At 46.8% G+C, this 249,699-nt stretch overlaps 1 protein-coding gene across 1 annotated transcript; it reads left to right on the top strand.

The window, feature by feature from the left end:
• Positions 1 to 64,007: 64,007 nt before the first annotated feature.
• Positions 64,008 to 221,030, top strand: MMP17 (matrix metallopeptidase 17). The gene is made up of 10 exons (XM_083418305.1): positions 64,008 to 65,042; positions 175,910 to 176,042; positions 184,852 to 184,978; positions 198,195 to 198,478; positions 201,477 to 201,653; positions 202,582 to 202,681; positions 208,842 to 208,924; positions 214,016 to 214,168; positions 217,457 to 217,714; positions 220,291 to 221,030. The coding sequence occupies exons 1-10, from the start codon at positions 64,911 to 64,913 to the stop codon at positions 220,614 to 220,616; spliced, it is 1,773 nt and encodes a 590-aa protein (XP_083274431.1). The 5' UTR covers positions 64,008 to 64,910; the 3' UTR covers positions 220,617 to 221,030.
• Positions 221,031 to 249,699: the final 28,669 nt, after the last annotated feature.

Here is a 249,699-nt window from a genome sequence, read left to right as displayed (position 1 = left end):
TGAAATGCAACTTTACAAAGCGATCATAAATAGAACATACAGGGAGAGGAATAAGAAAGTAAGCTAAACTTTTATGAAGCCTCTCCACATAGTAACCTAGGAAATTGTGGAGGTTTGGTGGGTTTTGCATCTGCGTTGACAAAGGAAAAGTGTTTGTGCCACATCAAATGAAAACAAGTCTATTTTTGACTCACCTCTAAGTGCTTTCCTTTGCTGTGTTAGGTGTTCTGCAATGCAATGGCCCAAATTCTTCCAAACCACTCCTCCCAAGAGGGGAATATGTTAGATTTCCAGTGAGACATATTTTAATTTGCCCTTAAGTGAGCTTTCCGAAATAGGTTGACTTTTGGGCAAAATATATTTAATTGTACAGATTTCTCCTTTTTCTCCAAAATAGGAACTGGTGATATTTAGCATTAAAGCAAAAGGCCAGGTGGTCGAAAATCAGAACTAAAGATTGCCAATTACACTGTATTTGGAGAGTCAGATTACTTATTTGCATGCCCAATAAGTTTTCAGAAAGGGTTAAGGCATTTAGAAAGGGTGGTGAGGGTTCCAGTTCCATTTTGACACGTAAGAGTTGAAGCCGAGTTGTCAATCACATGTGTCAACTTTTAATTGGAAAGTCTCATAATACAATTTAAGATTTAGGGCACCAATACCTTATTTCATTCTTGCTCAATACAGGGTTAGACCGCTCACCTTGCTTCTTTTACCTCCTGAAATAAAAATTTAATTGAGTGTTGCCATCAAGCCAATTGAGAATTATGGATAGGTATGGGCAGGGTCTGAATGAAAGAGATGAATTTAGGGAGAATATATATCTTCACTTCTGCGTTGGCCTAACCCACTTAAATTTAAACACTTCCAAGACTGAAGCTCTTTGTGGTCTTTTTGTGACGATTCCCAAAGTTCCTTCAACCAAGTTGATGTACCGTATTTTTTGCTCTATAAGACTCACTTTTTCCCTCCTAAAAAGTAAGGGGAAATGTGTGTGCGTCTTATGGAGTGAATGCAGGCTGCGCAGCTATCTCAGAAGCCAGAACAGGAAGAAGGATTGCTGCTTTCACTGTGCAGCAATCCCTCTTGCTGTTCTGGCTTCTGAGATTCAGAATATTTTTTTTCTTGTTTTCCTCCTCCAAAAACTAGGTGTGTCTTGTGGTCTGGTGCGTCTTATAGAGCGAAAAATACAGTAACTCCACCAAGATAAATTGACCACACAGCAATTTAAAACAAGAGTTAGACCTTAACCAGTTGTGTTCTGAAGTGATGGAAATTATAGGCATATGACCTATTTGTTGTAATTGATTTTTAACCCAGCAGCCTTAGCCAATGTATTAGGATCCTGCTATAGAGGCAAGAGAGGATCACAGAGCATTAATAGGAGATTGTCTGTGAACATATTTAATTTGTGTTCAGTTCCCTGAATTTAGATATCTTCCATTTCAGTGGAGAATCTCAGAATCGTAATGAAAACCTTTACTGCCCCTGCAAATAGGAGCGATACTGGACAGCCTTGTTTGTTCCATCATTTGTGAAATGAGCAGAGTTAACCCCATTAATGGTAATGCAAGCCAAGGATTCCAAATAAATTATTCAATTAAATGTAAAAATCTATTCCCAAACAACATGTTTGATAGGAGTCGCTTGATATAGCTCCATTCAATACAATCAAAGGCCTTGAAGGCATCTAGTGAAATTAAAAGTTGCAGAAGAATTAAATTTGCATGCATGATGAATTATATTGAGAGCCCTTCTCATAGCAAAAGAAATTATCCTCTGAGGAATAAAACCAGTTGGTCCAAAGCTTAATAATTGCTAATAAACACATTGAGTTGTTGGGCCATTGCAGATTATAGTAATTTTGCCTTAACATTCAATAATGCTGTAAGTCTATATGATTTCACCACAGTGGGGTCGGCATTAGGCTCAGGGATTAATACAATTCTAGAGGTTTGGGGGGGGGGCAGTGCCCCCTGGCAGGATGTCCTTAAATAGTGCAGTCGGTTGAGGAGCTAAAGCTTCAATATCTCGAGTCTTGAGCCCTTGCAAACATAATCTTTTCCAAGTCAGTTTCAACCGAGACAAGGAATTGACATCTTGAACTTAATCTGACGCATCAGGCTTCATCCACAGACAGGAGAACGTTTCGATCTACTCGCTGTGAAGTTTCTCTCTGCCCTAAAAGTGCTCATCATATAGTTTCCCACTGGGCTCCCCTCTGTTTTACTGGCAATAATTGGGAACTAAACAGTGATGCCTTATTCAGAGGGGCTTTTGAGCAAAATGACTCTGTAAAGAAGAAGAAGAGGAGGAGGAAAGCTATCAACACCTGAGGAATAGGCCTGTGTTTTGTTTTGGCTTTGTTTTTCTTCCAGCCAGGAAGACAGAAGGTGCAATAAACCATTTAGGAACTCCACGCTGGCAATAGAGTGCCTTCCTGGATGTCTTGTGACACAAGGAATTACAAATCTTGGAGATCTCCATCCACCATGGTTGCCTTAAGCATCTACTTACTACTAGTTTCTTAAACTAGAGAGCCAGTGTGGTGTAGTGGTTAAGAGTGGTGGACTCGTAATCTGGTGAACCGGGTTCGCTTCCCCGCTCCTCCACATGCAGCTGCTGGGTGACCTTGGGCCAGTCACGCTTCTCTGAAGTCTCTCAGCCCCACTCACCTCACAGAGTGAGTGTTGTGGGGGAGGAAGGGAAAGGAGAATGTTAGCCGCTTTGAGACTCCGTCGGGTAGTGATAACGCGGGATATCAAGTCCAAACTCTTCTTAAACTTGGTTGTGACTCATAGTTTTTGACACCCTCACAGTACATTTTATAGCAAAACAAGATGGAGTAATAGCTCCAGCATAATGGAACATTTACCTTCATTTTCACACTGTGTTCCTGATGTCTTTGCGCAGGCTTTCTTGTGTATTCAACGTACTCCCCAGGTGTGGGTGGCTGTTTTTCTCCCCCGCCCCCCAAAAAGCCCCCCTACTAAATGCATTCCTTTAAGCGTTCTCCAAGGGATATTTAATGGCATTTCTGTAGATATGCTCCCATTTAGAGGGGGGACTGCTGCTTACAAATGTATTCTTCCTACTCTCCCTAAACACAAGGCATTTTACTATAATGCACTTGACCATCCTCATAAATGCTTCTTAGCTTGAGGGATAAAACAAGATGTTTACTTGCTTGTAACATTTGGGAGCTGATTACCTTCTTGGATACGCAGGCTCCATTTAAAAAAATAATAAAATGCAGGTAAAAGTGTTATTAAGGGATGCATTCTGTTGTATAAAGAAATTACGCCCTCCTCTTGTGAGTACTCACGGAACACTGGGACATGGGAGAAAATGTTCCATCAATTGGTTAGAAATTATTTTTAACATGGAATTTCTACTTGTCTGAATGTTGAATGTGTGCTCAATTTTTATTGTCACGTTACCTGATGCTAGAGAAGACGTGTCCTCCAGAGAAGCGGACACGGAGCAATGGATCCAAACTACAAGAAAGAAGATTCCACCTAAACATTAGGAAGAACTTCCTGACAGTAAGAGCTGTTCAACAGTGGAATTTGCTGCCAAGGAGTGTGGTGGAGTCTCCTTCTTTGGAGGTCTTTAAGCAGAGGCTTGACAACCATATGTCAGGAGTGCTCTGATGGTGTTTCCTGCTTGGCAGGGGGTTGGACTCGATGGCCCTTGTGGTCTCTTCCAACTCTATGATTCTATGATTCTATGTGAGTGACCGCTGGCCCTCCAGATGTTGCTGAACTGCCCCTACTTCAGCCCCAACAAACATGGCCAATAGCCAGGGATGATGGGTGTTGTTCTTCAGTGGCATCTTGAGGACCAAATGTTTCCCATCCCTTTGCTATACAGATGAGTGAATCTGAAAACCACAGGGAGCTCTATCTAGGGTTAAACATTCAGAATGTTTAGCCCACGGCAGGTTCCTTTAGTAGGCGGACTCATTTAGGAACCTTGTCCGTTCCATTCCAAACTAAATAGTTTTGCATATGTGTGCATTTTGCACACCGCAAATTACTGTGCATCTCATTCAGGGACTGCTGTTGCTCCCGAGATTTTGTATTTTACAGTGGTACCTCGGGTTACGTACTTAATTTGTTCCGGAGGTCTGTTCTTAACCTGAAACTGTTCTTAACCTGAAGCACCACTTTAGCTAATGGGACCTCCTGCTGCTGCCGCCGCGCCGCCGGAGCACAATTTCTGTTCTCATCCTGAAGCAAAGTTCTTAACCTGAAGCACTATTTCTGGGTTAGTGGAGTCTGTAACCTGAAGCGTATGTAACCCGAGGTACCACTGTAGTTCATATCTTTGGGGTGGTGAGGGCTAGAAATTTGCTTCCTTGTTCCTAAATTATGAGCCAAGTTTTTCAACGAACAGTGTGCTTCTGTGGAAGAGTTCTGTGCAGAAGAGTTCTTCACCCCTGCCATCCTACGCCTTCAGCTCTTTATTCCCGTTTCGCACACGGGCCCCACAAGTTTCAAAGTGCATTCTGGAAAACTTTCACTTCGGATTCTGACCTGTTGCTGCTCTGTTTAGCCTTGGCTCTCTGCAGCTTTCCTCCTCCTATTAGCAGCTGTCTGCAATAGCTGACATACGGTGCTGTGGGGAGAATCAACTCTTCCCCACTTCAATTAACCGAAAGTGAAAAGGGCGCGTCAGTTTCTCCCCTCCTTCCCCGCCTCCCCCAGGCTGAAAGTGTGAACTGACACTTTCTTTCCTTCTCCATTTACTTCTCTCAGTGTTGCAGGTTTTCTGCTTTCTCGGTATCACAGGTCGTCACAAAACTGGTAATCAAAGCCAAAATAATAGAGCAGAAGCTGCAGGGGGAGCGAAAACCATCAGCAGCCCTGCCCTGCTTGTTTCTGCCTTTATCACTTGGATAGAGCTGCATCCTGGCTTAAACAGCAGGTGTTGGGCTTTTGACCTCCAGAATGCTTCTCTCTCCCCTGGGACTTTTGCTCTCGAGTCATCATAACCACTTAACTACTTTGCTCAAGAGAACTGGGGGGGGGGGGGGATTCAGAGATCATCCACATACAGCTTTTGACTGCTTAGGTCAAAAGCGGGAGACTTGCATCCCTTCAGAATTTGCAGAACTACAACTCCCATCATCCGTGATCTTTGGCCTTGCTGTCTGTGAGCTGATGTGATTTGTAGCTCAGTGTCACAGGGGTTGGCAAACTGTTTCATCAGGGGGCCGGTCCACTGTCCTTCAGACCTTGTGGGGGGCCAGAATATATTTTTTGGGGGAAAAGAACAAATTCCTATGCCCCACAAATAACCCAGAGATGCATTTTGAATAAAAGGACACATTCTACTCATGTAAAAACACGCTGATTCCCAGACCATCCGCAGGCCGGATTTAGAAGGCAATTGGGCCAGATCCAGGCCCCGGGCCTTAGTTTGTCTACCCATGCTCAATGACATGGGACGCGGGTGGCGCTGTGGGTAAAAGCCTCAGCGCCTAGGGCTTGCCAATTGAAAGGTCGGTGGTTCAAATCCCCGTGGCGGGGTGCGCTCCCGTTGCTCGGTCCCAGCGCCTGCCAACCTAGCAGTTCGAAAGCACCTCCGGGTGCAAGTAGATAAATAGGGACCGCTTACTAGCGGAAAGGTAAACGGCGTTTCCGTGTGCTGCGCTGGCTCGCCAGAGCAGCTTGTCACGCTGGCCACGTGACCCGGAAGTGTCTCCGGACAGTGCTGGCCCCCGCCTCTTGAGTGAGATGGGCACACAACCCTAGAGTCTGTCAAGACTGGCCCGTACGGGCAGGGGTACCTTTACCTTTACCTTTATGTTCAATGACATCAGGAGTACAAGAGGTTCAGCTGGCCTAGGTACAAATCCATGTGGACTCAGATATTCAAGCTTGCTATTCATCCTTGGTCAAAGGTAGAAAATTAAGGTCTCAGTGGGCAAGATTCAATCTAATGGCTGGAGGAGTAATTCAAATTTTGATTGTGTTTCAATGAGAAATTAAATCACAGGTCTCAAACCAAAATGTCCTCCAAATTATGTGACACCACACAATGTGTGCAAAGATGCACATGTTAGGGGACAATTTGCATGAAAATGCATATATTAGTGGAAATGGCATAATGCAATCTGGGGGGTGGGCACTTGCAAAAATGTGCATATTAGCATAGAAAAATATGTATGCTGGGAGAAATTTGTACTAAAATGTGGCTCAATTTTCATGAAGATTCTTTTATTAAAAATAAATGCAAAATGCTGCAGACGTGTGGAAAACTGGATTTAAGATGGGAAAAGGGAAAGAAAATGGAATTGACAGATCCATCCCTAGTTGCAGGACAGGTAGATTTCAGCTGAACACCAGGAAAAAACTTCTTGGTTGAAAGAGCAGCATGGCAAATGGAAGCAACTTCCTACAAGGGGGGTGGGCTCTTCCTTGCTGGAGGGCTTCAACAGGAGATTGGGGGTGCTCTAAGTCTAGTGAGGACGAGATGGTTGGACAGTGTTCTTGAAGCTACCAGCATGAGTTTGATCAAACTGCGGGAGGCACTGGAGGACAGAAGTGCCTGGCGTGCTCTGGTCCAGGGGGTCACGAAGAGTCGGACACGACTAAATGACTAAACAACAACAACAACAAGTCTAGCGACCCTGAAGGTCTTCAAGGATCTATTGTGCTTTTTATCTAATCCGGTTAGAATCACTCATTTTTAAAGGAATAGCTGGAATCATGTATATTCGATCTGCATAAATGGTAAATGCGGGGAAATGGGTGTGGAAAAGTTATTCAATACTCAACGGTAGCTGCCAGAATATTGTTAGCGCAGAACTGGAAAACTCCCAACATACCAACGGTTAAAGAATGGCAAATTAAATTGTTTGAATACATAGAACTAGCTAAGATGACACAAAAAATCAGGCATCAAAAAAGTAAAAAAATTATTAATGATTGGAACAAATTCATAACATATACAGAAGCAAACTTAGGTAACATCAAAATCACAGTAGGTGAGATATAAAATCTGTGAAGTAGAGATAAAGAATGAAAATAGAGACCGCGGAAAGGTAGGACGGACATACAACCTAAACCGAGATGAAGGGAAGTAACTTAATGTACTTTTCTCTTTATTTTCTTTTTTCTTGGTATTAATCGGTTACTTGTGTATTTTGCTTTTTTTTCTTTGGACTTTATATAATGTACGATTTGTTTGGAAAAAACTCAATAAATAAAGTATATATATATATATATATATAAAAGTTATTCCAGAAATGACTTTATCTGCACCCATGAATACTGTATTCATCCACTCAGAAACTGCCATCCATCAAATCAATGCCATTAATCAATCCCGACTGATCAGAACGTCCCGCTCCCTGTCAGGGAGTTCTCTGGCAGCTGTTAGTGATGTCTTTTCATTTCTGCTGGCATTGATCATAATTTCCTATCAATCGCCATGCTTAAAATCCATCACAGAATATAACACATTTTGCTCACTGCCAATTATCCTATCGCTCTGAGTTTCTCTCTGCCGCTGTGTTATCTATCCCTTGGGGACTGCATGCTATTCTCCCACTCAGTTCATAAGTCCACACAAATAAATCGTTTAGTATATCCAGTATACTGGCTGATTTTGGAAGAGGGTCACAGGGAGAATGGCAATGGGCTGGACAGCTTCTGCTTTGAGATTCTTAACATTCCTGTTCAACCCCATCTGGCCCCTTGCAAACTGCTACAGCTGTTCCTGCCTGGCCCTTGGGTGTATCCCCACTTTATTTTTTTCCTGAAATAATTCGTATTTGATTTTACAAGTATAAAGTTATAACAATACAAAATACTATCGATATTTAGAGATTTCTCCAAATCTCTAGACTTCCCACCATTCCCTCTATTATAAACCTTTTCAACCAAATATTATTTCATCATCCAAATGTTATTACTCTCCATTTTGTCCACAATGTCTTCTACATTACAGTTCTGCTAATGTTTTCATCTGCTTACAGTGGTCTCTCAAGTAAGTTATGAATTTTCCCCATTCTTTATTGAAGTTTTTGTCTTCTTGGTTCCTGAGTTTTCCGGTCAGCTTTGCCATTTTGTTTGTTGTTGTTTTTTTAAATGATATTTATTAAAAGTTTTATAATTACAGAAGGAAAAGAAAAAAGAAAAAACACAGTATATATATAAAAGAGAGGAAAAAAATAAAGAATTTTTTTTAAAAAAAATAAAAAAAGCAAAAAATAAGGCAACACCTCCACCGCACTAGAGAAAAAACAAAAACATTTAAAAACACTTCCATTTTTCACAACTCTATCCTTCAATAACTTATTTCCTCGACCTCCTCCCACCTCCCTTTTTTGTATTCCAGTTAATAATTAAGTCAGCAAATTCTTTCCATCTTTCACTTCCATCTTTGCCATTTTTCCATCTTTGCCATTTTGGCATAATCCATCAGCTTGCTTTGCCATTCTTCTCCGGTAGGAACTTTGTCTTCTTTCCATCTCTGGGCTAGTAGCATCCGTGTGCGTGTTGTTGTGTACATCGAGTCTTTTCTGTTCCTTTGGAATTTCAGTACTTACAATTCCTAATAAAAAGGCTTCTGGGTTGTTGTTTTTAAAGGATATATTGAACATTTTCCCCCAGTTCATTATATATCATTTCCCAGAATGCTTTTGTTACCTTACACATCCACCACATATGGTAAAAGGTACTGGGTGTATCCCTACTTTAAACCCTTGAATTTTCTTCCTCTTCTTCTTCTTGGCTGGAAGAGCCAGGCTCTGTGACTGGTAGGGCTTTGCAGGACTGGGGCCTTCCTAAGTTTGTTCTGAAGAGGCAAGGCACGGCCGCACAGGTGAGGTCGATTGGTAACTCACTGCACCTGGTGGCAAGAGCCGGGGAGGGATATAAGGTCAGCATTTCCCTTTGGCTCTTTGCCACAGCAACACGCTTCCTGCCTTGCTGCATTTGGCTTCTTGACTCCTTGCTTCCTGGTCCTCAGACCCTTGACTCTGGTTTCCTGACCCTCAGACCCTTGACTTCTTGACTCACGACTCTCTGACCCTCGGACCCTTGGCTTCCTGACTCCTGGCTTCTGGACTCCCATTCCTGCTCCCACGCTGCCCTCTTGCCCCTGGTCCCGACGTCCTCAGCCGGGACTTCAACCGTCCGTAAACTGGACCGTGACAGTGTCCTTGAAGAATGCTAATGCTTCTTGTTTGCCTGGATGGTGGATATAAAAATGTGTAAAAACAACCACAAATCTGACATCAGTAATGGCAGTATCCAAAAACAAGGGGAGGAACAATTCAATCTCCCAGGACACTTGGTACCTGATCTTTAGGTGGACATCAGAGCACAAGGAACCTTCAAGGGAGACTGCAACAGGGAATTTGTGAATTAAAATTCACCAGGAAGTTCAGTACTATCACATATCTATTTATTTCATAAAATTTATACACAGCTTGACAGGGGGTAGGAACCCCTCAAAGCAGTTTACTAAATCTGGATGTGTCTCGGTTGTTTTTAATCACACTATAGGTAGTATTTGACTTACCAATGACAGGGGGTTGGAAGTTATACCCAGAGCAGACCCGCTGAAATTAATGGCCCCTCCTCGCTTCCCTAACTCCACATCCACAATTCTGCCCAAAGTTGTCACTGACTTTAATCATCATGACTGAAGGCTGCAAGAGGGACAAGCTCTAAAAATGTTCTTCAAGCAGATGTTTCTCTCTTGCTTCTTCTTTTCCATTTGAAAACGTTAACTTCTATTGCCTCGGGGGGCCTGAAGAGATTGACACACTGGATGGTGGGTTTTTTCATCAAAGGAGAAAATTGAGTCTGTATTTGCAGAAAGTACAGACTCAATTAAAAAAACACACAAAACTTCTGAGCTAGCTGTTGTCCTCATCATAGCCTTGGTTCAGTGTCGCCTATCATCATTGCAAAAAAATAAATTCAGCTGTCTGTGGAAATCAGATAGAAAGTATAGTCAGAATAGATTATGTTGTGTGCTTCCTTCCTGCAAGCTATAGTGACTCTATACGCAAACCTACACATGCATATGAAATTGCAGCCAGAGTTGTGATGAACAGAGAGTATTGAAAATGTTTTATCTTTGTAATATGCAACAGCAGCAGAAGTTGTCACTTGTCCAGCTACCCCAGTATTGTCTACTCTGACTAGCAGCAGATCTCCAGGGTCTTTGTTGTTGTTGTTGTTTAGTCGTTTAGTCATGTCCGACTCTTCATGACCCCATGGACCAGAGCACACCAGGCACTCCTGTCTTCCACTGCCTCCCGCAGTTTGGTCAAACTCATGCTGGTAGCTTTGAGAACACTGTCCAACCATCTCGTCCTCTGTCGTCCTCTTCTTCTTGTGCCCTCCATCTTTCCCAACATCAGGGACTTTTCCAAGGAGTCTTCTCTTCTCATGAGGTGGCCAAAGTATTGGAGCCTCAGCTTCACGATCTGTCCTTCCAATGAGCACTCAGGGCTGATTTCCTTAAGAATGGATAAGGTTTGATCTTCTTGCAGTCCATGGGACTCTCAAGAGTCTCCTCCAGCACCATAATTCAAAAGCATCAATTCTTCGGCCATCAGCCTTTTTTATGGTCCAGCTCTCACTTCCATACATCACTACTGGGAAAACCATAGCTTTAACTATACGGACCTTTGTCAGCAAGGTGATGTCTCTGCTTTTTAAGATGCTGTCTAAGTTTGTCACTGCTTTTCTCCCAAGAAGCAGGCAAACACAACATTAAAATGCAGCCTCATTTCAGTAGAAACTCAAATCAAAAACTTTTTGGGGATGAAAACCTCAAATCTTCACCAAGGCCAACTATCCAGACTGGACCTACGTGGGCCAGAAAAAAGTCCCCAAATAGGAGTTCCATCACAGACGGAGAAAGGAAAAAGGAAAGAGGGGAGGGGATCAAGTTGATTCCAAGCCAAAGGCCAGGTGGAATGTCTTACAGGCCCTGCGGAAAGAAATCAGATCCTGCAGGGCCCTGGTCCATCAAGCTCAGTCTGCACTCAGCCAGCCCACACCTGCCTACCTCCTTATGTGCAACCAGTCTCATGGGTGACATTAGCTGTTGGCTTCTTCCTTCATCTCAGCGTTGTCCCGTGTAGAACCCAACAGGGAAGTGGAAGATGGGAGAATGGTATTAGTTGGCTCTGCCTGTCATTTGCTCCTGCTCCACCTCCTGTTTGCCCCCTCCACTGCCTTCCACCCTGCCCCTTCCAATGGGCACTGAGTCAAGGAGGATATGGGTTGCACTCCAACATCTGCACTGGGCTAGCGGGTCCATCGTTTTGTTGCCGTATAAGGCAGTTTCATACATTTATGTGGAGTTGGGCTGGGAATAAGTGCATTATTCCATTTTCTCAAAGGGATTTTCATGCCTGTTGCACTTCTAGTATCAAAGAACTAACAAATCTATTTTAAGGGGAGAGAGAGAGGTTTTCCGCTTCAAGGAGGGGCATCATTTGAATAGAAGTGCCATCAAATTAAGCAAATACCCGGAGCAGAATATGAATTTAATGCTGTAGTGATGTAAGCCTGTATTCCAAACCAGTCCCATTCTCCCCAAAGCTATTGCAAACCGAGATGAATATTAACCTCTCCCCATCCACCTACTGGTTGCTGCTGCTGCTGCTGCTGCTGTATCAGTGGGGTGGAAGGAAGGTAATTTCCCAGGCTACCTTAAATCCATAAGAAATCAGTGGCTCAGGGAAAACTACATATCCCAGGGTCCCCAGGGGCTGGGATGATTCCAGATACTGCAGATGGGGGGGGGGAGAGTGCAACACCTCCTGCAGGTAAAGCAACTTGAGAGATTTACAGGGGTAATTATAAGTTAATTTAGAACTTTTGTGGGGCGGGTGGCTTTAAAAAACAAACACATTATCTAAGGTAGCTCATAATTGCTAGTTCCTTTCTGAGTCAAGCCAGGCAGTGCTCACCCATCAGTAGTTTTTGGAAATAAGAGTGCTTTTCCTTCTTTTCTTTGTATAAAAAAAAGAATTGTTGGCATCACTTGATTGTTTTGGCAGGCGTCAGCCATAAGAGCTCATAAACTGTCATCTGTCAAATACTAAACAACATCACATGCCAACGTTCAAATACAGTAATGTCCTAAATACTATTGCAGGACAGCTGCAAAAGACTGCCAAATATCAACTGCCAATAGAAACGAACATTGCAATAAAAACGCCATTGTTCCCTCTGTTGGCAGTGTTCACGTCTGAGAGCCAATCCACCCACCCTTAAGTTAGTTACAGAGGTAAGCACTTTCTGTCTGTGGCTGTTTTGGCAACCAGAGATACGGACCAATGCGAGGTTGCTTTAATGTATGATAGGACCCCAGTGCATTTCTCGTGCCTGGGAAGTCTCACCAGACATGAAATGATCATTGGAGATTAGACTGACAACTACATGCTGCCATAGGTGAATGACTTTATTTTTAGGCTCAACAGAGCATGCTGGCTTTGGCCAGTAAAATTTCTAAGTTGCATAATAATAATAATAATAATAATAATAATAATAATAATAATAATAATTCATTTATACCCCACCCATCTGGCTGGGTTTCCCCAGCCACTCTGGGAGGCTCCCCACAGAATATTATTATAATAATAACTGATAAAACATCAAACATTAAAAAACTTCCCTAAACAGGGCTGCCTTCAGTTGTCTTCTAAAAGTCCAATGGTTGCTTATTTCCTTGACATCTGATGGGAGAGCGTTCCACAGGGCGGGCGCCACTACTGAGAAGGCTCTCTGCCTGGTTCCCTGTAGCCTCAGTTCTCGCAATGAGGGAACTGCCAGAAGGCCCTGGGCAATGGACCTCAGTGTCCAGATAGAATGATGGGGGTGGAGATGCTCCTTCAGGTATACTGGACCGAGGCCATTTAGGGGTTTAAAGGTCAGCACCAACACTTTGAATTGTGCCCGGAAATGTACTGGGAGTCAATGAAGATCTTTCAGGACTGGTGTTACATGGTCTCGGCAGCCACTCCCAGTCACTAGTCTAGCTGCCACATTCTGGATTAGTTGTAGTTTCCGGGTCACCTTCAAAGGTAGCCCCACGTAGAGCGCATTGCAGTAGTCCAAGTGGGAGATAACCAGAGCATGCACCACTCTGGTGAGACAATAGGGTACCAGATGGAGCTACACTTCTACTACACCAGAGGAACCAGCTCCCAAGGGCTGAGCCCTTTTAGGCCCCCTCAATATTTAGGGGGTAGGAGCCAGGGGCCCTGCCCAATGTTCCAAAAACGCAGAGGCAAAGCATGGAGCTCAGCACAGCATGGCTGCAGCATCTGGATTCTTCTTTCTTCCTGCTGCTGTGGAGAGGAAGGAGGGTCAAGACAGCCTGCGGCCAATGGCAACACCAAGAGGAGGGAGAAGAGGAGCTGTTGGCCATTGAAGCCATGCGGCCGCTATGTTTGACACACGATGTTGACACACACACCCCATCGCCCTTGCAAGCTGGTGCCTCTGAATTGAACACCCACTTAGCCTCCACCCTAAACTGTATTCACTCTTACGTTGTTTTTGTTTGTTTTGGTACTTCATTGTGCTGGAAAGCGGTTTATAAATTCTCTGAAATGTAATAAAACAATCTGCTTCCTTCTGAATTCTCCAGAATGGCGCACCGTAAAAGTTATCTTTCCTGAAATAAGCGGCAGATTGCAAAGCTGAGCAATGAATAATGCATCAAATGAACTGCTTCGTTTTGTTCTATTCACTGCTGATTGCCTGAAACAGCAAGGGAAGATGCCTTTGAACAGACTCTCTGCCTAAATGTTGTCAATAGGTGTTATCCAATCTCACTTCCCAGACAGTTATGAAAACATCAGACAGTGCTTCTCACAAGTTTGCTCTGGTTCCCTTTGAGGATTCAGTAAATCACTAAAATAATATATATGTTGTTTCTGTGATTAACAGTGCATTATATATATATATATATATATATATATGTGGTATAATGTTTCAGTTTCCTCCTTCAGAACATCTGATGGAAGAAGCTGAAACGATTTGCTACACAAACAATACTCTGTTCATCGCAGTATTTTTTGTGTACACACACAAGCTGTTTCAACGTGTCAAAACTCTGTGTAGAATCAAATGGGAGGGAAATGATTTAGATAACTGTATAATTTAGATATCTGTAACATAAGCACTGCTTCACCTTTCTGCTTATTTAAAATATTGTTTGGTTGTTTGCTGTAACTGCCATTAATGGCAAATAACAGCGACAGTGAAACGCAGATGAAAGTGGGCAGATTGACTGGAAAGGTGGGAAAAAACATCACTCAGCTTCTTTACAATGTCAGAGAATGCAACCATGGCGGACACCTTTTCTGAGGGTAAATGAGGGTTGGAAGAAATTGCTTCCTTACAGACAGTTGTAAATTTCCACATGAAAGGAGCTTGCAAAAATCTGGATCTGTCTTTCATGTCACAAAGGACGCTGTGTACAAAGGGTCTCAAAAAACACCTAGCCACCCAAAGTTCTTTTTAAAACCAAAGAAGAAGGCTATATCTTTGAAGTGCTTGAAAATTTCACCATGGACTCTGGAGACTGTATATGTTACATCATAAGCTAAATGAAGCTGGCCAGTGCCTGCAAGGTCTCTCCCCTCAAGCCATTGGCTGAGCATTTTGTGATGTCACAGGCAGAAGGTTTCCCTTTCACACTTGCAGCAGGAAATGGAACAGCCTGAGAAAATCTGATCCCATCATCATCATCATTTTACGTAATTACAAACACAGCAAAGTAGTCATAAAAATAAATAAAGCACCTTAAAAACTACATAACCAAACAGAACAATTTCCACATTAAAAAAAAAAAAAATCTTCTCTCCCCCCCCCCTTTTTTTCTTTTATTGATTGATTGATTGTATGGCACATATACATAAGTCAAAATGCACAAACTTAAACTAAAAAAGGAAATACAAAAACGTATGTAGTGAGAGCAAAAAAGAAAAGAATAAAAGCAGAAACTCCAGAAAGGAAGAAAGAAGTAAGAGATATAAATATACAGTGGTACCTCGGGTTAAGAACTTAATTCGTTCTGGAGGTCCATTCATAACCTGAGACTGTTCTTAACCTGAGGTACCACTTTAGCTAATGGGGCCTCCCGCTGCCACCGTGTGATTTCTGTTCTCATCCTGAGGTTAAGTTCTTAACCCGAGGTACTATTTCTGGGTTAGCGGAGTCTGTAACCTGAACCATCTGTAACCCAAGGTACCACTGTATTTATTATATTGGCAAGTCATACTGTTTTCAATTGAGTTTACTCCCAGCCAGTGGCGTAGCATGGGGGATGCAGGGGGGGCCGGCTGCACTGGGCGCAACATCTGGGGGGGGGGGCGCGCTCGCACTCGCAGCTCTCTGCCCCTACCTGGCTCACTCACTCTCTCTCACAGCAGTGCTTGCTGTGCGAATCCGATCCAAGCCGCCGGGGAGCCGCCCACTGTGGAGGGGAGGGTGCCAGGCGTGCGGTGCGGTGCGGAGAGAGAGCGAGAGACTATCTGGGGGAGGGACAGTGCAGCGGGGGGGGGGGGCGCAAATTACTTGCCTTGCCCCGGGTGCTGACAACCCACGCTACGCCACTGCTCCCAGCTGAGAATTGCCAGCTTCCTGTGACACCAATATCGGACGTTGAAGCCTTTGTCAGATATAGACGTCAACCTAATACAGATTCTGACAATGGTGCATCTTCAGCCTTGGGCTCCAAATGTTTGCAGAGTGGACAGAAGAGGAGAAAGTGGAAAATAAGTGAAACATTCACATTATCCAGAGGATTCTTCACGCGCTCCAAGTTGTGCTTATTATGTGTGTGTTTTCCTTTTCGCTAATACTAATGCTACCATCTTCCTCAGGGCACAGGCTGATTATCCTTAATTTGTGGCAATTTAATTTTATAAAGAACGTTCTCAACATTACTCACGTTGTCAGCATAAACATTCCAGCAAACAAAAACCAACTCTTTGTCTGCGCGAGGGAAAAGCCATTAGTGCCGCTGTCATGGTCATTTCAACCAGCTATTTCCTAACAATTCCCACCCACCCACCCGCTGAGGCCCCCAAACCAGTCCTTGGCACACATCTTATGTTTTAAACAGTGAAAGGGAGTGGGGGGAGAGTTCGGTTTTGAATGGAATCGGTTTCCAAATTCCCTTCTTTTTTTTCTTTTTTTTAATCTTGATATTTTATTAAGGATTTTCTTGTTTTACAGAAGTAAGTGTAATGCCTCGTTGTTGTTTTTCCACGTAACATTTTTACAAATCCATTTCATTTGTTGAGGCATTAGGGGGAGAAGAAAAGAAAAAAGAAAGGGGGGGTGGAGAGAAGGAAGATGGATGGGGGTGGGGTCGGGTGGCGGTGTTTCTATTATGTTTAATGTATGTTTGGTGTCAGCGTTGCTTGTGTTGTTCACTTGTGTCCCTTTGGTGGTGAGAGAGGTTGGGGTTGGCCTAGGGTGTGATTGTTTGCTTGTGATTGGCTGCGGTGATCTTTGTTTTCGTGTGTGAGTGAGGTGGGTGGGTGTTTTGGATCATATTGATTTGTATGCTGTTGGTGGATTATTGTCATTGTCCTGTTGGGCTGTGTATGTGATAAAGGGGAGCCATACCGGGGTGAAGGCATCTTCTTCTGTTTGTCCCGGTGTCAGTTTCAGTTTATTAGTTAATTTTTCTAGTAGGGCTGTTTCCCATACTATTTGGTACCATTGGTCCATACTTACTCCTGACAGGTCTCTCCAGTGTCTGGCTATGATGCTTCTGGCTGCTGAGAGTGAATTACACATGTAGATGGGTTTCCCAAGAGATAGTGGGGGGCTTGATGGACTTAAATGGTATTTATCTTTCCACAAACATTATCTGCCCTATAGAAAACAATGGCCAAGTATCATAATTCCAGTGTCATCTCCAGATATCCAGTGCCATCTCCCAGTTGGATCACTTCCCTGAGCAAGCCACCTCCGCAGTGGCGTAGAATCCAGGGGGGAGGAGGGAAGAGAGGCAGGGGGTCTGTGGCCCCAGGTGCAAAGTTATGAGGAGACACTGCCAGGTGTCCCCACAAAGGCACCGGCTTCAGCAGAGATCCCCACCCTGGTGAAGGCGATAGAGCAGCCTGTTGGGGGGCTGCTGCCACCGCCCATTTGTGTCCTGGTGGGCCCTGCCCCCCAACTTCCTGTCCCTGCCTGCCTGTCTGCCACCGGGGGTCTCTGGGCCCCAGAGCCCAGCGAGGTGTCACCCCGATATCCTTGGCAGAGGCCGGCAACCATAGAGGTTCCATGCAGGCCAGGAAGAGGGCTTCATTCAGCCACCTCACACTGCCAAGGGTGCAGTTCCTGAGGCCGGGCTGCCCTTCAGTCTCTGGGCAGTGGCGTAGCGTGGGGGGTGCAGGGGGGGCCGGCCACACCGGGCGCAACATCTGGGGGTTAGGGTTAGGGGGCGCAAATCCACGGGTTAGGGGGTGCAAATTACTTGCCTTGCCCCGGGTGCTGACAACCCATGCTACGCCACTGTCTCTGGGTCAGGCTGTGCTGAAGCTGGCCCCCTCACTGAATGGCTGCCCAGCCAGTGCTCACTCACTCCTCGCTCAGCATGCCATGCTCCCTGGACAGCGGTGGGAGCAGCCCAGGCTTGTGGTGTGTGGGTGCGGACAGAGGCAAGCAAGAAGTGGACCTAGTCCAGCCCAGCCCTCCTCTTTGCAGGCATGCAGGGGGTGGGGGCTTGCGCACCAAGGGACACATTGACTGGCCAGGCTCCTCCCTGCATTGGCCACCCCATTTTTCTCCCTCTCTGCCACCTCCTTTCTCTCTCTTTCTCTCTGCCACCGTATGCAGTTTCTACTGCCTTATCCAGAAACTTGGGGGGCGGGGAAGGGGAGATTTGCTTACCATCCAAAAAAGAACTTTAATTTGGAAGGAACAAAGCAAGCAAGCAAACCTTATTCCCCTAAAAAAACCCTTTGCATTTTCCACCACTTTGGGGGGTCTTTGGCTTTTGCCATCTCTTGTTCGTTCTTTGGAGAAGATCAAGAGGAATGTTGCTGTTCAGCTTGAATGGGAGGGTCTGAAACAAGTGAGCAGCAAAAGCTCTCTCTCTCTCTCTTAATGGGTCTTTGACAATTGATCCGTTAGAGGGAGAGAGAGAGAGAGATGTTCAATAACACAATGGGGGCGTTCATGGCACTGCTGAGACAAGGGATGAGGAGCCTCGGCTTCTAATTCCCATCCACATGCAATATTAATAACCACTTAGTTGACCCTTAAATTTGTCTAAATGTGCCCTGTCATAATTGAAGCTGCTGCCCACACACATTTCCATTAAGACTTTGAGAGAGGGCAGACTTCCCTCTAAGAGCCACCCACTCTTGCACTGCTTGGAGGCAAATCTGAAGGCTACTCAAGAAAGCTCATTTGCAAAGGCAAGGGAACATCTCCAGCAGTTCACCCTCCCTGCACTGAAAGGCACGAACAAGACCCTGGAATCCGGTCAAGTGCAGCTACTTCTGAAACTTTACTTTGCGGAGATGGCCAGTTCCTTGAGAGGATGCTGCAGAGTGGCTGGCAGCTGGTTTCCCGATATGGACCGGCCCTATCTTTAGGGGAAAGGTTACACCTTGATGGTAGAGCATCTCCCATATATGCAGAAGCTCCCAGGTTCAGTCCTCAACAGCTCCCAGTAGGACTGGGAGAGACTCCTGCCTGAAACATAGCTTTCATCCAAGCATTCGTGGGGAGTGGAGCAAATGTTACATTGGAGTCTGCCTTATACAGTGGTGCCTTGGTTCTCAAACTTAATCCGTTCTGGAAGTCCGTTCCAAAACCAAAGCGTTCCAAAACCGAGGCACGCTTTCCCATAGAAAGTAATGCAAAATGGATGAATCCATTCCAGACTTTTAAAAACAACCCCTAAAACAGCAAATGAACATGAATTTTACTATCTAATAAGACCATTGATCCATAAAATGAAAGCAATAAACAATGTAGTGCAGCCACACAAACAATCAATCAGTAGCTGAACTGGGTTCCACACAGTCACAAAAACAAAACAAAAAGAGCCGCAAAAACAAAAATGCAAAATAAATAGCAATAACAGCATAACACTCAAATCAGAAGCGTAACACTCAAAATGGAGCATATTCGGCTTCCAAAAAATGTTTGCAAACTTTAATACTTACTTCCAGGTTTGCAGTGTTTGAATTCCAAGTTGTTTGAGTACCAAGGCATTTGAGAACCAAAGTACCACTTCACTTGGTCAGACCAAACCTAGCTCAGTATTTGTCTACTAAGCCAAACTGAAGGGGTGTTCTAGGACCTGCTGTCATGACTGGAATGCAGAATCAGACGAGGAAAGCACAGAGTCCAAGAACCAATTTTCAAAAACAATTTGTTAATATGTCAAGAACTCTCTGTCATAGTATGCATTCATAGATGGTCTGCAGGGAAATAGTTACCAAAGATGGTTGCTTGGTATAACAAGATGGCCGTTCTAGCAGCACAAAGTGATGGGTGGAGCAGGACAATGGTGGAATACTCCTTGGGGCAGTACAGAGTTTTTCCACCCAAAAATGTCTCTGTTGCCAAAGGTCTTGTTGTTCTACTGACTCTTACTGTTTAGTCCTTGAGCCTCTTTCTCTGTTTACTCTCCCCCAAGAGATGCAAGGAGCCCTCGTTTCTGTTCCAAGCTTAGTTTTCCATATTCATTGCAGGTTGTACTGTTTGAGTTCTGCTGCAGTTCATCTTCCACCAAAAACAATGTTATCCATCTCGCTGACCGCTGTGGTGAAATTATTTATCTTGCATAATTCATACATTTATTAACTTAATCATTACGTCAACCTGCCCCATTTATTTCAATGTGCAAGCCTTTCATTTCAAAGGAAACTCGGTGCATGTGAGAGAAAAATTGGAGCATGTGTAACAATGCATAACATGTTTAAAGCACATGACTTCCTGCAACTTTTTGGGAGGTGTAGTTTACCCGTCACAGAGCTACATTTCCCAGTGCCCTTAACAAACTAGAGCCCCCAAAAATATTTGGGGGAAGCCATGAGCTTTACAGGTATAGAGCAGCTGCAGACAATATATACAGCTGGAGTCACCATAGCTTTCCAGATCTGTTTTGTTTGCTTGTGTGTTACATGAAAGTCCACCTCAATGAGTGAGAACACTGCTGGAGCCCCTTTTATCCTTTGATTTGTATATGTGTCCACTGGGCCTAAATTGCGGTTTTTCATCATCTCGAAGGAGTACAGTTCTGAACAGGGAAACTGGAACGTCCGGAAGGACTCTGAGCTGAGTGCCAGAAGTGGAGAACTGCTGAGGCGAGTGGCTTGGGCAAAGGGGAGATGAGCACTTTTTCAAAATGTGCAGTGGGTCGTCCTTTAGAAAGAGCATGTTTGCCCTCCAGGATCCACATTTATTCCCAGCCCAAGAGTGGAGTAAGTGCTTCAAAACGAAGCCGGTGAATTAGGCTGGATAATTTCAAATTGCCTCGGAGTCGGACGTTTCGGAGGCAATTTTTGTGCTTCCTGAGTGACATTTGGCCTTGAAAAGACTCAAGATGAGAATTCCTGTCAGATGAGAACTGTCCGTAGTACCAGAGTGCCTGGGGATGGCAGCAAATGCATCACTGCGGATTGTCAGGCAGGTTAACTTGAAACAGTCAGAGTACTTCTTTCGCCTCCGAAAATGGGCCGGTTTTCTACTTTCCCTAAGTGGGCTAGGATAGCTAATGCACCTGTTAGTGGAACAGAGTAAAATAAAAATGGAACCATTTGAGGACGTTGATATGTGCAGTTTGTTGAAAATTCCTAGCATTACTTGGCAGTCATTTTAAAATCACAGTGATTCCCCCCCCCCTTGCGGGAAATAGCAAGGGAGTGGCTCTGGTGTCTTTTCGTTTCATTTTTCCTACAAAAGAAGTCTGCACGGTTACTTTTCAGAGCTCTGTCTCTCTCGGATTTGCTGTCTTGATTGTTCCAAAACGATACAGCGAGACTCTAATTACCTGACTCCTGAAAATCCAGGTTCGCAATGTGGGTGTCAATCCATCTGACCTGATAGCTTCTGAGCCAAGTTGGTGAAATGGAAGAACCACACTGATATAGGGAAATATTTAATGTTTGATGTTTTACTGCATTTTCATATTTTGCTGGAAGCTGCCCAAAGTGGTTGGGGCAACCCAGTCAGATGGGCTACATGTTGTTGTTGTTGTTGTTGTTAGCATTAAAAAATAGAGAGAACTAGTGGACTCTCTGAATGCAAATTCTGTAGAGAGGACAGGGAAGGGACATACTGGCGGCAGCTGCACTCTGTACATGAACAAGTGCACTGTATCAAACCAGGCGACTTCTTATATTCCTATTTGTTTAGACCAGGGGTCAGCAAACTTTTTCAGCAGGGGGCCAGTCCACTGTCCCTCAGACCTTGTGTGGGGCAGGGCTATATTTTTTTGGGGGGGGAATGAACGAATTCCTATGCCCCACAAATAACCCAGAGATGCATTTTAAATAAAAGGACACATTCTACTCATGTAAAAACATGCTGATTCCCGGACCATACACAGGCTGTATTTAGAAGGCGATTGGGCCTACCTATGATTTAGACCGTGTCCCTTAGTATTGTCTGCATTGACTGTCAAGGCTTTAGGGAATCCAATCCCTCCTCCAGTGACAGTCAAGTGCAGATAACCAAAAAGAGTTCTTACCACGTAATTTATTCAGTATTCACAGAGAGAGAGAGAAAGGAACGCAGTCTCTATTGAATACAGTGGATGCTAGGGTTGCGAATGTAATTCGTGCGGGAGGCACGTTCACAACCTGCAGGTGTTCATAATCCACAGCACCGCGTCTGCGCATGCACTGGTCACGATTCGGTGCTTCTGTGCATGCGCAAAGAGCGATTTAGCACTTCTGCGCATGCGCGAGCACCGAAACCCAGAAGTAACCTGTTTTGGTACTTCCAGGTTTGGCGCAGTGTGCAACCTGAAAACACACAACCTGAAGCGTCTGTAACCCGAGGTATGACTGTAATGGCGTTGCTCTGAGTAAAGCCCAGCCACCTCCATCTTCCTTCTTGTAGGTCACTCCTCCACCAGCTAATCTGAGCTTTCTGCCTCTGAGTTTTCTGTTCTACAGCTCTCAATGCCCACCTAGTTCTGGGAGGGGGGGCTCAGGAATTCTCTCCAAAGACACTGAGTCTGCCAGCTGTCTCTCCCCCGATGTTTTTTCTTCCTGCTATTCCTCTTCCAATGTTTCCCAGCTTTTCCCCTCTGAACTATGACCTTCTGCAAGCCACTGTTCTAAATCTATACCATTCTCCTGTTCTTGGGAAGGTTCAGGAGAAGGGGGTGACCCCCACCATTACTCCTTAGTCCAGCCCCTGACACTGACTAGCAGGGGGGTCTCCAGGGTTTCAGACAGGGGCATCTCCCATCCCTCTCCAGAGATGCTGGAGAATGAACCTTCTGCATGCAAAGCAGATGTTCTACCACTGAGCCATCACTCATAACCCACATGACCAGTGTTGTGTTTAATGTTCATTTGTTTCCTTATTATCCTTGTTATCGACAGGGGAAGAAACAGCACCAGTGTCCATGCTACAAATGGTGTGAGGGATTGCGGCGCTTGAAAATCCATCATCTCTGGTGAAAAGGGAAAAGGTGTGTAAGCACACCATGCATTAATGTTGTCAATTGGGCCACAAAGGAGAGAGAGAAAGTATTCAAAAGTTGAACAAATGCATAAGCAACACTGTATGAGAGTATGGAAGCTACTCCACCCCCAGCCAGACCACTGGCCCTTCTAGGAGGGATGGGCAGCAGCTCTTAAAATCATAGACTTGTAGAGTTGTTCTTCTTCTTTGAATTTCAATACAATATTTTATTGGGGTTTTTTTCCATATTACATCACAGTATAAATAAACCAAAGCCATCACCACATCCCCCCCCCCCGCCATATATCCATCAATCAAACCTAATATTCTTTTGTCCCACCCCCCGCTTCCCTCCGCCCCCACTCGATTTCTTCTACATTCTGGGATTACATTTATCTTTGCATTTTACAATCTTCTCAAATCTTCCCTATATTCTTATTATCTTTCCTTACTAATTTACCTTCCTTCAGATACTTTACATTTTAATCTAGGCATATTAGCAAAAAAAATATTGAGCAATATTTTACCATATATTCATCATAACATCCCCACTCCTTTTTTAATTTTTTGATTCGATTATAGATTTGTAGAGTTGGAAGGGACCCAAGGGTTATCTAGTCCAACCCCCTGCAATGCAGGAAACTCAGCTAAAGCATCCATGACAGATGGCCACCCAACCTCTGCTTAAAAACCTCCAAGGAAGGAGTGTCCACAATCATCTGAGGGGGACCATTCCACATAGCTGTCAACCGTCCCTTATTTGGCGGGAAGCTCCATTATCCCAGCACCGTGTCCCACTGCTGTCCCTTATTGATGATGTCCCTTAAATTTCCTGGGTTTCATGCTTGCCTGGCTTGGGAGGAAAGCAGCGGCTCGGGGTCCTCCGTCGCGAGAGAGAGAGTGTGCACGAGCTGCCGCGTCTCCGTCTCTCCCTTTCCCCCCTCAGGGGCACATCGTGAGGAGATAGGCGGCGGCGGGTGGGCAGGCATCCCCTCTCTTGCAAGACTTCCACCTGGCTGCCAGGGGAAACCGGAGGCAGCAGCGGCAGCGGCTGAGGAGGTGGCCTGAGGGAGGAGGAAGAGATGGGGAGGGATGCAGAATGCGCTTCAGCGGCCGCTGCGGTGCCGCAACCACCTCATGCCGGGCTTGCGGGCAGCGTGGGCGAGAGTCTCTCTCCCTCCCTCTCTCTCTCTCTCAGGCAGGGAAGGGCCGATGGAACTCCTCGCGCCAGGACAACGGCAGCCCCTACGTGCTGCTTAGCATACCCTCCAACCAGTGCAGCATCTTAATGTAGTGATTTCCCCATCTGCATCCCTTTCATAAATCTATTTTTATAAATCATTTGCCCATCCATAGTTCAAATTTTTACTACAAGTTTTCTGTCAATCCTACCAATGTATGTAACTCTTTACAATTATAAACTTTCCCCATTCTTTATTAAAGAGGTCCTCTTCCTTGTTTCTAATTCTGCCTGTAAGCTTTGCCATCTGGACGTCATTCATCAGTTTTGTCTGCCACTCTTCTTTGGTCGGAGTTGTAGACCCTTAAGAACATCTAGTCCAACCCCCTGCAAAACACAGTCAGTTGCAGCAAAAGCAGCATGGCTCCATGAGTGGCAGATTTCTGTATAAGCTAAGCCAAAATCCTTTATTTTGGCTGCTGATCCCTTATTTCCGAGGCTGCTGGTCCCTTATTTTCAAATCTGTAAGTTGACAGCTATGCCATTCCACTTTTCATACCCCAACAATGAAGTGAATTGGTTTGATTTAGGCAGCATCGGAGGAAGCCTCTCAGGCACTTGGGTAGGCGTGCCCAGGGGTGGGGCAAACCACACATAGGGACGGGACGGACCGCCCATAGGGACACGGCATGCATGGCTTCCCATAGGGATGGCCATGATGGCCTGTCCCATCCGCTGTCTGTCTGCTGCCCTCCCCCCAGCTGTAGGGCGGCTGAGGCCCTGTCCCAATAGGCACCACACATCCCGTCCCGCCCCTATGGGTGTGACGGCGATCCACCCAGGGGGGATTTTGTCACCCCCCTCAGGGATGACACCCCGGGTGGGATGCCCCCACCGCACGCCTCTTTCTCCACCACTGGATTTAGGGAATACACTCATTTGTAATTCGAATTGCACCATTAACAAGGCGTGTTGGGGAGGAGGATCAATCTTTCAAGCAGCTCTGTTACCTCAGTTTCTCCATGAAGATAAATGCATAGACATTCTCTGCCCCCAGCTCCCGCCCCCTCCCCAAAGAAACAAAGCCAGTGTGACTATGGAAATTCTCAGAGCTCTAGGCGGGGGTGGAGGGTTGGGGCGGAGAAGTGGACAGACATAGCTTTTAATCACAGTGAATTGTTTTCTGAGGCCACTCCAATCACAGCCATTTGCAGGAGGGATGTTGAAGAAAATAAACAGAGTTGTTTTCCCCCTCAAGAATCATCATACTATGAGGTTTGGCTGTGAGACCAGGGCCTAAGCAGTGGACTACTGGGGTGGCCTGCTTCCTTCCCAATCATCCCCCCCCCCGAGTAAACCATTAAAAATAATCACTCCCTCACCTCCCACCTCTGTTCTTCACTTTTTAGGAAGTGGTGAAGGGGGGGAAACCCCTGACTTTTGCTGTTTTTAAAAACTACCGTAAGCTAAAATCATCTTATCACAATAATCACTGGACCTATTGGTTTGCACTTTGGCAGGTTTTGTACTCAGGACCACCTCCCACACACCGCCAGTTTCCAGATGGATTGTTCCCCCCCCCCAAAAAAAAACCAGTAGAGGGAACATTGAATTGTATCCGTTGCTAATCTTACTCAGAGTAGACCTATTGCAATTAATGAACCTAAGTTAGTCGTGTCCATTAATTCCAATGGGTCTACTGTGACTAGCATTGGATAAAACCCATTATTTCTACCCTGCCTGCCTCACCCCACCCCACAAAAAGGCAAAGTTTGTCCTTGCAGGGAGAATTGCTCTCTAAAATTTGGCAGCCTTCATACTGTCCAAAAGGATGACCGTGCCTGCAATTTGCATCCAAATAAAAACATCTGAGAGTTAAAAGGTTCCCTCCGTGAAAACCCCTGGACTGAGGTCTGACAGGCTTAATCCATTCTGGAGGGGCTCCTTTGTCTCTGATATTCATCCACTTATGTAAGAAGGGGAGGAGCTGTAGCTGTTTTTAGGTTGCCCATTACAGGCACTGGGGACAAAACTGAGCTGCACATTTAACTGATCAGATTCAGGCCTGAATCATGAATGGCTTCCAAATGCTAGAGGTATGAGGGAAATTGTCAAGATGCATCTTGTGATGGTCGCTGCACAGCTCTGCCATCTAGCTCTGTACTGTTTACCCAAGGCTTCCTCAAGGCTTTCGCAATATGTTTTAAATGGCCACAGCCACCAGCCCCAGCCTGCTAATGGTCAGGAATGATGGCAGTTGTGGTCCATCACAGCTGGGGGCCACTTGGTTGGAGGAGAGCTGAGATACATACTGATGAGAATAATCTCTCCAGGGTTTCAGGCAGGGGACTTTCCCTGCGTCAGAACAACTTGGCCACAGTAAGGAAATTTTGCCCATGGTATGAAGAAGAAGAGTTTGGATTTGATATCCCGCTTTATCACTACCCTAAGGAGTCTCGAAGTGGCTAACAATCTCCTTTCCCTTCCTCTCCCACAACAAACACTCTGTGAGGTGAGTGAGGCTGAGAGAAGTGTGACTAGCCCAAGGTCACTCGGCAGCTGCATGTGAAGGAGCGGGGAATCGAACCCGGTTCACCAGATTACGAGTCCACTGCTCTTAACCACTACACCACAGTGACTGTTTTCCACCTTCCCATTTTGACTCTCTGGCACCCTATCTGCATAACCTAGCAATTCCAAAATATAGACGTGCTTTTACCCTCGCAAGATTGAATGTATTGCCCTCGGCGGTGCTTGAGGGACAATTCCAACAGATTCCAAACGAAAAACGCTTATGTCCCTGTGGAGATGGCAGTACCGAATCGGCGGCACACGCCCTTCTGGCTTGCACTCTTTATAAAGACTTGAAGAATGAGATTATCACCCCTCTTTTATTGTCCATTCCCGGTCACCCAGCCACTGCCACAGTGTCCTTTCTCTTGGCAGATCAAGATGAGCAGATGACAGCAAAGGTTGCAAGGTTTTTAGCTGGGGCAATCAGAATAAGGTCCACTATTTGACTGTTGATTCAGGACCCTAATGTGTGTTTCATATACTGTATTTTTTGCTCTATAAGACTCACTTTTTCCCTCCTAAAAAGTAAGGGGAAATGTGTGTGCGTCTTATGGAGCAAATGCAGGCTGTGCAGCTATTCCAAAATCCAGAACAGCAAGAGGGATTGCTGTTTTCACTGCGCAGCAATCCCTCTTGCTGTTCTGGCTTCTGAGATTCAGAATTTTTTTTTTTCTTGTTTTCCTCATCCAAAAACTAGGTGCGTCTTGTGGTCTGGTGCGTCTTATAGAGCGAAAAATACGGTGATTGACTTTTGTTTCTGTTCTTTGTATATCACATTGTTCTTTTATTGCTATGGCCAATGGCTGACCCAAATAAAGATCAATTCATTCATTAATGGAGGACAGATGCTGGGGACTCAACCCGAGACCTTCCGCATCCAAAGCAGGTTCTCTGCCACTGAGCTATGGCCAGCACTACACTGTAGGTTGCTACGTTAAAGATATTTTATGCTCATGCTGGCAGAGCATTGCTTCACAAAGGAAAACACAAGTAGATTAAAAAAGATTGTTGCGCAGCGGGTTGCACAACAAGGGTCAGCTATTGTGTAACAAGCCTCAGTCGGCACAATTGTTGCACTGGGCTCTTGCGTTAGTGGGCAGAGAATGTTGGATAGATAGAACCCTGTTTCTGGCACCTGGTTTGTCCTTCTGTCCCCCGGCGAGTGTGGTTCTCTTCTGAAACGGAAACCAAAAGTTCCATTGTGTTTCCTGGATTCATCTGGGGTTTTTCCTGCTTTGGCATCCGATTGTAACCATCTGTTGCCAGACGCTTCTTGAATGTACCCAGTACATCCTATGGGATGGCCTCATCCCTCTCCCTTTCTCTCTTTTTTAAATTTTATGGCTGGCTTTTACTGCAAAGGGGGTGGAAAGGCAATGATCCATACGGAGAACAAACAGGAGGCAACAGATTTCTACGCACTTCGCTGCATGGAAATTACGGTGGCGTGGCAGGGATAATCATCTGTTAAGGGGCACAGAGGAGATGCTAGAAAGATTAAGCCGCAGAGGTGAAACCCACTCTATTATTTTCAGTCGCTATGGATTAAAGCATCAGCAGTGCACCACAACCCACAAGTGTGACTTGACAACAAAATGTTGCAATGTGGAACGCTCCTGTTCAGGGTTCTAGCCAGCCAGCCAAGTTCTCTTGCAGGACACTCCATTCCTTTCATGCTCCATCCCACCTGGCTTTCAATTATTTCACCCAACAGTCAGTCAGCATTCAGGAACCACTGAAGATGTTCATTGGGCTATTTTTTTTCATGGGGGGGGGGGTCTCCACTTAGGTTTTTCTGCTAATGGTCTTTGGTACTTCTGTAACCTTGGGATTCCCCAAGCCTAGGGACAGGATAAAATGTGGATTAGTTTGCATGTAAAGGCAAACTAGCCAAATTTGCACTTTACAAAGCAATGCCTGAACCTGAAATGGTGCCATCCTTCGAAGTTCACGCTTTTTTGAATTTTGAAGTGCAGTTCTCTGGCCAAGGAAATGCATTTGTCAGGTGAAATTTTGCTTCTAAATGCATATATTAGTGAAAGCAGCATACAAAAATGCATTTGCATTTTTTGCAAAAAGATGTACATTAGGCTAAATTGCAAAATAAAATTAGAAGCTTTTTTGGGGAGAAATTAGAACTTAAATGCTGATTAATTTTCATGAGGACTTAAAAGAAAAAAGCAAACTGTTGTGGACATGTGGAGAACTGAACTCAACACTGGAAAAAAAGAAGACCTAAGAGAAACTGAAATTGACAGATTCACCCATCCCTGATACGCCCCTCTTGTACAGTATGTCATTTATGCCTTCCTAGTCATCCATAAGTGGAGAAGGAATTTGCTACTAGCATATGAGAGTCTGCCTTTCCAGTTTGCTAATAATCACTAAGCCTCATTTATAATAATCATTGCTGCTACTGGTGCTCCCCTAATAATGAATTCAGCTGGTGAGTGCCAACAGGACTGCAGCCAAATTAGGACCACAGAGAAACAACACAGTGGTATCAGGACTATCCTTTACTGCAGAATACAGGCTGCTATCAAATGCTGCATGCACAGGCCAATATTACTCATCTTTGCATTTGTATCTCACCTTTCCTCCAGCAAGCGTAAGGCAGCATGCATTGCTTTCCCCCTCTTTGAATCCTCACAACAACCCTGTGAGGTAGGTTAGGCCCAGAGAGTGTGAGTGACCCAAAGTCAACCCAACAAGCTTTATGGCTGAGTGGGGATTTGAATGCAAATCTATAAATCCCAAACTGGAACGTTAAGGAGAGCCTGCTGGATTAGGCCAATGGTAGGGCTGTGCCTGTGGTGGGACGTGGGTGGTGCTGTGGGTTAAACCACAGAGCCTAGGACTTGCCGATCAGAAGGTCGGCGGTTCAAATCCCCACGACGGGGTGAGCTCCCGTTGCTCGGTCCCTGCTCCTGCCCACCTAGCAGTTCGGAAGCACGTCAAAGTGCAAGTAGATAAATAGGTACCGCTCCAGTGGGAAGGTAAATGGTGTTTCAGTGCACTGCTCTGGTTCACCAGAAGCGGCTTAGTCATGCTGACCACATGACCCAGAAGCTGTACGCCAGCTTCCCTCAGCCAATAAAGCGAGATGAACGCCGCAACCCCAGAGTCGGTCACGACTGGACCTAATGGTCAGAGGTCCCTTTACCTTTATTAGGGCTGTGCATGACCTCACCCCCATCCCAATCTGATCTAGAGCATGATTTGAGCGGCCCTAATCTGACCTGGGAGAATCAGGGCTAATCCAGCCCCGATCTGGGCCCTGAACCAAATCAGTGGTCTTGGGCAGTGCTTAATTGGGGTAAAAAAACCCTAAATACACATGTGGTCAGGGGAGAGGGAGGAGAAGGAGATCCACATGGGCTGCCTGCCTGCATCTTCTCCCTGCCTCGCCACCCAGATATCACCCCTTTTGGGAGCTGCATGTCGCTCTGAGTGAACCTTATCCAACCTGGGGTGATCAAGAGCTGCCTCATCTCACCCCACCCAAATCCTAGATTGACCCACATGTCATTCAGCCTGATCCGGTTTGGGATCTAGGATTGGACCAGAGCCAGCACACAACCCTAGCCAATGGCTCATTCAGTCCAGCATTCTGTTCTCATAGCGGCCAACCTATGGGAAGCCTGGAAGCAGGACATGGCCCCAACAATGCCCTCCCTGCTTGTGACTACCTCCAACAGAGGAGGGAGAGCACATTAAGCATGGCAGCACCCTTGATCTTAATAATAATAATAATAATAATAATAGTAATAATAATAATTGTATTTATACCCCACCCTCAGGGCAGCTAACACCAATAAAATCATAATCTAAAAACATAATGGGGGGAGGGGACCAATTCAAAATACAGGTTAAAATACAATTTAAAATGCAGCCTCATTTTAAATGTAGGCGATAAATCAAGACCATAAGGGGAGGGAAACATAAGGGTCAGACTGAGTCCAAACCAAAGGCCAGGCGGAACAGCTCTGTCTTGCGGGCCCAGCAGAAAGATGGCAAGTCCCGCAGGGCCCTAGTCTCTTGTGACAGAGCGTTCCACCAAGTGGGGGCCAGTACTGAGAAGGCCCTGGCCCTAGTTGAGACCAATCTAACCACCTTGTGACTTGGGACCTCCAAAGTGTTGTCATTTGTGGACCTTAAGGTCCTCCACGGGGCATACCAGGAGAGGCGGTCCCATAGGTACATGGGTCCTAGGCAGGGCACTTTAAAGAAATGCACTTGCCATGCCAGAGTCATAATGCTGGCCCATCTCATTCAGTATCAAGTAAAATGACTGGCCAAGGGTTATCCAGAGATTTGGACAGGAATCTTTCCCTGCCTTGCCTGGAGATGCTGGGGATTCCTTCGTTTAAACAACATACCACTTAACTACAATAGTCTCTAAGCCATTTACAAAATGCAGTACAAAAACTGAAAATCAGTTAAAACTATAAAATCTAACATCAAAGAAGATTCTTCCTGAAACTAAAAGGTAATAGCAGGGGTCAGTAAACTTTTTCAGCAGGGGGCCAGTCTACTGTCCCTCAGACCTTGTGGGGGGGCTGGACTATATTGGGGGGGGTGAACGAATCCCTATGCCCCACAAATAACCCAGAGATGTGTTTGAAATAAAAGCACACGTTCTACTCATGTAAAAACAAGCTGATTCCTGGACCGTCCACAGGCCGGATAGAGAAGGTGATTGGGCCGGATCCAGCCCCCAGGCCTTAGTTTGCCTAACCATGGGTAATAATAATAATAATAATAATAATAATAATAATAATAATAATTTATTTATACTCCACCCATCTGGCTGGGTTTCCCCAGCCACTCTGGGCGGCTCCCAACAGAACATTAAAAACACAGTAAAAGATCAAACAATAAAAACTTCCCTAAACAAGGGCTGCTTCCAGATGTCTTCTAAAAGACAGGTGATTTTTTATTTCCTTGGCATCTTATGGGAGGGGGCCTGTCTGACCTCAACTGGAAGGGTGTTCCATAGAATTGACCTCACAATACTAAACACACGGTTCCTGGTGGGGCAGGAGCCAGGAAGGACCCGCTGATGTCCCTTGAAAACCTCAGAGATCAGGCAGGGACCTAAGGGTTCAGGCATATCCTGAGATATCCTAAACCCAGCTAGTTAAAAGCCTTGTAGATGAACACAAGGAACTTTAACCTAGCATATGGGCAGCCACTGCAGAGTTTTGAGCATTGGAGTTATGTTCTGGCAATAGTCTGTCCCCATCAACAGTCTAGCCACAGAGTTTTGCACCCGCTGGAGCTTCCGAGCCAGGAATTGAACCATGAACCTCCTGCATACAAAGCAGGCGGCTGTACCACTGCAATACGATCTTTCCTTTTAACTGCTGCAGGTATTAGTAGTCCCCAATCACATATAATAGTTGCAGTGGCAGGAGCTTTCTTTAAAAAGCCAATTTCAGTGCATATACACACACTGTATCCAAGAGGTATTCTCTAAGCCTTTGTTCTAATGGGCAGAAAGTGTGATTCCCAGATGTAAGATTTTGGACTTGTTACTATTATATGATTTTCGGGGGGGGGGGGGATCACCTGTCTTCGCAATGTTAATTCCAACCACTAAATCTCTCTTAATCCTCTTAATTAAAGTTATAGCCTGAGTGAATGGGGCTTGTCCATTGCAGCTATAATCTTCATTGATGTGATTAGGGAAGTCTAAGAGAGCGAGAGAGAACACTTCTCTGACATTCCAGCCAAAACATCGATTTTCATTTATTTCAGTGGCAATAAGGGCTCATCTTCTTCATCACACTCATGTTTCTAATGCTAGGTTCCTATATTGGCACGCTGATCATTTCTCCAAGGCAGGAAACTATGGCACTCCAGATGTCGCAGGAATCGAGCCCCCATCATCCCTGACCATTGGTCATGCTGGTTGAGGTTGATGGGAACTGGATTCCAACAGCATCCAGAGAGCAACAGGTTTCCTGTTCATAGAATTGTAGGTGATCCAAAGGTCTTCTAGGCCACCCCCCTGCAATTCAGGACTCACAGATAAGCATTCCTGACATATGGCCATCCAACCTCTCTTTAAAAATTTCCAATGAAGGACTGTCCACCACCTTCTGAGGTAGCCCGTGCCACTGTTGAACAGCTCTCAGTTTCAGAAAGTTCTTCCTACTGCTTATTCAGAATATCTTTTCTGGTAATTTGAATCCGTTGGTTTGATTCCTACCCTCCAGAGCAGGAGGAAACAAGCTTGCTCCATCCCCCATGTAGATATTTGGAGATGGCCATCGACTCTTGAGAGTCCCATGGACTGCAAAAAGATCAAACCTATCCATTCTCAAGGAAATCAGCCCTGAGTGCTCACTGGAAGGACAGATCCTGAAGCTGAGGCTCCAATACTTTGGCCACCTCATGAGAAGACTAAATGACTAAACAACAGCAGCAATATCATAACACCTCTCAGTCTTCTCCTATCCAGGCTGAGCATACCCAACTCCTTCAACACTGTGTGAAGAAGCCTTTTCTTTTTGCCTGTCCGGAATCTTCCAGCATTCAGCTTTATCGATTAACCCGCCAGGTTCTAGTCTTATGAGAGAGGGGGACAAAAGTTTTCCTTATCCACTTTTCCACTTTCTTGGAGTGTGAGATGATCAAAAAGACACCCACCTCCTTTCAGTTCGGCCTAGACGTGAAATACAGAAAAGATGGAGGGGGAGGCTTGTGACACCCGTTTCCTACACACACAAACCTTTATCTCTCACTTGCTCCCCGCTTTGCTCCTGTCACGTTAGTATCTATTCTGCTCCAGACCTCTTCCCTTTTAAGATTTGGCATGCTTGAATTAGCAGTGACCATGATCACTGAGAAGGAAGGAAAACAGAAGTGCTTGAGCATTTGCTCAATGGGGGAAAATTCTGACAGGGACAACGGCAAAGGGCATTTAAAAATAAAGCAAGTGACTGCCTATGCCATCAAGACACAGAAAGACAAAAGTGCTTGGCTGTACATTACACTTTATAAAAGCCATGGCCCTGATCTAGCTCATGGGCCTAATTGGGCCTGATGGAAGGGCATGTGTCTGTCTGCATCAACTGATCCTCAAAGAACGTCCATTTGGGAAAGTATTTGACTGAAGCCCTTCTGGCTGCTGCACACGCTGGTTTTTTCCCTTTCCCTTTCTTCTTTTTGAAGGTGTTGACCTACGGTGATTTAAAGATCCGTCTGAAAATGTAACCTCATAACATGACCAGCCTTACGCATCATGGAATAATTAGATTCAGGAGGGCTGGCAATACTGACAGCAAAGATTAGAGACCAAAATGACGGAAAATTCATTGAGGACTGGAAACTTTAATGGACTATTTAAAGAACTACTGTAGCGAGATGAAAAGGCAAGCAGGACTTGAAATATGAGGAACAGCAGGAATTATTAAGACAAATAGGTTAAATCAAATTTATTGACTAGTATAGAGGAAATATGTAGCATTCATGGAAACCATGGAAGAGGAGGACAGGAAGTCAATTGATAAAGTAACTTAGGGATTATGTTAACATTTGTAAAGGTGTTTTTTTCCCCTTTGTGAAAAACTAATAAACAAGATTCAGGAGATCTCAGTTGAATGCTTCCCCATGTGTATAATTCACGGCATAGAGAGATGCAATGAGTCTCTGTCTGCACACACTTTCTGCTGCAGATATATGGCCAGGGTGCTCATGGTTCCCAAGATTTGCCTCGTACTTGTGCATTTTGTAAAATTCTACTGTTTCTGAGTCAACCTGTGCTCTCTCTGCTTTGTGTTCTAAGCTTCTCTGTATAAAATGAAGCTCTATGAGCTTCACTATCACTGGGAATCTAAAAACAGCTAAAACTCTCCCCCCCATTGGCCAAAGTGAATAAAATTTGCAGGCACTGGAGGCTCTCTAGAGTGGATTTATTTGGCCAAATTGCAAACAAATAGGGTCTGGGAACATTTTCCTTCATGTTTCTTTTGGAGAGGGAAGAGCAGGCTTGCTTATACATTTTTTAAAACTTTGCAGCTTCATGTAGCCCTTTCTTTCAGTTGACCGTGTCCTCCAATGGTCCTTAAAATGTGACGGTGTCTAGGATGCTACCTCTGGAATTCTGTGGACCTGTGGGCTGTTGTTAAAGCAAAGCAACCTAAGTTTTTATAAAATGCTTCAACGAATCTTTTAACCTTAAAAAAAATATCCTCCACCACTTTATGGTAAAATCCAGAGTTCTGCAATGCTCTGCGGGTGACATTTTGGATAGCCTCATTTACTGCAATGCCCATGGAGCTAGAGAAACAGAGAAGAACATATAAAGCTGTGTATATAACACAGAAAAGTACAAGAACAGAGTGGCACTAGACTAGACTCAGGGTTTATTGACATTGTGCTTTGACTCAAGGGGCTGCAAATCCGCAATATCATCCCAATTTTTTGCAGTATTCAGCTCTCACCCAGAGCTGGTGTGTATTCCTAGTATATGGAGGGGTTGCAATTTTAAATTAAGGATATGTGAAGGAAAACTGGCGTTTCTGTGGCTAACTATGTCAATGAAGCCTCAAGAAGTGTAACTGCTACTCCTATCCCTCTATCCTATCTATTCTAAGTGTTCCCTCATCTATTTTTGTTTAAATGTATATCATTGAATTTCAACTCACATTAGCCCCTCAATGTTCAGTGATGTTGCCAGGAGTTGTAGAAGTCCAGCAACATCTGGAGGACCTCAGCTTCCCTATCCCTGGTCTAAATCTACCACTTCATTCCTTCATTTAAACCTGCTACTTATGTGGCTTTAAGCTATTGTCATCCTCTTTAGCATTTTTCAATGACAATTTCATGCCTAACATGAGATTCAAAATTGTGTCTCCTCAATGGATCAAGCACCCAGTTTGAGCAAGTTTGGCTCCTGACCCCTAAAATGAAGCAGGGCATGTTTGGAAATGCAATGCAAACCAGCTGTCCCATCAAAATGGCCTACCCTCTCTGCTCTCCTTGTAAGTTACATCCTTCCCGTATCTGCTGGACGTAGCTGATTGCATTAAGAGCAAGATTCAAATGAGGTTCAAAGCCATAATCGCATTACGACTGTAACATCTCTCCTTGCCTCTAAATTGCATTGGCATGGATGGCTGCATTGGGGGAGAAGAATGTTAAGTTTGCTTGAGAAGGAACGTAGATTTCTCAGCAACCAACTTAATTCCATTAGGCTGGTATCATTCAATTTTTATTCTAGTGTGTACATGTGATATTTCAATGTCCTTCTGGAGCGTAGCCCCTTAAATGAATCTAAAATCATGCAAATCATCTGGCTTGGTGTGGAGGGGAGCCTGTCTTCAGACCCCTCTTTCTCATCTCGGGTCTTCAGAGGCCTGTTATAAGCCCTACAAAGTATTGTTGGGGTTGAGTAGGGATTGGCAGGCTCTAACACAGTAGAAAAAGTAAAAGCTATGGTTTTCCCAGTAGTGATGTATGGAAGTGAAAGCTGGACCATAAAGAAGGCTGATCGCAGAAGAACTGATGCTTTTGAATTATGGTGCTGGAGGAGACTCTTGAGAGTCCCGTGGACTGCAAGAAGATCAAACCTATCCATTCTTAAGGAAATCAGCCCTGAGTGCTCACTGGAAGGACAGATCCTGAAGCTGAGGCTCCAATATTTTCGCCACCTCATGAGAAGAGAAGACTCCCTAGAAAAGACCCTGATGTTGGGAAAGATGGACGCCACAAGGAGAAGGGGATGACAGAGGACGAGATGGTTGGACGGTGTTCTTGAAGTTACGAACATGAGTTTGACCAAACTGCGGGAGGCAGTGGAAGACAGAAGTGCCTGGCGTGCTCTGGTCCATGGGGTCATGAAGAGTCGGACATGACTAAACGACTAAACAGCAACAACAACAACACAGTAGAAGGAAGAAACAGGTGAGGGAGAGTGATTATGGAAACCTGGGTTAGAGGAGGGGATCTCCTCTTTCTTCCCTGACTTCAGCCACTTTGGAAGGGAAAACAGAGGTGCTGTCTCTCACTCCAACCTTCTATACCAGGCACCCCCAAACTCAGCCCTCCAGCTGCTTGGGGACTACAATTCCCATCATCCCTGACCACTGGTCCTGTTAGCTAGGGATGATGTTAGCTAGGGATTATTCTCTCTCTCTCTCTTGGAGAAGAAGGCGGAGGACGCCATGATTCCTTTGCCTTGTATATATTGCTTAATAAATACTTAGAATGCACACTCCAAGCTCCACCTCGTTTCTGCTGTACTCTGCTGAGTTGAGTGATTGGCAAGCACATAGACTTCTGTTATGTGTTGCTGGAAGTGTGCCAGAACTGGAGATTTATGGACGTCCTGAGCTGCACTTTATCAGGAAGACACCAGAGAGGTTTGTCTCACCTTGGGAGCTGCGTGGACCCCCTGGTGTTATTCCAACAGGGACTTGTAGTCCCCAGACAGCTGGAGGGCTGAGTTTGGGGATACCTGTTCTACACTGAGTAGAGAGACTCATTGGAGGCTGGCAAGACCTTTGAGCAGCCGAGTGGGGATACAAAACAGAAGGTGGCGGCAACTAAACTTTCCTTCCTTTGCCCAGTAAGGGCATTATGTTGAACAAATGGAACTTGGTTAATATTGTCAAGGCCTAATTGTCTGGAGCTCTGTCTCTGTTTTAATTTCCAGATGTGGGTTTTTTCACTGGTGGCACCCCTATTATGGAATGCACCCCCTGCTAAAATGCAAGCAGTCCCATCTGCATTGGCATTCCACCGGCTTTGGAAGATGCACCTGTTTACAAAGGAATCCCCTTGATCTCGGGACACCTGTCTCCTGTTTTAATTTGCATGTTGCTTTGATGAGATTGTTCTATTGAATGCTTCAACTATGGACATTTCTATTTTACTGTTTGCATCATTGATTTTTATGCTTGGAAACCCCTTAGAAGCCCATATTAACATTAAGTGATACATAAATGACATAATAATAATGAATTGAAATCGACGGCGCTGCACAATATGCTACTGTTTTAATTTCGGAAATTTGGGACCTGTCCTAGTTCAGTTCAAAGCTCTTAGGGAAGCCCAGCTTAAAGGAGGGGCGACTAATTGGCTTTGGCTTATGAACCACATTCACCTTTAGCCAGCTTTCCAGGAGCTGCATGCTATTACAGGATGTGACTACCCCACACTCTTGCATACACACAAAGCCAGGCACACCTGGACACACACGCACGCACATACACATACCGCTCCCCCTCCTCAGCTTATCCATGCAGATCAAGAGGACTTGTCACTAAAATCAGTGGAGTGCTACCTGCCATGGAAAATTTGATGAGGGGAAGCAGATCAATCCTTTGCACTGAGAGTTTGCCACCCCTGATTTAAAGCAATGTTGCTTACTGGAAGAGCAACAGCCATCAGAACAGAGTTGACACAAACTATGCCAGTGATGGCCAAACATGGCCCTCCAGCTGTCTTGGGACTACAATTCCCATCATCCCCGACCACTGGTCCTGTTAGCTAGGGATGATTGGAGTTGTAGTCCCAAAACACCTGGAGAGCCAAGTGTGGCCATCACTGAACTATGCAGAATCATAATTCAGTACCCTGGACAGCTTCAATGTGGCTAATGCTTCAATGGCACCCTAGTCTGGGCGAGGTATTAGCTCCACCCTCTCTGAGGAGCTCCTCTCTGTTTCCTAAAGGGGCATTGCACAATTCTTCAGCCGCTGGCTCCTATATCACAGAAGTGGTTAGGGCTGCATGGGTATGCCCTCTGAGTTGGGGGAGTCACATAGAGACAAAGTCTCTAGCCCGGAATGTCTGGGGGTGGGGTGCTGATGCCTTCTGTGTCTCTGAGTCTTCCTCTACAACAGATAGTCCATTGCAGCCAGAGAACCTAGCATTTCTATGATTCTAGGTGAAAGTTGGGCTTCCCCAATTTTGGTTCCCCAGATGGGAGCCTAAAGCTGAGCAATGCTGCCCTATTCAAAGCACTGATCCTGTAAGCTCCTTTCTTAGCTAGTTATGCTATGACTCAGAATCCCATTTAATGGTCCCCACATCCCCTCTCATCCAGAAAACCAACTCGGTGGAGAGGCTTGCATTTTGAAGAAGCTCTGTTCGTTTTATGGTGATCATTAAACTAGAAATATTTCTCCCTGGGGAGCCAGCTAGTTGGCGGGAGCTGATGGACTTTCAGTGCTTCCCAGTCAGGTCTTTGCTTTGCGCGGGCATACACACACACGCACACACACACACACACACACACACACTGCCCCTCTGCCCCAACTGCTGCCTTTCTTCTTCTGCCCCTCTGTGGCAGATGTTGATGACCCTTTTATTTAGCCTTATTTAATCAGGCAGGCCACCCACCTCCACAGACCTCCTGCGCACTTTTTAACAGCGTTAATTTCAGAGGTGCTCACGAGGCAAAAGGTCCTATGGCTCGTAAAGCCCAACGAGGCGAGGGGAGGGTTCAGTCGCTAAGGTTGTAAAACAAAACGAGCTGCTGCCTCCTCCTCCCTTTCGCAGCAGCATGGGGCAGAAGGCATGTACGTCTATGTCATGCGAAGCCATGATATCGGAAGATGTCCAAAGGGTGGGCTGGCAGCAGGTCAAGGCAGGACTTAGTGGCCTTCCTGCTCCTTCAGAAACCTTGCCACAAGCAGGGAACAGAGTATACCAGTGCCTATGGAGGAAGCTTCCATGTATTAGACTAGACTGTGAACCAAGATCACAGTGCTGCCTCCTCCAATGGCGCAGCATGATTAAAAACAACAAAGAATGAAGTGCAGGAGGCAACATGCATGTTTTCCAGACATGGTCCAAACATTGTCAAGGTCACGGGTGGAAATAAGGGTTCAGAGCAGCTGTATGCCAGGGATTTCACTCTGGTCCTTAGGACTGCTGCTAGCCCTGGGTCACCCTCAGGCGCACCAACTCCTAGGAGTGGGCTGCTCGGGTTTTGCCAGAAGTGGCTTAGTCATGCTGGCCACATGACCTGCTTTGTCTGCAGACAAACATCAGCTCCCTCAACCAGTAAAGAGAGATGAGCACAGCAACCCCAGGTTCGTTCGCAACTAGACTTAACAGTCAGGGGTCCCTTTACCTCTAGACATTAGTAGGGCTAATCCATGGGACTTACTGCTGGACAAATAACTTGCTGTGCTTTCTAACACCCTTTTCCATTGGTTTTTCAGTCCTGCGGCTTTCTGACGTTCCCCCACTTCCTTTCCGATAATAAAAACTAAAGGTAAAGGTACCCCTGCCCGTACGGGCCAGTCTTGACAGACTCTAGGGTTGTGCGCCCATCTCACTCAAGAGGCCAGGGGCCAGTGCTGTCCGGAGACACTTCTGGGTCACGTGGCCAGCGTGACATTGCTGCTCTGGCGAGCCAGAGCCACACAGTGAAACGCCGTTTACCTTCCCGCTAGTAAGCGGTCCCTATTTATCTACTTGCACCCGGGGGTGCTTTCGAACTGCTAGGTTGGCAGGCGCTGGGACCGAACAACGGGAGCGCACCCCGCCGCGGGGATTCGAACCGCCGACCTTTCGATCGACAAGCCCTAGGCGCTGAGGCTTTTACCCACAGCGCCACCCGCGTCCCCAATTTCCGATAATATTGCTTGTTAAAATTTGAGCTTTGCAGCCAGTATGCCTCTGTTTCAAAGTTGCATTTAGCTTTACAATTGGTAGCCTCCCTAACACCCACTTCCTCTAATTTTTGATTACGGCTACCACAGTATCATTTCCCTATCAAGCGTCGAGATTGCTGCATTTTAAATGTGCCTCTCGAACATAATCACACTTCTAAGAATACTCCCGCATAATATTTTCCCGTCTGTAATTGAAATGTGAAATGTTCTCACTCTCAAATTGGCTGCAGCTAGTCACTTAGTGTATAGAGCATTCAGCCATCTTAATGCCATCTACAGCTTTCTTGTTTATCCATAAGCTGTTTCCTCTCCCCCCATCTAATCTATGGCAAATACACACTCACTCCAGTCAGTATATGCTGTAGCTTGCATTTAGCTGCCTGGCACTTGGAATCATAGAATCAAGGGTTGTCTAGTCCAACCCCCTGCAATGCAGAAATCTCAGCTAAAGCATCCACGACTTCTCTCATCATAGACAGTATCAGCTCTGAGCTTTCGTTGACCCCCCCCCCCATGGCTTTGGGGCATCATTACTGCTATTTAAGAGACTAGCGCAGAATAGAAAAAAAATTGCACTTTCATTTATTAACAGCTACACTTGTTGTTGTTTAGTCGTTTAGCTGTGTCTGACTCTTTGTGACCCCATGGACCAGAGCATGCCAGGCACTCCTTTCTACCACTGCCTCCCGCAGTTTGGTCAAACTCATGTTCGTAACTTCAAGAACACTGTCCAACCATCTCGTCCTCTGTCATCCCCTTCTCCTGATCTTTCCCAACATCAGGGTCTTTTCCAGGGAGTCTTCTCTTCTCATGAGGTGGCCAAAGTATTGGAGCCTCAGCTTCACGATCTGTCCTTCCAGTGAGCAGTCAGGGCTGATTTCCTTCAGAATGGAGAGGTTTGATCTTCTTGCAGTCCATGGGACTCTCAAGAGTCTCCTCCAGCACCATAATTCAAAAGCATCAATTCTTCGGCGATCAGCCTTCTTTATGGTCCAGCTCTCACTTCCATACATCACTACAGCTACGCTGAGAACCACTAAAATGCCAAGAATTTTCTCCTGTGCAAGGAGTGAAGGGTGGGGAATCATGCAACCACTACAGTGGTACCTCGGGTTACAAACGCTTCGGGTTACAAACACTTTGGGTTACAGACTCTGCTAACCTGGAAGTAGTACCTCGGGTTGTGAACTTTGCCCCAGGATGAGAACGGAAATCGTGTGGCAGCAGCAGGAGGCCCCATTAGCTAAAGTGGTACCTCAGGTTAAGAATGGTTTCGGATTAAGAATGGACCTCTGGAATGAATTAAGTTCGTAACCCGAGGTACCACTATACATTCATTCATTCATTTTATTTGTATGCCGCTTTTACACAAACATACACACACACCCCATGCTCAAATCAGCTTACAATAAAGAAAACAGGAATGCATTTCAAGAAAAACAATTTCATGATCACATTATTATTTATTATTATTTATTGAATTTACATATTGCCCTATACTCGGAGCAAAACAGTAGCAAATATACAGTGGTATCTCGGGTTACAGACGCTTCAGGTTACAGACGCTTCAGGTTACAGACTCCGCTAACCCAGAAATATTACCTCAGGTTAACAACTTTGCTTCAAGATGACAACAGAAATTGTGCAGGGGTGAAACAGCACCAGCAGCAGGAGGCCCCATTACCTAAGTGGTGCTTCAGGTTAAGAATAGTTTCAGGTTAAGAACGGACCTCCAGAATGAATTAAGTTTTTAACCCGAGGTACCACTGTAATAACATATAAAACCCCACATTTCAGGGGTCGTGGAATATGCGCAGCTTGCGGACCTAACACATAGAATAAGAGAACAAGAAGAACGTACGTTTAGAGAAGATTGGAAAATGTTTATTGAATATATGGGGGGAAATTGTGTACATTTGAAAACGTGGGCAGCGTCAAGATAAATTCAACAGTGCAAATGGGTTTTGATGGATGTAATAATGGAATACTGTACTGAATGGTTTAGTTTATATAAGATATGAAGGGGTTTATGTTATGCAAAATGAACCATAGAAAGAGAAGAAGGGAAGTCAATGATATTTTAAGGTTGCTTAAATGAATATTCTAAAATGTAAAACAGAAAAGTTATTAAAAATTATAGGGGAGGACCCACATTTCAATCCTATAAATATAGCAAGATTACAGGAACAACTTGCAACACCTAATAGCAAAAATAACAAGGGCGTTTCACAGCTTTGTGTTGCCACCCGCACATGATGTTGCTCACAGCCCTTCTCTTGCAGTAGCTTCTTGCAGAGATTCCAAGGGCAGGGGGTGGCGTAGCTGAAAATGCTTTTCTCACGATGTTCCACTTTGCAGTGTCTCTCCGGCCATGTGCCATAGAGCGATTGATGACCAAGGAAGAAGGTGGGCTTTCAAACTCCCTGCCACTTTTGTGTGTGCAGGTGTAAGTTGTAAAAAAGACAAAAAGTTGTCAGCTCTTCATTGTCCTCAAGCAGAAACCCAATTCTGGGTTTGTGTGCAGCTCCCCTCCTTGGTGAGCTGCGGAACTGCAGTTGGCAGCTTCTCAATGAAGTATCTTCAGACCTATTATTATTATTATTATTATTATTAATAATAATATACTGCCCTATACCCGGAGGTCTCAGGTCGGTTCACAGAATAAAATAAAAATATAAAACCACAAAAATACATAATCAAAATACAGTGATACCTCAGGTTAAGTACTTAATTCATTCCGGAGGTCTGTACTTAACCTGAAACTGTTCTTAACCTGAAGCACCACTTTAGCTAATGGGGCTTCCTGCTGCTGCGCCGCTGAAACACGATTTCTGTTCTCATCCTGAAGCAAAGTGCTTAACCTGAAGCACTATTTCTGGGTTAGCGGAGTCTGTAACCTGAAGCATATGTAACCTGAAGCGTATGTAACCTGAGGTACCACTGTAAAAGCAACAACCCAATAACCCACGCTGTCAGAGCTGGCTCCTGGTCCCAGCTCACAGAGGACCAACGCTAGCCGGTGGTAATGTACAAAAGTCTTTATTGAAGTACAGTTTCCATTTCCAAGCCGCAGCGCCCCAGCTCTACATCTAGGGTTTAGACCGGCGAAGCTCCATCTGAATCTCCGCCCCCTGTACACCAGTTTAAGACTCTAGCCTTACTCCACCTCTTCCGTCTCTCCTTTCTCCTCTGGGTCCTGCTACCCCCCGGGGTTCCTTCCTTCCTGGACTCTTCCGACGCAGACGTTGACCCCCCTGACTCCTCCCTCTCTTTTCGGCGGGCTTTAGGACCTGGCTCCCTATCCGGGCTGCCAACAGTGCCGCCCTCCTGTACATTTGAACTTGGCGCGCGCGCGCAGCCTTCAACCTTCCTCTTGACCGTTTCCTCGCTCCCCGACGGAGGCGTGGTCAATCCTCCCTCATGTTCTCCCGCTGGCAGCGCGCCTCCTGATCCCGATGCCTGGGACTCCTCCCCCCTACTGCACTCTGGTGTGGACGCTGGTCCGGATTTCCAACTGCTGCTCTCTGAGTCCCCTCTGGCCCCTTCTTCCTGGGGTGTCCCCCTGGGCACCCCCCTTGCCCTGACCATGGGAGCCCCTTTCTGTGAATCATCCGATTCACTGGAAAGACTCAGAGACCTCGGACCGCTGTCATCGCTGACATTTCCTTCGGACTCCTCCCCCTCGCTCTCCATTTCCTCCCTTCCCTGTGCCTCTGCTCCTGAACCCCTGACACACGCGCACACAAAAAAACCCCAACATTTTAAAAGGGCATAGGATGTCAATCAAATCAACCCTGGGCTGACTCTGCCCACCCAGACCGGCCACTGGAGCCTCCTGGACAGGACCAGACAGAGAAGCTTGGTGCCACATTTGGTGGCCCAGGCAGGGGCGGAGGAAGGGGGTGCGGTGGGGGCGGTCTGACCCAGGTGTTTTCACTGAGGGGGGTGACATTCGGCACACCGCCCGTCCGCGATTCCCAAACCTACCCCAAGCCTTCGGGGTACGGGGAGAGCTGCTCCGCTTTGCCGGTGGCATTCCCTCCCCCCTTCGTTTTGACAGCTGGGGGAGGCTTGGGAGTCACGGGCGGGGTGCCGAATATACGCCATTGGCGGCTCGCTCCATTTCTGTGGGTGGCTTGTTCTGTCCGTGGCTTCAGGGTGCGTGCACCACTCCATGCACCCGGGCGGCTATCCCAGGCCTGGGAGGGCACCCTCCACACCCCGCTCCCCTCAAGAGATCGCCTGCCTTGGGTAGTGAGGACCAGTGGCGTAGCGTGGGGGGTGCAGGGGGGCCGGCCGCACCGGGCGCAACATCTGGGGGGGGCGCTCGCACTCGCAGTGCTAAAATCAGTGCTAAAATCCACTGGTTAGGGGGCGCAAATTACTTGCCTTGCCCCGGGTGCTGACAACCCATGCTACGCCACTGGTGAGAACATATGCTCTGCTGCTGGGCCCAGGTCTGAGGTTCCCCACTCCTGCTCTAGACTGATGAATAAAACCTGAAGTAGCAGTTATATAGAGCCAGCCAGGTGCTCTTTTTTTAAAAAAAAACAAATACTTTATTTAGAATTCAACACTAACCAAAAAAAACCCCACAGTAGTTGCTACATTAATGCATTACAATTATCCAATTTTAACAATATATAAATAGTAATACAAATAATTACACAACCTCATTTTTAACTTATTATTACACTTTTATCTCTTTATCTCTTTCTTAACATATCAAAAAAAAGACCAAGAAAGGAGACACACACAAAAAAAAGAGATAAAAAGAGGAAGAAGAAAGGATAGGGAGTGAGGGGAAGGGGGAAAAGAAAAAAGGAAAGAAAAGAAAAGAAAAGAAGCACATTTGACTTCCGATTAGACTCTTTGTGTTATTATTTCTACAATTTCTTCTCAAGTTGTTGTATTTCTTTCTTTGTTTTCGTCAGATATCAAAAAACATTATATTTGTGGTTATACAAAGATGCTCTTCTTGGCTGTTACATGGATGGTGTTTCATCACAACAAACATGAGGTTAATACCTCCTTTGGCTTGAAAACTGCCCCAGTAAAACAGGAAGTACAGCTGCGTAGAATCCTCCATGTGAGTCCCCAGGCATCTTCCAGTTCTGCCAATTCTCACCAGATCCCTGGAGTTTCAAAAGCCCCACAAGCCGCACCTCTGATAAACAATTGTTTCTTCAACATGCTGGCAGCTTCTGAAAGAGAACCAGGAATGAGGAATCAATAACATAAAATTGAAACAAATATACCACCCTCTTTTTGCACCTTCCTGCACTTGTTACAATTCAAATGCAAAATTCCACGTAACATTTTGTGCGCATTCAACCTATATCCTTTGCAGCTTTGTGGGGTTAATTAGTCCTGTGGGCCAGAGATTCTGCACCAGAACGAATGGCTGAAATTCCTGGTCCGGTACCCAAATTCTGTGCTGATAACCTCAGGCTCCAGGCAGTTGGATTCAAAGGGGGTAGTTTTCAGCTCAAGTGAGCCAGGAGCAAATGACTGCTGGTATCCATCCATCTAGAGCAGGCATAGGCAAACTTGGCCCTCCAGATGTTTTTGGCCTACAACTCCCATGATCCCTAGCTAACAGGACCAGTGGTCAGGGATGATGGGAACTGTAGTCCCAAAACATCTGGAGGGCTGAGTTTGCCTATGCCTGATCAAGAAAGACAAAGTGTACCTCTGGTGTTGAAGTCAAACCACTGGCCAGTCGAAGCCATTCCTGGGGGGTGGCTGCTGTCGCATGCTGACAGCTTCTAGGCGTCACAGGTGAAAGCTGAGTGCAGGGTGGGGACCAAAGATGGACAAACTACCTCAGAAGGCGCACAATGTGTCCCCCACCAGAGGTACTGCCCCTCCCCTAACACCCCATACATCTCCCAGGAGCAAATACAGACAGGGACCGAGTTCTCGAGCGAGGTGCAAAACCTGGCAGGGCTCAAGTTCCAAATAAGCAGTCGAGGAAACAGACCAAGAACATGGACAAGGTGGTAATCGCTTGTTCTGGCTCCCCACACACAAAAAAAAAGAACATGGACAAGGTGCTCACACCAAGAAGCTCTGAGATTGGGTCTTTATAGGGCTAGGTGGTTTAAATGGAAGTTTAAATGGAGTGTCATGCCTGACTCTGTACTGCTGCTGCAGTCATGCATGACAGAATACTGGGCTGGGACTGGCAGGCCACTGGGGAAAGCTGGGTGAGCCAGGTCAGGCCACCAGGTCAGTCCCTCCTCACCCGTGCCATACAGAGATTATATTAAGTAGGAAACTTGTTTTATTTTTAAAAAAATGGAAAGAAATCCATTGAGTTGTACAAAGATGATTTTGCTAAGTGTCATAAAATATAGAATCTCCCTGTGGACAGCTTTCTGTTAGATAACTATCATGAAATGCTGGGTTATATAATGGATTGAAATATATATGTGTCATTGGAAGACTTACTAATGGACGACTGCTCTCCTGCCTCTACCCACGAGCCCAGAAATGGAGCTAAAATATGGTTTGAATAACCAGGGAAAAGAAAGGAGAGAGAGAAAACATTGGGGTGGCAACAGACACGGAGGGGGGGAAAGGATTATGATTGAGTTACAGTGGAGGAGTTTCCAGCGAGTCTTTAATGGCATGTAATATCTTCTCCTTCTCTGGATATTGTGATAAACAAAAAGATTTACAAGAGGCTTCGGGCGAGGAGGGTCATAGGCAATTTGGTTCGATGGTTCTGCAGCATCAGTCGGTGTTTCTGTAACATCATATTGTTGTAAATTGGCATGCGCTTTTCTTACAGACCAGCGGCAAATGCATTTTCTTTAACAAAACAAAAACAAAAAACAAATCATTTGCTCTTGGTAAAAGAAATAGGAGTTAACACACGTTCATTTTTGTTCTCTTGTGTTTTAGTTTACATACTGCGTGTGCCATAGGAACACAGGGGCTGCTTGATACTCAGATGGGCAGGCAGTGGCTATCCCAGCCCTACCTGGAGATGCTGAGGAATGGACCTGGGACCTTCTCCGTGCAAAGCAGGCTCTGTACCTCTTGTTAGTTTCTGTTTGCCACTGTGCAGAGCTTTTGGAGTCACAGGACTCTGTTTACATTCCAGAGACAGTCCAGACTGTTGGAAGTCTCACGGGGGATGGGAGACGGATGTGACGTTAGTGGTTTCCTGTTCCTTTGTTTCAGTTGCTCTCTGCTTTCATAGAGAGAGGATGTATTTTTCTTTGCTGTCTGTGTAGCGAGAAATAAAACTCTTTAGCCATGTAGCCATAAATCTCATCACTTCCGCTTGCTGCTTTGATTCTCTGCTGGATGGGAATGTGCCTGAGGCCTCATCAAAGGCTCAGGTCATTAATTATCGTCAGGAGGCGATTCCGAAGGACTCAGCCGGAGGAAAATGAGCTTTATCAGCTTGGCCAAGCAGAGATCCCGACACCTCTGAGCTGTGGCCCTTCCATGGAAGTAAATAAATAAAATAATAATAATAATAATAATAATAATAATAATAATAATAATAATTTATTTATAACCTGCCCATCTGGCTGGGCTTACCCAGCCACTCTGGGGGGCTTCCAACAAAATATTAAAATACAGTGATGCATCAAACATTAAAAGCTTCCCTAAACAGGGCTGCCTTCAGATGTCTTCTAAATGTCTGGTAGTTGTTCTTCTCTTTGACATCTGGTGGGAGGGCGTTCCACAGGGCGGGCGCCACTACTGAGAAGGTCTTCTGCTTGGTTCCCTGTAACTTGGCTTCTCGCAGGGAGGGAACTGCCAGAAGGCCCTCGGCGCTGGACCTCAGTGTCCAGGTAGAACGATGGGGGTGGAGACGCTCCTTCAGATATACTGGGCCGAGGTCATTTAGGGCTTTAAAGGTCAGCACCAACACTTTGAACTGTGCTCGGAAACGTACAGGGAGCCAATGTAGGTCTTTCAAGACCGGTGTTATATGGTCTCGGCGGCCGCTCCCAATCACCAGTCTAGCTGCTGCATTCTGGATTAGTTGTGGTTTCCGGGTCACCTTCAAAGGTAGCCCCACATAGAGCGCATTGCAGTAGTCCAAGCGAGAGATAACCAGAGCATGCACCAGAGCAAGTAGATATGAACGTAGCGTCACAAAACCAACTAGCTGGCATCTGGGGCTTTCTGGGGTGATCATTAAAAAAAAAATCACATACCCTCAAGCAATTAAATGTTCCAATTATTTCGTATAGAAACACTGAGCGAGGAGAGAGAGAGAGAGAGAGAGAGAGCAGTTTCATTTTGTTTCCTACTCCTGGCTCCATGCATGCTTTCCTACTTAAGACCTAGCCTGAGTTTTCTGGGTGTTGGAACAATGTTGGAGCTTCCCTTCTTTGATTTGCAGACTAAATTACCACTTGGAGCTGTCCAGGGTGCTGATCACCTTGCTTCCTTGCCTTTAGGACAGGCATGTCCAAAGTCCGTTTCGGGGGCCTAATCTGGCCCACTGGTTGGTTTAATCCGGCCCCTGTGGCAGTTTATTTCCTGGGGTAAAATCCTAAAGAAACCTCAACAACTTCAACCCTATAAAAAAGGTCAACAACTTTGGTTGGCCCTCACGGCACTTCACTTCATCAAAGCTGGCCCTCTTTGAAAAAAGTTTGGACACCACTGCTTTAGGACCTTGACCCCTGCTTTGTCTGAGCTTGTCTTGCTGGATCTTGACTCTGCTTCCTGGATCTGGATCTGCTGCTACTGGTATCCACTGGCCGCTACTGGTATCTACTGGCTACTGCCACTACTGGCCCTGGAGACCCTGCCTAGCAGAAGCTCCCCACCTTCTTATGCTGATAGGGCTTTGCAGCTGTTCAAATGGTTTGCCCAGTCATTTTAATGACTATTTGTGTTGCTTTCCATTGTGGTTTATGTTTCCGGATTTATTCTTGCATGCTACCTTGATGTCGCGTGATATGGTGGTATAGAAATACTTTTATAGATAAATGTAAAATAAATACAGTAGAAGGAAGATAAAACAAGCAAATCGAGAAGGTGGGATAAGACCCGTTAGTGCAAAAATAATAATAATAAAAAGTTCCTGCTGATTCAGTGGAGACAATTCTCTCCATAAAACTGCATACTTCACAGAAGGAAAATAGACTTGCCACCCTTTCTCCCCCTTTTTTGCAGGAAGAATTATTCCGCTAAAGTGATGTACTGAAGCAAAAGAAGAACAAACAAGCCAAAGCCTCTGGTAAATCAAATAAGCCAAGAAATGAACAGTGAAGAGGATTGTGTTTGGGGAGTAAAAGAAAAACTCAAATAAGGAACACAAATGCTTCCAAAAGCATTATATCTGTATAGGACAACCTACTGTATTTCCCACTGGATTAGATGCTCTGAAGGGAAACTACAGCCAGTCTGCCCTCCCCCATCAGGTAAACTGAGGCACCAATAAGGGCCACTCCTGAATGGTTCCTCTATGTATTTTTTGAGATGCACTGTAACTACAAAAAGTGAGATCAACTTAATTCATTTACAAGGATGAATACATTAATGTATTTTTTAATGCTCTGACATTCAGAATCTAGCCTTCTCTTTTTTATGAGCAGTCAGAGCAGAACTTTTTCAACCCGAGGGCCACATTGCCTTCTGGACAGTCTCCTGAGGGCCACATGCTAGTGGTGGGAGGGGCCCTAGTGGGCGGAGTAACACACACAAGTTTTACTTTTGGACTGTAGCCTCATTTCTGCACACAGGAACACCCCCCTCTCTGTCCTCCTTCCAGACAAACAAAAGGCGTTAGCGGAGTTCAAGGACACATTCCAAGCAGGCAAAAGCACTCAAGGAGGTTGCAGGTCAAGAATGGTGAAAAGTGTGGCTGAGGAAGGGCTGTGGCCTGCAGAGAGCCCTGAAGGCCAGATGGAAAGGCAAGCAGGGCTGCATTTGGCCTCTGGGCTTGAGGTTCCCCATCCCCATGATGTTGGTATTGCACTGTGATCCTGTTGATTCAGGATCACAGTGCAAGAGTTCATGATCTCTCTGTGGCTTTTGATACTGTCAGCCCAATTGGTTGTCTCTGCAGGAGCTCATCCAGGCTGGCCATTGGATCCTTCTGGGCAGAAAGGTGTGTAAGAAGACTTCCTGTCCCAGTTGAGTTTCATTTGAGAAATGTGGTCCTCTTGAGCGTTGCTGTGCTCCTGCATCCATGATGATGGAGTGAGCCTGACACCTGGCTTGCTCTTTGACCCTGCCACCTAGTTTATCCTTCAGCCTGACTTGTCCCACAGCTTCTGGTTCCCAGCTTTTTGCTCACCTCAGACTGGTACCCATGGCCCAGGCTTTAATAGTTAGCTTCCCTGGCCTTGGAACCCAATAGCTTGAAGCTAACTTTGCCTGAAGTCTGGCAGGATGGAGGTTGCTGGAATCCACCCGGAGAAAAGAAATCAAAAGGCATTTGGCAGAGAGAGAGAGAAAAGTCTTCCCATAATGCTACACATCAGCTACTCAGTTACCCCCGCCGAAGGAACACTTAAATGGATGCTATGAAGATAAAAATGTCCCCTTAAGCATACTGGTGTGACACGCTCTGCCAATGGACAAGCCACATTAACAAGACTGCCATTTCCACAAGGTGACATGGAGCATCTGACAATTAAATTGGTTCCTGTCCCTCTCTGCACAATGTGCAATTTTCTATCTTTCTCCCCATCGATAGAAGATGCAAAATGCCCATTAAAGGTCCATAATGAGAGGGCAACAGTTCATCAGTAGCCTCATGTAAAATCTCATATGCAAGCAAAGACGTACAAATAGAAACACACACACACACTGAAATAATGTTTGCACTTAATTTATTTCCAAGGATGGATTAAGAGGGGGAAGAGATGAGGTTCCGCCTCTGGTTTATTGACCTCCTAGGTTCCTTATGGCAATAATTCATGCATCAAGTACCATCCAGCTTTTTTACAAATGAGAAAGGGAGACCATTAGAATTGCCTTATATGAAGGACTCAAACTCAGGTTGTGGTTCTTACCAAAATCTTGAATGCCCAGATTGGTGTGGTGCATAGGCAAGATATAACCCAAAGGCACAGCAAGGGCTATGCAAGCACAGACATTGATCCAACAGTGACACATGCCCTGCCACAACTTAGCATGGCAAGCGGTTCTGTTCCTGTAATGGTTCTAGGGGTTGCTCGTGCGTAAGTTGTCGCCACTTCTGGTTAGGTTACCTGGTTGAACCCTTTCTGTCCGGACAGCCTCAAGTTTCATGGCTGCCTCAGTCGCTGGCAGAATCCGTCAGTGGGCATTTCTTGAACCTTTTCCAGCATAAAAGCTGTTTGACGCCCAGTCTTCTCCTACTCTCCCTGCGCGGAAGTCTTCTGCTTAATGAAGCTTAATGAAGGCATCAACCCAGTGTGCAATGACCATTGAAAGGCAAATTCCATGCTAGGGATTGTTGGGGATGGAATTGGGGGGGGGGAGTGAACATAACCCTGCCAATATCATATTCCAGAACATAGGTGGGGAAAACTACAATTAGTTGGTTGTGCCTGTCATTGGCTTGGAGTCGCCTACCAGGGCCATCTTTACCCGAGGTGCAAGGGGTTGGTGCACCCGGGCGTCAAATTATTACCTACAGCATACCAGTCCCTCTCGATCGGCAGCAGTGAAAAGCAACGGGGCGTTGGGTGGATCTTTGCACCCCGGGAGCGCATATGCTAAAGACGGCCCTGCCACCTACACTTGAACTCCCCGCTTTCTGCCCCACCATTCCCTCCCATGAACTTATTTCAATTATTAGCTCCTCTTAGCAGCCAAGACTCTGACTTTTCTCAGTCAATTGCTCTGTCAAAACCATTCAGCCTTAACACACACACATACAAACCAACCGCGTTCTAGTTGTAAGAAGGCATTTATCTTGGAGCATTTTTGTGGCGGCGTGACATTGCTTAGCAACACCACGCGGGGTGAAGTTTCAAGTAAGTAGCTTCAGAATCTCTTTCTTAATAGGAGTTGCATCACTTGGCAGTTGACATGACTCCGGGCAGATCAACAATTCCCTGCAGAGAGATGCAAAGTGAGTATACATACGCTGGAGGCAAACGCGTTTAGTAATAATGGTAAGGAGTGGTCACTTGCAGAGAAGCCGCCATGTTTGGCAACTCCAGCTCAGGTTTGCGGGGGACACATATTCTTTTGGCACCTGGAGTTTCACCATGGAGCCCCCTTTGACCCTGCTACTGCTGTGACACAGCAGGGGCAATCCCAGAATCACAGTCTTACAGCAGTCCAGTCAAAATAGAGGACCAGTGTTTTTATTTCTTTATCGCATTTATAGTCCACCTTTCCTCCAAGGAGCTTTCCTCTTCCCCACTTTATCCTCACAACAACCCTGTTGTGATGACCTGGGACTCGGGCTCAGGCTCAGAACCAGAGGAGATTCAATCTGCACTGGATCCTTTGCCTCAGGCATCATCTGAACCAAGTCTGGGGCCTAATCCTGAAGAGTTCCAGTCTGCACAGGTTCCCCTGCAACAAACACCAGCTGGGCCGAGTCAGGGGCCTGAGCCTGCCCTGGCTCCAGATGCAGGGATTACCTCATGGCCTTCAGCAGGGCCATCACTTACAGCTGCTCCACTACTGGTTGGGTCAGGGGAGGCTGAGGCGGCCTCTGGGTCTAGTAACACACCGACGTCTCCAGAGCTGCAGAGACTAAGGTCTGAGAGAAGGAGAGACCTGAGTCACAGGAGGAGTGCTCGCCTTCGGGTGAAACAGGGAGGTGAGTCGCTGGGGGATCAGGACCGGCCGCTACCCCGACAAAGATAAAAGGCTGTCGGAGCCTGCCCCAGGTTGTGGGAGCAACATTGCTGTGTGCTAGATCCTGCCTGAGATCCTGTACCTGTCCTTGTCTGGTTTCCTGCCTTGTGTCCTGCCTCGACCCTGTCAGACTGACTCCTAGTGGAACCTTTGGGTTCTGGTCTCATGTTTTACAGGTTACCCCCGGGCCCAGCACACCTGGGAAGGTAAGGTAGGCTGAGAGGCAGTGACTGGCCCAGAGAGTTTCATGAGTGGGGATTCGAACCCTGGTCTCCAGGGCCCAAGTCAGGCATGGGTGCAAAGTTGTTGCTCAAGCACTTTGTGCCCACAAACAGGGACGGAAGGATGTGTACATTTAGTTCTTGATATTTCTACACCAATTTGAAAAATCCTCATGGGAATTCACCAGCATTTTGGTGCTAATTTCTCCCCAAGCAAATCCCCCACAAAACACAGTCCCTCAAAACAAAAACAACACACCATCCCCTGCAAACAAACAAACAAACAAACAAACCCTAAAGCAACCTTTTGTTGGATGCTTGACATCCCTGACTGAAAGTTTCTGCACAGACATGTTTGCTTTCATCACAGAAGGAAATCTAACTTCCAGTGCTGCAGATCTGCCCATTTTAAGCGTGATGTAATTTGATGCCACTTAAAAACTAGTTCTAGTTGGTGATCTGGTGAGAATGAAAACCTGGAGCCAGCCTGGGTAGGGAGTTGGACCTGTGAGACCAGTGATTGAATCTCCACTTGACCATGAAGCTCAGTGGATGTGACTTTGGGTCAGGCACTGCCTCTCAGCCTAACCAGTGTGGTGTAGTGGTTAAGAGCGATGGACTTGTAATCTGGTGAACCGGGTTCGCTTCCCCGCTCCTCCACATGCAGCTGCTGGGTGACCTGGGGCTAGTCACACTTCTCTGAAGTCTCTCAGCCTCACTCACCTCACAGAGTGTTTGTTGTGGGGGAGGAAGGGAAAGGAGAATGTTAGCCGCTTTGAGACTCCTTCGGGTAGTGATAAAGCAGGATATCCAGTGGCGTAGTGTGGGGGGTGCAGGGGGGCCCAGCCGCACCGGGCACAACATCTGGGGGGGGGGCGCGCTCGCACTCGCAGCTCTCTGCCCCTACCTGGCTCACTCACTCTCTCTCACTGCAGTGCTGGCTGTGCGAATCCGATCCGAGCTGCCGGGTCGCCGCCCACTGTGGAGGGGAGGGTGCCAGGCGTGCGGTGCGGTGCGGAGAGAGAGTGAGGGACTATCTGGGGGAGGGACAGTGCAGCGGGGGGGGGGCGCAAATTACTTGCCTTGCCCCGGGTGCTGACAACCCACGCTACACCACTGAGGATATCAAATCCAAATTCTTCTTCTCTTCTAACCTACCTCATAGGGTTGTTGTGGGGATTAAATGAGGAGGCAGGAGAGCCACATACAACATGTCACCTTAAGCACCTTCATTAAAAATGAACAAAAAGTGGCTTAATTGCTTAGCAGCCATATGCACTGCTGGAAAGTGCTGAATGTCGTTGGCGGGCTTTAACATACACCACCACAACTGGACAATTTAATTTTCCAATTACAGTGACGCACACCAGACGTATTTGCTGCGTTATATATGTGCCTCAGCTTTTCCACTGACTGCTCTGTGATCATGCCTTCTCTCGCTGTTAAATTCTGGATGGTTATAATCAGCTAATCCGCTGAGCAATGATAGCTTCCGCCCCTTCCCCAACCCCCAGCCCATCAGCAGTTGTGCTCAGCCAGCCAGCCAGCCACTGTGAAGGGAAACAGGGAAATGTGCCTCCTTCCTGAAATACAATGGCAAGGCAAATCAGGTCCTAAGCAAGAAGCATAGGACAGAGAGATACCATATTTTTCGCTCTATAAGATGCACCAGACCACAAGACGCACCTAGTTTTTGGAGGAGGAAAACAAGAAGAAAAATATTCTGAATCTCAGAAGCCAGAACAGCAAGAGGGATCGCTGCGCAGTGAAAGCAGCAATCCCTCTTGCTGTTCTGGCTTCTGGGATAGCTGTGCAGCCTGCATTCGCTCCATAAGATGCATACACATTTCCCCTTACTTTTTAGGAGGGGAAAAGTGAGTCTTATAGAGCAAAAAATACGGTAGTTCAATCAGTAGAGCAGAAGACTCTTAATCTCAGGGTTGTGTGCCTGAACCCCATTTTCGCCAAAAAGAATCCTGCATTGCAGGCAGTGGCGTAGCGTGGGTTGTCAGCACCCGGGGCAAGGCAAGTAATTTGCACCCCCTAACCCGTGGATTTGCGCCCCCTAACCCTAACCCCCAGATGTTGCGCCCGGTGCGGCCAGCCCCCCTGCACCCCCCACGCTACGCCACTGATTGCAGGGGTTTGGATTAAACCCTGTGGTCCCTTCCAACTCTACAGTTCTATTACTCTGTAACCTCGGAAGCTGTCTTGGGCTGAGTCAGACCATTGGTCCAGTTAGTCCAGCATTGCCTACACTGGACTAGCAGCAACTCCCTGCAGTTTCAGGCAGATAATTTTGTCAGTTTGCATTTCTTAGTACAGAAAGTATTGATCTGATGTGTAGAGATCTTTTCTGTTCTACTCAGTTCAAGAGTGTTCTGGAAGGTTTCTTTCTATGTGAAAGAAGCAGGCAGAAGGTTTCTGATGTTTGGATTATTCCTTCCCGGAAGCTGAGTGCAGATGGTTTAAACTGCTTCTGTTATCCTTCCTGTCAAGGTCATGCTGACTATAATAGTCAGGCCAGAAGAAGCCTAGGCTTCCCTCACTTTCTCTTTGTTCTGGTGTGGTGTTCTGTTCTGTATACAGGGCTACCTTGGTTTTAAAACATAATCCGTTCCGGAAGACCGTTCAGTTTCTCAAGCGTTTGAAAACCAAGGCGCAAAGGGCCGCCTGCAATTTCAGTTGAGAAAAATTGGGGGGTGGGGTGGGGAATGCAATGGAAGACATTTGACCTCCGGGGCGCGTTTGAAAATGGAAGCAATTACTTCTGGGTTTTGGGCGTTCGAAAACCGAAATGTTCAGCTTCTGAGATGCTCGGAAACCGAGGTACCACTGTACAGTGGTACCTCTGGTTATGAACGTAATTTGTTCCAGAAGTCCGTTCTTAACCTGAAACCATTCTTAACCTGAGGTACCACTTTAGCTAATGAGGCCTCCCACTGCTGCCATGCCACCGCCACGCAATTTCTATTCTCATCCTGGGGCAAAGTTCTTAACCCAAGGTACTATTTCTGGGTTAGCGGAGTCTGTAACCCAAAGTGTTTGTAACCTGAGGTGTTTGTAACCTGAGGTACCACTGTATAGTGTTACGGTTTAGTCTTATAAGTTATTGTTAAGTTTAGAGAAGTTTGCTGCAACTGGATTTCTTATGAATTGTGCCAATTCTGAATGCATTGGATTTGTGACCGTTATGCTCATTTGCCTTGCTCTGGTGGATGAAGTACAATTGCCTCTGGTCTATTTTTGGGGAACTCTGCAATGTGTTTATGTTTTCGTCCACACATTCGGCAAATTTTCCTTTGCAATTGTAGGCTAGTTTCTACACACAGCCCTCTATATCCTCCTTGAACCAGCTGGATGGCCCCTGGCCATATCTTTGTGTTACATTAATTTGGTGCGTGGTGTGGTTTGGGTGTGCAGGTGGCATTTGAAGCAGCCACAGATGGGGAGCCACTGCAGAGAAGGCCCGTTCTTGTGTTGCCAGCCTCCGCACCTCTTGAGGAGGAAGTACACGAAGGAGGATCTCAGAAGATGATCTCAAGATCTGGACAGGTTCGTATGGAAAGAGGTGGATGCCAGCTTTGTGTCACCTTGTAAATATTTCCCTTTGATCCCTGGGAACATAGAGGTGGTGGTTTGCAGCTTACTTGATAGCCTCTAGCATGAGTGGCCTACCCAGGCAGGATGCTGTGAAGGAAAGGGAATAGATACAGCCTTTCTCAACCTGTGGGTCCCCAGATGTTGTTGGACTACAACTCCCATCACCCCTAGCTAGCAAGGCCAGAGCTGAGGGATGATGGGAGTTGTAGTCCAACAACATCTGGGGACCCACAGGTCGAGAACCACTGGAATAGAAAATCCCTTATGCCCTTTCATTACAATCTGTAGCGCAAATCTGAAAAATAAGGGTTCCCCTTTCCTGGATCCAAAATTATAGTTTCTTTTAATTGAAAATTCTGAAGGTCTTGTCTGCTCCATTTTACCGGGATTTCTTTGCATCACAGCAGAAGTCCAACAGCCCCCCTGAGAAGGGCCTTCTTGGCACTTTCCCCTACAGCATAATCGTTCCTGACAAGCACAGCCTAATGTAACTTCATATAAAAATGTATGTTATTCACATTCAACATGATTCGACTCCCATCCCGCACCTCTCGTATGCTAACTAATGTTAGCTGGTTAAATAACACGGTTATAATGAAAGATTGATAGCAGAAGAGAATGGAGAAATTAAAAGGTACAGGCAAGCGGAAAAACCTGCTGAGAATCCTAGCGCAATTTCACAATAAGAGAGGATATGAAAGATGAATGTTTAATCATTTCTGGGTAAGGCCGCTTTCCTGGGAAGATTGAGAATCGGCTTTCCGGTAACTCCAGAAAATCCACAAGGCGTTGTGGAGAAAGGTTGCTGCTCAGCATTTGCTTTCAATGCAGAAGGTCTCTGGCTCAATCCCTGGCACCTTCGGTTAAGACTGGGAGAGACCCTTGCCAGAAACCTTGGAGAGATGGTGTTTGTCAGTAAGTACAGACATTAATAATGGACGTGGGTGGCGCTGTGGGTTAAGCCACAGAGCCTAGGACTTGCCGATCAGAAGGTTGGTGGTTTGAATCCCTGCGACAGGGTGAGCTCCCGTTGCTCGGTCCCTGCTCCTGCCAACCTAACAGTTCAAAAGCACGAAGTGCAAGTAGATAAATAGGTACCACACCATTTACCTTCCTGTTGGAGGGGTACCTATTTATCTACTTGCACTTTGGCATGCTTTCGAACTGCTAGGTTGGCAGGAGCAGGGACCGAGCAACAGGAGCTCACCCCATTGTAGGGATTCGAACTGCCAACCTTCTGATCGGCAAGTCCTAGGCTCTGTGGTTTAACCCACAGTGTCACCCGCGTCCCCACCCAGCCAGATGGGCGGGGTATAAATAACTTCTTCTTCTTCTTCTTCTTCTTCTTCTTCGTCGTCGTCGTGCCAGGTTATGAGCTGTATAGATGGCACTTTCATAATCTTAATGGCACAGTGAGAGACAGTTTGATGGCACTGATGGGGGTTAAGTGGTATATTGTAGCTTGGGCATTGGTGTGGGGGGGCATGTTTGCTCACATCTATCTCCTTCACCAGCTGCATCAAGTCTCTGTGACTGCTGAGCCCAGACTCAGCCAATCTCAAAGGCACCGATGTGCCTGTTGAGCTCTTGGAGCTGCTGTCCTGCTTCCAGCATATATAAACACGATGTAATGAGGCCTGCCGACGCTTTCCTTGTGCGCCGATACCCAAAGCTCGTTAGAATCGCTGGCTGGCAGGTCGTGCCTTGTAACTCCAAACAGTGCCAGACCAAAGGCTTATCCGAGAAGGAAGGGTTGCATTGCGGGCTGGCAAGTGGCTCTTTGGGATCAGGGGGAGCTTGTATTTCTCTGCCAGAGTGAAGGGCTGTGACACTGGGGAGCGAGACGGCAGAGAGGAGCACTTTGAATGAGTGCAAGCAGTTGCACATTTAACCTGTGGCAAGCATCTCCTGCCCTGGAAGTATTTTGAATTATTAAAATAAATCTGCCTTGGCACAGCTGAAACAAATGCGGCTTGCTTTCGTCTGCTGCAAGAAAGTGAATTGCCAATCAAGAGCAACAATTCATTCTTCCCCCACCCCTCCGACTTGCTGTCTTCCTCACAACCCAGCCATGTTGCACTGAGATGGAGCCACATTCTTTTACGGTACAGTGATACCTTGGTTCTCAAACTTAATCCGTTCTGGAAGTCCGTTCCAAAACCAAAGCGTTCCAAAACCAAAGCATGCTTTCCCATAGAAAGTAATGCAAAATGGATCAATCCATTCCAGACTTTTAAAAACAACCCCTAAAACAGCAAATGAACATGAATTTTACCCTCTAACGAGACCATTGATCCATAAAATGAAAGCAATAAACAATGTATTGCAGTCACACAATCAATCAATCAGTAGCTGAACTGGGTTCCACACAGTCACAAAAACAAAACAAAAAGAGCCACAAAAACAAAAATGCAACATATATAGCAAAAACAGACTGACCTCAGCATAACACTCAAAACGGAAGCGTGACACTCAAATCAGAAGCATAACACTCAAAACGGAGCACGTTCGGCTTCTGAAAGAAGTTCGCAAACCAGAACACACTATTCTGGGTTTGCAGTGTTTGGGTTCCAAGTTGTTTGAGTAGCAAGGTACCACTGTACAGTCCTTGATCCTACAGGTAGGGAACCTTCAGACCTCTCTGCCAGACCCTTGGATCTTCCCCCCCAGGCCACACCCCTTACTGCCCCTGTTTTGCACCCTCCTTGAGTGCTTTTGCCTGAATAGAACGTGTCCTTGGACTCTGATGGTGTCTCTTGCTTGTCTGGGTAGAGGATACAATGGGTGAGAGTATTTGTAAGGTAAAGGGACCCCTGACCATTAGGTCCAGTTGTGGCCGACTCTGGGGTTGTGGTGCTCATCTTGCTTTATTGCCCAAGGAAGCCTGTGTACAGCTTCCCAGTCATGTGGCCAGCATGACTAAGCTGCTTCTGGCAAACCAGAAACACACGGAAACACCGTTTACCTTCCCGCTGGAGTGGTACCTATTTATCTACTTGCACTTTGATGTGCTTTTGAACTGCTAGGTTGGCAGGAGCAGGGACCGAGCAACTGGAGCTCACCCTGTCCTCCCACTCTTGCATGTCCCTCATGGGTAAGTGGCCTCTGAAAGGGCTGAAAATGGTTTCTCAGCCCAGGTACTCAGAAGTAAATCCACCTGCATTCAATGGGGCTCACTCCCAGGTCATAGAATCATAGAGTTGGAAGAGACCACAAGGGCCATCGAGTCCAACCCCCTGCCAAGCAGGAAACACCATCAGAGCACTCCTGACATATGGTTGTCAAGCCTCTGCTTAAAGACCTCCAAAGAAGGAGACTCCACCACACTCCTTGGCAGCAAATTCCACTGTCGAACAGCTCTTACTGTCAGGAAGTTCTTCCTAATGTTTAGGTGGAATCTTCTTTCTTGTAGTTTGGATCCATTGCTCCGTGTCCGCTTCTCTGGAGCAGCAGAAAACAACCTTTCTCCCTCCTCTATGTGACATCCTTTTATATATTTGAACATGGCTATCATATCACCCCTTAACCTCCTCTTCTCCAGGCTAAACATGCCCAGCTCCCTTAGCCGTTCCTCATAAGGCATCGTTTCCAGGCCTTTGACCATTTTGGTTGCCCTCCTCTGGACACGTTCCAGTTTGTCAGTGTCCTTCTTGAACTGTGGTGCCCAGAACTGGACACAGTACTCCAGGTGAGGTCTGACCAGAGCAGAATACAGTGGCACTATTACTTCCCTTGATCTAGACGCTATACTCCTATTGATGCAGCCCAGAATTGCATTGGCTTTTTTAGCTGCCGCGTCACACTGTTGGCTCATGTCAAGTTTGTGGTCAACCAAGACTCCTAGATCCTTTTCACATGTACTGCTCTCAAGCCAGGTGTCACCCATCTTGTATTTGTGCCTCTCATTTTTTTTGCCCAAGTGCAATACTTTACATTTCTCCCTGTTAAAATTCAGTGGGTAGGAGATGCATTCTAAAATGGCACCCTTAGTCAGCTACCTGGACGTAGGCCCCCTTGAACTCAATGGGGCTTATGTTTGTGTGTGTGCATAGTGAGGATTTAAAACTGTTAAGGCTATTTTACTCCCTGAGATAAAAATGCTAAGCCTTGTTAGCCCATACGTACTTGCTGCATCCATTAAAACAAGACCACCGATATTAAGGGGAAGATTAGATTAACAGCAGGATTAACCATTAAGCAAAATAAGCACATGCTTAGGGCATCAAGGGAAGAGGGGCAGCACAGAAATTTTCCATTGCCAAATTTACCATCGATCATATGGTGCAGCTGTAGCAGGTTCCACAAAAAAGGCTCCCAGGATATGTATGTCACAAGTTCAGGGGGGGGGGGGGATGTAAAAACAATATTCAGTTATGCTGAACTTAATAAAATAATGGTAGAGGTCAATATTTTACGGTTTACTATTGTTTGTATTTTGAATTATAGATATATATGGGAGCACCAAAATCTTTTAAGCGCTTAGGGCCTCTAAATGTCTTAATCCGGCCTTGGATTACAGTGGTACCTCGGGTTACAGATGCTTCAGGTTACAGATTCTGCTAACGCAGAAATAGTACCTCAGGTAAAGAACTTTGCTTCAGGATGAGAACAGAAATCACATGGTGGTGGCGCAGCGGCAGTGGGAGGTCCCATTAGTTAAAGTGGTACCTCAGGTTAAGAACAGTTTCAGGTTAAGAATTAAGTTCTTAACCCGAGGTACCACTGTACTGCAATGCATTATATGTGGGGCTGCCTCTGAAGACAGTTTGGAAGCTTCAACCGGTGCAGAATTCTGTGGCCAGGGCAAGATGGTTTTTTGGCCTAACTGAAGGAACTGCCAATTAGTTTCTGGGCCCAATTCAAAGTGCTAGCATTGCCCTATAAAGCCTTAAAAGTCTCCAGACTGCAAAACCTCAAGGACTGTCTCACCTGAACCCTGCGATAGCCGTCTAAAGCCCTTCTTCATGTGCCTCCTCCATGAGAAGCATGGAGAGCGTCAACACAAGAACAGGCCTTTTCTTTAGTGGCCCCGTTTGTGGAATGCTCTCGCCAGAGAGGCTTGCCTGGCACCTTCATCTTTAGGCACCAAGCGAAAACATTTGGCTAATTAAACTGGAGTGGGGGGTAAATTGTTCTTTTTTAACAAAGAAAACCACAACTGTTTTTATTGAAGGATTTTCACAGACAACAAGGGTACGTCTATCTTTGCAGGGGTGTATTCTGTTCATTATTCTGTTATGTATTTTTGTAAACTGCCCCGTGATCCTTGGATGAAGGGCGGTAAAGAAATTTAAAGAATAAATGAATGACTGGAGCTGCTTTGAGTCCAAAGTTATTACAGTGGTACCTCGGGATGCGAACGGGATACATTCCGGAGCCCCTTTCGCATCCTGAACGGAACGCAAGACGCAACGGCACGTCTGCCGTATCGCGTTTTGACGCTTCCGTGCATGCCCGTGACATCATTTTGAGCGTCTGCGCATGCGCGAGTGGCGAAACCCAGAAGTAACGCGCTCTATTACTTCCGGGTTGCTGCGGAGCACAACTCGAATGCGCTCAACCCGAAGCACATTTAACTCGAAATATGACTGTATATCATTACTTAGGAATGTTCTGTAATGTTACTAATCTTATATATACCATGCTTAACATTTTTGTGTGCGTTGTTTGTTTCACTTAGCTCGTTTCCCAATCTATCAAATGTGTATTCTTTATTTTAGGGGTCTATGAGCCAAACTGAACCACTTGAAATACAAAACTAATGAGATCCCTGCTGGATTAGACCAAATGTGATCCAGCATCTTGATTTTCACAGTGGCCAATCAGATGCCCACAAGTAGGGCATGCAGGTAATAGCTCCCCCCCCCCATGTGTTGCCATCTGACAAATGTTAGGTAAAGGTAAAGGGACTGACCGTTTAGGTCCAGTCGTGACCAACTCTGGGGTTGCGGTGCTCATCTCGCTTTATTGGCCAAGGGAGCCGGCGTACAGCTTCCAGGTCATGTGACCAGCATGACTAAGCTGCTTCTGGCGAACCAGAGCAGCACATGGAAATGCCGTTTACCTTCCCACTGGAGCGGTACCTATTTATCTACTTGCACTTTGATGTGCTTTCGAACTGCTAGGTTGGCAGTTAACAAATGTTAGTTAGTGGCTTATTGTGTGTGTCAACTCAATGGAGCTTACTCTTACGTAAGTGGTGTTATGATGGCAGCCTTCCTGCTTCTGAGCATAGAGGATCCACACAACCAATAACAAATAAAATACTAAATTGACTGAACCTTTAATCTACCAGGGTCACTCCTGGACATGCAAACATAGGCATAGACTCCACCCCTTGGCCAATCAAAAATTCCTCTCTGGGTATTTTTAAAACCCATATTGGCAACCATTGCAAAGTTAAACGGCACTTAGAATACCTAAGCATAGAATTGCATATCTCCCTTCGCTGAAAACCTCATTCTCACCTAGGAATATGAACCCAGCCCTATGCAGTTGGCCCTGTAGTAAGTTTAATGAGGGTGGCATCTTATCCTCACAACAGGTAGTGAGGTAGGTTAGGCTGAGAGATGATGAGTGCTGGCCCAAGGTTACCCAGGGAGCTTCAAGGCTGGTCTCTTAAGTCCTAGTCTAACACTCTAACCATTTTACCTCACTGGCTCTATATATGTTTGTAATCTCACCCAAGGAAGAAAGATGATCTTGGCACTTAAATAAGGGGACAATAGGCTTCTATATCACAGAGTTTGAGAAGGTGCAATACAACCCTTAACAGGAGGCTCAACAAATCATTCTGGGAGTGGAAAGTGTGAAGAATACAGGAACCTGAACCAAATCCACACACACACAAGCAAAAATGGACATGAAATACGCTGAGGACGGGCAAATTCTTCTCACAGCGTGGCTTCCTTTTAAGCAAATATAGGTGCGATGGCGCTGTGAGAATCGCACCTTTGGGTTAAATGCTAACCCCCAGGCGCTTGGAGATGGTTGATAAGAAAAATGGAGGACAGCGGAGGAAGGGAGGGGGACTCATGGCACGGCCAGGGACTGGCCCAAGGACTGATCCTGGCACCTCGACAGCCTAAACCAGCCGCGTTGGGAAGCAGTCCAAGGTGCCCGAAGCCTCGCTCGCGGAAACTGCAGCAGCGGCCCCAATGCTCTCCCAGAAGAGACGCGCGCGCCGCCGGATCCCGCGCGCCCCTTTCTTCGGAGGTCGACCGTACCCCTTAATTCCACGGAGCTCTCCAAAAAAGTGCGCGTCGGATCGCAGCCCCACGAGCCGCTGGAGGCGGAGAGCCAACCTCCGTGAGAACGGGGGTGGGTGCCTTACCCCCAAGGAAACGTGGATTCGGGTCGTAGCCAATGGCTGCTTCTGGAAGAGGAGGAAAAGGAGGCGCTGGTGGCGGTGGCGGCAGCAGCAGCACACCACCGCCTCGGTTTCTCGCTGCCCACCGAGGGAGCGTTTTCCCGAGACTGAGCCGGCCCCTCCTCTTTCCCCTTAGCGCCGCCCTCCTTCGCCTCTCGCCGCCTCCTCAGCCGAAAGACTTCCCCGGCTGGAGCTGTGCCGCCTTCAGAGACGAGCGAGAGCGGAGCGGCGGCGGTTCCTCGACGTGGTTTGCTCGCCGGTGTTCGCGCTGCTTGGAGAGGCTGGCGCGTAGCGCAATCCGAAACTGGATTTTATTATATTACCCTTTTTAGAAAAGAAGAGGGAAGGGGCGGGCGGGGTGAAAGAGACCCACTGCCAACAGGTTTTTTCTGTTTTCTTGCGGTCCGAGAAGCGAGGGCTCCGTTGCTTTGGCTTGCATCTCCCGCTCGCTTCCCCGAAGGCGCGCGGCTGCGCTGCGAAGGGAGCCCGGCGCGCGTAAAAAAGTTGGAGCGTTTGGCTGCCTTTTTCTTTTACACCTTCGGATCTGTCCTTTATTTTCATTTTCAAATCCTTCCCCTCTCGCCCTCGCCTCCCTGCACTCTCCTGCCAGGAAAGCGAGCCGGAGAGCAAGGACGTACGATGTCCTCCCCACTGCTTGCCTCTTGACGCCCGAGGTGGCGGGCTGGCGGCGGCGTGGCCAACAGCAGCTCCCGCAGCAGCAGCGGCGGCGCTACCCGGAGGCCGCGGAGCTCGGATGTCGCCGCCCGATTCTCTCCCGCTTCGGCTCGGCGGTGCTGGACGCCCTCTGGCCCCTTCCTCCGAGGAGCCTCGGCAGCTGCAGGAGGCGGAGGTTTCGGCGGACTAAGCGCAGGAGGGATGCTGTGGAGCGGGCCCCCCCGGCAGAGTGCTTTCCCGCAGGAGATGTTTCTGATGCTCGCCTTCTGCCTGGCTTCGCGGCGGACCCTGGCAGCGCCCACTCCGACCGCTGAGGACATCACGCTGGGAGTTGTGAGTTGGCACCTGCCGGGCTCTTCGTGGGGTTTTCTGCCCGGGGAGGGAGAGGAAGGGGGGGGCATCCGAAGAAACAGCGCGAGAGAGTCGTACGCCAAGCAGCTGAAAAGGGCTGTCAATGGCTGCAAGGATGAAGTTGGCGGCTGTTTTTTTTGGGGGGGGGGTATTCTCTTTATTTAATCTCCCGCCCCGTTCTGATCATCACGGGAAGCCAAAGATCCCCCCGCCTCACCCGCGAACCCCATTCCCAGCGCCGCTTGTGTTGGGCGTGTGCGGAGCTTGCTGCGCGCTCTGGGGTATCTGCGGGCGCACGATCAAACAAGGGCTCCTCCTATTTCCTGGGGGGCGTGCGCGGGTTTTTGTGGGGTGTGTGTATGTTTGATGTGCCGCGGGATGGAGCTGGTCACCAGCGGTAAAAAGAGGGGCAGAGGTGGCGTGAGCAGGGGGACAGGTTGTTGCTTGCCAGCGCGGCGCGGGTTACTCGAGAGGAGACGACGCAGCTCTCCAAGGAGCGTCCTCCTTTTGTGTGTGCGTGTGTATGCGCGCGTGTTTGTTTTGGATTGCAGCCATCCTCTGGTCTGATTCCTCGGAAGTAAGTCTCAGTGTTCCTTCAACGGGGACTTTACTCCCGGGAAAGGGCGCAGGGATCTGCCGCTTTCGCAGCGCAGTATCTTGTCTGAAGTAAGTCCCGCTGCTTTTAGAGGGAGGATGGGGGCTCACCGCTAATAAATGTGGGTGTACGGTTGCGGTCTGAGTCAGCCGCTTGGTGGTGGTGGCGGCGGCGGCTAGAAAGTAGGAAAACACTGCAGTTGGTAGTGGTGCCCACCAGTTTCCCCAGGCTTTTAATTCCCTTGCCTTGTGGGGTGCGGGTGGGGCGTGTTTAGGAAAGCATTGGTCTTGCTGCCACTTCTTGTCCTTTGCTGATTTAGTAACCTGTTGGTCTGCTGTGAAAAGGCAAAGAGGAAACATCTCTGTCTGTGGTTAAAAAATTAATGCCACTATTATCGTTATTTGTCTGTGTGTGGTTCTTTCCTCCTTCACTGCATGGTAGGCGTTAGGCAAAGATGATTCTGGTTCTTGGTTTCTCAGTCAAAGACGTCAAGAAGGCTCCCCCTCAACCAACTGATGCCCAGGAATCAACCCATCCTTATTTGGGCATTTGCTGGAATCTCTTCCCTAACCCGGGTCTGTATATGTGCAGAAGCTACTGAGCCTATTGGTGATGGGTGGTTATCTCCCTTGCTAGCCTAGCTCACTGGCCAACAGCTGCTGGGTCGCAGCCTGATCCAACATACAATAGGTCTCCAAATGCGTGTCTGGGTTCAAAGTGGGCCCTAGGTCTGAGAAAGTTGGAGTTACCTGGCCTAGATAGTTGCCACCTTACTGCTAACGGCATCCTCCAGAGATGCAAAGCAGGGCTGCCCTGTACCTTAGAAAATGACCAATTTTTGTGTTTGTAGGAGTTGCTGTATTGCATTCATGGCCATTTTAGGGAACAGAACTGCAGTTTGCCACAGGCTCTGCCCGCCCCCCATGGATGATGACCGTGCTCTGTAATAAACTCAGTCGCCTAGCTGTAAGAACATTGTTGTCTATGAGAGCCTTGTTTATCCAGGTAGCTATTGAATTTCAGGGCAGTTGAGGCGGAAAATCCCAAAGTGAGAGGCAATCATATTGAAGTATGAGATAGTGAGCATGAAACTTCCTGAAGCCAGTTTGACTGATGTTTCAGAACTGAGCAAAAACTTTCATTCCGTCTTTGTGGAAACATCTGGCCAACTCAGGAACTGGATAATAATGGTCTTGGTTTGGCCAACTCTGATCTGGTGGAGAGAAGACTTGAGTTGAATGTTGAGTTCTATATATCCTAGAGGGAGAAATGCAAGCCATGCAAGTCAAACACGGAGTTAAATTGAAACCTTCATGAGAGTGTGCAGGAGCTAAGCCTGGTGTACAAAGATTGAATTTGCACTCATTGCTCTGACCACTTTTGCTTCTGGCCTTGCCCAACACTGACCTGGTGCTCTCAGAAGTTCACCTAGAAGGGAAAGTGTCCCTCAGGTGGAAAATGGTCCCCCATCACTGCTATAGATCTATGAAATAAATAAACTCAGGAAGTGAGTCATAAACCAAGATGCTTCTGGTTTGATAATTGCCTCTCATGGATGCCCCTGGTGACTTTAACCAGGATAAATTTGTGGGACTGGGAGAAACTCTCACTTAAGTGGTGTTAACAAATTCTGAGACAATGGGTGTAAAACCTCTTGATCACTCAGGTAGTATAGCTGTGCTCCATATCTGATTTTAATAATAGTAGTAGTAGTAGTAATACAAAAGCCAGCAGCTAGAGTGTTTCAGGTCCTGGTTACCAGGCAACTCTGGTAACCGAACGGGTAGAAGTGTTTCTTATTTCTGCCCATATGCTCCTAGGAAGGCAACCCAGAAATCGTAGTAATTAAGATATGAAAAGTTATGGGACATGATGTGGATTTGCTAGGGATCACCTGTAACTGAGACCCCATCTCCAATATACATTTAAGCAGTATAGTACTACTTTGAGCAGTGATTGCTCCCTGCCCTCTTGCTGCCAAAGCATCCTGGGAACTGTCCTTTGGGAAGAGTCCTAAGAGTTGTTAGGAGACCCCTATCATCCTCACTGAGCTACAATTTCCACGGAAGAGGGATTAGCTAATAAACCCAATCTCCCAAGTCCTAATCTGATACTCTACACGCAACATCACATTGACTCGCTGGCTCTAAGTGCGCATGCTTTGAATCTCTGCTGGAATTCCTCCGGATTATTCTATTTTCCCCCATGTCTTTCCCTCCTAGATGTGTGGGTGCCAAGAGACTTCACCTGATGTGAGATTTGATGTACTTTCCGACAACCTTCTTATGTAACTAGCACGTTACCTAGTTAACTTTTAGCTGGTGGTTTGCATTGCTGGGCAAGCTGTGCTTGACCTTAAATGTGATTTAGCAACTAAACGTGTAGAGGGTTTTACAGATCTTAAGTGCCTCAATCTTAAGCGCCTCCAGGTAGGGCTGGGGAAAACCCCTGCCTGAAACTTTGTGAAGCCTCTGCCAGTCAGTGCAGACAATACTGAGCTCAAGGGGCCAATGATCTGACTCATTATAAGGCAACTCCCTCCAATGTATGGTTTTTTCTTCTGCCCGCCCCCCCGAAAGCAAATGCAAACTTCAGGAGAGGTATTTTCCTCAGGATTGCAACAGGGAAAGAAAGGGTTAAACTCCCTCTCCATGCCTCCTCTCATCTTAATTATCAGCTGCCCCCCAGGAGATGCAATTTGCATGTAAAAACAACCCATCTCTGCGCCATAGTTGCAAAGATGCATTTAGTGTCAAGTCTGGTTTGCCCCGCCATTTATTGCTCTGTTCCTCCAGTGCGAAGCTTTTTTTATGTATCGCTTGATTGTGTCTTCAATATTGTTTTACTTTGCTGGTGGTTGTCCTGGGATTTAATTTTATTTTGCAAACTGAAAGACGGCAGGCACATGATTTTTTTGATTTTTTTTTGAAACGAAATAGATTGAATTTCATCTTCTATCAGAAACAGGGTTTAAATGGTGTGTTGTGGAGAGGAATGACTTGGGCTTGCTTTCAGATTTAAAGGGCCCCTCCCATGGGCGTGCATGGGGTGTGTGCTGGGTGTGCCAGGCACTCCCCTTTTTTAAATCAAGGGAAGCAGGCAGAATGAACAAGACTGGTTTTAATTTGGAATGGATCTGCAGCTTTTGCCTGGCGGTGGGGTGACTGGTTCCAGTGAGGTGAGAGCCAGTGAGAGCCAGTGTGGTGTAGTGGTTAAGAGCGATAGTCTCGTAATCTGGGGAACCGGGTTCGAGTCTCTGCTCCTCCACATGCAGCTGCTGGGTGACCTTGGGCCAGTCACACTTCTCTGAAGTCTCTCAGCCTCACTCACCTCACAGAGTGTTTGTTGTGGGGGAGGAAGGGAAAGGAGAATGTTAGCCGCTTTGAGACTCCTGAAGGGGAGTGAAAGGTGGGATATCAAATCCAAACTCCTCCTCTTCTTCTTCTTCTTCTTCTTCTTCTTCTTCTTCTTCTTCTTCTTCCAGCAGCAACAGCAGTATGGAAGGAAGGGGGACTCCCTGCTCTGCAGGCAGAAGCTGCAGATCCATCCCAGCCTTTTTCTTCTGCCTGCGCCTGTCTCTGTCTCATAGCTATGTCTTCATCCAAGCTTTGCTCTCATTTTTGTGTGCTGAGAGATCTTGTGGAGGCTGCTGTTTTGGCATGCAAGCAACAAGGAGCCATGGCCCTCCAGATCTGCCCTCTGGTTAGCTTGGCACTGGTCTTTTTATCTGCAGGAAAAATATCCTGTTTGGGCTTCTTGACCACTTGCATGGTCAAGAATTCCTAATGGAATGTGCTGAGCACACCAGTGGCTCTTCCAAATTGCAGAGTGGTCATCATGATTTGCTTGCAGGGAACCTATGCGGAGGTTAAACGATGCCCAGTCTTTATTGAGCTTCCGTTCTGATTTGTTGGCAGGGAGGTTATATAACAGTGCTCGTTCATCCTGGTTTGCTTGTGCGGGGTTTATTGGTCTTACTGTTAATCGTTCATCCCATGCTTTTCAGCATGTTCCCCCCATTACTTTCCTATCCACAAAAACAGTGGTGAATTTGTTGTTCTGGGTTGACAGAGCGCTTTAATCCACTTCAATCGTGCAAATCTAAATTCCCAGTGTTTACCCGATTCCCTCCTGCAATATACTGGATGTCTGGAAGCAACAAAAAAAAAAAATTGTCCAGTAGCACCTTAGAGACCAACTAAGTTCGTTCCTTGTATGAGCTTTCATGTACATGCACACTTCTACCAAGAACAAACTTAGTTGGTCTCTAAGGTGCTACTGGGGACGCGGGTGGCGCTGTGGGTAAAAGCCTCAGCGCCTAGGGCTTGCCGATCGAAAGGTCGGCGGTTTGAATCCCCGTGGCGGGGTGCGCTCCCGTTGCTCGGTCCCAGCGCCTGCCAACCTAGCAGTTCGAAAGCACGTCAAAGTGCAAGTAGATAAATAGGGACCGCTTACTAGCGGGAAGGTAAACAGCGTTTCTGTGTGCGGCTCTGGCTCACCAGAGCGGCGATGTCACGCTGGCCACGTGACCCGGAAGTGTCTCCGGACAGCGCTGGCCCCCGGCCTCTTGAGTGAGATGAGCGCACAACCCTAGAGTCTGTCAAGACTGGCCCGTACGGGCAGGGGTACCTTTACCTTTACCTTTAAGGTGCTACTGGACAATTTTATTATTTTATTTTTATATTTCTACTGCATCAGACCAACACCTGACTCTGGAAGCAACAGTCTATCTTTGCCTACATTTCTGGCATGGAGCACCTCACCTGCTTATACTGTTTGTGTGGGACATTCTGCAAATGGGATGACATGAACAACTCCACTAGAGGTGTTGGGTTTGTTCATGGGTAGTTTTTAAAGTAGCCCTTTTCTTCTTTTTAAAGAAAGAAAGAATGAATCAATGAGGTGTGTCTTTTTATATTGGGAAATCACTGGGAGCAGATGGGTCTGGGACTCACTGAAGAATCGCATTAAGAATCTATTCAGTGATCCAACCACTCAGGCAGTTCACTGTTCTGAGAGGACCGTACCACCTCCAAGTTCAGGTAGAGGGGAATTCTTGTTTGGCGTCTTCCCCCATGGGAAGGCCTGCCTACCTGACTCTTTGCCTGCAGCCACTTCCTTGACATGTAAGCTTTCCGTAATAGAAGGAAGTGCCATCATAGAATCATAGAATCATAGAGTTGGAAGAGACCACAAGGGCCATCGAGTCCAACCCCCTGCCAAGCAGGAACCACCATCAAAGCACTCCTGACATATGGTTGTCAAGCCTCTGCTTAAAGACCTCCAAAGAAGGAGACTCCACCACACTCCTTGGTAGCAAGGAGACAGAACCCTGTGGCACCCCACTAGTCACTCTTCTCCAGGATGAAGAGGAACCATTGATGAGCACCCTTTGGGTTCGGTCAGTCAGCCAGTTACAAATCCACTGAGTGGTAGCATAGTCAAGACCGCATTTTACCAGCTTCTTTACAAGAATATCATGGGGCACCTTGCCAAATGCCTCTAAGCATCAAACTCCACCTTTCACATTTTGAGGTGGTACAGTCACCTGAGAAGATGCTCAAATCGATTTTTGCATCTTTGTAGGAGCCCCAAAAGACCTAATGAAATTGAAGCACTTATTGGGGCAGGAACTGTTACCATAGCTTGCTGTGTTGTTTTCTCATATCTGCGAAGGGGATAGAGCATGCAATTGCAAGCGTTGGACTAGGAATAAGGCAACCTGACTTTGAATCCTCGCTCAGCCATGAAACTCACACTAGCCTGGTTTGCACGTAGTGCTGAATCCTGGTTAATGCTCACCGTGGTTAATAGACCATGGTTAAAGCAGAGGCATATCTGACAGACAATCCTTTAAACCTTGGTTTATCACCTCACAGAACACGCCTTAGCCGTAGTTAAGAAGCTGGTCTGGATTTGCACATAATGCCAAGCAACAGTTAATATTAACCTTGCATGCAGAAGGTCCCACATCCAACCCCCAGCATCTCCAAGTAGGGCTGGGAGAGACCCTGGAAAGCCACTGTCAGTCAGTGCAGGCGATAATGAGCTAGATGAGCCAGTGGTCCAACTCTGTATAAGGCAGTTTCCTGTGTTCCTGAGAGAGAGGGAGATATCTTTAAAATGGGTGGGAATCGATAGATGTAATAGGTAAGCCCTCTGGAAATGCTGTTTCCTGTCTAATTAGATCATTAAGCTAACAGCTCTATCATCACAGTGGCTGCCTTGGCGTTCAGAGAGACACTCTCAAAACCATGCAGAAAGTCGCTTCTACCTCTTAAAACTCAGTAGGGAATACAGTGTTCAGTTTGTGAGCCCCTGGGAACGGCTGTGCTGATTGCAGGAGAAATCCAGGGCTTCAACTGCACCTTTGACCTCGTTTTTTATTTTTATTTTATTTATTTTTTCAAATGTGCACCTTGCTTCTGTGGTTCTGTGGGGATTCCCAAAGTGGTTTAGGCTGTGAAATGAGATTAAAAGGCCACTATAAAATATGACTGCAAATCAGGTAAAAGGGAAACTGGATAAATAGAATGTCTTTCAATGGGCTGCAAACTCTCCAGCCTAATCTAATCCAAGTATGATTTATTATCATAAAATAATTTCATATGGAGGGATAGTTTTCTGATTTTCTCCCCCAACAGGGTGGGTTTAACTGTCTTCCCTTGGGAGGGTGTTTGGTTGAATGGGATGTCATGTGCTAAAAAAACCCCAGGATGTACCGTATTTTTCGCCCCATAGGACGCACTTTCCCCCCTCCAAAAATGAAGGGGAAATGTGTGTGCGTCCTAGGGGGCGAATGCAGGCTTTGGCTGAAGCCTGGAGAGCGAGAGGCATCAGTGCGCACCGACCCCTCTCGCTCTCCAGGCTTCAGGATGCTATCTGTAAGCCTTGCCAGCCCGGCGGGAGTTCCTCCGGAGGGCGCCCCGTGCTTCGGGCGGGTGTGCACAAGGCTTGGGGCAGCAGCCGCAGCTGTGGGAGGAAATAAATTTTTTTTATTCATTCCCCCCCCCCCAAAAAAAGAGGTCAAATGGGCCGGTGATCCCTATAGGTCGAAAAATACAGTATAAAGGTATATGCAATTTTGCATCGAGTAGAGAGTCTTTTCTTCCCCCTCTTTCGTGATATTAGAACTTGCGGGCATCCAGCGAATGCTGGAAGATTCAGGACAGACCAAAAAGGGACTTTTCACACAGTGTCTAGTTGAACTGTGGAATTTGCTCCCCACAAGAGGTAGTGATGGCCACAAACATGGAGGGCTGTAAACAAAGATTAGGCAAATTCATGCAAAATAAGATTTTTGATGGCTAGTAGCCATGATGGCTCTATTGCTGAGGCTCTATAAGCTGAGGCTCCAATACTTTGGCCACCTCATGAGAAGAGAAGACTCCCTGGAAAAGACCCTGATGTTGGGAAAGATTGAGGGCACTAGGAGAAGGGGACGACAGAGGACGAGATGGTTGGACAGTGTTCTCGAAGCTACCAGCATGAGTTTGACCAAACTGCGGGAGGCAGTGGAAGACAGGAGTGCCTGGCGTGCTCTGGTGCATGGGGTCACGAAGAGTCGGACACGACTAAACGAATAAACAACAACAACAGCCATGATGGCTATGTTCACACCTCCACTCCGTTGAAGGCAGTATGTCTCTGAAGAGCAGTTTTTGGGAATCACAGGTGGTTTCAGGGAGTGGCTGGACACTGCAGAGTGCTGACCGGCTGCTGAAGAGTAGACACCTGGAGAAGGGGGGTGGGATTGGAGTCTGACTTGGAAGAAGGAATCAGTGATCTTGTGGAGCTTGGAACAGCTGGGAGATCAGGCAGGAGAAGCTTCAGGATTGGAGCGTGAAGAACAGGTGCAGGAAGTGGGAGAGAGAGAGAGATCAGGCTGGTGTAAAGTCAAGGGCTTCCGTGCTTCTTCTTCTTCCTCCTGCTGCTGCCCACCCCTCTCTCACTCCACCGTCTCCCAGGAGGAGAAGAAGGTTACACGGAGGCAGAGTCTTGCCTGCTTTGCCTGCAGCTCAGCTGGGGGAGATGCACAGGTTGGGGACAGGGCCTCTCTGTCGCAGCACCAGCCTCCTTAGCTGCCCACCTAGGAGTAGCTGAGAGACGTAAGACTGGTGAACATGCCTCTCCCTAACTTGTAGGCGGTGTGCTTTTCACAATGAAGAGTTACCTTATTTTTCGCTCTATAAGACGCACCAGACCATAAAACACACCTAGTTTTGGGAGGAGGAAAGCAAGAAAAAAAATATTCTGAATCTCAGAAGCCGGAACAACAAGAGGGATCGCTGCGCAGCGAAGCAGCAGTCCCTCTTGCTGTTCTGGCTTCTGTGATAGCTGTGCAGCCTGCATTCGCTCCATAAGACGCACACACATTTCCCCTTACTTTTGAGGAGGGAAAAAGAAGTGAGTCTTATAGAGCAAAAAATACGGTAATTCCTTGCTCTGGGCATTCTGTGCCTGAGGACGCTGTGACAGGTGGAGAGAGTGATGCTGCTTTCAGATTCTGGTTGGCCAGGGTGAGAACAGGATTGTGGCAATCATACAAGATCCCCAGACATTTGGACATTTAACGGTCTATTGATCCCTGTGCCACCACTGTGCTCGCTTCCCCGCTGCCACCAACCAGTTACTCTCTGGTAAAACACTGAGTCCAGTCAGTTACCAAAAAAACCCAAGTTTATTTTACAAACGTTAACAAGTTTACGGTTTCTCAGATAATATTCCTGTCAGTATCTTAACTTTAGTTTCTTTACCGGCCTATACCTTCCTAATACCTTCTGACTGATTATCTCAACTGTTTGACTGACCCCTCTTAACAAATTCTCTCACTCTCTCACATCAGACTAGCCCAACCCACAGACTTTTCTTATCTGTCTCTTCTAAGTCCAGACTGTCTTCTCCACAACTCTCTCTCTCATAAAAACCCTCTGTGCTTAAACCTTATACACAGTTAACTCTGCCCCCTGGGTTCCCATTGGTTAGTCATTTTACAATTAGTTAACCCTTTCCCTATGAACCCAGTACGATGTCACACACATTGGAGGGCAAACGCTACAAGGATGTTGGACCAGAAGGTCATTGTGGCAATTTTAAAAAAACAACAACATTTTTTAATCTCCCTTTTTCCTCCAAAGAGTTCCGGGCAGCCCACCAGGTTCCTCTTTCCCTTCACTCCTGCTGTTTTCCTCAGCAATGCTGCAAAGTACTGTATTTTTCGCTCCATAGGACGCACCGGACCACAGGACGCACCTTGTTTTAGAAGGGGAGAACAAGAAAAAAAATTCTCCCCCTCTCTGCTCAGTGCCCCTTCAGCGAAGCGGCAGGAGAAATGGAGTGCTTTCCATTTCTCCTCCCGCTTGGCTGAAGGGGCGCTGCGCAGTTCTTCCTCTCTGCTGACTCTCCTGGCTATAGCGAAAGGAACCTGAAGCCTGCGGAGCGCAGCGGGAACTCACACTGCACTCCGAAGGTTTCAGGTGGCTATCTCTGAAGCCTGGAGAGCGAGAGGGGCGGTGCGCACCAACCCCTCTCACTCTCCAGGCTTCAGCAAAAGCAACACAAAGCCTCTGGAATGTGGAGGGAGTGCTCCCTTTGCGCTTCGGAGGCTTTGCGTTGCTATCGCTGAAGCCAAGGAGCCTGCATTCACTCCATAGGATGCACACACATTTCCCCTTAATTTTTGGAGGGGGAAAAGTGCATCCTATAGAGCGAAAAATACGGTCGGTTTGGCTGAGGAAGAGCGCCTACACAAGGCCACTTGGGAAGCCAAATGACTAAACAAGGATGTGAACCTTCTCTTGTGTGCCTGTAGTCCACAGAAGGCCTCTAGCTCAGTAGTAGAGCATCAGCTTTGCATGCAGAAGATCCCAAGTTCAATCCCTGGCCTCTCCAGGTAGGGCCAGGAAAGAATGCTGCCTAGAATCCTGGACAGCTGCTGCCAGTCAGTGGAGACAATGCTGAGCACAGATGGACCAACGACCGGACTCTGCATAAGGCAGCTTCCTATGTTTCCGTCCACTGCACCACAGTGACTTTCAGCTGAAGCCATAAATCCACTGGGTCATCTCGACTGGGTGGGAACGAGGCTGGTGATGAGCGGGAAAACAAAGAGGTCTTTGTTTTGGCAGAGGTCTCGGCAGCGATGAGTGGAAAATACAAGACAGTTACTGAAGTGGCTTGTTTGCAGCAAGTGTGTTTGCGAATCTCTGCCTAGAGAGGCAGCACTCTCTCTCGAAGACATCCTGTTTTGGAATCCATTCCCGCACGCAAATAAACCCCAAGGTTGCTGAAGCGTTACCCCCCATCATCTTTGAAAGTCAGGAAGCATGAAACGAGAGCGATAGAGAATTGTGCTAACCTTTGGAAGAATATTATGTCTCCAAGTACTTTCCGCAGTAAATACAATGTGAATAGAGCTCTTGCACTTTAGAATGATGGCTCTCACACCCCCTCCTCTTCACTGAAAATTGCAGCTAAGATGCCATTCTGCATGATTAGAAGAAAAAGAGCAAGAGAATCGAAGCTTGCGGGAGAGTTATAGACTCTGCCTGTGCCGTGACGGACTGGGGTGAAGCATTCCAATGATGCTAGCTAGATTAAAACTTGGGGATCGCCTCCTTTCCCTTCCCCCTAACTGAATTTTAATTTGATGGCACGACTTCCTAATAAGCTGCCCAAAGCAACGTGAAAGCTGATGGATGGCTCGCATTGTCATTCTCCCGCTTTGCCTTCTGAATCCAGGTTGCTTTGCAGTCTGCTATATTCCTCAGTAGGCGGTCTAGCCGAGGGAGCAAGAACAAAATGGTTAGTTGGAGCCTGCCTCGAATGTGATGAGATTGTGCTGGTGCTCAGCACCCATCCCTGCCTCTCCTCTTCTGAATTCAGGTGGTTCAGCTCAAGGAGGGTCAGGTGAATGGCTTTTAGCTCATGGTGATTGGTGCCTATTGAGGCCGGTAGGGTGGGAGCCAGGGAGACCAACCGTAGAGGGAGCCAGAGGCCAAGGCAGGCAGAGCCAGCTGATCAACCTAGCAAATCAGCCTTTATTGCTTTTAGCTATTTGAGGTTCAGAGGTGGCATTCTAGAGGGCGACCACTTGGAAAGGGTTGGGTGTTTTTAGCCATCACACTTTGCTTGTGGGTGTTCCAGAAAACGTCTGCATGGTGCTGGATTATGTGGACCATAGGCTCATCCAGTTGGCTTGTTTATTGAGCATCCATCCTGATTTGCTTCCATGATGGAAGATAGACCATGTCCAGTCTTCAATGAGCATTTGTTCACAGGGAGCTCATATATGACCATGAACACCCATCCTGATTTGCTGGTGGTCCAGAGTGCTTTAATCCACTTCAGTTGTGCAAACCTACATTTCCAGGTATGCGCCTGGATCTTGCCCACAAAATAACAACAGGCAGCCCCTTTCTCTAATCCATCTGTGCACCTTTCATGTTTTCCTTGACTCTGATGAAACAAAATAAAAAGATTCAAAAGCTCATATCAATAACAAACTTAGTAGATAAATAGGTACCACTCCGGCGGGAAGGTAAACGGCGTTTCCGTGCGCTGCTCTGGTTCGCCAGAAGCGGCTTAGTCATGCTGGCCACATGACCCGGAAGCTGTACGCTGGCTCCCTCGGCCAATAAAGCGAGATGAGCGCCGCAACCCCAGAGTTGGCCACGACTGGACCTAATAGTCAGGTGTCCCTTTACCTTTTTAAGGTGCTACTGGAAGGAATTTTTTTATTTTGTTTCGACTACGGCAGACCAACATGGCTACCTACCTGTAACTTGGCTCTGATGGTTAGGAAATAACCTCCATCTAGTATGAAGCCACTATTCCTATTCCTAGAAGCTGCAGGACAGAAGGGGCTTACAGGACATGAAAACTGACACATCAACGTGTCTGTTTTGTGGGCTTTCTGAAAGCATCCGACTGGTTCCATGGGGAAAGAGGTTGTTGGACTAGATGGGCCTTTGGTCTGATCTAAACAGGGCTCTTATGTTCCTAAGTCTCCAGGGCAATTTTATCTGGATGATCATTCTTAACAAAGTCACTTAAACTAATGCAGATGGAGTCCAGAGAAAAAAATCCTGATTCCGATTTACTAAGCAAACTGAACAAAAACAGTGTATAATTTGAAGAGAAAGGGCTTTGTCTTTCATGTACATAGCTGGGAGACATACATGCAGACTTACAGGGGAAAACTGCCTCAGAACTGCCCCAAACCATTGGAGCACGTGCCAGCTCAGCAAAGATCATCCCATCCTTCCTGGTTGCTAGGCAACACTCCCATTGGCCCCCTTGTTGTCTACTTGACTTTATCATTAGCGGAATCAATGTTAAAGCTGCATACTGAGTGATCCCTGCTGTTGTACTATCAACACTCACGGCCCTACCAGATTTTAATCAGAAGTTAGCGGAATGGGGGGAGGGGGGAGTGTGGAAACTGTGAGCCAATTTGTTTAATAAGGGGGGAGGACAAGAACATATTTTCAAAAACTGGAGTGTTTCTGTCTTTGTTTATTATTTGTCAAAACAATAATTAACACAATGAAGTACCAGCATATGTTTTCTTCCCAGTGTTGTGAAACTTTTTATATTCTCTTATAGTGTCTCTGTGTTTCATCCATTAAATGTTTATTTGCTTTTATTTTCTTTGGTCTCCATCATTCTAGCTACAAATCTTTTTTTTTATTTTCTGTTTTTTTTAATTTATTCATAAGGAAACTCTTTTTTTTTTTTTAACAATAAATTCCAAAGCGGTTTATTACAAGCCTGGTAGATGAAGGGAACGCAGTGGATGTAGCCTACCTTGATTTCAGCAAGGCTTTTGACAAGGTGCCCCATGATATTCTTGTAAAGAAGCTGGTAAAATGCGGTCTTGACTATGCTACCACTCAGTGGATCTGTAACTGGCTGACTGACCGAACCCAAAGGGTGCTCATCAATGGTTCCTCTTCATCCTGGAGAAGAGTGACTAGTGGGGTGCCACAGGGTTCTGTCTTGGGCCCGGTCTTATTCAACATCTTTATCAACGACTTGGATGATGGACTCAAGGGCATCCTGACCAAATTTGCAGATGACACCACACTGGGAGGGGTGGCTAACACCCCAGAGGACAGGATCACACTTCAAAACGACCTTGACAGATTAGAGACCTGGGCCAAAACAAACAAGATGAATTTTAACAGGGAGAAATGTAAAGTATTGCACTTGGGCAATAAAAATGAGAGGCACAAATACAAGATGGGTGACACCTGGATTGAGAGCAGTACATGTGAAAAGGATCTAGGAGTCTTGGTTGACCACAAACTTGACGTGAGCCAACAGTGTGACGCGGCAGCTAAAAAAGCCAATGCAATTCTGGGCTGCATCAATCGGAGTATAGCATCTAGATCAAGGGAAGTAATAGTGCCACTGTATTCTGCTCTGGTCAGACCTCACCTGGAGTACTGTGTCCAGTTCTGGGCACCGCAGTTCAAGAAGGACACTGACAAACTGGAACGTGTCCAGAGGAGGGCAACCAAAATGGTCAAAGGCCTGGAAACGATGCCTTATGAGGAACGGCTAAGGGAGCTGGGCATGTTTAGCCTGGAGAAGAGGAGGTTAAGAGGTGATATGATAGCCATGTTCAAATATATAAAAGGATGTCACATAGAGGAGGGAGAAAGGTTGTTTTCTGCTGCTCCAGAGAAGCGGACACGGAGCAATGGATCCAAACTACAAGAAAAAAGATTCCACCTAAACATTAGGAAGAACTTCCTGGCAGTAAGAGCTGTTCGACAGTGGAATTTGCTGCCAAGGAGTGTGGTGGAGTCTCCTTCTTTGGAGGTCTTTAAGCAGAGGCTTGACAACCATATGTCAGGAGTGCTCTGATGGTGTTTCCTGCTTGGCAGGGGGTTGGACTCGATGGCCCTTGTGGTCTCTTCCAACTCTATGATGCTATGATTCTATGAACGAATTAATGCAATCTTGGTAAAACATGTTTATGCAATGAAACATCATCAAGACACACAGAAGGCATCAGCCATTAGGGAACAGGCTGATTTTAAAGAAATGTTGGAGATACACCTTGACGGAGTGTGCAGTTTACAGGGGTCGGCAGAAAGGTTGGCAGCCCTTGCTGTTGGTGTGAATTTACTATGTGGGCTTTTGTCCTGCACCAACGTTGGAAGTAGTATAGAGCCAGTTAAGCAATCACAATGTTTTTGCCTTTTTGCATTAACTTTGCCAGCTCAATGAAATGGAAGCTAGTGCATCCTGCTTCAAAAGGCACTGGCCCCAAGGAAGGCCAAATTATTTGCTGGAAATGGATTCAAGGAGATAGGAACTTTTTCTGAACTGATTTCAGCAAGCCCACCCAGACCTATCATGCAGTTACTGGTACTTGTGCTTGTTTTAAAACATGGGTCAGCAAACCTTTTTCAACAGGGGGCCAGTCCAATGTCACTCAGACCTTGTAGGGGGCCCGACTGTATTTTGGAGCAGGGAGGAAATGAACGAATTCCTATGCCCCACAAATAACCTAGAGATGCCTTTTAAATGAAAGCACACATTCTACTCATGTAAAAACACCAGGCAGGCCCCACAAATAACCCAGAAATACATTTTAAATAAAAGGACACATTCTACTCATGTAAAAACACGCTGGTTCCCAGACCATCCACTGGCCGGATTTAGAAGGCGATTGGGCCGGATCTGGCCCCCAGGCCTTACTCTGCCTACCCATGTTTAAAAAGTTCTACTGATTTTTATTTGTGCTTTAATGGCGATCATGATGTGTACATATTCCTTTCTCTTAATAGTTTCGTGGGTTTTAGCTGTGTTATCTGTAATTTTGTCATGCACACCACTCTGAAAGCTTTTTGACACAGCGATTTATAGAACCTTCTAAAATGTAAACGTACAATGCCCCGTTTTAGTCTCAACATTTGCCTCCCGTTAAACAGAGGTGTCTGTTGCTGTCGCATCTAGTTCAACCCCTGCTAGAGAGAGGCTAGAGCAAAGTTTCTCTTCAAAGTTTCTTCCCCCCACCCCCCCACATTGGGGGGAAAGCCTCAGTCCCTGTTCTGCTCTGAATATCCTCTTTGCTCCAATACCTCCTTTCATTTTGCTTCTCTCCATGCCATCGCCGGCTGCCCTTTGGGCGAATCTAAGTTTTAAGAGGGAATACAAACATTTGTATTCATAACTGGAGGCCATGGGAAAGAATCTTCCTTTGCCAGACTCCTTTTCTCCGATGGCTTTGTCCCAAAGGAGTTGCACTTGCTAGCTGGCTTTTGTCTGTGCATTTTAGCTGGGCGACAAAGATGGAAGGAGAAGCAGGTGTCTCGCTGAGTCTCTCACCCCCACCGATCCCCAGTGCTGCTTGGCACAACAGCAAAGTTCAGATGTTTGTCCATGGATGCGATCAAAGACAATTGGGTAGAGAGAGCTCCAATCTGTGGGAACGGAGTTACTTGCTTTTTGTGCAGGCGTTCCTTCAGGTTGGGGGGCTGAACTGTGCATTGGATTGACATTTGTCCATCTGTACTGGAACTTTGGACGCGGGTGGCACTGTGGGTTAAACCACAGAGCCTAGAACTTGCCGATCAGAAGGTCAGCGGTTCGAATTCCCGCGACGGGGTGAGCTCCTGTTGCTCAGTCCCTGCTCCTGCCAACCTAGCAGTTCGAAAGCACGTCAAAGTGCAAGTAGATAAATAGGTACCGCTCCAGCGGGAAGGTAAACGGTGTTTCAGTGCGCTGCTCTGGTTTGCTAGAAGCGGCCTAGTCATGCTGGCCACATGACCCAGAAGCTGTACGCCAGCTCCCTCAGCCAATAAAGCGAGATGAGCGCCGCAACCCCAGAGTCGGTCACGACTGGACCTAATGGCCCTTTACCTTTTACTGGAACTTCAAGGGGGAGGAAAAAGGTTGGTGTGTGTTTGCTTTTACACAGACGATTGCTCCAGGGAAGCTGGAGAACAGAGGAAACACAGAGAGAGGGCGGTGGCGTCTGGTCAAAGGTCCATCAAGACTACAGGTTGGGAACCTTTCTCAGCTCGAGGGCCATATTCTCTCCTGGGCAGCTTTCCAGGGGCCACATGCTCCTGATGGGCAGGGCCAGAGGAAAAAGCAAGCGGAGGAATAAATGTAGATTTTTCCTTTGTACAGGGGGCTAGTTTCTGCAAACATCCATGCACCCCTCTCTATCTAATACCCAGGCCAGCAAAAGACATTATCAGAGTCTGAGGACACATTCCAGCCACACAAAGCAGGGGTGGTGGGGGAAAGAGGGTGTGTGGTTTGGGGTGAGTCCCTGGGGCCAGATAGAGGGGCTCAGAGGGCCATAGGTTACCCACCCCATATCGAGATGAGCAACTTGCAGGAGGCTTCTCTTTCTGTTGGTTCCCAGCGACTGGCACTCAAGGCAGATTTGCATTCGACGCTGGAGGTTCTGCTTGTCTGCTGGGAATAATCGGCCTTTGGTAAGCCTACCCTTCATGTTTTTGCCGAGTCCTCTTCCAAAGCCATGTGAACCACCATCACATCTCACGGGAGCAGAGTCCATAAGTTAATGATGTCCTTTCACTGGTCTGGTCTGAATCTGCTCCTTATCCATTTCATTAGTTCACCCCAAGTATAAGCTTTATTAGAGAGGCAGCAAAAATGTCAGGTCTTTCCAGTATAATTCTGCAGTCTCTCCTCTAGTGACTCGCACTCATCTACAGATAACCCTGCTCTTCAGACCCGTCTATATTAGAAATAAGTAGCACTATGGACTCTTCTCCTGTGTGGAGCAGCTCCTTCCTAAGCCCAGTTCTCTGTAATATTTCCAGTTCAACAATCTGAATGTGGCATTTATTTCTCTTTGCACCGGTTTCTGGTTGAGGCTGCCGACCAACTTCTGACACCATGTGTTGCTTGTTGAATCTTGACTCTAGAATTCAGACTTTGCAAAAGCTGCCCCCCTGCCTAACTGATGCTCTACCACTGGGCTGCAGCTCAGTGGTCAGAGCGTCTGCCTTGCATGCAGAAGGTTTCAGGTTCAATCCCAGGCAGAGCTGAAAGAGACTTCTGCCTGAAACCCTGAGAGCTGCTGACTGTGAGTGTGTAGATAGTACTAAGCTAGATGGATTAATGGCTTGACTCAGAAGATGGCAGCTTCCTATGTTGCAAATTCAAATGGAGAGGGCAAGTGCAGTATTGTATTACCTTTCTCACTGATGAAATAGTTTCTTAATAATAATAATAATAATGAACTCTATATGGAACTAGTCACTATTAATTGGTGCTCAAAGGATGCACCCTTTGCACCCAGAATCCAAGTAACCCCCCAGAATCGCAAACCACCACTACGTTTTTCAAATGTAGAAACATGAATAATGTAAGGTTAAAGGTAAAGGGACCCCTGACCAGGTCCAGTCGTGACCGACTCTGGGGTTGTGGCACTCATCTCGCTCTATAGGCCGAGGGAGCCGCCGTTTGTCCGCAGACAGCTTCCGGGTCATGTGGCCAGTATGACTAAGCCGCTTCTGGCAAACCAGAGCAGCGCACGGAAACGCTGTTTGCCTTCCTGCCAGAGTGGTACCTATTTATCTACTTGCACTTTGATGTGCTTTCGAACTGCTAAGTTGGCAGGAGCAGGGACCGAGCAACGGGAGCTCACCCCATCGCAGGGATTCAAACCGCCGACCTTCTGTTCAGCAAGTCCTAGGCTCTGTGGTTTAACCCACAGTGCCACCCGTTTCCCATGAATAATGTAGCCGGTCTTTAAAATGAGCAGTAATGAGCCCCCCCTGTACTCTACCTCCAGCCCTCAGCCTTTGGTGCCACTGGAACTTTTACTGCTTCTCTAAGAAGTGGTGCTGGCCGTTTCTTCCCCAAGCACTTCCCCCAAGTAGGTTTTAAGCGCCACTTGTCAAAATGCAGTCTACGATTTAAGAGCGAGCTTTGGGGCCAAGGTGCGGGGCTGGGTAAATCAGTTTGACAAAACGTTGGCTGGGTTCTTTCTCAAGCAGGCCTGGGATCTGTAGATGCACTTAAATCCTGTGTTTTAATTTCAGGGGGGAGGGGGGAACGAAGCTCCGTCTCATTAAGATGGCAACTTCGTTTTGAGCTCTGGGAATGGCTGATCTCGGGATACGCCGATGCAATTCGCTCCTCTCCTGCATCGCTGTCACCAGCTTGGCCTTACTGAATTTCTGTGGGTAGTTACGCTAAATTACTCATGATAATGAGACTTTGCTTTCCATGAGAGCCAGCCGGCGAAGCTCTGGAAATGGAAAGTTGCCAGTGTTCCTTTTTTTTAAAAAAAAATTGCATCTCTCTCTTTCTCTAGAAAAGGCCAGATTTTCACACCAGCCCAAACTCTGGCAGTGTCTGATGGGTAGCTTGTGCTTTGATCCTGAAAGGATGTCATTTGGGCTGCCTACTTTCTATAGAATCCCTGAGTGATGTTCCCCTCTTTGTCTGTCACGTGAGAAGCCATCTCGATCCATCGTTGATATTTGTTTGGCCAGGGGCGAAACTAGGCTTTATTTAACCCTGGTCAAAGACCCAGTTTGCCACTGTTATTGAAATATACTCAGAGTCGAGAGTGGATTTCATGCTCTTTATTCAGCTCATAGTGGTGAAGAGGAGTGAAAGTCCCCTCAAAGTATCTGCTTTATATACATTATTTACACAATGGGCTGCATGTGATTGGCTACTTCTGGAATTCTCCTGTAGGCCAACCAGGTTGTGGATTCACTTCCATCTGGAGCCGGATTGGGTGGCTCCTGCAAACCAATCATATTGCTGCATTGTTCTAGGACCAATCAGACTGCTGCATTCTGAATCCTATTGTTCTAGGACCAATAGGCTGCTGCATTTTGGATCCTATTCAACTCAGTACATAACAGTTATGGAGAAAATTCCAGGGTGAGAGACTATTCAACAGCCCAGCTCATCGGGGTGCAAGTCCCCTGTGGGTCTATGCAGTCGGTAAAAGAAGGAAGTTCCCGCCAAGTAATTTGGAGCAAAACAGCAGTCAGTAGACCATGATCTTTATTGTTGTGCAACAGGTCCCCACAGGAGTAAGAACCCCGAGCATGTGCTGACATCCTCTTTTAAAACTTCCCTCTTTCCCCCAGAATACACTTTGAGCAGCATCATTGAGACATCATCACTACATCACTAGCATGTCACACATGGGGAGGGGTATACAAGGGTTGGTTCATACATTCATCTTTCTGGAGATCCAGGCTATATGGTGGGGAGAGATGGAACAGCTCATCCTTCACATTTGAGAATGTGTATGGTTCAAGTGCAAGCAAGCATGGTTTACTATATTTTGTGTCTGCTAACTTATACAGTAGATGTTTGGGTCAGTACCTAATGGGTGGTACATGATATGGGCAGCCCTTGTGATTCTGCTGACTGTTCAGTTTCCCATGGCTTAAGCACCATGGCTTACAGTGTGCTGCAGAAATGTAAGTTAATATTTCAACCTATAAGTGAACCAGCTGCCAAATCTCCCCTGGCAGAGTCTTCTGCTTTTCCAACCTAGTTTCAAAACATGCCACTTTCTCAAGATGTATGCTCTCAGCAATCCGATTTGCTGACTTCAATGTCTGGGTTAAGAGTATGTTCTGCTTAGTCCGAAAGAGGCAGCAAAGCCCTGAGAGAATCCAATAATTCCTTTGGTAGCGTCAGCATAAGTGTATTTGCTGCGTCCCCCGCACCTTCTAAACTGTGCACCTGTGCAAGCTCATCAGAAAGTACTGGGACCATCTGTATTCCATGTGCGTCACCGTCATCAAAAATGTCTCCAAGATTGTGTAGCAGGTTCCTGGCAACAAATCCTCTTATTGGCTGATCTGCTGTGATGTCGCCAATATTCCAGACGCTCAGGGAATTAAAGAAAAAAAGGCAGCGGAATATATGCAGTTTGGCTTCTGTGATGGAAGGACAAGTTGTCAGTTTGGCAGGGATATCACTCTGTAAGGAAGCTGAGATGCAAGGAGTCCCTAGGCGGGGCCAGAAGGAAGAGGGCAGTGTGTGTGATAAGCTGGAAATAGCAAACCAAAGCAAGGGGACCAGGGAAAGGCTGATTTAAGCAGCTGACACTTTCCTTACTGCAAATCTCCACTGGAGCTTCACAAGTGTCAGGATGATGTTACAAGGTGAAAACCCTGAGACCTCCAGGCTATAGAAAGGATAGCGGGAGAGAGCTGGATTTCACAGTGATTTGCACCAACTAGCCAAACCTGAGTCGCAGGCTTCTAGTCAGGATTTATTAATTATGCGACGATGCTTCCAACACTTCTGCTGTTATGGATTTGCTGCCTGCTGTGTCATAACTCTGCAAATCTTTTCTGTAGAGCGAGATGGAAAAACTCAACATTGCAAATCACTCCGCGGAAGTGAACTAGCCAACAAGAACCCTCTCGCTGTCCAAATTGCTCACCTGTGCCCACATTACTCACAGATGCCCTAAAAGAGTGTGTGTGTGTGTGTGTGTGTTGGTGATGCAACTTTTATAATGTTTCACTACCTGGAGGGACCTTATACTCACCCAAGGTGAGTGGCTGTTCACATAGTGGGGGGGGGGGGCACAGAAGCGGTGTTGTGAGTCTCTTCGTCCTCCACTTCTACAATTGCAAGTAGATTCTGCACTCGCCCATTGCTCCATCCAAGCAAGCAAGGAACATTTACACTGGTGTTCAAGGACACATTCCAGTTAGGCAAAGGCAATGGAGCACTGCTGGCAAAGGGACATGGCTTAGGGAGCTGGGGCATAGTCTGGAGTTTCTATGGCTGGATGGAGATGGGTCCACAGAACCATTGTATCAACACACCCCTCAGCTGTCCTGTTTTGGGGATCCAGTTGCATGAGATTGCGGCTCCCCAAAACACACTTTTTTGTGTGCCCATGCTCTCATGTGTCCCTGTTTTTGGCCTGGACATGTTGGAGGGTGTAGTATCGATATTTGCACAGCTCAAATTCCAGAAGCACCCCTGCTTCCCAGCCTCTGGGAAAGGCAGCAAAGAAGAAACTACCTTGCTTGCAAGAAGCAGAAGTGCATATTGTTTAATAGCAGGGAGCTGGTGGTACTAGAAAACAACTCCATAATCGGGGTAGAATGAGTTTGCATACAAGCATTAAAAAAAATCAATCAAAATCACTTTAAATAGGGAGATTTGGGAGTTTCAGAGGATCTTCAAGTCTGTACATCTGGGAATATGTGTTTAGAGGGAGAGAGCATTTGTCCCAGATATATTTTTTTTATTATGAGGATTGCTTGTGGTTTCTGGGTCAGAGAATTAAGAGATTTGATGTTTATATTAAAAAGAAAAGAGGGAAAGCAAACTGAACCCTCCCCCCAACCAACTCCTCAGTCCAATAGAAACAAAAGGTTTAGTGCAATAGTGCGGGGGCGAAAAGAGAAGCCGCTGAGATTTGGATTGCAATGTCCTTGCGTCTGCCTGGTGCTTTAATTTTGCAGAAGGGATCCAGGAGACACGGCAAAGAGGAGACAATGAGGTTCACCAGGAAGGGAGGCCTTCAAGGAAGAGGCTTACGCCTTAAGTCAGGCTTAATGATTGGGTAGGGTATGGCACAATTGCCTGTTTGAAGCACTTGCTTCTAATTGCTTCTCATTCTATCCAACATATGCCCACCTGACCGCTTTGGTCGGCCGAAATGTGCACATTCCCAAGTGACACTTTCCACATACCCTTGCCAGGGATCAGTGGCGTAGCGTGGGGGGTGCAGGGGGGGCCGGCCGCACCGGGCACAACATCTGGGGGGGGGGGCACGCTCGCACTCGCAGCTCTCTGCCCCTACCTGGCTCACTCACTCTCTCTCACTGCAGTGCTGGCTGTGCGAATCCGATCCGAGCCGCCGGGTCACCGCCCACTGTGGAGGGGAGGGTGCCAGGCGTGCGGTGCGGTGCGGAGAGAGAGCGAGGGACTATCTGGGGGAGGGACAGTGCAGTGGGGGGGCGGGGTGCAAATTACTTGCCTTGCCCCGGGTGCTGACAACCCACGCTACGCCACTGCCAGGGATCGATCTATCATTGCGGCAACAGCTACAAGTTGGCCCTCCCTGTTGACATTGGGCAGGTGCTTTCACTGTCCTGTGTTTGCTGCCTTAAAAATAATTATAAAAATTAAGCAAACCTGCCCCCAGGCATAATTTTGATGCGCTATTTTATTTGATAATATATGTGTGTGTTTTTATATTAAGTTGGTTTTATTTATTTATACTTGGGTAAAGGGACGCGGGTGGTGCTGTGGGTTAAACCATTGAGCATTGGGCTTGCCAATTGAAAGGTCGGTGGTTTGAATCCCCATAATGGGGTGTGCTCCCATTGTTCGGTCCCAGCTCCTGCCAACCTAGCAGTTCGAAAGCACACAGTGCAAGTAGATAAATAGGTACCGCTCTGGCGGGAAGTTAAACAGTGTTTCCGTGCACTGCTCTGGTTTTGCCAGAAACAGCTTATTCATGCTGGCCACATGACCCGGAAAAACGCGTCTGCAGAAGCAGGTAAATGCCGGCTCCCTCGGCCTTTAAAGCGAGATGAGCGCCACAATCCCACAGTCGTTTGTGACTGGACTTAATTGTCAGGGGTTATTTTACCTTAAAGACCTTAACTCATTTTCAAAATCTGATTGTATTTAGTGATTTCAGTGTATGTTATTCTGGAAGCCACTTAGAGGTTTTGATGATAAAGCAAGTATATACGTCCTGTTAAGCAAATAAATTAATTAAATGGATGCCATGAAAAAACAAGTGTGCAGGCCAAGTGTTGTTGGTGTGGCTCCCCCTCTGCGCGTGTCTGAGGATTCTGTGGCAGCTATTTCCTATTGGGTGCAAACATTCTTGGAAAGTCAACTTTTTTTAGGGGCGAGGGAGGGATAAGGGGGTGGGAAATCCTTTGGTGCCTGGAACGAACAGGAGCCGCCATGGAAGCTTCCTTGATGCAGCTGCTGAAAGCCTTACAGCTGGTGGGGAGAGTCTGTAGATCAAGGAGAGAGTGTCTGCTGAATCCCTGGCATCTTTAGACACGGCTGGGAAGGAATCCTGTCCTGAAACCCCAGTGAGCTGCTGCCAGCCTGTGTTAAGAATACTGAGGTAGATGGACCAAGGATCTCTCTCAGTATGAGGTGGTGTTCTGCCTGCCAGGGGGTGAATCATGGCAAGATCCCCTTCTGTTTCCCCAGTACAGCCTTAGGGTGGTGGGAAGGAATATGCCCACACTGGGGCTAGCAATAGTATTTGCCCCTCCAGTCTTGGAAAGATTGTAGAATGGGTTTGGGATGGTATTGCATTGCTTGCATTTTGTCCTTTATTGTAATTTATGTGATTTAATCCCTGCAAGCTGCTCAGTGAACTTTAGTTATAGGGCAGCCTATAAATTGTATGTATGTGTCAGTAAGTTTTCCCATGGGGTAGCTTGCAGTCTTACAAAGATCTGCAAATCTGGTTTGCTCAATGGAAGTGGAGTGTGTGTGTGTGTGTGTGTGTGTGTGTGTGAGAGAGAGAGAGAGAGAGAGAGAGAGAGAGAGAGAGAGAAAATAAACGCACACATTTGCCATGAGCCTTGGCAGCTTCTCTACACCACTTCCATGGTCTCCACAAACCAAACAAAGATGCTCCAACATCATCTGAAAGTACAGCAGAAAAAGAAAAGGAAAAGAAAGAAGACCAGAAGCAAAATGCAAAATACAGTGGTGCCCCGCAAGACGAATGCCTCGCAAGACGGAAAACCCGCTAGACGAAAGGGTTTTCCGTTTTTCAATGCGCTTCGCAGGACGAATTTCTCTATGGGCTTGCTTCGCAAGACGAAAATGTCTTGCGATTCTTGAGATTTTTTTTTGCTCCCCACCCCCTTTTTCTAAGGCACTAAGCTGCTAATAGCCTTTTAGCAGCTAATCCGCTAATCCCGTAAGCCTTTAATAGCCGCTAATAGCCGCTAAACCGCTAATAGCGCTAATCCGCTAATAGGGTTGCTTCGCAAGACGAAAAAAACCGCAAGACGAAGAGACTCGCGGAACGGATTCTTTTCGTATTGCGAGGCACCACTGTAGTTCCTCAGCTGATTGCACCTTCTGAAAACCCACAACCGACAAATCATTCTTAAAGTAGGAGCTTGCCTTAGAAAAAACCCCCACAAAAAACCAGATAGGCAATAATTGTTCTTTTCTGGCGGTCATTCTTTCCAGAAGGCAAAAAAGTTAACTGCATCCCGCTTTATTTCATCTGCCAAACGGTTCTATTCCACCCCTCAAACTCGCAGTTTGCTTTTCAGGTTGTCTTTAACTGCTTTCTTTTAGCATCACCACTCAAGGTGGACTTGTAAAAATAAAATAAAATGAAGCCAATAGACGGGAAAGCGATGGATTACGAGCATCGTAGTCCGGCAATTGCTTCTGTCCTGCAACAGACCCCACAAAATGGAGCAACGTTGTGGGTTTGAAAAGTGACAAGCTGATGCAAGCCCACATTTGTCACTTTACCGCAGCACGTCTCACGCTGGCAATAATGATTTATGCAGCCTTTCCATACTAAAGATGCCAGCCCAGCATCCCGGATTATTTTCTTGTGGTTGCTCCAGAGATGCAGCTTCACTGGCTGGTGGATGCAGCCAGGTGGGTCTTGCCCTTGCGATGACGTTGTTCTTGAGAGGAAGCTGCCCTGTGGCCCTTGGTGGCCTGTCTACTGGCAGAGTCCAGAATCCAAGTGTGAGACTCTGGACCTCTTGCTGAACCACAGCTCCCATCACCCCTAGCTATTGACCATGCTTGCTGAGGATGATGGGAGTTGCAGTTTAGTAACATCTGGAAGGCCAAAGGCTCCCCATAGTTGCCTATTGGCTCTGTAGCAGTTGGACACTTGCTCACAAGCTAGTTATGTGGGGCGTTTGAGGCTGCAAATCTGGAACAATGGGAGTTCCACCAAGGGGGAAGAATTCAATTGCATGACGAAAGACTCCCAAAGACCTTAGTACAACCCTTTCAGAAGTGCTCTTCCACACATTCATTGAGTGTGTCTCAAACCTATAATTTTGTTTGTCATGCAGTGGTTTGCAATTTGCACAATGAGGATGCTTAGTTAATGGAGTGTTATCATTGTTTTTTTTGGTTTTTTTAAAAAAAATCTTTGCATGATAAGCAAGTATAGAGGGAAGCTATTTGCTACGGATGGCGAAAAAACGCTCAGATAGTATTTGCACATTTTAAAGGATCTTTATTTCACTGGTTTTCACAGGGATTCTTTCTTCCTGAATGTGACCTAATGCAAAGGTGGGGAACCAGTGGCCCTCCAGGAGTTGCCGGACTACAGCTCCTATAATCGCTGACCACTGGCCCTGCTGGCAGGGGCTGGCAGACGTTGAGAGTCCAGCAACATCTAGAGAGCCACAGATGTGCTGCCCCACTGTTGAATGGTCAGGTTGAGGGCCTTCTGGCAGTTCCCTCACTGCAAGGAGCGAAGTTACAGGGAACCAGGAAGAGGGCCTTCTCACCCTGTGGAATGCCTTCCCATAAGGTGTCAAAGAAATAAACAACTATCGGACTTTAGAAGACATCTGGAGGCAGCCCTGTTTAGAGAAGCTTTTAATATTTGGTGTATTATTGTATTTTAATATTTTGTTGGAAGCTGCCCAGAATGGCTGGGGAAACCCAGCTAGATGGGCTGGTTGTTGTTGTTGTTGTTGTTGTTGTTGTTGTTATGTGGCGCACCATGGGAAGGTTATGCTGTAGAGATGGGTAACATGCTCTCCAACTTTTGGGGAGAGCAAATTGGGACACACACAGAGCCATCTTTCCCATTGGTGTTAGTGGTTCGTTGCGCCAGGGCGCCAGCCTCCCAGGGGTGCCCTAGCAAGTGGGGGAGCTGCACGGCTTTGACAGCAGCCTCCCCTTTCCTGCACACCTGCCAGCTGCGCCCCACCAACTATATGGCTGACGGGCACGCAGCTTCCCTCCCAATCCGCTGCATCTGCTAAGGTTGGCCCTGATCCCGGTCGTTGTGCTCCTCCTGCTTCCTGGCGAAAGGCGGCACGCAGCCTTCCTGGGCTGCCTTCTCGGGTGCCCCAATGCCGGATAACATGTCCACCAGACATTTTCCTGCTTGATCGATGCCACCATGCTGGGTATCGGGGCGGGGGGGGGGCAGTGGACATTTTCCACAGCCCCCTCCCTTGTTTTGGAGTTGCCGGGGGGGCGCCGGAGGGATCTTTGCACCACGGTGCCGGATATGCTTAAGACAGCCCTGCACACACACACACACACACTCCACCAGAGGCTTCCTTAGAGTACTTATGCTATGGCAGCCGCATGTGGACATCCTGGGTGGGTGTCTCAGCACCAACAGCAGACCTCTCTCTCTCTTTCCCTGCTGCCACAGTCTCTGCTGAGAGCCAGTGTGGTGTAGTGGTTAAGAGTGGTGGACTCGTAATCTGGTGAACCGGGTTTGATTCCCCGCTCCTCCACATGCAGCTGCTGGATGACCTTGGGCCAGTCACATTTCTCTGAAGTCTCTCAGCCCCACTCACCTCACAGAGTGTTTGTTCTGGGGGAGGAAGGGAAAGGAGATTGTTAGCCGCTTTGAGACTCCTTAGGGTAGTGATAAAGCGGGATATCAAATCCAAACTCCTCCACTTCTTCTTCTTCTTCTTCTTCTTCTTCTTCTTCTTCTTCTTCTTCTTCTCCTTCTTCTGCTACCTCTGCAGCCACAGCCACTGTCACCACCGCAGGTTGGCTTCTGTTAATCTGGGATATCCCATGCAAAACTGGATACTTGTGCAGTATGGCATGGACCAGTGGCCTGATTCTGTGCAAGGCTCCATCATTCACACCCGCAGAGATTTTCTTCCCTAAGGGGAACAGGGGAAATGTAACACACGAAGCAATGCAACAGCCTCCTTGAACCCAGATCCTGCAGTGAAACTTGTAAACTCTAAAGCATCCAGAGGGGACTCAGATTTTGTTGGGAGCAGAAACATTTGGGGGCAGGATGTTGTCAGGAGCCGGGGCCTGGTGGTGGTTGGATCTGTGGTCATCTGCCCCATGTGGTACAAAGACTGCTGTTTGCTTCCTGCTGCGAAGAGGCTCTGTTTGCAGGCTCTGGACTGACCCCCACCCACCCTGGCTGACCATTGGTCCCTCTTGAACAGGAAGTGGGATCAATGACTCCTTGTTCTTGGCTGGCACTTTGCCTGAGCAGCGACTCTCTTCTCAACTCACCAGACTTTCTGCGTGGTTCTCACATTGTGTCTGTTTGGCGGGAGGCATTCTGGTGGCCCCCTTCATGACACAACCTTGATGGCAGAAAGTGAGGAGGAATTAAAATACCTTTTATTGAGGGTGAAAGAGGAGAGCACAAAATATGGTGTGAAGCTCAACATCAAAAAAACGAAGATCATGGCCACTGGTCCCATCACCTCCTGGCAAATAGAAGGGGAGGAAATGGAAGCAGTGAGAGATTTTACTTTCTTGGGTTCCATGATCACTGCAGATGGTGACAGCAGCCACGAAATTAAGAGACGCCTGCTTCTTGGGAGGAAAGCAATGGCAAACCTAGATAGCATTTTAAAAAGTAGAGACATCACCTTGCCAACAAAGGTCCGTATAGTAAAAGCTATGGTTTTCCCAGTAGTGATGTATGGAAGTGAGAGCTGGACCATAAAGAAGGCTAATCGCCGAAGAATTGACGCTTTTGAATAATGGTGCTGGAGGAGACTCTTGAGAGTCCCATGGACTGCAAGAAGATCAAACGCATCCATTCTTAAGGAAATCAGCCCTGAGTGCTCACTGGAAGGACAGATCGTGAAGCTGAGGCTCCAATACTTTGGCCACCTCATGAGAAGAGAAGACTCAGTGGAAAAGACCCTGATGTTGGGAAAGATGGAGGGCACAAGGAGAAGGGGACGACAGAGGACGAGATGGTTAGACAGTGTTCTCGAAGCTACAAACATGAATCTGACCAAACTGCGGGTGGCAGTGGAAGACAGAAGTGCCTGGCGTGCTCTGGTCCATGGGGTCACGAAGAGTCGGACACGACTGAACGACTAAACAACAACAACAACAACATTCTGGTGGCAGTGGTTGCTTTTTCTGAAGGCAATTGGATTTTTGGTTGTTGTTGTTTTTTAAAAAATATCCACTGCTTCTTAACTGCTTCTACTATACAGTGGTACCTTGGACTACAGACACTTCAGGTTACAGACGCTTCAGGTTACAGACTCCACTAACCCAGAAATAGTACCTCAGGTTAAGAACTTTACTTCAGGATGAGAACAGAAATTGCACGTGGGAAAAAGTGATCAGAGAAAGATTTAATATTTTGTCAGACTAAGGAAATGCAATTATCTATTAGTCTTTAAGAGTATTAGAAAATCAAAGTACGATAGAGGACAAGAATTTGCAGACAGAATATATGATTTGGAATACAGAGAAGGAAGGCCTGGGGAAGTCGGAGAAATAAGTTAATGTAAAGAATACAAGGAGACAAAAATTGTTTTTAATATGTTTTATTTTCTATGTTGTATTTTGCTGTTTTGTGTTTGTGTGTTGTAATACTTATCTTTTCTATTTTTTCCTTTTCTTTTTCTTTATGTTGTTTTTCTGAGGTTGTTTGTTTAATGTTGTTTCAAGTTTCTGTTGTAAAACTCAATAAAATATTATTTAAAAAAAAAAAAAAAAGAGAACAGAAATTGCACGGTGGCGGCACGGCGGCAGTGGGAGGCCCCATTAGCTAATGTGGCACCTCGGGTTAAGAATAGTTTCAGGTTAAGAGCGGACCTTCAGAATGAATTAAGTTCTTAACCCGAGGTACCACTGTACATCACTTTGAGACGTGTGTAAGAACAAAAGCAGAGCTCTGATGGAGCAGGCCAAAGGCCCATCTGGTCTAGCATCCTGTTCTCACAGTGGCCAAACAAATGTTTATGAGAAGTCCATGCGCAGGACCTGAAAGAAACAGCACTCACTCTGTGCAACTGAGATTGAGAGGAATATTGCCTTCAGCAAACCAAACTGATGGACTATGCTGAGATGGCAAAACTGACTGGTAAACTCAGAAACCAAGAGGGCAAAAACTTTATAGAAGAATGGGGAGGGGGACTATAAGCTATTTAGGAGACCACTGTAAGCAGATGGAAGCAAAGGGCAGATTTTGATTTCGCTTGTAGTGTAAAAATTACAATGGATAATATGGTTTGATATAAGAAATTGATTACTGACGAACATGCAGTAGTAGATGTTTAAAATGAGACCCCATGGAGGGGATGGAAGGAAGTCTTGAGATTCGGAGATATATATAGATATATAGATATACTTTTTAATTTTCTGTTTATTTGCATTTTGTATTTGTAAAACCAATAAAAATTATTTCAAAAAAAAGAAAAGATAGGCATATTGCCTCCAACACAGCCATTGTGGTTAGTTGCCATTATCTCCCATGAATGTGCTTCAATTCTTAGAACTGGCCAAGTTTTAAGATAGGTCTTTCCAAGGCAATGTTGTTGTTTAGTCGTGTCCCGACTCTTTGTGACCCCCTGGACCAGAGCACGCCAGTCACTTCTGTCTTCCACTGCCTCCCGCAGTTTAGTCAAACTCATGCTGGTAGCTTCGAGAACACTATCCGACCATCTCGTCTTCTGTTGTCCCCTGCTCCTTGTGCCCTCCATCTTTCCCAACATCAGACAAGGCAATAAGGGCTCCATATAATCATCTTGTTTTTCCACACTCCTGAAAACATTTGCATAGCTCTCACTTGCCCTAAGCGGCACCTCATGCACTGGGTTACTAAAATGGCATTGTGGCATCTTCAAATTCACCATGGGAGGGGCCATTTAATTTGTGGTAGAAGGATGTGTCCATTACATAGGGAAAATCCAGTAGCTCCTTGGTGTTTGTGTGTTTGCAGTGTAATTCTTTATTTCAAATGCAAGCACCAGCTTGTCTGAGGAGAATTACACTGCAAACTCCCCCCTGAGCCTTTCTGCTTTACTCCCAACAATGTTATTATGGTGGGGGCTTTTTTTGTGAATGAGTTATTCAAAAGACCTCTTTATCCCAAGGATGGTAATGGGCTTTGCCAAGAGATGAGCCTTTCGCAAAGCGGTTTGGGGAATGGAAGCCCTTGCCTCTGTTGCTGAGTGATAGTCTTGCGACTGCATTGGGACCTTATTATCTGAGTCGCCTCTTTGGTCCCCATTTAGCGGGTTAGGATACAGAACGATAGTAGCTGAGGCCTCTCAAGAGAAATCTCGCTTGCTTTGATAAATTCTCTCTGTTAAAATTGGCTTTTCTTCCACCTGTCTCGTATCCAGCGCTCCTCCGTCACGTAAAATCCCTGTAGGTTTGCTGCGTAGCCGGCTGACCCATTTCATTATTTCATGCTACCAGCGTATTTAAAGCAAACAAGCGCTGAAGACACATATGTATAAGTTTGTGGGGAAGGGATTGAGGGAGAGAAGGAGCCTCTGAGAGGCATTCCTGGCAGCTGAGGAAAGCTGTGGCTCCGGAGACTTCTCGTCCGTTTGTTGACAGCGTTTTATTAACATGTCCACTTCACACGCCTCAACCACGATCTTTCTTGTTTGCCTGAAGAGATACAATAGCTTGCTGTGATAACCTCTTCTAAGAAAGCGCGATTCATAAGCCCAAATCACTGGTGAAATAAGCATCAGGCTGAGCCTTCCTTATTTGTGAGCACTTAAAAGAAATGCCTTTTTTTAGTATCGCCCCTCTCCACCACTTCTGTAAACCATCACGTTACACAGAAATGAAGGGAGCTACCTTATACCAAGTCAGACTGTTGGTCTTCCATCTAGTTTAGTATTGTCTACACCAGGGGTCAGCAAAATTTTTCAGCAGGGGGCTGGTCCACTGTCCCTCAGACCTTGTGGGGGGCCAGACTATATTTTGAAGAAAAGAAAAAAAAGAACAAATTCCTATGCCCCACAAATAACCGAGAGATGCATTTTAAATATAGTGGTACCTCGACTTACATACGCTTCAGGTTACATATGCTTCAGGTTACAGACTCCTCTAACCCAGAAATATTACCTCAGGTTAAGAACTTTGCTTCAGGATGAAAACAGAAATCGTGCTCCAGTGGCGCAGCGGGAGGCCCCATTAGCTAAAGTGGTGCTTCAGGTTAAGAACAGTTTCAGGTTAAGAACGGACCTCCAGAACAAATTAAGTACTTAACTTGAGGTACCACTATACAGTGGAACCTCGGGTTGCGAACGTGATCCCTGTGGGAGGCACATTCGCAACCCACAGCGCCACATCTGCACACACGATTTAGCGCTTCTGCACATGTACGAGCGCCAAAACCCAGAAGTAACCCGTTCCGGAACTTCCAGGTTCGGGCCAGATTTAGAAGGTGATTGGGCCGGATCTGGCCCCTGTGCCTTAGTTTGCCTACCCATGGTCTACACTGACTGGCAGCCTCTCTCTAGGGTTTCAGACAGGGGATGTTCCCAGCCCTACATGGAGAGGGTGGTGATTGAACCCGGGTCCATCTGCAGGCAAAGGTGATGCTCTCCCACAGAGCAGCAGCCCATTGAGGATCATCTGAGTGGCCACAGGCTCCCCATGTAAATTTTATTGCTGCTGCGATTGTTTCTCCCTGTTATAAAAAAAGAAACTTTGCTCCATTTGTGGCATGAACCTCTGTTCCCACCATCTACCATGTGTGAGAGCATTCCTGGGAGGTCGATGCAATGCCCTGTTTTGGTATCTTGTGCCCTTTTTCCTTTTTTGTAATTTGCCCATTGGTCTGCGGCTACGTTGAGAGCCAGCCCAGCAGTGACTTCACCACGGGCATTGTTCTTGTTGCCAGGAAACTGTTCTTGGGTTAATTTCTTTCCACATGGCAGGAGGAGGAATGAATAGGAGAAAGGGGCATTTGAAACCAAGTCTTCCCAGAGCAGCCATTCAGCAACAAGGCAGGCTGAGAGGCCAACGGCGTAGCTAATGGAGGGACAGGCAAAAAGACCCCCCCCCCAAAAAAAAGGTAAAGGGCCCTAGTAACCAGACTGAGTTCGTCCAAACAGCCTCAGACAGATCCTGGCTCCCAGCTGGCCCCAGAACAGAAAAAGAGTTTCAGCTTTTTGCATAGCCCTCACGTAAAATAGCACATTTTACAGAGCTGGAAAGGGTACAGAAAAGGACTTATCAGGGGGCTGGAGCGCCTCTGCAGGTTACAACATCAGGGGCTTTTTAGTCTAGGGGAAAAGGCAAGAAAGGTGGGGCATATGATAGAGATATATAAAATGATGGATGGATTGGAAGAAGAAGAAGAGTTTGTATTTGATATCCCGCTTCATCGCTACCCTAAGGAGTCTCAAAGCAGCTAACATTCTCCTTTCCCTTCCTCCCCCACAACAAACACTCTGTGAGGTGAGTGGGGCTGAGAGACTTCAGAGAAGTGTGACTAGCCCAAGGTCACCCAGCAGCTGCATGTGGAGGAGCGGGGAATCGAACCCGGTTCACCAGATTACGAGTCTACCGCTCTTAACCACTACAGCACACTGGAGAAAATGGAGAGGACCCCTCTCTGTCTTGTAGAATACCATAACCCAGGGCCACCCAGTGAAGCTCAATGTTGAGAACAGGCAAAATAAAGTACTTCTTCACATTCTGCATCGTTGAACGATGGAGGTCTCTCCTGTAAGATGCTGTGATGGATACCAGCATGGATGGCTTTAAAAGGGGATTAAGCATAGTAATGGAGGATACAGCTATCAGTGGCTACTAGTCATAGTGGTTATATATTACCTCCAAGAGCAGAATCCCTTCTCTGGGGACCTCCTTTGTGGTAGTACTCATCTGCCTCCACTGTTTTGATCAGCTTGGATGTTTGCAAATGCTTCAAAGATAAATGACTCCTTTGGCTTACAAGCCTTGGCCTCGTAGGCAGCCACCCTCCTCCACCTCCAGTAAATTGAGTGCAGCTTGTTATGCCGTCTGAACCCAGACAGACTACTGAAACTGTGGAAACAACCTGGCTTTAAACCATAGTTGTGGAGTGTGGGATGTGAAACACAAGAGCAGTCAAGTACAACATTCCTAGAGTGAACATGTTTACACATGGGGAGGAATGTTTGTCCAGCCAGCAGGTAAACTTCCTGTTTCCTTCTGGGCTGGGACAGACTTCCTCTGCATGTGGCCAGAAGTGGGTGTGGCCTCACCTGTGCAGGTAACGACAAAAGCACAGGGCAGGGCAGCCATCTCTCTCTCTTTCACTACATACATTGAAGAAGCAACATCTGCTTAGCCAAAGATGCTTTCTTGGCTTCCAGCCAAGAGAGGACAGAGGGACTGTCTCCTTATGAGATAGTTTCCAGGTGTGTGTTACTTTTCTAAGATAAGTCTGCCTTCTGGGATCCAATTGTGAACAGAATGTGAGTAAACTCTTTTTGTACTTTTATAGAAGACTGTGTCGTGTCTTATCTTTTATAAGGGAATAAGGGGAAAATACCAGGACAGTTATTATAGAGGCTTTAGCGATCCTGAGCAAACGCATCAGCTGTGAGTTTAAAAAGGGGAATGTTACTCTGCTAAATTGTGAATTTGTTAACACAAGTTGGAAAGGCTATAAACAAACCAGATATCCTCTCCTGCATCCCTGAACATTCCCACATGGAGCTGGCTTTGTTTTACTGATCGTAGGAGAAACCATAGTTTAGGGTTCAGGCAACACACTAGTAAATCTGAAACAGAAGTGGAAACTTCTGATTTCCTCTTACCAACTTCAGCTAGAGGACGAGCAGGGAGGTAGAAGCACAGGAGCCCAAGGGGTGCCTAGACTTGCTCTTGTAATGCTAAACTAAGTTGAGTGTTACATCCAGATGGGTCCTCTAGAAGTCTTTAGTCTCCTCTCACTTTCAAAGGAAGCTTAAACAGAGTAGTGCTGTACCTGAGATGTCTTATCACTTGGTGAAGTAGGGAACATGCGGTAATACTGATGACTTACAGAAAAGCTCCGTGTAAACAGCTCCCGGGTGTATGCTTGCAAGTCACTGTGATTTTTTTTTTTTTAAGTAGAGTAGTGACTAATTCATCTATAAATTAAAAATGCACTGCATTGCCTTCTAGGTCACCTTGACCTGGGACAACCAAGGATACGCAAATGTTCAGGTCTGTTATCTCTGGGCTGTTTTATCCATTACTCAACAGTAAACCCAGGTTTGCCATAGAGTGTGCACATTAACCAAGGAATAACAGCTTATATACCAAGGGGCCACATCACCTCATATATTCTTGCCTGGCAACTGCATTCTTCAGATGGAACAGTGCTGAGAGTACTGGACTTTTAGTGTTGCAGCTTCAACCTTTCTGGAATTGGTTACCTGGGGAACTGAGGTTGACCTATCAGCCAGCCCTTGGGTCTGCAGCTGCTGTTTCTGAATGCCAGCTCTGAGTTAGACTTCCCTCATCCATGGTCTGATTTTGCCAAATAATAATAAAATTTTATTTGTATCCCACCCTCCCCGGCCAAGGCCGGGCTCAGAGCAGCTAACATCATAAACACAACACAATATGCATAAAAACAGACACCAGTTAATTAAAATACATCATAAAATTAATTCAGACAAGTTAAAATCTGGGCAGGTGGCAATTATCAGGTTGGAATTGAGAGTGGTTAATACTTGCTAGGACCATCTGGCTTGTTTTATACAAAGGAAAGGAAGTCAAACTACATCCTGCCCAAAGGCCTGGCGGAACAGCTCCATCTTGCAGGCCCTGCAGAAAGATGTCAAATCCCGCAGGGCCCTGGTCTCTTGTGGGAGAGCATTCCACCAGGCTAGGGCCACAGCCGAAAAGGCCCTGGCTCTGGTCGAGACCAGTCTAATTTCCCTGGGGCCCGGGATCTTCAAGGTGTTGTTGTTAGCAGACCGTAAGGTCCTCCGTGGGGCATACCAGAAGAGGTGGTCCCATAGGTACAAGGGTCCTAGGCCATATAGGGCTTTCAAGGTTAAAACCAGCACCTTAAACCTGATCCTGTACTCCATCGGGAGCCAGTGCAGCTGGTATAGCACTGGGTGAATGTGATCCCGCTACTTTGGTCACCATGTATGATGACCTCTTGTTGGGAGACAGGCGGTGGAAATGTGCCATTGATTTGTGGTGGTTCCATTGCTACTTGGATGGTCATTTCCAGAGGGTGATGCTTGGGGGGTGGTCTTTGGCCCCATGGAGTTTTCAGTGTGGGGTTCCTCAGCGTTCAAATCCCCCCCCCCATGCTGTTTAACATCTACATGAAACCGCTGAGTGGGGTTATCCTGAGTTTTGGAGAACGTTGTCAGCAATATGCTGGTGAAACACAGCTCTCCTTCTCCTTTACATCTGTGGATGTGCTGGACCATTGCCTTGCCTCACTGATGGAATAGATGAGAGCCAACAAACTGAAGCTCAGTCCAGATAAGATTCAGGCACTGTTAGTGTGATGGCCTGGGAATCTGATTTAGAGGCTGAACCGGAGGAATCCCAGCCTGCACAGGAGTCCCCGCCTCCAGGGCCGGCTGAGCCGGGGCAGGGCCTTGAATCTGAAGGGCCTGCACCTGTGCCGGATCCTCAGGAGCAGGCACCAGGTGAATCCACTCGGGCTCCGGAGATGATTGAGGACCCATTGCTTGCAGGGGCTCCTCTCCCAGCTCTGTCAGGAGAAGGTGAGGCTGCCTCTGGGTCCAGTAACCCTCCAGCCTCTCCTGAGCTGCAGAGGCTTAGGGCAGAGAGGCGGAGGGAACTGGGTTCTCTCAGGAGGAGTGCTTGCCTTAAGGCCAGGAGAGGCGGGTCACCTGTGGGCCAGGACCGCCCTGTGCCTCAGAGGAGATAAAGGCCAGTCAACCCAGTCCCAGGTTGCGGGAGCAACGACGTTGGAAACCTGTTTCTGCCAGTACCCAGACCTGTTTTTCCGGAGTTCCCGACCACGCCCGGCTTCTTGCTTTGGACCCCGCTTCCCCCTTGGTGGACAGTCTCCAGACCCTCGGCACAGGACCAGACTTTGACCACGCCTCATGGTATCCCCCCCCCCCGGGACCAGCACAGTTAGTGGGTGTGGTTCCCAAGAGGTTGTCTGCTCTTGATGGGGTTACACTCCCTCTGAAGGAGTGGGCATGGAGCTTGGGCGTGTTTTTGGATCCTGTTGCTTGAGGCTCAGGTGGCCTCAGTGTCCTGGAGTGCCTTCCATCATCTTTGGCTGCTGGCTCAGCTGTGCCCCTACCTGCACAGAGACTGCTGTCTATGCTCTGGTAGCCTCTAGGTTCGATTACTGCATGGCTGATGGGAGCTGGTGCCCACCAACCTCTGGGAAACCACAGGTCCCCTGCCTTAGACAGTGCTCTTTGATGTGCTGTTAGGCAAGCCAAGGCACTCACCTTCAGTTCTCCTTCTGGCAATAACAGGGACTTTATCTTGCAGCACTGCTCTGGAGAATAAATCCAGCTTGTCAGTGATTTTGCACATTGCAAAGCGCTTTAGCGATGACTCCGTGTGGTTTGGCTGCACGTATTCACGGATCTCCGTTCTGTAACCTCATTGTTCTGTGCCTGATCTGGGCGTTAAGGTATTCAGGGGAGATGATTTGCAAACTGTGGCAGTTTCTAGGTGGGCATGAGATGAAAGGGGATCCCTTCCCTGTGTCTCTTTGTAATGCTGATTCCTGAGGGTCATGCAACAGAGATTTGGAAGTGAGCCTTGAGGAGGAAATCAGTTCAGTCTGCGTGCTTTTACTCAGGGAAGTAAGAATGTAAGAACAGCCCTTCTGGATCAGGGCAGTTGGCCATCATCCTACTCTCATGGTGGCCAACCGGGATCCTGTAGGAAGCTCACAAGCAGAATTTGACGGCAACTGCATATGCCCCTCCTGCTGTTTCCAGCATCTGGAACTTAGAAGCATCTTGTGTCTGACTATGGAGGTGTCCACTGCAGCTAACAATCCTCTCAGGGCTGGGCTGCAGTAGTAGTCATCTGGGGGGGTGAGCCAGGAGCCATGGGACCAGCCAGTGGCCAAGCCCAAAGAAGGGATGCGGGTGGCGCTGTGGTCTAAACGACTGAGCCTCTTGGGCTTGCCAATCAGAAGTGCAAGTAGAGAAATAGGTACCACTGTGGTGGGAAGGTAAACGTCGTTTCTGTGCACTCTGGTTTCCGTCATGGTGTTCTGTTGCACCAGAAGCGGTTTAGTTCTGCTGGCCACATGACTTGGAAAGCTGTCTGTGGACAAACGCCGGCTCCCTCGGCCTGAAAACAAGATGAGAGCCACAACCCCATAGTTGCCTTTGACTGGACTTAACCGTCCAGGCATCCTTTCCCTTTACCTCAAGCCCAAAGAACAAATTAGGGGGCAGGATTGAAGGTCAGTCCCCAAGCCCCTTGTTGTGTTGTTGTTTTTATTCTTTTAATAAAACCCTTTAGGGATCTGTTGGACTCTGCACCCCACCCACCCCATCTTAAGGAACCCCACGGGGAGGGCTTCCTGGGTGTCCTTTAAGATGGTCCCCAAAGCACTGTCAGGTCTGCATTGAACTCTGGTGTGTTTAACACCCACACATGCTTGTCAAAGCCATATTGTGATTTAGCTCCTCAAGGCTTTTGAGCCAAAGAGGTTTGGATTACAACTCCCATAAATCTTGAAGGGCTTTTGCATGTGTGTCGAAAGCTGGGATTTGAGGGGGGGGGGAGGCACAGGAGAAAAGAGGGAAATAAACAAGGCTCTGTGAGGAAGGTGCCTTTCCACTGTATTGTGGTGCCCCCTTGTGGGTCTCACTTCTCTGCAAAAAGGATGCCTCCTGGCTCTTCTTTGCAGCAGCTGCAGCAGCTGCTAATATCTCGATGCTTCTGAGCAAAGGAGCTGCTGGTGCTGGACTGCAGGGACCTGAGCATGAAAAGCAGGGGCAGGGAAACTTTTCTGGCCCAGGGGCTACATTCCTTTCTGGGCAACCTCCGGAGGGCCACCTGCCAAAGGCAAAAGTGAGCAGAGCAATGAATAAGCATCCTACTTTTGTACAGCAACCTGGTTTCTACACGCACCACTTTACCTGACATCCAAGCAAGGAAGAGGCACCAGCAGATTCAAGGGCCATAGCTCAGTGGTAGAGCATCTGCCTTGCAAGCAGGAAGTCCCGGCTTCAATTCCCAGCATCTCCAGGTAAGGTTGGGAGACTCCTGCCTGAAACCCTCAACATCCACTGATAGTCAGTGTAGGCCAGTGTTTCTCAAGCCTGGGTAGCCCTGACAGTTGTAGGACTACAATTCCCATCATCCCTAGCTAGCAGGACCAGGGGATGGTGGGAGTTGTAGTCCCACAACTGGTGGGGAGCCAAGTTTGAGAATCAGTGGCTGTAGACCAGCCTTTCTCAACCTGTGGGTCCCCAGATGTTGTTGAACTACAACTCCCATCACACCTAGCTAGCAAGGCCAGAGCTCAGGGATGATGGGAGTTGTAGTCCAACAACATCTGCTGTTCCTCAAGAAGGAGGAAAGTTGGGCCAGGGAGGGGCTGGCCTGGGGAGAGGGTGTGTAGGGGCCTGGGGGTAATCCTGAGGGCCACACAGTGATGCCTGGAGGGCCTCCTATTCCCAACCCTGATGTAAAGAGCAGTCTCCTAGTAGGATGGGGACCTTCAGTTAGTGATGGTTCAGAGTGGTAGGAAGGCTAACGTGGAGGCAGCATGGAGTCATCATTCAGGAAGGCACCAAGTTCTCTTTCTGCAAGGGCAACCTTGCCTATTTGATTTTAATTGTTATTTATTTTACCTGTAACCCGCCTTGAGTCCTATCACGGGGGAAAGGCAGGGTATAAATAAATGCAATCATAATTTATAGAGGACATTTAAACTCTGCCGTTTCTCCAAGTAGCTCAAGATGGGATTCTTCCCACCACATCCCCATTTTACCCTCACAACAACCCTGTGAGGTAGGTTAAGCTAGTAACCAGCTGGAGACAACCTCCTGGTGATTCTGGCAGCAAAGTCACTTGGGGAAGGATCATAGTTCAGCAGCAGAACATCTGCTTTGCATGCAGAAGATCCCAGGTTCAGTCCCTGGCATCTGCAGAGAGAAATCCTCTCTGAAACCTGGGAAGGTCAGTGAGTGTAGGCAATATTGAGCTAAGTGGATGAGTGGCCTGTCTCAGTATAAGGCAGCTGCCTGTCGCCTGCCTGTTGTCATTCCCCTTTCCTTTTTTGTGAGACGCTAAACTCCTTACCGGTGGGCCTGCAAGGAGGTTACGGTGGCAGGTTTGCAACCTTAATATCCTCCTGAGGCCGACAAAAATGGTGAAGCGTTTTCTTTTAGTATAAACACTGGGGGGGGGGATTATCATGGTAGCCACCCTGCAGCTTCCGTGCATGATTGTTTATACTGGCATTTTTTCTGTGCCGCACGAAATCTGTGCCTGCCGGAAGGGGTTATGTCGCAGTCAGCTTTCCCTTCTGTTTTTGCAAATACCATTTAACGCAACACATCCTCCACACAGAGAGAGCACAGCCCCCGGTGATGAGCTGTGCGTTTATTCATCCTTTCTACCCACTTAAATACCCAACCGTGCCTCCTTATGTTTGCCCAGTTTACCAGCCGCTGCCCTTTCGGTCGTGCTTTCCTGCGTGAGCTGCCAAGGCAGGGAGCGTCAAGCTTCAAGGGCTGTGATGGAAAGCCAGGACTGTTGCAAACTTTCTGGTGGCGAGGGAGTTTTCTGGTTTCGCTGCAACGGAAGGGGCTGCTAATCACCTCTGTTTGGAGCACTTTTGAAGATGTGACACGGAAGCTGGCAACATCGGAAGCTGGCAACACGGAAGATGCAGATGTGACACAGAAGCTGGCAACATCAACCTCACACACCAGCTTCCCCCGTGCTCACGTCATGCACACATGCCACATGAGATGCTGACGGGTCATGAGCATGCCGTGTGACTTGCATGTGTGACGTGAGCACATCGCGCAGTATGAGCACACGACGTATGCATGTTGCTGCTGAACATTTTTATTTTATTATTATTATTATTTATTGAATTTATGGGACACGGGTGGCGCTGTGGGTTAAACCACTGAGCCTAGGACTTGCCTATCAGAAGGTCGGCGGTTCGAATCCCTGTGACGGGGAGGCTGGGGTAAGCCTCTTTTGAAAGAGGATGCTGGACTCCAGTTGCTACGATGAGTGAGTCCTTAGTCCCGCTTAGTTGCGGGATCGCCCTATCCCATATATGCCTGTTTCAATTGATTGGAGTGGTTGAAATTCCTGAGCAGCAGGACTTTGTGCTGCAACATTTTGGATGGACTGCAGAGCTGGCACTGTTGGAGCTGCCACGTAATACCTGTAAGAAGTTATTCTTTTAGTGTGACAGGACCTGCACTTTGCAACTCCTAGTGACACCAGGAAGGCTCCCTTGCTGCGTTCTTTTCGACACCTGCTTAACACATATTTTTTTTGCTCAAGCAAGCTGATCCAGACACGTAGAACTTTTATCTCTTTTTAGCTACTGTTCGTTTTCATCTTTTGAATGCTTTTATAAACCTGTTTCAAACAGTTTGTTTTTTTAAAAAACCTAGAATTGTAACATAGCTGTCAACTTACAGATTTGAAAATAAGGGACCAGCAGCCTCGAAAATAAGGGATCAGCAGCCAAAATAGACAACCAGCAGCCAAATGAAGCCTCAAGTGGTGGTTCCCATAGTGCAGCAACCCGGCAAAGGGGATGCAGCAAGGAAAACCACCGTCACCTCTCCGCTGGGAAGCGCTGAGCAAAGGCAAGTCCCCAGGCAACGCAGCCGATTTGATTGGCACAAGGCATGCAAGCTCCACCCCCCAGTCGTTCTTAGACTCCTTATTGGATGAGCAACACAGCCAAGCAACACAGTTGGAGCCTCCCTCCTCCCTGGCCGGCAGGGAGGGAGGGAGAAGAGCTGCTTCCTTTGAAACCCGGGAAATTTAAGGGACATCATCAATCTGGGACAGCAGCGGGACATGGCACTGGGATAAAGGGACTGTCCCGCCAAATAAGGGACGCTTGACAGCTATGAGTTGTAATGTTTTGCTTTCTATTTTTATAAAGGACTTAGAGGTGTGGGTTTGTTCGTGCCCCCCTACAATCAAGCAGTATATAAATTTTGCTAAATAAATGAATTGATCGGTCAAATAGTTAACCTTCAGTCATTTGATCACGCTCAAACATTATCTGCTCATCCAAGAATGTCACAGTGTACGTGGAAACTTGCCCACATATATTTGTGTGCCTAGAGAGATACAGTTATAGATATCCATCTATTTCTCATCTGCAAGCGGTGGGTTCCCGTTTGCTTAATTGCCAGAATGGCACCACCCCCACATGAGAGGGAGGAAATCTGCACATTTGAGGGAAACCTGAGGTGTGCAGAAGTGGAGGCGAGTGAATCTTTAGGGAGGGGGGGACGGGACTTGCAAAGGGAGGATTCCAAAAACAGTGCATTTGGAAAGCCCAGGGCAAAGTCCAGTGATTTCAAACTGCACAAGCAAAAATGGGTCACCTGATCTATCATGGTGATGCCAGTTAAGCAGTGGGGGGGGGGGCAGCAGGGAGAGATGAGATTCCATCCTGCCAGGTCCAGATCCACTTCCCCACCCCTGAGATATAGGTCTTCTGGCACTTACTGGGAATATCTGCCCCGGCCACGTCCTAAGCCTGGAGCAACTGATAACAAATACCTTTCAGGAGTAAGCTTCTCCTAGGGATTCTGTTTTAGTTTTAAGAAGACGGCTCTCTCTTTCCCCTGTCCCTTCTGACAGTTGATTCCTAAAAGGGAAAGGAAATTTTGCAATGCAGAACTGGATCGAAGGGCAAATGGTACCTTCCAGACTAGTGAGTATCTGTGTAAAAGAGAAGGGAGAAGCCAACTCATCATCTCCAGGTGACGCTCTGGCTCAGGTGCGCTCTGGCACTGGTTCGTATATCGGAAGTTGTTCAGAGGGCGGGGGCAGGGAGAGGGAACTGCAATATGCTGCAGAAATTGGACAGCTACCATCGTAATCAGGAGGAAAGGGACCATCTGCGGGAATGAGAATATGCTTTCAAGCCCTTTTTTTAAAATAAGAAGGGAAGTAGATGCCAGTGGAAATACGTCATGCTCCGCGTGGGGATAGATGGCTGGAACAATATTCTGGTGGTGCTTTTATGTGGCTAGCCTTGTCCATTCTGAGACTCCCAAAATAATAAGGCATAGAGTCGTATGGTCCTTGGGTTTTTATTATTGCAGAAGCTTGGGCTACAGTGTGCTTTATCAGATGTAAGTAATTAAGGGTGAACTCTCCTTAAAAAAAAATAGTGTGGGGGTTTTTTGGGGGAGGGGGAGACCAGGGGGAGCGGAGCTTGTTGGAGCAGGAGACACCTGTGCTTCTTCACCAGCCTAACTCATTGGTGTCTCTTTTGGGCTCCCTCGTCCCAATGTCCTGCTGCAGCTTCTGCCTCTGTTTCTGGACTGCTTTCTGCCACAGACTCTCCCAGCTCACTAAGCCCTGTTACCTCTCCAGCTTCCAACACCTCCTTCTCCCAGTGTTCTCCCCGTGACTGCTCATTGTCATCCCTCTACCAGTCCCTGGGCTCTGAACCTTCTTCCCCAGCTGATGCCTTCCATCATTGCTCTGCGCCCAGCCAGTCCACGACAGCACACACACACACAAGTAACAGGCAACTTCTCTTATGCAGAAGAGAAGCACACACACCCTAGTCTGGTGGACAGAGGGGATTCTGCCAGCCCCCTCCTCTCAGACACCATCTCTTCCTCCACTCCTGGCATGTCCTGCCCTTCATCCAGCCCTGGCTCCTGCCTCGCGGAGACACAAAAGCTCATAAACCGCTACCCCCTCCCCCTGGATTAGCCTCTGGCCACACTGCTTCTGCCACACGCTCTTTGGAGCATTTCCCAGTCCCTGATGCCCTCACAGAAGCTTCCTATGTACATTGTTGTCCTGTAGGCAGCATCCCAGGTTTCTCCCTCCCACCTACACACAAGCCTTTTAAGATTGTGCCTTTAGTGCTGGCGGTGAGGTTGGTGTTTCTTGACTCCTGCATTTGATAATGGTTTTAGCTTCACTGCTTTTCATTACATTCTATTGTGCCGGTCACTTATATTTGGCTTTTGCTGGCTGGATATTTTGGAATCTGTGTTGGGTTTTTATTACAGCGTTGTTTTATCGTTATGCTTTTTAAAAAATAAACAAATCTGTAAACGCCCAGATAGCTTATATTAAGAGGCGTTTTATCCATAGAAGGATGTTATAAATTAACACCAGCATCCCAGACTGCACCACTTCTGAATAAAAAATATAAGACCGTCCCTGCTGAATTGGGTCAAAGGGGTACATCTATTCCAGAGAAGGGGGGAACAGTAGTCTTCCAGATGTTGTGGATGTTGTCCAACTGCCATCAGCTCCTGCCAACATGACCAGTGCTCAAGGGAGTTGTAGTCCTGCAACATCTGGAGGACCACAGGTTGCCCAACCACAAAGCCTGCTGGATCAGGCCAATGACCCATCTAGTCCAGCATCCTGTTCTCACAGTGGCTGACTAGATGCCTCTGGGAAACCATCAAACAGGATCCAAGCACAAGAGCAACTCTCCCCTCTTGTGGTTCCCAGGAAGCATTGCTACCTCCAGCTGTGATAGCCCTCTCTTCCAGGAATGTATGTAGTCCTCTTTTAAGGCCACCCAAATTGGGGACCATCACTGCCTCACGGGGGAGCGAGTTCCATAGTTGACTATGCATTGCAGGAAGAAATCCTTTTACCTGTCCTAAATCTTCAGCTTCATTAGATGTCTGAAGGGAGAAGTACTTTTCTCTGCCTACTCTCTCAAGACCACATATAATTTTATAAGCTTCCATCATTTCCCTTCTTATTCACCTTTTCTCTAAACTAAAAAGTCCCAAATGCAGCAACCGTTCTTTGTAGGGGAGTTGTTCAGTCCCCCCCCCCCCCCCGATCATTCAGTCAAACGTGATGGGATTCCAGCTTGCACCAGCCCTTGCAAACATGGCCAGTGATCAAAAACAATGGGAGATGTAGCTTTGCAACATTTGGAGGGCCACGGATTCCTTATTCCTAATCTAGTCCAAACATCTGGAAGGCACCAGGTGAGAGAAGCTTGCTGTAGCCATTCCGCCATGCAAGGAAGTCTGCAGTTTGTGTCAAGCTTCTTAGAAAACTGGCCAGAGAGAGAGAGAGAGAGAGAGAGATGCTTTCCATCTCCCTCGAGCCTCTGCTTCCTGTTGCATTTTTAAAACGGCTAATCTGTGAAGTCGAGACAGATAACTCTCTGCTTTCTTGTGACACTCTCGGTTATGTTTCCCTTCCTGCTGTCCCCTGGAGCAACGGCAGAAGAGATTCTCGTGCTAAGAAAAGCAGAACCTTGCATTTCCTGGGCTCACAAAGCATCCTTCGCTGAGGCATCCTCTTGGATCTCTGTCTGTTTAGAGAATACACAGGAGGCTGATGACCGGCATATGTGTCTGCAAGAGCTTTAAGGAACACGCCAGCATACCTGGCACCCGGGATTCTGCAATGCAGGATTATTCATATGGGCAATTCTGATGTTATGTCTTTGTGTCCCCCTTTGGCAGATCAACTGCTGCTGTTCAAAATGCTTTTAGACATGCACTTAACCCGCAGCACTGGCAACAATGCCTGGGACATGAACTAATTATTCTGGATTACCACCATTATCTAGGGGCTTTGGCAGAATTTCCACTTTTGGCACATGCCAGTGGGCTTTCTTCATGCATCTCATTTTCCCTCTTCCAAGGCTTTAACCAGCTGCTGGCTTCCTCTTCTCCTGTTAGGGTCTGTGACTTTTGAATGGCTGGGCTCCTCTGAATTTTGTTTCATGCTTTTATTTTAAAATAAATCTATCCTGCCTAATTTTGTAAAGAGGCGGCATCCAAATCAGTTAACAGAATACTACAAAACAGATAACAGCCCCCAAATTAAACCCAGCCGCTTAGCTGAAATATTGAATCCCAAAGCAGCCATTGAATAAACAAGGAATGCGAGAGAATAGGATGTTGCCTTATACTGAGTCCAACAATTGGTCTATCTAGCTCAGTATTCTCTACACTGACTGGCAGAGGCTCGCCAAGGTGTCATACAAGGGACAATCCTAGATCTATCTCAGAGTGACAGGAATTGAACCTGGGACCTTTTGCATACAGCACAGAACTCTAGAGTGGAGAGGGACACCAAGAGTTATCTAGTCCAAATCTCTGCAAAGCAGGAATCACAGCTAAATAATCCCTGACAGATGGCCATGTTTAAATACCTCCAATGAAGGAGAGCCCACCACTTCCTGAAGTACGTCCCACTGTCAAACAACTCTTACCATCAGGAAATTCTTCCTGATATTTAGTTGGAATCTCCTTTCTCATAACTTGAAGCCATTGGTTCAAGTCCTGCCCTCCAGAGCAGGAGAAAACAAGCTTGTTCCATTTCCCATGCAATTTAGCCCTTTAGATCTTTGAAGGTGGCTATCATAGCTCCTCTCAGTCTCCTTTTTTCCAGGCTAAACATACCCAGATCCCTCAACTGTTCCTCATAAGGCTTGCTTTCCAGGCTCTTGATCATCTTGGATGCCCTCGTCTGCCCACTTTCCAGCTTGTCAACATCCTTCTTAAATGGTGGTGCTCAGAACTGGGCACAGTACTCCAGATGCAGTCTGACCAAGGCAAAATATTACTATTATGTCCCTTGATCTGGACCCTATACTTCCACTGATGCAGACTAAAATTGCATTAGCGTTTGTTGCTGCTGCATCACACTGCTGACTCAGCTTAAGCTCGTTGTCTACAAAGCAAGTGCCCTGCCCGTGAGTTGTTGCCTCCTCTGGCAAAAGAAAAAAATATATAGGAAATTGCCACATATACTAAAGCAGACCATGGGATGCGAGTGGCGCTGTGGGTTAAACCACAGAGCCTAGGGCTTGCCGATCAGAAGGTTGGCGGTTCGAATCCCCGCGACGGGGTGAGCTCCCATTGCTCAGTCCCTGCTCCTGCCAACCTAGCAGTTCGAAAGCACATCAAAGTGCAACTAGATAAATAGGTACCTCTCCGGCGGGAAGGTAAACGACATTTCGGTGCACTGCTCTGATTCGCCAGAAGCGGCTTAGTCATGCTGGCCACATGACCCGGAAGCTGTACGCCGGCTCCCTTGGCCAATAAAGCGAGATGAGCGCTGCAACCCCAGAGTCGTCCGGGACTGGACCTAATGGTCGGGGATCTCTTTACCTTTACCTAAAGCAGACCATGGATCGACTATACTGAGCTAGATGTGGTTCTTTTCCTCCCTCATTTAGTCCCCACAGCAACCCAGTTTAGGCTGAGAGGCAGTGATTGGCCCAAGGTCACCCAGTCAGTTTCGTGGGTGAATGTGGATTCGAACTCTGGTCTCCCAGGTCCAAAACTCTAACCACTGAACCACATTTGAAAGAAACTCCACACAGCCCATGGTGTTGTTGTTATATGGGCAGAAGGTGAGCCAAACTCCCGAATGAAACGCCATGAAACAATTCTCTTGTACCGCAATTGCACTTTTTAAGAAAAGAAGATGTCATTTGTCTGGCCCTGTGGTGTCCTGGGAATTGAGGCGAGATGGCTGTGCGGGAAAGGATTTGTGGACAGACAGCAGCGTGTGGGCAAGGGAGCTGCCGTGTGCCGCTGAGCAAATGAGCCGAAAGCAGGACAGACACAGGGGACACAGCTGGTTGGCTTTCATTTGAGCAAGCGGGTGGGTTGGTTGGTGTCTCTGTACACAAGCACAAGCGCAAGAGAGAGAGAGAACAAATTATTTTCATTTTTCTTTCACTTGAGGGGCTCTGCTTGGCCTAATTGGCAGGGGAAGCGGCCGCCGCTAGGATTCCACTGACCATCCGTTGTCGCTGATGAAACTCCTGCTCTCAATGGGAGCAGAGGCACCCGAGGACTCATTTCTCTGCCTCTGCTGCTTCTCGGGAGCAGCTCCCTCCAGAGAGGTGATGGTTCGTTCCCTCCAAATGGAGGCTTTCCCTAGAAGGGAGCCAAGGCTGAGAGAGAGCTAATTGAAGAAAAATCCCATGGCAGGCCGCAGAAGAGACAGAGTGCTGTGTGTCAAAGAGGTTTGAAGGAGATAATACTCTCTTCCCAACATGCCAGCAGCTGAAGGTTTAAAATCCTCTCCTTCTGCCACGGGAATCTTTTCTTTCACTACTATTCAGACAAATGACAGAGCAGAGGGAATCTTTTCCTCCCATCCTAAAATGTTCTATAAAGCATTTATTTAACTCAAAAGGGGTTTTCTTTTCTTTTCTATTTTTTAAAAGGTTCTTCGTTTATGGATAGCTCAGTCAGTAGAGCATGAGGCGCTTAATCTCAGGGTAGTGGGTTTGAGCCCCACGTGAGGCAAAAGATTCCTGAATTGCAGGCAGTTGGCGTAATTGACCCTTGTGGTCCCCTCCAACTGTACAATTCTGTGATCCTGTTTAATATTTATAATCCTGCCTTTGTTAAGTTGGGATTCAAGGTGGCTTCCAGCATTAAAAAAACAAATCATTATAAAATGCAAAGGAATGAAAACAAATGAGTTAAAAGCAGCCCAATGCAATTCTGGGCTGCATCAATAGGAGTATAGCATCTAGATCAAGGGAAGTAATAGTGCCACTGTATTCTGCTCTGGTCAGACCTCACCTGGAGTACTGTGTCCAGTTCTGGGCACCACAGTTCAAGAAGGACACTGACAAACTGGAACGTGTCCAGAGGAGGGCAACCAAAATGGTCAAAGGCCTGGAAACGATGCCTTATGAGGAACGGCTAAGGGAGCTGGGCATGTTTAGCCTGGAGAAGAGGAGGTTAAGGGGTGATATGATAGCCATGTTCAAATATATAAAAGGATGTACCATAGAGGAGGGAGAAAGGTTGTTTTCTGCTGCTCCAGAAAAGCGGACACGGAGCAATGGATCCAAACTACAAGAAAGAAGATTCCACCTAAACATTAGGAAGAACTTCCTGACAGTAAGAGCTGTTCGACAGTGGAATTTGCTGCCAAGGAGTGTGGTGGAGTCTCCTTCTTTGGAGGTCTTTAAGCAGAGGCTTGACAACCATATGTCAGGAGTGCTCTGATGGTGTTTCCTGCTTGGCAGGGGGTTGGACTCGATGGCCCTTGTGATCTCTTCCAACTCTATGATTCTATGATTCTATGATTCAATACAGTGGTACCTCGGGTTGCATACGCTTCAGGTTACAGACTCCGCTAACCCAGAAATAGTGCTTCAGGTTAAGAACTTTGCTTCAGGTTGAGAACAGAAATCGTGCTCCTGCGGCGCAGCAGCAGCAGGAGGCCCTATTAGCTAAAGTGGTGCTTCAGGTTAAGAACAGTTTCAGGTTAAGAACGGACCTCTGGAACGAATTAAGTACTTAACCCGAGGTACCACTGTAGTTCAAATACAATAAAACACATTTAAAAAACAGCATTATAGTATGGTTTGCCCAGGGATCAGGATCCTCTGCACCTTAGTTTCCAAAGACCTGCCTGAATGGGGAGGTCTTAGCCTGTTGCTGGAAAGATGACAAGGAGGGATCCAGTCTAACCTCTCTTGGGAATTCCAGAATCTGGGAGCAGCCACAGAAAAGGCTTTCTCTTGTGTCACCACTAACTGTGCCTCTGATGTTGAGGGGCTCAGCACTAGGGCAGGTTCATAAAGGGGTATACAATCTTTCAGGTAACTTGGGCCCAAGCCATATGACTATAGGTCATGGGTAGGCAAACTAAGGCCCAGGGGCAGGATCCGGCCCAATCACCTTCTAAATCCAGCCTGCAGATAGTCCGGGAATCAGTGTGTTTTTACATGAGTAGAATGTGTCCTTTTATTTTAAATGCATCTCTGGGTTATTTGTGGGGCATAGGAATTCATTCATTCCCCCCACCCAAAAAAATATATATATAGTCTGGCCCCCACAAGGTCTGAGGGACAGTGGGCGGCCCCCTGCTGAAAAAGTTTGCTGACCCCTGCTATAGGTCGTAACCATCACTTGGAATTGTGTCTAGAAATAGACCGGTAGCCTGGGAAGTTGCTTCAACAGATGTCCTTTCCCAGTTCTGACCTCAGAGCATGTAAATCTTGCTTTGGCTGCCCTCATGCTACAAGGCCAAGTTCAGGGTCCTTGTGTTAATATACAAGGCCATTTGCAACTTGGACCCAAGATACCTTCAGGTCTGCTTGATGACTTGTATCCCTACCCAACCACCGAGGTTTTGGGAGGAATCACTGCTAGTGGACCCCAGTGGGCCAGACACACAGCTCATTTCCACCAGGATTGTGAGTTCAGCATACCCGCCAACATTTCTCTGATGAAAATAGGGACGTCCTATTCAATAATAATAATAATAATAATAATTGTTTATACCCCATCCATATGACCGGGTTGCCCCAGCCACTATGGGAGGCGTCCAACATATATAAAAATATAATAAAACATTTAAAAAAAATTAAAAAACCTTCCCTGTACAGATATCTTCTAAAGGTTTTAAAGTTACTTATCTCCTTGGCTCGGGGGTCGCATAACTGCATACCCTCCAATGAAAATAAGGATGTCCTAACATGCCCTCCAACATTTCTCTGACGGAAATAGGGATGTCCTAAGGAAAAGCGGGACATTCTGGGATGGCTTCTCTAAATCAGGGACTGTCCCTGGAAAATAGGGACACTTGGACGGTCTGGTTCAGTACTGTGGTCTCAATTCTGCAGAACTCTTTTCTGGATGAGTTCAGATAGGCCTCCTCCCTGTTGAAGACTTTCCTTTATTTTTGCAGGAGGCATTTGAAATAAGCTTTTTCCTATTAACTGAGTTTATGATGTATGGCTATATTCTGCTTGTTGGGGGCAACATACTGGGAATTGCGATTGGGGAGCATGGCTGTGGCTGGTGGGCTTCCAGTAGATGGGATCCCAGATTTGATGTGCATTTGGTTTGATCCAGTTGGGTTTTCCTTATGCTTCTCTTGAAGGAAGGGGGAATTAAAATCCAATAAATAAAACATCCAGAAGCGTTAGCCACAAATTACTATTTCCAGTTCTGGGTAGTAAACAGCTGTCAGTATTCAATGCAGTCAATACAGTTCCTTTCACCAGGCACATTATAATTATTCTTTAAACTCCTTTTGCTTAGGTATCTCTTTCTCTCCCCCACCCCATTTTTTTAATTCCTGCAATAAATTGTATGTTCCCATTTCCACTACCGCTTTCTCTTGTTTACAGTCGAACCGCTCTTGGGTTGAATAATTTACAAAATAGCTGTCTCCATGAACATAAGTAATGCCGGCCGTATGTAGAATGAGGAAAGGAAGGAACGTACAAATTACAGGCTGCAGGCAGCTCAACAGAGAATGGGACTGAATAAGCAGCGCCTGTGATTCTCAGTTGCACAAAAGTGCATGGTCAGTTTGCGTGACAGCCGCCTCGTCCCTTGTCGTAGGGGGCAGACCTGTGCGCTGTGATGTCAGCCTCACGTCCTTGCGCAAGCAGCATACATAAATGAAACATAACTGGTACAGATACGGGTCTTGGCTGCAACTGCTTCCTGGCAAATGGGTAATTGGTTTTGACGCCACAGCGTTCCTTGGCTGTGCGTTGGCAACCCCAACTACTGTTGGCTTAGTTGCCATTGTGTTGCCTGCTGCATCATCATCATCACCATCACCACCATTTATTATTTATACCCTGCCCATCTGGCTGGGTTTCCCCAGCCACTCTGGGCAGCTTCCAGCAAAATATTAAAATACAGTGGTACCTCAGGTTACAGACGCTTCAGGTTACAGACACTTCAGGTTACAGACTCGGCTAACCCAGAAATAGTACCTCAGGTTAAGAACTTTGCTTCAGGATGAGAACAGAAATCACGCGGCGGGTGGCAGCGGGAGGCCCCATTAGCTAAAGTGGTACCTCAGGTTAAGAACAGTTTCAGGTTAAGAATGGACTTCCAGAACAAATTAAGTTCTTAACCCGAGGTACAATACTGTACAATAATTCATCGAATATTAAAAGCTTCCCTAAACAGGGCTGCCTTCAGATGTTTTTCTAAAAGTCAGATAGTTGTTTATTTCTTCGACATCAGGTGGGAGGACAATCCACAGGGAGGGCACCACTACTGAGAAGGCTCTGTGCCTGGTTCCCTGTAAATTCGCTTCTTGCAGTGAGGGAATCGCCAGACAGCCCTTGGAGAAGGGCCTCAATGTCTGGGCTGAGTGATGGAGGTGGAGATGCTCCTTCAGGTACACTGGGCTGAGGCTGTTTAGGGCTTTACAGGTCAGCACCAATACTTTGAATTGTGCCCGGAAATGTAGTGGGATCCAATGTAGGTCTTTTGGGACCAGTGTTATATGGTCTCAGCGGCCACTTCAGGTGCTAGTGTGCCCCAAAGCACTTTCTGGGACACCCACTAATGGTCTCAGTGAAATATATCTTCGAGAATCCACAATGCAATGCACAGACTTAGCCTTCATCTATGTTGAACATGCACATATTGCTTAAACATTTCTGCTTTTCATGGGATACCAAGTTTGGACAACTGCCCGTCCTTTTGTAATGAACAGAGGTGTAAAAAGTTTCTCTCTCTGAGTGATTGTGGCTGGTGTAGGGGCATCCCCACACCATTTCGTGGTGCTGTCTCTTTTTCTGTTCTTTGGTTGTGGCAGCCATTTTGAGTTATGCCATGACTCCATGGCAGCCATTTTGCTTGACGCCCAGGGGCCATATTTGCATCCTACAAATATGAAATGCCTTGTATATGTCTCAGCTACTTGAGCAATTGTACCATTAGAATTTGACAAGTATAAATCCCTTAATGTTCTTCAATCACCAATTAAAAATGCATCCCGTGTCATAGAGAGAGAGCCGCAAGCTGCCTCAGCTTATGGAACCTCTAATACATCTTTGTTTTTGCCGGTTGGGAAAATAGGGGTGAAAAAAACCAAGTTGAAATGGAAACTGTCAACACTGAAGTAAACAAAGCAAGGTTTTATTATGTGGGCTCAGAAAGCGTATGTGGACCTCAACGCGATGATGCCAAAACAGATGGAACTCATATTTTTAGGCAGAAAGCTCAGAAAATAAATATTCCTATAATGCAATTAAGGGCTACCAATAAATTTGGATGTTTGAATAAGTTTATAATAACACTGAACTTGTCAACAGTATATCTTCAACCTGGTACATATTCTACTTTCCTTCCCGGAAGCCGTGTATCTTTTAGACTGTGATCAGACAAGTGCATTTGACTTCCACTAGCATTTTTAGGAGTATCTCATTTACTTAAAAGTACTTAACCCGAGGTACCACTGTACCAGTAAGCTACTCCCAGTCTGCTCCCACTCTCATAGTTAGGTGTGCATAGGAGTAAAACTTTAAACCAGGGATGACAATTTATTATTAATTTATTTGAAGTTCTTTTTAAACAAAAATTCCAGCCCCCAGCCCCCCCCCCAAAACAATTTGCATCCAGAGCCGCTTCAACAAGAACAACAGTCCCTGCCCTCAAGTTTACCATTTAGAAAGATCCAACCCACAAGGAACCAGAAGGGTGGAATGAGGAAATGTAGTTACTGAGTTACAAAGTTTGTGTTCAGAGTCAGATGGCACAGTGGATCAGTGCATTTGGCTGTTAACCAGAAGGTTGGTGGTTTGAGCCCGGCTAGGGACAGCTGTGAGACGCGGGTGGCGCTGTGGGTTAAACCACAGAGCCTAGGGCTTGTTGATCAGAAGGTCGGCGGTTTGAATCCCCGCAACAGGGTGAGCACCCATTGCTCGGTCCCAGCTCCTGCCAACCTAGCAGTTCGAAAGCACATCAAAGTGCAAGTAGATAAATAGGTACCGCTCTGGCAGGAAGGTAAACAGCGTTTCCATGCACCGCTCTGGCTCGCCAGAAGCGGCTTAGTCATGCTGGCCACATGACCCAGAAGCTGTATGTTGGCTCCCTCGTCCAATAAAGCGAGATGAGCGCCGCAACCCCAGAATCGTCCATGACTGGACCTAATGGTCAGGGGTCCCTTTACCTTTACATTTAGGGACAGCTGTGGCTGGATTCCCACATTGCAAAGGGTTGGAGTAGATGGCCCTTGCAGTCCCTTCTAACTCTACATTTCTATGACTCCAAGTTCTCCATAAGGCCAGCCAGAAGGGAAACGGTTTAAGGAAGGGACACACACCGAGAGCTGCTACTCCAGGCCTAGGCAAACTCTGGCCCTCCAGATGTTTGGGACTACAATTCCCATCATCCCTGACCACTGGTCCTATTAGCTAGGGATGATGGGAATTGTAGTCCCAAACATCTGGAGGGCCAGAGTTTGCCTATGCCTGTGCTACTCCTTCGGCAGAGTGGATGGAGTGCCCCTCCTCTCCCTCAGCAGCAGCCTGATGGGAGGACTGCTCCCGGATGGCAGTTGGTGAAAGGAGGAACCTGATGGAGTTGGCTTCTCAGCAGAGCCAAGAAGCAAAACCTCCAAAGAAAGAAAGTCCCACCACCTTCTAAGGGAGTCCGTTGCCCTGTTGAACAAGCTCTTGTCATCAGAAAGCTCTTCCTATTGTGAGTTGGGATCTTCTATTGCCATTTTGATCCATTAGTTTGAGTCTGATCCTCTGGAGCAGTGGAAAACAAGCTCGCTCCTTCTTCCATGTGTTGCAGCCTTTCACATATTTGAAGATGGCTACCACATCACCTCTCAGTCTTCTCTTTTCCAGGTTCTTCTCACCACCTTTGCCCACGGAAATTAATTTCTTAGAATGGCTATGAAATGGAGGGTTTGCAGGTTGAATGATGTTCCTCTGTGCTTTTGTGGTATGTTTGTTCAGGTTTGTCCATTTTCAAATAACCCATCAGTTTGTTTTAGTTGGCAGCTTTGCCTTCATCTTGCAAGAGCAACATGAATGGCTTGATTCCTAAATCTGAATGAAAGACCTCCAGGCACCATAATTTTATTATGCATTCATGATTATTTGTGCTCATGATTGTGTCAGGGCACTCATACACCATCCATTTTTAACACTTCTTCCACCTGCAAAGGTTTTTGGGATGGGCATACTGCTTTGTTGCCTATCAGTTCATATCCCGTATCTTCCTGCTGAAATCCTGTATCATATATACCGGAAATATTCTGGTGCTTATTTTGTTGTAGATCAAGTAGAAAAGGAGCAGGGGGCCATTTTTCAGCCCAAGGGCCACATTGCTTCATGGAAAACCTTTGGAGAACCACATGCTAGTGGTGGGCGGGGCCAGAGACAAAAGTGGGTGGAGCAACAGTTACTTTGCATGGTAAGTTACATTCCAGTTATGTGAATGCCAGAGGTACACACACACACACACACACACACACACAGCCTCCATCCAGATAAACAAGATGCCATATTATAATTTGAAGATACTCTTGCATGCCACCACAATTTCAGAAAAGTGTGAGATTCCAGAGGTTCTAGGCGCTACCCAGGGTTTGTGTTTCCTTTTGGAAATGAGACACAGTAGAGACTGTGGTGTCTTTAGGATAAATGGTTTATTTGCACACATATCGAATCCCCACGGCGGGGTGCGCTCCCGTTGTTCGGTCCCAGCGCCTGCCAACCTAGCAGTTCGAAAGCACCCCTGGGTGCAAGTAGATAAATAGGGACCGCTTACTAGCGGGAAGGTAAACGGCGTTTCCGTGTGCTGCGCTGGCTCGCCAGAGCAGCGATGTCACGCTGGCCATGTGACCCGGAAGTGTCTCCGGACAGCGCTGGCCCCCGGCCTCTTGAGTGAGATGGTCGCACAACCCTAGAGTCTGTCAAGACTGGCCCGTACGGGCAGGGGTACCTTTACCTTTTTATAGAACCTCAGCCTGTGATGGAGGGGCTCACAGCGCTAACACCCCCCAAAATAGTCCTGTTTTCCCCATAGCCACAGCCTTGCATTCAAACACAGATCTGGCATGGTTCTCTCTCTCTCTCTCTCTCTCTCTCTCTCTCTCTCTCTCTCTCTCTCTCTCTCTCTCTGCTTGCTGCTTTGCTTCTAGCTCACATCACCGCTCACCCTCAACTCTAAGCTCTGGACCTCTGAGCTTTCCCCTAGCCAGGAAACTAGCTTGGTTTGATTAGATTTTCTTGATTAGATTATATTTTCACACTTACTGGATCCAGAGATTAAAGGGGTCTGGCACCCATCTTTTTTTTTCCTTTCCAGATTATCTTTATTGAATTTTTAGTTACATAATGTACATATACATACATTATATTTCACATTTTGTTCTTGCTCTCCCGAGCTGACTTCCCTCCTTCCTTCTTCTGGCTTTTTTGTGTCCTCTTGTGACTTTTCGCATTGTCTTTGTCCATTTTCCACAAGATTGTTCATCTTCATTTTTTCATTAAATGTCCATAAACAAATAAATCTTTCTATATATACAAATTCTTGCTGTCTGTCTATATTCATTTACAAATATCGTTCAATAATAATCCTAATATACATGTTTAATTCATTTTGATATTATTATCCAGTAAATTTCTTGTATTTTCCCGTTATGAGATATTATTTTAATTCGACTGGTTTCCCTATTTCACATCATCTTCTCTATATATAACATAAATTTTCCCCATTCTTTTTGATATGTTTCATCCCCCTGATGTCGAATTTTTGCTGTTAATTTGGCTATTTCTGCATACTCCATAACCTTGTACTGCCATTCTTCTATTGTAGGTAATTTTTGCTGTTTCCATACCTGAGCCAGCAATAACCTTGCCGCCGTTGTTGTGTATAAGAACAGTTTCTGGTCATTCTTGTCAATGTCTTCTCCCACCATTCCCAACAGGAATGACTCTGGTTTTGTCAAAAACGTATACTTAAAAATCTTCTTTAATTCGTTATATATATTTTCCCAATACGTTCTCACTATGTCACAAGTCCACCACATGTGGAAGAAACTGCCTTCTTTCACCCCACACTTCCAACAATTTTTGTCCCCTGTTTTATACATCTTTGACAATTTAATTGGCGTGAGGTACCATCTGTACATCATCTTTAACAGATTTTCTTTTAACAATGTACATGCTGTAAATTTTAGGCTGGCATTCCATAATTTTGGCACCCATCTTAATACCTAAAACTCATATTCCAGCCAAGCAGTGTCACTAGAAGTGGGCCTACAGCAGGGCCAGTGAGCAGGTCAGCCTGGGGAAAGTCTCAAGAGACAAGCCAAGAGGCATGGAGGGTTCCATGAACCCCCTGGCCCTGAGGTTTCCAGGGTTAGAGGTCTTTGGAAAGGTTAGATGTCTTTTGAAAGACCCCCTGCCAGAGATCCTAAGAGACAGACAGTGCCAACAATATGGAGCTTAAGGAGTTTTTAGTGTAACTTGATGTAAGGCAGCTACCCAGGAAATCAAGATCCTTTCATTTTCCCATAAGTTTTCCATCTCTCTTTCCCTGTTCCCCTGATGTCTCTATTCTTCCGCTCTCTCCGCTGCATCAGCTCCCTGGTTGGCCTTTGGGGATTACAAGGCATATCAATCCAAAAGAGGCAGGTAACTTTTAGCCAGTGGATTGCCTCAAATTGCACCTCTCCCTTGCTAGGCATCCTAGGGATGAAGATTGATTGGTAACCAATGATTTCTATTCTAGGATTCCTTCGTGGTGCACCTGCAGTATGTAAACCTATTAACTCCTAACCGCTTCCCTGTCCCCCTTAGAAATAACAAGGGTGCTGCTGCCCAGACCTGTTTTCTACATCTCATCACTGCTGTCCCTTCCCATTAAGCCTACCTCCTTTGTGCACCTGGCTGGAGAAAGCTTGCTGCTTCCAAGGAACTGTGTCCCCCCCCCCCCCAAGCCTTGCTTTTTGCCATCATGCAGTTGGGAAAGGGCCGTGACTCAGCGGCAGGGCAGCAGCCTCACACAGAGAGCCCCCAGGTCCACTCCCGGGCATCTCCAGGCAGGACTGGGGAAGTCCCCTTCCTCAAATCCAAGGGAGTCGCTGCCAGTCAGTGTAGGCAATACTGAGAGAGATGGAGCAGTGGGTCTTGACTCAGCATCAGGCAGTTTTCTTTGTGCACCCATGTTGAGGAGAAGGACAATAGCTTAATGGTAGAGTATCTGCTTTGTGTCAGGAACAAGCCGGCAGTAAATCACACTTCTCAAGCTGGAGTTAACTACAGTGGTACCTCGGGTTACATATGCTTCAGGTTACATACGCTTCAGGTTACAGACTCCGCTAACCCAGAAATAGTGCTTCAGGTTAAGAACTTTGCTTCAGGATGAGAACAGAAATCGTGCTCCGGTGGCACGACGGCAGCAGGAAGCCCCGTTAGCTAAAGTGGTGCTTCAGGTTAAGTACAGTTTCAGGTTAAGAACAGACCTCTGGAACGAATTAAGTACTTAACCCGAGGTACCACTGTATTAGCAAGAACAACATCTGCACAGACTTGGCTTGAGTGTTGGGTCTAATGAGCATAGCAGCTCATTCCCAGTAGGTCTTACGGCATGGATCAGTTGCCAAGACTGAAAGTCCTTGCCTCCCCACAGCCTTCTAAGTCCCTTCCTTTCCAGTGTTTTTCTCAAGCAACCAGAGACTGCGCCTGAGTGAAGCCAACCTCTCCTCTGCCCTTTTCATGCCTCTTCTGGTTCTGAGAGACCAAGGGAGAAGGTGAGCTTGTTGTGGCAGGAGCAGGAGATAGCCATGCCTCTCCAGCAGACGGACTCATCTCTGCCTCTTGGCCTCCCTCCTCTCTTGCTTCAGCTTCTGTCTTTGAGTGTGGACTTCTCTTTGCCAAAGACACCCTGTTACCTTTTCAGCTTCCGGCATCTCCTCTTCCCAATCTTCTCCCTGTGACCACTCATCGTTGTCCCACCACCAATCCCCAGGCTCTGAGCCTTTTCCCCTTGGTTGTTCCCCAACTGGTTCCTCCCACTGTTCCTCTGCATTCAGCCAGTCCCAAGTTCAATCCCAAGCATCTCCAGGCAGGGCTGGGGCAGCCACTAACCATTGCTGAGCTAGATGGAATGATGGTCTGACTTGGTATAAAGCTGCTTCTTATGTACCTGTCAGAGACATGGCTGGCTGAGAGGACTCTGCAGAGGGGGAGGAGGAAGCAGAGGAAAACAGGAACTTGGTTCATTCACACCACGAAAGTGAGATAAGCCCTTCTCATAGAATCATAGAATTGGAAGAGACCACAAGGGTCATCGAGTCCAACCCCCTGCCAAGCAGGAAACACCATCAGAGCACTCCTGACATATGGTTGTCAAGCCTCTGCTTAAAGACCTCCAAAGAAGGAGACTCCACCACACTCCGTTGCTCCGTGTCCGCTTCTCTGGAGCAGCAGAAAACAACCTTTCTCCCTCCTCTATGTGACATCCTTTTATATATTTGAACATGGCTATCATATCACCCCTTAACCTCCTCTTCTCCAGGCTAAACATGCCCAGCTCCCTTAGCCGTTCCTCATAAGGCATCGTTTCCAGGCCTTTAACCATTTTGGTTGCCCTCCTCTGGACACGTTCCAGTTTGTCAGTGTCCTTCTTGAAGTGTGGTGCCCAGAACTGGACACAGTACTCCAGGTGAGGTCTGACCAGAGCAGAATACAGTGGCACTATTACTTCCCTTGATCTAGATGCTATACTCATATTGATGCAGCCCAGAATTGCATTGGCTTTTTTAGCTGCCGCGTCACACTGTTGGCTCATGTCAAGTTTGTGGTCAACTCGATGTGGATTGCTGACTGTAAGTTTTTGCAGCAGCACAGAGATGAAGGAGCAGGATGCAGGTGGTAGTAGAGGGTTGGATTCAACTACAGAGGAGGAGGAATTGGCTGCACCTCAGTCTCCAAGAAGCAGGAGGTGGACCAAGCAATTAGAACAAAGGAAGACCAGCAGAAAGCGGGGGCAGGCTTGGCGTATATCTGGCCTTGGAAGAGGCCAGAAGCCAGTCGAGTCAACTGATTCTGACAGTGGGATATGAGTTGTGGGAAGCTCGGATTGCTGAAAGCCTGTTGTTGATAGTAAACCTCAACCAGTCGAACTGCCAGTGATTCGTGTCTTGTGCGGGAGAGGTGCTAAACCTGACAGTACCTTGGACACCTGGATAGCTCAGTCGGTAAAGCATGAAGAAGAGTTTGGATTTGATATCCTGCTTTATCACTACCCTAAGGAGTCTCAAAGCGGCTAATATTCTCCTTTCCCTTCCTCCCCCACAACAAACACTCTGTGAGGTGAGTGGGGCTGAGAGACTTCAGAGAAGTGTGACTGGCCCAAGGTCACCCAGCAGCTGCATGTGGAGGAGCGGGGAAGCGAACCATAATCTCGGAAGCAACTCATAATCTCAGGGTTGTCGATTTGAACCCTATACTTGGTTCCTGCCTTGCAGGAGGATTAGACTAGATGTCCCTTACAGTCCCTTCCAACTCCATGATTCTATGAATATTGAGATTTTTCACCTGAGTAGGACATTTAGAATCCATTTGTAATTAGAATTACAAAGAAAAGCTGCCCCTTGCTTGGCTTGTCAGTTTTTCTTAAGTCCCCCCCCCCCCCAACGAAAATGACTTGATCAGTAACCAGATGTGCAAGCAACTGGGTTAATTAATTAATTAATCATATTTCTATACCGCTCAAGGTGGCGTATGTGGCTCAGCCCCAGCTCATTTAACCCCCACAGCAACCCTGTGAGTTAGGTTAGTCTGTGAGCAAGTGACTGGCCCAAGGTCACCCAATGAGCTTCATGGCCAAGTGCAGATTAGAACCCTGGTCTCCCAGGTCCTAGTCCGATTCTCCAACCACTACACCAAGCTGGCTCTGACGCTGGCACTAAAATGGTATTTGGAGGGATACTTCCTCCAATACTGGAGCAAGTACAGTGGTGCCTCGCAAGACGAAATTCATTCATTCTGCGAGTTTTTTCGTCTTGTGAATTTTTTGTGTTGTGAATTTTTCGTCTTGTGAATTTTTCGCCTTGTGAAGCATGGTTTCCCATAGGAATGCATTGACGGTTTTAAGAAAAAGACACAAGACGTTTTCATCTTGCGAAGCAAGACCACAGGGAAATTCGTCTTGTGAAGCAACTCAAAAAACAAAAAACTCTTTCGTCTTGCGAGTTTTTCGTCTTGCGAGTTTTTCGTCTTACGAGGCATTCATCTTGCGAGGTACCACTGTACATAGGTATTGTGAACAACAGCCGTGACAGCCTTATGTTCCACGAATTTGCCTAATCTTTTAATTATTTGCTTTATTCATTTAGCAAGATTTATATTCTACTTATTTTTAAAAAAAAAAACTCCTCTCAGCATATTTTGCATGAGATATAAAATATTCATTAAGGATAGTAATAAAAGCAGAAGATTAATAAAATCATCAAAATATAGATTTTAAAAACAAATGTGCATAATAAGAAGTGTCTGGACAGGCTTGCTGGAGCAAAAAAGAAAACATGATGAAAACTGTGCAGTTCATGTGTCTGCCTAATATCAATAGGCAGGGAGTTCCAAGGGAGTTTCAAATAATAGGGGCCGCCATACTAAAAGATTGGTTTCTTCAGAATTGCAGAACGAACATTATGTGGCACTTGTAAAAGATGGTTTTGATGGGAGCCGCGGTGTTTTAAAACATCGCTAATCCTTCTGAGCAGCTATCATCTGAAGCAGCGTAAATCCTCTTTCAGCGTGATCCTTTATTCAATGGGCCTTATTTCCCTAGCTGAGTGTGCCTTGGGGATTGTGGCACAAATAAAGAAATAGATGCAGGCATTGAGAGGCCTTTTGGCCTCCTTTATTGCTTCAGGACAATGAAAGCCTTTGTCTGTTTTTCCCAATTCTGTCTTCTGCCATCTCTCTCTTGAAAGAATCTGCCTTGCTGGGTGGCTGGGATAGGCTGCCAAGTTCCACAGAAAGGCTTAAGAACACAGAAGTTTTGAAAAGAACAGATCTTCAAACCATCTAAGTGCCTTCCCACCCCTTCCCTCTTCCACCACAGCTTAATGTCTCCTTCTATAAGTACTCCAATTGGCAGCTATTTCTGAGCCAGATCAAAGTCAATCAGGCTGTCAGCTGAAGTCCTGTCTTCTATTTTGCATCTGTCTTGGCTGCCAGGTGGAAATGGACAGGTGGAAAATAACCCAGTTCCTCCTCTCTCTTTTCCCCTTAATGACAGCTTGCTTTGAGCCTAGCAGCGCAACTAGATGACTGGATGAGTTTTGCTCCCTGGAGGCAGCCCGATTCAATTTTTAATTGACCTTCACTTCATAAAAAATGCAAAAGTGGTACAGGTTCCCATCTCCATCACAATGGAAGGCACCCACCTGCCTGTCTGACCTGCGGAGGAGACTAGAGCAGACAAAAAATGTGCTCTCTGTGTGGGTTAAGGTGTCGCCAACACCGTGGTTCATGGCTGCTAGGAATGACTCAGGCCATATTGCCCTGGAGAAGTCTATCCAAGGCTTGCTAATAGGGACCTAGATGTTTAATTTTCTCTTCAGAATCTGGAGGCATGCCCAGATCCAGATTTCTGCGCATTTCAGAGAGACACGTGGTGTACAGCGCTCTTAAGATGCAGAGTGCGACCAAGTTATGGGGTCAGAATCCAAGCAGCATCCAATAACGCCGAATGCAGGAAGAGTCAGGCCAGACAAAAGAAATGGCTTCTTTGCTCAGCTCGTAGTTCAACTATGGAATATGCTCTTTCTCAAGAAGCAGCAGTGGCCTCCAGTTTGGAGAGCTTTAAAAGAGGATTAGCAATGATAGATTTAGTAGGGTGTGGATTTTTCCCCAGCAGAGGGTGCCAAGCCAAGGGGACCCAAAATAATACAGTGGTGCCTCAAGTTACAAACACTTCGGGTTACAAACACCTCAGGTTACAGACTCCGCTAACCTGGAAGTAGTACCTCGGATTAATAACTTTACCTCAAGATGAGAACAGAAACCGTGCAGCAGCAGCACGGCGGAAGCAGCAGGCCCCATTAGCTAAAGTGGTAAAGGTAAAAAGGTAAAGGACCCCTGACAGTTAAGTCCAGTCACGGACAACTCTGGGGTTGTGGCGCTCATCTCTCTTTACTGGCCGAGGGAGCTGGCATTTGTCCGCAGACAGTTTTTCCGCGTCATGTGGCCAGCATGACTAAGCTACTTCTGGCAAAACCAGAGCAGCGCACGGAAACGCCATTTACCTTCCCTCCGGAGCAGTACCTATTTATCTACTTGCACTGGTGTGCTTTTGAACTGCTAGGTTGGCAGGAGCTGGAACAGAGCGACAGGAGCTCTCCCCGTCGTGGAGATTCAAACCTCTGACCTTCCGATTGGCAAGCCTTAGGCTCAGTGGTTTAGACCACAGCGCCACCCACGTCCCTACGCTAAAGAGGTACCTCAGGTTAAGAACGGTTTCAGGTTAAGAATAGACCTCTGAAATGAATTAAGTTCGTAACCAGAGGTACAACTGTACACTTAAAAGCATGCACAGAATGGGAGGCAAGGGGGCAGGGAGGGCACTTTAACAAATTCTGCTCCATATTACCAAAGTCCTTCCCTGGGATTCAACCAATTCATGGAAGGATATACAGCTATCAGTGGCTGCTAGGACTGGACAGATCCTGTCGATTTCCATTCTCTCAGCTTCTCATTTTCCCAATCTTAAATCCAGCTCTCCGCATTTCTGCAGCAGCTTGCAGTGTATTTATTTTTAGATCCTCCTGAAAATCCCCCAGCATGTTAGTGCAAATTTATTCTAGTGAACACTTTTTTGAACGCTGCTTTTGACTAACATGCACCTTTCTGCAACTCATTAATGAAATGCATTTCTGTATGTTATTTTCACTAATATATTCATTTTTGTTGTGCACTTTTTCTCCCCTGACACATACATTTTTGTCAATATTGCTTGGTTGGAGAGCTGCATTGCAAAATTCCAAAAAGTGCGGATATTGAAGGATAGCTGGGTTTCAGTTCTCATATTGTTTTAGAAAGTATAGAATTGTTAGATTCAGCTTTCAGTGCAAACCGAATTGAGTTCCTCCCCACCCCATCACATCCCTAATGACTGCTAGCTATCCTAGTTACATTCTACCATTCAGTATGCCTCAGATATTCAGTTTCTGGGCTTCCCACAGGCATCTGATTGGCCACTGTAAGAGCAGGACACTGGGCTAGATGGGGCTTAGGAAGACCAGCTTGCTCAAGCAAGGCTCAACTGGAATTTGCATGTCTCTTCCCAATGCTTGACTTCCCAATGCACTTTTTGGATTCCCTCGGAAGGTGGAAGACTCTCCTTCGTTGGAGGTTTTTAAGCAGAGATTGAATGGCCATCTGCCAAGGATGCTTTAGTTGAGATTCTTGCATTGCACAGGCTTGGTTTAGATGACCCTCAGGGTCTCTTCCAACTCTGAAATTCTATGACTCAATTGCCAGCCCGGGTAGGCAGCATCAGTCCAGGGCCTGAAGACTGCGGAGAGAATAATTGGGTGCACTCTTCCCACCTTGGATCAAATCTATGCTTCCAGGTGCCATAAGAAAGCTGCAGAGACAGTGCAGGATGATGCACACGCCGGAAATTATCTCTTTCAGCTTCTGCCTTCTGGAAGAAGGTACAGGGTTCTAAAAACTAGGACTTGCCGCCTGAGAAACAGTTTCTATCCAAATGTGATTTGGGTTTTGAAAACACAGTCCCTGCTCCTGCCAACCTAGCAGTTCGAAAGCACGTCAAAGTGCAAGTAGATAAATGGGTACCGCTCCAACGGGAAGGTAAACAGCGCTTCTGTGCACTGATCTGGTTCGCCAGAAGTGACTTAGTCATGCTGGCCACATGACCCGGAAGCTGTACATTGGCTCCCTTGGCCAATAAAGAAGATGAGCGCCGCAACCCCAGAGTCGGCCACGACTGGACCTAATGGTCAGGGGTCCCTTTACCCTTTACCTTTACCTTTTTAAGGTAGTCTCTATGGGAGTATATTGTATTTAATTATGGGGTATCAGAGTTTTTAGGGGGCTAACCAGGCTGGGATAGCAGGCTTGTTGGTTTTTGAATGTCTGATGTAGATTTTTTCAATTCCGTTGTTCTGTATGGGACAATGACAATAAAGATTATCGTATCGTATCGTACTTCTTTGAACTGCTCCCTGCAGTTCAGCAGCTGGCTGCACGGAGGAGCTGCACATAGACCCTGTCCCCGGCCGGCAGTTCTCACTCAGGTTGAGTAAACCGCTACCAGCCACTCTCCACCATTGTCCTCCTTTCCCCACCATCGCTTTCTCTGCCGGATACGCAGATTTGCCAGGGCGAATAGTGTTTTCGTTATTTATCTATGACTTGGCTGTATGGCTTTTCCTCACTGAGAAGTGATGGGGGGAGGGGGACTCATTCTCAGGATCTGGCTCTGGGTTCCTGGCTCGAGCCAACCAGCTCAGCTGTCGCATTCAATCAAGTTCAATCCATTGGCAAATGCATTGTGACAGACTATTTATTCTCTGCAGGAGTGCTTGGAAAGCTAATTTTCTGTTTAAATGCTGTTCCGCAAATGGAGGCTGGCTCCTTTAATCAAGCTACACGGATGTATGGACTGACGCAGAGGGGTCTGTGCGGGGACACGGCAGGCCAGCATTTTAACTCAGCGGTAGTGGAGGGGTTGCGTGTGTCCCTCCCTTCTCTCTTCCCCTCTCCACCTCCTTTGCTTTAGCGGTGGAAGAGTGAGGGCAGGCATGAGGTCCACCTTCTGTCCCCCCCTCCAAAAAAATTTACTATATTCAAGATTCAAACCATCCAGTTTTGATTTCCTTCTCTTATGTGTATACCGTATTTTTCGCCCTATAGGACGCACTTTTTCCCCTCCAAAAATGAAGGGGAAATGTGTGTGCGTCCTATGGGGCGAATGCAGGCTTCACGCACCTATCCACAAGCAGCAGGAGCCCAGCTGGGCTCCCGCTGCTGGCGGAGAGTTGCCTGCATGCTGAAGCCTGCGTGCGCTGAGCTCAGCGTGTCCAGGCTTCGTGGACCTCTCAGCAAGCAGCGGGAGCCAGCGCTGGGCTCCCACGGCTTGCAGAGAGCTGCCCGTTTGGGGGCTGGGGTCGGGGGAAGCTCGGGCTTCCCCAACCCCATGCCTGGGGGGGAAATAATTTTTTCCCTTTATTCCCCCCCCAAAAAACTAGGTGTGCCTTATGGGACGGTGCGTCCTATAGGGCAAAAAATACGGTACTTCCCCACCATCCTTTCCTGGCCTCCTCGTCTTGCTGCATATCATTCTTAAGCACCTTCTTCTTCCTAGATTTATATTTATGCCCACCCACCCCTCTTTTTACAAGACCTTGCCTATAAGCGACCTCTCTAACTCTTCTCACTGGCTCATACAAATAGCTGAGCCTGGTGAGCACTTAATGTTCCCAACCCTTATAGTTATAGTTATAAATTGTGGGTTGCCATCTGATTTATTCTGATTTTAATCTGATTTTAAGCTGTATTTCAGTCAATTGCTGGATTTAATGTTTTAATGTATTATATACTTTGATGTTAGCCGCCCTGAGCCTGGTATAGCCAGGGAGGGCGGGATATAAATAAAAATTATTATTATTATTGATTTACTATCTGTTTTCCACAGCTGCTCTGAGTCCTTGTCCTACTTGTAAGTTTATCTGACTATTATACTTCTTCAACTAATCTACAAAGGGTTTCCACTCATCCTTTAACAATGACTCCTCTTGGTCTCTGATTTCTGTTGTCGTAACCCGCCAACTCCACAGATTCTATCAATTCATTTTGCCACTCCCCTTTAGCTGATATCTCTTGATCTTTCCAGAGACGCAGATGGCGCTGTGGGTTAAACCACAGAGCCTAGGACTTGCCGACCAGAAGGTCAGCGGTTCAAAACCCCATGACGGGGTGAGCTCCCGTTGCTTGGTCCCTGCTCCTGCCAACCTAGCAGTTCGAAAGCACGTCAAAGTGCAAGTAGATAAATAGGCACCGCTCCAGTGGGAAGATAAAGGCATTTCCGTGCACTGCTCTAGTTCGCCAGAAGCAGCTTAGTCATGCTGACCACATGACCCGGAAGCTGTATGCCGGCTCCCTCGGCCAATAAAGCGAGATGAGCGCCACAACTCCAGAGTCGGTCACGACTGGACCCAATGGTCAAGGGTCCCTTTACCTTTACCTTGATCTTTCCACCTTTGTGCATACATTGTTCTTGCTGCAATTGTTGCGTATAAAAAAATAGATCAAGTACATGGGGGGGGGGTATCCAAATTTGTTATTCCTAGAAAGAAGGCCTCTGGCTTTTGGGGGGGATCGTCATTTTCTGCATCTTTTTCATTTCCCCATGGATCATTTCCCAATATGTTTTTGCTTTTTCGCATGTCCACCACATGTGGAAGAAAGTGCCTCCCACCTCTTGGCACTTCCAACAGAGGGCCACATTCTGATCTGGGCAACCTTCTAGGGGCCATATCCTATTGGTGGATGGAACCAGAGGCAAAAATGGATGAAAAAATATTTTTGATGCTTCCCGTTGTACAGTATACAAGCTTCTATCCACATTCACACACCCCTCTCTGTTCTCCATCCAGGTATGCATTGCCCAAGTTCAATGAAACTTTCCAGCCAGGCAAAAACAGTTAAGCTTGAATTCTAGAGTTGGAAGGGACCACGAGGATCATCTAGTCCATGGGTAGGCAAACTAAGGCCTGGGGGCTGGATCCGGCCCAATCGCCTTCTAAATCTGGCCTATGGACAGTCCGGGAATCAGTGTGTTTTTACATAAGTAGAATGTATCCTTTTATAGTGGGACCTCGGGTTACAGACACTTCAGGTTACGCGATTTTGGGGTGCGCACCGCACCAAACCCAGAAGTACCAGAACAAGTTACTTCCAGGTTTCAGCACTTGCGCATGCGCAGAAACGCTAAATCGCGCTTTGTGTATGCACAGACACAGTACTGCAGGTTGTGAACAGTGCAGGTTGCAAATGTGCCTCCCTCATGGATCATATTCACAACCCGAGTTTCCGCTGTATTTAAAATGCATCTCTGGGTTATTTGTGGGGCCTGCCTGGTGTTTTTACATGAGTAGAATGAGTGCTTTTATTTAAAAGGCATCTCTGGGTTATTTGTGGGGCATAGGAATTCGTTCTTATTGTTTCTTTTCTTCAAAATATAGTCCGGCCCCCCACTAGGTCTGAAGGACAGTGGACTGGCCCCCTGCTGAAAAAGTTCGCTGACCCCTTTCTAGTCCAAACCCCCTACAATGCAGGCATCTTCCACCCAGTGTGGGGCTCCAGCACCACAACCCTGAGATTAAGAGTCTCAGTCTCTACTGATTGAACTGCGCCTCAGGATTAAGAAGAATGTGGAGCAGGATTGGTGAGCGGTGGGGCCTGGAAAGAGTTCTGAAGGCCAGATTTGACCCCAGAGCCTGAGATTTCCCTCTGTCCTCAGTTAGACTCACAATTGGGATTGGACCAGGGCTGTTCAAATAGAGGCAAAATCTGGAATGCTTTACCTTGGATGGAGGAGGTGAAAAATGAGGTCGATAGGACAGTGGCGTAGCGTGGGTTGTCAGCACCCGGGGCAAGGCAAGTAATTTGCGCCCCTAACCTGTGGATTTGCGCCCCCTAATCCTAACCCACAGATGTTGCGCCCGGTGTGGCCGGCCCCCCCTGCACCCCCCTCGCTACGCCACTGCGATGGGATGGCCAGTGACTCACCCACCCACCAGCCAATGAATCTCATTTTCACCCCACTTCCGTTTATTTTTAAGGCAAAATAGTTAAAAGGAAGCATCCTCTGAGGGGCAGGTGTGAGGAACCATTAGCACCCCAGGTGTTGCTAAAATACAACATCCTTCATCCCTGGCCATTGACCACAATTGGGGGTTTTCGTTCAGCAACATCTGGGAGGGCCAGAGGTTCCCCAGTCCAGTCCTGGAGCAGGAGGAATCTTTCTGATTCTATTTCAGGCAACTCTTTATTAGGATCACATTTCCTTATGCTGGTTGTGTTTTAATTTCCCCCGCTGCACCCCTGGCATCCTCTTAGCATTCTGCTGTCCGACTGGAAAGTAGCAGGTGAATATTCAAAAGAAATAACTCTGAAATTATTATTTCTAAAGTGTCTGTCCAGAAGCTTTCGATAGAAATAATAAAGGATAATCTGCTAGGATTTTTTTTAATAAAAATTTTTTTGCTGAGCTTCTTGCATACACTGTGCTTGGAGTATTTTGGAGCGGTTTTTCATTAAGTTTGCAAAGCATGCCTTGCACCAAACTGAACCCTAGCTGACTGAAGGGTGGGGAAGGAGACTCTGATGCCTGGAGTGAAAATGAAGGCAGATGGCACAGGTGTTTCGTGAATATTTTAGAAGCCAAAAGCTGGGATGTTTGGACATCATTTCTTAGAAAGAAAACTTGGAGGGTTAATCCCGCTTGACATCTTAAAATGAAGAGAATGTCTTCTGCGCTGCACAGATGTCTAAGCCTGATTATTATTATTTTTGAAACGTAAATCCTTGGCATTGCATGGCTGGCTGTATTATAAAAGTGCAGGAAGTGAGGCGGGGGGAATCCTTTCATTCCTCCTTGTGAGTAATAGAATTGCTATAAATATTTTAGGAGGAGCAAAGGGTGAGTCCGTAGGAGAGAACAGAGGAAGGGGTGAAGTCTGGAAGATGTGAAAGACAATTGGAAAGGGCAATGAACTAAACTTATGATCATTAACACACATGGCAGGGAATGAATAGTAAAACTGATATTTAAGGCCGTGTTGAGGCACTATATTTTTCAGGCTAATAATACTTTGCCTTTTTGTTATGTTTTCCTTTTTATTCTTTTATTTTATTGTATAGAATCATAGAATTACAGAGTAGGAAGGGACACCAGGGGTCATCTAGTATCTAGTCCAACCCCCAGCAATGCAGGTGTCACAGCTAAATAATAATAATAATAATAATAATAATAATAATAACAACAACAACAACAACAACAACAACAACAACAACAACAACAATAATTTATTTATACCCCACCCTTCCAGGTTCAAAAACTGGGCTCAGGGCGGCTAACAACAAATTTAAAACACTTTAAAGCACTTAATTATAAAAGCAGCATAAAATACAGTATAAAAACATGAATAACAATAAAATTCAAAAATCAATTAGATAATCCCCAGGGCTAGCTGGCTGAATTGGTTCTACTTGGGCCAGTAAGGAGGCCAGGGGAGAATTAGCTGTGGGGTCTCAGAGCGGGTGATCTTCATAAAAGGGGAGGGAAGAGAAGGGAAATAAAACATCAGGCTGAATTCAAATCAAAGGCCTGACGGAAGGAGATTAAATCCTGAAGGGCCCTAGTCTCATGGGACAGAGCATTCCACCAGGTTGGAGCCATCACTGAAAGGGCCCTGGCCCTGGTGGTCTGACTTCCTTAGGACCTGGGACCTCTAAACTATGGTTATTCATGGTGCTCTGCGGGGCATACCAGGAGAGGCGGTCCTGTAGATTCGAGGGCCCTAAGCCACAAAGGGCTTTAAAAGTCCCTTTAAATAATCCCTGACAGATAGCCATCCAGCCTCTGGTTGTTGTTGTTGTTGTTGTTGTTGTTTAGTCGTTTAGTCGTGTCCTACTCTTCGTGACCCCACGGACCAGAGCACATCAGGCACTCCTGTCTTCCACTGCCTCCCGCAGTTTGGTCAAACTCATGCTGGTAGCTTCGAGAACACTGTCCAACCATCTCGTCCTCTATCGTCCCCTTCTCCTTGTGCCCTCAATCTTTCCCAACATCAGGGTCTTTTCCAGGGAGTCTTCCCTTCTCATGAGGTGGCCAAAGTAGTGGAGCCTCAGCTTCAGGATCTGTCCTTCCAGTGAGCACTCAGGGCTGATTTCCTTAAGAATAGATAGGTTTGATCTTCTTGCAGTCCATGGGACTCTCAAGAGTCGCCTCCAGCACCATAATTCAAAGGCATCAATTCTTTGGCGATGAGCCTTCTTTATGGTCCAGCTCTCACTTCCATACATCACTACTGGGAAAACCATGGCTTTAGCTATACGGACCTTTGTTGGCAAGGTGATGTCTCTGCTTTTTAAGATGCTGTCTAGGTTTGTGGCAGGCAGTGCCACTTCCTAGCCTGGTTTTAACTTACAAGAAAGGAGGTAGGTAGGGAAGCGGGTGGCGCTGTGTGTTTAACCACTGAGCCTAGGGCTTGCCGATCAGAAGGTTGGAGGTTCGAATCCCCGCAACAGGGTGAGCTCCCATTGCTCGGTCCCTGCTCCTGCCCACCTAGCAGTTCGAAATCACACCAGTGCAAGTAGATAAATAGGTACCGCTCTGGGAGGAAGGTAAACGGCGTTTCCGTGCGCTGCTCTGGTTCACCAGAAGCGGCTTAGTCATGCTGGCCACATGACCCAGAAGCTGTATGCTGGCTCCCTCGGCCAGTAAAGCGAGATGAGCGCCGCAACCCCAGAGTCGTCCATGACTGAACCTAATGGTCAGGGGTCCCTTTACCTTTAAGGAGGTAGGTAGATGGGGACTGGCTGAAGACAGAAGCATCAGCAACATGTTTGTTTAGGAACATTTGGGAGACACATACGAGGTTGGGGCTGATTTATAGGAGTCAACACAGTCCATTTTTGCAGGAAGCATGACATGCACCGTCTATCAGCCACCAATTACCTAGCTCTCAGGATAATGCTACAAAGTACTGTGATTGTGGGGGACAGAAGCATACGAGGCAGTGACGTTGCTGGTCATTTGGCACTCTTCTGCGGATATAATGGAGCCCATTAAGAGCAATCTGCCACTGATAACCACTCCTTGCACACACTTGTTTAAATAGTAAGTTTAGGGAGGAGATCGGGACTGCAGGGAGGGGAGGCGATAGCTTTCTTGGGCTGTTTCCAAGTGCACAAACAGCATGAAATGCTTTTGTAAGCTTTGCTCAGGAAACTGGAGGCGCCGCCACCTCCTATGCTGTTCATGGTACTTTCAGGTAATACGAAAGTTTCCCATTTGTTTACTTTCCAAGATGCTCAGGTTCAGAACTGCAGTTTAGGGATGGATTGGTTATGCAGTGGAACCTTGGTTCCTCAACTTAATCCGTTCCGGGAGTCTGCTCGATTCCTAGAACAGTTCAGGAACCAAGGCACGGCTTCTGATTGGCTGCAGCAGCTTCCTGCAGCCAATCAGAAGCTGCAGAAGCCACACTGGGTGTTCGGCTTCCAAAGAATGTTCAAAAACTGGAACAATTACTTCCAGTTGCTCCCAAGGCGTTCAAGAGCCGAGGTTCCACTCTAGACGTAGACTTTGGATGGACAACTATAATGATATTTGGAATGCATTTATGCAAAATATAGCAGGTTAAAAATAAACATATATTTGGATAATAATAATAATAATAATAATAATAATAATAATACTTAAATAAGTATATATGGTATTTTAATTGTTAACACTTATAATTATATAGTATATTTTTTTCATTTTTGCTTGTTAAAATAAACTGTTACACTGTTCAAGAAAGAAAGAAATGTCATGTGATCGTATACAGTGGTACTTCGGGTTACAAACACTTCAGGTTACAGACTCCGCTAACCCAGAAGTAGTACCTTGGGTTAAGAACTTTACCTCAGGATGAGAACAGAAATCACACGCTGGTGGTGCGGCGGCAGCGGGAGGCCCAATTAGCTAAAGTGGTACCTCAGGTTAAGAATGGTTTCAGGTTACGAACGGACCTCCAGAACACATTAAGTTTGTAACCAGAGGTACCAATGTACAGTTCTTTCTCTTTACCTTCAAAGAACATAACTTTGTGTCCACCAGCTGGAAATGAAACAGTACATAGGTCTTCTACAAAACCTGAAAGCAGAATCATGTATAACCACCCAGATACTATCATGAGCACAAATCATCACAGCAAAACGGAAAGGACATCTTGAGGGAGCCACACACCCACCCACTCCATATCATTCATCAGAATTTACATTTCCTATGATGCCTCTGGCTTATCTGATGCTTTCAAGTGGGTTTCAGGTCCTAGGTTAAAGATGAAGTCTAGCATTGGCAGACAGCATCCTCAGGCAGCTGCTGGGGCCCTGCTGACCTGGCGGGACCCCTCCACACTCATTAATTTAATTTCTTTCTGTACCCTTGACATGGCATTGCTCCCAGGCACTGTGAGGAATTTAAATACAGATCCATTGGTGTGCTACTCCTGCCAGGAAAGCCTGCAATGACAGGAAGTCCACTGATGAAGGAGGAGGGTCCGCCAGGGCAGGGTCAGTGCATCCTGTTTCACTGCTGAAGCCTGCCTTAACCACATTGCATGGTGGCTCCCAAGAAACACTAGCCAGAGTGCTGGCTTCCTGCAAAATCTCACCAGAAACTAGTGCCAATGAAGACACTGTTTCTCCACTGATGGTGGAGGCAATTGGGTAGATGAGGCACCCATAGGAGTGCCGCCTTGTGGGCCTGCTGCTGGAGGTAGACACCTTACTTTGCCTCATGGTCAGGCCGGTGTTTGGTGTTTGAAGGACAGTTCAAACATAGAACCAGCCTTGAGCCAGTGTGGTGTAGTGGTTAAGAGCGGTGGACTCATAATCTGGGGAACCGGGTTCGCGTCTCTGCTCCTCCACATGCAGCTGCTGGGTGACCTTGGGCTAGTCACACTTCTTTGAAGTCTCTCAGCCCCACTCACCTCACAGAGTGTTTGTTGTGGGGGAGGAAGGGAAAGGAGAATGTTAGCCGCTTTGAGACTCCTTAAAGGGAGTGAAAGGCAGGATATCAAATCCAAACTCCTCCTCTTCTTCTTCTTCTTCTTCTTCTTCTTCTTCTTCTTCTTCTTCTTCTTCCTTTCGAAGGAAACCTTGATCAACCTCAGTCCTGCTTCAGAACCGGGGTGGTCAGATCTGTTTATTTCCATTTTGTGGCAGTCCTGCATGCGTTGAGCAGTTGCTATGAGATATGTTGTGGGAAGCGATCCACAAATGGAATCAAATAAACAGCAGGGGCCATTCCAAGTGGTTAACTGAGGATTAAGCAAACAAACAGGGAATTTGCATTCAAATTGTATGGATGGCATTCAACTAAGTTTGACTCATGGTAGACCCGTTGAAATTAACTTCAGTGGGTTTATTCAAACCTAGTTGACTGTGCAGTTTTGTGCGCACATTCAGCTAAAATACTAATTTTGCACGCATTTCCACCCTAAAATACACAGCTTTGTAAGCACTTCCCCCATGAAATGCACATTTTTGTACACAGTGGGAAATTAAGCTTGTTTGTTAGCAGCAGTCTGATACACAACTGCATCCAGGAATACCCAGATTAGGTCTTTACAGCATGGGCCCAAAAGACATCTTCTCCAGACCGAGTTAAGGCATGCTGAAAAGTTGCTTAAGCCATAGTCACAGGGATGTTGCTCTATGTAGGAAATGTGTGGAGGGAGCAGGCATTTCTGAGATTGACTGGTAGGGAGGAAGCTGAAGTGGACTCATAGAAACATAAGAAGCTGCCTTATAATGAGTCAGGTTGGGGCAGACTTTAGTAATCTTTGGTAATATGGCACCCTGAGCGAGGGCAAAATTTGGCGCCCCCAAATGGATCCTCTCAATTTTGGATCTTCTCAGTTTTGTGCCCCCTCAGCTCAGCGCCATGTGCGAGGGAACCTCCCTAAACCCAATACTGGTCAGGTCAGACCATCTAGCTCAGTGTTGTCTACATTGACAGGCAATGGCTCTCATGGTTTTCGGACAGTGGAAGAGCCCAACCCTACCTGGAGATAACAGGGATTGAATCCAGAACCTCCTGCATGCAAAGCTGATGCTCTGCCACTCCGCCACAGATGGACCCTAAGCAGCATTGAAGCTACAAAGTGCCTTAGGTTGAGACGAGTACCTGACAGGGGTCTTAATCAAACATAAGAGCCCTGCTGGATCAAACCATAGGCCCATCTCATCCAGCACTCTGTTCTCCCAGCGGCCAGTCCTATGCCCATGGGAAAGCCAGATCCTGCCATCTGTGTGCCCCCTTGTCTGCCTGGACCACAAGTTAGCTTTGTACTGAATGGTTCAGAGTTTGCATGCACACTGACACGCTGCCTTCAGCTCTGATTCCTCGCCAAGCATCCCTTTGCTTCCTTTTCAGGGCTGAGCAGGTTTTTCGAGTGCTTAGGCAAGCTCCGGTGGAGACGGACATCTTTTTGGGAGCAGGCTGGTGTGAAATTGGTCCGTATGGCTCAGATTTGTTTCCTGATCAGATTTGCCACTTTTATACCAGATGACATGCCCCGCTGCCTTTCATGCTCAGGAGCAAGGCGTAGCTATTTTCAGACTGTGTTCTGTGTTTCGTTCTCAACAGTATTTGATGTCCGGGAGTCATCCATCAGGGTTTCCGCCGGCTGCAAATGAAATGGTGAAATTTAGCTCTGGTTTTCAGCAGGTTGGCAAACGATGGATTTTGGTGTGGCCAGTTTGAATTCTTGGTAGCAGTGAAAATGTTACTGCTGGTCCTAGATGTAATAATAATTTAGAATAATAATTTATTATTTACACCCCACCCACCTGGCTGGGTTTCTCCAGCCACTCTGGGGAAATGTACATTTTCTTCCTTGAATGTGAGAAGTTCTTTATGATAGAAGCAAAGAAGGCGCTGCTGCCACTTGCTGACAGACAGAAAAACAACCATGCTATGCACTTCAGTGTACTTTAGGTAAAGGTAAAGGGACCCCTGACCATTAAGTCCAGTCGTGGCCGACTCTGGGGTTGTGGCGCTCATCTTGCTTTACTGGCCGAGGGAGCCGGCCTACAGCTTCCGGGTCATGTAGCCAGCATGACTAAGCCGCTTCTGGCAAACCAGAGCAGCACATGGAAACACAGTTTACCTTCCCGCCAGAGCGGTACCTATTTATCTACTTGCACTTTGATGTGCTTTCAAACTCCTAGGTTGGCAGGAGCAGGGACCGAGCAACAGGAGCTCACTCCGTCGCAGGGATTCGAACCGCCGACCTTCTGATTGGAAGTCCTAGGCTCTGTGGTTTAACCCACAGTGCCACCCGCATCCCGCTCAGTGTACTTTAGCGCAGTTCAATTAATTCAACTGTACATTAGCCACTGCTGCTGAGGTGCTTCTGTTTTTCTGAGAGGTGCAAATGCTTATTCAGTTGTGGCTTAGGGTTTGACATGAAATTCCAGGGGGTTGAAATTCCATATCAGCACCCCCAGGGTGAAGGATTAGGAGCAGGGAGGAGAGGAGCAGGGCAGTTTCTGCTTAGCTTGATGGTTTCTCTTCATTCTGCTCCTTCCCATGTGCATCAAGAACAGCCAGTCTCTTCCCTTCACTTGGTAGGTCCTGATTTCTGCCCCTTGCAGGCAGCTCCAGAATCTGCCTTTAACCTACCAGACTCTACCCCCTCCTGCCAGGCACTGCCCCTTAGCTTTGTCTTGGGGGTCTGTGCTGGAAAATTCAGAACATGCATAGCACAGTGCTGGTGATCCTTCTGCCCACAGACTAATTAGGCTGTCGTTTGGCCCACAAAGCTGCCCCAGGCAAGCCGCTCACATGTCCATCACCTGTCATGTCAGCCACAGGCAGAATAAAGCCCACAGCTGCAAAGCAACAGCCAGAAGCACACTCTGAGTTTTAGAGCGCATCACTGATTCTCCCATTGCCAGTTGAACTTGGTGCCTTTCCATGTCACGCTCCTTTCGGCAGGAATCAGATGCTCCCAGCAGCTCCCACTGCAGCCACAGCTTTGCCTTTCCCATGCCAGGCATTGTGTGAGGCCTGAGTCGTCCACTTTGGCCACCCCCACCTTGGATTGTGGACTTCAAGATGTTGGTTGTGTTCCAATGCAGACCGCAGGCCAGAAGTAGTTTGCAACCTCCAAGATGGCATGCTGGTGCAGCTCCCGGCCCCATTCCATGGCCCTCCTTCCACCCCACCCAGCCTGGAAAGAAGCAGCAGTGCAGGAGAGGCTGGCAGAGGTACAGGCCTGACTCTGTGCCAGGTCTGCCCAATCCATCCACCAGTGAGACAACTGCAGGCTGCCAGCCATGCGTGGCATCCCACCAGGGGCTTCATAAGCCTCCTGGCTGGTTGTTCTTTCTTTGCCCGCCTGGGACTGCAAAACAAAAACAGAAACTGGGAAAGAGAACTGCATTGCAAAATTCAGTCAAGTGCGAAATTTGTAGGATAGCTCCGCTTTGTGTACTGTTTTGGAAAGCACAGACGGGGGAGAGTGAGGGCTTGCCTTTAAAAGTGAACTTAATTGAATTTCTCCTCTATTCCTAACCTATTTCTGAGACAAGGTTCCTCACCTAGAGGCAGTAAGAACACCCTCCTGTCAGAAAGTAACGTTCTGACGCAGGCTGAGAAGTCCATTAAAATTCATCCCACTGAGCTATGTGGGCTGGACTTACCACATGCTTCTTTTCAGCTGGTGTCTCCCTTTGGGGGAGGGTGGTTTAATTGCTTTTAGCCAGATTAAGTGGTACCAGAATGATCTGAACACACTTTGTTCCTCTGGCTTCCCTTAAACACATCCATCAGAAGCCAACAATGTTGTGACTTACAACATGTTCTCATCCTGCTGGCCTGCTCTGTCCAGGGCTCCTGAATTAGATCCCACCACCCATACATTATGGGATGCGGGTGGCGCTGTGGGTTAAACCACAGAGCCTAGGGCTTGCCGATCAGAAGGTCAGCTGTTCGAATCCCCGCGATGGGGTGAGCTCCCGTTGCTCGGTCCCTGCTCCTGCCAACCTAGCAGTTCGAAAGCACGTCAAAGTGCAAGTAGATAAATAGGTGGGAAGGTAAACAGTGTTTCCGTGCGCTGCTCTGGTTTGCCAGAAGCGGCTTAGTCATGCTGGCCACATGACCTGGAAGCTGTACGTCGGTTCCCTCAGCTAATAAAGCGAGATGAGCTCCGCAACCCCAGAGTCGGCCACGACTGGACCTAATGGTCAGGGGTCCCTTTACCTTTACCTTTACCCATACATTTATTCAATCAACACAAGCCTGGCCCACTTTAGAAAGCATGGCTCACCGCAGAGCAGGCTTGCTCCAAACACACCTAGGCAATCACCCAGCTCTGTGGTGTGGCAAGGCTCAGCTGGATGTAGGACAAGTTGAGGGTAAGATTGGACACCTGGTAGGATGCACAGCTCCAAAGCTGCTCCCGCAGGAACCAGCTGAGACTGAGCCTTTTTATAGCAGTGGCATCAGGTTGTTGTGGGCATCTGTCTATGTCTCAAGAGACAATGGAGGCAGTGATGGGGGTGATCTCAGAGACTTTCTGGGTGCTTGGGGAGGACCTCAAGGTCTGTGGGGACCCACAAAGCCTCTGAGCCCCACTCTGCCCACACTCACTGCCCCCTTGGTCATAGGGTGGCGAGAGTGGTTGCAACTCCTATAAGAGGAACCAAGAAATGAATGGCTGGTGTGAGTTTGGTGTGCACAGAGGTGGAGTAGTTTAGAAGGGCAAAACGAGGGAAGAGAAAGAGGCATACTTGGCTTCAGTGTAAGGTCAGCATAACCGTGCTTGGCCTGCCAAGCACACATGGCTCTAAGTGCTCCCTTAAATGCTCTCTGAAAGCAGCATAAATTCACTCTGTATTAACTACACTGGGACCCATCACAGTAAATCTGTTTCCCCTAAATTTCCATTAGCAGAGCTGAGCTTTAATGGGCAGAGCAATGCCTAGGACCAAAGAAAAGCCAATAGGCATAACTCTCACTCTTGAATTCAAGATGGATATGTCGTCCATTCAAACACAGAATCCCCATCTACATTCTGCCTTTAGAGCAGTAGGATTCCACTTGACTTATACCAAGGCTTATCCCCAAAGAATCCCATGGTTATGGGTGCCAGGAGTTGCTGGGAGACCACTATACCCCTCACAAAACTAAAAAAATCCCTGGGAAGAGGTATCTTAGAACCCCTCTGAGAATTGTATCTCTGAGGAGATACTTGGGTTGGAGGGTAACCTCCCTTCCCAGCTGACATTGCTCCATTCACCTTCCTCTTTGTTCTTGCTTCCTCTATTCTTTGGGATTATGTCCAGTAGGCAGTGGGGGGTTGTCCATTAGGACAATGATGACCCTGCCTCACCAACCTCACTCTGCCTTAGCCATTCCCCACCTGCCTGCCTCCTTATTTGCAAGAGGTCCAGGCGGTGGCCTTGGCTGTCTGCTTCTTCCTCCTCTGCCTCCATGTCACTCACCAGGGAGGACGGTGGAAGCAAAACTAGAGTTAGTTGACTCTTCCTGCCAGTGTCTCTGGATCCACCACCTGTCAGCCTTCCACGCCTGGCTGCCATTGGCTCTGGATCTGGTGGTATTCAGAAGCTCTGCTTCCTCCAACTTTAGAGGCAGAACATAGTCATCATGGCTAATAGCCTTTGACAGCCCTCTCCTCCATTAAATTCTCTAATCCTCTTCTGAAGGCTTATCTTGTCCTATGGCTTTCTCCTGGGGAAAGCAGCTACCTGGTGACCAGTCAGAGCAAAAGGCAATTCGGGTTTTCTCCGGATTGCCATTTGCTACGATTTAGCACTACAGAGCAGGTGTTTCCTGGGAAAGGAGCCAGGCAATGGGAAAGCTTGTCAGGCCTGTGCTTTCCAGGCACGGGAGGAGCAGAAGGGCTTGTCCACACATACCTTTCCTCCACAATTTCCAGGCACAGTCTGTGCTTTAAAGTTCCGGCGAGTGCTCCGTGGAAAACCCAAATTGTTGTGGGTTGGGGGGGGGGTTGCATGTCATGCATAATTTTATAAAAATTCTATCACATCACTTCTTACTGGCCTGCTCTCTAAACTAAAAAGTTCCAAACGCTGCAACTGTTCTTCATTGGGAAGTTGCTCCATCCCCTCTTTTCAGAACCTTTTCCAACTCTTCAATATCCCTTTTGAGGTGAAGTGACCTGAATAGTATACAGGAAACAAAACTGTTTGACATCCCTGCCCTTGCCTGCCCATCAAGTGCTCATCAAGCATATACAGTGGTACCTTGGTTTAAGAACAGTCCGGTTTAAGAACAATTTGGTTTACAAACTCCGCAAAACCGGAAAGGACGCAGGTGGCACTGTGGTCTAAACCACAGAGCCTAGGGCTTGCCAATCAGAATATCGGTGGTTCGAATCCCCGTGATGGGGTGAGCTCCCGTTGCTCCCTGCTCCTGCCAACCTAGCAGTTTGAAAGCACATCAGAGTACAAGTCGATAAATAGGTACTTCTCTGGTGGGAAGGTAAACGGTGTTTCCGTGTGCTGCTCTGGTTCGCCAGAAGCGGCTTAGTCCTGCTGGCCACATGAGCCGGAAGCTGTCTGTGGACAAACGCCGGCTCCCTCGCCCTATAGAGCGAGATGAGCACGCAACCCCAGAGTTGTCCACGACTGGACCTATAGGTCAGGGGTACCTTTACCTAAGAACAGAATCTGAATGGTGGAAGGGCATTTGTGGTGGGAGGCCTCATTAGGGAAAGCATGCCTTGGTTTAAGAACGGTTTTGGTTTAAGAATGGACTTCTGGTCTCTGGGGGGGGAGGGTTTGATGGGGAGGTGGGGAAAAGAGGGGGGAATAATGAATATGATATGTTTTGATATTTTGCTATGTTGAAATTGTTAATAAAAACATAAAAAAAAAAAAAACAGACTTCCGGAATGGATTAAGTTCATAAACCGAGGTACCACTGTATATCTAACATGTCTAATTCACCCATGTTCCAACTTGCACTCGGTCATTTTTCCAATTGCACATAAATCTTTCCAACTACACATTTTGTGTCTGGCTGCAAACCAAAACAATACCCACCCCCATGCTTTTATAGCTGTGTCAGTCTGTCTGCCCACCAACTCCAGCACAGCCGCTCAATTTTAACGCCTACCCAGGCCATTCCGTTTATTTCATTCCTTCTCGACTTCTGTCCTAGACCTCCATGTTCGTGTGATCTCCTACTACACGACAAAGATCCCACAGCCCACCTCTGACTAATTCTGCCCAAATGTTCATCTTGTGACATTAACATAAAAGGCAACAAGAGGGAGAGAAAGCTGGTGACAAGAATGTTTCATTGACAAGGGACTCATGTGGTAATGAGCTAATAAAAGGAATTAAATGAGTTGATATTTGTGACTAACAGTGGGTGGTGGGAGATGTATGCTTCTGTGACATCAAGATGGTATATGTTGTACATTAGAAATAAACTTGAATGCTAACACAGTGTTTATTTCAACACTGAAGGAACACTGCTGCTCCTTTGTTCCAGTGTTCAATGATTCATTACAGCACCCAAATTAGAATGGAACCAGGGTGACCCCAGTAGGATAGATGCATGAAACGGCCTTCAGTTACTCACATGGACCCCTGTAAAGAACTAATTAGCTGGTGACCTATAACTGTTTTAAGTTGGATTGAGAGGGAGAAAGGAAAACAGTCTGGGGTAACTTCAGTAGATGCAAGTCTCTTTTTTCCATACTCTTTGCTCATCTCTCTCATAATAGAACCCAAGGTCATCAGTGAAGATGAATGTTGGGAGATTTGGGACAGACAAATCAAGTGCAGTCAAACGTTGTCAAACATAATCTGTTCTGGAAGCCCATTTGGTTTCCAAAATGTTCGACAACCGAGGCGTGGCTTCCAATTGGTTGCAGGAGCTTCATGCACTCAAGTTGAACGTTCGGCTTCCAAAAAACATTCCAAAACCTGAGCATTTACTTCTGAAACATTCCAAAACAGAGGCGTTCAGGAACCAAGGGTTGACTGTACTTTTTCACACAGTGCATAACTGAACTCATCTAGTAGGATACAGTGGTGCCTCAGGTTAAGAACTTAATTCGTTCCGGAGGTCTGTTCTTAACCTGAAACTGTTCTTAACCTGAAGCACCCACTTTAGCTAATGGGGCCTCCCGCTGCTGCCGCGCCGCAGGAGCATGATTTCTGTTCTTATCCTGAAGCAAAGTTCTTAACCCGAGGTACTATTTCTGGGTTAGCAGAGTCTGTAACCTGAAGCCTCTGTAGCCCGAGGTACCACTGTATTGTAGAGTTGGGAAATGTGCAGAAAAGGGCAACTAAAATAACCAGAGTGCTGGTTGGAGCACCAACCCTAAAGGCATTTGTGACTTTTTAGTTTGGAAAAAGTATAGCATGACCAAGGTATATAAAGTTATGACTGGCAATAGATTCGTAACAGTCCAAAGGAACTGCTTGTTCAGACAGTAATTCGCTGTTTCATCATTCCTCGCTCATATGAGTTTCCTTCTTACTTTTCTCCTTATTTGTGCAACTGACCAGACCAGAATCTTGCAAGCTTATAGTCAATCTCATTAGCCCTTTGACATCCATTAGATTAGTAGGAAAGTCTGGAATTAGTAAAAGAATGGACCAGCTTTACCATCAACACTCCCTTTCCATTACACTTCCCTAGATACCAGGTCACTGGTGTAGGCACTGCATTTCTGCCCGTCCTCCCCCTCACAAAATGTAATAATCCTATTGTAAACCTAGTGGAAAAAACTTTCCATCAGGTTGGAAAGCGCCTGTATAAAATTGTTACATATCCATAAAGCCAAATTGCTGCCGACCTGAGATTTCTCAAGGGAACAGTTCATTAAGACATATCTAACACTTCCGTTTCTAACCAGTCTCTTGGAGAATGATCACTGGAGTAGACTTTCTGGGAGGGGGGGGGAGCCTTTATCTTGACGCGTTTGATGTCAACCATCAAGAGATGCAACGAAGTCGCCTTGACACTTCCCTCCCTCTTCCCTCCCCTTAATCAAGATTGATAGTTGGGAGGTGAACTTGTGTTATCTCTCTGCTGTGTGTCCCATTAATAAAACACATCAAAAAGGCCTGTGGGTGGCTGCTTCCTCCCCACTCTGAGTCCCACATTTTGCAGCCAGAATAAACTGTTGTCACATGATCTAGGTCTTATACTACGAACCTTATCCAATGCACATGTGGCTCTGTAGTTTATATTGTGTGCCTGGAGCTGCCCCATGTGGCAAGCCTCTCAACTGCAGGTTGCAGTTTCTTAGGGTAGACCATCTGGTGAGAGACACATCATGCTCCTTCTGGGGCAGTTTGTCCACCTTTGGTCCACTCAGCTCTCACCTGTGTCTCCTAGGAGCGTGAGACAGTGGCCACCGCCCGGGAAATGGCTTCAACTGGCTGGCTAAACCAGGTGAGGGTAGGCGGTGGGTCTCAAACCCTTGGTAAGTTAAGGACTTTCCCTTCATGTGAAGACAGACTCTCGCAGATGGAGTGGACAAGACTGGGAGTGGATCCAGTAGTAAAGAAGGAGGTAACTGCACATGCCATGGAGCACCGGTTCTCAACCTGTGGGTCCCCAGATGTTGGACTACAACTCCCATCATCCCTGAGCTCTGGCCTTGCTAGCTAGGGGTGATGGGAGTTGTAGTTCCACAACATCTCGGGACCCACAGGTTGAGAAAGGCTGCCATGGAGGGAAATGAGTGGCAAATAGGGCTGTACTACCCTTAAAGGTAAAGGTAAAGGACCCCTGACAGTTAAGTCCAGTTGTAAACGACTCTGGGGTTGCAGTGCTCATCTCGCTTTACTGGCCGAGGGAGCTGGCGTTTGTCCGCAGACAGTTTTTCTGGGTCATGTGGCCAGAAGACTAAGCCGCTTCTGGCGAAACCAGAGCAGCGCACGGAAACACAATTTACCTTCCCGCTGGAGTGGTACCTATTTATCTACTTGCACTTTTGACGTGCTTTTGAACTGCTAGGTTGGCAGGAGCTGGGACCGAGCAACGGGAGCTCACCCTGTCATGGGGATTCAAACCGCTGACCTTCTGATCAGCAAGCCCTAGGCTCAGCAGTTTACACCACAGCGCCACCCGCGTCACTTAACATGCCTCATCGCAGAAGCTAAGCAGGGTCAGGCCTGGTTAGTACTTGCATGGCAGACTGCTTGGGAATACTGAGTGCCATAGGGGGTTTTTCCCCCCTGGATAGCTCAGTTTGTTAGAGCGTGGTACTGATAATGCTATGTTTGCAGATTTAATCCTCGTTTGGGACAATTGCTTATTCTTGCATTGAAGGGGTTTGGACAAGATGATCCTCAGGATCCCTTACAACTCTGTGCTTCTATGAATCAACAGGACAATGAATTAACCAGGGAAAGGAACTTGTGGCTGTCCTCATTCATGAGAAAGGCTTCAGGAGTAAGCCTCCAGGAAAAATCACAGCACCTGCTATGGCTCCAGAGACCAGTAACTCGTAAATGCTGCCTCCGAAGTTGTTTTTGCTGTCTTAGCAGCACCAAAGCGATCTCTTCAGGGTGTAAGCCTTCACCTCCAGAGGTGCACTCCATTGTCTCTTGAGACAGGCAGATGCAAACAAAACAAAAAAACTTCAGGCCCTGGGCTGACTCCATCCACTCAGACTGGCCAATGAATCCTCAATGGGCAGGAAGGATAGAAGAGGTTTTGCTGTTCCATTTGCGCTTTAGAGTCTTCCATTATCTTTAGCCCTGCCTATTGACTTGCCCTTCTTGACCTGGCTTACTCTTCCATCCTGACTTCAGGTGGGCTTCTCAATCTCACCTCCTGGCTCCTCCTTTGGACTTGACTTCTCTGATATCCTACTTTTTAAAAAGATTTTAAATTCTGAATATTTTAAATTTGGGGGTGGGTGGGTTGTTTAATGTTTTAAATGTCGTATTTTTCATAGTTGTAAGTTGCTTTGAGACCTCCATGGTGAAAAATGGGGTATGATTTTTTATTTTTTTAAAAAAAAAATCTTCTGTTAGTGCAAAAATTATGCCACTAAGTAATTTAGCTTAGTGCTACATTGGCTATAATTGTATTTTGCTTTGCTTTATTGGGAATGGGGTAAATCTCTCTCTTTTTTAAATACCAGCGCAATTAAATGAATATGTGCCACCCACTGTAGATACACTTGGGTATATTTTTGCTCTGGCATCTCTACCTGAATACACAAAGTGTGAATTAGCCTGAACTTCCAGTAATGAACCTAAATTATATGATTTGCCAGAAACTCTCTAAATGCACTCTAAGCTTTTGCAGTGAATGTAGGTTAAAAAGAAAAATCTAGAAGTCCTTGATTATTTGCAGCTTATCCCTGCCTCTTCTTATTCCCATAGCTGACTTCCAATTAAGATCAAAGTCTGGGAAGGGTGCTCTCATCCTCTGGCCTTTTGAAACAGGCCATGGGACCAATCCACACTTGGCAATTTGACATTATTGATTTCTGCAAAGTTTTTGCCCAATTAACAGCAGTAAGGTGGGATAGTGAATTACGTTACACGTTGGTGTGGTTTTTTTGGTCCCCATAATTCTGCACTTCACTGTGCCTTTGCTTTAAAGGATGTAAAGCATGGATAGGCAAACTAAGGCCCAGGGGCTGGATTCAGCCCAATCGCCTTCTAAATCCGGCCCACGGATGGTCCGGGAATCAGCTTGTTTTTACATGAGTAGAATGTGCCCTTTTATTTAAAATGCATCTCTGGGTTATTTGTGGGGCCTGCCTGGTGTTTTTACATGAGTAGAATGTGTCCTTTTATTTAAAATGCATCTCTGGGTTATTTGTGGGGCATAGGAATTCATTCGTGTGTGTTTTCAAAATATAGTCCGGCTCCCCATGTTAAGTTGTGGGTGAACATATCAGACGACACAGCAATTCTTCCAAAGCAGCTCTTTATTTGTAAGCTGGAACAGAACTGAACTGAGGAGCTCAGTCAGCCTGCTTATATAGAGCTCCACTAGAATGCAACAGTAACCATTTTCTGTAACTAGCCAATCACTGAACGTCACTTTCGATCCTTCATTTGCACACAAACTATCCAATCACTGAACGTCACTTTCGATCCTTCATTTGCATAACTATCTACAGTATCCCCCTGCTAGCCCAGGGTGAGAACTTCAGTACATAACACCCCACAAGGTCTGAGGGACAGTGGGCCCTGCTGAAAAAGTTTGCTGACCCCCTGATGTAAAGGTTCCTGCTGGCTACCCATTGCTGCTGGTAGACTATGAGTAGGGAAGGTTGAACCTCAACATCTGTCAGCCACCAATACAGATGCATAATGGAGAAGCAGGGCCAGGTCTGTTCAGTAGATGGTACAAACATTGAAACTGAAATCTGAAAAGACAGCGGAGTTATGCATTCGGAGTTCTCAAGTCCAGGTGGGTGGAAGATGGCTTTGTTCTAGATAGGGTTGCCGTCCCCTGGAAGGAGTAGACAAATCCATGAAGGAGGATAAGGCTAAGTTCTACTCTTTGGCATCAGAGGCAACATGATTCTAAATACCATTTGCTAGGAATCACAGCCCGGCAGAGTGGCCACTCATGTCCTGTTTACAGGATTCCTACCGGCATCAAGTTGGCTGCTGTGAGAAGAGGATGCTTCACTAGCCAGGCCAATCCAGCAGGCTTGCCTTATATTCTTAGAAACTTTTAAATTTACATCTGTTGGCAATGCAGCAGCAGGGATCATTCCATTTGCAATGTAAGGGTTAATTCTATCACTGTTAGAAGGTGGAAGGGGAGGTGTTCGCAGCCTGGTAGGTGGCATGACCTCTAGTGAGGTAGCACACGCTCTCTACCTCTTTTTTTAAAAAAATAATATTTATTAGATTTTCCACAAATACAAAAACAAAGTTGCAAAAACAAAAAGATCAAATACAACAAAATAGAAAGAGGAAAAAAGTGAAAAAGAAAAGAAAAAAACAAAAACTCAAAAATACATGAAAAACGCTCTCTACCTCTAAGTGGTTTTCCCCTGGAGGTACAGTTGACTTTAACCCTGTTCTCAACAAGCCCTCCCCCTAAAACACAAGATCACTCTGTTTCTCTCTCCTCAAGTTATATACTGTTTTGCTCAATTTGTTCAGTAAAGTATTATCAGGATTTCTTCTTTCTCTGGACGCTGTAGGCATTATTTGAGCGACCCCTGCTAACAACATCCACGTATATGAACACGCATTCTCATTGGGATTTTTGGCTATTACAAATCACCTTGTCTTAAAACACACACACACACACACACACACACACGAGTTCTCATTAGAACCACAAAAATGTGCCCCCTCCCCCATCACAGGGATTTTTGTACCCCCAAAAAGTATGAATTGTGTGGTGTTAGAAACTGAGATAAGAAAGCTGGGAGCTAAATGGTGCCTTAAACCTAATGGTGCCGCATTGGAGACGTGCTTTCTTATAAATATAAAGCTGAAAACGACTTAACTGCAGCTAAAATCTTATGTTCATTTTTCACATAGTCTAGTCCTTCCCCTGTCCACCCCCCTTATATCCTTAAGAGGGTCTCTTCTCCAGTCTTCAAAGAGTGACTGGAAGTGGGGAGGCAGAAAAAACTCCTCCTTTCCTTCCAGCAGTGGCTGTTCTAATCTGAAAACTTCGGCGCAGGACTGAGCCCAAAACTCAGAAAATGCTCGCATTAATGATATTCCCTGTCGCAAAACGCATCTAGAACAATGGGAGTTTTGAACGCTGATTGTGTGTGTGGGTTTTTTTCCAGCATGTTTTAAATAAAAGGAAACATGTGCTGCACTTCAGGCACTTAAATCATTCTTCTTATTGCCTGCCAAGTTTGTTTCTTCCTCGAGCCAGGGAAACAATTTCCCACCTCTTCTGCTGCTTCAGGTTTTACCTGTGGCTCAGCAGGCAGGAAAATGAACATAATTGGGCAACAGCAGCTCATCTGCTTCAATTGTGGAAACTTGGCCTGCATGATGGAAGACGAGCCTTGATTTTGAGGAATATCTTTCAGGAGGGCCAATGCTTAGGTTTGAAGGGGCCCTCGACAAAGTACTTTCTATAGGGTTGGGTAAATCTGTCCATTTCAGTTTAGAACATAAGAAGAGCTGTGCTGGATCAGGCCATTGGCCCACCTAGACCAACATGCTTTCCTTACAGTGGGTTTTCTCAGTTTCTTGTTTTTCCGATCTGTTCTTCTAAAATTTGCAATTTTATTTAAAATTTAAAAAAAACACTTGTGAAAATTCATTTTCATCTTAGTGTAAATTGCTCCTAATTTATGGGCAAATTTGCCCCATATACACATTTTTGCAATGTTTTAATGTATTTTTAATCTTTTGTTGGAAGCAGCCCAGAGTGGCTGGGGAAACCCAGCCAGATGGGCAGGGTAGAAATAATAAATAATAATAGTTATTATTAGTATTATTTCCCTAGTTTAATGCATGTTTATATGTTATATTCATTAATATATGCTTTATTATGCTCTCTCTCTCTCTCTCTCTCTCTCACACACACACACAGAGAGAGAGAGAGAGAGAATAGAGAGGTACTATTATTTCCCCTTATTTTGTCACTGTACTTCTGCTGAAGCAGCCTAGAATCGCATTTGCCTTTTTTGCTGCTGCGTCACACTGTTGACTCTTGTTAAGCTTGCAGCCTACTAAGACCCTCTAGATACTTGACATGACGTGGGGGAGAATTTTGTAAAAATATGACTTGCCACCACAGCATCACAGTGCATTTATCTAACCTCCCACCATGAAATCACAATGAATGCTCATTTAAATAGTTGGTGTCACCTAACCTCCCTGCAGAATGAATGCTCAGTGAAGAGGAAGCAATCTTTATGTTTAAACTTGTCTTGTACGTGCAATAACTGCGAACTTTGTGAGCACAGCAGTTACTGGCCAGTTTTCTTTCTCTCTCTTTTTTGGCAAATTGCTAGTATTTCTTCTGCTTCCATCTGGCAGTGCATGTAGCTGAAGTAGTTTGCAAGAACAGATTCTCTGTGTGACATGATTAGATTCCACCCTCATTCTCTTGGCGTTTCAGGCGAGAGACATCAGCCTCACAATTGCTTCCCCGTGTCTTTAAACAAACGGAACTAGACCTAAGAGAATACCCGCCTTCTGAGAGTGTTGTGATGGGCGTTTATAAAGCCTGATGCTTCTCAGGAAAACAACCAAGGATTTCAACAATGTGCAGATGTTGTTCTTTTGACACGTTCATTCAAATCTAGTGCCAGAAATAAATTATGGTGAAATTGCACCCCAGAGTCAGATTGTCTAGTTTGAGCACACTGGTGCAGATTGCATTGTCTTCCTAGCCAGCTTCCCCAAAAATAGCGTGTGGTCCAGCCCAAAGATGACTGTAGCAAGACAAAATGTTCTGGACAAGAGGAGACCGTGTGATGCCCATTCTAAGACATTCTCCTCACAGGCATTAGGCCTATGCACCAGATTTTGCCCAAAGCCAAACAGAATTCGGTAGATTCAGAGGGATCCAAATTTTGACTGAGTCAGGCAGAGACAACCCCAAATTGCCTTGGGTTGGGTCAGGCTGCCTGGAGCGATCTGGACCTATCAGGGAGTGAGGCATTGGGTGGAGAGGCACCCACCAGGATTGAACCCTCCTACTCACAGTGCTGCCCCCAAATTGATGTGGGGCTGCATCTAGGTCAGTTGTAGGGGCCTGCTGTAAGAAGATGACACCATTCAGTTCTGGGGTATGTTATGCTTGGGGGTGACATGCCGTATTCTTGACTCTATAAGACGCACCAGACCATAAGACGCACCTAGTTTTTGGAGGAGGAAAACAAGAAAAAAAATATTCTGAATCCCAGAAGTCAGAACAGCAAGAGGGATCGCTGCACAGTGAAAGCAGCAATCCCTCTTGCTGTTCTGGCTTCTGGGATAGCTGCGCAGCCTGCATTCGCCCCATAAGACGCACACACATTTCCCCTTACTTTTTAGGAGAGAAAAAGTGAGTCTTATACAGCAAAAAAATACGGTAATTCTGTGCCCTCCAAGTTCCAATATTTCTCCACTGGAAATAGGAACGTCCTATCATACCCTCTAGGACACGGGTGGCGCTGTGGGTTAAACGTCAGAGCCTAGGACTTGCCAATCAGAAGGTTGGCAGTTCGAATCCCCACAATGGGGTGAGCTCCCGTTGCTCGGTCCTTGCTCCTGCCAATCTAGCAGTTCGAAAGCACATAAAAGTGCAAGTAGATAAATAGGTACCACTCTGGCAGGAAGGTAAACAGCTTTTCCGTGCACTGCTCTTGTTCACCGGAAGTGGCTTAGTCATGCTGGCCACATGAACCGGAAGCTGTACACTGGCTCCCTTGGCCAATAAAGCAAGATGAGCGCCGCAACCCCAGAGTCGGTCACAACTGGACCTAATAGTCAGGGGTCCCTTTACCTTTCCCTACCATACCCTCTAACACTTATCTGATGAAAATAGGGACGTCCTAAGGAAAAGCAGGACATTGTGATATCAAATGAGAAAATGGGACGGCTTCCGTAAATCCAGGACTGTCCCTGGAAAATAGGGACACTAGAAGGGGCTGCGGCCTTATCTACACATTTCAATGTGTTTCAGCTCCACCTGTGATCCTTCTCTGTGCACAGAATCCTTTTGTGCCTATCCTAACTCTCAAACTGTGCATGTGTGCTGCGCTATCAAGAGTCAGCCTAATAGGTACGTCTGCTGTTGGTTTCTGTGGGCCATTAAGAACACAAAAAACGACCTTATGTTGAGTCAGACCACCAGCCCATCGAAATAAGGATTGTCTGCACTCCTCGGCACCTGAGTTTCAGACAAGGGGTCTTTCCTAGCTCTACCTGCTGAGAACCTGGGACCTTCTGCACTCAAAGCAGATATCCTGCCACTGAGCTACAACCTTCCCTGTTGCACCTTGTATGGCTTGCAGTGCAGCCTTGCAAAGAAACCCACAAAGGTCGCCTGGTACTCATGCGCAATCGGAGCAAGGACCTTTTAACATGCCAACAGCTTGGAAGAAACAGAAACTTGACCTCTCTCTGTCTGGTTGCCTGCAGACCATTGTTGGCCCGCCATAGGCAAGCTGCTGTTTTACAAACCTGGTCTCACCCAGGCACTTCCCTTCATGTTTGGAAGCATCCCACAAATTTCTGCGCGTTTTAATGTGAGTTTCCTCTCCTGCGCGGCAGCCCTGCTGCTGCCATGTCACCGGGAGCAGTAATGGGTCTGTGCGAAAATTGCCACAGGGAACAAAGCGAACAAGGCTGATGGGAAACAAACAGTCCTCTCAAGCAATGGAGGCGATTAGCCTACATTAGCAGGGAATTGCCACGCAGCTAAATGCGTGGCTAATTGAGTCGGGAAGGGGGAAAGTCACAGAGTTTAAAAGCAACTCATTAACCTAGCGAGAGAGGGAGTGTGAGTGTGTATTGTAAAATGCGCATGAAGTTTGGAGGGGGGATGGAGAGAGAAATTGCCAGCAGCAGGAGTGTTCAGTATAATCGGTCGGTAGCATGTAGGGTCCTTTGTGTTGCCCATTTTGGGCGTCTTTTAAGTTCAGGCATCCGCCGTTCCACTCGCCATGGTGAGCGTTTTGTTGCTCTGGCGAGGCTAGTGAGTAAAACCTTAGCCTTCCTCGCCAGCTTTGCTTGGGGCAGGAGAATATCTCCTGGTAGGTCTGGGACCCTGGAGGTTGGGGAACCTGTTTTGGCACCCTGCACAATATCTTTATTAGGAGATGCCTCACAGGACAAATTTGGCACGTGGGCAGATGATGTCTCGCGATCCGGTGCTTTGACGTTGCAAGCAGCAAGGCACTGGTAACATGAAGCATCCCCCCCCCCCCCCGTTGTTTTAGCAAATGTTCCCATGAAAGTGGTTGCCGGTGACTTGCCCAAAATGGCCTGGGTTTGACCCATATTTTAGAAGCTCTACAGCTCTGCTGCAGACAGCACTGAGCTTGATAGACCAATTGTCTGCCTCAGTGTCAGAAATGTATGAGAAGTTTATATATTGTGTTTGGCACAACACTTCTCTGCTCTTGGTTTCTCTTTCCTTTTAATGATAACTCGGCCTTTAAACATAGAGATTTCTTAAGGAAAAACCTTCTCCAGTGATCTCTAACCCCAGAGGAACCTCAGCTGGCAAAAGTTGATTTGACTAGTTCAGCCTTTAGATGAGGAGGAAAGTAGGTTTGCAGGCAAAAAAGGCTTTTTCCATCCAGCTCCTGAATGGTTTTTTCCCCCTGAGCTAAATAATAATAATAATAACAAGCGATTACCATAGCAACCAGAGTGGCATGCAGCTTGCGAGGAGCTGGCGAGATCACAAGATCCAGTTGTACTCCTATGTACAACAGCAAAGGTTGGGCAACCTGGTAGTTGCCCGGTCATGCCATTTGTAACATGGCCTTGGCAATTTCCAGGTTTATTGACCAGGTCACTTTGCCTTTGTTTTTACAGAAACAAATTGTCACTGCGAGGTCTCTTACTGAGCGGCTTAGAGTGAGGCAGAGAAGCAGAGAGACTCTTGGCAGGCTGAGCATAAGAGAGAGAGAGAGAGAGAGAGAGAGAGAGAGAGAGAGAGAGATCGAAGGAAGATTCTGAATCTCTCTCCCTTCTCTCTCTCTTTGCCAGCCGTGAGATGATTACAAATGATGGGCTGTCATCAGAACAGCCTGCTTCTTGTCCAGTGACTGCTGATGACTGGTGGATTGCTAACTACCTGCAGCACTGAGAAATTCAGGTGTAGTGTGGCAGGAAGACAGCTTAGTGCTCAGCTGAGTTTCTGGCATTTAGGGCTTTATAAATCTGGCAAAGGGCAGATTTGGAAATGGGTCGTAGGAAACTGCCTAGCCCCAAAGGGAACTATTTATCCATCCCTAATCTGTTGTTGTCCACACTGATTCAGCAAGGTCTCGGGTAGAGAAGGGTTTTCCCCATTGCCTGCTTCCTCTGGGAAAGCTGGGGGTCAGTCCTAGGGATACTGGAGAACCCCAATAAATATAGAAACAGGGGAATCCTGGTGTATCCGGAACATAAATAAATCCAGTGGCCACGATTGGTATTCTCTACTGTTGCCGCTTGCAGTTGTGTGTCGAGGTCCTCAAGGCACCCCAAATAACTCACACATCACACAGAATTTTTGTTTAAGGTTTTTGGCATAATTTTGGCCACAGTACAAAATACAAAAAACGTGAGTGGTTGCTTAGGCATTGGTTGTGACTATCTGCCCCCGGTGGGGACAGACTGACATTTTGCATGCCTGCGAAAGTCAGAAAAGGGGAATATATTTTGGGGGTAGTGACGGAGCAGGGAACCTGCCCTCAGCCCTCCCCAAATCCAACCAGGGGCTGTTGCGTGGACCTAGCCCCTTGACAAGGTTCGGACAAAAGTCCCTGTATTCCTTTAACGCAATACCCTTGCAGCAGCAGCATTAGAGGGGCAGGTACAGCCAATTCATACCCCTCAACCAACCAAACTACAGTGGTGCCTCGCAAGACAAAATTAATTCATTCTGCGAGTTTTTTCGTCTTGTGAATTTTTTGTCTTGCGAAGCACGGTTTCCCATAGGAAATGCATTGACGGTTTCCCATAGGAATGCATTGACGGTTTTAAGAAAAAGGCGCAAGACGTTTTCATCTTGCAAAGCAAGCCCATAGGGAAATTCGTCTTGCGAAGCAACTCAAAAAACAAAAAACTCTTTCGTCTTGCGAGGCATTCGTCTTGCTAGGTACCACTGTAAAACCAGTGCCTAACCGCAACCTTACAAGTTGTGACAATTTGCTACACAGTAGGCAAAAACCAAATGGAACCAGCCAATCAGCCAAATGGACAAAATTCCTACCGGGCCCCTGCCCCAAGAGCAGACGACCCCATGACAGGCATAGCAAGGTCAACACGAACAACCCTAAATATAGGGAGGGAGGGATGGGCAATCCGATGCATGGAGCGAAAAGTGCAGGGAGTTTTAACGTTTCTGCCTGTCAGTCACAAAATGGCAACATTAACTTCTTCCCAACAAGCGAAGCCCAATCACAACAGTGGCCAACGATCAATTAGCCCGCCCCACAACTTTGGAGTGTCCTGTCGGCCCCCACCGCAACACGTGCTCTCCATGAAGGAGGAGGCGCTTTGGCAAACAAGACATAATTGGGGAAGCCAAAGTTGTTGAGCTTTTCTTGAGGGGGGGACTTCTTTGCCCAATCTCCCCAAGCTCTGCGTGCCGTGCCATGCTGCTATACAGCTGCAAATACGCTACAAAGAGGTGCCATAAATGTGGCAGAACTCAGTTCCGGTGAGTTGCAGCTGAAATAAAGCCGTGCCCTGTGTCCCCTGTGCATTGAAATGAATGAGGTGGAATAATGTGATGACAACATAATTAAGGGACTCAAAGTTATGTTATCTTGGTACAGCAGATGGTGAGATGGATAATGCAGGTTTTGGCAGAAGTTGAACTGCAGTGGCACAGAATCACCTCTGCCTATGGCAAATGCAAACCGGAATGGCGTCATACATTGCCTGGGATCTTCTGAGTGCAAATCAGTTCCTACTGAACTATGGTTTGCTCTCCAATGCAGGCTTCGCCAACCTGCTGCCCTCCAGATGTTGTAGTTCAACATCTGCCAACCCCCAGTGACCTTGGCTGAGTGGACATTTGAACCTGGTCTCCAAGGTCCTGGTCTGACATTCTAACCATTATGCCTTTTTCAAAAATAAATTAAAATGTCCCACGGGAAACTCACAAAGTTTAACAAATATACGACACTGAAGCAAGAAAACGCAGCTTACAAAAATGTAAAGCAGCCCCCGCAACAATATCGTCAAAAGAGTCTCATGCCCAAATACACCCGTCCTCTTGCCACAAGAAAATGCAAGTTCCTTTCCCCTCCCCTCCCTCCCAAAAAGCCCCCCAAGAAATGTTAGAATGCATTGGAATAAACTCCCAGACTGCTCCCTCCCAGTGGCGTAGCGTGGGTTGTCAGCACCCGGGGCAAGGCAAGTAATTTGCGCCCCCTAACCTGTGGATTTTAGCACTGATTTTAGCACTGCGAGTGCGAGCGCGCGCCCCCAGATGTTGCGCCCAGTGCGGCCGGCCCCCCCTGCACCCACCACGCTACGTCACTGCTCCCTCCCATGCAAGCTATAAAGGTCCCAGGCATGGGGGGGGCAGAGCAGATGGGAAAGCTTGCTGGCCAAACTTATCCTTTTCACATGGAGACAAACCCAATGAGTAGCGCCCACGTCTGCTAGCTAATGAGAAACAGGGCTCTCCCCTCTCATCACTGCATCCTTAGGAGAATCTTCAGAGACTGTTTTCTGCAGCACAGCAGACAAGAGGTGCCAGTTGTGCCCCCCCCCCTGCATTGTCATTGTTTTCTAAAGTCACCGCATGCTTGGAAAGGGGTTGGGGTACGGCGGGGGAAGTTCATTAGCAGGAACGTTTCCACCCCTGCCGCCATCCCGTTCTTGGAGTCAGCTCAGATCAAATGAAAGATGTCAGGCTTTGAGCAAACTCCTCCGGCCTCTGCTAATGAAGCCTCCCCTTTTGTCCAGTGACTAGGACCTGGGCCTGTTCCAGAGCCGCCGTTTCTCCTCCTAATGAATTAATCGGCCGGTGAACTGCAGGCGGCTGCTCATTAGAGAGGTGCGGAGTCGCTTTTGGATCCCAAGTTGATGAAGAAAGGGAGGAAATTCCCCAGAAACGAGGTTTCCTTGGAACGAAGGAAGGGAATCTGTTCCTTAGGCATCCTTCTCATTAGCAGGCATTCTCAGTAGCTTTCCTTGGGCAGCACTGCAAGGACTTTAAAGAATATGGGCCAGACAAATAGAAAAGCTGTTTTTTAAAGAAATAATAATAATATAATAAAAATAATGGGTTTCCCCAGCCACTCTGGGTGGCTTCCAACTGAATATTAAAAACAATACAGCATCAGACATTAAAAACGTCCCTAAACAGGGCCGCCTTCCATTGTCTTTTAAAAGTAAAATAGTTGCTTATTGCCTTGACAACTGCTGGGAGGGTGTTCCACAGGGCAGGCGCCACTACCAAGAAGGCCCTCTGTCTGGTTCCCTGTAACCTCACTTCTCACAGTGATGGAACTGCCAGAAGGCCCTCAGAGCTGGACTTCAGTGTCCGGGCTGGACGATGGGGGTGGAGACGCTCTTTCATGTATACAGGACCGAGGCCGTTTAGGGCTTTAAAGGTCAGCACCAACACTTTGAATTGTGTTCGGAAACGTACTGGGAGCCAATGTAGATCTTTCAGAACTGGTGTTATATGGTCTTGGTGGCCATTCCCAGTCACCAGTCTAGCTGCCGCATTCTGGATTAATTGCAGTTTCCAAGTCACCTTCAAAGGCAGTCCCACATAGAGTGCATTGCAGTAGTCCAAGTGGAAGATAACTTGCACCACTCTGGCAAGACAGCCCACAGGCAGGTAGGGTCTCAGCCTGCGTACCAGATGGAGCTGGTAGACAGCTGCCTCCATGGACAGCTGTGAGTCCAAAATGACTCCCATGCTGCACACCTGGTCCTTCAGGGGCACAGTTACCCCATTCAGGATAGAGTTTATTTGCTTCTTTTTGGCAACCAGAGTACTTGGGATGTTTGGTCCAGATATCATAGAATCATAGAGTTGGAAGAGACCACAAGGGCCATCGAGTCCAACCCCCTGCCAAGCAGGAAACACCATCAGAGCACTCCTGACATATGGTTGTCAAGCCTCTGCTTAAAGACCTCCAAAGAAGGAGACTCCACCACACTCCTTGGCAGCAAATTCCACTGTCGAACAGCTCTTACTGTCAGGAAGTTCTTCCTAATGTTTAGGTGGAATCTTCCATATGAACCAGTTGTGACTTGAGGGGTGTGTTCACATGTTGCATTCAACAAGCGTACAATCTGTGTGTATCTAGGGTTGTTCACATATGACACGGAACACTTGCTGTACTACACCATGCCCAAGTGTTTGTATGAAGGGGTGTACACTGGTTCATTTATACGGCTCAGCTGTTGTGTACAGAGGTACACCGATGATAGGGCCATTATATGTGAGTGGCTGTGCAAGTGTACATCATGACTATGTTTGTGTGCAGATACCCATGTTGTACAGTCATTGAATGAAAGGTTCATACACCCCCTTCTGTACTGAGCTGTGCACTTGTACAGTTGGTGAACTGTATACACCAAGTATACAGTCTGGGTATCTGGGTACACAACAGCAGAGCTGTAAAAATCAACGTGTACAGGCTTTTCATTCAAATCCTTGTGCATTCATAGAGATATATTGAATCTGTTTTCCCCGAAAAGCACCAGTGTCAGAAAATCTGACCTCTTGAAGAAGAAGCCTCTGAGCTTATATAGACTGCCTTTTCTACTGATGGGAACAAATGTCTTTTTCTCCAAAGAGGACCTGAAAGTGTAGTGCGAAGGAGGACTCCGTCTCTACACCATGGGTAGGCAAACTAAGACCCGGGTAGGAAAACTAAGACCCAATCGCCTTCTAAGTCCGGCCCGTGGACAGTCCGGGAATCAGTGTGTAGAATGTGTGCTTTTATTTAAAATGCATCTCTGGGTTATTTGTGGGGCATAGGAATTTGTTCATTATTTTTCCCCACCCAAAATATAGTCTGGACCCCCACAAGGTCTGAGGGACAGTGGACCGGGCCCCTGCTGAAACAGTTTGCTGACCCCTGGTCTACACCTTCCCAGTCAGCCATGAAGCTCACTTAGGTCAGTCAGAGTTGATGTGAGGATACAGAGGTGATTGTTGCTGGGTCTACTCTGTGCACACCAACCTGAGCTCATTTGGGAGGAAGGGTGTGATATAAATAATAATGATTAGCTAAATAAATAATCAGAAGGTGGTGCTGAACTTTTAGATTATACTGCTTCAGCCTGAAATGGGAGGTAGATTTAAAAAAAACTTTCTGCTGTGTTAATAAAAATTAATAAATCATCCAGCATGCGGTAAGTGTGCATTTTATAGAAAAATGCAATGTGCTAGTTTACTGCAAGCAAGGAGTGCTTTACATTGGGGGGGGGAGGTTAAGAATATGACCCCTCTGTATATCCCTGCAGTCCATCCCTTCATTCTGCATAATGGGTACACCATCCGTTGCATCTGACAAGGCGAGAAATTCTAAGTGTACACCAAAGTTACACAAAGTAATTTCTAACTTCACTCAAGTTAGTAAAACAAGCTGATTTAACTCTGGCTGAGCAGGGAGGGTCATTCTTTTGGGGTCATCTTCTCTTCTGTTTTTGAAGGTTGAAAGGCTCTGCTTTGAAAACGTGTTTTTCAATAATTCATCATCCACCGAAAAAAAGCAGCGGGGGGAAAGTGCAGACAGAAAATGCATTAAAGCAAGCAGTTTCAAAATTATAGCATTTCCATTGACAGTCCCGCCTTTGCAAAAATGTATTGAGCCCGGGGTCATCAAAGTGCTTTATTAAACTACATCCTGGCAGGATTTTTATTTTTTTTAATGTTGCTTCAAAACTAAACAGTGCCAATAATGAACACCAGGAGGGGAAACCTAGGGAACAGTCTCCTTTAAATAAGCAGCGGCTGGGAGACACACAAACGGTTGTAATCCAAACCTGAGCTGCCCGTTTTGGTCAGAGGAATGCTGTCAAATGCATTTCATAACAAAAGCTGCTCTCTTCTCCTTTTCAGCATTGCTGCAGGTCTTCAATAACTTGCGGCACGAAGCTACCTTGTTTCATCTCACGCTCTTTGTCCATCTAGCTAAGCCCTGATTAACTGGGCAGCGTCTAGATGTTCTGGACCACATCTCCCATCAGCCCCAGCCAGGCATGGGAATTGTAGTCCAAAACATCTGAAGGAGATCAGATTGCTTCAAGGAGTTCGAAGTGGCACACATGGTAGTCCTCCTCCTCTTCATTCTGTCCCCACAACGACCCTGTGAGGTAGGTGACACTGAGGGAGAAAGTCACCCAGGGAGCTTCATGGCATAGCTGTCAACGTTTCCCTTTTTTAAAGGGAAATTCCCTTATTCCAAATAGGATTCCTCGCAAGAAAAGGGAAAAGTTGACAGCTTATGCTCCATGGCTGAGTGGGGATTTGAATCCTGGTCTCCAGGACTGAATCCAACCAGGACGCCATATGCTATACTGGCTGCAGATAATAATAATAATAATAATAATAATAATAATAATAATAATAATAATAATAAATAAGAAATAATTTTACTATTTATACCCTGCCCATCTGGCTGGTTTCCCCCAGCCACTCTGGGCGGCTCACAGCATAGATCAGAACATACTAGCACATCAAACATTAAAAACTTCCCAATACAGGGCTGCCTTCAGATGTCTTCTAAAAGATAGTTGTTCATTTCCTTGATATCTGAAGAAGAGTTTGGACTTGATATCCCGCCTTTCACTCTCCTTCAGGAGTCTCAAAGAGGCTAACAATCACCTTTCCCTTCCTCACCCACAACAAACACTCTGTGAGGTGAGTGGGGCTGAGAGACTTCAGAGAAGTGTGACTGGCCCAAGGTCACCCAGCAGCTGCATGTGGAGGAGTGGGGAATCGAACCCGGTTCACCAGATTACGAGGCCACCGCTCTTAACCACTACACCAGGCTGAAGGGAGGGCGTTCCCCAGGGAGGGCGCCACTACTGAGAAGGCCGTCTTCCTGGTTCTCTATAACCTCACTTCTCACAGTGAGCGAACCAGTAGAAGACCTTCGGAGGAGGATCTCAGTGTCTGGGCTGAACGATGGGGGTTATAATTCCCATGCACACTTGGCAAATGTCGCTCAAATACTTGCAATTCCAACAGCATGCCTCGTATCTGACCATACATGAAAGTCCTGCAGGGAAAGGTTTGGGCATTTTGGATCAATGCAGTGCTACCTCGGGTTACAGATGCTTCAGGTTACAGACTCTGCGAACCCAGAAATAGTACCTCGGGTTAAGAACTTTGCTTCAGGATGAGAACAGAAATCGTGCGGCGGCAGCGGGAGGCCCCATTAGCTAAAGTGGTGCCTCAGGTTAAGAACAGTTTCAGGTTAAGAATGGACCACCAGAACGAATTAAGTTCTTAACCCGAGGTACCACTGTATGTGAATGTGACACACACACACACACACACACACACACACACACACACACAAAAAGCATCCTGGCCTTCCTAAGATTTCTTGTCTCTCTCATATTTGTGGTTTCACGGCAGACGTCTCTCTCCCTGTCCTACCTGTAGATGCAGGGGATTCAAACAGGCAGCTGCTGCGCATGAAGCAGATGCTGTAACCCACTGAGCTTTGTACCCCCAGACTCAAACCCCGTCCATCGGAATGAAGTCAGTTGATTGGTGGGTGGAGATTTTTTATTTCAAAGACTTTGCAAGCCTCATCTGACCCCTCTGGTGGACCAAGAAGGGCCCACAGGTCACAGGCTTTGCACCCCTGGAGAAAAATGAGCATCGGATCGAGCCGCAAATGTCACCCTGGTTCCAGAGACATTTGCAGTCGAAGGCAGCCATTTGTTCAGCACCTGAAGACGCAATGGGATTCTGCCCCAGCTGTGTTTACCACAGGGAGCGGCACAAAGCGAGGTCTCTGCGAGAAGGAAAATATCTCAGACATTTCTGCCTATCCCAGCACTTCTGACTTTTATTAGTATTATTATTATTCTCTTCTGAGCACCGGAACAATGGCACAGCTTTTTTCTCTCCAAACTTTTTAGTGTTCAGCAATAATGCTGGAACATCTGATTTTTTTTTATTTTCAAGTTGCATATTTTTGTTGGTTCCTTGGAGGAAGTTTTGAGAACTGGAAGAAGAAGCATGTCAAACAGGCTGTTGAAAGGAGGCCGTTATATGCTAGGATGTACAATGAACTCAACAGGGACGCAGGTGGTGCTGTGGGTTAAACCACAGAGCCTAGGACTTGCCGATCAGAAGGTCGGTGGTTCAAATCCCCACGACGGGGTGAGCTCCCGTTGCTCGGTCCCTGCTCCTGCCAACCTAGCAATTCGAAAGCACATCAAGTGCAAGTAGATAAATAGGTACCGCTCCGGTGGGAAGGTAAACGGCGTTTCCGTGCGCTGCTCTGGTTCGCCAGAAGCGGCTTAGTCATGCTGACCACATGACCTGGAAGCTGTACGCCGGCTCCCTCAGCCAATAAAGTGAGATGAGCGCCGCAACACCAGAGTCGGTCACGACTGGACCTAATGGTCAGGGGTTCCTTTACCTTTACCTTACAATGAACTCAGGGGCTTCTGGATCCAGACATTGTGGTGGCTAGAGCAGTGGATTTAGAGTAGGGAGACATGGGATCAAAGCCCAGTGACTTTGGGCAAGCCACTGGCCTCCCTTATAAGGTTGTCGTGAAGACAGGGCACCACACTGAGCCATGCTGCTGTAACCTTCAAGCTTGACAGCTGTAATGTGCAGCTGGCTCGCAGTTGCCCTTGAAGACGATTGAAAAGGTTCAGTTGCTTCAGATTCTGCAGCCTCATTAATTTCAGTCCGACCTACCTCACAGGACTGTTGTGTTACATTTCAGAATATATCCTCATCACTAGTTGGCTTCCAAGCCCATTCAAGGTCCTGGTATGAAAGCCCAACACAGTCTAGAACCCACAAATCTTAGAGACCATCTCACCCTCTATAAAACTATGGCTTTCCTTCCTCAAATATGTTCACCTGTTCACTTTCTTTTAAGCACTGAAACGAAGCTTTTAGATATCATGCATACAAGGAAGAGTCCAATTTTATCCTTGTGAGGTAAGTTAGGCTGAGAGATAAGTGATGAACCCATCGCAGGTCATGCTGTGAACTGAGTAGATGTCGGGTGTGGATTTGAATCTGGGTCTGTTTGGTTTAGCCAATCCTATTCCGCTAGACCACAGTAGAGTAGAAAGATGATGAAGAAGAAGAGGGGATAAATCATCTCAGAAAAGTACATTTTGGTGGAAAGTTAAATTACAGTGAATAAATTATAAGGAGACACATAACCTGCTGTTTTGTCATTCCAGTATTTGACGAACGAGGTCGGTCTTTCCATTAATATATTTTGATAATTAATACAAATAGTTTCCCCATTATATGTCCCTTTCCTGGTGTTGATTTCAGCAAATCTGTTACAATTTGAGGGTTTGGGGTTTTCCACATTGGAGCAATGCAAGGTTTAACATGATCCCTGTCAGTTGAAGACCAGCTTCGATAAGATCAAATCACTATTTCTTTCTTTCATTCTTAACACTTTAAAGCTGCTTGGAGCAGCTGAACAGCAGGGTGCCTTTAGGGACTAGTGCTGGGCAATATCTGGATTCCCACATTGTGGTACATCACCAGCTAAACATCGTAATATACTAATATAGCACAACGTCTGACATAAGGATGCAACTATGTAGAGGCAAACGGGGTGATGTCCTGGCAACTGCTAGTACTTAGGGGCCTAAAACTGATATATATATATATTTACTTGCCTTTAACAGCTGCTATTTTGTAGTGGAGCAACAGGGGCAGCAGGAATCATGATAGAAGGGATGACCAGCTACATGTTTTTTCCCATATCACAATTTTTTTTACATAGCACACACACACACACACAAACATTATGATTCATGATATATCACCATGTCAGATATTATGAAACCATTGACATGATGTGGACTTCAAACCGATTTTGGATGATGCATCTAAACATTGCCAGTCCTAACATACACACACACACACACACACACCAGGAGCCCATGGGGAGGCTGCTGCTATCCAGGCATATCCTGGCGGGCTCCATCCCCACTTCCCATCCTTCCCTGCCTGCCTGCCACCAGGGGTCTCGGGGCCCTGGAGCCCATCCTGGTCTCACAGCCGCATCCCCAACAGAGGCCAGTAACCATGAAGGCTCCATGCAGGCTGGGCAGAGGGCTCCGTCCACCTGTGGTGTAGTGGTTAAGAGCGGTCGATTCATAATCTGGTGAACCGGGTTTGATTCCCTGCTCCTCCACATGCAGCTGCTGGGTGACCTTGGGCCAGTCACACTTCTTTGAAGTCTCTCAGCCCCACTCACCTCACAGAGTGTTTGTTGTGGGGGAGGAAGGGAAAGGAGAATGTTAGCCGCTTTGAGACTCCTTCGGGTAGTGATAAAGCGGGATATCAAATCCAAACTCCTCCTCCTCCCAAGGGCACATTCCTGAGGCCAGGCCACCTTTCGATCTCCAGGCCACACCACGTCAAGGGCAGCCCCATCACTGAATAGCCCCCCAGCCAGTGCTCCCTCGCTCCTCGCTTGGCATGAATAGAGAGGCATAAAGGTCAGATTTGACTCATGGGTTCACCACCCTGCTATAAATGCTTTTTCATCTCTCACATTCTTCGTTTTGAAGAGCGTGCGGTCTTGGTCTTTGCTGAGGTTCCTGCAATGATTTTCCTTCCAGAAATGCTCCACAATCAGCCAAATCGGCCCATTCTGAAGCATACCAAAGCTTCCTTAACAATTAGAGGATTAAGGACATGGGTTCCGTAGATGTCGAGAAAGCCAAATTGCACTCTGCCAAGACTTGGCGATCGATGGGCCAACGTAGGGTTGCATGTCTGAGATGATTTTTCAGGATCCATCAAGAGCAAATTGTGTATCTCATTTCTGTCGCAGCTACTTTTGCTGTACAAAGGGACAAATAATTGCAGCGGGGAGCTGACAAGGATCGCGCAGGCTGCCTCCTGGACCACACTTGCCTGGCGATGAAGAGGTTGCTTTCCCAGGGGCTGGTTCAGGGGACGTGCTCCTAACAAATGGTTTGCCAATGGAATCAGGAAGGAAGGCGTGGTGGGAGATTGGAGGGGACAAGAGCATGAATGGATTGTATAGGAAGGGAGGTGATGAATGGGAATATGGAAGAAAGAATGGCTTGGATAAGAAGGAATGGTGATGCAAAAATGAAGGGAAGAAAGGAAGAATAAATGAATGAATGAATGAATCGAGGAAGAATGGATGAATGTAGAAGATGAAAGCAAAGAGGTATGGTGCATGTAATAAAAGAAAGGAGAAGGATGAATGGATGAAGGAAAAAGAAAGAGAAGGATGGATGATTTTAAAAAACAAAAACAAGACAGATGGGTGGATGCAAATGATCGGCAAACTTACTGTTATTATTGAATTTACTATTAATTGATATTTTTAGTCATTTTAACTTGCCCAAAGCCACCCAAGGCAGCTTACAAACAAACAAGGAGACTTACAAGATTGTTACCAGTGATAAAATGGGAAGGGATTCCCAGTTTCAATACCAATTGTGATATCTCTTGTGAGGATCATGGGTCAGTGCTAGAGCATCTGCTAGCGTGGGAAAGTCCCTGGTTCAATCCCCCAACATCGTTGAGCACAGGGCATTATAGTTGTAACAACAGACCACACACTGTTAGGTAAGTTTTAAAATGCTTTGCTTACAAAATGTCCCAAAGGTCAGATTCATGCATTTATCTAAGCAGCAGCAAGGAGAACACAGGCAGAATACTCTTGGGTAGAAAAGACAGAAATACAACTTCAGACACACGCTCTAAGCTTGGAGTTTGCTTAGGCACATCTTCCTTGGTCACTTGCATGGTGCAGAGAGAGAGGGAAGAGGAAGAGGAAGCTTCACTTGGAGAAGACCTATATGAGTCTAGGAATCTAACCCTGCAGTCCAAACCTCTTCATGCACTAACTGGCACTCAGACATAGTTATGTTTTACTGCAGTTTCCCACAAGCAGCTGGAACAATCTGTGGCATCACAGCATCTCAGCCAATGGTTGACCGAGCCATGTGGCAACTATTTTTTTTTTAAAAAATAGCCTTTCATATCTAACGTGATTCAGAGTGAAGTTGCAGGAACATCACTAAACACTGAGAAATGACTCTGCCCATGTGGAGATGGCAATCTGGAAACAGTGGCTCATGTTCTCCTGTCCTGTCCCCTTTATAAAGATCTGAGGAATGATCTTCATAAAACTTAGGGAAGTGCTGGGTGAGATCCCATGGACAGTAATACTAAAAGGAAAGGGAGTTCATGATGGCTGGGAGTTTGTTAAGAGGGAGATAGTAAAAGCACAACTTCAGGCAATACCAATGAGACGGAAACATGGAAGGTGCCTAAAGAAGCCAGGGTGGCTATCTAAAGAACTTTTAACTGAGTTAAGATTAAAAAAGGATGTGTACAAAAAATGGAAAAGGGGGGAAACCACCAAAGAGGAATTCAAACAAATAGCCAGCACGTGTAGACACAAAGTCAGAAAAGCTAAAGCACAGAATGAACTCAGGCTTGCTAGAGAGGTTAAAAGCAACAAAAAAGGCTTCTATGGGTATGTTCGTAGCAAAAGGAAGAACAAAGAAACAGTGGGGTCACTCAGAGGAGAAGATGGTGAAATGCAAACAGGGGACACAGAAAGGGCTGAACTCCTCAATACCTTCTTTGCCTCAGTCTTCTCCGATAAAGAAAACAATGCCCGACCTGAAGAATTTGGAGGAAATGATTCAGCAGAGGAAACACAGCCCAGAATAACTAAGGAGATAGTACAAGAATACTTGGCTAGTTTAGATGTATTCAAGTCTCCAGGGCCAGATGAACTGCATCCAAGAGTATTAAAAGAACTGGCAGATGTGATCTCAGAACCACTGGCAGTCATCTTTGAGAATTCCTGGAGAACAGGCGAAGTCCCGGCAGACTGGAGGAGGGCAAATGTTGTCCCTATTTTCAAAAAGGGGAAAAGAGAGGACCCAAATAATTACCGCCCAGTCAGTCTAACATCAATACCAGGGAAGATTCTGGAGCAGATCATTAAGCAAACAATCTGTGAGCACCTCGAAAGGAATGCTGTGATCACCAATAGTCAGCATGGATTTCTGAAAAATAAGTCATGTCAGACTAACCTGATCTCATTTTTTGACAGAATTACAAGCCTGGTAGATGAAGGGAACGCAGTGGATGTAGTCTACCTTGATTTCAGCAAGGCATTTGACAAGGTGCCCCATGATATCCTTGTAAAGAAGCTGGTAAAATGCGGTCTTGACTATGCTACCACTCAGTGGATTTGTAACTGGCTGACTGACCGGACCCAAAGGGTGCTCATCAATGGTTCCTCTTCATCCTGGAGAAGAGTGACTAGTGGGGTGCCACAGGGTTCTGTCTTGGGCCCGGTCTTATTCAACATCTTTATCAACGACTTGGATGATGGACTCAAGGGCATCCTGATCAAATTTGCAGATGACACCAAACTGGGAGGGGTGGCTAACACCCCAGAAGACAGGATCACACTTCAAAACGACCTTGACAGATTAGAGAACTGGGCCAAAACAAACAAGATGAATTTTAACAGGGAGAAATGTAAAGTATTGCACTTGGGCAAAAAAAATGAGAGGCACAAATACAAGATGGGTGACACCTGGCTTGAGAGCAGTACATGTGAAAAGGATCTAGGAGTCTTGGTTGACCACAAACTTAACATGAGCCAACAGTGTGACGCGGCAGCTAAAAAAGCCAATGCAATTCTGGGCTGCATCAATAGGAGTATAGCATCTAGATCAAGGGAAGTTATAGTGCCACTGTATTCTGCTCTGGTCAGACCTCACCTGGAGTACTGTGTCCAGTTCTGGGCACCACAGTTCAAGAAGGACACTGACAAACTAGAACGTGTACAGAGGAGGGCAACCAAAATGGTCAAAGGCCTGGAAACGATGCCTTATGAGGAACGGCTAAGGGAGCTGGGCATGTTTAGCCTGGAGAAGAGGAGGTTAAGGGGTGATATGATAGCCATGTTCAAATATATAAAAGGATGTCACATAGAGGAGGGAGAAAGGTTGTTTTCTGCTGCTCCAGAGAAGCGGACACGGAGCAATGGATACAAACTACAAGAAAGAAGATTCCACCTAAACATTAGGAAGAACTTCCTGACAGTAAGAGCTGTTCGACAGTGGAATTTGCTGCTAAGGAGTGTGGTGGAGTCTCCTTCTTTGGAGGTCTTTAAGCAGAGGCTTGACAACCATATGTCAGGAGTGCTCTGATGGTGTTTCCTGCTTGGCAGGGGGTTGGACTCGATGACCCTTGTGGTCTCTTCCAACTCTATGATTCTATGATTCTATGATTCTATGAGATCATCACCCCACTCTTACTTACCATCCCAGGCCGCCCATCTGCGGCCACATTGTTCTTTCTTTTATCAGATCAAAATGATCAGACAACAGCAAAGGTTGCTAGGTTTATCAAGGGTGCAATGAGATTAAGGGCCACTATCTGAACGATAATCTTGGTCATTTGATTGTCCTTTTTACCCATTGTTGTATTTTTAATTGTATATATTGCTTGTTTTATGTTGCTATGGCCGTTGGCTAATGCGAATAAAGTTTATATCTATCTATCTATCTATCTATCTATCTATCTATCTATCTATCTATCTATAATCTATCATCTATCATCTATCATCTATCTATCTATCTATCTATCTATCTATCTATCTATCTATCATCTATCTATATCATCTATCTATCTATCTATCTATCTATCTATCTATCCATCTATCATCTATCTATCATTTATCATCTATCTATCTATCATATATCTATCTAGTGAAATCTATCTCATGCTCTCTTTTGCATCAGAATCTCAGTGGTGCACTGAGTAGTCCATTAGGGTAAATGGGGCTCTGCCCTTACTAGGGTGTGGCACTGCTCATTGGTTTCCTCCTCCTTGGTCTGAATATTGCCTTTGTAGAACTCAACAGGTAGGAAGGGGCGAGGGATGTAGCTGGTTGACTCCTCCAGTCATTGTCTCTGGCTCCGCTCGTTGTTGGGCTCCTTGCCTTCTGCCCTACCAGTTACAGTAGCCCCCCAGACACTGCTGCAATGGATGGCGGAGATCAAAATACTAAGCAACTCAAAGGGAAGCCAAGATAGGGAGACGTGCAGAGGCCAGTTTCCCATCAGAACAATTCAGAACCTGAGAATTTTCTGCTGTGCTGTCCCAACCATCTCCTGGGGTGTGACGTAGACATGAAGCGGTCAAGCGCTGCTGTTCTAACCTGATGTTGACACTCAACATTAATCATTGCAAAGAGAGAGGACTTAATGGGGTATTGACCCAGTTAAAAGCCCCAGGTTGATAGCAGCCCTTAACAGCTCGATATTTCGATACTTCTTAGGTACTGATCAAGAACAATGACCGTTGTCACCCCAATCACCACCAAACCTTCCGTTTCCTCTGCAGATGGAAGATGGGTGTGAATTGTCAAAATGATTGAGTGCATTTCACCCCCTTAGAATTGTGCTTCACAGATTCAGCATCCCTTCCTCTAGCAAACATTTGATCAACCATTTTGCTAAGTAGCGAGGGGTTGCTTATTCTGGAAGCCTCTGCTTTTGTCCATTCAGGAAGAGCAGTCGACCCCACAGTAATCAACCCTCAGCTTCTCACCAAAACTGTTGATGCTACAGGTATCTCCACAGCAATCACATCCACAACCCCTAATATCTCAGGTGGGCATGCTAAGCCAAATACCTATGGGTGTTGTTGCAGAAGTCCCACTAGACCCAGACTGGCCTGTGGTCCAGTCTGAGAAACTGCAGCCCTCCACTTGAAGGTTAAACTCCAGCACCCGTCAACCCCAGCCAACGTGCCCAGTGGGGTGATAGGAAATAATAATAATAATAATAATAATAATAATAATAATAATAATAATGCACTGCAACAAGATCTAGAGCAGCCTTTCTCAACCTGTGGGTCCCCAGATGTTGTTGGACTACAACTCCCATCACCCCTAGCTAGCAAGACCAGAGCTCAGGGATGATAGGAATTGTAGTCCAACAAAATCTGGGGACCCACAGGTTGAGAACCACTGTTCTAGAGGGTGGTGGGTTCCCCTGTCCCTGTTGTTAACTCCAATATCTCAAAACTCCTCTCCCTGCAGGAACCAACCCACACCCTGTAGTTGTCATATGAAGCCATTCTCCATATGCTCCCTCCCAACGGATGTATGGAGGGCAGTGACATGAGAATGGGCCTTTTCAGTAGTGGCACCCCATCTGTGGAATTCTCTCCCAAGCAAGATGGGCCTGGCTTCATCACTGTTCATTTTTAGGTGCCAAGCAAAAACCTTCTGATTCACCCAGGTCATGGGTAGGCAAACTAAGGCCCAGGGGCTGGATCCGGCCCAATCGCCTTCTAAATCTGGCCCATGGACGGTCCAGGAATCAGCGTGCTTTTACATGAGTAGAATGTGTGTTTTTATTTAAAATGCATCTCTGGGTTATTTGTGGGGCATAGGAATTTGTTCATTATTTTTTTCCAAAATATAGTCCGGCCCCCCACAAGGTCCGTGGGACAGTGGACTCACCCCCTGCTGAAAGAGTTTGCTGACCCCTGACCCAGGTCATTCGACCTTAATTTTCTGCTTATCTTTGGGTGGGGTAGAATTGACTCTACACACACACACACACACACACACACACACATTTGAGCGACATTTAGTGTTGTTTTTACTCTTGCTTTTCCACTTTTTAATGCTTGTTTTTGTAAGTAGCATTGAGTTCACCTTTGTGGGAAAAGAGAATTTAAACCTTGGGTGTGCATGTGCCCTTTGATTCTGTTTGGGTTTCACAGAGCGTTTTTCCAGTTTTGCTTGTTTTTTGTAATCTGTTATCCAACTCTCTTAAGCGCATCACACCGGCTGTGGTGGACCTACATTGGGGGGGGGCATCCTTTCGTCACTGCTCCAGGAGACCTTGTGGTACCCTTTCCTCTCCCCCCCCCCCCCACGGTGAAACACCCCAGGACTCTCCAGGCAGTCCTGACCGCTCCATCACAATAAAGGAGCTGAGTGGGTGGTGGAGAGGCCACACTCTGTTTCCTTCATCCCCTCAAGATTTGGAAAGCTCAGTCCCATCCCAAAAGACTTGGGGGGGGCCTGAAAACACCTCAGCCCTATAGAGTTGGTGCCTATGTTTGGGGGCCCTGAAGCCTGAACTGTCCCGGGGGGGCCCTTCGCAACCAGCAATGAGGTCTGGGTAACCACTGTTATCTTCTTCAGTGGTGTTGTTCCATGACAGATCATCATCACAGTGGTACCTCGGGTTAAGAACTTAATTCGTTCCGGAGGGCCGTTCTTAACCTGAAACTGTTCTTAACCTGAAGCAGCACTTTAGCTAATGGGGCCTCCTGCTGCAGCCGCGCCGCCGGAGCACGATTTCTGTTCTCATTCTGAAGCAAAGTTCTTAACCCGAGGTGATATTTCTGGGTTAGCGGAGTCTGTAACCTGAAGCTTATGTAACCCGAAGTATCACTGTATATATACTGTACAGCGGTACCTCGGTTTAAGAACAGTCCTGTTTAAGAACGATTCGGTTTACCAACTCCGCAAAACCAGAAGTAGTGTCCCGGTTTGCGAACTTTACCTCGGTCAAAGAATGGAATCCGAATGGTGGAAGGGGACCGGCTGCAGAAGGCCTCATTACGAAAAGCGTGCCTCGGTTTAAGAATGGTTTCGGTTTAAGAACGGACTTCTGGAACGGATTGAGTTCATAAACCAAGGTACCACTATATAAAACTACAACGTCTCATACTTTGATTAAAATTGCTATACTGGATTGTTTCACATGTCAAAGTCCCTGGTGTGAATAAAACTTTCCTATGCCTTATCCTTTTTGAGTAATTAGGAGGAAGTAGGGAAATGATGTGGGACGCGGGTGGTGCTGTGGGTTAAACCACAGAGCCTAGGACTTGCCAATCAGAAGGTCGGCGGTTCGAATCCCCGCGACGGGGTGAGCTCCTGTTGTTCGGTCCCTGCTCCTGCCAACCTAGCACTTCGAAAGCACGTCAAAGTGCAAGTAGATAAATAGGTACCGTTCCAGCGGGAAGGTAAACGGCGTTTCCGTGCGCTGCTCTGGTTTGCCAGAAGCGGCTTAGTCATGCTGGCCACATGACCCGGAAGCTGTATGCCGGCTCCCTCAGCCAACAAAGCGAGATGAGTTGTTCGTGACTGGACCTAATGGTCAGGGGTCCCTTTACCTTTACAATTTAGGGAAATGTTGTATACATGCATGATGCACTTTTCAAAGCAAATTTTTTAAGCAACGTGGACTGAAGTGGTTTCTGGGGTCCCTTCAGAATTAGGCATCATTAGTTTCACAGTAGATCTTCTCCTTCACTGGGTTTCTGAAAGACCCCTGTCTCTTGCCCAGAGCAGGAGTGGGAGAAAGGATCATCACCTTCCCCTTCGCTGTTATCTCACCGAGACGCACAAGGACCCCTTTAGCGACAAGATGGAAGTTCAACCCCGAGTTTCCTATACCTGCTCGCCTATGTAATCAAAAGTGTTTTGTAGCTGGTTAGGAAAATTAAATGTCAGCTCCGGGATGCATGAAGGTCATCAGATTCCATTACTTAAAGTAATGTACATAGATCTGTTCTGACACATCCATTTGTTAACGAGGGATGCGGCATTCAATGTGGAAGCCGAGTGTAAACATGTAAGAGTGTGTGTGAGAGAGAGAGACACAGAGAGACTAGGTGAGGTGGAACTAAAGAGACCCTTTGACGTATTGAACCGTTTCTTTCTTTTCCCAACCTTCTCCTTTTTTTGGTTTTAACAGGATTGGCTGACAAAATTCGGCTATCTACCCCCTCCAGACCCCATCACAGGAAAACTGCAAACACAGGAAGAGCTCACCAAAGCCATTGTGGCCATGCAGCAGTTTGGCGGCCTTGAAACCACTGGGATTCTGGGTGAGTAGAGAATTGGGGGGACGCGGGTGGCGCTGTGGATAAAACCTAAGCGCCTAGGACTTGCCGATCGTCTGGTCGGCGGTTCGAATCCCCACAGCGGGGTGAGCTCCCGTCGTTCGGTCCCAGCTCCTGCCCACCTAGCAGTTCGAAAGCACCCCTAAGTGCAAGTAGATAAATAGGTACCACTTTATAGCGGGAAGGTAAATGGTGTTTCCGTGCGCTGCACTGGTGCCAGTTCGCCGGAGCAGCTTCTTCATGCTGGCCACGTGACCCGGAAGTGTCCTCGGACAGCGCTGGCCCCCGGCCTCTTAAGCGAGATGGGTCCGCAACCCCAGAGTCGGTCACGACTGGCCTGTACGGGCAGGGGTACCTTTACCTTTACTTTTTAGAGAATTGGGAGAACATTTGTTGTGTCCAACATAGCTCAATGCAGTGGGTACCATTTTTTTTAATGCTGGTGGGCCCATTTTGTATTTGTGAGTGCTACCCCATCTGGTCATTTCACTGCCTCTTCCTTTGATAAAAACCACCCACCTCCCAGAGAGAGAGAGAGAGAGAGAACGCATTGCATTTCCAAGGAATCTAGGCAAAAGTCAGACTGAATAGAATTCATCTGAGCTTGAAAAGCACATAGAGTTGACAGAAGAAAAGGGCGTCATTCTTCTCAACTTCTTCCTTCGGCTTTCCAAGCAAGGGGTGGGGAGTGACCATTACACTACCTTATGACCCAAGGGGGCAGTGTGTTAGGGGGCTCAGAGACTTCACGGGCACCAGATAAAGACCTCAAGAGTGCCCCAGGTGCCACGCTAGCAGACCCTGGCTTAGTGGCTGACCATGTCCTTTGCATGCAGAATGAGCTTAGCACTCATTTCCGCATTAATAGCAACTGAGGTTTTGTTTCAGGAAGCAACTAACATAGAAATTAGCACTTTGGTTCTGGAAACGGCTTTTACATCACACGAAAGCAATGTGGAAATCTGTCTGGTAGATTCAGATTTCAGGTGCGGGTTAGTATGTCTGCAGACCGGCCTTTGCCAACCTGATGCCCTCCAGATGTTTTTAAAAGGTGATGACTAGGGCTGTTGCAGTTGTGGTCCAAAACATCTGGATGGCACGAGATTGGCAACTGGCTCCTTAGTCCATGGGTTGGCAAACTAAGGCCCGTGGGCCAGATCAGGCCCAATTGCCTTCTGGATCTGGCCCGCAGACGGTCCGGAAATCGCTGTGTGGATCACCAGTGCGTGTGTTATTTCCCTCTCCATCCCTCTCCCTCACACGGCAGTGGCGCCTCCTCCCTCCCTCCTCCTGGCTTCTCCCTGCCCTGCCTAGAGGAGGAAGGGGGCTGGGCTTTGCTGGTGCCAGCAGCAGCAGCAGTGCTCAAGCGGCTGCCATTTTAAGCAGCCCCTCTCTGGAGCCCTTTCGCACACTGCTCATCATTCCTCCATCACCACCGCTGCCACCAGCCCCTGTCACTCGCAAGACACAGGTAAGCAGTCACCGGGGCTCATGGTGCTCTTGCATCATTTTTTTTCCAAAATATAGTCCGCCCCCCCCCACAAGATCTGAGGGACAGTGGACCTGCCCCCTGCTGAAAACGTTTGCTGACCCCTGCCTTGGACCATTGCAAAGCAGACCCGAACAATGAAACAGCGAGACACGGCAGCAGAAATCAGCTTAGATACAAACCATGTTTCTTTTATTGCACTTCTCTATCCTTCCTTTCCAAGGGACGCGGGTGGTGCTGTGGTATAAACCACTGAGCCTAGGACTTGCCGATCAGAAGGTCGGTGGCCACATGACCCGGAAGCTGTACGCCGGCTCCCTCGGCCAATAAAGCGAGATGAGCGCCGCAACCCCAGAGTCAGCCACAACTGGACCTAATGGTCAGGGTTCCCCTTACCTTTACCTTATACTGTCTTTCCATCTGAGGAGCTCAAAGTGGCATATGTGGTTCTCTCCTCCCGCCTTCTCTCTTAATCCTGACAACAACCCTGATAGGTAGGTTAGGCAGGAGAGAGGGGGGGGGCAGGGACTGGCTCAAAGTCACCCCCCAGGGAGCTTCATGGCAGAGATTTGAACCCTGCTCTCCCAGGCTGACACTCTGACCGAAACGCCTTGCTGTGAGTAAGCTCAACAGTGCAGGCATTCCGTGGAAAACAACACCTCGTCCCCTCAGAAGAGGAAAGGCTGTTACCGGTAACATATGTTCAGAATGACTCGAATGAAATGAAAGTTATGCAAAGGCTGGAGGAGAGTTTGCAAGGCCAGGCGGCTTGCCCCCCAACCCACCGGGCCCAGTGCAGCCGTCTGTCCAGAAGGGAACCAGAAGCAGTAGCATCACCCTTCCATTCCGCAGCTGCTCTCGTGGCCTCTTGGCAGCTTCCGCTGGGAGAGGAAGGATCCCTGCGTGCGAGAAACAGACGGTCTCGCCTGCCATCCCGGGGAAGTAATTACATGGCTCAGGTGTTTTGTCGCCCCGTGCGGCCGACAACCCGAGGCGGGCAATTATTTCGCCAGCTTCTCACGCTTCTGGGGTGGGGTGGGGGGTTTCCGCAATGTGATGCGTGGAGCCTTCTGTCTCTGCCTGTCTTCCCACCTCTGAAACACGTGAGCCGTCCAGACATCTGGTATGCCTTTTCCTCCTCAACGCCCCCAAAAACCCTCCTGCCCCTGTTTCGCTTTATTTCTTTCCCACCCCTCCCCACATAATTACTTTGCAGATTGCTAACGACTTTATCAAAGTTGGCCTTAAGCACAGCTAAAATGAGCTAGGTGAAAGACAAGCCACAGCTTTGTGACAAAATCATATGGGGCGGTTGATTGTGCATTGTTGTTATTACCAAATAATAATAATATGATAATAAATAATAATTTTTATTTATACCCCACCCTCCCCGGCCAGAGCCAGGCTCAGGGCTAACACCAGTAAAATTACAGTAAAAAACATAATGGGGACGGGGGGAGGAACAATTTAAAATACATGTTAAAATGCAATTTAAAAAGCAGCCTCATTTTAAAAGTAGCCCATAGATCAAAACCATAAGGGGAGGGAAACATAAGGCTCAGACTGAGTCCAAACCAAAGGCCAGGCAGAACAGCTCTGTCTTTCAGGCCCTGCAGAAAGAAATCATATCCCACAGGGCCCTGGTCTCATGAGATAGTAATATTAATGGGTTGTAGCCATCTAAGCTTTACTCAGAGTAGACCCCTTGACTCAAGTTATGCTGTCTTCCTGAAAAGGTGGTTTCATTTCACTGCCGTGGGAGCCCAGGAAAACCACTGGTTTTCCCCCTCTGTACCTGAAAGCATCCTTTTCTAACTGCTAACGTCCTTTAGAATTCATTCCACAGGTATAAACAACCCCCTTCACCTTTCACCATAAGGACTGAGTACTTATTTGCTGCTGCTGGGTAGCTCCTCTTCTCTCCCCACGACGACCCAAAATCCTAAGACAGCTAAGCGAAATGAAGGAAATTATGCATATTTTTGCAGAAGGCTAGGAGGGGTGCGGGTGGTGCTCTGGGTTAAACCACAGAGCCTAGGACTTGCTGATCTGAAGGTCAGCGGTTCAAATCCCCGTGAGGGGGTGAGCTCCCATTGCTCGGTCCCTTCTCCTGCCAACCTAGCAGTTCAAAAGCATGTCAAAGTGCAAGTAGATAAATAGGTACCACTCCGGTGGGGAGGTAAACGGCGTTTCTGTGCGCTGCTCTGGTTCGCCAGATGCAGCTTAGTCATGCTGGCCACATGACCTGGAAGCTGTATGCCGGCTCCCTTGGCCAGTAAAGCGAGATGAGCGCCGCAACCCCAGAGTCGGTCATGACTGGACCTAATGGTCAGGGGTCCCTTTACCCTTTACCTTTACCTAGTTTTCTCAACGCAGGATTTCCACGTTGCCCACAGCAAAAAAGTGGCTCTCTGTTTCAGAGGAACAGAGAGCTTTTTTCCTCCCCAAGGGAGGAAAATTCCCTTCTGGGCAACTTTCTGGGGGTCGTATGCCACTGGTGGGAGGAGCCAGAAGCAGAAGTGGGTGGGGCAAACAGGGAGTACATTTCACCACTGTTCTAAGTAGGCTACTTTCGATGCACACAACCTCACGGACCTTGCTGTCTTCCAACCAGGCGAGCAGGAAGCATCTTCAGTTCAAGGACACAGTGCAGCCAGGCAAAAGCCCATTTGGGTTGTAAAGGCAGGGCCTGGGGAGAATTCCGAGGGCCAGATAGAGAGGACGTGAGGGCCACTCGCAGCTCCTGGGCCAGGGGCTCCCCTCCCTCTGGTTTCGGGAAAAGCTTGAAGGAACCTGCTAATTATGATGCCCTCTTTCTTTGCCAAGTGCAGAGACGCTTTTAGGGCAGCTCTGTGTGACTCAGGCTTTGAACAGCAGCCACTGTCTTTTGAACAGCTCTTCAAGCTTCCCCTCCTCCCATCCTCCGCCTCCCCCTCCCCTATCGCCACATCGCCGGGACTCTCCTTCTCAGTTCCTAATTAAATTCATGTAATTATTTCTCCCCCGTCTTATCGGATGCTCCAAGGTGCCCAGGAGCGAAAAGAAGGAACAGTTTGCTTTTATTGGTTGGCCCGCGCTTTCGTTGAAATTGGAAGTGCACACCACTTAAATTTAAAGGAGAGCGTGTAATCTGTTCTCTCTTAAAGAGCAGCTTGGAAATGGCAGGACGTGCCTGTTTTTTGTTTTTGCTTTTCCTTTTGAGGAAACTCGAAGCAATTCCCCGCACGTATCTTGTGTGTGGACCTTCAGGGGTTGCATTGACATTATGTACGCGAGTGGCGCTGTGGGTTAAACCACAGAGCCTAGGACTTGCCGATCGGAAGGTTGGCGGTTCGAATCCCCGCAATGGGGTGAGCTCCCGTTGCTCGGTCCCTGCTCCTGCCAACCTAGCAGTTCGAAAGCATGTCAAAGTGCAAGTAGATAAATAGGTACCACTCCGGTGGGGAGGTAAACGGCGTTTCTGTGCGCTGCTCTGGTTCGCCAGACGCAGCTTAGTCCTGCTGGCCACATGACCCGGAAGCTGTATGCCGGCTCCCTCGGCCAATAAAGCGAGATGAGCGCCACAACCCCACAGTCGGCCACGACTGGACTAATGGTCAGGGGTCCCTTTACCTTTAAAGAAAAACAGTGAGTGTAATAATAGTAATAGTGATAAGAACAACAACAACAACAACAACAACAACAATAATAATAATAATAATAATAATTTATTCATTCATTCCCCAGCCACTCTGAGTGGCCCCCAACAGAATATTAAAAACATGATAAAACATCAAACATTAAAAACTTCCCTAAACAGGGCTGCCTTTCAGAGGTCTTCTAAAAGTCAGATAGTTGTTTGTTTCCTTGACATCTGGCGGGAGGGCGTTCCACAGGGTAGTTGCCATAACCAAGAAGGCCCTCTGCCTGGTTCCCTGTAACCTCACTTCTCACAGTGAGGGAACCGCCAGAAGGCCCTCAGAGCTGGACCTCAGTATCCAGGCTGAACGATGGGGGTGGAGATGCTCCTCCAGGTATAACATAAGAAGCGCCCTCTGGAATAAGACCAAAGGTCTACCTTGTTCAGTATCCTGATGTCACAGTGGCCTATCAGATGCCTATGAAAAGCCTGCCCTCCTCGTGGTCCTCACTGCCAGGTATTCAGAGGCATAGGAAGGAAAGATCTCCCAATCTTTAAGAACATGATACTAGCTTGTTGGGTCAGCCAAATGACCCCTCTTGTCCAGCACCCTGTTCTCACAGGGAACAAACAAATGCCTATGGGAAACCCATAAGCAGGACCCAACTGTGGAGAGATATCCTAACCACTATGACTAGTAACCCTAGAAGGCCCTCTCCTCCATGGATGAAGTCCTTCCTTTCATCTGTTCCTGAATCTATTAACATTCAGCTCCATTGAGTGTCCACGAGTTCTGATGTTATGAACTTGCAGATTTCCGAGTCATTTTTCAGGCAGTAATTATATCATTTATAAATGCATAATGAGTCAGGAGTCTGCGATGACTGCGGGGGGGGGGGGGACGACAACAGCTTTCTAATGGGCCAATTTAGACCATTCTTCAAGCCATGGTCTGGGGTATCAGAAATAAATCTTGGATATGTTCGCTTTCCTGTTGGAGCAAAGACTGATCGATTCTGCATCAATACGCTTCCTTTCAATGATAAATCATACTTAAGGCGGCTTATGGACCATACAAATGAAAAACGATCCTAACAATTACAGCAAACAATGTCATTAAAAAAAAACCTCTATATATCAGCAGACATGTCTAAATATATAATTCTTCATGTTCCTCCTCCATGAGAGGTCCGCAAGATTTTTCTGCAGTGGCCCCCCATTTGTGGGATGCGCTCCCTCGGGAGACTCGCCTGGTGCCTTCTTTAAAGACCTTTAAGTGCCTGGCGAAAACATTCCTCTTCAGCCAAGCCTTTGGCTGATTAACATCCAAATCCTTTTACTGTAATTGTGTTTGTGGGAAGCAGTAGAGCAGGGAAGGGGGTTATTGTTTTGGTTTGTTTTCGTTCCTTTTCCATTATGTACAGTGGTGCCCCGCAAGACGAATGCCTCGCAAGACAGAAAACCCGCTGTACGAAAGGGTTTTCCGTTTTGGAGGTGCTTCGCAAAAAGAATTTCCTATGGGCTTGCTTCGCAAGGCGAAAATGTCTTGTGAGTTCCTGCGATTTTTTTCCGCTCCCCACCCCCTTTTTCTAAGGCACTAAGCTGCTAATAGCCTTTTAGCAGCTAATCCACTAATCCCTTAAGCCTTTAATAGCCGCTAATAGCCGCTAAACCGCTAATAGCGCTAATCCGCTAATGGGGTTGCTTCGCAAGACGAAGAAACCGCTAGACGAAGAGACTCACGGAACGGATTCTTTTCGTCTTGCGAGGCACCACTGTATTTTGTGTTGTTTTTATCTTGTATTTTAATGCTGTGAGCTTCCCTGAGCTCTTCAGGGGAAGGGCGGTATACAAATTTAATAATGGACGCTCGCTGTGTCTCTGGCGGTAGGCAACATTTTGCGGCCCAACACGCAGCCCCGCCACCCACCCGAAGCCACGCCGTGCTGTTGGGCCATTGCTCTGATCCCTGGGCAGAGGCCTATGGGTTCCCACCGAATCTCCATATTTGAATCAGCCAATCCGCAGCGGGCCAGGGGGCTGAGCTAAAGGAGAGGACCGTAGAAGCGCAGGCTTCACTCTGGTCCACTCCTTAGATTTAAAAAGAGGCCGGAGCTGACACTGGCAGTGCAGTCAGCCCTCCCTCTAACGGTTTCTTTCTTTACAGGCTAACCTTCTCCTTTCCAGGTCCATGAATGTTGCTGCGGTCGGATGATGGTTGCTGTCTTTCAGAGCCGGGAAGGAATTTGCCCTGCTCTGCAGGTTTTGCCTTCCCCATAGCAATGATCACACCTTTGACAGTTTTAGGCCTTGGACGGAATCCAGTCTAGTTCATCAATCGATAGAAGGGGTGGTGTGGTGACACACCCCACCTGCGGTGGTGATACCAGCGACCCCATTAAAGGGGGTATTGAGGGGAGTCTCAGACCACAAGCACACAGTGGTGGGTCATAGAACTCCCCTCAGCAACATGGATTGGGGACCAGCTGTGTAAACATTTTGCAGTATCCCATATCGCCAACTGACCCTGTCTTGCCTCAGACCCCCAGCAAGGGGGCTGAGAGGGATACATGCCCAATGCCTAAGCCAAGGTTTTCCTACATTTGAAATTAAGAAAGCTGTGGCCGTTTTAATCCCAAGTATGTTGTCCTGCGTTTTACCTGGTGTCTGGCTTCGGGGTGGGGGGGAGGCGGGTATCTGCACCTGGGCATGTAAATGATAATAATAAACACGGGCTCTGGTTTTTTTAATAAAAAAATACACACTCAAATAAAATAGTCTTAAATACTCGCTTAATAGGAGGAAAAGAACAGAGCAGCAGATGAATGCCAAACACAAGTTATATTATGGATTTTTTTGCATACTTCTGAATAGTGCTGTTTTTCTGCATATTATATTTATTGCTAGACAACACTCCTCCAGGCTGCTTTAGGAGATGATATCTTATTAGCAACCAGAGCAAACAGTTCTGAAATACTCTGGTTGCATCTACAGCAGGGTATATGCAAATTCAGACACGTGTTTTCTCTGTCGGGAAAAACTATGGCTCTGCACCAGGACATCTGTTCAATCCTCAGCATCTCCAGGTCAGGCTATGAAAGAATCCTGTCTGAATCCTGGAGAGAAATTCTGCCAACCAGTGCAGGGAATAGTGAGCTACATGAATCAGTGGATATTGACCACTTTCCTATATTAGCTGCTTTGTATAGTGCATGGTGGGGACGCGGGTGGCGCTGTGGGTTAAACCACAGAGCCTAGGACTTGCCAATCAGAAGGTCGGCGGTTTGAATCCCCGCGACGGGGTGAGCTCCCGTTGCTCGGTCCCAGCTCCTGCCAAGCTAGCAGTTCGAAAGCACATCAAAGTGCAAGCAGATAAATAGGTACCGCCTATTCCGTGCGCTGCTCTGGTTCACCAGAAGCGGCTTAGTCATGCTGGACACATGACTCGGAAGCTGTACGCCGGCTCCCTCAACCAATAAAGCGAGAGGAGCACCGCAACCCCAGAGTCGACTACGACTGGACCTAATGGTCAGGGGTCCCTTTACCTTTACCTATAGTGCATGGTGGGGAGGTATGTTTCATATCTGAAATAGCTGTTATGGAAATGCACTGTTGATGTTGCTGTTTCAAGGCAGAAACTCTCCCCATCTCCCCGGCCTGAGTGACTTTTCTCTTTTGAAATATAGATGAAGCCACGCTGAAATTGATGAAGACACCTCGGTGCTCTCTCCCTGATCTCGCTGAATCGGAGGCAAGGAGGAAGAGGCATGCTCAGTCAGCAACCAAGTGGAACAAAAGGAACTTATCTTGGAGGTTGGCTGTTAAATCTTTTGCACTTGCAGTGCCGGTGGGGAGGAATGGCTCAAGGGCTGATTCAGCCGTCCGTGATTATTTGCATGCTTGAATGGGGCCACTGCTGATCAGAGGGCACTTCAAGGTAGCCTGTCTGTGGAACATTCATCCCTGTTCGTTTGCTGCCCAAAAAAAAGCCTGCAGGGAGGTTCGGTATTTGCTGAGCACGCATTCCGATTTGTTGCCGGGGGACGTTAGATGGTGGCCAACTTTGCAGTTACACATTTAAAGCAGTATCATACCAATTTAAACCATTGTGGCTTTCCCCAAAGAATTCTGGGAACTGTGCTTTGCTAAGGAAGCTGTGAGTTGTTGTTGTTGTTGTTTAGTCGTGCCCGACTCTTCATGACCCCATGGAGCACAGCATGCCAGGCACTCCTGTCTTCCACTGCCTCCCGCGGTTTGGTCAAACTCATGCTGGTAGCTTTGAGAACACTGTCCAACCATCTCATCCTCTGTCATCCCCTTCTCCTTGTGCCCTCCATCTTTCCCAACATCAGGGTCTTTTCCAGGGAGTCTTCTCTTCTCATGAGGTGGCCAAAGTATTGGAGCCTCAGCTTCACGATCTGTCCTTCCAGTGAGCACTCAGGGCTGATTTCCTTCAGAATGGAGAGGTTTGATCTTCTTGCGGTCCATGGGACTCTCAAGAGTCTCCTCCAGCACCATAATTCAAAAGCATCAATTCTTCAGCGGTCAGCCTTCTTTATGGTCCAACTCTCACTTCCATACATCACTACTGGAAAAACCATAGCTTTAACTATACGGGCCTTTGTTGGCAAGGTGATGTCTCTGCTTTTTAAGATGCTGTCTAGGTTTGTCATCGCTTTTCTCCCAAGAAGCAGGCGTCTTTTAATTTCGTGACCTCTGTCACCGTCTGCAGTGATCACGGAGCCCAAGAAAGTAAAATCTCTCACTGCCTCCATTTCTTCCCCTTCTATTTGCGAAGGAGTTGCGAGTTGTTAGGAGACCCTTATTCCCTTCACAGAGCTGCAATTCCCTGAGTTCCTTGGGAAGAGCAATTGATAGGTAAACCACTGTGGAAATTGTAGCTGCGTGAGGGAAATTGGAGTCTCTTAACAACTCCCTTAGCAAAGTACAGTTCTCAGAATTCTTTAGGGGAAGCCACAATTGTTTAAAGTGGTATACTATTGCTTCTAGGAAGCACACGAGCCAGACATGGGCACGATGGCACCCTCCCCACTGGGGTTCCCAAGCAGTTGGTGGCGGCCATCGTGACAGCTTTATCTTGCAGGAGGGCTTGGCTGCTTTCAGGAGAGATATTCAGCTTAATGGTCCTCCTGTGCTGGGGAAGAACATCGTTACCAGAGTCCTCAACAGGTTGAACCGAGATCAAGTGGAAAGTAGATAAATGTGGGGGTTTGCGTTTGATTTATTCTGTTGTTTGGATTTTTAACAACCGCAGTAGTTGGAGCTCTGCTGTCCCCAGGGGAAAAGGCAGGCTGGAACTCCAAGCACCGCAGCTCATGCGCTTTAGTTCTGGGGCCTCCGTGTGGCAAGAGCGCCCCCTGCTGCCGCTTGCAAAAAACAGGTGTTGGTGAACACAAAGCCCGACAGGAGTGACTCGGAAATCGTAAAGGGATTCCCAGCTTGTAATAAAAAATAAACAGGCCTCTGTGAATATTCCTTTATGTTGTCCAGTGGTATATTCCTGAGTCTTCTGTTCTTCTTTGTGCTGAACAACATTAAGCCATCTGCCCGTTCAGGCACTTAGAACTGTGGAACTGGCACTTTTAAAACAAGTACAAAATAATATTTATTCTGCACTTTTAAGGGACCAATCTTTTAGTGCGGCAGCTGCTGCACCCATTGACTTTAGGCAGGTGCCTTCCCTCTATTTTTTTTCGGTGCCTCCTCAAAACTTTTCTGTTCAGGCAGGCAATGTAAAGTTGATGTGTATTTTTCACATTTTTTAAAAGGGCTGTATAAAATTAGTAACCAGAATATAAATGTATAATGGTTAAACAAGAACAAAATATACTGGATACCCAGTACAGTCGTACCTTGGTTCTCAAGCGGAATCCGTTCTGGAAGTCCATTCAACTTCCGAAAATGTTTGAAAACCAAGGCACGGCTTCCGATTGGCTGCAGGAATGTTCGGCTTCCAAAAAATGTTCGCAAACCGGAAAACTCACTTCCAGGTTTGCGGTGTTCAGGAGCCAAAACATTCCGAGTCACAAGGCGTTCAAGAACCAAGGTACGACTGTATAATAAAGTTGATGCCTATTTTAATCTATAATTTTAGTTTAGAATGTCTTCTTTAAACCGTTGATTTTACTCATTTTGCCGAGAGCTACATTTCCACAGAGCTACAATTCCCAGTGTGGTTTAACAGCCAGGGAACTCTGGGAATTGTCCTTGTGTGAGGGGGATAGGGGTTTCCTAATTTCTCTCAGCACCCTGAACAAACTACATCTCCCATAATTCTTTGGGGAAAGCCACGGCTGTTTAAAGTGGTATCATTGCTGTTTTCGTGTATGGTGTGGATATGGCCAATGTACAAACTATGTCCAGTATAAAACTGCCACTACAGTGGTACCTCAGGTTACAGATGCTTCAGGTTACAGACGCTTCAGGTTAAGATTCCGCTAACCCAGAAATAGTACCTCGGGTTAAGAACTTTGCTTCAGGATGAGAACAGAAATCGTGCGGCGACAGCGGGAGACCCCATTAGCTAAAATGGTACCTCAGGTTAAGAACAGTATCAGGTAAAGAACGAACCTCCAGAACGAATTAAGAACTTAACAAGTACTTAATTATCACTGCATCAATGGCATGTTGCAGAACACACCTGTGGAAAATAAAAAATCAGTCTGGAGCAGCTCAGATCTTTCACCACCTGAAAAGTCACCTTTGCAAAGACCCTGGGGAAGACGCTGAACCCCAGAACACAATCACTTTGATCTAGCTGCTCGCTCTAAACAGCATTTTAACAAAGCAACCCACACAAAGAGATGTGTAGTGGTTGATTTCCTAGGAGCAGGGCTTAGAAAAGGAATATGATCCCTGATCAGCATGGAAGTCAATATGCTGGAGCCAGAGAGGCCAGGAGAAAAGATTTCTCTCCTTTCTCATGAAATTGCTCAGGCATAACCCTGCCTGTCATATTTCGTTGCTCAGAGAAGCGAGCGGGGACTTGGTGATACTGAGACTGGCAAGCTGACTCAGCAATCGTAGGAGCAAGGCCTGTGAGCTGACTCAGCGTCCCCGCACAGCGATTCAACCCGGCTGCTGTCAATCTCAATGAAAGGAAGAGCTCTGTGTTTTTTCAAGTCATCGACTCTGCGTGGTCTTTTGATGCCAAAACAATCCCCGCAGACGGCTTGGCTCTCAGCCGGCTTTCAAATGCCAGTTAGGCTTACAGCAAAGAGCAGGTGGAGGGTTGCTGAGTCACAATAAGGAGCAACAGCGCTCACCCCCCCCACCCCCTGGAGACAGCTTGCATTACTAGGTAGGGGGGCAGGTAGAATATTAATGCTAATATTAATTGCTTTCTATTGTGTTAACTGTGGAACAAATTGCACACGCACACACATGCACACACATGAGGGAGCTGTGGTTCAGTTGCGGCTTCCTGTGAAGCTACTACAAAATGCAGTTGTGCTTGGCAAGCCCATTGGGACTTGTAGGGCAGTAGCCAAAGAAAAGAAGTAAGTGGAGCCAAACAGAGCCAGTGATAGGTAGAGCCAATGGCTGGCTGTTGGCAAAGTTCCTTAACTAATGCCGACCAGAGAGTCCAGAAAGAAAAGAAATCTTGGTAACATTTTACTGAGGAAACTGAACAAAAACAGTGTATGATTTAAGGAGAACAGCAAAAGTCACGCCTTAAAAGTACAGGGTGACATTCAACGAAACATACAGGTGAAAACATCTCAGAACGGCACAGCCCATCAGAGAGCATGTGCTACCTCAGCAAAGATCATGCTGGTTGCTAAGCAACACCTCTGCCCATCCTCTTCTTGGCTAGGTGACTTTAACAGAATTAACCCTTAAGCTGCCATATGTCTGGGTTTTCCCAGACACGTCCGAGAATTGCACTGTCAAAATGGCGTCCATGAGGATTTTTAAAGAAAAATGTTGAAAAAATCCCCAGAAAGCCCAAAGACTTATTTTTGGGGGGGAGTGAGATATTTCCAAAACAACTCCCCCCCCCCCAAAAAAAGCAAGTGGGGGCTTGCTGAGGGAAAGTGAGCAGAAAAGAGTGAGCAAAAAAGTTGCTGATAAGATAAAAGGTGGGTAAAGGACCCCTGGATGGTTAAGCCCAGTCAAAGGCAACTATGGGGTTGTAGCACTCATCTCGCTTTCAGGCCGAGGGAGCCAGCATTGGTCCACAGACAGCTTTCCGGGTCATGTGGCCAGCAGGACTAAACCACTTCAGGCACAACGGAACACCGTGACAGAAACCAAAGTGCATGGAAACGCCGTTTACTTTCCCGCCGTAGTGGTACCTATTTATCTACTTGCACTGGCGTGTTTTCGAACTGCTAGGTTGGCAGGAACTGGGACAGAGCAATGGGATTCGAAGGGATTCGAACCGCCAACCTTCTGATCGGCAAGCCCAAGAGGCTCAGTGGTTTAGACCACAGCGCCAGCTGCGTCCCCAGAAGTTGCTGGACTAGTGCCCCAAATGGATATACCCGCTGTGCACCTCTTCTTTCTCCTTGCCTCGCCCTCTGGACCCGATTGTGTACAAACGGTGCCGTGGTTAGTGTTGGAGTTTGACCTGGAGATTTCCACTCAGCCTTGAAGCTCCCTGGGTGACCTTATGGTCACCGGTCTCAGCCTAACCTGCTCCTTCTTCTCTCTGCTTGCCATGGAGAAACTGCAAGCAAACAGGCAGCAACAAGGCAGGAGGCTCGGGGCATTGACGGTGTGCCCCCAACTGGGGCTCAACAGCGTCAACCCCTGATGCTGGATCCAAGATTGGTGGCCCCAAGGAGAAGACTCAAACCACTAAGATCCCCCTGCTTCCGTTTAAACATTGTTCAGTCCAGAAGTAGAAAACCTCACGCTGAGCTTCTGTTTCAGCTCTCAAGCCAACTCATTTGTTACCACATTATTTCTGAGATACGGATATGAGGAAGCAGCACCCACACCAGCTGGGTAACATATGAATCAGATCTCGAGATGTCGGAGATTTCTATTAAAAATGGGAATGTGGGAGCAGGAATTGCCAGTGTTTGCTTATTCATCCCACGAACCGGAATGGGAACCCATCCAGCGAATACGTTCTCTGCTGTTGCTTTCGGTCCATAATTGGTTTTGTTTCCCTCCTGCTTGCGTTGCGTTTCCTTCGCGCTGAAATGAACGGCGTGGAACAATTTAATGGCAACGTCTTTTACGTCATGTACTTAACTGGGTTACAGAAATAATGCAAGTTGCGTCATTTCTCTCAGGTGAGGCAGTGAGGTGAATGGCATACTTTTTGGCAGGGGATGAACTGCAGTGGAATGGAAACAGTGCCGCGTGTGACAAATAAAAGGTAGAAAATGGAAAATGGTGTCTCCTTGCATCCATAATTAGACCTGAGCTTTTTAAGCTGCTCTGGACATCTGTTTTGTTTTGTTTTTTTGTCAAATCTCTGAAGTAGCTGAGTGTCCCGAAGGATATACTAAAGAGCTAAGCCAGGTGTGGCCAGGTAGCAACACAAAGCAAGAAAGCATGCCTGCCGCTTCACAATTACATTCCGGCACAACTTTGTGTCCTCCACAGAGCCTGTTTGTGCCACATCCATGGCAAACCCACCCTCCCAAACATGCCTCGTGTCCCAGGGACTAGTTCTGCTCAAGAAGCTGCCATTTTTATTTTTATTTTTAATATTTTTATTAAAGTTTTCTTGTTTTACAAAGGTATGTGCAATGTCTCTTTTTTCAAGTTACATTTTCCATTGGTCAGTTTCATTTGTTGAGACATTAGGGTTACATTAGGAAGAAAAGGGGGGAGAGGTGGAGGGGGGAAAGGTGAGGGGGGTGGGGTCGGAAGGCGATGTTTCTAATTTGCTTAATGTATGTGTGGGGTTTTGTGTCAGCGTAGTCTGTGAGGGTTCACTTGTGTTCCTTTGGTGGTGAGAGAAATTGGGGTTGGGCTAGGGTCCGGTTGCTTGTTTGTGATTGGCTGTGGTGAACTTTCGTGTGTGAGTGGGGTGGGTGGGTGTTTTTGAATCAGGTTAGCCAGATTGATTCGTATGCTGTTAGAAGATGCCATTTTAAGAAAAAGGCAGGTCAGCAACTAGAGCTGTTTGTCAACATGCCACTGCCAAGTGAGCTGCGGATGCTTGTCTGCTTTGTGTGACAAGGCCAGGGAGCAGGGCAAGCAGAATGGGGATTTGTGGAGGCAGAAATCAAGGGCGCCAAGCTGTTAAAATTTTGTTTGTTGGCACAGAACTCAGAGGCTTGGAAGCCTAACCCACTGGATCCTGAGGGTGTCAAAAGGCCTGCTCAGATCTTCCAGAAAGGTGTGGGGAGCATCAAGCCCCAGGGCTAAATGTGGCCCTCTGGTTCTTTCTCTGTGGCCCTGGGGACTCTTCCCCCCGGACCATACCTCTCACCAGCCCTGCCTTGCACTCTCCCTGAGTTTCTTTTGCCTGGCTGGAATGTGTCCTTGAACTCTGATTGTGCCTTTTGCTTGCCTGTGTTATAAGAAAAAACTGCTCCCTTTCCCTTATGGAGGTATTCCAGAGCCCGTATAGAGTCCTTACGTGCAGTGGCGTAGCGTGGGGGGTGCAGGGGGGGCCAGGCGCACCGGGCGCAACATCTGGGGTTAGGGTTAGGGGGCGCAAATCCACGGGTTAGGGGGTGCAAATTACTTGCCTTGCCCCGGGTGCTGACAACCCACGCTACGCCACTGCTTACGTGGGTTCCCTATCAGTAGGAGAGAATAACAGAGGCCAACCAGAGTACAGTCATACCTCAGGTTGCAAATGTGATCCATGCGGGAGGCACGTTCGCAACTCGCAGCGTTCACAGACTGAAGTGCTGCGTCTGCACATGCGCGTGACGCAATTCGGCACTTCTGCGCATGCGTGTGACATCATTTTGAGCTTCTGCGCATGTGCGAGTGCCGAAACCCGGAAGTAACCCATTCCGGTACTTCCAGGTGTAGTGTGGTCTGTAACCTGAAAATGTACAACCGCAGCGTTCATAACCTGAGGTATGACTGAGAAGCAAAGCGGCTAGTAAGCCTGATCTTTATTCAGGGAACTGTTGTAACAGGGTCCCCACTCACCACACGCAGGAGGGAGGAGAACCCTGAACAATGGTGCACAAGCCCTTATATAGACTTTTGAAATTGCCCACCCTGTAGCCCAAGACCACCACCACCCCCAAAACATCATACCTACATCACAGAAGGAGGCATCTACAGCAGTAATCCTGTCTGCCAGGATACCTGATAATGGTCACTGATTGCATTAGGTAATGGCAGCCTGGCCATTCTTTTGTGATGCTTAATACTTAAGTTCCTGAATCCATGTCACAGGCTCACCCTTTTCATACACAAATACGCCCTTAAGGCAGAATGTGCAAGCAAAAAAACAATGGGAAGGCTTTCTCCATTTGCCTCCCTTCCTGCAGAGGAATATTTGAATCATAGAATCATAGAGTTGGAAGAGACCACAAGGGCCATTGAGTCCAACCCCCTGCCAAGCAGGAAACACCATCAGAGCACTCCTGACATATGGTTGTCAAGCCTCTGCTTAAAGACCTCCAAAGAAGGAGACTCCACCACACTCCTTGGCAGCAAATTCCACTGTCGAACAGCTCTTACTGTCAGGAAGTTCTTCCTAATGTTTAGGTGGAATCTTCTTTCTTGTAGTTTGGATCGATTGCTCTGTGTCCGCTTCTCTGGAGCAGCAGAAAACAACCTTTCTCCCTCCTCTGTGTGACATCCTTTTATATATTTGAACATGGCTATCATATCACCCCTTAACCTCCTCTTCTCCAGGCTAAACATGCCCAGCTCCCTTAGCCGTTCCTCATAAGGCATCATTTCCAGGCCTTTGTGGTGCCCAGAACTGGACACAGTACTCCAAGTGAGGTCTGACCAGAGCAGAATTTGAGGTCATTGGGAGAGTCAAAATGGCTCCAGGATTGCTCTCCCATACTATTTCATGCACTTGATTCATATATATAGATATGTGTGCATTTATGAATATTTATTCTATATTTGATACCTTAATATTCTTATGACACCTGGATAGAGAAGTGTTTGTGTGTGTGTGTGTGTGTGTGTGTGTGTGTGTGTAGGAACTAACCTACTGCACAGAAGTAGGTACATTTCCAAGCACAATTCAAAGTGTTGGTGCTGACCCTTAAAGTGCTTTAAAGCCCTAAACGGCCTTGGTCCTGTATACCTGAAGGAGCGTCTCCACCCCCATCGTTCAGCCCAGACACTGACATCCAGCGCAGAGGGTCTTCTGGCGGTTCCCGCACTGCGAGAAGTGAGGTTACAGGGAACCAGGGAGAGGGCCTTCTCGGTAGTGGCGCCTGCCCTGTGGAACGCCCTCTCAGCAGATGTCAAGGCAATAAACAACTATTTTACTTTTAAAAGCCAACTGAAGGTGGTCCTGTTTAGGGACGTTTTTAATTTCTGGTGCTGTATTGTTTTTCATATTCGGTTGGAAGCCACCCAGAGTGGCTGGGGAAACCCAGCCAGATGGGCAGGGTATAAATAATAAATTATTATTATTATATTATAAGTAACTTCCACACTCATTGCTCCACCGGCTCCATTTGCCATTGCCATGTGGCCCCTGGAAGGTTCACCAGGAAGGCGTGTGGCCACAGTGGCCATCACTGTCGTAAAGAAATAAAAACCTCTAAGTGTGCGGGTTCCCTTTTTATTTTGGGTGAGAGAGTCTGATCTGCGCAGCCCTGCTTTTGAGAAGCTGGACAGTGTGTTCGGTTGGGCAGGGACGCTCACAAACAGCAACAGAAGAAGCCACAGAAGAGATAACTAAGCCTCTGCCGTCCTCTCTGTGTCCTGCAGGGATTCATTAGCAAACACGCTTCCAACTAATGAATTTGTCCAATCGGATTCTTAAGGGACTTTGCGCAAATCAACTGCTAACTGGCTCCAGACCCATGGCACTGGGAGATAACTGGATTTGTCTCCTTCGCTCAGGCCAAATTGAAAGTTGCGGGTTTCTTGAAAAGGACTCACCGGCTCTATCGTGACAAGACCGAGCCTGTGGCATTGGCTGGTACACAAGGGGACTCTCTCAGGCTAATTGCTGCTCTTGTCAGGCAGCAGCTGCGCTTGGTTTTGAGAGCGCCACACCGCGTGGCCCCTCCAGAGACGAAACTTGCTCTCTCCTGCTCTCCTCCTTCGCTTCAAATCCTCCACCGCTCTCCGTCTCCCCCCTTTCGTTTCAATCTTAAAGGTCTCAGCAGGAGACTGTTGCCTGTAGATAACCAGTCATTTTTCATTTTTTAAAAAAAGAAACGGGAAAAAACCAGGAAAATTACTTCGCTGTATTTCCGACAAGCAAAGTTGCTTCTTGCACCAAAGAAAAATGGCTCCAGATTCTTCCAGTTGTGGAGAGCTCTAGATTTGATCAAAGAAGCAAAGGGAGGCAGCAACGCTCAGGGCTTTTTTCAGCCGGGGCTCGCCAGAACTCAGTTCCGGCACCTCTCAGGTGGGCGCCTGTTATGTACTGAGTTGAATAGGATCCAAAATGCAGCAGTCTGATTGGTCCTAGAACAATAGGATCCAAAATGCAGCAGTCTGATTGGTCTCAGAACAATAGGATTCAGAGTGCAGTAATCTGATTGGTCCTAGAACAATGCAGCAGTATGATTGGTCTGCAGGAGCCACCCAATCCAGCTCCAGATGGAAGTGAATCCACAACCTGATTGGCCTACAGGAGAATTCCGGAATTAGCCAATCAGCCCATTGTGTAAATAATGTATATAAAGCAGATACTTTGAGGGGACTTTCATTCCTCCTCACACTCTGAGCTGAATAAAGAGCATGAAATCCACTCTCGACTCTTGAGTATATTTCAGTGCCATTGCCATTCTAACAATAGAGGAGTTCATGGTGTGATCCGGCACTTCTTTTTCCGGAAAAATAGTCCTTAACCCTTTGGGGATGAGGGACATCCATCTGTCAGAAATGCCAGTTTGCAGATTTCCGGCGCTGAACAGGGTTGAGCTAGATGTGCTTCAGAGTTTTCTCCCGGCTCCATAGTTCTATAACAATGGCTACAGGTCCCTGAGTTCCTGACTTTGTCTTTAAATCACAGTAGGGCGTGGCATGGAATTTTAATTGGGACTTCAGCCTTTAATTAATTCACCGGCTTGATTAATTAAAAACCCTTTAAAGCAAATGAAAAAGCACTCTAATTCATCAGATGGCTTTTTTTTTTTCAAAACAAATCTTAATTACTTTAAATGTAAGTGTTTACAAAGGTTGCAGGAAGCAGGGCTCCATTTTAAAGGAGGCATCTGTCATTCACTGTCACATGGGGGAATGAGGGGTGTGTGTGTGTGTGTGTGTGTGTGTGTGTGTTCACATGCACAATCTTAAAGACACACAAAACATGTGTGTCTCTCTCTTTTTCCTCTTCAAAACTGCACACACATTTATGCAGATTTATTCACTCACTTGAAAGCTCATCAAATTAATCAACTAAGCTTTCTTCAAACAAGCAGCAGACCTAATTTTAACACTCTCATTCTTAGAATTCTTTCTTTCTTTCTTTCTTTTAGTTATTTAAACAGTTTTTGCCCCACTGCTTGGCCAGAAAACCTTCCCAGAGCGGCTTGCAAAGATCAGTAGTAAGACAGTCTCTGCCCTCATTAAAAAAAAAGTCACAGCACAAAAGGAAAATGGATTGGGAGAGAGGAGGAAATAGGTAAACTTGTGTACCAGTTTTCAGGTACCACATCTTCATTACAAGCTCTTCTAATAACCAGTTGGGATCAGAAACTTTTCAAGGAGAGGAGGAGCCAAAAGTGGTTGGTGTCTCAGCAGAGTGGATGGGGTGGCCCTGCTTCCCTTCTGCTGCATGCTGATGGAACGGCTGGCATCAGATGACAGCTGATGATCCTGGCATCTCAGCAGAGCTGCAGGTGTCCGTTGCAGGCCTTTTCTTCCTCCCTCTGCTGCCGCCCAGTGGAATGACTGCTGCAAGGTTGTGTATCAGTGGGCAAAGTAAAATAAGTAAACAAATGTGTCATGGTCCCACCTATGCTCAGCAGCCAGAAGCCTCATAGCCAGGCACTGGAGAGACCTGTTAGGAGTGAACATGGACCAATGGTATCAAATACAGTGGTACCTCTGGTTCAGTGCTTAATTTGTTCTGGGGGTCTGTTCTTAACCTGAAACTGTTCTTTAGCACCACTTTAGCTAATGAGGCCTCCTGCTGCCGCTGCACCGCCGAAGCACGATTTCTGCTCTCACCCTGAAGCAAAGTTCTTAACCTGAAGCACTATTTCTGGGTTAGCAGAGTCTGTAACCTGAAGCATATGTAACCCGAGGTACCACTGTACCATTTGATGGGAAACAGCCTTATTAGAAAAACTAACCAATAAACTGAAACTGACATGGGGACAAATAGAAGAAGATGCCTACAGCCTGGTATGGTTCACCTTTTTCACATACACAGCCCAACAAGACAACGACAAGAATCCACCAACAGCATACGAATCAATCTGGCTAACCTGATCCAAACACACACACACACACCCCACTCACACACAAAAACAAATCTCACTACAGCCAACCAAAGACAACCAACCACACCCTAGACCACCCTCAACCTCTCTCACCACCAAGGAAATACAACAAGTGAATAGTAAGAGTACACAAAACCCCACACATACAATAAGTAGAAGAATAGAAGCATTGCCACCCGAACCCACCCCACTCACCAATCCTTCCTCCCCCTCTTTCCCCCTATTTTCTTCTTAACCTAACACTGTATGTAAAACACTAATGTCTCACAACAAATGAAACTGATCTGTAGAAAATGCAACTTGGAAGGGGGGGGGGAGAGAGAGAATGCACATTATTTTTGTAAACTAAGAAATCTTTAATAAATACAGTGGTACCTCTGGTTAGGAACTTAATTTGTTCCGGAGGTCCGTTCTTAACCTGAAACTGTTCTTAACCTGAGGTACTGTGAGCGTGCCTTCTCCCTCCGCGCTTGCTGCACTTAGCAGAAACACTCTCGAGGCCAGACGCCATAAATTCCTTTCTTTATTGCTTTCTTTGACAAGGTTACATGCAGAATAAACAAAGCGACCCGTCTCTCAGGAGGCGTTGCTCTAACTACTTTCTCTTTTCCCTCTCCCTCGAGACCAGCAGAGCCAACGGCCCAGCCCCTTCCGTCTTTCCCTGTGACGTGGATCCCCCTCTCTCTGAAGCACCCCTTCCTCTCCAGACTCACTGCTCCCTTCTCTGTCCTCTGAGGACTCACTGCTAACCAGTGGAGACCTCTCCCTGTACCCTCTGATTCTTTCCTCCCTTGCTGCCTGCAGTTCCCTGACAGGTACCACTTTAGCTAATAAGGCCTCCCGCTGCCGCTGCCGCACAATTTCTGTTCTCATCCTAAAGCAAAGTTCTTAACCCGAGGTACTATTTCTGGGTTGGCAGAGTCTGCAACCTGAAGTGTCTGTAACCCGAGGTACCACTGTACATATATATATAAAACAAATGTGTCACGGTCATCCAAAAAAGGTGGCTGTATCCAGGGTTGCTTCCATTGAAAATAACAGACAAGACTAACTTGGATCCATTAATTTCAGTAGGGCTGCCCTGAGTACCCTGAGTCTAAGACTTGCCGATTAGAAGGTTGGCGGTTCGAATCCTCGCGATGGAGTGAGCTCCTGTTGCTCAGTCCCTGCTCCTGCCAACCTAGCAGATTGAAAGCATGTCAAAGTGCAAGTAGATAAATAGGTACCGCTCCGGTGGGAAGATAAACGGCATTTCCGTGCACTGCTCTGGTTCGCCAGAAGTGGCTTAGTCATGCTGGCCACATGACCCAGAAGCTGTACGCCGGCTCCCTCAGCCAATAAAGCGAGATGAGCGCCGCAACCCCAGAGTCAGCCACAACTGGACCTAATGGTCAGGGGTCCCCTTACCTTTACCTTACCCTGAGTATAATTTAGTTTGGGGCTGTTCTTTTCTGATCATGGGCTGCCTTTTTCCATCCCAGAGTTCGCACGTTCCCCAAGGAATCTCACCTGGGCCACGACACAGTCCGCGCCCTCATGTACTACGCCCTGAAGGTGTGGAGCGACATCACACCACTGAATTTCCACGAAGTGGCTGGGAACAATGCTGACATCCAGATCGACTTCTCCAAAACGGACCACAACGACGGGTACCCCTTCGACGGTCCTGGCGGCACAGTCGCCCATGCTTTCTTCCCGGGAGAACACCACACTGCCGGGGACACTCACTTTGACGACGATGAATATTGGACTTTCCGATCATCAGGTACGTCAGGGTAAGAGAGCTGCGGAAATGTGCGGGAGTGCCCTGTTTGCCTCCGTGAGCATCGAGGGAGGAAGGGGGAGGCCAAAGGAGGACGGACCTCTATAGAAAGGGAAAGGCTTCCTTTATACATGTATAAAATGTACAGTGGTACCTCAGGTTAAGTACTTAATTCGTTCCGGAGGTCTGTTCTTAACCTGAAACTGTTCTTAACCTGAGGCACCACTTTTGCTAATGGGGCCTCCTGCTGCTGCCGCACCACCGGAGCATGATTTCTGTTCTTATCCTGAAGCAAAGTTCTTAACCTGAAGCACTATTTCTGGGTTAGCGGAGTCTGTAACCTGAAGCGTATGTAACCTGAAGCGTATGTAACCCAAGGTACCACTGTATAAAGTAAGTAACAAATGTTGGAAATGTAAAGAAAAAGAAGGAACTTTTTATCACATATGGTGGGAACGTAAGAAAGTGAAAAGCTTCTGGGAAATTATATATAATGAGATGAAAAAGATGTTGAAATATACATTTATTTAAAAAAAAACCAGAAGCATTTTTACTTGGCATTGTAGGGGAGGATATTAACAGACAGGACTGTAAATTGTTTTTATATGCAACAACAGCAGCAAGAATATTATTGGCACAAAAATGGAAACAAGAAGAATTACCGATGAAAGAAGAGTGGCAAATGAAGTTAATGGACTATGCAGAACTAGATAAGATGACAGGAAGGATTCGAAACCCGCGGGACCAGAGATTCTTAGAGGACTGGAGTAGATACTTGAATTATTTGAAAAGAAATTGTAATAAACAGATTACACTAGTAGGATTGCAAGAAGTTTTGTAAGGAGGATTATGCGAAATATTGAAATGAAGACTATGAAAAGAGGTATTAGTTAAGGACAAAAGTAATAGAGAAATTAAGAAATGTAGACTAAGTGACAAAGACTGAAAAATCTTCAGATGCGGTTGATGGAAGTCTAAAACATTGTATAAGAAAATAAATGACTGTTGGAAATGATGTGTGTGTGTGTGTGTGTGTGTGTGTGTATTTATACACACTCACACGTATATGTATATGTATATGTATATGTATATGTATATGTATAAAGAAAAGAAAGAGAAAGGCTTCCAGTGGGTCAACTGCTGTAGCAGCGGGAGCAAATCCAAAGTAAGAGTTGCTGAAGCAGCAGTGGAGCTGTCCAGCCAAGGAGTCGGGCTGGAGATGTTGCACTAGCAGTGTGCTGTTAATTGGCAGCTTGCTGTTGACAATGAGATTGGGTTCTTTGCAAGCCAAGGCCTGTTGGCAAGGACAGACAGAGAATAAAATGAGAGTGGCAGATACTGTAGATGGTGGAAGGACCCCGAGTGAGAAACAGGTCACTGGCAGTTTCTCCAGGTAAGAGAGAGGAAAAGAAAGCTCCCAGGTGAGAGGTGGGAGAGGGCCTTCTTGGTAGTGGCGCCCGCCCTGTGTAACACCCTCCCATCAGATATCAAAGAAATAAACTACGATCTGACGTTTAGAAGACATCTGAAGGCATCCCTGTTTAGGGAAGTTTTTAATGCTTGATCATGTTTTTAATATTCTGTTGGGAGCCGCCCAGAGGGGCTAGGGAAACCCAGCCAGATGGGTGGGGTATAAATAAATTTATTATTATTATTATTATTACTATTATTAAGAATAATAATAACTGGGAGGAGGTTGTCATTTTCTGTTTTCGTCCAAAGATTTGGGGCAGATAAAAGAAAGTATTTATTCATGCACCACATGGTCAAACTATGGAAATCAGTCTGCCAGGAGGTGGTGAAGGCTACCTACTTAGATGGCTTGGACATATTCATGGACTTGGGCAAATTCATGGAGCAGAGGGCTATCAATGGCTCCTAGAGATGATAGCTCTGCTCTGCTCACACAGCTGGAGGCAGCAATGCTTTAAGTACCAGCTGCTGGAAGCCACAGGAGCATAGCTGTCAACGTTTCCCTTATTCCGAATAGGATTCCTCGCAAGAAAAGGGAAAAGTTGACAGCTATGCACAGGAGGGGAGCGTTGCTCTTGTGCTAGGATCTTCCTTGCTGGTCTCCCAGGGGCATCTAGTTGGCCGCTGTGAGAATAGGGTACTGAACTAGATGGGCCATTAGCCTGATATAGCAAGCTATTCTTTTTTATTAAAAAAATAATAATTCACGTTACAGTGGTACCTCTGGATGTGAACAGGATCCGTTCCGGAGCCCCATTCGCATCCTGAGTAGAACGCAACCCGCGTCTGCACATATACGGGTCGCAATTCGCCGCTTCTGCGCATGCGCGTGACATCATTTTGAGCGTCTGCGCATGCGCAAGCGACAAAACCCGGAAGTAACCCATTCCATTACTTCCTGGTTGCCACAGAGCGCAACCTGAAAACGCTCAACCTGAAGCATATTTAACCCAAGGTATGACTGTACATGTTAATTGTCAGACACATTCAACATTGTACATAACATGTAATATATTATTTCTACAAATTCCCCACACCTAACCCTATAACCACCTCGCCTTTTACCCAAATACCCATTTGACTTCCTTCACCCATATGCGTTATATCCAACTTCTTACTTTAAAAAAAACACACAACTCTAATATTGTGTTCAGTTTTGTTCATTAGAATGATCATTCATCTATTAAAAATATAGCTTCTTAACTTAATGGGTTCAATCTATACTTATCCAGAGGTTTCCAACAGAATGATTTTGTACAATATATTCTTCAACACATTTCCATTCCTTTCTTAATTTTTCTTTTGATTGCATTCTGATTGACGCTGTCATCTTGTTGCTTTTTTTGTATTCTAGATACCCTGCTGAAGATTTTCTCTATCTTTTATGCTGTTGCGTAAACAAACTCTGAGGGAGGGTAAAGAAGCTCCACTCTATTGTTTAAATTGCATGTGTATGCTTGCAAAAGGATGGGAAGGGCAATCAATTTACTTATTTGTGCATCTTTCCCTGCCTGCTTGTTATTTTCAGATACCCATGGGATGGATCTGTTTGCCGTGGCAGTCCACGAGTTTGGCCACGCCATTGGCTTGACCCACATCTCTGCCATAGAGTCGATCATGAGGCCGTACTACCAGGGCCCCGTCGGAGATCCCCTGAAGTATGACCTGCCTTACGATGACAAAGTCCGGATATGGCAACTCTATGGTGAGCCCGGGTCTGTTTGTGCACATGTCAAGTTGGTTGGGTGAAGAACTGGTGTTGAGAAACCAAGAGGCGTGGCTCTGTTTCCCTGCACAGCGGAGATGTCAGGCGCTTAGAACTATAGGCTGGCAAGTATCATAGAATCATAGAGTTGGAAGGGACCATGAGGGCTATCTAGTCCAACCCCCTGCAATGCAGGAATCTTTTGTCCTATGTGGGGCTTGAACTCAAGACCCTGAGATTAAGAGTCTCGTGCTCTACCGACTGAGCTATCCTCGCTGTAGGTGGAGCAGAGGGAATAGCCTGGTAGCTATCTTCAATTATGAATGGCCCAGATGGGAGGAGCATAGCAGATCTAGAAGGTTTATATAGTAGCCCGTGGCATGCCATTGGCTCCTTGGCATTACCTGACACAGCCAAGAGGATTCCGCACTGATCTGATATTTATACACCACCCTGTTATTTTCAGGCACCCGTATGATAGACCTCTTTGCTGTTGTGGTCCATGAGTTTGCCCACACTATTGGTTCAACCCAACCCCAAACTGCTTGCAATTCCCTGCTCCAGTCACTAGGAGGTGGTACAGAGAGCAGGCAGAATGCAATCAACACCTCACCAATAGGGCTTGCAGCCTGGGCTTCTATGGCATTTGATAGGATCACAAATTTCCTCCAGCCTCTGGGTTTTGTTTTGAGTTTTTGCATTTTGTTCTTTTTGCATTTGAAGGGTACCTCCCACAGAAAAAATCAGCTGGAGAACTAGACACTCCTCAGAACAGGGTTTCATGCTTTTGTGGCGAGGCTGGGGACCTACCAGCCCATGAAAAGCTTGGCTGGGCAGTCTGTCTGCTTGCCTGACCTCTCTCTACTTCTGCCCCAAGATGGAGAAGCCACCCCTTGCTGGTCTAATTCATCCTTGTCTTTGCATGCAGGGGTCAGGGAGTCTGTGTCCCCAACAGCCAAACCTGAAATATCGAAAACAGAGGACCACCCCATCTTGCCAGACTTACCGGAGAATCGCTCCACTGTTCCGTAAGTTGAGTTCAGGAGTCACCAACCCATCCTCATCTTCTTCGGTGGAAAAGAAGCAAGCGTAGGGCACAGAACTGGAATTCTCCAATCAAACTTTGAGTTTGAAGTACAGGAGTGGGAGTTCCCAAATCCGCATTTGCAAACACTGAAATTCTGAATTTGAATCCCCTCCCAGGGATTGAACCTGGGACCATCTGCACGTAGAGCAGATGTGCTACCACTAAGCTACAGCTCTTCCCGGCTATTCAAGTAGGCTCCCTACATGATAAAGAACCCAGCTCTCATCCTCCCCCTTGAAGGATAGAAATCATGTGGGTGGGAGGCAAGAGAAGGAGTGAGCAGGATCACTCAGGAGGCATATGAGCATGGTATGGGAGCCCATTTTGCTAGAAAGTGAGGTAAAGGGACCCCTGACCATTAGGTCCAGTCGTGACCGACTCTGGGGTTGTGGTGCTCATCTCACTTTATTGGCCGAGGGAGCCGGCGTACAGCTTCTGGGTCATGTGGCCAGCATGACTAAGCCGCTTCTGGAGAACCAGAGCAGTGCACAGAAACGCTGTTTACCTTCCCGCTGGAGCGGTACCTATTTATCTACTTGCACTTTGACGTGCTTTCGAACTGCTAGGTTGGCAGGAGCAGGGACCGAGCAATGGGAGCTCACCCCGTCATGGGGATTCGAACCGCCGACCTTCTGATCAGCAAGTCCTAGGCTCTGTGGTTTAACCCACAGCGCCACCCACGTCCCACAGAAAGTGAGGTATAAACAAAATAATTACATCTGAACCCACTTCTCTCCAGCGGATGTGGTATTTGAGTGCCTTCTAGACAAGCCTTCCTCAACTTGGTGCCCACCAAATGTTTCAGATGACAATTCACACCAGCCCCAGTCAGCATGGCTAGTGACTAGAGGTGATGAGAGCTGAAGTCCAAAACATCTGGAGGGCATCAGGTTGGAGACAACAACTGCACTGGATAGGCATCCTTTGTATTGATGGTCAGTCTCTGTAGGCTCAGGGACGCGGGTGGCGCTGTGGGTTAAAGCCTCAGCGCCTAGGGCTTGCCGATCGAAAGGTTGGCGGTTCAAATCCCCGCGGCGGGGTGCGCTCCCGCTGTTCAGTCCCAGCGCCTGTCAACCTAGCAGTTCGAAAGCACTCTCGGGTGCAAGTAGATAAATAGGGACCGCTTACTAGCGGGAAGGTAAACGGTGTTTCCGTGTGCAGCTCTGGCTCGCCAGAGCAGCAATGTCACGCTGGCCACGTGACCCAGAAGTGTCTTTGGACAGCGCTGGCCCCCGGCCTCTTGAGTGAGATGGGCGCACAACCCTAGAGTCTGTCAAGACTGGCCCGTACGGGCAGGGGTACCTTTACCTTTTACTCTGTAGGCTCATGAGCTACTTTTATTCTCCATGCAGTGGTCTGAAAAGGATATGGGTACCTATTGCTGAACTTAGGAACATTGAAAGCTGGCTTAATATGAGTCAGACCTTTGGTCTATCTAGCTCAATATTGCCCACACTGATTGGCAGTGGCTCCCCAGGGTTTCAGAAAGAAGGCTTCCCCAGCATGAGTTGGAGATGCTGGGGACTGAACCTGAGACCCAAAGCAGATGCTCTCCCACTGACCGATGGTCCTTCCCCACCCATGCTACTGTTTTGCTACTCTTGTTCTAGACTGGACCGCCATCTCCTGGGGGCTCTTCTTTCCTGGGGGAACCAGAGCCCACCCTTTCAATAACTGACAAAATGAATTGCTCCCCAGCAGGGTGGAGAGAAGTTCAGCTCCCTCTCCATGCCCTCAAGTCACCTTGTATCACAGCAGCTTACTCAGCACGACAGGGAAAACGCGTCCGCCATCACTCTCGGGGGAACTCACCATACATGAAATTTTAATCGGTGCCCTTCCTCACCTGAAATTTGCACGATCTCTCTGCTCGCACAGTTTCACTTGGTGGCTGAAAGGCTGGCACAGTTTAGAGGGGCTCAAATAAATCTAGGGGGAGGTATTGGTGTTTATTTGCAGGGAGGGGGGGTTCAATAAAGGTACAGTGGTACCTTGGGTTACATACACTTCAGGTTATAATACGCTTCAGGTTACAGACTCTGCTAACCCAGAAATAGTGCTTCAAGTTAATAACTTTGCTTCAGGATGAGAACAGAAATCGTGCTCCGGCGGCATGGCGGCAGCAGGAGACCCCATTAGCTAATGTGGTCTTCAGGTTAAGAACAGTTTCAGGTTAAGAACAGACCTCCAGAATGAATTAAGTTCTTAACCCGAGGTACCACTGTACTCGGAAACTTGGGAGGAAGTGATCGTGTCTTCCTGGATTTCATGATACAGAGGAAAGGGAAACCTGAGTGTCGTCTGACACGCACACTGGACTTTAAGAAGGCCAATTTCAAAAAGCTTAAGGAGCTACTGAGTGACATCCTGTAGTCAGAAATACTCAAAGAGAAAGGAGTCCAAGATGGAGGGGAGTTTCTAAATGGAGAAATACTGAAGGCCCTAATGCAGACAGTTCCGACAAGAAAAAAAAGTGGATCTAAGGAAACCTGTGTGAATGAATAAGGAGCAAGAAGGGCATGCATAAGAAGTGGAAGGGGAAATCACAAAGGAGGAGTTTACACAAGTAGCCAACAGTTGCAGGGGAAGGTCAGGCTGGCTAAAGCTCAGAATGAGCTCAGGCCTGCAAGAGAGGTTAAAAATATTTTTTAAAGGTTTATTCGTCTATGTCTGAAGCAAAGAGGAAGAACAAGCAAATGGTAGGTCTTCTGCGTGGTAATGGCGTCCACCTGAGGGGTGTCAGAACTGAGTTCCCATGAGTTCTCCCTGGAAAAAAAGCCCTGCACAAGCTGGAAGGTGTGCAGAAGAGGGCAACTGAGATGATCAAGGGTCTGGAAACCAAGCCTTAAGAGGAGCTGGGTAGCCATCTTCAAATATCTCAAGGGCTTGGAAGAGGGAACAAGCTTGTTTTCTCCTGCTGTGGAGGGTAGGACTCGAAGCAGTGGCTTCAAGCTACAAGAAAGAAGATTCTGACTAAACATATGGAAAATCTTTCTGACAGCAAGAGCTGTTTGACCGTGGAATGGTCTCCCTTGGGATGTTGTGGCTTCTCTGCCCTTGGAGGTTTTTAAGCAGAGGTTGGATGGCCAACTGTCATGGATGCTTGAGCTGAGATTCCTGCATTGCAGGGCGTTGGACTAGATGACCCTTGGGGTCCATTCCAACTCTACGGTTCTATGATTCTTGTGTGTCATGTGGGATTCTCCAAAGATCATAAGAGATAGGGCAATGGAGGCTGGACTATTGGTGTGAATTGGGCCCTGCCTCAGCAGCCTTAGTTTGCGCCCAACCAGTCTCCTATTACCTGCCTACTTACTTACACCCAGCCAGAGGAACTGAGCTGTACACAACATTGCAGGGAGCCATAGCTGTCAACTTTCAGATTTGAAAATAAGGGATCAGCAGCCTCACCTGTCCCGGGGACAGTCTATGGCAGGGGTCTGCAGCCCGCGGCTCCGGAGCCACATGTGGCTCTTTTATACCTTTGCTGCGGCTCCGGGGCGGATACTAGCGAGGGGAGGAGGCGCATTGTGGGCCCCGACACTCCCCACTGTGGCGGGCGCTGTACTGGCTGTGACGTCTCATGGGGGCGGTGCGTGCGTTAGTCACGAACCGTCCCGACGTCACCCTCCCGCACGCCCGCTACATTGTAAGGGGCATGTACGCTGGACACTGTTTTGAAGGGGAGTGAAGAACACACACACACACACAAAAAGGTAACTTGTTAATTTAACGTTTATTTCTATGAGGAGGAGTAATTCTGAGGGGTCAAACAAAGAAATAATTTAAAAAGTGACAAAAAAGGTTATTTTTATAATGGCGAGTTTTGCAGCTCCCAGTTTTTTTTTCTTCGGAAACGGGTCCAAGTGGCTCTTTTTGTCTTAAAGGTTGCAGACCCCTGGTCTATGGGATATATAACAATCCGGGATAACAGCAGGTAATGGCGCTGGAATAAGGGAATTTCCCACAAAAAAAGGGAAGGTTGACAGCTATGCAGGGGGCTGTTGTGAATGTTGTGCTGGGCCCAGGGGTTAACCCGAGCGGTCCAGGTCCGGTCCCAAATTCAAGGATTCCATGAGGAGTCAGTCCGACAGGACCCAGGCAGGAAACCAGGCTAGGTCGGGCGCAGGGTCTCAGGCAGGTTATAGCAAACAGCAATGTTGCTCCCGTAACCTGGGGCGGGGTCCGACAGCCTTTTATGTTTGTCCAGGTAACGGCCGTTCCTGATCCCCCAGTGACTCACTTCCCTGTCTCGCCCAAAGGCGAGCACTCCTCCTGCGAGTACTCAGGTCTCTCCTTCTCTCAGACCTTAGTCTCTGCAGCTAGGGAGACTTCGGTGTGTTACTAGACCCAGGGGCTGCCTCAGCCTCCCCTGACCAAACCGGTAGTGGAGCAGCTGTAAGTGATGGCCCAGCTGAAGGCAACGAGGTAATCCCCGCATGTGGAGCCAGGGCAGGCTCAGGCCCCTGACTCGGCCCAGCTGGTGTTTGTTGCAGGGGAACCTGTGCAGACTGGGACTCTTCAGGATCAGGCCCCAGACTTGGTTCAGATGATGCCTGAGGCAAAGGATCCGGTGCAGACTGAGACTCCTCTGGTTCCGAGCCCAAGTCCCAGGCCATCACACATGTGTGACATCACACACACCTGGCACCAGCACGCAGGGCTCCTCAGAGGGTCACGCCACAGTGCTGGACCTTCAGTGGACATGTGACAATACATGGAGGAGGTCGACAGGCGAGAAGGCCAACCTGCCTCCTCCGCCCCCTCAACATTGAGGGAGCCTGGCCCCTTGCCCAGAGATTTCAAGGGGTCTGAAGACACCTCGGTCCCCTGGAGCTGGCCTGTTAGCTTCCTCCTTCATCTCAGTGTTGCCCCTGTAGAACTCAAGGAGGAGAACGCTGACAAAAGTAGAATAAATTGGCTCCATCTGCCATTGGCTCTGGCTCCATCTATTGTTGAGGCTCCCTACTTTCTGCCTTACCCGTTTTCAGGGGCACCGGCTGCCATTGGGAAGGGAGCTTGGCAAAGACCCTCCCTGCAGAGGTAGTCCATCAGCACCACCTCAGAATTTTCGGCTGGAAGAAGAACTCCAAAGTATATTTGATCCAGACAAACCTAAACCTTTTCAAATCCCACTGATTTCAGAATTAATGTGTTGCTAAATCTCTTGCACTGGAACAGATGCGGATCCAAAGGGCGTAAATTAGGTATACGGTATAAAATGTCCAAAGTGGGCCACTCTGCAGCTTCTGGTAGACTAATATTATAAAAAGCTGAGAGGTGTTTCTCTGGCTCAGATTTGTGGATCTCCAGGACAAAGGATTTTTTATTTTATTTTATTTATTTTATTTTTTCAAAAAAAATTATTCATTTTATAACACAACTAAACAACACAAACCGAAAAACAAACAATACAAACAAATTCTTGTATTATCCTTATTTTTTCTAAACATTGTTAGATGAGCTTCCCCAAGTCTCTGATTTTCATTTTACCTCATCTTTAGCAGTTTACATATTTCCTAATTTTTAACCATTTTTTTATCACGTTTACTTTTACCATAAAAATCTTCACATTTTGTCACTTACAAATAATACTATTTTAAAATACGCTATCTTCTACTTCTAACCCTACAGCCTCTATCCACTTCCAAAGCTATTCTAAGATTTAAACATTAACATATTTTTTTCAAATATTCTTTGAACTTCTTCCAATCTTCTTCCACCATCTCTTCTCTCTGGTCTCAGAGTCTCCCAGTCAGTTTGGCAAGTTCCATATAGTCCATCATCTTCATCTGCCATTTTTATTTTATTTTTAAATCACAACAACCTGATTTTTTTTTAATGAAGATGCCAGGGATTGAATTTCCTAGACCTGGTGCCCTTGGCTTTCTTGCAGTAGCAAGGAGAATGCCCTTTATTCTCAGAGATAATCAAGAAACTAAAACTCATTTTTGAGTGCAATAAAGAAGTGTTCCACAGGGGGGAGCAAAAGCAACAACTGTGCCCTAGCTATTGACAGCTTTGGGTAGCCCTGCCTGATTGGACAGAACCTATGACATTATGAATAATAAGCAACGCCATTTTGTTTTGTGTTCCACTAGGCTCAGAAGAGACGTGCCCAACAGATGCAACACACATTTTGACGCAGTGGCTCAGATTCGAGGAGAGGCTTTCTTTTTCAAAGGTGAGCATGTGGTTCTTTTCCTTTTAAAAAAACAGCACACTGCTTGGGTTTGCTTCCAGGCCACACTAGTTGGGGAAAGATCATAGCTGGTTCAATGCTTGTCATCTCCAGGCAGGTCTGGGAGAGGCCCCTTGTCTCAAACCCTGGAGAGCCACTGACAGTCAGTGTAAAAAAAAGGTAAGCTAAAGGACCCCTGGACAATTATGTCCAGTCAAAGGTGACTGTAGGGTTGAGGCGCTCATCTTGCTTTCAGGCCAAGGGAGCCAGCATTTGTCCACAGACAGCTTTCTGGGCTGAAGTGAAGAACATGAGGCAGGAGCTGATAATGCAGGTGAGCTGCAAGCAAGCTGCCGGCCAGCTCTGTGGAGGCTCCTTTTATTGACACAATATGCAAACCCAGGCAGATACATTTTGGGCTGTGACCTTTACACATCTTCCAGTCCCAAGATCGTGGGGTGGTACAAAGCTATTTTGGCACCTGTTTCCACCATGTCATTTTCCCCTTGCACAGTGTATGATGAAGGAGACAAGGGTCTCACAGACAAAGGTCACAGACAGGACACCGCAGACTACTGAGACCGCAAAAGGTTAGACAGAGGGCAAGATGTTCAGACAGCTGTGGCTTTATCTGTGAGGGGGAGTGTGCCCCACACCCCAAGGTCACGCGTGCAGACAGCTGAGGCTGCCTGCGGGTGGGTAGTGTGCTCCGCACCCAGCGATCATTCCTACACTGGGCCATGTGGCCAGCATGACCAAACTGCTTCTGGCACAACGGAACACCGTGCCAGAAGCCAGAGTGCATGGAAATGCCGTTTACCTTCCTGCCAGAGCGGCACCTATTTATCTACTTGCACTGGCGTGCTTTCAAACTGCTAGGTTGACAGGAGCTGGGAGAGAGCAACGGGAGCTCACTCTGTCATGGGGATTCGAACCGCCAACCTTCCAATCAGCAAGCCCAGGAGGCTCAGTGGTTTAGACCACAGCACCACCCGTGTAGACAGCCCTGAGTAGAAGAATCGATGGTCTGACTTGGTATGCATATAGGGGCAGGGCTGGTGTAATGATGGTGGCAAGTACCAGCAAGCCCTGGCAAGGCCCTGATGCTTGTTCTAGGATGGATGAGGCCCCTTCCGATCCTTCCCTAAGGCTTCTGTCTCCCCAGCCTGAGACTCTGTTCAAGTCCCTAACACTCCAGCTATGTGTGCCTTAATGATGCAACCCATCTGGCATCACACTCTGCAACAGCTGCTCGCAAGACGTGTCCGGGAGTGAAAAAAGGAAGAGAAGCAGAGAAGCTTGGGTACAGCCTCATCTTCGGTTGCTCTCCCGCGAGAGCTCTTGTGCAGTCAAAGTTTGGAGAATCTCCAATGGTTCCTTGGCTAAGTTGCTTTCTGACTGCAAAAGCATTCGTTCCAAGCCACCTCTGCTTTCATTGTAGTCTTCTTTCTGATGACGACGATATATGATTATTAGAAGTAATGTTTTTGAATAAAATATTCTATTTTTTAAGAAAAACAGCCACTACAAAAATTCACCTGTTTATAATTCTACAAACACTATCCAAATGCTAAATGCAAATCATGGAAAGGCAGTCAACATCATTCAATGTAAGACAACCCATTTGTTCTTTGTAACTTATCATGGTTCTTAAAAGAGATTAACTGAGCCAAGTATTCTAGATCTTATATATACTGTATATTAATCTCTTCCTGCCCCAATAACCTACATGGATGCATTGCCTCCAGGGTACTATCATTCTAATAGGATACTAGCAAGCGTCACTTTTCTACTGACTTGCTGACAGCCTGACATAACCCGTATTATATTTGTACGTTTCGCCGCCTGAACCGCCCCCCAGAATAATAATAATAATAATAATAATAATAATAATAATAATAATATCATCATTATCAACAACTGTATCATCATATTTAGTATTTATGGAGTGTTCAGAACATTTCACGTTCAGTATTACAGTACTAGCCCTTTGTCATGGCGCTGACAGGCAAAAATATCCAGAGTGAGGAATACAGTGGTACCCCGCAAGACGAATGCCTCGGAAGACGAAAAACTCGCAAGATGAAAGGGTTTTTCGTTTTCTGAGGTGCTTCGCAAGGCAGATTTTCCTAAGGGCTTGCTTCGCTAGACGAAACGGCCCTGCCTCTCGTGTCATGGCGACGGTCACTGCACGCACGCTCACTTCCCCGCTCCTCCGGTTCCCTCCCACCTTCCCGCTGACGGTTAGTGCCTCGCGCCGCTGCCCACCCCCCTCGCGCGCTCCCCTCAGAGAGCCGTTGGCGCCAGCGCCTCTCTCTCCCTGGAGTCGCGCTCCTGAGCCCCGTCGCCCTCCAGCAGCCGCGTCGCACGGTGGCCACAACGCGTGGGTGAGTCTGAGGTACCGGCTGCGGCAGCTGTCCTGCTTCTCCCCGCCCCTCCCCGCCGTTGTCAGTGTTTAAATGCAGTGGTGCTTCGCAAGACGAAAAAACTCGTACAACGAAAAAACTCGCGGAATGAATTAATTTCGTCTTGCGAGGCACCACTGTATAATCTTTATTGTCAGGTTAGGGAAAGGCATGTCCATCAGTCCAATGTCTCCCAACTTCTAGATGTGCAGCCAATGAGGCAGTTGCCGCAACTAAAAGGCCTCACCCCTGACCTTGGCTTGCAACCTCCTTGTAAACTGCCTCTGCTCCTCCCTCTTCACTCCTCTTCTGGTCCTGGGAGACAGTGGGGCAGGAGAGGTGGGGTCAGGAGGAGGTGTGGAAGCTCTTGGCTCTATATCAGCCTGAGCTATCTCTTTCTCCTTCTGCACCTTCTCCTGTCTCTGACTCTCGTCTCCCAGCTGTAACAGGCTCCTACGGATCACCAATCCCTTCTTCCAAGTCAGTCTCCAACCCCCACTTCTCCGGGTGCCCCACTCCTCAGCATTCAGCCACCACCCAGTTCCTGACATCCTTAGAGCAGCCATGTGAAATGGACAGCAGCACTATTAGCCCCATTTTGCAGATGGAGATGGTGAGGCCGGGAGTTTGCTGGCTCCTCTGGGAGGAGGAATAATACCGTATTTTTTGTCCTATAGGGCGCACCGGCCCATAGGACGCACCTCGTTTTTTGGGGGGGGGAATGAATAAAAAAAATTATTTTTCCCCCCCAGCTGCGGCTGCCGCCCCAAGCCTTGCGGACACCCGCCAGAAGCAAAGGGAGCCCTCCGGAGGGCTCCCCGTGCTTCGGGCGGCAGGCTGCCGCCCCAAGCCTCGCGCGCTCGGCGGGACCTCCCATCGGGCACGCAAGGCTTGCGGACACTCGCCCGAAGCACGGAGAGTCCTCCGGAGGGCTCCCCGTGCTTCGGGCGACAGGCTGCTGCCCGCAAGCCTTGTGAGCCCGTGGGAACTCCCGCAGGGCTTGCAAGGCTTGCGGATAGCTTCCGGAAGCCTGGAGAGCAAGAGGGGTCGGTGCGCACCGATGCCTCTCGCTCTCCAGGCTTCAGTGAAAGCCTGCATTCGCCCCATAGGACGCACACACATTTCCCCTTCATTTTTGGAGGGGGAAAAGTGCGTCCTATGGGGCGAAAAATACGGTAAATGCCACCCACGTAAATCGTACTTTGCAAGTGATGAAAGGACAGGCCCATGTCCTGTGCGTCTTGCACTCTAGAAATTGACCCAAGGGAGGCAATCAAAGAAAGGGCAAGGATACCCATCAAAAGAGTATAATAATCTTCTTCTGGAGGTTGGCAGCTTTTTAACTAGTCAGCCGCCTGCAGAGCTCCACCTGCCCTTCTCTATGTAGGAAAGAGCCTGAAACCTGGATTAGGTTATCCAGAAAAGAAACTGGGGCCTTCTGCATGCGGACCATATTCTCTCCCGCTAAGCTACATTCCCCTGTGTTCCTGACAGCATTTATGACAAATTAGCTTTGGAACACTTTGAACTTTGGGTGTTTAATACCTTTTCGGAGGGGGAGGCTGGGGAGGAACGATATGACCCGGCGATATTTCTCCCAGAAATATTGGGAAGCTGCCCTTTTTGTAGCAAAAGCTTCATTAGGGATGCAAAGAACATCTCGATCTAATTGCATGCATTTCCCATAAACATGCAAAGGGCACCCAATTCGAAGGCTGAGGTTTTAATTTTCCCGTCCTTTTAAAAAAAGGAAAAAACCCCACCATCTTCAAAGAATTTGTAATTGCTGCTATCCAGACTGCATTCCAATGCATTATTCATGCATCGGCCCGTGTCATATAAAACAAATATGCAAAGTGGTGCATAATTACCAGCTGATGAAATAAATCCTTACAACTGTATTTTTAAAAAGGGAAAAAATTGAACCGCCCTGCAGATGTTGAAGAGCTTAGAGAGGGGGTTGTGGTGTGGGCTCCCCCCCCCCCTTTTGCCTTCTGCACTATTAGGCTAGGATCCAATTTTCTGAAAGACTACGTCACCACCTGTTTGAATTGCAGAAGTCAGGAAGGAGCCGAGCCACCTTGAATACAGACTTGCAAGGGCCGTCTTGGGTTAGCAAAACATTTCCCGCCTCCCATGGGATTTTTGCTGCATGTGCATCGAACAGGAGGTTACACCCATGTGAATGCTAACAAAACCACAAAGGCTGCTGGGGCTCTGACCACAAGTTCCGCAAGCTTTCTTCAACCAGCTGTTGTTCAGAGGGCTGCAAAAATACAAAATTGTCAAGGGAGAAAAAGAAGTGCCCCTGGGGAAGAAAGAGTTGCATCTCTGAAATATACTCGGAGTCGAGTGTGGATTTCATGCTCTTTATTCAGCTCCTAGTGGTGAGGAGGGATGAAAGTTTCCCCAAAATATCTGCTTTATATACACTATTTATACAATGCGCTGCATGTGATTGGCTAATTCCAGGATTCTCCTGTAGGCCAATCAGGTTGTGGATTCACTTCCACCTGGAGCTGGATTGGGTGTCTCCTGCAGACCAATCATACTGCTGCATTGTTCTAGGACCAATCAGACTGCTGCATTCTGAATTTTATAGTTTTAGGACCAATCAGACTGCTGCATTTTGGATCCTATTCAACTCAGTACATAACAATCTCCTACTAACCAATGCCTCTTCATCCAGGCAAATACTTCTGGAGACTGACTCGCAACAAACATCTGGTCTCCCTCCAGCCAGCTCAGATCCATCGTTTCTGGCGAGGGCTGCCTCTGAACCTGGACAGCGTGGATGCTGTTTATGAGAGAACCCACGACCACAAGATTGTGTTCTTCAAAGGTAAGAGAAAGCATTTGACACAGTTGTAGGTGACCCTCTCTTTGGCATTCCCAGATTCTTTGTTCCCCCACTGTGTTTAAGCCTCTTTGAGCCTCAACTCTAAGCTTTAGAGTACAGATTGCACAGCTGGAAGAAAATTACTTGTCTCAAATGACAAGCTTTGATTTGATTCCAGATGATCAGGCTGAACATCACTCTAGTAGTCTCCTGGGCTTTCCCAGCTGCATGTTGCTAATGTCTTGTGGTGAGCTGTGGCTCACCTGGGTGATTTTAGACTTTGGAATGCATGGTCTTGCAAGGAAGCCTCTTTTTAGATCAGGGGTGGAGAACCTGTGGCATTCCACACATTCACAGCATTCCAAATCCCACTGGCCTAGCCAATGGAAAGTGATGATGGGTGCTGGACTCCAGCAACATCTCAAAGGCCAAAGGTTCCCCACTCTAACTTTAGGTGGTAATGTTTATCACTTCATTTACTCCAAAATGCCCTCAAGTCCTGTCCTAAGAGCATCACTGGGGGGCCAATAGTGCTTGACATGGATTGATGACATCATTGGCCTGCGCCGGTTGTTGTCACCACATGCCTCCAGCCAGCATTTCACCAACTCCTTCTGACTCTGGATGGGGCGAAAATGTAAGTTTCACTTTCTTGTTTTATTCCCATCTTAGGTTCAGTTCTTCACATGTCCACATCAATTTGTGATATATATATATATATATATATATATATATATATATATATAATATCCTGCTGCAAATTCATTAGTATTTTACTGCAAATTTATTCTAATACAATTTTCCCTAATCTACACATTTTTGCAAAACAATTTCCCCCCAGGAGCCAGTGTGGTGTAGTGGTTAAGAGAGGTAGTCTCGTAATCTGGTGAACCGGGTTCGCTTCCCCATTGCTCCACATGCAGCTGCTGGGTGACCTTGGGCTAGTCACACTTCTTTGAAGTCTCTCAGCCTCACTCACCTCACAGAGCGTTTGTTGTGGGGGAGGAAGGGAAAGAAGAATGTTAGCCGCTTTGAGACTCCTTCGGGTAGTGATAAAGCGGGATATCAAATCCAAACTCCTCTTCTTCTAGTGCAATGCAGTTTTGTTTGCTATTTTTATTCATATATGCATTTTTGTGTGCACTTTACTCCAGTACATATAGTTTTTGTACACTTGTACACCTCACTTTTTATGACAGGAGTGAGCCAATCAGTAAATCACACTGTTCAGGTTGGAGTTAACTCTTTATTAGCAAGAACACCATCTGCCCAGACTTGGTGGAGTGCCAGTCCTAATGAGCACAACAGCTCATCTCCAGTACGTCTTGCCCCATGGGTCAGTTTCTGAGACTGAAAATCCCCACCTTCCCACAGCTGTCTAACTCCCCTCCTCTCCAGGGCTTTTCTCCAGCAATCAGAGACTGTACCTGCCTGAAGTCAAGCTTTCCTCCGCCTTTTTCATGCCTCTTCTAGTTCCGGGAGAGCAATAAGAAAGGGAGCTTATCACAGCAGCTGGAGGAAACATTATTCTTCACTAGTCTGACTCCTCTCTGCCTTTTGGGCTCCCTCCTCCCCTGCTTCAGCTTCTGCCTCCAATTCTGGACTTCTTTCTGCCACAGACTCTCCCTGCTCACTAAACCCTGTTCCCTCTTCTGCTACCTCCTTCTCCCAGTCCTCTTCTGCCTCTGACCACTCATCATTGCCCCACCACCAATCCCAGGACTCTGAACCTTCTTCCCTTGGGGATTTCCCAGCTGGTTCCTCATGCCATTCCTCTGCATCCACCAGCCCATGACACTTGGCTGTTGTTGTTGTTGTTGTTGTTTAGTCGTGACCGACTCTTTGTGGCCCCATGGACCAGAGCACGCCAGGCACTCCTGTCTTCCACTGCCACCCGCAGTTTGGTCAGATTCATGTTTGTAGCTTCGAGAACACTGTCCAACCATCTTGTCCTCTGTCATCCCCTTCTCCTTGTGCCCTCCGTCTTTCCCAGCATCAGGGTCTTCTCCAGGGAGTCTTCTCTTCTCATGAGGTGGCCAAAGTATTGGAGCCTCAGCTTCAGGATCTGTCCTTCCAGTGAGCACTCAGGGCTGATTTCCTTCAGAATGGGTAGGTTTGATCTTCTTGTAGTCCATAGGACTCTCAAGAGTTTCCTCCAGCACCATAATTCAAAAGCATCAATTCTTCGGCGATCAGCCTTCTTTATGGTCCAGCTCTCACTTCCACTTGGCTAGAGAACTGCATTGCAAAATTCAGAAAAGTGCAAGTTTCAAAGGACTGCTACATTTTGGTTCATTTAGGAATCACACAGGTGTTTACCTTTAAGTGCAAACTGAACCAGACTTCTCCTCCACCCCTCCTTCTGACCCAGACACCTTGTTCTGCCAGCATCCGAGAATGGTGGCTGGCAATTACACGCAGGCTTGCCAGTGTGTGCTCCACTGCTAAGTGAGCACACTCCCCGCAGTTCACTCACCTAGAAAGCCTCTGCGTAAAGTCACTGACACAATAAGAAATTGCATCTTTGTCTTCTTCCCCTTGAAATCAGATGGCATGGCAGGAGTTGACGGGGAGAGGGATTAGTCCTCTTTATTGGAAACACGACACAAACATGGAATTATACATGTGTCAAGGATATTGTTAGGAGAGCCTGGTGTTGGCTCGTTGACTGAGCAATGCTGCCCTCCACTGGCTAATCGGGAAAGGACAGCCACAGCCAGCAAGAACTGAAAGGCAAAACACACACAGCCTTGAAAAGATCACTCACAGTTTTTGAAGCTCAAAGGCTTTATTCATGCAGGAACTATCTGCACAATGAGTGGCTGAGGAGAGAAATAGCATAGTTCTTCTCTGTAGAGAACAGCAAACGAAATAGTTCAGCTTTTAGGGGTGAAGTTAACTTAGACTTTCAAACAAGTGTTTGCTGGATTGCTAGACAAACAGTGCCCTCTTGTGGTTTAAACTCACATATGCATTAACTAGAAACTCGTAAGAAGGGAACATGTTTGCCTTCATGCACCAGTAAGGATGTCATCCCCCCTGGCCAATAAAGAAACACACAACATCAGTAGAAAAGCACAGACATATGCACACATCCTCATAAAAACAGACTCCTCAGCAAGTGGTGTGTGTGCGCGCGCACGTGTGCTTAACTTTTGGGCATTTGCTCCTCCTGGAGCGTTGTGAACTCAGACCTAAAGACTACCACAGCCTCTCTCTTTTTTAGAAGCTAGTTCTGTGCTGTGAAGCAGGAATGACATTGCTACCTACCTGTCTGTTTCTTCTCCCCAGGGGACAGATACTGGGTCTTCAAGGACAATAATGTGGAGGAAGGTTACCCCCGGCCCATCTCGGATTTTGGCTTGCCGCCGGGAGGCATCGACGCCGCATTTTCCTGGGCCCAGAATGACAAGACTTATTTCTTTAAGGACACTCTCTACTGGTGCTATGATGACCACGAGCGGAGGATGGATCCTGGCTATCCTTTGGAGACCATGTTGTGGAAGGGGGTCCCCAGTGGGCTGGATGATGCCACGCGGTGGTCCGACGGTAAGTGTTAAGCACTGGATCAAACGGGAGGGGGGAGGGGCTGTACATCAAGCTGGCGAGGCTTCACCCTGTGAACAGAATGCTACAACATAAAGGCCGGAACGAGTGTGTGTGCCTCCCAACTTGTATTTAATAATTAAAATAATTAACACCGTGTAACTAGCTGCATACGCTTTTGCTGTGGTCATGGATGCATGGAATGGCCGACTGTCCATAGGATGCCAGGTTAAATGGTGGCAGCCCTAGTATGAGGGAGAATAATTATGCAATGGAAGCTATGAAGTACAGTCGTACCTCATGCTGCGTCCGCTTCAGGTTGTGTTTTTTCGGGTTGCGGACTGCCAAAACCTGGAAGTACCGGAATGGGTTACTTCCGGGTTTCGGCAGTCGCGCATGCGCAGAAGCGCTAAATCGCACTTTGCGCACGCATAGAAGCGCCGAATCACAACCCGCGCATTCACAGATGCACAGATGCGGGTTGCGAATGTGCATCCCACACGGATCACATTCACAACCCTAGCATCCACTGTATGTGTCTATCTGCCTTCAGTTTGCAAGTTCAAACTAAAATTGAAAAATTTGCAATACAGTGGTACCTCGGGTTACATACGCTTCAGGTTACATACACTTCAGGTTACAGACTCTGCTAACCCAGAAATAGTACCTCGGGTTAAGAACTTTGCTTCAGGATGAGAACAGAAATCGTGCTCCGGCGGTGGGGCGGCATCAGGAGGCCCCATTATCTAAAGTGGTGCTTCAGGTTAAGAACAGTTTCAGGTTAAGAACGGACCTCCGGAACGAATTAAGTACTTAACCCAAGGTACCACTGTATTTCAAATATGCATGCAGGGCCTACAACAAAAGGTTGCCGCATGGAACACATCTATGCAGGGTACTGGCCATGCCCATTGCCAGGATACCGCATTCCATTCCCCCTCCCAAGGATCAACCAACATTCTGTCCTGCATGCTCAGCCCCTTAACATTCTCCCCACCCAGAGGTCAGCTAGCATTCTGTGGCTACTGAGCATGTTCATAGGCATCTGGGCAGCCAATGTGACAACAAGATGCTGGACTAGATGGGCCTTTGGCCTGATCCAGCAGGACTCTTCTTAAATTCCCATAAACTCCACCATTTACTTGTAGCTTATTATTGTCTGTAGCAACCTTGCCCAACCTCGGGTCCCCAGATGTTGTTGGACTACAACTCCTATCATCCCTGACCACTGGTCCTGATAGCTAGGGGTGATGGGAGTTGTTGTCCAACATCTGAGAACCTGAGGCTGAGAAAGTCTGGTCTATTTTGACCAGCAGCATCTCTCTAAGGTTTCAGACAGATGTGCCAGGGGTTGCACCTAGGGCCTTCTGCACACAAGGCTCTGTGCTCTGTCACTGAGCTATTGCCCTTTCAATGAAAAGACAGTGAGATTCCAGTCCGCATGTTTCTGAGAAAAGGGAATGAAGGAATAGGGACAAGGGAAGAGGGAGCACTGTTCTGTTTTGTGGACTTCTTTGTGGACTTCTCATAGGCATCTGGTTGTCCTCTGCAAGAACAGGAGACCAGACTAGATGAATCAGGTCCAGCAAGTGGCATGGACTTGTTGGATGCAGAGAGGAATGATGAGAGGAACCAGCTGGGGAACCATGAAGGGAAGAAAGCTCAGATCCTGGGGAGCAGTGGTGGGATAATGATGAGTGGTCAGAGGGAGAAGACCAGGAAGAGGAGCTATCGGAAGCTGAAGGGGTAACAGGGCTCAGTGAGCTGGGGGAGTACATGGCAGACAGCAGTCGAGAATCAGAGGCAGAAGCTGAAGCAGGCAAGTGGGAGGAGGGAAGTCAAGAGGCAGAAATGAATCAGGCTAATGAGGAGTCACAAGTGTCCCTCCTCCTGCTGCAACAAGGTCCCCTCTCCCTCTGACTCCCAAAACCAGGAGAGGGATGAAATGGGTGGAGTAAAGACGGGCTGCACTCAGGCACAGTCTCTGATTGCTTGGGAGAAGCCCTGGAGGGGAGGAGACATAGATGGCTGTAGGAAGGCAGACTGATAGCCATGTTCAAATATATAAAAGGATGTCACATAGAGGAGGGAGGAAGGTTGTTTTCTGCTGCTCCAGAGAAGCGGACACGGAGCAATGGATCCAAACTACAAGAAAGAAGATTCCACCTAAACATTAGGAAGAACTTCCTGACAGTAAGAGCTGTTCGACAGTGGAATTTGCTGCCAAGGAGTGTGGTGGAGTCTCCTTCTTTGGAGGTCTTTAAGCAGAGGCTTGACAACCATATGTCAGGAGTGCTCTGATGGTGTTTTCTGCTTGGCAGGGGGTTGGACTCGATGGCCCTTGTGGTCTATTCCAACTCTATGATTCTATGATTCTAATCTCAGCAACTGATTTCATGGCGTAGGACCTACAGGGTATGAGCTGCTGTGCTCATTAGGCCTGAAACCCAGCCGAGTCTGTGGAAATCATGTTCTTCTAACAACGAGTTAACTCCGGCTTTGAACTGTGTGATTTACTGACTGACTTGCTCCATGACACATAGGCTCTTCTCAGGTTCCCCTTTTGCTTCCTTTTCCAGGGGCAACCTACTTCTTCAAGGGAAAAGAATACTGGAAAGTCATGGACAGTGACTTGGAAGCTGAGCCCGGTTACCCACAATCCATTGCCAGAGACTGGCTGGTGTGCAGCGACATGCAGGCGGATTCGCCTGAGCCGGCCGAGAGCAGCAGGACAGGGGGCCGGTCCAGGCAGGGGCACCATGACGAGAGCCGCTCCGAGAGCGAAGTCTGCTCCTGCACGTCTTCTGCTCCCGGGTGGCCCTCATCCGGCTCAGCTCTCAGACTCTGCGTAGGCCTCGCCTTGGCCAGCCTTTGGACAGCGGCACAGCTTCAGAGATCGCTATGACAGAGAGTGCCAGGTGGACCAGAACATACCGCAGCAATTCAGGGATGCAAATAAAAAGGGATGAAATAGTTTTTTTAGAAATAAAGCAAAACAAAGAACAAAATCACAGGATGCAACACGCCGTTAAAATGAGCGACACAGTTAACATTCCTAGGAACGTGAAGGAAAATGTTTCAGATTCTCCATGAGAAGTGAACAGCCTCTATTTTATTTTATTTCCCCTTTCTGGTTATTTTTGTAAAAAAAAAATATGGAAAAAAAAGAATAATGTTATTTTAAGTTAATGAGCTTCGACAGCAGCATCTGTGGGTTTCTCACTCCCCGACCATCCTTGTCTCCTCACGTCCTTGTCCCACCACACCGCCCCCTCCCCCCCCAAAAAAAGAATAAAGACTCTCATCTTGCCATCGGAAATATTCATTAGAGGTCTATATTGCTTTGGACATTTGAAAGACAGCAAGAAGGAAACCGCTGTCGGTTATAGTGGGCAGGGGCGGGAGGTGAAAGGCTGGGTACGTTGGTGGCCGATTCTGTTTGCATGGTAATCGTGAAAAGGAAAGGGGAAAGGGCACCATTACAAAAATGTGGTTGTGGTTCCACGGGCGGAGGACTGAGACCAAAAATCTAGCCCTGGCAGATCTGTTTCAGAAAGTGGTGACGTCCTCAAAGGCTCCTATCACAGATGCAGCTGGCGGAGGGCAACAGCTCAGTGGTAGGATATCTGCTTTGAGTGCAGAAGCCCACAGGTGCCATCCCTGGAGTCTTCGGGTGCGACTGGGAATCCTGCAACCAGTGCTTCCCCAACTCTGGCTTGTGAAGCTGTGCATGCGTTATCGTAGCCACAATTCACACCTACCCTGTGCTTTCCTGAGAAATCCTGCATTTCAATGTGTTTTAATTTGAAAACGTAAAGCTGTCTAGACAGAGCCAGGCCCCATCTCTGCCCACTGAGTGCAGGCTACTCAGAAACACATGCAACCATGCTGATGTGAACCATCATGCAATCTGAAACACAGATTGACCTCCCTGCGTTTTCAGCCTGTAGACTCAATATTATTTCTGTTATTGATTACCTGTGCTTCCCTCTGAAGTCCCAGGGTGTTGCACAACTTTAAAACACAATATTAAAAGCAGTTTTAAACAACTTTTAAAAAGGTAAGGATAAAGGACCCCTGACGGTTAAGTCCAGTCGCAGACGACTCTGGGGTTGTGGCGCTCATCTCACTTTACAGGCCGAGGGAGCCGGCGTTTGTCCGGGTCATGTGGCCAGCATGACTAAGCCGCTTCTGACGAAACCAGAGCAGCGCACGGAAACGTCGTTTACCTTCCCGCCAGAGTGATACCTATTTATCTACTTGCACTTTGAAGTGCTTTCGAACTGCTAGGTTGGCAGGAGCTGGGACCAAGCAATGGGAGCTCACCCTGTCGTGGAGATTCGAACCGCCAACCTTCTGATTGGCAAGCCCAAGAGGCTCAGTGGTTTAGACCACAGCACCACCCATGTCCTTTTAAACAACTTATGATCACAGAAATAAGCTGGATCCTTATAAAACCTGACCCCTCAAGTTTCAAAACCGGGGTAAAGGGGGTTCTGAAAAATTTCATTTCTTGCCAGACGGGGGCAGCAAAGACCACCCAATTCAGTAGAGAGCAAAACCTGTTCATTGACCATCCACTGATTTGTTCCCGCAAAGTTTGCTATGGAGGTTGGAGAACATAGGCAGTTTATTGAAGATCCATTCTGATTTTTTTGCAGGGAGATTAGACACTGTTGTGCCCAATAATCGTCCCACACTTTCCACGGCTTTTCCAGTCACTTTCTGGATTTCAAAAAGGCTGGTTTTGAGGGCGGAGAAGGTTTGCTACAGAAGAGCACCAAATCAATTTCAACTGCACAACTGAAATTTGCCACTGTGCCATTGAATCCAGAACTCTGGAAGCAGTGCTCGAAACTCCCATTGTTCTAAGCGCATTTTGTGATGGGGAATTTCATTAGGGCAAGCAGTTTCTGAGCTCTGGGTGCAGTACTGCGCCTAAGATTTCAGTTTAAAACTGCAGAGTGGGGGGGGGGAAGGACCTTTTTCTGCCTGCCCACTTCCAGCTACTCTCTGAAGACTGGAGAAGAGACCCTCTTAAGAATATTAGGGGGGGTGCGCAGAGGAAGGTTTAGACTACGTGAACATAATATTTTAGCTGCAGTTCATTCATTTTCATAACTGTATTCTTGCTATAAAAAAGTGTGCCTGGACATTCCATTGTTGCACGTACAACCTCAGCTTAAGGTGTTGTTCAGCTCCCAGCTTTCATATCTGTTTCTAACAGGGTCTGGAAGTGTGTGCGGGAAGAGAGAGAATGAGACTGGTCCCTTAGCAACACCAGATGCCAGAATATGCCTGGAAATTTCAGAATATGCCTTGAATTTTAGTTGGAGCCCAGCCTGAACTCAGTTCAGGCACTTTTCAAGTGGGTGCCGTTGCTGTTCTAAGAGAACGAGGGAGGTGTTTGTGGTGAGTTTCGGCACCTCTTCTAGAAAAATAACACTGACTATACCCCAACTGGAGATACTATCCCTCTCTGTAAATTCTGTACGCTGTGCTCTCCACAGGGCAGGAAGGAAACAGACAGACAGGCAATGCCTCCCCCTGAGCTTGATGTCAGTACAAAGGGCACTTCAACAAACAATGCACAGGGTAGTGCTAGACTAGCAAAATGCAAAGTCACACACAAAAATATATCACCAAGGGCAACTGCCCCAAAATAAGGAGTACAAACAAGCAAACAAATAAATTACAGAGGTCGTCTTTTTCTTTACAGAATCACGTTCTGTGATCCAGCTTGCTTCCTACATGTTTGATTTTGGCCTCTTTGCTCCCTTCTGCTCCTCCACACAATGTATGGTCAGGCAAGTCTCCCATGCTGATAAGTATTTCAGGAACTTTGGCAAGACTCCTCTCAACAGCCAGCTGTAGCACTTTTTTGTTTTAAGACCTGACAGATTTTGTTAGCAGGTGGCAGAGTGTTAGTCACTGAACGCACACTGCAGAGGAAAATGAAATCCTTGTGATGCTTTACTGAGCAACTTGAGCAATAACAAAATATAACTTGAAAGGAAAGGAACAGAGGGGTTTGGTCTTTCTTAGTTCAGGCCTTGTACATAGCAGGAAGACATTTGAGCTAAAGCAAACAGGGACAACTCCCTCAGAACAACACAGCCAATCAGAGCATGGTCTATCTTAGTGAAGATCATGCCACTCTACCTGGTTGCTAAGCAACAGCTCTGTCCATCCCCTTCTTGGCTAGCTGACTTTTACGCTAACAGAACTGACACTTAGGAAGAATATTGAGACATTTGGCTTGCTGCTAAGTGCTGTCAATTTTGTTTGGGGGGGCGGTTTCCAAATTTTTTAATTGATTTTCCAAATTTAAAACAAACATAAACAAACAAACATAAATCCTAACTATAATAGTTCCACTTTTGTTAACATTGTTAGGTGACTTCCTCGAATCCCCCTGGCTGAGTTTCAATGTATATCCTTGTAACAGTTTTCCAGAACTAATTTCTCATAAAATTTACTTAGCCAATTAACATCTTTCTTTCTTTTCAAATTAACTTTAAACATATTATTCTATAACATCACATATTTAAATCCTAAGCCAGTCTGGTACTTGCAAGTATTTCTATTTAAGTTATCTTAGCATATTTAGCTAAATAGTCTTTAAATTTCATCCATTCCTCCTGGTACTCCTCCTCCTTCTGGTCGTGGACTCTTCCGGTCAGGTCAGCTAGCTCTCAAAAGTCCATCATCTTCATCTGCCATTCCTCCACTGTTGGCACTTCTTGTGTTTTCCAATTTTTAGCCAGCAAAATCTTAGCAGCAGTGCTGTCAATTTTGCAGCTCCAAATGGAATGGAGCAAAGTCTTTTACAAGTCTCGTTCCAAAAGCCCCCCAAGCAGAAAAGGGGGGTCAATTCAGGGCAAAGAGAAACAGACTATTTTCAGGTGACATAATGATAAACTCAAGGTGCACAATTATTGTTGCTTGCACAACAAATCCTCTTTCCAAAAAGATTGGACTTTTTGCAACAGAAGAAGTGACAGAGAAAGGTGCTGGTAAGTGAAGGATACCACTTCATAGAATTGGGAGGTACCATGACAGTCATCTAGTCCAGCCCCTGCAATGCAGGGATCATAGCACCCAACCTCTCTTTAAAAAACCTCCAAAGAAGGAAAGTCCACCATCTTCCAAGATAAGCCCACCCCACTGCCAGACAGCTCTTGCTGTCAGAAGGTTCTTCCTGATGTTTAGTTGAAATCACCTTTCTTGTAATTTGTAGCCATTGGTTTGAGTCCCACCCTCCGGAGCGAGAGAAAAACAAACTTGCTCTATCTTCCATCTGACAACTCTTCAGATATTTGAAGATGGCTATCATGTCTCCTCTGTCTCCTCTTCTCCAGGCTATAGGTAAAGGTAAAGGGACCCCTGACCATTAGGTCCAGTTGTGGCCAACTCTGGGGTAGCGGCGCTCATCTCGCTTTACTGGCCAAGGGAGCCAGCGTACAGCTTCTGCGTCATGTGGCCAGCATGACTAAGCCGCTTCTGGCGAAACCAGAGCAGCGCATGGAAATGCCATTTACCTTCCCCCTGGAGTGGTACCTATTTATCTACTCACACTTTGACGTGCTTTCGAATGGCTAGGTTGGGAGGAGCAGGGACCGAGCAACGGGAGCTCACCCCGTCACGGGGATTCGAACCGCCGACCTTCTGATCAGCAAGTCCTAGGCTCTGTGGTTTAGACCACGACGCCACCCGCTAAGCATACCCAAATCTTTCAACCGTTCCTCATAAAGCTTAAGTTTCCAGACCCTTGATCATCTTGGTTGCCCTCCTCTGCATACATCTGCCTGACACAACATCCTCTAACCTCCCCTCAAGTCAGAATGAATGCTCAATGAACAGATTGCTTTGGAAGCAACCTCACTTCTGATCACATCCGCACCAGACAGTTAAAGCATTCTTTTTACCACGTTGACAGGCATGGCCTTCCCACAAAGTACAATGGTACCTTGGGTTACAGATGCTTCAGGTTAGTCTCCGCTAACCCAGAAATAGTACCTCGGGTTAAGAACTTTGCTTCAGGATGAGAACAGAAATTGTGCACCGGTGGCGCAGCGGCAGCAGGAGGCCCCATTAGCTAAAGTGGTGCTTCAGGTTAAGAACAGTTTCTTTTTTTAAAAAATATATATTTTTATTCAATTTACAAATAAAACAAATTAATACAATTCATACATCTTTTTTACATCCAATCTCTCTTTTTTTTTACTTCCCTCAACTTGACTGGTACTCCCTCCCTTCTTAATTTCTTACACATTTCTAAAGTCTCATCCATTAATTGTATATTAAATCTTATTTCACTCAAATTCAAACCTTTCTTTTTTACAGAGCTTCATTAAAGCTTACAAGCGTTATTTGTTTTTCACTTAAATTATGCATATACTCTGTAAACTTTTCCCAATCTTCTGTAAATCTCTGATCTCATCGATTTCGAATCTTTCCTGTCAGTCTATCAAGTTCTGCAAAGTCCATCATCTTCATTCTCCATTCTTCTAATGTAGGTAATTCTTCTTGCTTCCATTTCTGAGCCATTAATATTCTCACTGCTGTCACTGCATATAAAAATAACTTCCTTTCTTATTTATCTCATTCCCTATAATACCTAGTAGGAGTGCTTCTGGTTTCTTAACAAAGGTATATTTGAACATTTTTTCAATTCATTATATATCATTTCCCAGTAGCTTTTTACTTTCTTACACTCCCACCACATGTGACATGTTATCACAGGTTAAGAACAGTTTCAGGTTAAGAACAGACCTCCGAAACGAAGTAAGTATGTAACCAGAGGTACCACTGTATCTTGGGAGATGTAGTTTGCTATGGGTGCTGAGAGTTGTTAGGAGACCTCTCACAGAGCTACAGTTCCCAGCACCCTTAAAAAAGCAACCGTTCTATCTCGCCTGTCAGAGGCAGGATCTCTCGGAATACCAGTTGCTTGGGAATCACAAGCAGGGAGAGGGCTGCTGTGTTCTGGACCTGTGAAAAAAGGATGCTAGGCTGGATGGGTCTGATCCAGGAAGGCTCTTCTCGTGTCCGTCTGATTTGCCACCTCAGGAAGACCTGGGCTTCTAACTGTCAATCGATAACTCTCGGAATCAGCACGACCAGTGCAGCTGGAAGGGTTCCTGGAAAATGCACTTAACGAGAGGGCTGATAAGATGCATTGCACTTTAATGAGGTAAACATTCGAGAGAGAGCTTGGTTATCTGGGGTAAGGAGGAACTCAACGAGGAGGCCTCGTGGAAAATCTCTGCATGGAACTGGGTGACCTTTCCGTCGCGCAGTCCAACACAAAGGAGGAGAGTGAGGCTCCCAGACCTTGCCTGGCTTTTTGCAAGAGGCACTTGACATGCAACAATGAGGGGGAAACTGAACTTTTTTCAAATTCTCTCCCCTATACAGCACTTGAAGGCACCAGTGCCTCCTTTGCCCCTGGAATGTGTTGCAAAGAAAGGGTGTGAAAATAATTTGCCTTTGCCCAGAGGCCCTCCACATCCATTCATACGATTATCCCCATTCTGCAAACGGCTTGCCACTCAGTTTCCTGGAGAGTAAGGCTCTCAATAGCTGCCAGTCCCAGTGGCACTGTGGTCTAAACCGCTGAGCCTCTTGGGCTTGGCAATCAGAAGGTCAGCGGTTTGAATCCCTGTGACGGTGTGAACTCCTGTTGCTCTGTCCCAGCTCCTGCCAACCTAGCAGTTTGAAAGCACGCCAGTGCAAGTAGATAAATAGGTACTGCTGCGATGGGAAGGTAAATGGCATTTCTGTTGTTGTAAACAAAATCTGCCCTTTTTCCCTTATGGGGTACCCAAGAGCCCATATAGGGTCCTTAAGTGGGTTCCCTATCAGTAGGAGAAAATAATAGAGGCCAACCAGAGAATATTGAGAAGCAAAGCAGCTAGTAAGCCTGATCTTTATTAAACTGTTGCAACAGGGTCCTCACTCGGTACATGTAGAAGGGGGGAGTAACCCAGAACAAAGCTGTGCCAGCCTTGATATAGACATTTTAAATGGCGTGCCCTGGAGCCCAAGACCACCCCAGAAACATCATACATACATCAAAGAAGGGGTGTAGCCCAAGACCACTCCCCAATACATCATACATACATCACAGAAAGAGGTGTTCTCCAGCAGATATACATCACAGGGGGCGGTCTAAAACAGAATCCTGAGTGTGTTGTTTATCTCCTGTATGCCAGATTACCTGATTGCATTACCTGGGTTTTGGCCACTCTTTTGTTATTATAACTACTTAATTCCTGAAGCCAGGTCACAGGTCACAGGCTCACCCTATTCATATCTTAAATGTGCCCTTGATGCAGGACTTGTAAATAAAGACACAATGGGGAAACTTCCCTTGCAGAGAAATATTTGAGGTCAATTTGGGAAAGTCAAAATGGTTTCAGGACTTTTTCTGTGGGTTTCTGACATGTGGTTCATATATATATGTAGGTGTTTGTTTGGCACATTTATGAACATTTATTATATACCATATTTTTTGCTCTATAAGACTCACTTTTTCCCTCCTAAAAAGTAAGGGGAAATGTATGTGCGTCTTATGGAACGAATGCAGGCTGCGCAGCTATCCCAGAAGCCAGAACAGCAAGAGGGATCACTGCTTTCACTGTGCAGCGATCCCTCTTGCTGTTCTGGCTTCTGAGGTTCAGGATATTTTTTTTCTTGTTTTCCTCCTCCAAAAACTAGGTGCGTCTTGTGGTCTGGTGCATCTTATAGAGCGAAAAATACGGTATATAAAATACCTTAAAATTCTTATAATACCTTGCGCTCTGGTTTCCGTCGGAGTGTTCCATTGTGCAGGAAGCAGTTTAGTCCTGCTGGCCACATGACCTGGAAAGCTGTCTGTGGACAAATGCCGGCTCCCTTGGCCTGAAATGAGATGAGTGCCTCAACCCCATAGTCGCCTTTGACTGGACCATCCAGGGGTCCTTTACCTTTACCTTTTTACCATATTATATCTAGGAGGAGAGAAGGCATGCCTCTGAACACCAGTGGCTGAGGTTCACAAGAGAGGCTACACTCAGCTGCTGTTTCTGGACCTCAGAAAGGCATCCAGTGGGCCTCTATGGGAAGCAGGGGCCCCAGCTCCTGGGAGGCCAAGCCCTTTGCTCTCCCCCCCAAAATTTTTTTTGTGGTGGGTGCTGGCACTCCCCCAATGTCCCAAAAGCACAGAGCTGAGCATGGCATGGCTCCGGTGACCGACTCCTTCTTCTGCTGCTGGCACAGAGGGGAAGGTGGGTTGAAGCAGCCTCTCACTGGAGGTGGTACCAAGAGGAAGTGGAAGAGGAGCTGCTGGCCATTGAAGCTGCGCTGCTGCCATGTTCGGCTCCACCCCAAGTTCCCAACGGCCTGACATCAGGAGCACTATGTTGCTGTGCTGCCAAATGCAGCAGTTCTTTCTAAGGATATCAGGACAAAAGGAATGAGAAGGTGGAAGGGGAACCAAAACAGTTTTATTAACAAATAAACAGCAGGCATGCATAGCATAACATAAAACATGCCCGACAGGGGATACCCAATCTCCCCTTCAGCTGCCCAGAGCCCCAGGTAGAGCAGCAGGAGAAAGGCCCCGACCGTCAGTCTCCCAGGATCAGGTCCTTTAATCTGGGCAGAAGCTCACCAGGCCCCTCCCACCTATGGCTTTTATAGCCTGCCTTGATGTGATCAAGTGCACTTGGAATTACTCATGATTAGCCCAGGACCCTGAGATGGAACTAATACAGAGCGGCTCAGAGTCTCCCACTACCTGCAGCCGGGCATCCAGACAGCACTTGCAACACAGAAGAGCCCAAGAAACTTCCGACAAATGTGTGAAACACAAGAATCAAACTGGGGGTGTTAAAGGGAAAGGGACATGCCACCTAACTCCTCGAAATACAAGTGTCTTCCGCATTTCCACTACAGTTGCCCCGCCCCTCAATCATCCTCACAAGGTGGTGCCTCTGGACAGTGATGAGTACAGAGCAGCAACCTGGGCCTGCTCTCGTGGCAAGATGATGTCAGGCTCATGACGTGGAAAGAGTGACCCGTTTCCTGCGTGGCGATGTTGCATTGCAGCGCAGGGGCCCTCCCTTGCCAGGCTAATGTTGCGGATAGTGCACCACTTTTACTCATCAGTTAGTTGTGCAACAGTGTGCAAATTCCAACTTCATTAGAAGCCGTTATGCAGGGCAGGAGAATGGCACTGGTTGGAAAGCCTTGGGCTCTGACAAAATTTGGATTTGGGGCCAGTGTCACCATCAGTGGCTCTTGAAGAAAGATGCCGTCCTTAACAGGGTCCACCACGCACCATTTGTGCCTGGACAAGGCCCCGTGTGTGCGCGTGATATGCCAAGATTTAGATGAGCAGACCCTCCAAGTGTCCCTATTTTCCAGGGACTGCCCCGGATTTACAGAAGCTGTCCCGGTTTCTGATTTGACCCTGGAATGCCCTGCTTTTCCTTAAGATGTCCCTATTTTCTTCGGATAAATTTTGGATGATATGGAGTTCTACGACCCCCTTAGCCAAGAAGCGAAGTAACTATACAACCTTTAGAAGACATCTGAAAGCAGCCCTGAAAGTGTGGCGTTTGCCTGTTCTTTTAGGAAATGTCTGTACAGGGGGAGAGAAATCGGGTCCTCCCTTAAAGAGGGCACGTGTTGTGGTGAGACCTGGAAAACCGACACTCTGTGTTGTGGGTGGGTACGATTGGTCAGCCACAACACCCAGTTGGTAGGTCCCTCGAAGCTGGGTGCAATATGGCCAATGGAACGCAGTCCAAATGGTTCGAGGGACCTATTTATGCCCATGCCCATGACTCAGAGCTTCCTCTTTTGGCGCATGCATTCAGAACATCCACCCACCTGTACCTACTTTTAGGGCTTTGCGCTTGACCTTGCTATGCCGTCGTGTGTCGTCTGTCATTGGGACAGCGGCATGGCAGGAATTTTCCCCACTTGGCTGATTGGCTGGTGCCATTTGGGTTTCGCCTGCCGCATAGCAAATCGTCACAACTTGTAAGGCTCTGGTTCAGGTGATAGGGATGGGAGAACACTCTCGCCATCCCTATGTGATGGGTATTTCATTAAAGGAATCCAGGGACTCAATGGTTTGGTCAACCCGAGAGGACGGCCCTATTTTCATTGGAGAAATGCTGGAGGGAATGGATGTGATGTGCTCATTTCTGTCATGACAGCTCGGATCACTCTTCCAAGATGACAACTCATCACCACTGCCACAAACAGGTCTAGCAACCCAAAGTCAATTAAGTGCCAGTGCTGACAGCAGCCAAGATGGTATCTTACAGTGCTTAATTGCAAATCCGGCAGCCTTTAGATCACCTCCTAAAGTGTTTCTGCTCCCCGCTATGCTTCCTTAAATTATACAACCCCACACTTTGACCTCTTGTCTGGGCTCCTGTTACATTTTGCAATGAGAAAACCTTGCAGATGTTGCCATGGATTTCAAACTTCCCAAGTTGGTTCCAATTTATCTTTTATCATCCTATTTAGTGCTTAAAATAACAACAGTGCATAAGGTCTAGGAAGTGGTCATTTGCCATTTCATTTCCCACCCCCACCCTTCTCCAGTTGCCAGACAGAAAAGCAGTGTGTGGGTGAAAACAATGCAAGTCAATCAATAAGGCAAATAAATAAATAAATTTTGTTTATTTATTGCATTTCTATCCCATCTCTCTCTCTAAGGAGTCGAAGATCATGTACACTGTTCTCCTCCCCATTTTATCTTCACAAGAACCCTGTAAGTTAGGGTTATGCTGAGAGACAGTGATGGGCCCAGGGTCACCCAGTAAGTTTCATGGCTGAGCAGGGATTTAAACCCTGTGCTCCCCGCTCCTGCTCTGATAGTAACCACTACACCATACAGTGGTACCTCGGGTTACAGACACTTCAGGTTACATACGCTTCAGGCTATAGACTCCGATAACCCAGAAATAGTACCTCGGGTTAAGAACTTTGCTTCAGGATGAGAACAGAAATTGTGCGGCGGCGGCGCAGTGGCAGCAGGAGGCCCCATTAGCTAAAGTGGTACCTCAGGTTAAGAACAGTTTCAGGTTAAGAACAGACCTCCGGAATGAATTAAGTTCTTAACCCGAGGTACCACTGTACTGCACAAAATAGCTCTTAATTGGCTATACAAATGATGTCACTACCTGAGTGACTTTGCAATAGAGATGAGAGGAAGCAGGTGGGTGGCTTTTTCAAAAAGCTTTTACCTCTGTGGAATACCTCTTTCTGCCGTGCACCCCATTTTGGGAGGACTGCGAAACAAAAAAATCCTCCTGACCTCACTCTGCATAGGCTTTAGGATGTGAACATTATTATTATTTAATACATTTCTATACCGGCCTTCGTCCGAGGATCACAGGGCGGTTTACAATATAAAAACACAAAAAGCACACAACATAGTAACAAACAAAACAATCAACACCTCCCACAGGATTATTGTTATTTTAGATAACAAGATGTAATTGGCTATGTTGCATCCTACATTCAGAGTGAGGGCAGGAAGCACCATCTGCTCTGATTGGCTACGTGAAAGCGGGACACCATCATTCTTAATGAGCAATCCCTGATTGGTTGGGATGAGCACCTCAGGAGCAAGAAGACTCAGGGTTTCTGTTGCAGCTGTTTTAAAAAGAGAACTGCAAACACACATGTAGTGGTTCTAGGGGTTGCTCGTGCGTAAGCCGGTGCAAACACCTGGCTGGGTTGCCTGAGTGAACCTTTTCTGTCCGGACAGCCACTCACCCGTGGCTGTCTCAATCGCTGGCAGAATCCGTCAGTGGGCGTTTCTTAAACTTCTTCCAGCAAAGAAGCTCTTTGACGCCTAGTCTCCTCCTAGTCTCTCTGCGCGAAAGCCAGAAGGAGGGCGTAGGCAGCGGAGGACTTCTACTCTCCCCGCAAGGAGTCATGGGACCGCCTCGCTGCTTCCCCCATCTGCCACCCTTCTCCACTGGTGCTACGCTGATTCTCTTCCCCAGAAGATAGGCTGCCTCTCTCAATCCCGGGACGCTCTCTGGAATCCCTCTGGATCTTGCTCTCTCCCTCCGGCACTGACGGCAGTTCCCTGACAACACACAAAAAATAAATACTGGAAGTAACTGAACATCCCAGACTTCCTGGGGCCCCAAAGTCTGCTCAAAATATTTATCCTGAGCAGGGCAGGGCAGGGCTGTTTTGCTCCCTCTTTGTTATCTGATTAAAAGTCCTTGTGAATCAGAATCCTCATACTCTGTAATTTGTGATCGTGGGCCACATTCCCCTTGCCAGCCTCGTCATGACCTGCTTCATGGGTGGTATCGCAAAATAAATCTCTGCAGATGACATAACTCTGGTTACATTCTACCTGCGGCAGGTGGCCTGCTTTCCACGGCGCCTAATTTCTCATAAGATCACACAAAATTGATGGGATGATGTCAGGATGACAGAATGGCCATTTATCTTTCCAGAGTTTTCAACTCCTTGTAACCTCTGGTTTTCTCCTTGAACGCGTCATCACACACATGACATTGCTTTCGAAGGCTGTATATGCATCATATGTTTAAAGCACATGACTTTCCCCAAATAATCCTGCAATCAATAGTGTGCTGAGAATTTTAGCTCGGTGAGAAGCAAACTACTATGCCCAGGATTCTTTGGAGGAAATCACGTGTTTCAACTGGATGAAATGCAACTCAGCCCTGGGTCCCAGGGCATGGTCTGAACATATCTGATGCAGCAGCCTTGTTATAGCCAAGCAGTCTTACTCAATCATACTATAACATACTTGCACAAACAACAAGAGCTCTTGTGTGTAAGAAGTCTTTATTCGGGTAAGTAATGGTACTTACTTGGCAGCAACACAAAGTTCAGGAATCAGATGCAGTGTTCAGAACTGAATGGAAACAACGAAGATGTCCCAACAGCTGCCATGACCCACCCACCAAGCTTTTAAAGATGAGGTGTGGAGTGCTCACTGGGCTGCGGGAGCTGTTGGAGGACCAGCATTGCCTGCTACCTGATCGCTGCTGGTGCCAAACTTGACCTTGAACTGCTCTGACCCTGCCTCTTGCCTGACCCTGTGTCACAAACTCTGTGTGCTGGTCCCGGGGGCTAACTGAGAGGCGAGGTCCGGGTCCAGTCTGGGGTCGATGGTGCGGTATGGAGGCTGTCCGCCAAAGCTGTAGCTGGGTCCAAGGCGGGGAATCAGGTGGGGTCAGGAACTCTGGCAGAAGAGCAGGACAGGGTGCAGGCAGGAACAGGCCCCCCACCTCCCAGTTCTGTTTCCCAACCAGGATGTGCTTCTCAAGCTGTGAGAATGCTTCTTTCTTGCCTGGATGGAGAGCTGCATGTGCATCGAAACCTCTGGCTTTTGCACGACCAGGATGTTGACTATGGTACAGTGGCATCCATGTGCTCAACCCCATACTCCTTTTCCTACCTCTGGCCCTGCACACATTTTGCCTCTGGCTCTGCCCTCAAGCTTGGGAAATGTGTCCCTGTCCCTGTCCCTGAAACAGAAGACGGCCCTCTTTACAGCAGGACAAATGACTGCTCTACCTCCGGTTCCTACTGCCAGTGCTTTTCACACCATAAAACTGAACCAAGTAGCTACACACACAGATATACACACACCCCTTGAGTCCTAGGAACTGCAGTTTACAATTCCCAGCACCTTTAACAAACCAGAGTTCTCAGGATTCTTTGGGGGAAGTCGCATGGCGCTTCTCAGAGATTCCAGCCTCTTCTCTCTTTTTTTTAAAAAATAATATTTATTAAAGTTTAATAGTTACAGAGAAAGAAAAAGTAAAAAAAGAAAAAAATTAACAAGCAATACATCAAAAATAAAAAATAATAAAAAACAGAAAAAACAATACATCAAAACAACAAGACAAACAAAACAAATTTTAAAAACACATCCAATATTTCCATATCTTTACCTTTCATTTACTAGTTTCATCAACCTCCTCACACCTCCCTTTTTTGTATTCTAGTTCAATTAGTTATTTCAGCAAATCCTTTCCATCTTTCTCAATTTTTTGTTCTAAAATTTATCTTAACACAATCTAACTTTAAATTTTCCACTTTAACCCCTTAACAATCAGTTTTTACTTAATTCTTTATAGCATTTCTGCTAAAACCATATAACTTCATTCCAGCATTCTTCTAACATTCATTAATTTTGAAATATTTCTGTAAATATACTTTAATTTTTTTCCAATCTTCTTCCACCGGATTCCAGCCTCTTCTCTCCTCTCATCCTGTGATTCTCTATTCATCTTTTAGGATCCAGAAGCCTTGTCCTGGGTACATACTGTACAACCCACGTCACTTAGTGAATTCCTGAGATCAAGGACACCTCCAGGCTGGTACCCAATTCATTAATTTAATGATGTAATTAGTTCACAAGGGGCGTGAGTCAGGTCAAACTTTTTCCTGCCTCATCACAGCAGAGGTTTAAGGGTAGCAAACGTTCTCTGTTGCTTTTGAAACAGGCCCTTGTGCTCCATCAGCAGCCTGGCTATTGGCTATTGTGTGTCAGAAAGACTGTGAACCTGGCAGGTGACATTTGAAAGAAACTGACTCAACATTTCAATGAAACTGACTCACTAAAGGAGAGTGGACGAATTCTGCCTTCCCTGGAGGCTATGAACTGTCTGGAGAGATATTAACTTGGTTGCATCAAAGCAGATTTCCAACACATATGCACACCTCTCAGATCAACAAAAACAAACCCTTTAAGAAATGTCAAGGTTAAACCAGATGGGGAGTTGAGTAAACAAGGTAAAAAAAAAAAAAAAAGCCAGAATACTCAGATGCACAGTTTCTTCTATAAAATGGTATAAGCCCTACATCTATCCCTGTTTAAACACGCTACTCGTGATGCCCCTAAAAAAGGTAAAGGTACCCCTGCCCGTACGGGCCAGTCTTGACAGACTCTAGGGTTGTGCGCTCATCTCACTCTATAGGCCAGGAGCCAGCGCTGTCCGGAGACACTTCCGGGTCACGTGGCCAGCGTGACATCGCTGCTCTGGCGAGCCAGAGCCGCACACGGAAACGCCGTTTACCTTCCGGCTGGTAAGCGGTCCCTATTTATCTACTTGCACCCAGGAGTGCTTTCGAACTGCTAGGTTGGCAGGCGCTGGGACCGAACAACGGGAGCGCACCCCGCCGCGGGGATTCGAACCGCCGACCTTTCGATCGGCAAGCCCTAGGCGCTGAGGCTTTAACCCACAGCGCCACCCGCGTCCCTATCATGAGCTAAATCCCTTAAATAACATAGTGCCCAGAGAGAAAATATACCCTAATAACACCGCTTGGGGAAAAAACCTGCATTATTTCTGTGGGAAAGAACACAGAGGTTTTATCTGTCTAACCTCAGGTCTTGTACTGTGTTTATCAACCAGATATACACAGGAAAACTCCCTCAGAACTACACAACCCATTAGCGTATGTGGTACCTCAGTAAACCCAGCCTGGTTGCTAAGCAACACTTCCTCTTCCACCACCATCTTAGTTGGTTGAGAACAAGACTAGTTCTTAAGTAATAAAAACTGAATGTTCTCTGCCTGTTGCACTTGCAGCACCTGTTTGCTCCTGTTTTGCCTTCCAGAACCTTTTGGAATTGAGGAAAATCTCTTGGCAAATGCATATTGTGAGCAGCTGTCTTAAGCATATGTAGTGCTGGGGTGCAAAGATCCACCTGGAGCCCCCCCCCCATGGGTTGCCCAGTCCCAGGCGCGCAGGAGGGCGGAGCTGGCCAGCCACCTCAGCATCTCGCTGGCTTGGTTGCCCCCGAACTCACAACGCAGAGCTGCCTGCAGCAGAAGAGCCTGCCACGGCACTCTGACCGACGGGCGGGCTCTTCCCTAGATTCAACTCTCTGGCCCCAGACTCTCGGCCTGGCGCCCCTGAGAGCCTGATGCCCGGGTGCCCCGCACCCCTAGCACCTATGGGTAAGACGTCCCTGCAACTGAATTTGCAGCTCTCCCAGAAGATGACACTGGAGTGAGGGGACAAATTGGATTATCTGGTTTAAAGGAGCTCCTCTGTTCTCCAAATTGCTTGTCGCGTCAGAAGCTTGTCATGCACACACACACACACACACACACGAACCTCCCTCCCTTACCAAATTCCCAGACTCAATGTTCCCGACATGCAGGGTGGTGCTAGATCACATTGTTAAAGTGGACTAGGACTCGAGGAAGCTGTCTCAGTCTTGAGTCAGGGAACATAGGGAGAGCCTTGCTGGATCAGCCCATGGGCCCATTGAGTCCAGCGCTCCTGGTTGTTCTACTCAGCAAAGAATCATCAAAATGAATGTTCGTAGGTTAGTCAGACCCATTAAGTCCAGTGGGTCATCTCTGGAATAGAAAGAACATTGGATCGAACCCTGTGTTCTCACAGGGGCCAGCCAGATGTCCATGAGAAAGCTGAATTGCAGCGGGTCAGACTAGATGACCCTGGGGATCCCTTTCAACTCTGCAATGGTTCTATAAGCAGCACCTGAATTTAACAGTATTCTCCCTGGATGTGATTCAGGGGCATACTGTGTCTGACAAGGGAGGGAGAACATAGCAATTGTGGCAAGTAGCCATCAATAGCCTTAACCTCTATGAATTTGTCTAAATTTTACCAGGTCAGGTGAATTTGTCCAATTTGCTTACAGGATTTTAAAAACAAACAAACAAAAACAAGCAATCAAGCAGTATATAAATTTTGTTCAAAAAAGTAAATAAAATCCTCTTTGAAAACCTTCAAAATTGGTGCCTCTCGCTACCTCTTGTATGAGTTTCATGCTTTATCTGTGCACTGCGTGAAAAACTTTTCTTTGGTCTGTGCTGAATCTTCCCACATCCAGCTTCACTGAATGGCCCTGAGTGCTAGTAGTACGACATATACAGTGCTATTTTTCTTTTGAAAAAAGGAGGTGCCGGAGCTTACCATTAACATGGATTAACTGTTAGAATTCCTGCTCCATGATTGCAGTCATGGGATTTTTGTCTTTCACATGACGGTATATGTTTTTGACTCCACAGAGTGGGAAGTGACGGAGACAGGATGTTTGTGTTACTGCGTTCCGTGAAGTGGGACTATTGTCCTTTCTTCTTTTTCTCTTTGCTGTCTGGAGAGAGAGGGAGCCACGTTGCAGTGCTCCGTGTATGTTTATATGTAAATAAAGTAGATTAGCCAAAATGCTGAGTTGCTGAGGTCTGTCACGCATGATGCGCAAACTCTGCAGATCCCTAAGTGTGCCGGTGTCGGTTGGCATCGGTCGCTGTGATGTTCGGGCTGAAGAAAGCTTTTGAAGCTCCCGAACGATCGACCAGGAGGGAGAGAACATGCCAGTCGGGCATGTGTCTCTGCCAGGGTCCTACTCGAGTGTAGGCTGAACACCTGACATTAACAACCCAGGAAAGAAAATACATGTGCAGTATAATGGGACTTGTGGACTCAGCCTGTGGGGAGGTAGCTTGACTTAAGAGGTAGTGAGTGGTCCAGGGTCACCCAGGGAGTGCAGCTGGGGATTTGAACTCGAACCTCTCTATCCTGAATTCAACACCCAGGATGCCATTTCTCAGTTTAAGCCAATTCTGGGGTTCTTTTAATAAATTTCAGCAAATTCTGAATGGTTTATTTTCACGTTTTGTTTCCCTTGTGTTACAAATCATCCATCTTCAAGCTTCAGTTATTTTCCAGAATTGCTTCCACTCCCACGGATTTTAATTCAAAGCGGGGGGGGGGGGCGGATAGGGATATCAAATAAACCAGCCAAACAAACAATAAACCACAAGTATCTTCAGCTGGAAAAGGAGTTCTGATTTAGGAAATCCTTAGGATCGAATAGTCTGAAATGGTCCCCTTAAAACACACACACACACACACACACACACACACACACACACACACATGTAGCTTTGCAATGTCTCTTATTCATGCCCATTATTATTATTGATAACAACAACAAAAGCAGATGGACCAGTGAGACCTTTCCACAAACAGGGAGCCACCACCATAAAACAACTCTGGAGCGTAGCAGACAGCGACCTGCCTTTCAGATACTGTCTGTGAGCTAGAAATGCACTCTTTCAACCCATTCACTTATTGCTGCATATATAACTGTCCATCCTTGCTGTCTTTGATGCGTTTTCCCTCTCCAAATATTTGCTGACTGATGCCCCTGAGGCTAAACAGAGGCTTTAAGTCAAGCTTTGCGTATTCAGCTGCTACTTCATTTGTAAACTGGCAACCACCCCAGTGTTTGAGTTTAATTCTGGCTTTTTTGCAGGGACAGAGGGACAGTTGCAAAGAGCGGACAAGACTGGGCCACTGAAAAACACAGCTGAGTTTACAGGTCATTCTCGAGAAGGGTGCTGTAGTGCCACCTTGAAAATGCAGGTTATTCTTGGTAGAATCCCAAGATGGTAGGCTGGACTGCACCAGGATGTGGGCTGAAGATGCCGTTTTTAAACGTTCCTTTGAGAGAAAGAGAGAGAAGCAAAGTATAGACAAAAAAATAAAAGCCACTGTAAGTAGCAGGCTAGCACCTCAGGCTAGATGTTCTGTTCTGCTAGTTTTCTACTTGTAGAAAGTTTTTTGATTTTCGGGGGGAAATCCAAAGGAACTTTTAAAAATGCAATATGGCATCTGAGAAGTCCTACTGTATTCAATGGAGCTTATTCCCAGGTAACTGGATACAGACTGTGCAGCCTTATGCTGCATCCCCAAGTATTTTTACTCAGAACTAAGTCCCATTGAGTTCTCTCAGATTTCCTCTCTGGTATGTTCCTGATGAGGTTATAATTGGCTCAAGGTGACTGATGTAGATGTGTATATGACGTCAACGTGTGCAGCGAGATCAAGCGCAGAAGCTCCCTGATGTGGAATAAAAAGGTAAAGGACCCCTGACAGTTAAGTCCAGTCATGAACAACTCTAGGGTTGTGGTGCTTATCGCGCTTTACTGGCTGAGGGAGTCAACATTTGTCTGCAGACAGTTTTCCCGGGTCAGGTGGCAAGCAAGACTAAGCCGCTTCTGGCGAAACCAGAGCAGTGCATGGAAACACCGTTTACCTTCCCACTGGAGTGGTACCTATTTATCTACTTGCATTTGATGTGCTTTTGAACTGCTAGGTTGGCAGGAGCTGGGACCGAGCAACGGGAGCTCACCCCATCGTGGGAATTCAAACCACCAACCTTCTGATCAGCAAGTCCAAGGTTCAGTGGTTTACACCACAGCGCTACCCGCATCCCAATGTGGAATAGGATGTCCCTATTTACATCTGAGAAATCTTGGAGGGTATGAGGTTGTTTGGCCCCTGACTGCCGCTCATAGAACCTGAAGTCCTAAAATATCTGGATATTTTAAGCGCTATATTGTTCTTATTTTAATGGAATTCAGAAACCTACGGTCTGAGATGTACTTGATTTTAACGTAATATAATTTATTAATTTTATCTTGTTATACCTGTGTTGCTGTATGATGTATTGAATATGGGCCTATGGCCGTAATAAACTATCTATCTATCTATCTATCTGGAGGACCCTCCATCCCTGATGGGAGGACCCTTCAGGCATTAAGCATTAGCCAGCACCTTCCCACCCCCATAACTATTAGCCTAGCCAAAGAAGAGTCACCCAACAGCCACAGAAGTATCTTAGCTTCCATGAAGCCCCCAAAAGTCCCCAGTTGAACCCATCCAAGATCATGGATGCCCAATGATGTCCCATGCTCCATGAACATTTCCCCCCGCTTTTCCTCCATTACGTCACTGATTGTATTATGTAATTGGGTAACAAGCTACCACAGGCTCGTTGAGCATAACGTGTCCTATCCGACAAATTAAGCAGCGATGCCTCTGATTCACACTGAACAAAGGTGAGCTAACGCCAGGTGTACAGTTATTCCTCTTTTGTCCAAGGATGACTGTGATCTTCTAAATGTTCTTTTATCTACAGCAGAGGTTCCCCAGGGTTCTGTTAGAGGAGGTACTTACAAATTGTGCCTTTAACAGCAGTTCTGAAATGGGAATTGGACGTGATTTTTAAGTATTTGGTGTGTGTAATGGTTGTGGGTTAAAAAGGTAAAGGTAAAGGGATCCCTGACCATTAGGTCCAGTCGTGGCCGACTCTGGGGTTGCGGCGCTCATCTTGCTTTATTGGCCGAAGGAGCCGGCGTACAGCTTCCGGGTCATGTGGCCAGCATGACTAAGCCGCTTCTGGGAAACCAGAGCAGCGTACGGAAACACCGTTTACCTTCCCGCCGGAGCGGTACCTATTTATCTACTTGCACTCTGATGTGCTTTCGAACTGCTAGGTTGGCAGGATCAGGGACCGAGCAACGGGAGTTCACCCCATTGCAGGGATTCAAACTGCCAACCTTATGATCGGCAAGGCCTAGGCTCTGTGGTTTAACCCACAGCACCACCCGCGTCCCTACCCTTAATGAAACCCATTTTTCTGCACCACTGAGACTGCAATCCTAAACATACCACCCTGAACAAACATGGCTCCCCTCCCTCGCCCGCCACATAATCCTGGGAACTGTAGTTTGTTAAGGGCGCTGAGAGTTCTTAGGAGATAACTGTTTCCCTAATAGTTTTTTATTAGTAGTAGTGGTATTAAGAAATAATGCTCAACCGTTGTTAGTTGGGGTGTGCTTCTCCAAGCTAAGTTGCAGCACAATCCTTTGAATGTCTACTCAGAAGCAAGTCCCACTGATTTCCATGAGTCTTACTCCCAGGTAAGTCTGCATAGGATTGCAGTGTTAGTCACACTTGAAATAGATGGCTCGTAAGCTAATAATGATTAACTTTTCACATTCATTTCAGTGGGAGTTCAGTGCAACTAATTGAGGCTGAATGCCTTGCTCACAGGTTCTCTTAGCAGCTGAATGCTAATTGCTTGATAATGAACTAGCAGCTCTTCTGTGGCACATACCTGGGGAATTACTGTTGTGACTAGAAGGCCCGAAGAGGGCCTGGGAGGCGAGTTCAAATCCCCACTCAGTCAGAAATCTCAACGGGTATCCTGTCTTTCAGCAGTACCTACCACACAGTTGTGAGGATGAAATGGGGAGGAGAGAGATCTGGATAGGCAAAAAGGTGGGATCTAAATGTAGGAAGAAGTAGAGGAGTTGTTGTCTGCCTGTACAGACCTGACCTGCCACTCTATTAAACTATTCCAAGAGTGATTGTGGGTTGTTTGCACATGCACACACACACTGTAATTTTGTATTGATTTGCGTACTGTGTCCAACATTAGTCACACTCCTGGTAGGTCCATTGAAATTTATGCACGTGACTAAGCTCCATTAATTTCAATGGATATACTCTAAGAACTTAAGATACAATACCCTGTTATGTCCTGTCCTGTGAGTTTGTAGTTATTCTGGATAGTTTATTCACACACACACAAGCAAAAAAATACAAAACACAATGTAAAATTCCTACACACACACACACACACACACACTGTATTCTTCCTCGTTAACTGCTTGGATAAGTTTTTGGTTTTTTAAAAAAATAATATTTATTAAATGTTTAATAGTTACAAAGAAGAAAAAGGGTAAAAAAGAAAAGAAAAAACAATAAAAAAATTTAACAAATAATACATCAAAACTAGAAAGAAAAAACAATACAGCAAAAACAACAAGAAAAAGACTAAAACATTTAAAAACACATCCAAATTTCATTTCTTTATCTTTCATATGCTTGTTTCCTCGACTTCCTCACGCCTCCCTTTTTTGTATTCTAGTTCAAATTAGCTGGTTCGGCAAATCCTTTCCCTCTTTCTCAATTTTTGTTCTATAATTTATCTTAACACAGTTTAACTTTAAATTTTCCACTTTAGCCCATTAACAATCAATTTTTATATAGTTCTTAATAACACTTCTGCTAAAACCATATAACTTCATTCCAATATTCTTCTAACATTCATTAATTTTGCAATATTTTCTGTAAATATACTTTAAATATACTTTAAATCTGTAAATATACTTCTTCCATTGACTCTTCTCCCTGGTCTTATTCTGCCAGTCATGCTTGGATAAGTTTTATTTGATTAATATATAACTTTGTATATTATTAGTAGTATTAATAATATTGTTCTGTATAGTATATATACAAAAAATACATAAAATTATAGATGGTTGGAGAGATAGATATGAATTCATAGAATCATAGAGTTGGAAGGGACTGTGAGGGTCATCTAGTCCAACTGCCTGCAATGAAGGAATCCTTTGCCCAACATGGGGCTTGAACCCACAAACCTGAGATTAAGAGTCTCATGCTCTACTGCCACACACACACACACACACACACACACACACACATTTTGTATCATTTTTTGTATTCTTTGCTCTATATGTGTTTGCTGTATATGTTTGTGTGTGTGTGTGTGTGTGTGTGTATATCAAGCAGTATATAAATTTGTATATTCAAATTAATGACAATGATATACAAATATCTATACTTCTCAGTCAATTGAAGCAGGGATCAACACAGAATGCACAAACTGATACAGAATTCAACATAAAGTGGTACCTCGGGTTAAGAACTTAATTCGTTCCGGAGGTCCGTTCTTAACCTGAAACTGTTCTTAACCTGAAGCACCACTTTAGCTGATGGGGCCTCCCGCTGCCGCCGCGCCACCACTGTGTGATTTCTGTTCTTATCCTGAAGCAAAGTTCTTAACCCGAGGTACAATTTCTGGGTTAGCGGAGTCTGTAACCTGAAGCGTCTGTAACCTGAAGCATCTGTAACCCGAGGTACCACTGAATATGTACAGTAAGCACTATCCGAAACATTTAAAAAACTCAAAACATAGTTAGTCACTGGGTGGTACATTATAGTGATTGTAGTGATGATCATAACCCTTCGGGTTGAAGGGCGGAATACAAAGAGTGGCATTCAATGTTAGCCCTACTCAGGAGTAGTTCCATTAAAACCAACAGCCCATTAATGTCACTCAGCAGCTTCATTCTGAGTAAAACACAATTGACCAGGACTGTCGTAATTAATGAATAAGCAATCTCTAAATTTGGTTGGGCATCCATAAATGTATCCTAATCACTAGCTTAGGGACAATTCTTCTCCTTGTAATTCTTTTCACAGTCAAGAGTAGGAAACATTTCGTGACCTATTACACACCTGTCCTCTGCTGAAAAGGATAAATAAATAAATAGCCCCATCGCAAATCAGTGAGAGATGATCTCTTCCACCTCTGTCCAAACAGTTCTAGCAAAGTCCTCTCTGAGGCACAACAGCCGGAAGCTACACAATGTAGACACAATGGGCTGGAGCATTCAGATTCCCCAGATGACGGTGGCTTTTTTTCTTTTTCTTTTTTTATGGCTATGTAAATCATACTGTCAAAAACCAGAAGAGGCAGGGAGATCCCTCAGAGGCTCCTGAAACTTCCCATTTTTTTGATTGCCTGCCTGGAACTACTGCAAAGGGAGGTGTCTGGGGGTGGGGGGGTAAGCATCTAGCAATCCTATATATATACCTTGGGTAACAGACACTTCAGGTTGCGTTTTTTTGGGTTGCGAACTGCCAAAACCCAGAAGTACCGAAATGGGTTACTTCCGGATTTCGGCGGTCGCACATGCACAGAAGCGCTAAATCGCACTTTGCACATGTGCAGAAGCGTCAAATCTCAACCCACGCATGCGCAGATGCGCCACTGCGGGTTGCAAACGCTGCGGGTTGTGAACGCGCGGCCCGCACGGATCACGTTCGCAACCCGAGCGTCCACTTTATTATTAGATGTCCCTATTTTCATTGGGACGTGGGTGGCGCTGTGGGTAAAACCTCAGCGCCTAGGACTTGCCGATCGAAAGGTCGGCGGTTCGAATCCCTGCGGCGCTCCCGTCGTTCGGTCCCAGCGCCTGCCAACCTAGCAGTTCGAAAGCACCTCTGGGTGCAAGTAGATAAATAGGGACCGCTTACCAGCGGGAAGGTAAATGGCGTTCCGTGTGCTGCGCTGGCTCGCCAGATGCAGCTTGTCACGCTGGCCACGTGACCCGGAAGTGTCTGCGGACAGCGCTGGCTCCCGGCCTCTAGAGTGAGATGAGCGCACAACCCTAGAGTCTGTCAAGACTGGCCCGTACGGGCAGGGGTACCTTTACCTTTACCCTTTATTTTCATTGGAGAAATGTTGGAGGTTATCCTATACATGGGCAGTGGGGGGTATTCATTTTAGTGGCTCTGTGCTTGTTAATAAAAGTCAGTGTCCGCAAGATCCCCACCCCAAATCCCACATATGTAGCCATCTAGATGACTCTGGGAAACACACCATTTTGTTAATTTTTTATTACAGTGGTGCTCCGCAAGACGAATGCCTCGCAAGACGGAAAACCCGCTAGATGAAAGGGTTTTCCGTTTTGGAGGTGCTTCGCAAAACGAATTTGCTATGGGCTTGCTTCGCAAGACGAAAATGTCTTGCGAGTTCCTGTGGGGGGTTTTTCCCTCCCCCCTTTTTCCCAAGCCGCTAAGCCGCTTAACAGCTGATCGCTAAGCCGCTTATCAGCTGATCCACTAAGCCCCCTAAGCTGCTAATACCCTTTTAGCAGCTAATCCGCTAATCCCTTAAGCCTTTAATAGCCGCTAATACGCTAATAGCGCTAATCCGCTAATGGGCTTGCTTCGCAAGACGAAAAAAACCGCAAGACGAAGAGACTCATGGAACGGATTCTTTTCGTCTTGCGAGGCACCACTGTAATTTCTTCCTCAAGGTGGCGTGTACATGGTTCTCCGCTCCCGGTTTTATCCCCCCAAGAGCCCAGCGAGGTAGGTTTGAAGGAGAGGTGGCGGCTGGGCCCAAGGCCACCTAGTGAGCTTTGTGGCTGAGTGGAGATTCGAACGCCGGCCTCCCAGGTCATAGTCCGACACTCTTAACCATTACACCAGACTGGGTGGGAGGCATGCATACAACAGTTCCCTCCTGATACTGGTTTTCCTGTACTGGTGTATACTCCCCACACCTGAATCTTTCATCATTCAGCTTCATTGGATACCCCCAGGTGTCTTGTGAAAGGGAGAAGATGAACCTCTATTCCAATTCTCCACTCCACACCATGCATGCTTTTTCAGAAATATTGCTTATTTGCCTCAAATAAGGACCGACTCTGGGCTTGCAGCACTCATCTTGCTTTATTAGCCAAGGGAGCCCGCGTACAGCTTCCGGGTCATGTGGCCAGCATGACTAAGCCGCTTCTGGCGAACCAGAGCAGCGCACGGAAACGCCGTTTACCTTCCCGCCAGAGCAGTACCTATTTATCTACTTGCGCTGGTGTGCTTTCGAACTGCTAGGTTGGCAGGAGGAGGAACCGAGCAACGGGCGCTCACCCCGTTGCAGGGATTCGAACCACCGACCTTCTGATCGGCAAGTCCTAGGCTCTGTGGTTTAACCCACAGCGCCACCCGCGTCCCATATATACACACAAATCATTTCCAAAAATCATATAACATACTTTCTTATCTTATACAATGTTTTGGACTTCCATCAACCGCATCTGAAGATTTTTCAACTTTATCACTTAATTTACATTTCTTAATTTCTGTATTACTTTTAATTGTCCTTAACTAATACCGGTAACTCTCTTCATAATCTTCTCTGCAATATTTCGCATAATCCTCCTTACAAAATTTATTACAGTCCTACTAGCGTAATCTGTTGATTACAATTGCTTTTCAAATAGTTCGAATATTTACTCCAGTCCTCTGAGAATCTATGGTCCCGCAGGTTTCGGATCCTTCCTGTCATCTTATCTAATTCTGCATAGTCCATTAATTTCGTCTGCCATTCTTCTTTCACCGGTAGTTCTTCTTGTTTCCATTTCTGTGCCAATAATATTATTGCTGCCGTTGTTGCATATAAAAACAATTTACTATCCTGTCTGTTAATATCCTCCCCTACAATGCCAATGCTTTTGGTTTTTTTAATAAATGTATATTTCAACATCTTTTCCATCTCATTATATATCATTTCCCAGAAGCTTTTCACTTTCTTACATTCCCACCACATGTGATAAAAAGATCCTTCTTTTTCTTTACATTTCCAGCATTTATTACTTATTTTATACATTTTAGCTAATTTCACTGGAGTAATATACCATCTATACATCATTTTCATCACATTTTCTTTCAAAGCATTCCATGCTGTAAATTTTAATCCTTCCTTCCACAGTTTTTCCCAATCTTTTAACTGTATATTATACCCAAAGTCCTTGGCCCAATGTATCATAGCCGCATAATTTTGATTTTCAATCCCTTTTCCTAACAACCTCCAAAATGGAACCCCACATTTCCACACACCCCCACAGTTGCTGCAGGTATGCTTGACATTTTCATCATGACAGCCACGGACAGGAAGTCCCTACAGAGGGTGGCGAATACAGCGCATGACATCATGGGCTGTCCTCAGAGTTCGCTAGATGACATCGCGGGAGACCCCTGCCTCAGGAGAGCGAGGAAAATTCTTAGGGATGACTCGCACCCTGGCTAGCACTTCTTTAATCTCCTACCTTCGGGCAGGAGATACAGAAGTATAGTCAGCAGCACCAACAGGTTAAAGAACAGTTTTTATCCGTGGGCTGTTGGGCTGCTGAATGGGGGGAAAAAGTGGTGTAATTGACTCCTGACAAGCACACAGAGCGCGAACAAGACTGAGTGTATTGGGGGAGGGGGGGCTCATTTAATTTCACTGCACACAGGTGGTGTAGTGACAATAAAGGTTTATTTATTTATTTATTTATTTATACAGCGGTGCCCCACAAGACGAATGCCTCGCAAGACGGAAAACCCGCTAGACGAAAGGGTTTTCCGTTTTGGAGGTGCTTCGCAGGACGAATTTCTCTATGCGCTTGCTTCGCAAGACAAAAATGTCTTGCGATTCCTGGGGGGGGGGGTTTCGCTCCCCACCCCCTTTTTCTAAGGCACTAAGCTGCTAATAGCCTTTTAGCAGCTAATCCACTAATCCCTTAAGCCTTTAATAGCCGCTAATAGCCGCTAAACCGCTAATAGCGCTAATCCGCTAATGGGCTTGCTTCGCAAGACGAAAAAACCGCTAGACGAAGAGACTCACGGAACGGATTCTTTTCGTCTTGCGAGGCACCACTGTATCTGCCACTACAAGATCTCTTTGCTGGCCAGTCACTACCAGTTCAAACCCCTTTAGGATTATTTTTTATTTCATTTTTGCCCCAACGTGCATCCTTGTACACTTGCTTACACTAAATCACATTTGCCCCTTTAAACACCCAGTCACCCAGTTTGGAGAACTGCTTTCGGAGCTCCTTGCAATCCCTCTTTCGTTCTTCCCACCTCGAACAGCTGGGTGTCACTGGCAAATCTGGCCTGCTCACCCTTAAGTTCAGCTCGCTTGCAAACAAGTTAAAAAGCACAGGTCCCAATAGCGAACCTTTGGAGTCCCCATTGATCCTTCCAGTATGGCCATTCATTCCTATTGTTTCCTGTTCTTTTTTTTGCAAGACACAATAAGTCCTGTGCTCTTAGGGACACTTCTGGTTGTCTCATACCTAGAAAATATCAGTCCAAGTGGCTCTACACCTGTCCCATACAGGGCTGGATTTAAGTTTGATGTGGCCCTAAGCTACTGAAGGTAATGGGGCCCTTTATATGTCCAGCTGTCCTTTGTCAACAACAAATTGCCACAGTTTTTTGTGTTGAATATATGCTATATGGTAATTTATGGACCTAATAGGTATCTAAAGCCATTTGCACATAACAAAATATGTATTTTTTCAAAGTAATTGTTAAACTGAAATCCAGAATGGATTAAGTTTGAGAACCAAGGTACCACTGTATATAGAAACTAACAAACCAGTGATATTTTAGGGAGCAGGCTAGCAGGCAGGGCCCATTACTTACATCATAGGAGCCTACACAACACAAAACACTGTTGCTGTATGTAGGTTTTATTTTATTTGTTATTTATCTTATATGTTGGAAATGTACATCCAGGTTTTTTCCCCTTTAAATTTTTTTTTTTGGGGGGGGGGCTCAAGAGAGCAGGGCCCTAAGCTATAGCTTGTTTAGCATATATGTAAATCTGGCACTGGTCCCATTCATTTTGGACATAGGTTTGAGCGATTTTGCCTTTGCCCTGCTGCTTTCACTGGAAAGCCTGCAATTTGGTGCTAAATTGAAACACACGGCAATCCGCCAAAAAACAACAACAATAAACTGCTGTTTGTTCTTGATCCAGCACTAACCTGTGGATTTTCCTGGGGGGGGGGGGGGAGAGTCTGGGCAAATGGAAGTCTGGATGAGCCCTTACCCCATGACTGATCCTCCAGACTTTGTTGACAAGTTTGCAAGCAGAATTCCCATGTCAGCAACACTGAACTCGTGAAATAACAATGATAGCAATAATAACAATAACAACAACAACAATAATACCTTTATTAAATTAATGTTCCGCCCCTCCTCCCATAGCAGGCCAGAGTTGGAAATGCTTTGTAATAAACAGAAATCTGCCCTTTTCCCCTTATGGGGTATCCAAGAGCCTGTATAGAGTCCTTACGTGGGTTCCCTATTGGTAGGAGAAAATAACAGAGGCCAACCAGAGAATATTGAGAAGCAAAGCAGCTATTAAGCCTGATCGTTATTGAACTGTTGCAACAGCGTGACCCCTTCACAGGCAGGGGAAGGAGGTCCTCAAACAAAGGTGTGCCCGCCCTTATATAGACATTTTATTTTTTTAAAAAAATATTTTTATTAAGATTTTCAGATAAAAAAAAGAGAAAAATACAAAAATAAAAACAAATAAAAACAATTCAATTTTCATGATATTTCTTACATTTGCTTGTTTCCTGGACTTCCCCACACCTCCCCTCTCTGTATTCCAATTCCATTATTTAGCTTATCCTTATCTTTATCTTAGTATATTATACCTTTAGTTTTTCGTCCTTATATAGACATTTTAAATTGCCCGCCCTGGAGTTCAAGAC

Source organism: Podarcis tiliguerta (assembly GCF_965153285.1).
Source record: "Podarcis tiliguerta genome assembly, chromosome: 16".
Classification (NCBI taxonomy): domain Eukaryota; kingdom Metazoa; phylum Chordata; class Lepidosauria; order Squamata; family Lacertidae; genus Podarcis; species Podarcis tiliguerta.
The sequence above is the reverse complement of the archived record's forward strand: the minus strand, read 5'-3'. Positions and strand labels throughout refer to the sequence as shown.

Bases quoted from the DNA above. Each gene is read 5' to 3' on its own strand.
- MMP17 (XM_083418305.1), top strand. From the start codon at position 64,911: ATGCTGTGGAGCGGGCCCCCCCGGCAGAGTGCTTTCCCGCAGGAGATG. The intron at 184,979-198,194 runs GTTGGCTGTTAA...TTTCCATCCCAG, and splicing joins AAAAGGAACTTATCTTGGAG to AGTTCGCACGTTCCCCAAGG. The intron at 217,715-220,290 runs GTAAGTGTTAAG...TTCCTTTTCCAG, and splicing joins TGCCACGCGGTGGTCCGACG to GGGCAACCTACTTCTTCAAG.